This window comes from Myodes glareolus, chromosome 9 (assembly GCF_982192425.1).
Source record: "Myodes glareolus chromosome 9, mMyoGla1.1, whole genome shotgun sequence".
In the NCBI taxonomy this organism is placed as follows: Eukaryota; Metazoa; Chordata; class Mammalia; order Rodentia; family Cricetidae; genus Myodes; species Myodes glareolus.
The window spans coordinates 12,094,286-12,325,003 of NC_142034.1; the positions used below are offsets into that span (position 1 = coordinate 12,094,286).

At 42.9% G+C, this 230,718-nt stretch overlaps 1 protein-coding gene across 4 annotated transcripts; it reads right to left on the minus strand.

The window, feature by feature from the left end:
- Positions 1-23,718: 23,718 nt before the first annotated feature.
- Map2k6 (mitogen-activated protein kinase kinase 6) lies at positions 23,719-165,668 on the minus strand. Of its 4 annotated transcripts, XR_015738727.1 has the most exons (13): positions 101,535-101,553; positions 70,576-70,642; positions 61,014-61,062; positions 60,400-60,513; positions 57,975-58,094; positions 57,625-57,741; positions 56,530-56,581; positions 53,328-53,455; positions 51,481-51,558; positions 49,991-50,130; positions 40,691-40,731; positions 39,469-39,514; positions 23,719-33,751 (listed from the first exon to the last, which is right to left on the minus strand). XR_015738727.1 is itself a non-coding variant. In XM_087909835.1 (12 exons), exons 4-12 carry the CDS (start codon positions 60,436-60,438, stop codon positions 33,674-33,676), a joined length of 798 nt encoding a protein of 265 aa, XP_087765961.1. In that variant the 5' UTR covers positions 60,439-60,513; positions 61,014-61,062; positions 70,576-70,642; positions 165,650-165,668; the 3' UTR covers positions 23,719-33,673. The 4 variants fall into 4 exon arrangements, 3 of the variants coding, with proteins under 3 accessions (XP_087765961.1, XP_048302073.1, XP_048302074.1); XM_087909835.1 differs by lacking the exons at positions 40,691-40,731; positions 101,535-101,553 and adding an exon at positions 165,650-165,668; XM_048446116.3 differs by lacking the exons at positions 40,691-40,731; positions 101,535-101,553 and adding an exon at positions 161,484-161,794.
- Between the last annotated feature and the right edge of the window lie 65,050 nt (positions 165,669-230,718).

Here is a 230,718-nt window from a genome sequence, read left to right on the forward strand (position 1 = left end):
AGGGAATGCGGGGTGTTTTGCTGCCCCCTTGTGGTCCCTTAAATTGTTCCCCTAGCAATCCATACCATGGACTAAAATTTTCCAGTTGAAACTCCTCCAATTGACTTTCGGGAGTTGTTTGCATTTTGCTCAGCTTTACCATCAGTGGAAACCGTGTGTGTCCGCTATCGTACTAACTATCGCGCTCAAGTGACTTTGTAAGACTAATCCCCAGTGGCCTTTGAAAGGGGCCTTTTCATGGAAACTTCCGAAATAAAAAAATGCTCCGTTTCTCCGAAGTCTAGCATCACATGTACTATTATTATCATAAAACGAGATGATTATGTTGTCAGCATAAATATGGTCTTATTTGGAAAATGGAGAGTTGTAAATGTCTCACTATGTTACCTGTTCTTGAAAAGGGTTCTGGTGGCGTTTATTGTCTATTTTAAATAAGCAACTTGGATATTTTATTTTTTAATAAGGAGAGGCTTCCTAATGAGAATCCAGGAGCCATTTTGAAATGGCTCGTCAGCACTGGGGAAAAGCTAGAGTTTGCATATGTAGCTGAGAGATTGATCGAAAAAAGAAAAACAAAACCAAAAAGTAATAAAGCCACTATTAATTATGTGAACTGGTCAAAAAAAATACCTGGAAATTTCCAATAGACTTTTTTTTTAACAGGAGTTTAAAATAAAGTTCTTGATGAGTTTAAGTGTTTCCTCAGTCTCTCCTCTACAATCATTTGGGGCTTAGTCACTCACATTCAAACTGTTCTGAGACCGTGCTCAATATTAACTCAGACTTTTTCCTAGAAATATGAAAGACATTATAAACAAACATTTTAAGATATAGAGTGTAGTATAGTGTAGAAGTGTAGAAAGAATGGCAGGCCACTTCCCACCTCCCACCCGGATAACTTTACCTGAAGTAATTACATGAAAACTGTATTCATTTAAACACTGCCTGGTCCATTAGTTTCAGTCTCCTATTGGCTAATTCTCACATCTTGCTTTAACCCATATTTAGTAATCTGTGTAGTTACCAGGAAAGATCCTAACCTGCGTCTGTCTCGGAGAGGAGAGTCATGGTGACTGCCTGCCTCTGCTTTCTTTCTCCCACAATTCTGTTCTGTCTACTCCACCCACCTAAGGGCTGGCCTATCAAAAAGGCCAAGGCAGTCTCTTTATTAACCAATGAAAGTAACACATAGACAGATGATCCTCCTCCCTCATATAAGTACATGTAATGAGTCTTTCTCTGTCCCACCAGGTAGCTCACAAATAATTGCACAGAGACGTATGAGTTATGAAAGCTTACCCATTAGCTTAGGCTTGTTTTTGACTAGCTCTTACAACTTAAATTAACCTGTTTTCCCTGGGCCGAGCTCCTGGAGTCCATTCGAAGAAAGGGAGGAGGGATTATATGAGCAAGCAGAGCATTAAGATCGTGGCGGGGAAAAACCACAGAGAGAGCTAACCAGAGCTAGCTGGGGGAGCACATGGACCCTGGATCTCCAGCTCGGGAGACTGCTTGAGAACAAACTACACCCTCTGAATGTGGGTGACGGTTGTGTGGCTTTGTCTGTGTTTGGTAGCACTGACAGTGGGACCAGGATTTATTCCTGGTCCATGAACTGACTTTTTGAAGTCCATTCCCTATGGTGGGATATTGTGGGTTATCAAGGCTGGGATGCTCAGACTTGATGCAGGGGTAGGGACTTGGTTCTGCCTCTACTTGTTACACCAAGATTTGTTGGCTTCCCCAGGGGAGGCCTTACCCTCTTGAAGGAGTGGGTGGGGAGTGGGAGAGAGATGGGGGAGGGGGAACTGTGGTTGGTATGTTAAATTATAAAAAATAAATAAATTTGAAAAATTTAGTCTGCTTTTACTAATCTGTGTTTTACCACGTGATTTTTTACGTTTCTTTCATTCTGTATGTCTGACTCCCTCCATGTCTTGCTGGCATCTCCTGAGGGCCTTGATTATTTTCTTCCTCTCTCTGCCCGGAAGTCCTGCCTATACGCTCCTGCCTAGCTACTGGCCGTTCATCATTTTATTACACCAATCACAGCAAATACATCTTCACACAGTGTACAAATACCCCACAATATGCATACTATGAAGTAATAACAAATATTTGAAAACTATGTCATGTTCTTTGGTTTGTCTCCCTTTTTTGGGGGGGGGGGGTCAAAATTTATTCTTCGCAGGGTTGGAAAATTGGATGGCTAAGTGGTTAAGAGCACTGGTTGCATAGTCCGTGCAGACTGAAGGCATCCACAGGCTCTCCAGGAACCTTCTGGCACTGGGCAGGTAGGCGCAATTATAATGAACACATCGATGGTGGAGAAATGGGAGTGAAGGAGAAGCAGAATGGCTTGTGTGCTGTGGAAAGAGGTAGATCTGAAGGAGAGATGGCCGTGAGAAAAAGCCTGATGTGGGTGGCCTGCTTGTCCCCTTGGGTCATGGTGACATGCCAGGGGCCATGTCTGATCACAGCTGGGCTCTGTGTTGACATCCAGGACCCACAGTGCCAACAAAGACCACAAAAATACCAGGGCTTTGGGCTGCCACCTGCGGCCATGTTGTTGTAAGAAGCCCATGCCTTCATCAAGAATAAGCTGGTCTGAGTGCCCTGTGTACCATCCAGGCCCATGATGGCATCTGGGATATAGCTGCTGCCAAGGACCGTGTCTGGGTCTGGGGCCCTCTAGGAGCCAGGGTCTCTGTTGGTGTTCATGCTTTCAGTAACCACCGAAGGCTGTGCAGATGCCTAGGGTCCAGTCAGCCAACCGAGTCCATGTTGGGGCCCTAGGGCCATGCTGATCTGAATGGCCTGTGCTGCCACTATGGGCCATGGTGATGTCTAGGCCCAGGCTGAAGCCTAAGGCCATGTCTGCATCTGTGGCCCTACTACAGTCAGGGTCTGTGTTGATGTCCACGGCTCCTGGTAACATTGAAGGTCAAGCTGATGCCAGGCATCTGGGCTGCCACCTGGAGCCGTGTTGGTGTCTGAGGGCCATTTTGCTGCTGGATGCATGCCAATCTGAGTAGCCCACACTGCTACCTGGAGTCACGGTGACATCAAGGCCTGGGCAGCTGCCAAGGACCATGTGTGAGTCTGGGGTCTTACTACTGCTGGAGTCCATGTTGCTGCCCATGGCCCATGTTATCACCGAAGGTCACACAGATACATGGGGTCTAGGCCACAACCTGTGGCCATTTAGGTGCACAAAGGCCATGTCACCACTGGGGCCATGCCAGTCTAAGTGACCTACACTGCTACGTGGAGCTATGGTGTAATTTGGGCCCAGGCTTTCACTGAGGGCTACGTGTGTGTCCACAGCCCCATAGCCGCTAGGGTCTGAGTTGATGTTCATGGTCCTGTTACCATTAAGGGCCCTGTTAGTGCCTGGAGTCCGGCTCTCCTCCTGAGACTCTGAGACTATGTTGCTGTGTAGGTGGGTCTTCTGTATTTCTGTTGCTTTCGTTGGTTAATTAATAAAGAAACTGCTTGGCCTGATAGGTCAGGACATAGGTGGGTGGAGTAGACAGAACAGAACGCTGGGAGAAAGAAGCAGAGTCAGAGAGCTGCCCGCCATGAAGCTGCCAGGTAGGAGCCGCACTCAGCAGTTTAACGCTGAGGCTGAGCGTGCAGCACAGAAACCCTTTTCATCCAAGTTGCATCCAAATCTGACACGCAGAGGACTGCGCAGCCTGGAAACATCTCTGTGTATGGCGGCAGGAATCCTCCATGCTCTGCCGCAGGAGCCGTACTGATCTGGGTGGCCTGTGCTGTCACCAAGACCCTAGCAATGTCTGGCCCCAAGTTGCTGCCAAGAGCCACGTCTGGCCCCAAGTTTCTCCTGTAGCTGGAGTCTGTGTTGACGTCCGTGGTCTGTATTACCACAAAGGGTCATAGGAACCATGTGTGTTGAAGTCCTAGGGCCGTGTTAAGTCGGTCCCGTGCTTCACTGACCCTGGGATAGCTGACCCACCCCTGATGGGAGAGCTGGCACCTCCAATCAGGAGAGATGACCCCATCCCTTAGCCCAGGCATGGGAGAGCCAGCCCCATTGTCATGGGCCTAGAAGAACTGATTCTGTCCATGCCTGAAGCGGTCAGCCCCAGGAGCCCTGACTGACCAACTCAGCTTCTACTCAGACACACATCCTGGGCCTTGGGTTGGCCGCCTCTAAATCTACCCCATCTATGACCCACTGGAGGGTATGAAGAGAATGGTCCTGCAGAATAGCCAGACCATGACTCAGCGATAGCAGGATATCCAGGAGGAGCTTCCGTGAGGGTCCAGTGATGACGGTGCAGAGGCCTTGAACCAAACCGATGGCTCATTGCCGTGGACATCTGTGGATGGGGCTGACTGGACACTGAGTGAGTGACACACCGCAGCTCCAGTGCCGCTAGGACGAGCGGAGAGGTGATGGAGAAGCAGGAAAGAGGGAGGAGCAAGGTGTTTTATTTGTTGTGTTTTGTTTTTAATTAATTTTGGGAAGCATTTCTTTGGGGGAGAGATGCTACAGGGGTGAGGGGTAGATATGGAGGGAATGGGAGCTGAGCAGGATTGGGGTGAATAATGTGAAATTCCCAAAAAAAATCAATAAAGAATTATATTTTATATACATATATTATTAAATATCAATATAATATTAAGTATGCATTTATATATAATATATATGTGACATATATTTTATATATACACACACACACACACACACACATATATATATATATATATATATATATATATATATATATATATATATATATACACACACACACATATATATTTAAAGCTCACTGTGGCTGCCCTTCCACAGAACCGGGGTTTGGTTCCCAGTATCCAAATGGTGGCTCCCAACTGTATCTCAAGTCCTGAGGATCTGGCGCCCTCTTCTGGTCCCTTTGGGGGCTGCATGCACATAGTGCTTAACTTGCTGTCCAAACGATACACCCACCCAGACACACAAAATAAAAATAAACAAATCTTTTAAAAGGCCTTACTCTTCACACCAAACATCCCGTATGACCCTGCCCTTAGCAGGATGGAAATAGGAAGACCACAGAGACATGCTGGTTCCCAGCCTGGCCTAGACAGTATGAGCCTGAGGTTCCAGTAGACTCTTCTACAAAGGACTATGTGAATGATAGAGATCGGTCCCCTGTGTCTTCTTCTGGGTTTTGTGTATGGGCACAGGCGCACACACACACCAGGTCGTCTGTGTATATATAATGGCTTCTGGTTCAGGGTTTTTATGGGATTTCTGAGTCTGCAATTGAGTGGGTCTCTGATTTCTGTGCCTTCTCTTGGGATCTTTTCCTTCAGTTTGTTTGTTTTGTCCATTCCAATGTATTAGGGCTTTATTTTATCTTATTTTATCTTATTATTAAAAAAAAAGTTCTTACTCTCCCCTACCCCTGTAGTAGGAAGCTGTTTGCTTGCTCCTGGCTACTCAGTCCCGAAATAATCACACAGAAACCATATTATTTGCAACACTGTATAGTGCAACACTAAATAGTGATTATTTAGACAGTTAGTAGAAATCTTTCACTTTGTGGAGAAGTTGGTGTGGATGTTTATATGCCAATAGGCCATAAATAGTCAGCTTTGTGATGTGTAGACGTGACAGAGCAGATTAATAAAATGCCTAGGGAGTACAATCTATGAAAGTAACATTTCATAAATGCCACAGATTTGAACCTTTTAAATGAATTGCAAGATCTTAGCCCAACAGGTTCCCTCAGAAAACAGTGATGCATCAGACTAGACAATTTTCCCTCGACGTTGTGAGGCCATAGACCCTTTGAGCCAGGGACGGGTCACAAGACAGCAATAGTCCCTGACCTGTGTGATCCCCAGAGCTGTGTACTCAGCACAAGAAAGACCCCTGAGGGGGCAAGCACAGGGACACCAGCATGAGGACAGTGTAGATCTCAGTGACTGCCACATAACGGGCATGCACGAAGTTGGGGACCCGCAGGGTGATTCTTTGGAGGATGAATTTGTATATTCAACAATTTCTGTTTTTACTTCTCACTCATAGGTCCGGGAAAATGTTGTACACAACTGTGTTGATGTATTTGTGATCGCTGGCGATGCTGTCCATTTCCTAAAGGTGTGCTACACTCTCGGCAAGTGATTTGGTTAAAAGGATACTTTACCCAATGATAATTTTACAATCTGACATGGAAGCAACTGTCTGAAAAACATTATATAGAGGTGGTTGTCCATCTCCTATAAATTCAGTCATTTCTTTCCTCAAAACATATAATTCTCTGAGGGGTGGGGGTGGGGGACTTTGCCAAAGGGACTGAATTGCCTTCAAAGGGTGAAATTATCAACCATCTGAAGTGCAACAGATCAGATCCCTGAAACTACAATGGGAACAGCTGAAGCACAGTAAACCAGGCAGCCGTTTCTGTTGCTTGTAGAAAATGTCACATCAAATGCCATTTCATCTTGGAAGTTTTGCTGACATCTGAAAGTTAATGCAGAACCCTGCATGTTTGCCCCTGTGAGGAAAATGGAAATTCATGTTACAGGCCCACGTATTATACATCATAAAATATTTCCATCTGCTCCCGAACTTTCCATAGGAGAATGCCCAAATGTCTTTTATGGATTACTACGGAGTAAATGGAGAGTATGGATGGAGCTTTGCCCATTCACATCTTCCCACCCCTCCCTGTCTCCCACCTCCTCCCACACACACACACCTACGAACATTTGGCATCGTTTAGCTCTGAATGAGTTTGCTACACACATGCAAAAGATATTAACTTTACATTTCCTATACGTCCTCTAACCACGAGAGATGTTTGTTAACCAAATGCCAGACTATCTAAGACTTCGAAGCTGTTTCCCCTTGTTCCCCTGTACAAGACTGTGTCCTTAGCAGGCTGAGCCCACCTACCACCGCCGCCGCCTCAGGCCCCAGATTTTTCCACTCTGATGTTAGACGATGTAGTTTTTATCTCAGGGCAATCACTAAAACATGTTAAAGGAACCGAAAGGGTGCCGCAGTCCCCCACAGTTATGTGCAGGGGAACCCCCAGTGAATGTCTATTAGTGTGGAAACATGGATCAGACCCTATACATAATGTTTCTTCCTATAAATCATACATCGATGTAGACTTAAATTATAAATTAAGTTCACTAAACAAATGAACAAGTTTATCAACTAAAATTAAAATATAACATGGGTAACAGCACACTATAATAAAAATTATGTGACTACAGTCACATTCTCTCAAAATAGCCTATAATTCTACGCTAATTCTTTTTTTGTGATGAGAGCCTGTGTGAGGAGGTGGAGTCAGGGGGGTAACTTATGATGCCCATGAGTCACGAGGCTACTTCTAAAGGCGCAAGCACTGAGCTGATCTGATAAACCAGGTGACGACTACATGTCCCAGAGTGACACGGGACACACTGGAGGAACTGACATGTGCACTGGGATGGGAAACTATGGAGTATTGCAATGCTACTTGGAAGAATGACTTACAGGTTAAGTCACTGGGTTTTGTTTGGGTTTTAAGTTTTGCAGGCTTCTATGTAAGTTATTTTAGAGTACCATTCCTTGGCGGTGGGCAACTGGAACTGCCCAAGAGAGACCGCAGATAAGGGGGGTTAGTCTCTTTTAGTTTGGTATAAAACTTGTTTGCATTTCTGAATGATGGTGAGCTCGGATTTGACATGGTTCTTAAAGAACGAACCCCTCTCCCTTTGAGATGGAAAATGTAAGTGTCCACAGGCTCTGTAGCCGCTGGACCTGACTCTTTCACAGACTGCCAGAAAGGCATGGAGTTCCCGCCTACTGATCTTAGGTTTCAAAGGACAAAGCCACCATTGCCCCGTCACATTTCTTAAGAGGCTCATGAAGGTGACAAACCATGACCAGAAGTCTTTTCTTCCCAAGCTGCTCAGTCTTCACACATGATCATCATCATGTGATTCTGTCTCCCCAGCCCAGCAATAAAACCAATTTCTGTCTCTGTCTCTCTCTGTGTGTGTCTCTGAATCTGTATGTCTTTCTCTCTCTCTCTCTCTCTCTCTCTCTCTCTCTCTCTCTCCCTCTCCCTCTCCCTCTCCCTCTCCCTCTCCCTCTCTCTCTCTCTCTCTATCTCTATCTCTCTCTTTTCCATCAAGAGCTTGTGGAATGGGCTGGCAGAGAGTTTTCTTAGTCAAGTAGCCAACCAGTTCCCTCCACCTTTGGCCTCAGGCAGAGTCTACAGACTAGTAACAACTTGATCATCTTCATTGTTGGAATTGGTCCCTCTCTACCCATTCAAGCTGGTGAGTTACTTTGTGCCTCTCTTTTCAAACCTCGTGGTCCTGTCGTGGTGATGACTGGATGTCTGGAATGCCTCTCTCTGGTCATACTCTCCTTTGTGGTGCCTTCCTGCTCCTCCCTCTGCTCCGCCCCTGCTCTGCCCCGCTCCGCCCCCCACCCCTCCGCTTTCCCTGGTCTGGCTCCCGTTCTGCCCTGCTCTGCCCCGGCTCTGCCCCCCCTTCCCGCTCTGCCCCCTGCTCCTTGGTTGGTCCACTGTCCAGGTTTCTGTTCATATTCTCTTTGCTCATCTCTGATTAAGACCAAGCCTCTATTCTGATCCTAACTGAACAAAATGAGGCTCCACTCTAAAGCCTGCCCAGCTACTGACGTCCTAGCGATCTGCCCTGAGTCCCCTGGAATGCCGCCTGCTCATCACCCAACACATGTGACCCCACACCTGCACAGTTTGTCTGCTGAGGGACAAACCATCCTGGAATCGGCTGCTCAATGATTTGCTCTGCAGCGCCGGATCACTCAATGTACTGGAGTCTTAGGCCCATTAGCTAATCCGCTTAAAACATCAGTTTTCCTGAAAAAAAAGCTAAAAAACTATTCTTAGGGTCAACAAGTTAGAGACCACTACAGGGAGGCCAGCCCCTTCACTCTGACTCCTCCATTTTGTTAGCTGTGCAAACCTGAGTCACAGAACTGTGAGATTTGCCTGCCCATCCTTAAGAGTGTCAGCAATGGTATATGCCTCTGTGACAGAGAATTGTGTGAGTCATTCTTAAGTCATTGATAATAATGTCATTTCTGGCGTTTGCTTCGAAAAGCAAATGCTATCTTCTTAGTAGAATTCTTATTATACCAAAATTCTATGGAGCAAGGATGACGGATGGGAAGTGTGTGCATGGTTTGATAACAGCAACATATAAGGGCCATGAGCGCTACCTAGTATAGCGGACAGTATAAGATTCCTCGTGTGTGTGTGTGTGTGTGTCTGTGGGTGTGTGGGTGTGGGTGTGTGCAGGTTCACTTACATGTGTGAGCAGGTGCAAGTGAAGGTCAGAAGTCATCTCAGGATCCATCCTAGGGATCCAGCCATCGTCACTATTTTTGAGATGGGACCTCCCATTTGACCACGGCCAACGAGCCTCCAGGACTGCCCTCACACACACACACACACACACACACACACACACACACCGCCTTCCCTTCTGGGTTCACAAGCACTTCCCATCACATCCAACTCTTTAACATGGGTTCTGGAGCTCACACTTGGGCCATCATGCTTGTAGCATAAGTGTTCTATACACTGAGCTGTTGTCCCAGGTCCTAGATTCTTACTTATCTTTACAATTTCCATTTCCCCCTCCCCAGCACAGTGCTATGTTCTACTTGTTCGGGTGTAAATAAGCTGAGATTCAGAAGGTATAAGAAATTGATCCACGACCCCAGATAAATCGGGAAGAAAGCTGAGGTCTAACCTGGGGCTGGTGGCACTAAACAGCTTCTGCTTTGCTTGGGCATGTACTCGGAGCCTTCTCTGAAAACACAATGTGAATATGGCCTTTTAAACCTCCAATCCACAAGGCTTAGCGCCCCTAATATTTGATAAATTAGAAGGATTTTTCATTTTAAAATACCTTATGGGGGTTGGAGAGATGTCTCAGTAGTTAAGAGGGTTATTCTCCTTGCAGGTGACCCAAGTCTGGTTCCCAGCACCAACATGGAGTGACTCGCAATCGCCTCTAACTCCAGTTTCCAGGAATCTTTACCTCCTTCTGACTTTCTCAGGAGCTTGTAACGCACTTAAAGCAGGTTCCAAAAACATCTTGATTTCTGCAGCCCAGCCTCATTAAAAGCTGTGTCTCTTGTCCTTTATTCTCCTGATGTAACATACTTCAGTCTTAACACACGGGTTGCAAATGTTGGCATGCGCATTGTGGGTTTCCTGGTTTGTGGCGGCTGAGCCTTCATCTCACAAAACAGGGCACTCAGAAGTGAAAGGGTGGTTTTACCCTTCGCATGAGTAAGTGAAGAAAATTTGGGCTCTAATATCCAATTGAAAAACAGGAACGTTTGCTTGTGACATTAAGATTCGGCTCAATTGTACACTCCTACACATTCAGCCAACAAAAACCAAGTGTTGCTGTGATACGGTGGGCTGGATGGGCTGACGCTGAAATACCTTCAGATTTCAAGTTGTTAAACTGTATTTCCTTTGTGTGCATTTTTATCTAATCATATTGACTGAGAAAAGCATTCAAGCACTCAAAAGACAATCCTGAGAGAAATACATTGTGTTACAGTGTAGACTATTTAGACAACAGGCTCTCTAAATAGCTACTGTTGCTCTCCTGGCACTTAAGAGGAGTAAATTGAGGTAGAAGTTAGGTCTGTCTTTGTGAAGGTTAATCTCAGATGTCAACTTAACCAGATCTAGAATTAACTAAGAAATCAGATGCTGGGCGCACCTGGGAGACATTTTCTTGATCTGATTATTTGAAGTGAGAAGACCCACCTTAAATGTGGATGGCACCTTCCAGGGGCAGCCGAGGGAAAAATGAAGTCATGGCTGGGAAAGGCTTTTGCTTTCTGCCTGCTTGTCTTTGTGTCTAGTTGACTTGGCCATCTACCCCCTTAGGGCAGTGGTTGCTGCCACCCTCCACTTCCCATTGGAGGGAAGTGGGACCAGCCTCCCTAGGCTGAACTGACATCCCTGCGGCCATGCCCGTGCATGCCTTCCCTGCCATGAACCCTCAGACTCGGAGCCAAATAAGCCCTTTCTCCCTTAAGCTGTTTTTGACGGTCATCTTGTCATAACAGTGGACGGACGCAGCTAACACAGCAAGCATCAGCACCCTAAGTGTCCTCTAAAGCTTTGTAACGTGTGTGTGTGTGTGTGTGTGTGTGTGTGTGTGTGTGCATGCACATGCGTGTTCTGGTCCAAGTGTGAGTGGAAATTAAGAAACAATATAATTTTTAAATTCACGAACAATTAACTTAGACTAGGAGGTGGTATTTATTTTCCTGCCTGTGTTCTCAGAGTGTATTATTTTTAAAATACAAAAAAATAAAGCTAATTCCATTTGAGGAGAAACCACCTACTCGGCAAGTGTTCCTGAGCCCTGGCCATCTGGGGTGGTGGGGAAACACAGACAGTTCCGTGAGTCACGCCTGTCAATGGCTTGTTCTTTCTTGTGTCACTTTAACTTCAGCAGTGGCTTGACTTCACACAGAGGTGGCTCACTCACCCGCGATCAGATAGCATTGCTTTGATCAAATAACTTCCCTTGATGAAATTATGAATTATAATTAAATAGAAACTAATTTCATTGTGAATTTTAATAAATGTTTCTCAGTGCCTTTTGACTGCTGATGGGGGGTAAGGACTACAGCGAGCGCTCAGTCGGAGAAGTGTTTGCCTTGAAAGCATAAGGTCCTGAGCGTCCATACCCCAGAACTCATGAAAAGAAAGGGCAGACATGAGCCCTAAGACAGCTTAGTACGAAGATGGTTCTGCAGGTAAAACAACCTTCACCACGTCTGAGAACAGCTCAATCCCAGGCCGCACATGGTGGCTGGAGAGAGCTGATTCATGCCAGCTCTCTTCTGTCCACGTGCATGCCATGGCACATCTTCCTATCACACATAAAATAAAGAAATAAAATGCAATAAAAATGTTTTTAAGCCAGGAAGTGGCGCATGCTCTACAGAGACAAAACATTGGTCGATCCCTGGGGCTCAGGGACCTGCCAGCCGAGGTACTAGTAAGTTCCAGGTCAATAAAAGACGAAGAATGGCAGTCATGGTTGCCATCTAGCCTTCACATATGTGTATGCGCCCTCACCCACATGCGTGTACACACACACACACACACACACACACACACACACACACAAATAAGATGGTTGGTTTGTCCATAAGTTTACTAGTTTATTTTCACCATGTCGCATGACCAAACACTGTAGTAAGTTCTCAAACTAATCTGCTCTTGCAAAATACACTTCTAACATTCTGACTGGAGATCATGCTTTAGAACTTGTTTGATGCTTCTTCCTGTAGATCACTAATTTGGGAGGAAATGGAAGACTTCTGACTAACCTGAGATAAAAGGGATGGTGAAGAGTCCGAGCTGGCTACCACGTGGAGATCTCCAGAGAAGTGCTAAATTAACTCCCAGAAAGCCCAGCCAACCAAGTCTAGACATTCAGTGATGAATGAAACCCTCTATGACATACTCCAGCCATCAGCTGGCAACTGCATGGGAGACTCCCAGCCAGATCATGCAGCTTTCCCTAGGAGATCCACAGAAACGCTGGATATGATAATAAATTTCTGTGGGATTTTCAATATGCCTGTATGTTGTAGGGGGCATGGGGCATGTCCCACTGCCCAGCCTGTCTGCTTGACCCCCGAAATAACCACACCGAAACTGTATTAATTCAAATACTGCCTGGCCCATTATCTCCAGCCCCTTATTAGCTAGCTCTCACATCTTGATTTAACCCATTTTCATTAATGTGTATCACCACTTGACTGTGGCTTACTGGCATGAATCTAACCAGCATCTGTCTCGGGCAGGAGAATCACGGCGTCTGCCACACTGCACTTCTTCCCAGAATTTTGTTTTGTCTACTCCACCTATCTAAGTCTGTCCTATCAAAAGGCCAAAGCAGTTTCTTTATTCAATGAAAGCAATACAAATACGCAAGGACCTCCTACACCACCTGTAGATAAAGAATACCAACTTTTTTTTTTTAGTAAATTTTATTAAATTATAAAAGTTTCCATTTCCACCCAACACCCTCCCACTCCCCCTACTCCCCCTCCTCCTCCCTCTTCGTCCCCCAGGGCAGTCAGGGTTTCCTGCCCTGTGGGAAGTTCCAGTTCCTTCCCCCTCCCTCCAGGTCCAGGAAGGTGAGTGTCCAAACAGACTGGATCCCCAAAATCCATTATATGTAGAGGAAACAGGTCCCAGTGTCATAGTCAATGGCTTTTCAGAAAGACTTCGGGTCAGCCACAGTCAGAGAATCCGGCCAAATTCGGAGAGTCTGGTTAGATCACGTCCTCTTTCAGTCCCAGTCCAACTGGCCTTGGTAAACTCTCATCAGATCCGTTCCCTTGTATCAGTGGGTGATAGCATCCCTCGCAGTACTGATTTCGTTTTCCATGTTCTTCCTCCTTCTGCTCCTCATTTGGACCTCGGGGGGCTCAGTCCGGTGCTGCAATATGGGTCACCGACTGTATCGCCGTCCTTCGTCAGATGCAGGATCTATGATGATAAGCAAAATATACATCAGTATGGACATGGGCCACGGCCGATTCAGGCACCCACTTCTCTGTCCAGAGAGCAATCTGGGGGATCTCTCCTTGGACCTGGGATCCCATATATAATCAAGTCTCCTGTAAACCCTAAAATGGGTCCCTTAGTTGAAATATAATCGTCCCTGATCCCATATTCATCCTTCCTCCCTCCCCCCCCCCATCCCAGGCCACCAAGCTTTCCCCTTTCTTCCCCTACTCCCTTCTCTCTAACCTTCTCCCCTTCCATCGACCCTCCCTCCCCCCCATGCACCCGAGGTTACCTGGGACTCTTGTCTATTTCCTACCTCCTGGTGGATAGCTAAATAATCTTCATCAGGTTCATCTTCTTATTTAGCTTCTCTAGGATCACGAATAATAGGCTCAAAGACCTTTAATTATGGTTAGAATCCACTTATGAGTGAATACATACCGTGTTCCTCTTTTTGGGTCTGGCTTACCTCACTCAGTAAAGCGTTTTCTATTTCCATCCATTTGCATGCAAAATTCAAGATGTCATTGTTTTTTACCGCTGAGTAAAACTCTAATGTGTATATGTTCCACACCTTTTTTAACCATTCTTCTATTGAGGGGCACCTAGGCTGTTTCCAGGTTCTGGCTATTACAAATAGTGCTGCTATGAACATAGTAGAACAAATGCTTTTGTAGTATGATCGGGAATCTTTAGGGTATATTCCCAAGAGTGGAATTGCTGGGTCCTGAGGGAGGTTGACTCCCAGTTTCCTGAGAAACCGCCACACTGATTTCCAAAGTGGCTGCACGAGTTTGCATTCCCACCAACAATGGATGAGTGTTCCCCTCACCCCACATCCTCTCCAGCATAGGATATCATTGGTGTTTTTGACTTTAGCTATTCTGACAGGTGTAAGATGGTATCTCAAAGTGGTTTTGATTTGCATTTCCCTGATCGCTAAGGAAGTTGAGCATGACCTTAAGTGTCTTCTGGCCATTCGAAGTTCATCTGTTGTGAATTCTCTGTTAAGTTCAGTACCCCATTTTTTAATTGGGTTAATTAGAGTTTTAGTGCCTAGTTTCTTGAGTTCTTTGTATATTTTGGAGATCAGACCTTTGTCTGATGAGGGGTTGGTGAAGATCTTCTCCCAGTCAGAAGGCAGCCTTTTTGTCCTACTGACAGTGTCCTTTGCTTTACAGAAGCTTCCCAGTTTCAGTAGATCCCATTTATTCATTGTTTCTCTTATTGTCTGTGCTGCTGGGGTCCTGCTTAGGAAGAGGCCTCCTGTGCCTAAATCTTGTAGACTACTTCCCACTTTCTCTTCTATCAGGTTCAAAGTGGACGGATTAATGTTGATGTCTTTAATCCATTTGGACTTGATTTTTGTGCATGGTGATAGATATGGATCTACTTTCATTTTTTTACAGGTTGACATCCAGTTATGCCAGCACCATTTGTTAAAGATGCTTTCCTTCCTCCATTGTATACCTTTAGCTCCCTTGTCGAAAATTAGGTGTTCATAAGTTTGTGGGTTAATATCTGGGTCTTCTATTCGATTCCATAGGTCGACTTCTCTGTTCTTATGCCAATACCAAGCTGTTTTCAATACTGTAGCTCTATAATAGAGTTTGAAGTCAGGGATGGTAATGCCTCCAGAAGTTCTTTTATTATATAAGATTGTTTTGGCTATCCTGGGTTTTTTGTTTTGCCATATAAACTTGATTATTGTTCTCTCAAGGTCTGTGAAGAAGTTTGATGGGATTTTGATGGGGATTGCATTGAATCTATAGATTGCTTTTGGTAGAATTGCCATTTTTACTATGTTGATTCTCCCAATCCAAGAGCAGGGGAGGTCTTTCCATTTTCTGGTATCCTCCTCAATTTCTTTCTTCAAAGACTTAAAGTTTTTGTCAAATAGGTCTTTCACTTCCTTGGTTAGAGTAACCCCAAGATATTTTATGCTATTTGTGGCTATCATGAAAGGTGATGCTTCTCTGATTTCCCTCTCTGCTTCTTTATCCTTTGTGTATAGGAGGGCCACTGATTTTTTGGAGTTGATCTTGTATCCTGCCACGTTACTAAAGGTGTTTATCAGCTGTAGGAGTTCTTTGGTAGAGTTTTTGGGGTCACTTATGTAAACTATCATATCGTCAGCAAATAACGAAAGTTTAACTTCATCCTTTCCAATTCGAATCCCCTTGATCTCCTTATCTTGTCTTATTGCTATTGCTAGAACTTCAAGCACTATATTGAAGAGGTATGGAGAGAGTGGACAGCCTTGTCGCGTTCCTGATTTTAGTGGAAAGGCTTTGAGTTTCTCTCCATTCAGTTTGATGTTAGCTGTCGGCTTGCTGTATATTGCTTTTATTATATTTAGGTATGATCCTTGTATCCCCAGTCTCTCCAACACCTTTATCATAAATGGGTGTTGAATTTTGTCAAATGCTTTTTCAGCATCTAGTGAGATGATCATATGGTTTTTTTCTTTCAGTTTATTTATATGATGGATTACATTGATAGATTTGCGTATGTTGAACCAGCCCTGCATCTCTGGAATGAAGCCGACTTGATCATAATGGATAATTTTTCTAATGTGCTCTTGGATTCGGTTTGCCAGTATTTTATTGAGAATTTTCGCGTCGATGTTCATGAGTGAGATTGGTCTGTAATTCTCTTTCTTGGTTGTGTCTTTGTGTGGTTTTGGTATTAGGGTAACTGTAGCTTCATAAAAGGAGTTAGGCAATGACTCTTCTGTTTCTATATTGTGGAATACGTTAAGGAGTATAGGTATTAGCTCTTCCTGGAAGTTCTGGTAGAATTCTGCATTGAAACCATCTGGTCCTGGGCTTTTTTTGGTAGGGAGATTTTTGATAACAGCTTCTAATTCTTCGCGACTAACAGGTCTATTTAGATTGTTCACCTGTTCTTGGTTCAACTTTGGTATATGGTACTTATCTAAAAATATGTCCATTTCTTTTACATTTTCCAACTTTGTGGCATATAAACTTTCATAGTAAGATCTAATGATTCTCTGAATTTCCTCTGTGTCTGTGGTTATGTCCCCCTTTTCATTTCTGATCTTATTAATTTGCATGTTCTCTCTCTGCCGTTTGATTAACTTGGCTAGGGGTTTGTCAATCTTGTTGATTTTCTCCAAGAACCAGCTTTTTGATTCATTGATTCTTTGGATTGTTTTCTCTGTTTCTATTTTGTTGATTTCAGCCCTCAGTTTGATTATTTCCAGTCTTCTAGACCTCCTGGGTGAATCAGCTTCTTTTTTTTCTAGATCTTTCAATTGTGCTGTTAATTCTCCAATGTGTGCTTTCTCCGCTTTCTTTAATTGGGCACTTAGTGCTATGAACTTTCCTCTTAGCACTGCTTTCATAGTGTCCCATAGGTTTGAGTATGTTGTGTCTTTGTTTTCATTAAATTCAAGGAAGAGTTTAATTTCTTTCTTTATTTCTTCCTTGACCCAGGGGTGATTTAGTAGTTGACTGTTCAGTTTCCATGAGTTTGTTGGCTTCCTGGGGGGGGGCATTGTTGTTGAATTCTAATTTTAGTCCATGGTGATCTGACAAGACACAGGTAGTTACTAATATTTTTTTGTATCTGTGGAAGTTTACTTTGTTACCGAGTATGTGGTCAATTTTCGAGAAGGTTCCATGAGCTGCAGAGAAGAAGGTATATTCTTTCCTATTTGGGTGGAGTGTTCTATAGATGTCTGTTAAGTCCATTTGATTCAATACCTCCAATAGGTCTCTCAATTCTCTGTTTGGTTTCTGTCTGATTGACCTGTCCATTGGTGAGAGAGGAGTGTTGAAGTCTCCTACTATTAGTGTGTGTGGTTTGATGACCGCCTTGAGTTCTAGAAGAGTTTCTTTTACATATGTGGGTGCCTTTATATTAGGAGCATAGATATTCAGGATTGAGACTTCCTCCTGATGAATTGTTCCAGTTATGAGTATGAAATGTCCATCTCCATTTCTTCTGATTGATTTTAGTTTGAAGTCGATTTTGTTAGATATTAGAATGGCCACGCCTGCTTGTTTCTTAGGTCCATTTGCTTGGAAAACCTTTTCCCAACCCTTTACTCTGAGTAGGTGTCTGTCTTTGTGGTTGAGGTGTGTTTCTTGTAAACAGCAGAATGTTGGATCCTGTTTTCGTATCCAATCTCTAAGTCTGTGCCTCTTTATAGGTGAATTGAGTCCATTGATATTAAGTGATATTAATGACCAGTGGTTGTTGACTCCGGTCATTTTTTTTTTTGTTAGGTAGTAGAGTATATGTGTTTTTCTTCTTTAATTTGTGCTTGTGAATGGTCGCTAGATGTTCGAGTTATTGTAGGCCGTGTTGGGAATGTTGGATTCCTTCGGTAGTGATTTTCCTTCTAATATTCTCTGTAAGGCTGGATTAGTAGCTACGTATTGTTTAAATTTGTTTTTATCCTGGAATATTTTGTTTTCTCCGTTGATAGTGAACAGTAGCTTGGCAGGGTATATTAGTCTGGGTTTGCATCCATGGTCTCTTAGTTTCTGCAGTACCTCTATCCAGGATCTTCTGGCTTTCATGGTTTCCATAGAGAAATCCGGTGTAAGCCTGATAGGTTTACCTTTATAAGTTACTTGACCTTTTTCCTTTGCAGCTCTTAAAATTTTTTCTTTAATATTTATGTTTTGTGTTTTGATTATTATATGACACGGGGATGTTTTTTTCTGATCCAATCTATTCGGTGTTCTGTATGCTTCTTGAACCTTCATAGGAATATCGTTCTTTAGGTTGGGAAAGTTTTCTTCTATAATTTTGTTGAATATATTTTCTGGGCCTTTGATCTGCAGTTCTTCTCCTTCTTCAATCCCTATTATTCTTAGATTTGGTTTTTTTATTGTGTCCCAGATTTCCTGAATGTTTTGTGAAGAGAATTTGTTGGATTTGCCGTTTTCTCTGACCAGAGCATTTATTTTCTCTATGGTATCTTCAGAATCTGAGATTCGTTCTTCTATCTCTTGTATTCTATTGGTTATGCTTGATTCTGTAGTCTCCGCTCGTTTACCTAGGTTTTCCATATCCAGCCGGTTCTCGTTTTGTGTTTTTTTCATTGCCTCCATTTCAGTTTTCAATTCTTGGACTGTTTCCTTTACTTGTTTGATTGTTTTTTCTTGGTTTCTCAGGGTATCACTCACGGATTTACTTATTTCTTCAAACTTTTTGTTATATTTCTCATCCATTTCTATACTCATTTCTTCAAACTTTTTGTTATACTTCTCGACCAGTTCCTTAAGGGAGTTATTCATATCCTGTTTAAGGGACTCTATTGCTTTCATAATGACACTTTTTCCCACTTCATCTGGGTTAGAGTGCTCAAATCCTTCTGTTGTAGGGTCGTTGGGATCTGATATTTTCATGTTGTTTTTCAGATTGTTGGAGGAGGTCTTGCCTTGGCGTCTGCCCATCTCTTCGATCCAATGCTCTCTATTGGAACTTCTGGTATCGGGTCAGGTTCCCTTGTTGGGCAGGGAGTTCACTGACAGAATGCCTACCTTTCCCCAGGCAGGGTATTGAAGCACAGGCACTCCCTCTTTCCGGGATGCCCCTACATAGCAGGCCCAGTGTGCAAGGCAGCTGAACTGGGGAAATTTTATGGCCTCAGTGGGAGGGGAGAAATATAGAAATTTGTACCTGGATGGAAGCTGGGATGGCAGGCGGGAGAGCCTAGCAGTGTGGACACAGCACTGCAGGCTGACCTGGGAGTCTATGGGGTCGGGGAAAGTCCTAGCTCCTCCTCGCTGGGCCCCTGCCGCGGGCCCAAATCAACTCACCACTCCGAAGGCCCTCTGGATGGAAGCTGGGATGGCTGGCGGGAAGCTAGCAGGGTGGAGCAGGTAGAGCAGGCTGACCTGGGGGTCTATGGGGTCGGGGAAAGTCCTAGCTCCCCTTCGCCGGGCCCCTGCCGTGGCCCGAATCAACTCACCACTCGGAAGGCCCTCTGGATGGAAGCTGGGATGGCTGGCGGGAAGCTAGCAGGGTGGAGCCAGCAGGGCAGGCTGACCTGGGAGTCTATGGGGTCGGGGAAAGTCCTAGCTCCCCCTCGCCGGGGCCCCTGCCGGGGCCCGAATCAACTCACCACTCGGAAGGCCCTCTGGATGGAAGCTGGGATGGCTGGCGGGAAGCTAGCAGGGTGGAGCCAGCAGGGCAGGCTGACCTGGGAGTCTATGGGGTCGGGGAAAGTCCTAGCTCCCCCTCGCCGGGGCCCCTGCCGGGGCCCGAATCAACTCACCACTCGGAAGGCCCTCTGGATGGAAGCTGGGATGGCTGGCGGGAAGTTAGCAGGGTGGAGCCAGCAGGGCAGGCTGACCTGGGAGTCTATGGGGTCGGGGAAAGTCCTAGCTTCCCCTCGCCGGGGCCCCTGCTGTGGCCCGAATCAACTCACCACTCGGGAAGGCCCTCTGGATGGAAGCTGGGATGGCTGGCAGGAAGCTAGCAGGGTGGAGCCAGCAGGGCAGGCTGACCTGGGTGTCTATGGGGTCGGGGAAAGTCCTAGCTCCCCCTCGCCGGGGCCCCTGCCGTGGCCCGAATCAACTCACCACTCGGAAGGCCCTCTGGATGGAAGCTGGGATGGCTGGCGGGAAGCTAGCAGGGTGGAGCCAGCAGGGCAGGCTGACCTGGGAGTCTATGGGGTCGGGGAAAGTTTTAGCTCCTCCTTGCTGGGCCCCTGCCGCGGGCCCGAATCAACTCACCACTCGGAAGGCCCTCTGGATGGAAGCTGGGATGGCTGGCGGGAAGCTAGCAGGGTGGAGCCAGCAGGGCAGGCTGACCTGGGAGTCTATGGGGTCGGGGAAAGTCCTAGCTTCCCCTCGCCGGGGCCCCTGCTGTGGCCCGAATCAACTCACCACTCGGGAAGGCCCTCTGGATGGAAGCTGGGATGGCTGGCAGGAAGCTAGCAGGGTGGAGCCAGCAGGGCAGGCTGACCTGGGTGTCTATGGGGTCGGGGAAAGTCCTAGCTCCCCCTCGCCGGGGCCCCTGCCGTGGCCCGAATCAACTCACCACTCGGAAGGCCCTCTGGATGGAAGCTGGGATGGCTGGCGGGAAGCTAGCAGGGTGGAGCCAGCAGGGCAGGCTGACCTGGGAGTCTATGGGGTCGGGGAAAGTTTTAGCTCCTCCTTGCTGGGCCCCTGCCGCGGGCCCGAATCAACTCACCACTCGGAAGGCCCTCTGGATGGAAGCTGGGATGGCTGGCGGGAAGCTAGCAGGGTGGAGCAGGTAGAGCAGGCTGACCTGGGGGTTTATGGGGTCGGGGAAAGTCCTAGCTCCCCCTCGCCGGGGCCCCTGCCGTGGCCCGAATCAACTCACCACTCGGAAGGCCCTCTGGATCCAACTTTTTTTTTAAAAAAAAAAAAAAAAAAGTACTTCTTTTCTCCATCCTGATTCTGATGGGAGGAAATGATTCTGACAGGGTGAACTAACACCCGTCAATATGAGAGGTGTACAAAGGTGTACATTCTTCAGAAGATAAACACTTCAGGTCTGATGATGTGTTAGTGTGAAGATTATAATGGCTGTGAAGAATGGGAGAAACAAAGAGCCTGTGAATATGATGCCCTCACTGATGCTCAATGATTGTCAATTTGGCTGAATCTAAAAATCACCCCAAGGAGAAAAGTCTTGGGGCATGTTGTGAGGGATTGCCTAGGTGCCCTTAGATGGGAAAGCCCACCCTTGATGTGGCTAGGACTCTTCATTGGACTGGGTCAGAGTGAGGAAAAAGGAGACAACTGGGCACAAACAATCGCCTGCCTCATTCTGCTTCCTGCCTGTCAAAGGGTGCTGGGTGGAGCCAGGGAGCATCTAAGGGTCACTCCAGTCAGAGCAGTGTGATCAGGTGCCTCAGGCTCCTGCCGCCATGTTTCCCCTGTAACATGAGGGCCAACTTGTTGGGGTATCTGTTCCTGCCTGGTACCCCACATCTGGCAGGTCCCAGAGAAAATCAACCACACAGAGATCTCTATAAGTTATAAAGCTGATTGGCCCATTAGGTCAGGCTACTTATTAGCTAATTCTTACATCTTACGGTAACCCATAATTCTTGTTTATGTTAGCCATGTGGCTTGGTATCTTTTCCAGTTGTCAGCTCACATGTTACTGCTTCGGTGATCTGTGCAGGAGTGGCGGAGGGAGCTTCCTCCTCCCTAGCCTTCTCCTATTCTCATTGCCCCGCCTCTACTTCCTGTCTGGTTGACCCGCCTATACTGCCTGCCTGACCAATCAGCGTTTTATTAAAATACATGATTGACAGAATACAAACAATTCTCCCACATCGTTTGGTTAAATTTCAAGATCAATGTCTTTTAAAATTGTAAATAGTCTCTGAGTATTTTGTGGAGGTCGCAGACCACCAAAGCAGCAACATGTGAGCTGACAACTGAAAAAGGTACCAAGTCATATGGCTAACATAGACAAGAATTATGGGTTTCCATAAGATGTAAGAATTAGCTAATAAGTAGCCTGACCTAATGGGCCAATCAGCTTTATAACTTATAGAGATCTCTGTGTGATTGATTTTCTCTGGGACTTGCTGGCTGTGGAATACCGGGCAGGCACAGATACCCCAACAAGCCGGCCCTCATGTTACATTCCCCCACGAGATGGACTGTGCCGTGAGTTTGCAGCACCAAATAAGTCCTTCCTGCATTAGACTGTCCCTTGACAGGTATTTCATCAACACTATGAGAAAAGGAACCAACACTCCCTCCCTATCCACAATCCTCCCTCTACCTGTCGCAGCAAGGAAGGCCTCTCAGGTAAAGATAAATGAATGATTCGAATCATCTTAATGCAGCCTGGTGGGAAGAAGACTGGAAAGTCTAGGTGGCCCCATTGTCATCTAGCATCTGGAAGTCATTTGGGTGATGTGTGTACATACTGTGAGCCCTCCACTTTGGAATCAAATTTCTAAAACGATGTAAATCTAAGGTTCAATTTGAGGAACATTTAAGTTTGTCTATTCCTGGCTCAACAATGACATGGTTAGCCAAGAGGCAAGATAGAAGTGGATGTATACTTCCTAATACAACAGCTGATTCATTCCAACTGTTCACACTGGGGTCTAGCAATTCTCCAAACTACATGTGCATTCAAAGGAAATGGAGCTGAGATTATAAGGCAAATCAGAAAACTTTGTAGATCCAACCATACAGTTATAGTACCATTTTCTCCTTTGTCTCTCTGACCATCTGACTCAGGGCACTGATACATCTCACAACAGAAATATCCTAATATGACACCAAAAGTATTAAGGAAAACTTGAATGATTGGTTGGCTGCATAGTTCGGTGTCAGGAACACACAGGAAAAAAAGCAAAAAGTTCTTGATCTTTTCATTTAAGCCATCTGATTTTAATTATGAAATCTTGGCCTTCCCTTCTAAACAAGGCTCTCTACAAGAATATTGAGTCTGAAGTACATTAGGAATGGAATGCTTTTTTTTTTCCTCTTGAGTTGTAAGAATTTGTCCCTGTTGTATAGATGTGCTTGGTTTTGTTCTACATGGGGAGTAGAGTATGTCCTGGTTAATCTTTATGATCAAGAGTTACCTGGAAGGAGGTAACATTAATTGATGCATTTCACAGGTCAGATTGGTCTGTAGCCATGTATGTGAGAGATAATTGATTTATGACTGCTGTAGGAGAGCCCAGCTCACCGTGGGTGGCTCCATTTCCTAGGCAGGTAGTCTTGGGCCCTATCAGAAATCTAGCTAAGCCAGTGAGCAAGTGGGTGAGCAGATTTCTCCGTGATTTCTGCCTTCAGTCTCGGCCCTGACTTCCTTCAGTGATGGACTGAGACCTGAAAGTATCAGCCAAGTGGAACTTCTCCTTCCCTGCCTTGCTTTCGGTCATGGTGACAATCAGAGAAACAAAAAACAAACAAGAATACGGTGATAGGAACAGAAAAATGGGGGTGGGGCTAAATCATGAAGGCAATACTTGCACCTCAAAGGTCTTGCTTGATTTTGTTTTTTTGCTGGAGTGGGGCTCACACACAGAGCCTTGCTCAGGATAGACAGGGGGCTTAACCCTGAGCTATATCTTCAGTTCACCTAGAGGGTCTTCTCCTAAATACAGCATTCCTAGAACACATATCATGAGCAGTTCAAGGACCATACTGACCCAGTGCACTTTTGTAATGTCTTTTATTGGTTGTACAGTTTCTTATGAGATAACACACCATTTCATTCAAGAACATCCCTCCTGAAGGCTGACATCATTAGTCCCAGCTATGGAAGCACGGTTAGCATTTTGACAGAATGAAGTGGTTAAGTGTTTGGTTTTTGCCTTTATCTCTGTCTTCTCCATTGTTTGAGTCAGTTCCCAGATTGACAAGACATTGAACGCAACACACACAGGGTGAACATACACACACACACACACATGCACGCACGCACACATCCAGAAAAAAGTTACAGTGTTGTCAGCTCAAGACTTCCTCCTTGGCACCAGTGTGGAACTGAAGAACATCCTGAGGTGTTCTCCTGAGAACATCAGGAGCTGAGGATGCTCCTCCTCAGCACAGAAGTCCAAGTTTGACTTAACTGTGCAGTTTCACGTTCCTTTGGAGGTGGTAAGAAGGGAGCCAAGAGAGCCACATAGCAACCATTGACCTAACATCTCCGCCATTGTCTTGGCCAAATGAATGAATTCAAAAACATACTTCATAGCATATCAAAAACACACTCTGAATATGCTCTTAGATCAGAAATAAAGCGGAAGATGATGTTACAAACTTCACAAGATCTAGTGATGGGCATCCCATCATACCATAACCTATACATAAGCATAAGACAAAACCACCCCACCTTTGGCAAATTATTGTTATTATTGGCTTCATTACCACGATCCAGGCTATTATACAGCCCTCATTAATGGTATTTGCAGATAATAATGAATTTCTCCAGAATGAGAACCAGGCTATTTGGGTATTCCAAATGCTACAAACACACATGACTTAGTTAAGGCCACATTATCCTTCAACTAGGTAGACTCCTGGAACTTTTATTACCATCTATTATATATCTCCAGCGAGGTTTATATCTACCTCAAGTCCTGCACATGAGCTATTTATTGCCTTGATTTTAGGATTTCTGAGATAACTTTATCATCTATAACAAGCTGTTAAATTAAAATCGGGGAAAAAATCCACCATATACAATGTGGATGATAAAAAAAGCTAAGCTAACATAAGAATGTATTGAATAGTGCGCTGCTGGACAAGATGGACAATGCAAAATACAATCCCAAGGCTTGACAGAGATTATCACTTGATATCCCTCATTTTCCTTTCACCATACAGTAATGACGAGTGTTTCTGGTTTGGGAAAAAAAAATCAGCTTGACTTGTTTTCAAACAGGAAAGCGCAAGGTGAAGTCTATACCCCCAGCTCCTTCCCTTCTGTAGGTGAGATTACAGGGTCAGAATTTAGATTTATCACTTACCTCAAAGGCATGGAAACATTCCATGCAGTCCTTCCTGAACAAAACTCTTAATAAATTCTATCTTCCGCAGTTCAGCCTGCCTAGTTTATAAAGACAAAGACCCTGGAACCCACAGAGAAAAAGGATGGTTCTACCCCCAGGAGGATCATTGGCATTGTGCAGGTGGCAGCAAGGATGAAGAAGTCTAAGAGGGGACCCACAACAGCCTTCTACTCTGAACTCTCCCCACACTAATTGTAATAATAAAGAGTTTTGAAGGACAGGTGGACATCCCTCTATTGTCTCCTTTCAAAATATTTTGGGTCCCAAGACACGGTCATCCATATGAACTTCATTTTTACATCAAGCCTTGTTTGCCTTGGCCTGAGAGCTTCCTTTAGAATACACAGTTTACAAGTAAAATTGGTGTGTTACACAGGGAAAGAAATCATTATATTTACAAATAAGTGAATCTCCCATAAAGTTCACAGGCACAGGAAGACAAACGCCTCGTGTCCACTCTCATACGTGCATCATAGTTATTCATCTGTATGTGTGTGCATTAATGAGGGAGCGGGTGTGTGCAGGTGCTAGGAAACTAGCAATGGGCACATGAGGGGCAAGAAAAAAAAAGGCTTTAAGGAAGAGCGGTAGCCACAGTAACAGAAAACAAATACTATGAAAATGGAAGGCAAAATACAGGGAGTAGAAGTGTTTAAGCAAGGATGGGGAACACTGAGCCAGAAGGGGAGGGAGCGGAAGTTCCGGGGAAAACACAGAAGGTTTCAAAGTTTCAAAATGCGGCCAGAATATTTGCTACTTTGTAAGCAGTAAAAGTTCTCCGGGATATTTTTAAGAAGTTAGAATGTTGGAGCTCATTGTTTCGTACTTGTTACTGACTTTGGCTGTGTGAAATCACCCATGCAAGTATTAGGCCAACCTAGGTCGTCTAGAACACAGCAAGGGAGACCAACAAGACACGACTGAAGAAAGACACAAGAAAATGGTTGACAGCCTGGTTTAAGTTCAGTTTACAGACGACACAAGAATTGGCTTCACACATTCAGGAACAAGTGAGTGCATACACCTGTCCTTGCTATCCATCCCACAAAAGCTGGATTTCTGGATGGAGACCCTGAACCTCAGAAACGCACAAGTATAACCTGAGGGGGAGGCGTGGAGTATGTTGAGATCATTCCTCCACTGCCTATACTGACAAGGGTCAGAGAGAAATCTAGTGTAGATTTCCAAAATTCTAACTAAACTCCCAAGAAAAAAGGGTGCCCAATTGCCTAGTTCAAAGGAAGAAACAAACCCCTGATCAAAAACTTCTCAGAATCCCAAGAGCAGGCTAAATATCTGTAAATGATTTTAAACATTTGATTGGTTTTTTGTTTTGTTTTTAGTGTGCATGGGTGTATACTTGCATGAATTATATGCAGCATATGCATGCAGGTGCCTGAGGAGTCCAGAAGAGAGCATCAGATCCCCAGGAACTAGAGTTAGCGACAGTTGTGAACCACCATGTAGGTGCAGGGAACCTGAAGTTCCCTAACACTAAGCCATCTCTCCAGTCCCTGAATATGTAAATTCTCTTAGCACATCTGCATTAAAATACAAATAAAACATAAATTCCCGACTACAAAGTCCTTGAACTTGATTTCTGTCTCTCATTAAACTAGACGCCCCTCGTTTTTAATAGGAAGACATTTCTGTGGGAACTGTACCTGAGAAGTGGAGTTTGGATCAGGGACTGCAAAGGTAAACCACAAATCATGCCCTGTCTCTAAAGGACCTGTCCTGGGATGATGAGATTTGCATGGCCGTCAACAGCAAAGCCTCGGGGAAAGGTCTCTGGATTTGGTAGTAAGATACTTCCCATGGAAGGTAACTATGTGTTGAGGGTTCTAGAATTCAAGTTTCCTTTTCTCCTGGTGATAAAAAACACTCTTTTAGGTAGACTACCTAATCAAACATTTCAATAGGCACTCTTGAGGAGTCTCGTGTGTTTTTCTAAGTGTGATTTGTTACAAGGAAATGTAGATGATGTCGAAACTGTGTAGACAGTAGAGATACTAATAGCTTTAAAATGTGTTGTGTTCGGAAAGGGAATAAAGGAACGAGCAGAGGTCCTTGCATCACTGTCGTCTTAAAGCGAAGTGCACAATACTGACAGAGGCAGGTGGTGACATGGCTCTCTAGGTGCCCACAGACCCACATGCTCTGAGGTTCAGAAACTCATGAGGGGTGGCAACCCAAGAAAAATCATATTGGAAAATCAGCGTTTTGTGCAGATCCCTTGAATCAGCAATGTACTAAAAGCCCCTTGAGTCAGCAAGGTATTAATGGGTAAATAAGAGGAGTGCCCTGCCAAAGTTCAGAGGCAGATCTCAAAGCAGACAGCATGAATTAGATCACAGTGCAAACAAGAGCCCTATAAGATTGCCAGACAAAAGGACTTTTGATCCTAAACTACTCCAAATTACTTTGGGGCAGGGCTGGACAAACAAAGAAGCCAATAGATAAGGTGGACACATTTCTGAAGACGCTGGACTGTAGATGGAGCCAAGTAGGTATGAATGGTGTTAACTGAGTGATTGGCCAAGTAGCTCAGGCTTCTTATTAACTCTTATAACTTATATTAGCTCATAATACTTGTCTGTGTTAGCCACGTGCCTTGGTACCTTTTTCGGTAAGGCAGACACTTCTTGCTTGCTCTGTATCTGGCTTTCTCTCTGGGTGACAACTGCAGACTGACTCTTTCTCTTCCCAGAATACTCTTGTTCTCATTGCCTGGCCTCTACTTCCTGCCTGGTTGCCCTGCCTATGCTTCCTGCCTGTCTACTGGCCAATGAGCATGTTATTAAACAAGTACAAGAAACAAATCGTGACAGGGTAAAACCATTGTCCCACAGCAGAATGGGACTGGAGATGTAGCCTAGCAGGTAGAGTGATTGTCTACCATGTATGAAGCCCTGGGTTTGCTTCTCAGCACCACATAAAACAAGGTGTGGTGGTGCACACCTGTAATCCCAGCACCTGGGAGATGGAGGCAATAGGGTTGAAAGTTCAAGATCATCCTCAACTCTATAGCAAGTTTGAGGTCAGTCTGGGATAGATGAGATCCTGTCTCAAAGACACCAAAAGGTAAAATAGGATAGACAAATGGCTTAGAGGTTAAGGGCACTTACTGATCTCCAAGAGGGCCTGAGTTTAGTTCCCAGCATCCACATCAAACAACTCATATCTTCCTATAACTCCAGCTCCAGGGATCTAATCCACATGTACATGCGCGCGCGCGCGCACACACACACACACACACACACACACACACACACACAGAGAGAGAGAGAGAGAGAGAGAGAGAGAGAGAGAGAGAGAGAGAGAGAAAACGAGATTAAAAGTAAAATGAAATGATCATATCCGCTTTCTGCTTCTAATGCTAAGTCTGGTCTCACAAGTGCACTGTAGTTCTGGGAAGAGAGAAACACAACAGTAGTGTTTGGGTTTGTGACTCTCTATGCATGCACATTCTACTGCAGAGAAAAGGAAAATGTAAAGAAGCTAAGTCCCAAAGACACCGTTAATATCTAAGAATGTGCCTCTTCCAAACTAAACAAAGCCATGATGTCAGTTTTCATTAGTAATGAAAAGGATATCATAACCTAGACAAAACTGTTCCATCACCTTCTGGAGTAATAAATACTTACCTGGAGAAATGAACAGATGACATTCAAGGAACTAAAAAATTCCCCATTCTTTCTATTTTCCTATATTTAGCTTCCTAATAGGCCTTACCACTAAGCCAAATATGGAGTAGTTGAATACTCTATTCACTGTGTTTACCAATTAGAATTTTTATGTTTGACGGTCTATGACGGGCGTTGACAAACCACAGCCTTGTCAGCTAAGGACAACCCATGCTTGGCTTTCTAAGTTTTTATTGTAACACAGCCACCAGACTTATTCATCTAGGCATTGTTTTCTGATGGCTTTAGATTTCAACAGAAGAGCTGAGAAGATTTAAAAAAAAAAAAAAAGAAAGAAAGAAAAAGCCCATGAAACAGAAAGCCAAAAGTATTTATTATCTTGGTCTTTCTAGAAATCATGCTAATTAATCAAGGATGACACAGTCTACATTCCATAGTGTTGATTAATCTACATTCTACTGCAGCCTATTGATCCAAGAGGTCCACAAACTTCCATCCCTCCCCAACAAAGAAAGGCTTGCAACATGATGGCTCATACATGACGTACATTTTCCTAGGGAGAAGGTTCCAGTTTTCAACAGATTTCCAAGAGAATTATCATTTAACCAGTTAAGGCCACAGAGAAACCAAAGGCTGTCTTTAGCTGCTAGGGCACTCAGCAGTCTTAGAAATGACAAGAGGTCAGAGGAGAGAGGACGACGGCAGAGCCAGAATGAAACGCTGTGTCCATTCACCTGGTTGGGTGGCTGCCTCTTCAGGGGTTTGCGCTCGCATTTCCACCCTGATGTCTATTTTCAGTGGCCTGATTGAAAAGTGTCCCTTCTGAAAAATTAAAAAAAAAATACCATGCAGGTGACAGTTATCCAAGTCACTCAAAACCTCAATAAAAGCAAGGGGTTCCTTGAGCCAGAAAATCCCCTTCAAAATAGAAACTTCATGACAAAATCCTAGTGTGATTAAAAAAAAAAAGTCACTTCACTAGCAGAACATCCACCCTGATAAACTGAGTGAATACAAATATCTTATTTTCAAGGTCAGAGAAAGTAACGACCCCCCCCCCATTATTAGGAACTGAGAACAAGATATTCATTGCACTTTGAGGACAAAACCATGTTTGTTCTAAATACTCTTGGAGGTGACCCCTCTGAACAGAAGTAATGAAATCCCAGGCTTAATTAAGACATTTTGAAGTTGAACTATGACATTTTAGGCTCTCTTGACTTCCTCTGTGGTGACATAAGGCACTAAAGTTCCTGAAGAGAACCGAGAACGCTTGTCTTGGTACCAGCCTCCTCTAATGCACAGACCACTGTCTGTTTCTATCGCATTTTTAAAAATATTGCTTATGTGTGATGTGCGTATGTATGTGTTATATGTACTTGTTGGTGTGGGTGTATGCTCCTGTGTGGGAGGTGCACACGTATGTGAGTATGTGGAAACTAAAAGTCAATGTGATGGGTCTGTCTCTTCAATATCGCTCCAACTTTTTCTGTGTGTGAGAGACAAAGCCTTCCTCTGAAATTAAAGCTAAAAGATTTGGCTAGACTGGATGGCCAAGAAGCTTCAGGGTCCATCTGGTTGCCCTCCCCACTCTCGAGCTACCTCAAACTGGAGTTACAGGCACAAACCACCATGGCTGGGTTTTGCATGAATCCCTGGGATCTAAACCCGAAGCTCCACGCTTGCTCAACAGACCCTTTACCTCCTGATCCATCTCCCCAACTCCAGCTGCGTCATTTACAGACTATGATATCCGGCAGTGTCAACTGATGAACAGCAAAGAATGGTTTCGATCTTTAATTTCATAATTAAAGAGGCAGACACACCCAAAATATCAAAGAGGATGAAACAATATGAGGGGCTGAATGATTGAGAGCTCAGTTTTGAAACTGGCCAAAGACTGAGCAAATTTCAGCATAGCATATGACCAGCTCCCCACAAGTCTTGAAATAACTCCTAGACATGGCAATATATTATGATCTGCCAGGAGAAACGCAGACATCTGAATGGCGTGGTTTAAAGGACCACTATGAAGCAGCTCGGTTCGAACTGTTTGGTACACTGAAGTATCCGATACCTTGGCCCACAGCATCAAACACAAAGGGAGTTACTGAGACAACCCACCAATGGCACCGTAAATAAGGAAACTTTGGCAAGTGTGTGAAAACTTTTGTTAGGCTTAGAAGATAGTCAAGAACATGAAACAACAATCCATTTTAACGACATCCATATACACTATCTTCTCCATTTCAGGGGACCCTGCCATTCTGACCTCACTAGTGCCCTCAACCCTGGCTGGTGTGCATCGGAAACTCATGAAGGCTTTTATTTTTTTTATTTTTCTTCTTTCTTTAAAGTACTAATTCCCAGGCTCTACCTGGACCAATTAACTCCGAGTCTCTGGGCCCAGGACTTGGGCACTCACACGGGCTCCTAAGTGGCTCCAAAGTATACCAGGCTTGAACCAGCTCCTCTTCCCTCTATGGTGGTTTACAAGTTCCTGCCCTGGGCTCACAGACCACACAGGCACATGAGTACAAAAAAACGTGCTCTTTGTTAAGAGCATTTCAGAGATGGAAACCAAGTGAGACCAATCAGATCCAGACCCGAGAGATGATTTACTTCAGGAGTTTCACTAGAAGTCCTAAGAGGGTTCCGCGGGCTTTTCCCCATTACTTTCTGTTCTCATAAGATGTGACTGGAGCTGGAAGACACACAGGATCTCCGTCCATGTCAGAGAGAGGAGCTTTCCGATTGGGAAAGGCGGGTGGGGAGCTAAATGGACATGATCAGAGGATAATACCATGTCTCCAGCGAGAAATAAATAAAATGGCCGTGTCTTTAGAGCAAAGAGAACAGTGCTTAGTCAAACAGGTATCGTGGGGTAGGGGTGGGGTAATACGGTAATATGTCTGGAGGGATGCAGAGAATGTGCCTATGTACAACACACTTGTGAAGGTCAGAGAACAGACTCCGTTATCTCTCCTCGGGTGCACTCCACCTTTTGTGAGAGACAGGGTCTCTCACTGCTCTGAAATCTCAGCATGTAACCCAGCCTCACTGAGTCACACAGGCTTCCAGAGATTTGCCCGTTTCCACCTCCTATGTCACATTCTCGGCTGGGCCACCATGCCAGGCTTCTGGAGGTTCCAGAAATCTGAGAGGCAAGTGCTTACTGACAGCCATCTCCTCAGCCCTGACAATGGATCTGCCCTACAGCAGAATACAGAAGAGATGTGGAAGTGTTAGGCACATTCACTCTAAACAAGTGCCCTGTGCAAGAATCTCGAAGACGCAAAAAAAACAAAAACAAAACAAAAACAAAAACAAAAAAAACCAACCAAAACAAATAAACAAAAAAAACAGTGAAAACTCAACTGTTTATGCTTCCAAATCTAGAGGGGAAGGGAAGGAGAATTCCAAGAGGTCAGGGAAGGAGAAAAGGATATTTTTTCCTTCTTCCCTTTTTATCAACATGTTGTCTCCATATTCTAATAGTGCCCTTGTATTAGTACTGTGTCCCAAAGCAATGGTTCCTCACTATTTAGCAAAAGTCTACCTTTTCCCTGCCACTCATAAAACCTCTTAACCCTCGAGAACCACAGAAGCTTAACCTAGAGAACCCATGGTGTCTTTAATCACAAGGGAAGAGTCTGTGGTTTAGTCAATCTGCTAGAATTTGAAAGTGAAGCTGGCCACTCCATGGTGCTACAGAAACATCTGACATGGCCTGAGTCTATGACAGCTTGGCAGTCTGTTCCGAGGCAGTGTTATGAAGGACCGCTGCCTTTCTTTTTCTTCTTCACAGCCTGTCTCATAATAAGGCTTCTTTATGCATGTCAAAGCAAGCAAAGCAAGGTAGCTCATGAGTTACAAAGGCACAGCCTGGGGCACATCCATGCAGGAGATTCAAGATCAGAAAACTTCCTTTCTCTCTGAGTTCTCATATCTCCTCTCATGACAGACTGGGATCCTTTTAATAGAGGTGTTCCTAGAAGCTACTTGGTAGGGCTTGGTTTAACAAATGAACACACAAACATACACACGTACTCACACAAACACACACATATACACACAAATGCGCACACAAAGAGAGAGAGAGAGAGAGATAAGTCAAGAGAAAAAGCACACCATTTTCCATGATTTTCATTTTCCACTGAAACTATACAACAAATTTGAAGAGAACCACTGTTTTGTTTTGTTTTTTACTCTTCGAGCCATGATACAAGTGACTTTCATGTTTTCCAAAGTTGGGGGTTGGGATATGATCAAGACACTTTGACAATTCATTCAAAAGATGCGGTGGTTACCCAGGATCGAGTTGAACTTTTGGCGCAGCGGCCACGGCAGCTGCAAGCCACACTGCACAGGAAGAGCCCCTTTGTTTGATATTTTTATAATATCCTTTAAAGATGCATATTAAATAACTTCCTCTGGGCCACAGACATGATTGAACTTAAAAAATAAAAGCCCTATAAATACTGCCGAGTCAGCCTTGCTTCTGTATCTCCCTTCTTGCATAAAATGGAATATTTCCAACCAAGCATTGAAACATAAATATTAAAATAATAAGTGGGATACACTACAAATCTACTTTACAATTTCATCACTACTGTAGCACCTTGTTACCAGGGCCAGTGCACTCATTTTGTAAAGAACACGAGAAATCTGAGAAGCTTGAGGACTCATATGACTCGTCATTAAATATTTAATCACCTTTTCAAGTCCTAAGCCTTTATCATATTTCATCCATCTAGAGAGTTCATTCTATACTAGAGATTCCAAGGCCCCCTTTGGAGAAGAAAAAGAAAAATTAGGGAGAGAAAACCCTCAGAAAGGCAGGGTTCAATGATCTCAAGATGACTTTCTTGTTGGCGCTGTAATGAACTCACTTCACCCTGTAAGCCCACCAGTCCACAGTAGGATCAACCAGTTAAGTCCATGGCTTTTTAGTCCCCAAGTATCAGTTTTACAAAAGATGCCACATCTGTAGCTTTGGATTCGTGTAGGGTGAAAAATGGGTGTTGCTGGAAAAGAGAAGAAAAATGCATGGCATTAATACTTGACATGGATAATGTACAAAATTAGCAAGTTAATCTATTTGCTTAATAAACAGGTTAATATCTCTATCGAGGCAAGTTGGATTTTTCATATCTTTCGTAAAATCAAGCACATATCTATTGATGAGCATATCTTAAAGTTATCTCTTTGCTCTCTCTAATTTTGATACATCTAGGCTTCTAATACAAATAATCTATTAGTTTAAATAACCTATGCAAGTATGCTACATAATTCCATTCATGCAGAAATACAAAGATTGGATAAGACCATCTCTTCAAAGTCATTTTAGACAGCTGCAGTAGCAAAATGATTAAAACTTCAAAGACTTAGAGTCTTCCATTTCAAGGGAATAAGAACAGGGTAGGAGAACAAGATATCGATGTTGCTGAACAGTACATGGGCAAAGAAGACATCCGTGCCCTTGACATTGGAAAACTGGTTTAAACTAAAACACCTAAGGCCACTTTCCAAGGCCACACCCAGAGCTAAGAGCTCCAGTACATCAATCTTGAGGGGTTTGGTTCACTCACAGAATAACACAAACTGTCAGACTACTGGTATGTTCCGAGAAAATACAACTCAGAGATTAAAGACTGAAAAAAAAAAAAAGGAAAGGAAACTTCTTTGTATACAACTCAGATTAAGTCAACTTAAAGAGAGAAAAACACAACATTAAGTCTTACACTTTGTGGAGAAAAGGTAAGGAAAGATGCAAGAGGCCACATATTTCAGGGTAAGTCAGATGATTAAGCTATTTGTGTGTGTGTGTGTGTGTGTGTGTGTGTGTGTGTGTGTGTGTGTGTGTGTACAGGACAATCCTCCAATCTTCAGTTGGAGAGACATACATTATATCATATTCATCAGTTCTTCTACTGGGAACAGAAACTAAGGAAACAAACTCAAAAGGACAATTCCTTCAGGTACCAACGCCACACACCCCTCCACCTTCCCTACCAGGCCCAGGCCTCCAACAGTCTGGGAGTAAGTACTCTAGTTTAGATAGATCAACATGAGTGTTTTCTCATGCAGACATGAGATGACTCACTGTTTCCCTGATGAGGGGTTCAGTTTGCAACCTCCATTCTGCCTACCAGTAGGTTTTCTAATTATATTTGTTTGAAACCTGACAGTAGAAGGCTGGATGAGTCAGCTTTGTGGAGAACTGAATGCCCACCCATGCGAGTTTTAGGAAACAATGCCATGGGGGAAGGAACAAAGAAATAAAACCCAAAAGAAAGTAGGTGGTCACTTTTGAGCACTGTGACTCAGAACATGGAAAGATCTTCTGTTTTTGCCCATTAGAGGATATGAGCTGAGTGCTGGCTCAGAGCCTTACACCCAGTGCGAAGCTCAAGATTCAAGGCCCTTCATTCTGAGTTCCCCCATCTGCCAGCCAGTGACACCACTTTCAATTACTGGCCACGTACATGGCACACTTACCACGGTTCTGTTTTTGTTGTTTTATTTTAACCATTATACCTATCAGCTTTCCCACATCCTCTTGACATTTGGGGATCTTTTAATGTGCTTAAAAGCTTTGGACTATCAAAACAGAACATGCCAAACCTCAGTTTGCCTCGATGACCGATTCCAGTGCTGTTGGCCCCACCTTGACTCTTATTCTGCTGTCACTAGCTCAGTCCATGGAGCTTGAGTCCATGAATGAAATAAATAATATAATCTGAAACCTTTAATTAAAAACAAATTCTTTAGGTTTCTTTTAGTTTATCCCAAAGTAGGAAAATACTGTGAGGGCCAGGAGGCAAGGGGTGAGAAAGCAAGCAGGCAAGTCAATCAACAGAAAAGGTGTATGTAGCCTTGTGTGGGGCTTAGCAATTGAGGAGTGTTGTGAACTCGATTCCTTCTCTAAGCAATGAAAAGACTAAGAATAGACAGGGCAGCAACATGGAGGTGGGTCAATGAGGTCTTAAAACAATCCCCAGGCTACAGCCCCAGCTAAAGTGCCCTCTCCAAAAGGACCAAGTTTGAAGAGAGAGGACTCTGTACCAGTTAGGATTCCTATGGTGCCATGAAGAAGCAAGTAGATTCATGGACACGCTGCCAAAAGCAGAGAAGCAAGCCACAATCACTATTAGGCCTCCAAAACACCTCAGGTATACACCACAACCTCCAGGATTGTAGGCTCAGTTATCCTTGCTTACGCTGTGATTCAAGTCAAGAATTTTCACAGATATTTAGAGAAGACAATCACTTCGCTAGTGATAGAAGCAGCCTGGTTACTATTTCTGGAGGTAAACATTTAAGGCAGGAGTAGTCAAACTACAACCCATAGTCCAAATTTAACTCCTGGTGTGCAGGGATTTGAATGAGAAATGTCTCCCATAAGCACAGATGCTTAAATACTTGGTCCCAAGATGGTGATGCCGTTGGGGTAGATTTAGGAGGCATGACCTTGCTGGAGGAAGTATGTCAGTGGGGGCAGCTTTGAGGTTTCAAAGACTCATGCCATTCCCAGTGGGCTCTCTCTGCTTCCTGATTGCAGTTCAAGATGTGATACTTTAGCTTTCCACACCTTTGTTTGCTCCGTCATCAAGGGCTCTAACCTTCTGGAACTATCTGCCCAAATAAACCCTTCTTTCTCCAAGTTGACTTGGTCATGGTGCTTTATCACAGAAATAGAGAAGTTACTAATACAGTTTCTGACTTTTAAATAAAGTTTTATTGAAACACAGGACATGCTCTTTTTGCTTTCATGGATTGAATATGATTGCTTTCAGCTTAGTTCATTCATTGTAACAGCTACTGCAAGGCTTACCTAAAATACTAAACCTAAAGACTAAATCTAAAGACTTTTTTTTTAACCAAAAAAGAACTGGATAATACCTGCTGTAGAAATCAAATGATACAAAGCAGGAGTCCAAATAGATGTGCAAATAAGATGGACTTGACACATGTATAGCCCACAATCTGAATTAGGGTGAAGACTATTGGGTATTCTGTAAGAAGAACATACCTGAGTTGGAGTCTTGATAACAATATTCCTTTATTTGGAAAAAAAATGATCTTTTTTTCCCTTCCTATATCTTCACAAATTTCTAGAATTGAAACAATAGCCTCCCAACACGTGTTGCTTAGTGCTGAAGTCAGGGAGTTCCGACTCAGAGTTTCCACTTAAAAACCTCAATTCCACAGGAAAGCAGGGAACAGTTATGGTCTTAAAAGGCACGTCCATTTCCAGTACCACAAAGACTAATGCCTTAAAGGGGGATGTTGCCCACACAATCTTATATTAGTAGACATGCCAAAAACCCCCTCAGTGTTTGTTAGGTTGTAGCGGGAAGGTAGACATCAACACCAGATGCTGATGTATAGGAAATACTTTTATCCTCAAAAGTTTTCTGATGAAATTTTTTGATAAGAGGCCACTTAGATAAAAAAAAAAAAGAAAGAAAGAAATGTTCTGCACTGGAAATAGCTGAACTACAGAGAAAATGTTCTCATACTAAAAATGAGTTACAATGCAGAGACATTGGGATTTGAAGTTCTGTAGAATTCTACAGGAAATTCTCCCTGTCTATCACACTTCATGTGGAATTATCTTTTCATGACAGTCAGGCCTGGGAAAGGCCTACAATTAATTGCTTTTATAAAATAATAACCCAAGAACAAACATTCAACTTAAGCATGCAGATACATGCTCAAATATCAGATGTCTGTTTTTATAAAGCTGTTGAGGGTTGACTACTGGACACTGCTCTTTTGAGGGTGGGCAACAGAAGCCCAAGGAGTTGGCCTGATTCCATTTCTTCCAATCAGAGTATGGTTCAGTGTAAATAAACCAAAGCTAACACCCAGACCTGAAGCAATGTATACCTGAGACGATCACACAGGTCACCTTTCATAATGTGTTTTTTTTCCAATACCTTATTTTTAATTATGTGGATATGTGTACGGGGATGTGGAAAGTTCACATGAGTAGAGTACCCACAGCGGCCTGAAGCTGACATCAACCCTTCCGGAGTGCGAGCTGCAGAGCTCAACCACTAAACTATCTCCATCCTCTCTTCTATGACCCTTACGGATATTCCCAAATGGCTCTTTCTCTGTGCCTCAGCTACCTCAATACACCATTCAAGAAGAGATACAGGAGCCTGCGCTCCTGCCATGCACTCAGCTGAGCGGATGATGAGGCTGTGGGGAGGATGGAAGAGCGCACCTTGTGACAGCTGCTAGCAGGCCCGCTAACAAAAGATCTCAATCAAATTTTGTTCTTCCATCTCTTGGAATTGGACAACATCATAATTGTCCTGTGATGGCTACCATTAACTGCCAACGTGACCTAACCCAACATGGCCTAACCCAAAACCATCTGAGAAGAGAATCTCCATGAGGAATTATCTGCCTTGGGTTGGCCTGTGTGCGTGTCTGTGAGAGACTGCCTAAATTGCATTGGTTATATGAAAAGATCCAGTTCACTGTGGGCGCCACTATTCCCTAGGCAGAGGGTCCTGAACTGTTTTCAGAACCAGTGAAGTCAAGCTAAATGCAAACAGGCAGACAACTTGTCCTTATTTCCGTCTCTGCTCCTAAGCATGAGTGGGATATGATGACTTGTGCCTTCACCTACTGCAGTTCTGATTTCCTGGCAGTGGTGGAATAGCCGAGAACTGTGGACTAAAATATACCCTTCCTCTCCTCAGTTGCTCTTTGTTGGGGTAGCTTATCACAGCATCAGAAACTAGAACATCTCCCTCCCAGTGCTAAGATTCAAACCTTAGGCATCAGGATAGATCTGAGGGGAGGTGGTAAACACACATTCACATAGAGTCTAAACTTTGTACTTCTCTCCCAAGTGTATTCATCGCACATTCGACACCTATTGAAGTAGAAACACTCCATGGAGCAACAGTGCTGGGGTTTTGTTTTCGCCCATGTTTTACTGATAGGACAAACAGTAAATACAGAGGCAGGCATTTTAACTCTTTCCGTCAAAATGAAGAGAGCAAAAGGTAAGGAGAAAGAAATTCATCTAATTCGTCCACAGTTTGTTCTGAAAACTTGATGGGCCACATAGCTGGTAAGCTATCTCACTGAAGTCTCTGAACTCACACGTCTAATACATTTATCGTGGGAATCTTCCAAATTTGAAAACATAAATATTATGGACATAAGTGTTTTCCAGGTTTACCCACAGGGAAAACAGCACTGGGAAAGATGACATAGTCTGAGCTTACATCAAAAAAAAAAAAAAAAGAGAGAGAGAGAGAGAGAGAAAGAAAGAAAGAAAAATGAGCGTAAGCCAGCAAGATGGTTCAGCAAGGAAAAGCACTTGCTGCCAAGCCTGACGGCCTGAGTTCAATTCCCAGGACCCACATGGTGGAAGGAGAGAACTGACGCCAGCAAGTTGTCCTCTGACGTCATGTGCACTGTGACAATGAATACCTACAAATATACAAATGCATGCACATAAAATAAATAGAATATTTTTAAAAGACTAAACACAATGAGGAGGGCCCTTCACTGTTTCTTTAGTCCAGTTTCTGGGACTCAACCATCTCTTAAGGGGATCAACTCTTCCTACTTGATGATCTACGCATCATCTTAGTCATGGCTACTTCACAGTTAGTTAGTTAGTTAGTTAGTTGTTAGTTAGTCAGTCAGGTAGGTAGGTAGGTAGGTAGCTAACTAGCTAGTTAACACACACCAAAGTGTTCACACTCACCATAAGCTCTGGATATGTGGGCCGTTCTTTGGAATTTTTCTTCAAGCTTAAAGGAAAAAAAAATAATCACATTTAAAATACAGAAACCATTTTTCACTGTTAGGATTTACGAACCAGTGTAAGACTGACCATAACTATTTTTTTATGCAGAGAAAACAGGTTTCCTATCTCGACTTCTTAGAAACTATGTTTTAAACCACTGTGGGCTTAGATGACTAAGTGTGCATGTGGAGTGTTGGGGTGTGTTTATTTTCCTTTAATTCAACCATGAGTGCCATTCCTTCAAACTGTTCTGATCTAGAGCCATCGCATTTCCAAACCTACATGTACTTTCCTTCAGGGTAGCTTCTGATCCCGCCTCCCGGGAAAGAACCAGCAAACGCTTCTCACAGGACACTCTGTGCTCGGCACTCCTTCACTGCCTTCACTGCCTCGCCCTCCCTTTTCTCCTTCCATACACGGCTGGCTTTTACACGCTCCTACCTCAACCTGCCTAGGACAGAAACCGTGAACCTGAAGTTAACTTAGGTAGCGTGACTTGCTCACTGTGTCTTGGTGGATAAGAAAGGAAGGCATATTCAGTCAGCAAATTAGCAATTATTCTTAGAAATATTTTGTGGTTCTGCAGTACTGTCTAGTGGTTATTCCGTTCTCTGAATACCCAGACATTTAATAACATTTGATACCAGAGGCAATCCTCATTAAACTGCAACATGAAAGAGACCAAACCCGTCACCCCTGTCCTCAACCCACCCCCATTCTCTCTCCACCCCTGGCTCTAAAATGGAAAAAGTAAAGCAACAGTTTACTTCACATTAGAGTTCCAGGTTATAGAATGGAATGGAGAAAAGGACAGCCTTGGAAAGTGGGGGGGGTGGGTAGCAAAATAACCTACAGTACTCTGGAGCCACTGGGCCATAAAATCATACGCGAATGAAAAAAAAGTTGTCAATAAAGTTGAAGAAGTACAATGCGACAGTGTATTAGGTTCCTAGGATTTGTGCTGGGAGATCCTTGTGAGCAAGAGAGGTCTTGCACACATGCCACAAGCTCTGCTGCACCCACAGAAGCTAATCACCGTGAGGGAAGCAAAGGACAGATCTGTGGGAGGGTGACGTCATTGGGAGACTTGGAACTACACAGTTTTAAGCAAAACGAAATTCTTTTTAAAAATTAGAAAGAGAGGAAGCTTTTGAAGCAAAACAACTTAAAAGCAGCCTACCAGTTTATTCCAGGCAATGCTGTGGGTAGAAGCCAGGGAACCTGAGACAGGGAACAGGTAGAGGTGAGGACAGAAGTTTCAACCTGGAACTGAGGGCAGACCTAGGACCTAGTGACCTCAGGGACCAGGCAACCTATGAGAGAAAGTTCATCTCAACTGGGGATAAAAATAGAGCGCATTAGCAAGAAGAATTATCAACTGTCGGCGTGGGGCTGGGATGAGAATGTGAGCCTGGGTGAAATGAATGGATTTTTAACCCACTCCTGGCTCTGCATACACCTACATCCTAGAGTCAATGTTGGTGGTTCCCAGTGTTGGTGATCCTGTACCTCCGCCCCAGGGAACATCTTTCAGTGTCTGGAGGCATTTTTGGTTGCTGCAACTCGTCGGCAGTGCTGTTGCAAGCATTTGACAGAGGCCAAGGATGTTGCTAAGCATCCTTCAGTGAACAAGCCTATCTCTCATAACAAAGATAATTCATTTAAAAATGCCCTTGGTGCAGACATCAAGAGGTCAAGAATCCTTGGGCTGGACTGTGTGTCATTGGGTGGCCCTCTTTATTTTTTTTTCAATTTCCTATTTCCTTCTCTAAAATGGAATTCATTTAGAAGAGTCATCTCCAGTTGTTTCATATGCTATTTACTTATCTTCTCATGATGAAAACCTCCTAGCTCTCTCTGCTGTCTTCCGAGAAACTAAAAGTTGTCTAAATTCAAGTATTAGCTGAATTACCCTCTGAGCACACTACTGCCTTGCACACAGAGCCTAGATTATTTTTATTATACAGAAGCCCCAGATATCCAGCTATTGTTCAAAGCAAATCTAAACCTTAAAAATTCTTCTTCATTGGTTAATCAGTTTTACTTGTTAAATCAATAAAAAGAAACATAAACACAACATTAAAGCTACACTCAATATTCAAATGATTAAATATGAAATTTGAGGGGGCAGCAAGATGGTTCAACTGGTAAGGGCATTTACTGCCAAGACTGGCAACCTGAGCTTCATTCCTGGAACCCACACAGTAGAAGGAGAGAATGGACTCCCAGATGTTACCCTCTGACCTTCATATGTACACCATGGCTGCTTACACCCAACAGAAGGAAAGGAAGGAAGGAAGGAAGGAGGGACAGAGGGAGGGAGGGAGGAAGGGAGGGAAGGGAAGGGAAGGGAGAGGAAGGAGAAAGGGAGTGAGGGAAAGAGGGAAGGGAAGGGAAAGAGAGGAGGGAGGGAGAAAGGGAATGAGGAGGGAGGGGGAGAGAGGGAGGGGAGGGAATAAAAATGTTTAAAGTAAATTAAATCTGGAACACTTTTATGTTCTACCTTCCTATGACTAACTTTTTACTCAATCATAGAACTAAGGGAATGGTTTGTTAAAATAATAGGCTCTTGTAGCAACCAGCGATCTTCCAGTTGGTCTAAAGACTTTAAAAGTTCCTCTTTTTTTGATGTTCTTGTCATAGTAACACTGAAGAGAGAACCCACGACCTTGCGCAGACTAGGAAAGTACTCCACCACCAGGCTGTAACCTCAGCCCTGAGGCTTTCAAGTTTAAAGTAAAAGTGACTTTGAGACAGGACATTTTTAGCCTCCAGAACAATTTACAAAATTTTCTGTCTTGTTTTAATCTGTACTTTTTAAACTGAAAAAAAGCCACTATAGTTGATCAGTGAGAACGTGTTACAATTTCTCAAGCCTCAGATGCTGTTGTTGCCCAGTTGCCCAATACTTCTTGACTTACGGCCCCTGGTCAGAAAGGAAAGTTTATCCCCAACTACAGAGTTGTAATAAGAAGGACTTACAGAGCAGCTGGCCATAGTAATGATGTCTGTAATTCCAGCACTCAGGAGGCTGAAGCAGTAGGATTATAGAATCAAGGTCAGCCTGGGCTACAGGGGGACTTTTAGGACAGTCATACATACAGACCTACAGTAAAACTCTAAAGAAGACGAAATAATAGCAGGAGAAAGGGAGGAAAGAATGAAGGGAAAGAAAGACCATTCATTGAATTAATATACCACATCTAACCTATTCTCTTCATCTTTTAAATCAAAAACACTTCAAACGTGGCACTAAGAATAGTAAAAAAAAAAAAAAAACCCAAGATAAAGTTAGGGCGGAAGCAAATTTTCCATGTTTAATAGGAAACGCTTGAAATTCCGTATAAAATAACAACCTTGGGGTTCAAAGGCACACCACTTTCTTCTTGGATCGAAGTCTGACTTTTGAATGTTTGAGTGGCTTGTCATTTTCAAGTGTGCAATTAGCTAACGTCTCTAATTCCTCTTCCAAATGCCACAACACAGGGTCCTGACCATGGCTGACTACAAACCAGACCCGTGCTGCCTCGAGAATTGCTAACTTGAAGTTTATGCTGACCAGAGGCTTTCTGCCTATTTGAACTCCCCCGATCATCATTTCCAAGAAGGGCTATTTGGTGCGTCCACAGAATAAAAACACAGCGTGCCTCTGAAGCCATACATTTGACAAAAGACAAATAAATAATCTCCTGCCTCTTTCACTGCCCTTTTCTGAACAAGCAGATTGTGTTTAATTGACTCTTTCATTCTAGCTCCTGAGTCAAACAGTATTGACATCTGGACATCTGGACAGGCCTCTAACACACTTGGGTATGGCAATGGGCTGGCTCATCAGCTGGGTACCGAGACTCCAGAGTTAGGTCTGGAGGACCCACTGGGGCAGCAGGCAGCTTGTTTCTTTCTTGTGTTAACATTTACAAAGAGGTTCTAGTGAAAGCTGCTGAGCTGTTAGGCCAGAGAGTCGGCTCAGTAAAGAAAGCACTCACCCCATGAGCATACAGACCTGAGTTTGAGCCCCAAAACCCACAGAAAAAGTCAAGAACAGCAGATCACACTTCTAATTTGAGCACTGAAGAGGTAAAGACAGGAAGATCCTATGGCTTCGTGGCCAAGACTCCAAAGTTGAATGAGACACCATATCTCAAAAAATAAGGTGGATCATACCCAAGAAACGACACCTGCAGCTGACCTCCGCCCCTTCACATGTACACATAACACCTACATACACACAAAAACATACACAATAAACATGCATGAACAACTATATACACTCAAATCCATTCACTATACACACACACAATACAAAACATATGAACCATATATGTACGTGTGTATGGTCCATAGTATGTACATATATACATATACATGTGTGTGCACATTTTGTGTATATATACATATATGTTCCATCTGCTAAGATCCCACTTTTAACACATTCTTATATTAAACTTTCTACAAGACTAGACTGTAAGGATTTTCTACTAGAATTCAGCATTTATATCCAAAAACAAGGCTTGTTTTGTCATGTGGTGGTTTGAATGAGAACCGCTTCTCATAATCTCGGGCATTTGAATACGTGAGCCCCACTCAGTGACACTGTTCACGGTTCGGAGCAGGTCAGAAGGTGTTGCCTTGCTGGAGGAAGTACGTCACTGGGAACTGACTGGCTTTCAGAGCTTAAAGATCTCACCCTACGACTGAACTATGCCCTCTGAATGTGGGTAACAGTTACACGGCTTGGTCTATCTGAGAGACCCTGGCAGTGGGACCAGGATCTACCCCTGGAGCATGAACTGGCTTTTTGGAGCCCATTCCCTATGCAGGGATACCTTGCTTGGCCTTGATGTGTGTGTGTGTGTGTGTGTGTGTGTGTGTGTGTGTAGGGTGGGGGGTAGTCTTGCCTCAACTTGATATTCCAGGCTTTGTTGACTCCCCATGGGAGGCCATACACTCTCAGGGGAGTGGATAAGAGGTGGCGGGAGAGAGGGTGGGGAATCTGTGGTTGGTATGTAAAATGAATAAAAATAAATAGATAGATAGATAGATAGATAGATAGATAGATAGATAGATAGATAGATAGATAAATCTCTTGCCCTACTCCTTGTTCACTCTCTGCTTTCTGCTTGGAGTTCAAGATCTGAGCCCTTGGCTTTTGCTCCAGCTACCATGCCTACTGCTTGCTCCCACGCCTCCTTGGGATAGATTTATCCCTCTGAAACCACAACCTCTTTCTTCTAGAAATTTCCTTGAGTGGTGTTTTGTCACACCAATAGAAAAGCAGGTCAGTACTACCCACCTGAGGAGTCTTTAAATCTCAGTGGCAAACACACTGGGGAAAAGGAGTACCTATCTGCTGTGCTGTTTTGCAATAAATACATAATAGAAGGATTTCTAAGAATTGGTGTTTCTCTGTTTTCCTCTGAAAACACTTCGAGATGCTGACACGGGCGAGAACTTTGAAATGGACTCCAGTACCACAGAAAATAATCCCAAGAAGTGAACAGCGGGATGACATGACATTAAAGTTCCTTTGCAGCCAAGGAAACAATCATCAGAGTAAAAAGACAATCAACAGAACAGGAGAAAAGTCTTTGTCATCTACACCCCAGATGAGGATTTCCTACCTATACTACGCAATGACAAGTTTCGAACGCCCCAATGAATAAACCTTCCGATCAATCAATGGACTAATGGACGATATAGATGATTCTCCAAAGAGACACAAATGACAATAAAGACTTGAAAACGTTTCAACATCCTTGGCTATCCCAGAACTCCAAATTAAGAGCACTCTGAGAGTCCATCTCCTCTTAGATATGATGGCTATTGACAATAAAAGAGAGGACGCAGAAAGAATGTACAAGCCAGAGGGTGCAGGGAAGGGCAGCAAGAGGCTGAGTTCTGCACACAACATAGCTTTGCACATATCAACTTACAACAGCTGTTACTACGAAAGGAGACACCCCCCCCCCCCCCGCAGAAGATCAAGTCCATCAAAATTCCAAAATGGATGGGGAGGGATCCCTGGAGACCCCCATCCTTGGTGGAAGATCTGTGTGGTTGATGGCTGCTTGGGGAGCGAGAGCCATTCTCCTTGGAGGACTTGCAGCGCTAATTGGACTTCAGGGATTCTTAATAATCATTTAAAAAGAGGACAGGAAGTTGGGAGGTGGACAAGGTAGCAGCAGTAAGGGAAGCTGGAGGGAGGTAGTGCTGGACAGATAAGATAAAAATACAGTCTGCATAGATGGGTGAAAGTTCCAAACAAAATAACGTTTAAAAAAAGAAAACAAACAGAAGAAATGATGGAAAAGGTGCAGGAAAAGAGGAGCCTTTGTTCACTGCTGCGGGTAAACTTGTGCAGCTACTTTGGAAAGGACAATGGAGGCTTGGTACGAATCTAAAACTAGAATCATCATAGGACCCAGCTCTGTCACCTCCACTATCCCGCTTCCCATTACAAATGTTTCACAACAAGCATGTTGTCACACAATCACAATAACTGAAAGGTCCAATAGCCTAGATGTCCATGATCCAGACGGATGGAAAAAGAATAAGTATGTAGGTGTATGGGGATGGGTGTGGTGGAAATGTCTTTATCTTCAAAGAAACATAAAACTCTGACATTTGCACGAAAATAGATGGAATTAGAGATCACGTCAAGTGAGCAAAACTACTCAGAAAAACAAAGGTCCCATCGTATGAGGAGTCGGAATTTTAATTCTGGAGAAATGGAATGAGTGCAAGTGCGTTAGTGTGTGTGTGCATGCGTGTAGGGTTTTGTGTACGTATGAGGACCCAGGTGCAGTTCCCAAGACCCACGAGGTGGCTCACAACAGCCTATAAGTCTAATTCTAGGGGACCTGCTATTCTCTTCTGGTCCCCAAGGGCTCCTACCATATATTGTATACAAACATACACTCAGGCATGCATGCACCCGCAAAAACAATAAATAAATAAAATTTTGTAGTTTTTAAAAAGGTTTGTCTCTCCTGAATAAATTAGGAATGTGGGGGTCATGGGAGAGGGGAGAAGGGGAGAAGGGAGGGAGGGAGGGGAGGGGAGAAAAATGTATAGCTCAGTAAAAGCAATAAAAAATCATTTAGAAGTAGAAAAGACCTGCTCTGTGACAACTTCCAGAATGACGTGTTATGAGCTTTGCCACTCTTGTTACTATTATTAATGAACTCCACCATTGAGACAAACTTCTGCATTGTATGCAAATAAAATAACAGTGTTAGCAGAGCTGCCAGACTTTCAACACTTACAGGAAATCCACAACAGATCAACAGCCCAAAATATCTAGATGAATAAACTATGACATCTGGGGTTAAAATTCAGAGAAAAGGAGAAAGAGGAGGAGTTCACAGAGGGACAGTCACGAGGACTCTGAGGATTGGAGGGAGGTGGGAACAATGTGGTCGCTATAGAATGAGCAAAGACCAGACACCTGGACTCTCTGCACAGAAGTGTGCACACACTAAAGTTAGAACACATTCACCTCTCAAGGTTTTGACATTTTCTTTTTGTTGGGGGGGGGGTTGTTTGTTTTTTTTCTGTACCCTGGGGACAGAACCCAGGGTCTCACACACGCTAGGCAACTGCTCTACTCACTTAAGTCCCAACATCATTTTTATAAATGTTTGCAAAAGTTTCAATGCTTTGACTCCTTAAGGGAAAACATTAAAGCTGAATAAAGAGGGAGAAAGACCAGTTTGATGCAGAATAATAACTGAATGATGGTACTGGCTGCCCACAAAAAGCATTAGGGAATGCTCAGCAGCTGAAGGCTTGTTCACAGAGCTGACATCTAATCGGGGTTCTCGCCACAGGCTTAGAGGTTGCATCTGAAGTACGCTGTGGTGATTCGAATAAAAAAACGCCCCCCATCCCATAAACCCATAGGGAGTGGCACTATTAGGAGGTGTGGCCTGTTGGAGGAGGTGTGGCTTTGTTAGAGGAGGCATGTCATTAGGGATGGGTTTTGAGGTCTCAGATGCCTGAGGTAGGCCCAGTATGATATTCTCTTCCTGCTGCCTTCAGATGAAGATGCAGAACTCTAAGCTCCTTCTCCAGCACCATGTCTGCCTGCATGCCACCATGCATCCCACCATGCCGATAATGGACTAAACCTCTGAACCGCAAGCCAGGCCCAATTAAATGTTTTTCCTTTATGAGAGTTGCTGTGGTCATGACATCTCTTCACAGCAACAGGAACCCTAAGGAAGACAAATACTAAGGTTGCAAATACTTGGAAAAAAACTGATGCTGAGACGAGAGCTCAGGAGTCAGTACTTTGGAAAACTTTACCAGAGACTGGCCACTGGATGTACAAGGAGAACAGAGAACTACATTAAACCATGGATCCACAACGGGATACTCAACCTTCTGGAATTTTTCACACCTGCCATGTTCTTCCCCAAGCTTCATGAAATACCCAGAATCCTTGGGGAAGGGGCCTAGGTAGGAGAAGAGCAACTGAAAGGACGTTTGAAGACACTTCCTGCCACAGGCTCCTCGCCTGCAAGAGCTCTCCTGAGAAGTCTGGGAGTCAATGATGCACCATGACTCACGGCTTTTCCTATGTGACCTTTAAACACTTGAGGATGGGGGGGGGGGACAAGGAAACAAAATAAAAACAAAACCCATCAAGTTTCTTGAATCTAAAAGGCAAAATCGAGCATGACGCAGCTTCAAGCTGGCAGATGCACCCCTCACCCACACAATCACTCAAGGAAAACAGGACGCACTTCAGGAGACCAGAGAAGGGAGGGGACATTTTTATTAAAGACATCCAACAGCATTGTCCTAGTGCCCAGTACTCCAGCTCTCTTTGGTGTTTCCGCCAAAACGAAAACTTGGAATAAACCGTCATGGTAGCCTCGTAAAACATGAGGGGAAAGCACCAGGATCAGGAAAGGGGTAAGCACCAAGCAACCGTCCAAAAGGTCTTAAGCAACAAAGAGTTGCCCTGTCTCATCATATTTTCCGGCAAAAGCTGTATCTGAAACACCACTTCCACAGAAGCAAGGCCAACAGAGTACTGCTTCAGCATTCTCTGTACCGCAGGGAGACTTCCCAGGTCTAGGTCAATTCACAGTGGCAACTGTGGCTGGGACTGCTCCCTCCAAGAACCACCGTTGGGAACACAAACAGCTCTGACCCACCCACTCCCTCCTAGCTCCCATCTGTTTTCACAGAAGAGCCATCTAGAGTGACTTCTTTCCACCTTGCAGTCTTGGCATCTTCCTCCCGGCAGCGTCTGCAGCTGTCACTACCATCCTGCTACACTAAGCATCATGGCCACCGTGTAGACAGGCATCACGAGAGTACCTGGAAAATACTATGTCCTCCTTACTCTCCTTGACCACACGGGTAACACCCTTCCCTCGTTGTGCTTCAACTTTCTTTGGATTTGCCTCCAAATCCTCAACAGTGCCTACTAGAACTGCACAGGCAAATTCATCCGCAGTCAATGTGGGTTCAGCAGAAGGCAAAGCTCTGCATAACTTGTACACATCCAAGCCACGTTCTTGAATACCCCAGAATCTCCTCAGCGCAAAGAAATCTTTGCATCAATTCCCCATCCCTAGCCTTCCACCAGGCTCGCTACCTTTGTCTGTAACCAATATCAGATGGCTTACAGTTTTGTCCCGGTTTCATTTCCGTTGCTTGGATAAAAGGACAGGACACAACTTAAGACACAAAACGTTCTTTTTAGCTCACAATACTAGGTTATAGTCCAGCACAGTGGGAAGTCAGGGCAGCACGGATTTAGAACAGCTAGTCATCTCTCAGTCCCCGTCAAGAGCATAAAGAGAGGAATGCGGCTTCTCGCACACATCTCCCATTCTCCCGTGTATGGTCTGGAACCCAAGCCCAGGGAATGACACCTCTCACTTCTAGGCTCAGCCCACATCAATCGGCCTAATCAAAACAGTCCCCTCACAGATTTCCCACAGGCCAACCTGTTCTAAACCATCCCTCACTGAGACTCTAAAGTGTGTGAAGGCAACGGCTAAAATTAACTGGCCACCACAAAGTCCTGGAGCGGTTTCCCTGCTTCGGTGATGCGACACAGTGCAATCCTTCTGATGCCATCTTTCCTGCCTCACTCACCTTAGCTGGAGAAATGCCTTCCATGACCTCCGCTCAGGATTTATATCCTACACACACACACACACACACACACACACACACACACGCGTCATCTTAATTTATATCCTCCAAATATCTTATGCATATCTCCATCCCTGGTCTTGCCAATCCAATCGTGATGCTACCAAATAAATATTGGCACCATTGAGTCCCCTACTAGACTTGGAATTGGAGCTAGGGGCAAGGCCTGTGTTCTGCAGCATAGAGGACACACTCCACGGATGCTTCTGAAATGAGTGTATGTGATGAATCGGACCCCATGGAGGAGTCATGAGAATGATCTGTCTTCTTTAGCGTAGGTCTGTGGGATGGAGGGTCCTCTTACCACTGTGAGGTAAAGTCAACAAACTCTGCGGAGAACTTGTCTGCTGGGAGCTGCGGGGACGGCTCTTCTACCACTTGTTTTAACTGCTGGAAGGGAGTTCCCCAAGAGTCATAGGGAAACCGGAGGATGGCCAGCTCAATCTGAAAGGAGGGAAACAGGGGGAGGCAACCATTTAGGGAGGGTTCTTAGGAAGCAGCCGTGTTCCTTTTCAGGAGGACTAGAGGTGAAGTTCAAGTACAATTAGGGAAGAAAAATAAACTAGAAACCCATCCTCACAAAAATCTTAGAGCTATTTTTTTAATATTATCTTAGTAGCGACAGCTATTTAGACCTACTAAAATAAACGAGCCCCCTGATAACACCCAGAGTGCTAGTTAATAAAAAAAAACTTATCAGCCAAGAGCACTGAAGTTCAAGACAGGAAACAACCAGTTTTTCAACTATCTGGCCAGAAACCAACGCATAACTTTGGCAGCACTGTGCCTCTGCTGCCACCTACAGGTCCCTCGGTGAAATGGAAAATTTAAAAAAAAAAAAGTTACCCGGACCAAATGACTGATCTTTTTTTGGACTTGCGTAAAGGCCACTCTGCTGTTACAGAATCACATGTTTTCTGGGCAGGGACATGGAATAACTCACTGGATATAATCAGCTGCTGGTCCTGGGCAGGAGCCAGGACCACAGTGGATAATTCCAGACCTCAGAGACACACGGACCACGTAGACAGAGGTAAGAGATAAGGCACCAACTGACTGCAGTCACAGGGCCATGCTGGGGGAAAGTACATTGTCTGTCGTTGTGTTCTTAGGATAGATGACTTCAACATATAAAACTTCCACCATGAAAATGTGCAGTGCAGAGCTGGGGACGGCAGCCAGTTGGAAGAGTGCTTGTACAGCATTCAAGAATCCAAGAGTTCGATCCCCAGCATGGTATCAAACTAAGCATGGTGGTGCATGCCTGTGAGCCCAACACTTTATGAATGGAGAGTGGATCAGAAGTTAAAGGTCATCCTGGGCTACATATAGATTTTGAAGCCAGACTGGGTTACATGAAATCTGGTCTAAAAAAAAAAAAAAAAAAAACTTAAAAAAAATACACAGCTTAGTGCATTTGGCCTACCAGGACCCACACATTAGTATTCATTTCGCAACTTAAGTTTCTTGTCTTGATTATAATCATTTAATCTGAACTATAAGAAATTGATTAACCCCATGTCTATTGGAAAGACTGTCTATGAGAATACATGAGTTGCTGAAGGTCATATGATAGTAAAAGACAGAAAAATTTGGATGGCCAGATCACACTCAAGGGTTTCCACTGTACCACACTGCAAACAATCAGCCCGGGTAAACGGCCTGCCATCTCAGACAGGAAAGTGTGCCCAAATGTGGTGTCAATGGCATTTGCTTCTGGGTCCCCAAAGACCACCCACCGCATCCAGTTTCATGCTCAGAACCTCATAGCCCACAATGATGATTGTAGGTTACCATGGTGATGCCCAGACTCCAAATGTCAGACTTCACACTGTACCCCTTCTGGTTGAGCTCCGGGTTTATTCGTTCAGGCTGGAAAAGAGACAGACAGTTAAGAAATGGAAAGACAACTAAGATGCTATGTGTAGCTCAATAAAGACTTGGGGTGGAGAAGGAACCAATTGCCAAATGAGTTATTTGACTCTATTAATGCTCTTCCCAGGCCAAAAGATCGGGTAATCACGAGCTATGAAATATCTCCATAGGAGTTTCCTCCCTTATATTGGTCTTAAAGGCAGCAACGAATCCAGATCCCTCATATCAAATCTTAACTGCCTTAAGAACAAGGGTCCATGTTCACACTCTCCATCTGTTAAAATCATCCCTGGTAAAAGAAACCAGCAACTCAAAACCCATTCAAAAGAAACTGAAGAAGTTCCCAGATACTGTCCGATGTTAAGAGGCCTTAGGGACCCTTACTCAGACATGGACAAGATGTTTTCAAACCCAAACACAAGTCCATTTCCAAAATGAACATTCTCTTCCCAGCTGAAAGAATGTCAAGGTCTTGCTAGTGCGCAGGGAGTAAGCACAGGCGTTCAGGTGTTCTGGGATGACCACACCTGCTTTGTGTGGGGAATCTGAGTTATTCACAGTCTTCCATCCTTAGCAATCAAGCTGATACTTGCGTGCAAATCAGTGTGGAAAATGTATGACACTGTGTATTACTTACATGAATTTTCAAACAATATGCCACTTCAACTTAATTTTGAAAGGTAATACATACACATATATATAATATATACATATACACACATATGTATATATGTGCATATGTATATGTGTATACATATGTGTGTATATGTATGTATATATGTATATATATATATAAATATTGTGTGTGCTATGATTTGCAAGCTTGTGTCATCCCAAAGTGCACATGTTAAAACCTTATCCCACCTGTGACCATGACAGGAGGCTGTATCTTGATAAGATGATTGTGGATTTGGGGTGGATTCCCCGTGGATAAGGTTAATACCCTCATAAAAGAAGCCTGAGACAGATTCCCCTGCTCTTTCCATGACATGAGGACCAGCAAGGAGCCACAAGGAGCCAGAGAAGCAGGCTCTCACCACGCCCTGAACCTTCCATTATCTTTACCGCGGACTTCCCAGAGTAAAAAGCCCATAAAAACTATCTGTGGTCTGTAGGGTACCTAGTTTGTGGTATTTTGGTTATATAACTTCAAAGGATGGAGATAGTACATGGAGCGAGTGACTGATGATTTCTGGCATAAGACCCTTAAGAAAACGACCCAATGCAGACTATTTCTTGAATCTGAGGTTTATTTCAATTTTCCCTTATAGTCATCCATTTCTTATTTTCTGTCCTGGTTTGGCATGTAGCACAAATAATAAAAACCCAGAGACAGATATTGGGGTTCAACCTGAAGATCAGAAAAGCAAAGCAGCCAGCCACTAGAGAGCTCTCCCCTCTAAGAAATCCTCAGTCTGAAATGGCAATCCTGCCTGCAGGAATCCTCAGAATGAGACTGAGCTGAGAGCCGTCTCTTCCCGTCTATATTCCTCATTCCTCTCTAGCACTGGGATTAAGGACATGCACCGTTACCGCCCAGCTTCTATGCCCAACTAGTGTGGCTACGGGGATTAAAGGTGTGTGCCACCACTGCCTGGCCTGTATGGCTGACCAGGAGCTGTTTTATTCTCTGATCTTCAGGCACGCTTTATTTATTAAAATACAAATGAAATGTTACTACAGGTGCATTTCTCAGCACAAGCACACACACACACACACACACACACACACACACACACACATACCCCTCCGGGTGCTGAACTTACAGCCATGTATGGTTTGCAACCCGCATCAATTGTTTTAGCGACAGAGTCCACCAGATAGCCACTGATTCCGAAGTCACACATCTTCACTTGGCCCAGTGCATTAATGAGCACGTTAGAAGGCTTGACATCTGAAAGAAAGAGTGACGATTCACGTCTCCACCACTAGATGGCTCTAGGCTCGTCACTCGTTTTGTACTTCAGCCTCTGCCAAGCTGCCCGACACCAATGTCACCGCAATCCTTGCTTTTTCCCTCTTGGTTTTTAATTCTTCACATTTTTGTCTGTATCTTTCGGGGTTATGAAACACCAAAAGGGAAAGCCTGTCTCCTCTGCTCATCACTTCATGGCTGCCACACACATAGTAAGAACTAGAAAACACGATTACCAAACCAAATGTCCCATGTAAAGTGATCTTGCGGGGCTAGGGAGATGACTCAGTGCATAGAAGTGCTTGTCATCCATGGTGACTTGAGTTCAAATACTCAGCACCCATGTAAAAAGCCTGCTGCAGTGTGTGTGTGGGGGGGGGGGGGTGAGTGAGTGTCTACAATCACAGTATCCTTGTGGGAAGAAAGAAGACACAGACAGAACCCCCCCAGAAGTGTGGGCCAGCTTGATGAAGGGCAGTGAATAACAAGATATTGTTGGAAGAGGTTGCCCTTTGACCTCTATCAAGTGAGCTGTGGCATGAAAGTACCCACCCTTACACACACATGCAGCACATATATTATATGCATATACACAGAGAAAATAAAGTGCTCTATTGAATAATCGGCGTGAGAGTACAAGGCTGAAGAATGAAAGCCTGTGAACGCAGTACTTTAGAGACGGGGACAGGGATGGGGAGGGGATCCTTTAGCAACATAGCAAGTCTGAGACCATCCTGGGCTGCAGGAAACCCTGTCTTATAAAAAAATAAAAAGTAAAAAACAAAACAAAAATTTTTCAATATCATTTTTCTCTTAAACTGGGACATACCAAATATAATTTTATTACTTCCGTAGTTTTGTATATATTCTAGCAAAAAAAATTGAATATTGCAATATTCTGAAGAAAGTGCAAACTTCCATGCTTACAGATAATCTGAATGCTTGTTGCTCGATAGTCTCACTTCCTTCTTCTAATCCACCCTCCTGTTTCTCCAGTGAACATAGGAATGGCAGGCACACTGTGCAGGTCATTTAACATCATGGCCCAGCTCGCAGATTTTAAGAATTACCCCATGCACAGTCCTTAGTACCCATCAGTACCCATCAGTACCGCTACTAATGTCCTCAGAAAGCCTCTTAATCTACAAACTGCAGGGTGTCCCCGACTAGAACCTTCCAACAATAATCTGCGCCTTGTTTTTCTTATATTACTTTATATATGGTACTTTCCTATTTTCAGGCTGTTTTGTTGAAGATTTCTTAGCTATCTCTTTATTGAGAATTCCTACAAGGAATTTTTTAAATTGATTTATTCTTAAGTAAGTCTCTCTCTATATATGTGTAAGTGCAGTGTCCCCAGATGAGACAAGAGAGTGTTGGATCCCCCTAGGACTAGAGTTACAGATGGTTGTGAGCCACCATGTGGGTTCTGCGAATTGAATCTGGGTCCTCTGTAAGAACAGTCAGTTTTCTTAAGCACTGAGCCATCTCTCTAGGTCCCTAGAATTGTTTAAAAAATACATTTTCCTAGCTAAGTCTTAGGTCTTCCTCATGTTATGAAAACATCTCTACTCAAAGTGACTTTAGAGACTGAAAAGCTGTCTCAGTGGTCAGAGAACTTGTTGCTCTTCTAGAGGACCTAAGTTCCGATCACAGCACCCACATCAGGTAGTTCACAAAAATCTGTAACTCCAGCAGCAGGGGATCCAGTGCCCTCTTCTGGCCTCTGTAGGTTCTGCACTAATGTGACAGAGACACACACATACGTAAGAACACATATACTAAGTAAAAACAAAACTTTCAAGAATTGTGAGACAAATGGATGGCAAAGGATGGGTGACTACATTAGATGGAGAAACAGCAGACAGTTGGGAAGATGGCTCAACACCTAAAAGCACACACTGTGCAAGCAGCAGGGACCTCGGTTCAAATCCCTGGAATCCACATTAAGAGCTAGGCATGGTCATGCACAGCAGTGACCCCGTTCAATGAGGAGACAGGGTTTGGTTAGCTGCTTCAGTGGGAGATCCTGCCTCAAAGAAACAAGACAGCATGGGACAGAGCAAGAACCTGGCATCCTTCTATGATGTTTACATGCACGCATGGGTGAGCACGCCCACACACACACACACACACACACACACACACACACACACAAGATAACAGAAAAAGAAGAAAACTGGGAAAGAGAAAGCAAAAATAGAGACAGCGTTATTTTTTCCCCACTTCCTGCAGCCTGGAAAGGCTCTGCTTTGTTCAGGAGATTCCCACCTTACACCTGCACAGTCACATCTGAGGACCTGGTTAAGATGCAGCTCTGATTCGTTTTGTGACTTTGATTCTGTAACCACCTCTGCTACAGGATGCACAAAATTATAAGCTGCATTTTTTCCCTCCTTGGGTCCTTTCACATTTTCAATGATGCGTCTATAGCTCTCCTCAGTGAATTTCTATTCAATTTAGGAGTGATACAAAATTCATTTGTTTTTGTATTCTCGGCCAAGACAAAGAACGCCCAAGGCCAAGGCCTGAATCTTAAATATCTTCCAAAAGCTCATGTGCTGCAGGCTTAGTCCTCAAGGGAGCCATATGGGAGATGCTGAAACCCTTAACGGGTAGGGCTGGGAGGGATGTTTCAGGTCACCGGGAACTTCTCTTGAAGGAGATTATGGGATCCTGGTCTCACTGTCTCCCTTTTATCCCTGGCCATAAGGTAAAAGAGCTTCCTCAGCAACATGGTCCAACCATCATGCACTGACTCCTGCCTCACCTCTGGTCAAACAGTCCCAAGGTCAGTTAACTACAGACTGAATCCTCACCTCTGTGATTCAAACTAAACCTTTCTTCTTTGTGTCAAGAATTTCGCCACAGTAACAGAAGATTAATACAACTGCTTCCATTTGTTGTCGTCCCAACAAAGCCGTCTAGTTCTCCCGCCCAGCTCAGCCCCACCCCTACACACACAGGGTCGAGTGGGAGAGGAAAGGAAAACCCCAGGCAAAAGAAACGAACTTAGGACAAGGAACCACCAAGAAAGCTCGACACGTGCTTACCTCGATGGATGACAGAGAGCTTACTGTGTAGATGTTCTAAGGCTTTTACAATCTACGAGAAAAGCAGAGTGGATTTATTGACCCCATCGCTGGAAAGGATCTGAATGTTGTGTGTTCGATTTTATCAACTCCCCCTGCTTAACGTTGCTGAGGGAGTGATTTTTCTCAAAGAGCAATGGCCCCTAATCAGGAACACAACAGTAAGTCACCCAATCGGGCTCCTCCCACCAAGGAGGATTGTATCTTACAGCAGAGATGCCTCCTTCTTCTCTCTGAAGCATCATGTCCCCCCACCTTCCTGAACCTTGGTAGCCATGAAGGCTGCCTTGTCTTCTTACTTCTTTTACACCGTAGTGCTAAGAAAACATAAAAAAAAAACAAACCCTTGACCAAGAAAGGTGAAACCAGCACATGAGTACAGGCATGGAATGGTTGTCACAGAGGACTTACACATGGCTTGGAGGCCCTGAGGGTAAGGTTTAATTGTCGACTTGACATGATCTCTAACTACCTTGGAGGAGAGTCTAATGAGAGACTGTCTAGCTCAAGTGGACCTGTGGGCATGTCTGTGGAAGGTTATCTCGATTGTGTTCACTGAAGGGAGAAGAGCCCGCCCACGGTGGGTGGTGCCACTCTTTGGGTAGAAGATTCCATAGAAATATAAGAAACAAAATTCATGCACTGATTCATTGCTCTCTGCCCTGGACTGTGAACGTAATACAGCTAACTGCTTGAACCTCCTGATGCCTTGCCTTCTCTGCCACAGCGGCCTGGAACTCGGAATCAGGAGTTAAATAAACCCTTGCTCCCGCAGGCTGCTTCTGTCAGGGTTTTGGGTTTGTTGTTTGTGTATCACAGACAAAGAAATGAAACTAAGATAGAGGCATTTGGCATGGTTTACCAAACCACGTCCACGGCTGCACGTACTACACAGAGACTGAGAAGAAAGCACTGATCCAGCCTCCCACTGACTCTGTACCCAACAGAATCTATTGTAGTAGCAGATCTAACAGCTAGAGGGCAGGGATGAGGCAAAGATACAAATCTGGAATGTCTCCCATTCCCTCGAGTAGGCAAGGTTCATGATGTACTCACAGAAACTGCTATCTTCCCTAAGATATCCTCTGGAATTGTCTGGCCTTTATCAATAACTTGTTTGTAGAATTTATCTAGTGACGTATCCATGAGCTCCATGCATATCCAGACGTCACCCTGGAGATTAATAAGTTCAGGAATTGTCAATGGGGGAGGGGGGGTGGGGAGAGGGGAAAAAAATAGCCCGCAGTTTTTCTGAAGGGTTTCTCCTCAAGATTTTAAAATCATTTAGAAAGCGAAACAAGATTGTTTCCAAAGGGCAGTCCAGCAGAGAGCAGGGAGACTCCGATGAGATCGGAGACTCTTTAAGTTGCTGGTCTCCATGGACACTGAACTGAAGGATCACCTACCTCCCGGAAGAGAGCACCATAGAAGGTGACGGTAAAGGGACAGTCCACTGTCCTCATGGAAACGTCCAGATCCATCAGTAGCCGTTTCTGCTCCTGGCTATTAACTGTGGCCCGGATCCGCTAAATGGGAGCACATGGGAAACGTATGGTTATTCCTCTGAGGAAGAGTCAGTTAAAAAGACAGGACCCCACGAGAGCTCCAGCCTCACAACAGAATCAAATGTTACAGTGTTAGCAGAAACCTGGCCCACAGCATCCCTAAGCATTAGCTATTGGAACAAACGAAAAGCAATGAAGATGGTTGGCCATTTGATTCCCCAATCAGTCTGCTTAGAAGCAAACACACGGTGAACTTCAGAGAGGGGCAAGTCCGTGGAGAAGCACTTCAAAGGTACCAACACAATCAATGTTTATGTCAGCTCAATGCAAAAGGTGACAACATTGATTACTTTCTGCTTCGCTGAGATGCCAAGGTTTTAGGAAAAGAAAATCAGCTGGGTTTGGAGAGACAGCTCAGCAGTTTTTTACAGAGGAGCCAGATTTGGTTCCCAGAACCCACACGGCAGCTCACAAGTGTCTGTAACTCTAGTTCCAGGGAATTTAGTGTTCTCTTCTGGACAGACATGGTATACATACATACTATCAGGCACACACATATACGATGTGGAATTCCTTTATGTATGCTGTGAAAACCACTGATTAATAAAGGAACTGTCTTGGCCTGTGTTAGGGCAAAAGAATAGAGCTAGGTGGGGAAAACTAAACTGAATGCTGGGAGAAGGAATGCAGAGTTTAGAGAAGCCATGTAGCCCCACCAGAGACAGATGCCAGAATTTTACCCAGTAAGCCATAGTCTCTTGGTGATACACAGATTAATGGAGATGGGTTAATTTAAGATATGAGTTAGGCAAAAGTACAGTTAAGCTATTGGCCAAACAGTATTGTAAATAATATAGTTTCTGTGTGGTTAATTCATGGTCTGATTAGCTGGGAACAAACAGGCGGCCTCCTACTACACACACACACACACACACACACACACACACACACACACATATATATATATATATATACACATAAAAATAAATCTTTCCAAAAAATAGCAAAAAAGGGTAAAATTCCCACTTCTGGAAAATGTCAAAGCACCATAGCTATAGTCAACCTTAGGTACTATGGTGGTTTGAAAGAAAATGGCTCCCAAAGGGAGAAGCACTATTAGGGGGTGTGGCCTTGTTGGAGTAGGTGTGGTCTTGTTGAAGTGTGTCACTGTGGAGGCAGGCTTTCAGGTCTCATATATGCTCAAGATACTACCCAGTGTTGTAGTTTACTTCCTGTTTCCTACACAAGATAAAGAACGCTCAGTTACCTCTCTAGCACCATGTCTGCCTGCACACCACCATGTCCCACCATGATGATAATGGACCAAACCTCTGAATTGTAAGCCACCCAATTAAATGTTCCATTTATCAGAGCTACCGTGGCCATGGTGTCTCTTCACAGCAATAGAAACCCTAACTAAGATAGGTACCCTTAGGAAATTCATTCGAGGACAAAATTGGTAATAAAAGTCACAGATGATTGTATCTCTAATAGAAAATTCTGTCGTTTGGACATACATCTTTCCACTTTCTAAACTCACCTCTAGAGTACTCAGATCTACTTAAGACATACAGGCTGATTCCAAACTGCCCATAGCTCAAATATCTAAGAAATCAACACTCGATGTGTTTTACCCTTCTTTTCTCACAAATATAAACAATTTGTTTTCTCAGTTTTTGCTTCTTGACTTTCAAGGGATGTTCTTTTAAAATAATACAATATGTAATTAAAGAGGGTTTTGTTTAGAATCTGATTGTATAAAAACAACAACAACAACATAATACTTTGAGATAATAAAGGAACTTTTAATTTGGGTTGGTATTAGATGAGGTTTTTTTTAGGGTACTATTAATTATTTGAAGTGTCATAAGTTACATGGCAATAGGGACTAGAGAGATGGCTTGGTGGTTAAGAGCACATACTGTGCTTGTGGAAGACCAAAGTTTCGTTCTTGAACTCAAATCAGGTGGCTCACAACTACCTATAATTCTAGCTCCTGGAGACCTGACATCCTCTTCTGGCTTCCAACGGCATCTGCATCCATGTGTACACAGACACACACAGACACATACACACACACTCACACAAATTCTTTAAAAATTAAAAGTGGGGGACAGGGAAAACTTAGAAAATAAACAGAAAGCAGATATGACACAGACTGGCCGAGCACCTTCCTCAAAGGTCAAGGGAAATACTGATTGCTACAGAGTCCTCTTTTCATTCTACAGTGGGCTATTTTGCTTCTGTGAAAAGAGCCAGCTCACAGCTGAGATGGGCAAGGGCATACGCTGAAGACATGACCCATTTTCCGGAACATCAACACTACCTTCACCGCCATGATCTGCCCGCTGGGCACGTGTCGCATCTTCTCCACCACCCCGTACGCACCTCGCCCCAGCTCCACTATAGGTTCCAAGTCATCTGCCTTCACCTCAAAGTTCTGCAAGGAACAAAAGTCGTCACAAAAGAAGTAAGTGGAAACTAAGCAGGGCACTGAGTATGATGTCTTCAGTCTGGTTTCTTAGGGCATTGGTATGAGAGCTGGGCCACACGCTTTTCTAACATATCGAGATGCCACTCAAAGCAGAGAGTACCGGTAGATGTGTTAGGGTTCGATGGTAGACAACTCGCTGGCCCCCAACACCAGGCCAAACTCCACCCAACTAGGCTTTCAAACTGTGCCTCCGAAGCTATACTGAAGCTCCTTCTCATCTGTGACTGGCTACTAGCAACTAGAGCTGTGTGGCTTTGATAAACACGCTCCTGAGAGAGCCATCTATCCCCCTCTAAAGCCCTCTGTGGGCATCACAATCACTTGATTGCAATTCCTGATTCAAAAATAACAAAAGCTCCACCTGTCAGCTCCCTTTTAACCCAAAAGCCTTTTTGGTACAGCTGAAAGGGACAAAGTGTCGATCACTACCATGCGACCGTTCTCACCTGGTTTCCGATAGAAATGCAAGCCTTGGAGTCTAAATCTCGAGGTGGCCTAAGTAAGAGAAGGACAAAAGAAGCAGCATGAAATAGTTGGTCAACCATGTCCTTCCCAAACATGGCAGCTGTTGGATTTGCTCCAAGGAAACCGGTCAAGGGAACAGTGGAACGGTGGGAGGAGTCAAGCAGACAGAGGAACAGTGGGAGGAGTCAAGGGAACAGAGGAACAGAGGGAGGAGTCAAGCGGACAGAAGAACAGTGGGAGGAGTCAAGGGAACAGGAACAGTGGGAAGAGTCAAGGGAACAGAGGAACAATGGGTGGAGTCAAGGGAACAGGAACAGTGGGAAAAGTCAAAGGAATAGAGAAACAGAGGGAGGAGTCAAGTGGACAGAGGAACAGTGGGAGGGGTCAAAGGAACAGGGAATGGTGGGAGGAGTCAAGGGAACAGAGGAACGGTGGGAGGAGCCAACTGAACGGAGGACCGGTGGGGAGGAGTGTGGGGCCTGAAATGAAATGCATTTGGATTTTACTCGCATCATCTCTTTGATTATCTACTTCACCCTTAACATGGGGCTATGAATACAGATACTCAGTGGTATAGGGTTAAGTGTTAATTGAGATACTCCAAGTAAAATCCTACTTTAAATATTCAACACATCAGAGATACAACACGTCGGAGATACAATACATCTGTGTATCACAGAGAGCAACGTTTTCCAATCACGGGTGGTGAGCCCATGTGCTGTGCAACTGCAGTGGTTATGAAAATCTGGCAGTAGGAAAAGATCTTCTAACAACTGAAAGCTAATTCAAAAACAAACCCATAATGAAGTTGAGATGTCTCTGGTGGCATTCACCTGTGCTGCATGGGGTGCCATCACCACAGCCTTGGTTCTGAGCACACAGCATGCACGCTTTGTATGGCACATGCCACCACATACCACGAAACACCAATAAACGGTGCGTGAGGCACCTTGGATCCAGTCTGAGACTACTGCTTATTAACGTTGACGTGCTTGCACTAGACATACAAACCTTTCTGCTTTCATAGAAACATAATGGCTTCACGATGGGAAACAAGGCTTCACCGCTCTCCTACCATGCCTGCTTAGTGTTTAGGTATTCAGGTGGTGTGAACTGCATTGAAAGGCTGAATTTTGAAAGCTGCTGTTTGAGTGCTGGCTTGACTTTCATAAAACAGCAGTTAAATGGATTTTGGTTTTAGATGAGGGAAGAATTTCCAAAATTTTCTAAAGTGGCCCTAAATATAGTCCTGTTGTTTTGTAAGACTTGGTTATAGCATGGTTATAGCATTTTCAGTATTGATTGTTAGGATAAAAATACTAACCAACTCTGAGAAACATCGGAGACACCCTACATATTGCAGTTGTAAATATTCAGTCCTGATTAAATTGTGTATGTTAAAAATACGCAAGCACAACTGTCTCATTAGTATACAATTTTGCTTTAAATCATTAATCAATGGTTAAATTCTACATATGTGAAAGAATTGTCTTAAAATAAAATGATTTATTATCAGTAGATGTCTGATATGTATTCCCCTTCAATACCTATATACCTGAGATTAGATTTAGAAATTGTTGAATAAAAATGGGTCATGAGTGGAGAAAGTCTAAGAAGCCTTGATACAGGCAATAATGCTACAGGGATAGGCAAGAAACCCTTTCACTCAAGAGTGACAAATTATTTGATAATTTTTACTATTTGTTTCTATAATTGTTTTTTTTAAAGTGGAATATGGTCCTGTTAGCCCATAAAATTTATAGAATCTAAGAACCCCCAAATATTATATGATCCCCTCTCTGCTTCAGTAGGTGAACAAAAGTTCAAGGGAGGCAAAGTGACTTGTTCTCAATCACAAAGAACTCAGGTCCCCTGACTTCCATCTAGGCATACTTTCGGTTCTACCAGGCCAAGTCAGGCGGCATTTCTTCTGTGCATAGGGAACATTCTATTCTGGGATTGTCTCAGGACCCAGAGGTTTGCTGACTTCGTGTTTCCATTGTCTCTTCCTGGGCATTAGTTTTTGTTATCTGTGCTCTGGATTGGTAGAAATCAGCTGAAGAGAAAGGTGTGCAACTAACCAGTAACTGAGAAAGGTTCTTTCTTGAAATAAATGCACCAAGAGTAAGAGATGCTGAGGCACATGTGGTTAAGACGATTAAACACACAGAACAAACAGAAGGTGCAGACAGGACAAAGGCACTACCCTTACAAAGAAAACTACCTAGCAACTCAAGTGTCTTTGGATGCTCAGTCACACCAGAACTGCCTGCAGAATAAATCAAGAGAAACAGAGGGAAGGAGGGAAGAAGAGAAGATGAAAGGAAGAAAGAGATTAAGAATCACTTGCCACCCTAGTTAGAGCTAACTGTCAACTTGACAAGTCCACAATCCTCTGAGAGAAAAGCCTTAATTTAGGGATTGCTTAGATCAGATTGACCTGTAGGCAAGCCTGTGGGAAAACTGTCTTGATTATTAATGATGTAGGCGGACCCAACTCACCGTGGGTGGTGCCCTTCCTAGACGCGTGGACTTGGGTTATATAACGAAACTAGATAAGCATTAACCTGTGACTGAGCGAAAGAGTGAGCCAGAGAGCAGCTTTCCTCTATGATTTCTCCTTTCATGCTTCTGGTTCACTTCCTGCCCTGACTTCTCTCAGTGATGGACCATGACCTGGAAACACAAGTCAAATAAATCCTGGTTCACTTCCTGCCCTGACTTCCCTCAGTGATGAACCACAACCTGGAAGTGTGAACCAAGCCAATCCTTTCCTCCTCGGAGTTGCTTTGGTCAGAGTATCTTATCACAGAGGAGCAGAAAGAAAATTAGAACCCTTGCTGGCAGCTCGTTTTTCCCGACTCCTCTGTAGTACGCTATTTATCGCTTCTGCTGAAACCAAACAAACGTATAAAATAACGAAGACAAAGGAGGACTACAAACACAGCTTTGAATGCCATCTAAGATTTTCATGGCAAGCCCCTCCTTACTTCACAAATCGTTTCGTGTTGGCAGAACACTGAAAGCTTTTCTAGGCTAACTTTAAACATGAGACTGGGAGGGAGAGAGAGAACAAAACCAAAGATTTGTGTGCATGTCACATACATGTACGTGTAGTGCTTCTGAGCAGGCAATTTCTCGTCAGAGAATCCTTTCGGAAGCATCAAGTTTCTAAGAACTCATTTCTCATTGTTTTATGATTTATTTGTATATTTTTAATTATGTGTATGCGTGGGTATGTACACATGATTGCAGGCGCCTGCGGAGGCCAGAAGAGGGTGTCAGATCCCCTGGAACCAGAATTACAGGTGGCTGTGAGTCACCCAACATGTGTACTGGGAGCTGAACTCAGGTCCTTGGCGAGAGAAGTAAAGCACTGACAACTTCTGGATCATCTCTCCGGCCCCTAATTTCTCATTCTGAGAACAGTCAAAGCTGGCATTTCTTCAGCTATTACAATTTGTTTGTTCAAACTGTCACAGCCCTCTCCAAGAAAGACAAATGCAGCTTAAAATGCATGACGAATAATAAGATCTTTTGCAACTATTTAACACCCTTCCTTGGTAAAACTACTGAGGAAAAAGAATGATTGTTTGTGGTTCCCTCCATTTTCGTGCCAATCAATGAAGTCATTAAACAGAACTTCTTCCAGATCTAATACCTTCTATTCTAAACCACGGCTTGGCAAACTGCAGCTTATGACCCAGTTATGGAAGACTTTCAGAAGTTTAATAATTCTACAGTATTCTATAAAAAACACCCAACAAAGGGCATACAACTGATGCCATCGTGGCCTGATGTAGCCCCAAATAGTTACTCTCCAGCTTTCCCAAATGTTTGCTGCCCCTGACTCCATACTCTGCTCACTTTTAACCTCAGCCTAAGAGGACATGGTGCCATATTTCCACATATGAAAAACGAAAACCAGATGTTTGGTGATTTTATGGAGATACATAATTGTCAAGTATACTGAGTCTAAAACTCATGTCACCTGATCCTCAACTTTGACCTGAGAAGGAAGGGAAGACGGAAATAAGAAAGTTGGATAAAATGCTTTACCCAAGCCGTGATTCCTGTGCAAATAAGGCTGAAGCAAGGAACGGGTTCCCGATACTCAGGCCTCTAATGAAAATGACTAATCCACCCAAGCCCCGGGCCTCTGGGTTCATCAAGTCTGCCAAAAGCATCAAAGGATAGGGCCAAGACCGACAGCTCAGGCTGGATTAGCTGACACTGTGCTCCCTCTGTTCAGGGTTGGACACATAAGTTTGCCTGAGGGGGTGAACCTCCACAGGAGGCTAAAAGCCGTGGGTGGATATTCTTGTCAATTATTCAATATCTTATTCCTCTGGGGGAAAGAACCAAACTTAGTACAAAATCTTTTCCCTGGAAGACCAAAGGTATTCCAAAGGACGCCAAAGACATGTATTTCATATGTACACCAGTGATAACCTAGTTTGATAATTATTTATTTATCTACAACTCTATGCAAGGAAACAGCTCATTGGTTACTAGTACATGAATTATTCGTTAATTTTATTAAACACTCACCTGCTATGCAAGTAATCGGCTCACTGCTTACTATCACACGCATTATTTATGTTATTAAATACCCACCTGCTTTGTAAGTGATCAGCTCATTGATTAATATTACATTTATTATTTGTTTATCTTAGTACGCACTCACCTGAGTCAGAGACATTACTGGGTCATCTATATAAAACAGCTTCTTTAACTTTTATGATATTCATGGCTGCTATGTCTCCACTTCAGTGGGAATAATTGACATCAAAAGACATAAAATGATTTAAGATTATTCAATAAGAAAATGGAGCCAGGTTGTGGTGGCTCACACCTTTAATCCCAGCACTTGGGAGGCAGAGGTAGGTGGATCTCTATGAGTTTGAGGCCAGCCTGGTCTACAAGAGCTAGTTCCAAGACAGTTACACAGAGAAACCTTGTCTCAAAAAACAAAACAACAACAACAGCAAAATGATATTGGAACCCAGAGCTATAACATAATGACTTCTCACTAAAGAGAACTTGCTAACAACAAGCTTACTAACCAAGAACTGTTGGGTCTGATCTTACATATTGCTAAGACAACTGAGCCTCCAATATCACTAGGTTTATAAGCCAGCTTGTATGCTAAGAAGTTATGCCACAAAACTAGACAACTTGAAGCTACCTTTCACCAGGCAACTATTATAGCAGACCAAGAGACAAGGACATGTAAACTTAATAGTGATCACACCATTCAGGCCTAATCTTCTAAAAAAAAAAAAAGGTAAAGCTTGGTGTAGCTAGAAATCCTGCCCAAATTAAGGTATTCAACTGGAGAAGTTTGGAGTCCAGACAGACACTTAACCATGAAGCTAGCTGAAGGATTTTGCACACAACACCTAACACTTGAATGGTTCTACTGTTTCACTTCTCAAGGGAATAAGAACAGCTCCCCATCACACACAACAAGTGTCTTGTCAAGCAAGGTTAAATGAACTGATAATTATTATCATAGAGTTGATTTGGAACTAGTTACTACCAGTCAAGGGAGGGGACAACTCAGAAACCTGAAGCAAAGACATGCCGGCGCCAATGACACAAGAATGAGTACATGACGAATCCACATAGCTGAGCTAAGGAATGGCACCCGGTCCCAGGTTCTCTGCACCTACTAGAGCATGGCAGGGATGGGAGAGGTGTCCTGTCCATAGCAAAGATTGCCTTGAAAATTATAAAAGGCAGAAGCTCTATCTTTAAAGATACATTTTAAGCCCCAGAGTTCACAAGACTCCATGAGCAAAACAATGCTGAAGTTCACCAAAACAATGCTCTTGAGTTTACACAGTGGAGCAAAACCATACACTAAAAGCATGCTCTATTCCAAGAAGTGACCGTCTAGAAACCTCTCCTGTCCTTGTTTGGGTTCGAGACCATTTGTTTATACCAAGAAATGCTTTCAAGATTCATGAAGAACAGAAATTGGCAAATATTAGGAATGGGAAAATCATAAAATTTTAAAGGGAAGGATTGTAAGGCATCTGAGTGGTTGGCTTAGGATAAATACATCTTTTTTTTTTTTAATAGCTAAAGTCAAGCCCCATGTGCCAGGCAAGTGCCTTAACACTGGATCACATGCTCAACTCACTATAAGAATATGGGTTTAGGAACTGGGCATTGTCTGTTACTCACCAATACTCATAGCAGTAAGGGACAGAGGCAGTGGGATCTCCATAAATTCAAAGTCAACCTGGTCTACACAGCAAGTTCCAGGCCAGCCAGGATAGCAAGTGAGACCTTATGTCAAAACAAAGTAAACAAACAAAAACAAAGACTGTACCTGCAGGAAAATGGATAAGGATAGAAAGCAACAAAATTAAGACCCAAAAGAGCAGTGAAACAAGAATTGTTAAGGAAATCAATAAACTTGCTGGGCCTGGTGGTGCATGCCTTTAATCCCAGCACTTGATCTCTGTGAGTTCAAGTCAACCTGTCCACAGAGCAAGTTCCAGAGCAGTCAGGACTGTTACACAGAGAAACACTGTTTCATAAAACCGAAAAAGAAAGAGAGAAAAGGGGGAGGAAGGAAGGAAGGAAGGAAGGGAGGGAGGGAGGGAGGGAGGGAGGGAGGAAGGAAGGAAGGAAGGAAGGAAGGAAGGAAGGAAGGAAGGAAGGAAATAAATATACCTAGAGAAATATATTATGCTCCTACACTAGCAGACTCAATGTAAAGTGTGAGGTCCTGACTTTGCAAATTCCATTTTAAAGAAGGGGCTTCATCTCAAGCCATATAATGAGCTGTGGGGTGGGCGATCTCAGCTCCAGAAATGTGCTGCGATAGCAGAAATTTGAATAGATACCCTAAAAATAGCCAATTAAGGAGCTAGGGAGCAGGGCCATAAGATTTAACGAGGTCCAGATGTTCTTGGGAGGCATCCTGTCCTTGAAGACACCTTGTCAATAATTTATGGCTCTTTGTTAGGTTCTCATGCCCAAAAACTAACCAGTGATTTGAGAAACTACCTATGCCCTCCTTACCCAATCCCAAGACAACAGGACATGAACTCCCTGATTACGGCATTTCCCTTTTAAAAGTTCTACCTTTCCAGGGCTCCCTGCCACACTTTTTGCACCACCACGCTGGGGTGCTGGAAAGGTGTTGGTCCAAACTTGAGTATGAATTAAAAATCCTCATGTAATTTGCATCAGAAATCCAGCTCCATGAATTCATTTGGGGACCAGGAACTTGGGCATAACAAAAGAAATCTTTTCTCCCTCCGTTGACATCCAGGTTAAACTCAACTCTTAATAAAACATTAGAAAGTATCTTTGCAAACAAGAACAAGTTTATTCTAAAACTAACAAGAAAAAAGGATGGGCTCTTTCAAGGCCCAACATAACTTTGGAATACATGTGCATACCTATACGAGAGCCTAAAAAAATAATAAAATTGATTTTCAAAAAGAACAAAGTGGAAGAAGCCATGTCCATTCCCCGTGGCAGTAATCACGACCGTGAGAGCCTTGAGGAAGAGCAGACCCATAAATCAATAGAACAGAGCAGTAAGTCAGACACGGTTCAAAGCGGCCAAGCACAACTAGCACTAGACAAAGGGAAAAGGCAACTCCATGGCGGAGAGACAGTCAGCAGCAAACTGAACTACAACGGGAACCCTAGTGGATCATATGCTACAAAAGCTTAACTCCAAATGTCTCTTAGGCTGAAATTTCTATAGAAGAACACTGAAAATCTTCAGGACCTAAGGCAAAAAAAAAAAAAAAAGCGTTCTTAAATGTGGAAGCAGAATCTGTAGGAAGAATAATAAATAGTATTCCATCAAAATCAAATTGTTCTGCTAGCTTTTTAAAAAAAAATCCTGATGAAAGAAGGAATGAAAAAGACAAATTACGTGTTAAAAGAAGTATTTCCATAAGAGATAACTGGGAAAGTTCTTGTGCATACAATACATAAATAACTCAGAAGCCAATCATGGGGCCAGAGGGATGGCTCAGTGGAGAAAGCTCTTTGCTGCCAAGCCTGGGGGCCTGGGTTCAGTACCTGTGAGCCACATGGTGCAAAGAGAATAGAACTTACTCCCTCTGACTTCCACAAGCAGGTGTGTGTGCGTGCGTGCACGTGCACACACACACACACACACACACACACACACACACACACAGGGAATACTGTATGACTAGTGAAATCAAATAAGTTATATGATCCACTCCAGTATGGATTCCTTGATTATGCGAACACTCTACAGTTGTATAAGCAGTTAAGTGAAGGTGCACAAACTGGGGAAAGGGCACACTGGACTTCTCTGCACATTTCTTCACCATCCCCTATGACGATAATTATGTCAAAGTGTCTCCCATACAGTTCTGCACAGACCAGCAGGAGGAGACTTCCTATTTTACTGTAAGCTCTCTAAAAACCAGAGAGAAATTCTAAAGAAAAAGAAAGAAAGAAAAAGAAAAAGAAAGAGAGAAAGAAAAAGAAAAAGAAAAACAATCAGTATCACACGTTTTTCACATGTACAGTTGGAGAGAACCCCAGATTATGCAGACAAAAATCCCCTTCCACCAAGCCCAACATTCACGTAGGTAGAGGAAGAATTCCCTCCCACAGATCTTCATGAAAAGAACATTCCAACTGACTCCAGTCTTTCGGCTACCCTAGAGAGTCTCTTCCTGCTGCTGCATGGACTCCAGGGGCCCCTGTCCCGGACAATAGGTTGTTTCATGAGCACATCCCAACACTAGGGGCTGCTCTTTCTGTCGGATGCATCACAGCGAAGACAAAATTCCCTTTACCAGGAGGCCTAGGGAACTGAAGACCTAAAGACTCAGGGTTCTCTCTCGGTACTTTCTCTGCCTCTCTAGGGCCTCTCCTGTGGTTTCTCGTCTTGGAGTCCCCAGTCCTAGTGAGCAGACTGGTTCTTGGCCCTCCAGCTGGAAGGGAGGGGAGCAACCCAGCCAACTTCACAGACATACAAGAGGATTTGAGCTCACTAAGGGCTTTGGGCCAAAGCTTCAGCTAATACAGAAGCATCCCTTTAGCTCACCTTGCATTCTGATTAAAAATACAGGATTAAGTGTCAAAGTGCAGGCACGCATCACATACCATCCTCCCATTTCAACTCCATTTTCAGAGTAGTGCTCCCCCACACACACATAGACTTATCTGTCTGTTCGTTGATATCTACAGGAAGAAGTTGAGACAGTCCACACCCGGGGAGTTTGCTGAGTTTATATAGGATCTCAACTACCACGTGGCATGTAGCTCTCACACAGCCAGCAATTTGAGAAACTGACTTCAAAGCTACAGAGCAATGTAGACTTACAGGCTGGTTGTTTCAGATCTCAGAAGAGCAAGGAAAGGACTCCCCTCTCCGAGGGCTGTTCCTTCTAACAACCACGAGCAAAGTCAAGACCTCATGCACGATTCCAACACTGAGTCCTCCCGGCCCCCAACACGCGCGCACACAGAGCAAGCATGTAAAACACAAGTATCCAGAATGGAACCCTCCTCTTCATGACTTACGTGGAACTGGTCTGAGGTTGTTCGAATGCTTCTTTTGGAATCTTAAGGCCCGGGTTTCGCTTCTTGCCTATGGGGAAGGACATAAGGGGAACAAGTCAGTATCTGCTTTGTTGTAGAAGAGCAAGGACTGAGACTTCCCAGCAAATGGAAAAAGTCATCACAGACACCTGCTCGCCTCTCCCAGTTCAGATTACGACTTGCAAGGGAAGCAACCAGTAAGTGACAGGGGTCAGGGCGTCAGACGGCCTCTAAAATGAAAGGTGAGGCTGAGATCGGAAATGGCATTGCCATAGACCCGGAGTGAACATATCAAGGTGAAAGTGTTAATTCTGGCTGGGACTGTGGCTCACTGGCAAAGCACTTGCCTATCCCGCACAAGACCAGGGCTTCGACACTGAAAAAGAATTGCCAGCCCTGTGGCTAAGAAGGCAGATCCTCTCTCCCCACTGAGAAACTGTCACGTTCGCTTCCTTGGTTGTTCTTTTATACAGTAATCATGATGGCCGATGACACCGGCGGGGTATTGGGGTTGCGGTCCGCTTGTTTCTGTTTTAACGCCAATCAAATCATCCTGATCCTACAGTTCTCTAAGTTGAGCAGTTGTTAGAACGGATGATGGAAATGGATACAAAAAATAAAACAACAACAACAACACTTCTCTGCTCCTCTGTCTTTACTCATTCCTCGGCTACCTACAAGAGGCTGAAAACCGGAAGAGAAAGCATCTGACTTAGTTCCCGAAGTGTGCAGCGATACAGCTGCTATGCTCTGACAAGGATTACGATGACAGATGGACTCGTGCCAGGTTATCATTTCTTTGGGGTCCAGATGGGAATGTAGCCTGACACTGCTCATCCCTAGGCTAAAATTACAGGAGAGTTTGGCTCAAGCGCCTTTGCCAATGAGTCAAAAAGAACAGACTGGAACATGGCAGCTCAGGAATCAGATTCTACTTATGCAATGATCCCAGGTCTTTGCACTTGGTGGGAGGACCCAAAGCCGAGCTGGACACAATACCTACAGTCTCGCTTCTTTCCTCATCTCCTCTCTGTACTTCACGTGGGCACATCTGAACTAATACAAGCTCTGGATGAGATCCTAGTAGACCCTAAGGAACAACATAAGAAAACAAAGTACTCTATGCGCAAAAAAAATGCCCCAAAGAACTTAGTGACCTGTTCAACACCAGAGTCAGCAATGGCCTCATTAGCATCTGTGTAGAGGTTTCCTGACACCCGGATGTGGAGTTCTTCCCACCATTCTATAAAGTCAAGAGTATAGACATGGCCGGGGAATGGGATGGGAGACATGGAGTTGCGATTTTAAAAGCTGTCAGGTTATTTCTCTTACCAAGTGACTTTCAGACTCATTTCTTTCCAAAAGATTTTTTTTTTAACGTGTATGGGTGTTTTGCCTGCATGTGTGTCTGTGTAAAACATGCACGCAGTGTCTGAGGAGGACAAAACACGCTGTGTCCCCTGAAACTGCAGTTATGACTATTGTGAGCCACCCCGTGGGTGCTAGGAATAGAACCTGGGTCCTCCACAAGAATAGACAGTGCTCTTAACCCACAGAGCCATCTCCCGAGCCCCTATCCTGGCTTTTGACTCTCAGTCTCTTTGGCTGCAAAATCCAGAGATAACATTAATATTTACTTCTCTGAACCAAATGCAAGAATCAAACCAGCCAAGGCATATGAAAAAAAAAACAATATGAAAATATATGAGCTAACCGAAGAACCTTTTCATTATGATCATACAGAGAAAATATTTCTATGTCTCATTTCAAAAAATTAGTAAGAAATCCATGAATAAAACTGGCTATGTTATCAGAACCCTAAAATCATGTATAATTGAGCTTTTTAATCTATTCTTTGGAAATTCAATATCTAGAACAATTCAGCAAGTACTACAGAGACAATAGTAGTCAATAACCAATACAGAAAGCCTTCGGCAGACATCTTCAGTAAATAGGTTTTCAGCTACCCCTTCTAGAAGAATCAGCATACACCATTACTCCTCCCTTCTCCTGAATCTCAGAGGCCACTTATTTGTGAAGTTAATGGCTCAATGCAAAGTGGATTGGCCATGGATAGGAGTTTTCACTGTGCTGCCCGGTGCTGAGTCTGATGAATAGATGGATGGTTTAACTCGAAGTAGTCTCCTCCATGAATCTCAGCCACACAGACAGGACAGGAGACGCTGTTTAAAGAGTCACTCCAGGGAGGAACAAGATGCTCCACTTCAAACCATGACAAATGGTTAGCACTACACGCAAGGTGGGGCGGGGAAGTCCAACAAATAGCATCTAAGCGTTTTCTCAAATAAAACCAAAGGAAAGTAAAATATAGTTTACCTGTGCTAAGGGCTCCCAGAGATCATTCCATCAAACCTCTGGTTGAAGCTACCCTTCCTCATTCCTAACCCAGTTCCTATCTGGCAGGCGTGAAGCCAGATCACTGTTTTTAGAGGAAAAAAAAAATCTCCATTTAAAAAAGCACAGTGCATCTGGAGGGATTCTTAGCAGAAACTAGTTATACCACCCTAACACAATAAATTAGCAAAACATCTATCCAAAGACAGCAAAGCAAAGGATGGAGGAAGAGAAAGGGTGGAGAGAGACTTCTGCGGACAGGAACAAGCAGAATAAATGGCCAAGACAATAATCCAGCCTTCCCTTGGCTCTCCCCCATCTTCCTTGCACATCCAGTCACCCCACCCCACATCACATCACTCTGCCCCAGCATTGGTGATTGGCGGCCTCTGACTAAAATTACTAGCCTCTCCTCTCCAGATCTGACCCCTGGCTATCAACATGTTAGAGATTTTCACGGTGTTCAACGTTTGCACAAGTATAAAATTTCAAAACATTCAACTCCAGGACAGCAAGAATAAACCTCAGGAGATGCAGAACCCAGACAAATGTCACTTAGGAAAAAATGTCCCCTTTCCTTGAGGATGTAAATCAAGTAACGCGAGGACCATACACACATCCACGACCTTCCTGGACTTACTTCTCCACCTCCAGAAGCTTCAGCATCTCCCAGGAGGTTTTTAAAGCTGCAGACACAGGGGCTCCAGAAGCAGCCCCAACAGAACTCATCCCTTCCTGAGCTCCAAAGCCGGCACACTTCAGCGGGAGGCAAACAGAGCCGACTCCACCTCCAGCTCTTGTGTGGCAGAAAAGCCTTGGTGAGTTCATTGTTCCTGGGGCAATGGAAGCAGCTCGCTTGGGGAGGCAGAAGGTTAGCTGGCCCATTCAGACACCCAGGGGTGGTATTGCTCATTAAGCAGCCCTGCAGTTAGAAATCCCTGAAGTAACCCTGGGAGCCTGGTTCTCTAGCCTTTTGATAAATGGCTCTTTCATTTCCTAACAGAAAGAAAAACAATAGGTGGTCGGTTTCCAGCTGTGTTTATTTCAGGGCAATCTGTTCCCTCAAAGAGACTGCCAACACCTCACGCTAACATTTAACACAGCGCCACGGTGGAAAACCATTAATGGGAAGGAGAGACAGGGATAACAAAGTTAAGTGGCCAAGAACGTTAATGGACCTTTCCCTTAGTAAATCCAAACCAGAAATTGTTTAAAGTCGGAAAATAGGCTTTACCTTAGATGGGGACAGAACAACAAGACTTCTCAGAACCTTGTCTATTTCTTGTATGCCTTTTTCTTGGTGCAGACTTGGAAAAGGGGGGCCCGCCTGACTGAACACAAACAGCCTTGCTTCATCAGTGTGTGTGTGTGTGTGTGTGTGTGTGTGTGAGAGAGAGAGAGAGAGAGAGAGAGAGAGAGAGCCATGCTAAAAAAATAGTTTCTCCAAAAAGACGGCATCATCCCAGGACACATCGAGACTCACTACCTTCATCTTAAACCAAAGTCAGGCCATGAGAATTCAGACCTAACGTAAAACAGTGCCAGGCTGAGAAAGAAAAGAAAAAAATAGAAAAAGTGGAGGAGAAATTTAAAAATTTCTAAATCTTTAGAAGAAAAATGACCAGGCCACATAGAAATACCCTGGCTTTAAGTGTACGTAAAAATGATGGGGTACAAATGAGGTCTCGCCCAGCACCCGCTCTGTGGGGGTGAGCACAAAGGCCTTTCTGATGTGCCTTATTACATAAAATAAAAGGCTGTGCTCCGGCGCCAACCCAAACAGCACACAGCCCCCATGAGGCCCACAGACAGTGACAACCTGAGATAAGCTGGTGTCTAAGCATTCATCAGCTCCTAGGAAGGTCGGTGAGCGTGATTCTGGTGGTCTGCGACCATCAGCCTAGCTTCACAAGAGGAAGGACTGCGGGTCACCAGAGCCAAGTTTATTTTTTCTAGTGTGTTCCCCAGTGTGAATGGGGCTTCGAGCCAAGTTACTGGAGACCTGGAGGCCTTGGCTGCTCTCTCCCTACAAGGAGCATCTGGGTTTGTGTTCCAAGTGTCGCTGGCAGCAAAGCGCACAGAAAAGTGTCATTAGATGCCATTAAACTACAAGGATCCTATGCAAAGCAGCTAATGGAGCCCAGAGGAGGCAGGGGGTGCAGAGAAAACCTGCCTCTACAAAAGCCAGTAAGGAGCACCTCTGGAAGAGCAGCCAGTGCTCTTAACCACTGAGCCATCTCTCCAGCGTCCACATGCCGGCTCACAACTGTCTATACCTCCAGTTCCAGGGAATCTGACACCTTTGCAGCAATGCACATAGAAATAAAGTTAATGTGTGTATATATATATATACATATATATATATATAATAATATATATTAAATTACTAGGAAGGCAACAAGTAGCCTGTGCCACCACAACCCTACAAAGCCAGCTATTTCACGTCACCAAGACTACACATGGTGTGCAAAAAAACCTGGGAATATTACACAAAGTTTACGGAAGAAAAATTGGAGAGCTAGTCTGAAAACTTCCAATCACATTGACCTTAACTGAGAAGGCAGACTGAATCTCTTCGCAGCTTGCCCCTCCCCTCCGTGGTCCCCTGGACAGGGAGCGCTCCAGCTGCTAGCAGAAGAGAATTCAACCTTCTGAATTCAGCACATTCATGGAAAACCCACAGAACCTCCCCCGAAGCCTTCCCCCGCTCTCCGGAAGCAGCTCCTATGACCACCACCCATCTATTTTCCCCATCAACTTAGTTTGTTGCTTTTAATTTCACATTCGCTCATTACTGATTTATTGTCTGCCTTCCCCACAGGAATGTGTTAGTTCCCCAGCAGCAAAGATTTTGTCCAGTATGCCTCGTCGTAAATATCTGTTTACTGAATGCCCATGATCCTTTTCTTGGTTATTTTGAACAGGGTAGTTGACAGAGAGCTGAGGAGGGGGGAGGTTCAGTGGGGACATAGAAGAAGATAAAAATAATAAGCAAAAGATGGGGGGGAAGGAAGGAAAATATGGAAAGATAAACCTCCAATGAGGTGGAAATAAACACAAACATAACCAACAAGGCTGTGTTTCAAATCCCGCTAGTGACGCTTTGCATTAAAGGTCGGTACAACATAATCTAAAGTCCCCTGGAAAAGGGACCTCTGGGCATTACATTACTTGGCTGTGGATGGGACTAATCCCTGGGCAAGAGAACCTGTACTGTATAAAATAGAGACAGAGGGTGCAGCCCTAGCGTGCATGTCTCCATGGCTCCCTTCCAACTGTGGCTGTAATGGCGCCAGCTGCTCCAAGCTCCAGCTGGCCTGATGTCCCGTCATGGTGGACCATACTTTGAACTATGAGCGCACATAAGCCCTTCCTCTATGATGGCTTTTATCACGATGACAGGGGGAGAGAAACCAAGACACCAGCTGTGCTCCTTATTTACAGTGTGATCTTAAAGAGCGTCATAAATCAGGCCCCGAACCTGCAAACCGGAGCTGGCGGTCAGCCTGACCAGGCCACTCACAGGTTCATCTGACACAGCGTGCACACACTGACGCAATGTGCGGAAAGAACTGCAGCAGTGCCCTGGAGGCTGAGTGCTCCACAAATACTTTCCTTTCCCTCTTCCACATTTGTGCTTATATTTTTAAAATATGAGGTAAGCAGAACGCCCTGTCAAAGGCATCTTGTGTCTTCCAATGACATCCCCTGACCTTCCTCCCTTGTGTGACTTGGGCTAAAATTACATTTCCCAACAGCTCACGCATCTTGAACCACATGGTCAGTGTGCCCACCAGCTATGGGAACAAGTCCAGGTCTACAGACTCAGGATTTCTGGGCGTGTAACCTCAAAATACATTCTCTCTCTCTCTCTCTCTCTCTCTCTCTCTCTCTCTCTCTCTCTCTCTCACACACACACACACACACACACACACACACACACACACACACTTTAACCTCCACAGTAACTTAGATTCCAGCTAAGGTCAAGAACCACTTGTCTAGCATTGTGTGTGACAAAGTATATCTAGATACAGCTGTTCACTTTCATCACTTCCCACCTAGGTTCCTGATACGTCCCGTACTTCCAAGCCAGTTGTATCTGCCTCAAAAGAATGAAATTACTGGGGGCTGGAGCAATAGCTCTATGTTTAAGAGAGTACACACTGCTCTTCAAGAAGACCAAAGTTCATGGCTGGGTGGTGGCCCACATCTTTAGTCCCAGCACTCAGGAGGCAGATTCAGGTGGATAGTTGACTTTGAGGTCAGCCCACTCTACAGAGGGAGTTCCAGGGCAGCCAGGGCTACATATAGAAACCCTGTATCAATAAGAATGGAAAAAATAAAAAGTAAAAAGGAAGCCCAGAATTCAGTTCCCAGCACCCACATCAGCCTATAACTCCATCCCCAGGATATACAACACCCTCTTTTGGAATCTGTGGGCACTGCACTCCTATGCACATACCCACACATAGGCCCATTAATTATAATTAAAAATAATAAATTAAACTTTTTCACAATAATTAAATTCAAAGCTCCTCCCTATGTTAACTACATCATTGAACTGAAACTGTCAATAATTCACTAAAGCAAACGTTACAAGAGATAAAATTCATTACTGTGCAAATTCTGGTTTTTTTTGGTGTCAGCAGATATGAAATTCCAATTAGTAAAATAGCAGTGAATTTATGAGGTGAGTGATGCAGACAATGCACACTGAAGGCAGGAGAGAGGAAACCAGACAAGGAGAATAGAACGTCTCACTGAGGAAGTGGCAATATAGGTAGTCTTAGATAACAGATTTGAGGGTACATGAGAGAGTTCGCTATCTGCAATGGCGAGATCTTAGTTGTCGACTGGACTAGATCTGGAATTAGCTAAAAGCCACATCTTTGGGAGGGTTTTGGAGGGTGTTTTCTTACAGGGATTGCTGAAGGGAAGGCGATCTCCAGCCCTTCTCCAGCCCTTGCTCAGCTTCCAGTGAGCAGATATGGAGAGATCTGAGGGGGAAGAGGCTGCTTTTGCCCACTCACCTTCACTCCCCACTGGTGAGTTTTGCCCCTGCCATAGCCATCCGTTGCTGACATCAGCTTCTTGGGTGGACTGGGGGACCAGAAGCTTTCCAGGACTACTCCAGACCTTCTGGGAAACACTGGTACTGCTGAGGCACCTGTCCCAGCTGCCAGAGCAGCTGCCCAATCCTCAGACTCTCTAGCATGAAGACAGCTGGACTATTTACTCAGCACACATCATGCAAGCCAAACTAATCATTTTTCGTGGCATATATTTATTCTATCAGTTCTGCTCCTCTAGATAAGCCTGACTAGTAAGCATCATCATCACCAATATTGCCATCACTCTCATATCACAATCAGCAGCAGCAGCAATGTTGCCATCCTTACCATCACCAGCAGCACTACCATCATCACTGCCACCATCATCACCTTCATCACTACCACCAGCATCATCACTACCTCCACCATCATCATTACCTCTACCATTATCACTACCTCCACCATCATCATTACCTCCACCATCATCATTATTATAAACATCATTAACAGCATCGTCACCACTATCAACACCACCACCATCATTAGCATAATCATCGCCTGGCTACTCCACAGCAAAAAGAGATTTAGTGAAGAAAAAAAGGTGAGCAAAATGGGAGTAGACATGGAGAGAAGGGAGACAATGAGAGCTATGATTTGAATACACAATGTGCCCCAGAGGCTTATCAGTTTGAACGCATGGTCCCCATATGGTGATGCAGTTTTGGGAAACTAGAAACTTTGGGACATGGGCTTCACTGTGGAAAATAGATCACTGGAGAGGGACGATGGTGGATAGGATACCTGACTCCTTCCTGCTTCTTGCCATATTCTTTCTGCTTCCTGATCATCCAGATATGAACAAGCTTCTCCAACATAGCAATGAGCCATTGCTGCCACCATTCGTTCCTTACCATGACGGACGGTAGCGCCTGAACCCCTTTCTCCTTAAGTTGCTTCAGTGTGGTAGGTATTCAATTTATCATCAGTACAACCATCAACACCATTATCACTATCATCATCATCATCACCATCATCATCACCACCATTGTCATCATCACCATCACCACCATTACCATCATTACCGTCAACATCATCATTATCACCACCACCACCATCATCATATTCTGTCCTATAGACAAGAAAGGCAATTAAGACAATGAGTTTCAATTCAGAATTCCTGAGAAATACTGGGAGAACACATGGCAGATTTCCAGTGGGGAAAATGAAGTTTGAGAGTGTTCTTCTACAGGAAAAAATGTCAAGATCTGAAAACAGACAAAATGAAAAAGACAGGCGGGGAAACAAGAAAACTGAGAGGGAAGAAAGTAGCCAGAGCCCAACACTTGAGGAGAGGGGCTTAAGGAAGCAGAGTCACTGGCAAACAGAGGATCCCTGGTCCTGTCAAAGAAGATGCCAGAATGTGAGCACCCAGAAGGGTTTGCTTTTTATAGGCTTGGTGGATTTAAAGTATGTCCTGTGCTGTTAGCAATTTAGTGCTGACTACATGCTCTTGAGACAGCCCGAATGTAAATCACAGCGAAGCCCTCTCTCTGTGTGGTCTAGACCCAGCGTGAGAGGAGGAGGTGGGCCGTGGTTCTATGGGGAATCCCCATCAACTGACGCCATTCATCTTCTTTACGGGTTACTCCATTCATGAGCCTGCACCAAAAGGAAGTATAGTCACCAGGGTGCTAAAAACAGGGCTCTGGAAGAAAGACATGGAAACAGATTGCAGAGGAATTTAGGGAAGTGGCTGATCTCTCCAAAATGCACACCAAGCTTTGATAGAGTTTTAAAAGTGTTCATTTTTAGATATAAATACTGAAATGTTTACAATGATATGCTTCTAGGATTTGCTTCAAATGATATGGATGACAGGAAAGAGCTGCAAAGTGGAGATGAAAAGGAAACAGGATCAGCCACGCGCTGGCAATTATTGACGCTTGGCAATGGTGGCTCATTAGATTATTTTACTTTGAATACATTTGAAATTTCTCAAAATGTAAACAGCAACAAAATGACACTCTTTGTGTCCTCTGTGCTTTCATAAGGCAGGAGCACTCTTTCCTCTACCTGGATGACTGCATGGGCATCTCAATGCCACCTGCTATTTTGTGCTGGGGCAGAGAGGGAGATGCTAGCCTTCTTTGAGATCTTCCTTGAATGCTACGGGAAGGCTAAATGAGAAGAAAAACCATAAGATGACATAGCCCTTTCTCTAGGTCTCTGTTGCACTATCTCATGTTCCCTAACAATGCAAAGCAAAAAGGTAGAGAAATTGTGGTCAGAAAATATCAGAAAATATGGCAGGATTCTTTGTCCTATAACTCAAACTCTTAGTTTTTATTGTTTTTTTATTTTTTAAAAAAGACCTTCAATTTAACTTTGTGTGGTTGTGGTTGTATATAATATCTAGTACCTTTCTCTATAGAGATTTAAGATAGGGTAAGAGTCTGGCTTCCAAAGTACATCCCAGACAACTACCCCAACTACCACAGCGGCGTGTCCTTCACTCTGCTATGTATTTTCCTGGCTTCATGCATCTCTTTAATGGTGACACTTTTCGTTAGGGGTCCATGACATCCAATTACTAACAAATAGCTCCCAGGAAACCACAGACCTGACAGATGAGATTTTTTTTGAAAAGAGAAAGCAAATCTATAAAAACAAATTACTTATTTTCAATGTGGTTTGGTTTGTACCAGTAAACTAATATTTCAATGGTATTTCAGATTCTCATGTAGCTCTTAATGGGAAAATTCCCCAGTCTTCTAGAACAACTGAAGCCTCTAGTTTGTACTCCTGAATTAATCATCATCACTGTAATTAACAAATACCACTTCAGGCAATGCCATAACTCAATGTGTCAAAAGAAGTAGCATTCTCTCGTCTTGGGTAATAAGTTTAGAAACTGTTTTGGGTAAATAGTTACTGTCAAATCCATAATAAGTTCATCTTCAAGATGGAACACAAGAAGAAAATACACAAATTCTCTGCTGGAAGAGCAGTTATCCACGCACACCCTCCGCGATCACAGAGCTATGAGGGAAAGGTCATTGGTTCGTATATGCTTCATAATTTCTCATATATACCTAAAGATATTCCTAACATGGTTACACTGTCTAATCAAAAATATGGAGGCTGGAGAGAAGGCTCATTGGTTAAGAGCACTTGCTGCTCTTGCAAAGCATCCATGTTTGGTTCCCATCAGTCACGTGGTGGCTCAGAACCATCTGGACCTCCAGTTCCGGGGATTATAGTGCCCGCTTCTGGCCTCCAAGGACACTGCATTCATGTAGTGCACAAACATACACAGGGGCAAATTTTATTTTTAGAATTTTAAATATAAATATAAACATACAGAAATATATGTATATACATGTATAGATAAATATGGAGAGAGATTGTAATTATCCCTGTATTTAATAATTTTATAAGATTTCCTTTACATTGTGGGTTCTTTTCTTTAAATGATTTACTTATTTTTAGACAAGGTATATGAGAGTTTTGTCTGAAAGCCTAGTTTCTCCAGAGATCAGAAGAGGGCATCAGATTCCCTCGAACTAGAGTTACAGATATTTATGTGGGCTCTGGGAACCAGGGTCCTCTGGAAGAGCAGCAAGTGTTTTCAGTCTGTGAGTTATCTCCTAGCCCAACTTTAGCTAAGCAACACTTGCACTGACACCTGACAAATAGATGTTGGGAAAATAAAAACAAAATTACCACGCTAGCCACACTGCTGTTCCGAGGTTGGTACTGAGTCAGGAGTAAATGTTCCGGAGAAAATTGTTCATGAACAAATTGTTCATGAGAAGAATGATTAAACACTTGAATTTATAGAGAATCTATTATATGCAACATAGTAGCTTCAGTTATCCCCCACGACTTATTTAATGATCACAGACACTCCATGTAGGATTCCCTCTCCCCCCACCACCACCCCGCTATTTCAAGGACTTTGTCCAGATACAGACACAGGCAGTTGGCTTTCCCATAAATTGTGTTCAGTGCTTCAACTGAAATCGGTCTTTGTCATGTGTCTGCTTGTGGGAGGACTGTTACTGAGCTGTCTGTGCTGGATATATAAAACCCAGAACCCACAGAAATTTGTCCTAGGGAAAAGTCCACAGTGTAGGCTGGGTGCTCCTCTGACCTTGTTTCTCCAGATACCACATGCAAGTCATAAAACTGTTTACCAGGAGCTGTGGGGGCATGACCAAGGTCTGCCAAGAGGCGCTAGGCTCAAGAGAGAAAGAAAGAGAGAGAGAGAGAGCGAGAAAGAGAAAGAGAGAGAGAGAAAGGAAGGAAGGAAGGAAGGGAGGGAGGGAGGGAAGGAAAGAAGGAAGGAAGGAAGGAAGGAAGGAAGGAAGGAAGGAAGGAAGGAAGGAAGGAAGGAAGAAAGAAAGAAAGAAAGAAAGAAAGAAAGAAAGAAAGAAAGAAAGAAAGAAAGAAGAAAGAAAGAAAAGAGGAAAGAAAGAAAGGCCATCTACTGCTGTGGACTATGCTCAAGATATTTTAACCTTTCTGGACTTTACTTCCCCTCATGCAAAAGTGGAAAACATTTGGTCAGCCAATCAAGCAGATAATCTTCTAAGTAAACAATGCTCTGGTATTTGAGGGGAGCATATTATCAGATTCACGGGTAAGGTCATAAAGATTTCTGCTCTCTGGTAGCCCTGTGGCATCCTTATTGAATGTCACACCCTTTCCCCAAGGGTGCTCTGATGACACTGAAAGGCCTGGTCACTGTCTGACATTAATTACTTCAGCAGGATAGTGGGAGTCAGGTGAAGATTTGAAAGCCAGAGCCATGATCGCTGCTTGCAAGATTCTGTGTCTTGGGGTTGTTTGCGTCCTGTGTGCCCTGGGTGTTGAGAGTCTCATTATCAGAGAAAGGGACTCTGAACTCTTAATGGATCCAGTGACTCTCTTACCTGCTAGAAATTTCTACCTGGAGTTTCTGGATTCCTGTTAGTGGAGTAAATTGTCCCAGAAGACACTGAACACCAAAGATCACTATGACTCACATCTGGCTTCATGGTGAACATTCAGAATAAAATAATCCGACTTCACAAAATGTATTTCAGTGATTCTTTTACCTTCTTGGGGGATTTTCTAGGTAGGGAGATTCCCCTATCTCTTCATATCAAGAGATTACTTTCTGCCCAAGAAACTTCCCCATTCTCCAGTTCCCAAAAATCAACAAACACGGCCTTTCATCAGTTATGGCCCCCAAGCTCCCAGAACCCACTAGGTTTTGGGGCTTTTAGTCAATGCCTGGGAAAACAACTGAAAAAAAAAAAACCCACTCCTCTCAGGGTAGTTAATCTCTCATGCCCATGTCAAATGCTTACAAGTGAGGTTTACTTTTAGCACAAGGCTCTTGGAAAGCATCTTCGCTAAGGCTTCACAAATAAAAATGGGAAGATCAGCAGACTTCTCAAAAATGTTAAATATAAGAAATAATAAATGAAGGAAAAATAAAGATCTAAGGCGCGTATAAATGTTTGGCCATTTTGTACATCTGTTACTACTGTGTGTGTGTGTGTGTGTGTGTGTGTGTAAGAGTTAAAGAAAGAATTCAGTCAGGGGGAAAAGGTCAAAGAGGCCAGAGACAATAAACACAATAAGGAAGTTAGAGAACCAACCTAGATGCCCATCAAAGGATAGTGAAAATGTGGTGAATAAACACAATAGAGTATTACTCAGTCAAAAAGAATGAGAAATGATGTCATTTTCAGGAAAATGGACTTGAAGATCATGTTACCTGGAAGAGACCAGACTCAGACAAACACCTTGTTTTCTATCATCTAACATAATCCAGATGTTTAAAGATGCCATGAAGTAGAAGGAAACCCATTGGAGAGAAAAAAGGATAGAAAGCAGGGAATGGGAAGATGGGTATGGTCAAAGTACATTATACACACAAGTGAAATTTCATAGCAAAACTGACTATTTAGTACAATTAAAAAATAATATTATAAATTAAATTAAAAAATAGAGATGCGCAAAAACAAAAACTGATGAAGTCAGGAACATCACCCAATCAGTAATGTACTTGCCAAAGAAGCTTTGTTTGCAGCACCTGCAAAGGAGCCGGGTTCAGGTACAGTGGCACACATCTGTAGCAAGCATCTGTAATCCCAATACTCAGGAAGCAGTGACAAGAGGATGTCGGGGGCTTCCTAACCAGCTAGTCTAGAAAAATCAGTGTGCTCTAGTGGTGTAGGATGTCCTTCTGTATTTGTGTTGCTTTCATTGATTAGATTAAAAAAAATTGTCTTGGCCTTTTGATAGGGCAGTACTTAGATAGGCGGAAAGACAGAACTGAATGCTGGGAAGAAGAAGCAGAGACACAAAAAGAGAGAGCCGCCATGGACCCAGCTGCAGGTCAGACATGCTAAATCTTTTCCGGTAAACCACGACCTCGTGGTGACACACAGATTCTTAGAAATGGGCTAAATCAAAATATGAGAGTTAGCCAATCAGAGGCTAGAGCTTATGGGCCAACCAGTGATTTAATTAATACGGTTTCTAAGTGATTATTTCGGGTGTAAGCTAGCAGGGTGACTGGGACAAACAAGGGGCCCTGTTTCTTCTACTACACTCTAGATCCAGCAAGAGACTGCACTTCAAAAGTTAAAGTGGAGCACAATAGAAGAAGACACCTGACTATGACATCTGTCCTCCAAGTGCACCAGCACCTAGACACACAAACACATACACACACATGTACACACACACTCTCTCTCTCTCTCACACACACACACACATGTACACATACACTTTTCTTTTTTTAATATTTTAATACATTTATTTATTATGCATGTATGCCTGTACACAAGAAGAGGGCACCAAATTTCATTACAGATGGTTGTGAGCCACCATGTGGTTGCTGAGAACTGAACTCAGGACCTCTGAAAGAACAGGCAGTGCTCTTAACCTCTGAGCTGTCTCTCCAGCCCCCCCCCCACTTTTAAACAGAGATGTGGTCATGTGCCAGTGAACATGGTGTGACCAAGTATTCAATAGAGTGGTATGATGTGAATTGTCCTTCTGTACATGTTACTTTTATTGGTTGATGAATAAAGCTGCTTCAACCACTGACTTAGCAGAGTAAAGCCAGGTGGGAGTCATGAAGATAACAAGAGCTACTATTCCTCAGGTTCTATCCACATGTCCTGGTGGTCATCAATTAGACTAGATTAGCCAGCCAGCCCACTCCAGGGAGCCACCCATCTCTGCCTTCCCACTACTGAGATCACAAGCACACACTATCACATCATCTTTTTTTGTTGTTGTTTAACATGAATTTTGGGGGCTCAAACTTAGATCCTTTTGTTTATAAGGCAAATACCTAAATGATAGAGGCATTTCCCCAGTCCCTAAATGAACACTATTCTTTAATTATTTTTTTTCTTTTTTCTATAATCTTCCAGCTCTGATTGGTTTAAGGTTTTTGTTTGTTTGCTTGCTTTTGGTTTGTTTGTTTTCTTTCGTTGTTTTCAATATACATTTTACCCACTGAGTTCTTAGGAAGAATAAGCTTTTTTTAAAAGAGTTCTCTCACCTGTCAATCTCTATACCCCTGACTCTTCCTATAGCCTCTCACTGCAAGATCCAAAAGAAAGAAAAATAAAATGGAATTTTTCAAGCCAGGCATGGTAGTCACAACTTCAATTCTAGCACTCAGAAGGCAGAGGCAGGTGGATCTCTGTGATTTCAAGGCCAACCTGGTCTTCATAGTGAGTTGCAGGATAGTCAAGGCTATGTAGAAAAGTCTTGTCTCAAAGGGAAGGAAGGAAGGAAGAAAGGAAGGGAGGGAAGGAGGAAGGGAGGGAGGGAAGGAGAGAAAAGAGGGAAGGGGAGAGAAGAGGAAGAGAGGAGAGAGAGAAGGGGAGAGAAGAGAAGGGAAGAGAAGAGAAGAGAAGAGAAGAGAAGAGAAGAGAAGAGAAGAGAAGAGAAGAGAAAAGGAGGAGGGTCATCTGTCTATGTGTTATTTTCATTGGTTAATAAAGAGACTGTCTTGGCCTTTGCTAGGACAGCAGCTTAGATAGGCGGAGTAGACAGAACAGAATGCTGGGAGAAAGAAGCAGAGTCAGAGAGCTGCCTGCCATGAAGCTGCCAGGTCAGACATGCTGGATCTTTCCCTGTAAGTCACGACCTCGTGGTGAGACACAGATTATTAGAAATGGGTTGAATCAATATGTGAGAGTTAGCAATAAGAGGCTGGAGGTAATGGGCCAGGCAATGCTTAAAAGAATACAGTTTCCATGTAATTATTTCGGGGGTAAACTAGGCCGGGGCAGGCAGTGGGAAGCGGCCCGCCGTTCCTTCAATGAAGAGAAGAGAAGAGAAGAGAAGAGAAGAGAAGAGAAGAGAAGAGAAGAGAAGAGAAGAGAAGAGAAGAGAAGAGAAGAGAAGAGAAGAGAAGAGAAGAGAAAATTACCCAACATCTCTGATGAGCAATGCCAAGACAACTTCCTTCTTCCATGCCAAAGATCACATTCTCTGATGTTGTATGTTGTATACATATACTGTGTTGTCTCCATGTCCCAAAGGTATTGAACTGGAAGCTTTGTTAGCCAAAAAAACCAAAACCAATACCATCCCAGAAGGTGAGACTCTGAAGAGAGCCCTGTTCTCCACACATGCCAAGTGACAGACAGGTTGGGGCTGGTAGGAAGAACACAATGCCCCTTGAAAAGGAGGAGATGCATAGCCACAGGCAATAGGTACCATGGACTGGGAACGAAAGCAAATGTGTGTGAAGGAACTGAGGGGGGGATGCAATATCTCAGGACACTGTGTCCTGTGCAATATTTAGTTCTCAATAATGAATAGCCCCTGGGCAGCTAAATGATCGAAAATATCCACCCTCGTGTCTTAAGTCTTACAAAATGAGTAAGAAAACTTTCCAACTGGAAGCATCAGATTTTAATTCTCCAAACACCTATGACTGGAGAAATCTATACAGTGCTGTGGGGGAAAAGATGGGATTAGGTCCTCAAAGAGTCTCACATTAAGTCCCAAACAATCACATAACCAAGTCCAAGAAACTGCCGTGGTTCTACGGTGGCCCTAAAGGTCCACTCCACTTCATAGCACTTGGAATAAGCATTCACTATGGTGAGGGCATTTCTCCAATAAAACAAAGAGCAGGTGAGGTAGCCTCTCTGATTGCAGAGCACTTCTTGTTAGAGATACCGTGGCAGAGGCTGACGACATGAGCCACACCATGCTTCCTTCTGCAAGTTACACAATCACATTATTTTTCAGAGTACTGAATAATTGTGCAAACGTAGGCTCACACATGGCTCAGTCTGGACTGGAAAGGAAAGTGGAGACACACTCATGCATTCGGCATAGACATAAGCTCAAAACCTATCAGGATTTCAGAGGGAGAGCTCACCTGAGAGAAGCCACAAAGTGGACCAGCGGGAAATGTCTTATTGAAGAGGTGATGAGCTAACTGCTACCAAAGGAAACTGAAGAAATAATCGTATTCCTAATTTTCTTCTTGACACCTGTTCTGGGTTAGCAGTGAGTGAGTCCTTAAAATATGAAAGGACATTACATCATACGCTACCACCTACCCACAGCTCCTGGATTAGTTCCCCTAAAATGTTTAAGCTGATTTCTAGAATGTTCAGGTGATGGTCCCAGAGGCTCCTCGAAGGACAAAATGGAGCAGCCACTTCCTTCAACAACTAAATGAGCTACAAGGGAAATAAAACCATGAAATTGAAAGACTGAATTCCCAGTCTCCTAAAAAACATGTCTACGCTTCCCCTCAAACTGTCCATGTCCCTATAACTTACCCTCGTCACATGCATTCAAGAGCTTACAGTCATGGGGGAGAAGTGGGGGAGTTGGAGAGATGACTCAGTGGTTAAGAGCACTGTTGTTCCTGTAGAAGACCTGAATTCAGTTCTCAGCACCCACCTAGTGGCTCACAACCATCCACATAATTGCAGTTTCAGGGGATCCAACGCGCTCTTCTGGCTTCCAAGGGTGCTAGGCACACACACATGGTACACACGCACATGTGAGCAAAACTTTGCTCATCCACATAAAATAAGATAAAGAAATCTAACAGTAAAAAAGAGTTTACATTAGGCTCATAAGTTTAAATGAACAATTCTCCCCAGTGGCCTGCACTGTTTTGGAATGTTGTTGAATTTTGGGAAATGGACACTCTCTGACTGAGGTAGCAACACAGCGATAGTACATGGGGATGCTAAGGTAGCCCCACTTCTGGACCAAGATCTCTGCTTACTTATCTATGCTGGTGTAGAGTCCCAAGACCATGACACTGTGAGCTAGGATAAATCCATCCCTTCCTTAAGCTGCTTTCACCAGGGTGACGGCGATGAGAAAAAGTAACTAACACAGACCCCTAAGGAATAACCAACAGACAGCCAGATGGGAGCTCCATGTCCCAAACACACCCGTCCTGGTTGCATTTTTGTGTGAGTGACAAAAACACCCTGGCAACGAACAGCTTCGAGCAGAATGAGTTTATGCTGGTTCCCAATTCCAGTGCCATCACCGTGAGGAAGCCACAGCAGGAGGAGCATGGACAGCTGGTCACATCACAGTCACAGCCAAAAAGAGCAGAGAAATGAACGCAGGCGTGTTTAGGGCTCAGCTAGCTTTCTCTACTCTCACACAGTCCAGAGCGGCCACACCAGGAAATAAATGGTGCTGCCAATTTTCAGCCCAAGTCTCCCCATACCTATTAAAGCACTCAGACAACCCCCCACAGACATGTCCATAAGCTAACCTGATCTAGCCTGATCTAGACAATTCCTTATTGACAATCTTCCCAAGGAATTCTACTTTGTGTCCAGCTGGCAACCGGCACCAACCAATCAGAACATCTAACTTGAGGCAACGCAGTATTTCTTTGGGCCAGGCTGCACCTGCCACTTGGAATGTCCTGGAATATCTTTACTTGTTTCCTCTTCAACACACACACACACACACACACACACACAGAGAGAGAGAGAGAGAGAGAGAGAGAGAGAGAGAGAGAGAGAGAGAGAGGACATTTTAACCCTGTATCACCTGTATCATCTTCCCACAAAGTAGTTCCTCATCTTTTATCCCCTCTGCCCTCTCTCCCTCTCCAAGACTACAAAATTATCCACGTAAATTGGCTGCTGTGCACAAGCAGGGAACTGTCAGTGCCATGAATACAAGGCCCAAAGCAAGCAACTTGCAGATATCACCTCTGCAAAGCTCTCAGTTTCATAAGGAGCTGCTCTCCCCATGGGCAGATGAGAAACTGGACTTTAGAACGGACAGGTAAATAAACTACAATGTTCCAATAAACTAACGTGGACCCAGGTGTGTCTGGGGCCGGGCCCACATTCTCCTCACTGGACTATGTGAAGGGTGCTCCGTACACAGAATAGATCTACACAACCTTCTCCGTTTCTTTCCACTCACTTTCTACTTCAGCAGCCAGCGGAGCTTTCCGATCAAGCATAAGCATTGACCGCCTTCCAAATGAAAGCAACTGGAGAGACGCCCTCATCTCTGGCTACAGCCAGTACCTCTTCTGTCTCTAGATTTCCATGCTAAAAGTTCCCGGACCCCTGAAAGCAACTGCAGGGCTGCTAACAGGCAAATCTTGGCTGTTGAGGCAGGCAGGGCCACCTGTGATCAGGGAATGATGACGGACAGGACCTGATGTCCTGTTAGTCTTCCGGACACGCAGACCTAGGATCCATTTCAAAAGGCTCTGATAGCGATGGGAACAAATGTCCCCAACTGTGACCGCAGCACTGGCTTTCCTTCCTTCACCATTTCAAACCCCTTGTCCCTCCTACTTCTTGGGACAACAGTGACATGTAAGCCTCTTACACACAAATCTCTTTTGAGCTCTGTCTCTGGAGGGAGGAGATCACAGAAAAGTGATCCGAAGCAAGAGTGAACTGAGCAGCAAGCTGGGCTTGGTGCAATCTGTCCTGTCGCTCAAGCCCTGTGAATCAGCAGATTCAATAGTGATGAGGATGAAAAAGTTCTAACTCACCTGTGGGTGGCAGCCAGCTTCCTTCCCTCAGTCGCCCAAAGCTCCCACAAGGAATCCTCCATGTTGGGTTCCGGGATAAAGGCAGAGCATGGATACAGCGCTATGGGCTCCATCTTCTCAAGGACCTAGCTACCGTCACTGCTGCATATCCAATCAAACAACAGCAAATTCACAGACTCTTCTAACAAGGAAATGGTTCAGCCCGTTGGAGGCAGGTCGATCACAGAAGACCTCTCCATCCAGGAGAGGAGACAGCAATTCATATCACTAGAATTGACACCTACTTCAAATACAAGTGTGCTATCTCTGCCCACAGGACCTCTCTAAGCACCATTATCTGAGAACATAAGGATGCCTAATCTGCTTCACGGTACTTTAGAGCATTACTTCAGACCCGGAAACTGACATTTCAAAGGACGGACAACAATGAGTCTACGGCTCCTACTAGGAACTAGGAATAAGACAACAAACTGAAACCATCATAACCTAAAAAGCACCTGTAACACACCCAAGCTACCAAGCATTATAGCTTCCAAGCACACTAAACTGTTAAGAGAGTACTAGTCGGGGCTGCTCAGTATCATGAGAAAGCCGTAGTGAGGCTGGGAGCACCGGCATAAGGCTCATCGCTAAAGGGCTTGTCACACAAGCATCAGGACCTGAGTTCAACTCCCAGCATCAACAGAAAGAAAACCAGGCGTATTGATGTGTGCCTATTGCCCAGCACTGGGAAGAAAGAGATAGGAGGACCCCAGGCAGTCTAGCTGAAGCAACAAGCTCAAAGTTTAGTGAAAGAGTCTAACTCAAATAATAGGGTGGGAAGCAATTGAGGAAGACAGTTGATATTAACCTCTACCCACATATGGACCCAGACACACAGGTGCACATACACGTGCATACACACACACACATGCACACACACACGTGCACACACACACACACACACACAGAGAGAGAGAGAGAGAGAGAGAGAACATCATGTAGCAAAATGATTCAAAGCACTATTTCTAGGGAATGCCTGTGATTTTTTTCACACCGTCATTAACTGACTCAAGAAATCACTAGTCAAGCCACTGTAGTCAAGGATTACCTGCAATCTTACACATGCCTCGTCGTTCAAAAGCACCCAGCTGAATCAGAGAAAGGAATCCTGGAGTCAAGGCTCAGTCGGAGAACTGGCTCAGGAAAACAGTCTCCTAACCCAGCGCCACGTTGATCCGTGCCCTGACGCTGATATTTTGGCATGGCGGCTGACTTCCGTGAAGAGAGGAAAGATGTCACGATCTAGATCATTGCTATTAGGGTGTCCTTTCATGAATCCGGGTTCAGAAACACATGTCTGTATATATTTACTGTCACAGTTCACCATCATTGTCTACGTGGTTAAATTTGGAGCCATCTGAGAGATACACCTGTGGGTGTGTCTTTCACGCCATCTCCAGAGAGATTTAAATGAGACTCAGCTTGGAAGTGGGTAGCACCATCCCGTAGGCTAAGTTCCCGGACTGAATAAAAAGAGGAGCTGGAGGAAGCGAAGCGTCAGTATTCCTTCTCTCTCTGCTTCCTAATCCACTCAGATGTAAGGACGCTTCTACTCCATTGGCCACGAGGTTCTGAGCCATCCCTGTCACCTGTCATCACCTGTCACAAAGGCTATCCCACCGGAGATGGGAGCCAAAATGACACCTGCCTTCCTCGGGAAGCCTTTGTCACACACATCACAGTACTGAGTAAAGTAAATGATACACAAACGCACACATTTATAAATACACCGTGGCTACCAGTAACACAAACATACAGACAACCATGCACATTTTAGAATCCACGAGTTCCCATAAATACAATCCCAATTCATCTCACAAGGTGTTTGTAGGTTTGTGGGTTTTTTTTATTATTATTATTTCTGTTTTACCTTCTCTCAAGATTGACGTGTATGTGATGCTACGTGCGAGAGGATTGCCTGCATACTCCCATCTTAACCAAACTGTGAAAAAAGGACATGGGTCCATCGTGATTAATTAACGCCCCACCCCCTCAGCACCAGCACTTCGTCAGGGGTTGAGATCAGAAACAGTGGGATTTCTAACGGGGAGTAGGGAAGGGAGTCTGCTGAGCTTCCCCAACAGACAACTTAGTTTCCCACTAGCTACTGAATTAACCTACAATCCAGAGTGAGGAGCGACATGAAACGCCTGAACTTAGATGTGCAAACTTTCCTACATCCTCCACCCACAGCGCTGTCTCAGAGCACTCCGTGCCTCCAGGGAAGTTTGGAACCCACCCTCGTGTCAATTCAACCCATCTTCAGTTTATAAGGCACAAGAGATTTCCAGGAATTCCGGCCCTAATTCAGAAAATACAAGTGTTCTCCCAATCTCATTTATTGCACTTTTGCCCCTAAGACCTTGGCCCGAACACAAATATTTGTCTCAGTTGGAGTCCTCCTTGTGCTGGCTCCTAGACACCAACTTTTCAGACTTCTAGGGCAATTAGGGGGGCACTAAATTCTGAATTAGACATGCTGTCCTTTCAGCCCTCCGTCTTCTAAAGAAAGGAGGTACTGAGTAAGAGTCCCCGAAGGAATAAAGGAAACAGACACACAAACTGCCACGAAGAGGAAATCAATCTGTGGCTTAGAAGCCAAAGAGCAAACATCAAGGCAGCCTGTCACTTCAGTGTGCTCTTGAGATCCCAGCCCAATTGGTCCAAACCCAGCGTTCAGAGCCCAAGGAGTTTTACCACCATCTGGAACAGCTGTGGCAATAGAAAGAGACTGACCTGCCCAAGGCTTTAATCTACGAGGGCTCCTTCAACAGTTCTGTTTATCTATCTGAAAGGTTTAACACAAAGGCATCGTCAGCAGCTATCATGCAAGGGCCATCACGGGGGCTGGCATGGTTTAAAACATGTGCCCTCGGGTGTGGCCGACAGCTGTGCCAGACAGACAACCGCTGTGCAGACAGACATGAAGTCGTGACTCCAGATCTCACTTGGCACCTCGGTCAAAGGGTAATGCCACGGTCAACCAAAAGAGCTTACTTTTGAGAACAGACAAAACACTGTTGATGCCAGGGCAGAGCGCGGTGGGACAGCATTTGCCTAAGCCGTGGATTCAACCCTGAGCACCACTAAAAGAAAGGTGGAGGGCAGAAAGAATTCAATCAGGACAAGACCTGAGAAACAGGACAGCCCCTGTCAACCAGACACTCAGCACCCCGCCTAGTACAGATTTTATAATACTGCATTCTGCTCTGTTCTCTTTTTTTGTGCGTGCAGTGATTTGTGTGCGCATGACATTATTGAAGACCACAGAGAACATGAAAAATAGTTAAAAATGAAACGGCATACTGTTCCCGACCATAAAGAACTGTAACACACCATACCATTGATTTCTCGCCCCTCACTTAGTTCCAACATCACTTTGGCTTGTCATGCAGCAATAGCCATTCTGCCTGCCAAATTCACAGGTCTGCTCGGAGTTGAGGCATTCGGAGCACTTATTTACACGCTTTGGTTTTCAAAGCAGATTCAGACCCATCAATTCCAGACTTGACAATTAAACTACATTCAGAAAGTCTTCCTGACACCACAGAATGCAGAACTGAGGGACCACCCTCCCCATAAACCACTGGAACATCTGTCGGAGATAGAAAAATAGATACGATTGAGGAGGGGAGGAAACACCTTCTGAATATCTCAAGTTGGGGCTGGCAGGATGGCTCAGTGGATAGAGGTGCTTGCTTTCAAGCCTGGCAACCCCAGACCCAAGTAATAGAAGGAGAGAACCAACTCCCACAATTGTCCTCTGAATGTTACACATACTGCCACACACACACACATACTCACACATATAAAGAGAACGTAACTCATTAATTAATTAATATCTTGAGCCACGGCCACACTCTGTATTTCAAATCATCTCCAATTCCTTCCTGATCAATACGTACTTATCAATATTCTCTGTCGTTCTCAAGTCCTCTTAGATAACGGACATTTCACATCTAAGATTCCAGATTTCTTGCACTCATTAACCGAAGAGAAAAAAAGAAAAGTTATTATATCACTGAGGCTTAAAAAATAAAATGTTGCCTTTAAAAAAAATAAATGTAGATTTCCTAAGTTTAAAAAGCCAAACAGATACTGTGGATTTAATAACACACACCTATAATCCCAGTGGTTGGGATGCTGAAGCAGGAAGACCTTGCGTGGTGATATCAGCCTGAATGAGACAGAATGTTCGAGCTCATCCTGGGTTCCACAGCAAGGCACTGTCTTAAAACCAAAAACAACAACAAAAGAGCACACAACTTTTCAAGGAAAAATAAACATTTAAAATCTAGAAAATCAGGCTGGGGGACAACTTAGTGGCAGAACACGACTTGCCCAGCAAGTACAAGGCCCTAAGTTCAAACCCCAGTATAACAATAATAATAACAATAAATTTAAGAAAATCGAGAAAAACAGAAAGAGAAAAATTGAAATTACCCAGATTTCACAACCCAGATAAAACTGCTGTGACAATTTTGGCTCAGTACAATTTTTTGGCACAGCCCAGATTTTTACACAAAAGTTTATAAACATGTATGCTTACACAGATAAAGAATATTCTAGAATTACAGCCATATACAATTGTCCGTATGATGTCCTTAACCCTCAGCATTTTATTGTCGATACTTTCTATAGGCATTCATTGTCCTTCTATAAGAGTTGAATAGTTGCAAAGTATTCCAAGACACTACAAAAACCATTTGTAAGGAAGCATATTTATTTGTGCTTGTTAAGTAACCAATTACATAGTAGGCATGCATTAGTAATGTGTGAAATATGTCTGGCACCTTAGAAAAAACAAGTTGAAGAATGAAATGCTAAGTCACTCAGCTTTACACGAGCTGAAGTCAACTCATTCCAATAGTGCCCTGCTCTGAACGGATTAAGACATCAAACCTGGGATGCAGCAGGCAGTTCCTCTCTAAAGTGAGTCAGAGAATAGAGGACTCCTCTAAGTGGGAAGACCTGCTAGTCTCCAGAGATGCAGATAGGTCATGGTCATTTCGAAAACACTTGCAACCAGACATCTAACATGTATCTCTGTGTCCCACTGCTTTCAGAGGGCTCAGCCTCCTGTGAAGCCCTGGGGATTCAAAAACGACTAAACCACACGCAAGGTCTTTCGGGGCTCTTGGTGTGATTCAGATTCAGCACTGGCATTCTGAATGTTTCAGTCCATTGACAACTGGGTGTTGGTCATGAACAAGACAAAGGTGTGAAAGTCAGCCAAGGGAGTAAAACAGTTCACATCCACTAAACAGATTTTTTTCTTTTCTTATCCTATATGTAAATTTACTAATATATGATCAATCAATTTATCTGCCTCCTGTGTTGTTGTGATATTTTAAAAACCCTATTAGGCTCTTGCTGTGTGCATGCACCGGGCTAGATAGTATGGATACCAAAATGAAAGAGGCATGGCCTCTGTTGTCAGCACACACATTTTACTGTGGAGTATTGATATATGCCAAGCAATCATATTGGGAGAAAATCGTAAATAAAGAGCTCAGAGAGAAGTCAAGAACAAGCCAGGTGAGGGAGTTTCACGGCTGACTCCAAGAAAAGCATGTAAGGAAGCCAGGGAATGAGGTGGTTAATCTTAATTGTCAACGTGATGAGATTTAGAATTGCTATGGAAGCAGCCCTCTGGCCATGACTGTGAGGGAGGTCCCAAATTGTGCTAAGTTAAGTGGGGAGACTTAGGCTAGATGTGGTCAGCATTATTCTATGGGCTGCAGTCCTGCACTGCATAAAAAGGACGAATAGGGGCTGGAGAGATGGATCATCTGTGAAGAACTTGCACTCGTCTTTCAAGGGACTGGAGATGGGTTCCCAGCACCTACTCAGGTAGCTCAAAACTACCTGTAACTTCAGCTCCAGGAGAGTCCATGGCCCCTTCTGGCCTCCTCGGGAACCTTCACATACTCACACACACATACAAGTCATGGGTTTTTTTTTTTTTGGTTTTGAATAAATCCTTTTCTAAAAGAGCAGAAGGCAGAACATGAGCCTTCCTCTTCCTCCACTTTCCTAACTACAGACGCACTGTGACCGGCTGCCTCCCCTCTGCTGCCTTGACTTCACCAGCTCGGTGGACTGTACTCTTCCCAGATATTTTGTCATTGCAAGGAGAAAATTAACTCAACAGCTGGTAGGGGAGGAAAGGCAGGGGGAGAGAGGTTAGAAGAGATGTTCTAATTCAGGACTGCCACAAGCACAAACTCAAAAGAAAGCAGGATGTCTGCACAGTACACATGACACGACATGTAAAATCCAGGCAGAGCATACCAAGCAACGGAAACAAGCAAGCAGACAGACCCATCAACCACAGGGGAGTGTGCATCAAGAGACCGGAGGGACAGTTTTACTTCAGACGAAGTCCTTACTTCATACTTCACTGCAGACATGAAAAGGCATGCAGTTAGACCTCACATGTCCCTCACCACAAATCATAACGTCTTTATTCTCTACACAAAGGTAGATAAGTTCTTCTGGCCAAAAGCCAGTCCCTCCGCAAGGCTCCAGATTCATCCATCCCTGTCCTAGGAAGGATGCTGGGATAAGGCTGAAGTATCTATCCTCCCCGGAAGAAGATTTGAGTACCTTGAACTCTCCCTCATACCACCAAGTTGTTCCTCTTGCCTGGTGTACCTCTACGAGCAAGCAACTATCCTCTTGTCTGCTACAGCAACTTTCAATAGCCAGGAATAAGGGCATACAACTGTCATACCACCCACAGGGAAGCTGAAGCAGAAGGATCCCAAGTTCAAGGCCAGTTTGTGCTCCACAGCAAGTTCCAATTTCAAAAACAATCGAAACAAACAAAAAGCTTCATTTATCCTATCCACACACACACACACACACACACACACATAAACCCTGCAAACAGGCATCAAACTCGTCAAATCAGTAAGAAAGAGAGGCTTCTTTCCCCACAGAACCTGCAACAGAAAACAGTGGGACAACTTTATTATAGCCCTAGGGAGATCTACTAAAGTCTACAGAGCCCCAAAACAGTAAGTGGATATTATCTGAACCTGTAAAGTTATAGAGATTTAATAACAGGGTAATAGCAAAGGAGACAAAACAAAAACAAAAAAGCAAACACAGAAGAAAACCAAGATGAATGCGTTGCCACATGCAGCAAGGCTTTTAAAACAGTATATCTGCTAGCGCCTGGTTTGGCCCCCAGCTCACTGACTGCTTCTTCTCAGGCTCTGGGGGTGAATCCTTTTATTCTTCACACTAAAGTTACTTAGTCTTCCTTTTCTTCTTACTTCATTACAGACTGCCATGGCTATAAATTCCTACCGTAGAGGGCAGCTCCAGATTAAATCTACAACCTGGACCATGCTTTGATCACACAGCTTAAAGTGCAGCAATTCCTCTCAGCGATTTCAGGCAATTTTACACATTCAAATGCAACTTTTATTTACAAATGTGTGTGTGTGTGTGTGTGTGTGTGTGTGTGTGTGTGTGTGTATTTTTAGGCATTCTGTGCACATGTATATGCAGGTGGGCTTGCCCATGTGTGTGCATTTGGAGACCAGAAGTTAACAACAGGTAGTGTCTTCCTCTATTGCTTTCCATCTTGAGCATCTAACCATTCTGGCTAAACAGACTTGACAGCAAGTCCCTCGGATCTGCATGCCCCTGCCTGTCATGTCCCAAAAGTCACAAACACAAACCACCACACCTCGCTTTCGGCTGAACCCTAGGAATCTAACTCAGGAACTCAGAATTACATAGCAAGCACTTCATTGGCTGAGTCGTTTCCCCAGCCTCTTGACACTTTTCTTCCTATCAAACCCTCTACACACTCACTCAAACCAGCCATCCTTACTCTGTTCTGTTGTTTTTATGTCTAATCCCACAGGCAGGTGATCCCACTGATTTATCTCTAAGATATTCTAAACCTGCCCACTCTTCTCCAGCTCTCCTGCTAACGCTCTATTCAACATCACCACCACCACCACCACCACCACCATCTCTTTCCTGACTTCCACACCATCCTTTTAAGTGGTCTCTGCACCTTCTCTTTCACATCTTCTGCCCTGCATGTCACAATGCAAGAGTAATAATCAAGTGGGAACTGTATAAAACCATATTTGTGTTGGTTTCCCACTGAGGTTCAAGTGGAATACCCTTCTCAGGCTATGAAGACCTTTATGATATTACTCTCTCCTGCTTCTCTGATTTCACTCAAGGCTCTCTTAATTGCTCCACTTCAGCTCCCTTAATCCAACAAGTTGACATGTCTCTAGGACTTTCAGCCAATGACCCAAACCACTCACTCCTTCCCTTCTGTCCTTCCTAATGCCTCCTCACCCTTTCGACTTCAGCTTAAATGTCATAATCAGCAAGAATCTCATCCATCAACACTGCTCATAGTGCATCTGCTCTTTGATTCTCCGTGCCAGAGCCTTGTTTGTTCCCTTTGGTACATGACAGTTTATAAGCATGTTAGCTACTTGTTCGTATACAGGCTTTGGTGTTCATCAGCCCTGGAAAATAAGTTCTGCGGAAGCATGAACAGGGATCTGTCAACTGCTTCGGTCTCAGTTCTGAAAGAAAGTGATTGACACGGAGATAGATGCCCAATACTGCAGCTGGCAGTAAAATGGATCAAAACGGAGGACAAGATTGGACATCGGAAAAGAGATGGAGAGATTCGGACAGAAATTGAAATGAGACAAAGAGCTGGAACTTTAATCAGTTACAGCAGAGATAAGGAGGGGAACATCAAGTGATCCAGAAAAAGGTCTTTCTAAGAAACACCTGAAAACAAAGTCCCAAAGAATCAAATCTGAGGATGATGATTAGTCTGAGGTGGGATGAAGCTGAGGTTCCAACCAGGCAGAGGAGCACAGCAGGCAGCCCACTAGCCTGACTCTAGACTTCAGGGAAAGGGTCTGGCACAAACAAAACTTTCAATAATAATTACGCTAGGAAGGCACAGATGTTGATATTTTTACAATATAGAGCTTCCAGAATACTCAGAATACTCAGAATACTCAGTGCCCGATCAAAACACCTGCATCCAAACCCATTGTCCGGTAGTCAGTGCAGCAGCGTGCCCCTCCTCTGCAGGGCAGATCAATACACAAAGGGAGGAAGCACACCACAATGGCCCAGCAAGCTCCATGGCAGCCACAGTCCTCCTACTTCTCCCTTCCGGGTTATCTCAAGTCTTCCTGGATTCAGATGGCCCCCTTCCTAACAAACATCAGTCCATAGCTCCACATGGCTGGGCTCCTCACAAGGCTGACTGATCTCAGATGCGGTACCCATTCAAGATCTCTCCCTGAAACGTGTCAAAACACAGGCTAGCACTGTCTTCCTCAGAACATGTGCCGAAGATAAAAAATTCTTATGGTTTTAGAGATCTTCTCTTATCCTTATAGAGAGACCTCTGCTTTTCTTGCCTGGGATGCAGGTAGGAAGAAATAACTCACTGAGCAACATTTAACTCCAAGTAAAGTAGTAAGCCAGAAAGGCAGGATGGACCCACAGTCTGAGTCATTATCTCCTTCTATTATAATCCATGAGCATATCACCATGCATGTTCCTGCTGTGTTCATATGATCCCACAGCAGAATCTGCCTTAACAATAGGATGGTATAAAGCTCTAAATATTTTCACATAGATAACATATTTATTTTTATTTTATGTGCATTGGTGTTTTGCCATGGGTGTCAGATCCGCTGGAACTGGAGTCACAGACAGTTAGAAGCTGTCATGTGGGTGCTGGGAATTGAACTCAGGTCCTTTGGAAGAGCGGTCAGTGCTCTTAACTGCTGAGCCATCTCTCCAGCCCCTGACACATACTTCAGTAGATTTCCAGCCTAGTTTGTTTTCTATTGCTGTGTTAAAGCCATAATCAAAGGCAACTTGGGAAGGAACAGGTTTACATTATCTTACAGTTTATACAGTCCATCCCCAAGGGAAGTCAGGGCAGGAACCTGGAGGCAGAGACTGAAGCAGAAACCAAGGAAGGGCACTGCTTACTGGCTTGTTCCTCAGGCTCACTTCATCTTCCCAGGAACCCCAGCCCAGGGCTAGCACTGATCACAAGTGGGCCAATCTGATGGAGGCATTTTCTCATTTGAAGTCCCCTCTTGATCCTAGTTCGTGTCAAGTTGACCAAAAACAAAAACAAAAAACAAAAGAAAAACCCACTAACCAGAACATTACATTTCCTGTAATGTTCAGCTCAGGCATTTAGTAGGGCAGGGGGCTAGGGGGCATTTACACATGATGAAAGTTCACTTTGTGGGCTAGGATGCTAGCTCAGCGGGCAGAGCCATTGCTATTCAATTATGACCTGAGTTCAGTTCAGTTACCCACCATCCACGTGAAAAGCCAGGAGCCTCGGTGTACATCTGTAACCTCAGCATCAAGGGAGTGGAGGCAGGAGGATAACTAGTCAGCCAGTCTAGCGAAATCAATGAACTCCAGGTTTAGTGAGAGACTCTGGTTCAAAAAACAAGGTGGAGATCAACTCAAGAAGATCCATGATATCAACCTCTAACCTATACCACACACACACACACACACACACACACACACACACACACACACACACAGGCTTTCTGTTTGAGGTGATTACTCCAATTAGCTAGGCTGAGATGCTTACAAAGACAGAATGGAGCAGCCTCTCTGTGTGAACATGATTCTGTCAATCTCACAAAACCACTCCAAATGGCTAAGCACCGGAACACCCATCACTCACTCATCCGGGGATTCAACCACTCAATAAATATCATAAGAGCTATTGTGCTCCAGACTCTATAGAAGTGTGAAAAACAAAACAACTTCTCTCTTGAAGCAGGGACATAATCTTGCAAAAACCATAAAACACAAAAAAATATAAAAATATAGTAAAGATGGACAATGATTAAGGGCTTACGATAAGAAAGCTCTATACCAAATACACAGGCAATAAATAAGTCATTTGAGCTTTGTAAAACGTATATAAACAACTACCACCAGACAGTCCACGGAGAAGGAAATTGAGACCTCAAGAACAAGCCAGGCGGCGGTGGCACACGCCATTAATCCAGCACTTGAGAGGCAGAGGTAGGTGGATCTCTGTGAGTTCGAGGTCAGTCTGATCAACAGCAGCCAAGGCTACACTGAGAAACTCTGTCTCAGAAACGAAGAGCTCAGGAAAATCCCCAAGAGGAAGATGTTCTAGAAACAGGGGAAGATGTTCCAGAAACAGCCCAACTCTGGTCTCTCTATTTTACTACTAAGTAGAGTGGTCACGTGCTTAATCACCAAAATAAACACATTTTTGTAGAGAATAGACAGTACAAAAAAATTGTAATGGTTTCACAGCATTTAAATATTTAACAGTCAACAAAATAGTTTGTTATATGCAGTTCAAATGTTTTCAAAGTTATTCTAAAAATGAAATTCTAAACAGATGCATTAAGATATACCTTGCATAGAGGACTGGAGAGATGGCTCAGTGGTAAAGAGCATTTGCTGCTTTTCCAGAGGACCTGGGTTCAATTCCCAGCACCCACATGGCAGCTCACAGCTGTTTGTTAACTCCAGTTCCAGAGGACCTTTACATTAATGCACATAAAATAAAGATAAATAATTTTTTTAAAAGGATATACCTTGCATAGAATATACACATCTCTGTGTACTTAAAAATAAAAATGTAGAAAAACTTCTTGTAGATTATCAGAAAATTACAAAATAACACAAGCTGAATAATTTTTCTTGGCACCCGTTCACATCCTTTAAGTCACTGTAAGCTTCTAAACACGGAGAATCACAGAGCTCAGCTTGGAACTCGGCCCAAACAGCTGGTGCAACCGGCAGTCAGCAGGGGTGGTGGTGTCAAATACTTCTCCCCTCGCTACCCAAGATGTGAATGGCTCAGTCAACCTCGACCACACAGATTTAATCAGCCAGCAGGCACCACATACACCATCCGTGAAAACCTAAGAAAAGTCGGGCGAGTGCTTGCCTGCTTCTTTTTGGATGTATTCACACACTGAGAAGAGAGTCTGTTGATTGTGTTTTACATCTTACAAACTTACACACTGAGAGACCACACTGGACGCTAGGAGCCAAGTGCAGCGTCCCTAAGATCCTGCCGCTGTTAGTGTAACCTCGGTTCGGATCTCCAGCCTCCACATAATAAGGCAGGTGTGATCGTGAGCAGGCATGTAACCCCAGCACTGTGTGGGGAGGAGACGGGAGGATTGCTGGAGCTTTGTGGCCATCAGCCTCATTCTCTGCTCAATAGAGACACTGTCACAAGGTACCAAGTGAGGAAATGGTAGAGCAGGACACCAAACAGTCTTCTCTGTCTCACACGCGCGCGCGCACACACACACACACACACACACACACACACACACACACAGGGGGGGGGTGCGGCATTTTAAGAATCTAGGGTAAATCTTTCACCTGTCAGAATAGCTAAAGTCAAAAACACCAACGATAGCCTATGCTGGAGAGGATGTGGAGAGAGGGGAACTCTCATCCATTGTTGGTGGGAATGCAAACTTGTGCAGCCACTGTGGAAATCAGTGCGGCGGTTTCTCAGGAAACTGGGAGTCAACCTCCCTCAGGACCCAGCAATTCCACTCTTGGGAATATACCCTAGAGATTCCCTAACATACTACAAAAGCATTTGTTCAACTATGTTCATAACAGCACTATTTGTAATAGCCAGAACCTGGAAACAGTCTAGGTGCCCCTCAATAGAAGATTGGTTAAAAAAGGTGTGAAACATATACACATTAGAGTTTTACTCAGCGGTAAAAAACAATGACATCTTGAATTTTGCATGCAAATGGATGGAAATAGAAAACGCTTTACTGAGTGAGGTAAGCCAGACCCAAAAAGAGGAACACGGTATGTATTCACTCATAAGTGGATTCTAACCATAATTAAAGGTCTTTGAGCCTATTATTCGTGATCCTAGAGAAGCTAAATAAGAAGATGAACCTGATGAAGATTATTTAGCTATCTGCCAGGAGGTAGGAAATAGTCAAGAGTCCCAGGTAACCTCGGGTGCATGGGGGGGGGAGGGTTGTTGGAAGGGGTGAGGGTTAGAGAGAAGGGAGTAGGGGAGGAATGGGGAAAGCTCGGTTGACCGGGATGGGGGGGATGGAGGAAGGATGAATATGGGATCAGGGAAGAATATATTTCAACTAAGGGAGTCATTTTAGGGTTTACAGGAGACTTGATTATATATGGGATCCCAGGTCCAAGGAGAGATCCCCAGATTGTTCTCTGGACAGAGGAGAGGGTGCCTGAACCGGCCTTGGCCCATAACCATACTGATGAATATTTTGCTTATCACCATAGATCCTTCATCTGGCAATGGATGGCGATACAGACAGAGACCCACATTGGAGCACCGGACTGAGCCCCCCAAGGTCCAAATGAGGAGCAGAAGGACGAAGAAAATGAAAAAGGAAATAAGGACTGCGAGGGATGCGATCACCCACTGATACAAGGGGACTGATCTAATGAGAGTTTACCAAGGCCAGTTGGACTGCGACTGAACGAGGACGTGATCCAACCAGATTCTCTGAATGTGGCCGGATTCTCTGAATGTGGCTGGCCCGAAGTCTTTCTGAAAAGCCATTGACAATGACACTGGGACTTGTTTCCTCTGCATATACTGGATTTTGGGGATCCAGTCTGTTTGGATACTCACCTTCCTGGACCTGGAGGGAGGGGGGAGGAACTTGAACTTCCCACAGGACAGGAAACCCTGACTGCCCTAAGGGACGAAGAGGGAGGAGGAGAGGGAGTGGGGGGAGTGGGAGGGTGTTGGGAAGAGGGGCGTAAATGGAAACTTTTATAATTTATTAAAATTACTTTCAAAATAAAAAGAATCTAGGGTAAATGCTAACCCAGATGGAATGTAGAACATGGACACGGGAGTGTTCCAACACGGTCCTCGGCACATCGGGACGCATGGTCATCAAATGACTGAATTATACTTGCTTGTCAACAACTGTAACAGGAAGCAGACGTCCAAAGAACCTACCACAAGGAAACTTCAAACACGTGTAGGAGGCATCGCCCCTGGCTCGGTTAATAAGGAAAACGTTTCTGTTGTTCAGCCATTCATTACGAGAAATTTCAAGCACACAGACGAACAATGTAATGAACCCTTGTGCACCTAAGATTCCCACTAAATCACTATCCACCCTTAGCCGCTCTTGCTTCATGCATGACACCCCCCACTTGGACTAGAGTTCTTTGAAGCAAATCCCAGACGTCGTATGATTTCATCCGCACATGTTCCAACACGCATTCCTGACTGGTAAGAAAGCTACATATGTGCTCTCAAACCCATGACTTCCTAGGGGAAGGAATGCAGGAAGCAGGAGGGCCTGGAGGTGGAAAGGTAGGAAGGGAGGACTCGGGAAAGCCTGTGTGAAGCCTGGGAAAAAAGACCCAGGCAGAAGCACAAACATGGAAAATAAAAATTTAAAAAAAAAATGCCCATGAGCCAGACAGGAACTGAGACTGAAGTCTAAACTTCCTAGGCTCACTGTCTGTGGTTCACCTGAAGAAGCCACCTTGGCAATGACCCTCCAGAAAAGAGCCACAGCTCAACACAAATCGCCGCACCGCCGAAGAGCACACTGTGCTCTCCCACCACTCGACAGAGGAACTGTATGTGCCGGAATCCACGGAGACTGGCCAAGCCTCTCTTCTCTGCCAGAACACCCTGGCCACGCAGATCAGCTGACCAGAGTCCTACCCCGGGGTAAGAGGAGATGCTAAGTCAATCGGCTCCCTGCTGACTCAGGCAGAAACTCTCTCAGCCTCCTTCGCCAGTGTCCATCTGGCTGCATGCGAGAGAGTCGGCAGCATGCCTGGGGTCAGGAAGAGAGTAGCAAGGCTTGCGCTGAGGACTCAGCTTCATGTTTGCATGTTAGAATCCCCAGTGTGTGTGATTCATCCCAAACGTGAACTGAAACCCTCCCTCCCTCATTTCACCTTTCCTTTCAGATTTCTACACATAAATTCTGTCTAAAATTGAAAGTGTAGGCCCCAAGAAAGAAGAAAGTGTGACTGATAACGCAGAAGAGAAAGTCATGGGAATGGTGTTTACTCTCTCTCTCGTCCTTCCCCGTCCGGGGGTTAATGTATGATTGATGGTTGAAATGGGACCCTGTATCCTGTCAAGCATACAGGAGTCATCAAAATTTTCTCTAACAGAATCAGACTTGAGTCAAGGAAGCAGAGGCCTTAGATGACCCCAGCGGATAAGAAATGGTTTGGGGATGCTAAGTCACAGCTCTGTGGGGGGAGCCTTGGAGATCACCCCAGAGGGAAGTAGAGCCCCTTTGGCTTCTCAGCAGAAGGCTTTCTCCAGCCAGCTCTCCCCAGAACAAAAACAACCCTGTCAGAAACCATAAACATTCAAGAAAACATGCAGGCAGACAAAGCTAGGCCATTCAGTGGTCCCAGCATGGTCTCCTCCACCCCTCTGGATCACTGACCCAACAACTGAGAGAATCTGTTGTAAAAATTGGCAGGAAGAAATCTCTGCAGAAGGAGGAGAAGATGAAGACAAGTTCACGCCCCAAACATCATTCTTTCCGTTTCATCTGGAAAGCCTGTGAGGGCCAGCATAGCAGGTAAGACATTTAAAAACCAGCATACACAAAGCAGGCACAATAGTGCATGCCTTTAATCCCAGCACTCAAGAGGCAGAGGCAAGGGGGTCTCTATGAGTTCCAAGCCAGCCTGGCCAACCTAGCTAGTTTTAGGCCAGCCAGGGCTGCAGAGAAAGGAATGTGACCTCCAGGAAAAGAAAATCAAAGGAACTATCTTATCATTTTAAGAGCTGTCTCTTAAAATGGCAGAATGGGAGGATATCTGTCCTAAGCTATTCTAAGAAGCAAAGGAACAAGGGACTGCCTTCCATGTCACTTCAAAAAGGGACTTTCCAGGCTAGGCATGCAGCTCATGAACCCTGGGTTAGAACCCCAGAACTGCCAGGCATAATACCCCATAGCTGTAAACCCAGCACTAGAGAGACAGGTAGGGGTATTAGAAATTCAAACTCATCCTTGCCTAGCTTGGAGCATGCAAGCTTGGAACACTTAAGACCTTTCTTAATCAATCCACCAGCCAACCAATTAGCCAATAGGGCTTTCTCCACAACTACTAGTCCAAAAGGGTGGGGGAGTGTTTTAAGTCCATCAACTCTTCCGCCTACTTCTCTAAGTGGCTCTTCCTTCGCTCCTCTGCAGAGGTTGACCTGGCCTCTACCCTGAGCCTGCTCTCTCCTTCTGCCGCTCGTCCCATCCTAGTCCAGAAGTGTCTGGCTTCAAGGGCTTCCTCTCTGGAAGCCAAGTCTCTGGAGTCTGACCTAAGTTTTTGCCCTGGTGATGGCTCACCTTCCAGGACTACACTTCGCTAGTCTACTGTCATCTTCGCTGTCACACAGGTATCGTTGTTACCTTCTATCCACACCAGGGAACCCCTTTGCCTGCCCTCATCTCTCAGTGCTCCCCAACTGTGTCAGTCTATCTTGCTTCTCTTAGCTCTCATCCTGCCCTGTGGTACCTCTGCCTTCAAGTCTGCACTATGAGGATGCCTTCCAACATCTGCTCAAAGAGTGCCCCTTCGCTTATTCGACCCCTGCTCATTCTCCATGTGACAGTTCCATGGTATAGGACAGGTTTACCATAGATGAGAGAGAAAGAGAGAGACCGAGAGAGAGAGACAGAGACAGAGACAGAGAGACAGAGAGAGAACGGCCAGAGGCATCTGGAAGAGTCCAGAGCAGAGAGAGGAAGAAGTAGACTTTATGAACATGACCAGCAGACTGAATATGGCTGGGCTATGTGCAAGAAAAGAAAGACTACAAACAGCAGAAGCAGGAACCTAGAGAATATCTGGGTGATGAGAAGGATGAGTAGCTGAAGGGAAGTCCATGAGCTGGAGAGAGTTTAAGGTAAGGGAGGAGGTGAGAAGGGCTAGGATGCATGGTCTTTGAAATGTGCACCAGGTACTTGTGATACACAGGGAGTCCGCATGAGCTTTGATAGGCTGCTGGGCAGCGCGGGGCCCCTTTTGACAGAGGTAGGGGAAATGACTCTCTTTGGTAGACTAAATCCTACTTCACAAGTCCCCCAAGAATGCCGGCTTTTATCTGACTGCTAGGAATCCTCTTACAGTTCATGCCAAGCTCATTTCTGGATATCCAGGCTGCCTTTTGAGGTTTGGGGAACTGGAAATTTCCACCTCTCACCTCATCTTCACCACTTCCTTCTCTCCACGGCTGAGCCCTGACTTTTCCTCTACGTCTAGCAATCTGTTACACGGTTTTGAAGATATGACTGCCCTGTACTAAGCTGGAAGCACCGTGGAGGTTAAGGGACTATAGTAGTTTGAAAGAAAATGGCCCCCAAAGAGAGTGGCACTATCAGGAAGTGTGGTCTTGTTGTGGTCAGGAAGTGTCACTGTGGGGGCGGGCTTTGAGGTCCCTTTGGCTCCCACTTCCCTCAGTGTGACTATCAGTCGACTTCCTGTTGCCTCTGACTCTCAGCTCCAGCACCAGCACCATGTCTGCCCGCACACTGCCATGCTCCCCGCCATGATGATAGTGGACTGAACCTCTGAAACTGTAAGCGAGCCAGCCCCAACTAAACAGTTTCCTTTATAAAAGCTGCTGAGGTCATGGTGTCTCTTCACAGCAATAGAAACTTAACTAAAACAGGGGCACAGTTTGTTTTATTGTACAGTCACCAGAGCCTAATAAAAATGAAGTGTGTTTGCTGAATATAAAAAGGAGAAAGAAAAACAGAAAGGGAAAAGAAAGGGGAGGTAGTAAGGGGAGAGGGAAAGGGGAAAGGAAAGGAAGAGAGGGTGGGAGGTGAAGAGATTTCTCAGAAATGCCCTAAATTCTCCTTTTTTCTGTTTTTTTTTTCGATCTAAATATTTTCCCTTCCTCAAATTTTAAGGATCTACTTTACAGACTCTTTTTTAAATTTTATTTTAGTTTATGTGTGTGGCTGCTTGACCTGTAAATGAATCTGTGCACCTCATACATATGGTGCCCACAGAGCCCCAAAAGGGTAACTCCCTGAGACTGGAGTTACAGGTGGTTGTGAGCCACCATGCGAGTGCTGGGAGTCAAACCCAGGTCCTCTGGCAAAGCAGCCAGGGCTCTTGACTGCCGAGCCACCTCTCCAGCCCTCTCTTTACGGGTCCTTAAGTGGATGATAATTACTTATTTAGTGACCCTGGACAAAGGTACTGTGATGGTTGGCCCTGTCAGCTTGGCCAAACCTACATTTACCAGCAGACACATAAGTAAGAGATTGTCTTAAATGAACTGATATTGGAAGACTCGCCTTAATTGTGGGCGGCACCACTCCCTCTTCAGGGGATCCTGAACTATAGGGAATGAAGAAAGTAGCAGAACACTGGCATGCATGCATTTGTGGCTGCTCACTGCCCCTGGCTGTGGATGAGACTTAATCACTTGCTTTAAGTTCTTATTGCCTTGACTTTCTGCCATGATGGACGGTGAACTGTGAGCCAAATAAACCCTTTCTTCCTTAAGATGCTTTGCCAGGGCCCTTTATGACAGGAGCAGGAAAAGACCCTAAGCTAGGTGCATCTTATAAAACAAAGGAAGATGCTGGTCTGAACCAACTATAGAATATGAAACATCCTCAGAAAAATCACAAATTCACCTGAAAGGAATCCTGCAAGTACAAGAATTGGGAGTTAAAATGACTGGCCTGATAAGAAACAGGAAGATGAAATGGTAGCAAATAAAAATTTGTAGAACATGTTCTTAATGTAAAAATGCTGCCTGGAGGTTGGCAAACAAAAGCAGAGTGAAGTCCAACTTCTCCCTGGCGTGGACACGGGCATTCATGCTCAGTGTTGCACACCAGCAAAGAAGCTCAGAACCAACACATAATTTTTTAGAATAAGTGTGCCAGCCTCTACAAGGTTTCACTTACAGTATTTCAAAATGTCAAAGAACTTAACAATAAGGAAGGTTCTGGTGAATTCTGAAAGAAGAGGGCTTCTTCTTATTTATTTGTTTCCAGGCTTATTTACATTACCCTATAGGGATAAGTGTGTGTGTGTACGCTTGTACACCCACGCATAGGTATCTTTGAAGACCAGAAGAGGGTATCAGATCCCCTGGAGCTGGAGTTACAGGCAGTTGTGAGTCACTACCCTCAGCGATAGGAACTAGGCTCAGGCTCTCTGAAGGAGCAGCAAGTGCTATTAACTACTGAGTTATCCATCTCTCCAGCCCTGCAAGAAGCATTTTAGAGAAGTGCAGAGAAGCCAGGCTCCAGATACTAAGACATAATTGAACAAAAAAAAAATCCCGAACAGCAAAGACACATTTTAAACTGGACACAAAGGCAAGAAAGACCCATACAAACAGACCTTTCTAACAATGGACACAAATGTGAATGTCTTTTCCTGTTTCCCCCAAACCTAGAGATGCTGCATTTTCTAAAAAGCAACTGGCAAAGGGAACTGCAATAAGCAGAAATGAAAGCCAGGTGAGAATTAGAGGCCAGCAGGAGGGCAAGGTGCTGCCAACCACAGAGCAGAGCCAGCCAAGGCGAAAGGGCACCTTCCACCTCAGCACAGTCAACACCAGTTTCGAGCTTGGGCTTCTTCATGTTAAAGCTTTAAAGGAAACACAGACAACTCAAGAGCTAAGATCTGCCCTGGAACACAGCTCTTAAAACCCCAAAGTAAGGCCAGACATGGTGGCACAGGCCTTTGGTCCCAGCACTTGGGAGACAGAGGCAGGCAGATCTTTATGTGTTCAAGACCAGCCTGGTATACATGATGAGCTCCAGGCCAGCCAGGGTTACATAGTGAGACCCTATCCCAAGATAGATAGATAGATAGATAGATAGATGGATGGATGGATGGATGGATGGATGGATGGATAGACAGACAGACGGACGGACGGACATACAGACAGACACGGTAAACCTCAGGGTAGTATTGGTCTCCAGAAGGATTTGTTCTAAATGCAGAAGCTTGTTCTACTCTCTCTATCTAATCATCTCTATCTATCTATCTATCTATCTATCTATCTATCTATCTATCTATCTATCTATCATCTCTCTCTCCCCAGTGGGACGTTGGTTTAGCAGGTCTATGGTGTTCATTGTAAATGTAAATTTTGTCTGTATATTTTTATTACATTTGTTCATACTTGTATGTGCATATGTGGACAAGTGCATGCAAGGCTCACATGTAAAGATCAGAAGATAACATACGAGGCCAGTTGCCTCCTTACACCTTCTGAACCACAAAGATTGAACTCAGGTCATCAGACTGGGCAAGAAGCACTTTCACCAGTGAGTCATCTCACTGGCCTTAAATGTGTTTGTTTGTTTGCTTGTTTGCTTTTAAAGGTAGAGAGACTGAAGACATGGCTCCTTGGTTAAGAATCGCTCTTAAAGAGGACCCTAGTTCAGTTCCAAGCATGCACGTGGTGGCTCACAAGTTCCTGTAACTGTAGTTACAAGAAATCCGAAGCACTCTTCTGGCCTGTGTGGGCATCTGCATACATGTATGTATTTTCATACGTAGACACAAACACATACACACATTAAATAATTAAAAGTCAAATCTTAGAAAAGAAATACCAACCATCTCCATGTCAGACTTATTATAGTGGGTAATTTTGATTCAACTTGACTGGATTAGGAATTGCCCAGGTCAGAGCTGGGACAGCCCTGGGGCACTTGTCTAGTACCTTAAATTCTAGGCTAAATTAAATCACCAGTACTTTGTGGGGGAGGGGACAATCAAGCAAAGGAAGGGAGGAAGAAGAGGGAGTGAGGGAGGGAGGGAGGGAGGGAGGAAGGGAAGGGAAGGAGGGGAAGGAAAGAGGGAAGGGAATGGGAGGGGAGGGTTGAGGAGGTGGGAGGGAAGAAGAGAGAAGAGGAAAGGAGAGGAAAAGAGAAGAGAAGAGAGGGGAGGGGAAGGGAGGGGAGGGGAGGGGAGGGGAGGGGAGGGGAGGGGAGGGGAGAGGAGAGGAGAGGAGAGGAGAGGAGAGGAGAGGAGAGGAGAGGAGAGGAGAGGAGAGGAGAGGAAGAAAGGAATGATCTATAGAATAAGTGAGGTATACCCCTGTGTATATCAGCAGGAAAGTTACTAGAAAGAATTAACCAAGAGGAAAGAGACACCAGAAGGTGAACAGTACCATTCCACAGACTATGGATCTGAAACAGAATGAAAAGTGGAAAGGAAAAGGCAGCTAAGTGGCCAGCACTCATCTCTGCTCCATGCCTGGGGATGCAGTGTGACCAACTGTATACGCTTCTGCTGAGTCTTCTCTACCACAGTGGGTCTCCCTCAGCCTCCTGAACATTCTGGTCAGGTATTTTGCCACAGCTACTGCAGAAGTAACTAACATAGTCCTGAGCAAGAAACGGGGTTTTGGCCAGACTTTGCATTCAGCAAGTCCTAGGTGACTATCTGAGGCAGCTCGGTGTGCCAGAACCCCCGGGTAAGGCACCAATTGTCTGACTTCACGAGGTTATATATTAACTTACATTAATATTTATACAGATGTGGACATTTCTCTCTGAAAGCAAAATAAAAAATAAGAAATAAAAAAATACCCCCAATAATCATAGCCTTGTTAGCCCTGATTGGTTTTAGCCAGTTTTGAATTTAACTGTTTTTCCCTCCACAGCTAATTTCATACTTTATTCAATGTATCAGTTACTTTTTTCCTTGCCGTGTCAAAATTCCTGACCAGAAAAGGTTTACAGAAGCCACAGCAGAATGCTCCCTGTTGCCCTCCAGCTTGCTCTTCATGGCTTATCCAGCTACGTTGTTTTTCTTACAGGATTTCTCCGTGTAACAGCCCTGGCTGTCCTAAACCCCGTTCTGTAGACCAGGCTGATCTCAAACTCACAGAGATCCATCTGCGTCTGCCTCCCAAGTGCTGGGATTAAAGGCGTGCACCGCTCGCTACCTTTCTTGAAGGACCCAGGACCATCTGCCCGTGAGTAGCATCACCCACAGTGGGATGGGCGACAAGAAAATGCCCCACAGGCTTGCCCACCAACCCATCTGATAGAGGCAATTCCTCAATCTAGATTCCTTCTGCCCAAGTGCCTCGACTTTGTGTCAAGTTCACCAACACATGTGAAACAAATATCAAACATGACCCATGCAGTCTAAAGCATCTATAAGGTGGTCTTTTGCAGGAGAAACTATTCATCCCTATACCAAGCACAATGACTCCCCACTGCAAACAAAGGGTTGAACACCCAGAACAAGAGAGAACGCTTTTGGGTTGCAGGTCTAAAACATGAGGAAGGGTTTGTTGGGTACTCCTGGGAAAGACACTCCTTCCTGGTTTAAAGAAATAATACCAAGAACCAGAAGAAGAGAAGAATCTCACTTTCCCTTCTGCTTTGTGTTGTGACCATGAGATGTCATGATACATAGGGTTACAGTATATCCTGTGGTCAGAGACAAAAGCCAGGGAAATTGGGAAACCGAGGGATACTACCATACAGAGCCAGGACATAGCTGAACAACTGAACTAGCCAACTCCAGAATTGTGATGGTCTGGTTATTTTCACGGAAAAAGTACTAAAAAATGATCAGTGTGACCACTTCTGTCAATAGGCTGTTGTATGCACCAGCCAGAATCCCAAGGGATGGAGGAGAAGAGAGAATTCAGCATTTGAGAGTATCTGCTGTTCTTTCCCATTTCCAGAACCAACATGGCAGCTCACAAACATCTGTAACTCCAACACTAGGGAATCTGATGCCTGCTTCTGGCCTCCAAGGGCACTGCATGCACACAGTGCATATACACACACAGACAAACACACATACACACAAAATAAAATAAAACTTTAATCTTTAACTAAGAAAACAAAGACTCTAAAGTCTACCCATTGGCCCTTACCAAAGAACCTTCACAACTCTAGCATAAGGGAAGCCGAGGAGACAAGATGGTTTAGTTCCGATTGGTACGATCCTCACAGCATTGTACCCACCCAGGCCCACTCCACATACACCCACTAACACCCGTGACTAAACCTTGGCTAAAAATAAAACACCAGGTGTTTGAAGGGGGGCCTGGTAAACACCTGAGTGATCTGGAGCCTTAAGGTTGAGACCCCACACTTCTGTTTGTTTTTCTGCAGAGCCCTGTGTTGCTCAGTCTGACCTTAAACTCACGGTTCAACTAAGATGACCTTGAACTTCTAAGCCTCCTACCTCTGTACCCTGACTGCTAGCCCTCCAGACAAGTAGCACTGCACCAGTTTAGGGGCTTTTCGTTCGGGGGATTTTGTCGACGGTGGTTATGTTTTCAATATAGTCTAGAGATGAGCAAGCTTTATCCCATCTGCGCCATCTCCAGCCCTCGCAAATAACATGAAAAGGGTACTGTTTCCAGAAGTGCTCCAGCGAGGGTGCCTGCAAAAATATCCTACTCAGAAAATGCAATACTTCTCTCCATGCATTCAAATTAATTACAAGTTGTTTTATAAATGAATTAAAATTTATTTTTATAACTGTTCCCTGGAATCTACTTCTGGCCCTGAATAGAGAAACTCCCAGAGCGTGTTAGCTCCACGCTTACGAAAGCTCAGGAGACCAGCACGCAGCCATGACAGTATAAGAAGGCCCCTCTCTCTGCACAGGAACATCTGTCCCAATCATTTCCTCTGGTCCAGTTGGCTTCTGTGAGTAATAAATTAATCACCGGAACCTGGATGCTTTCGGCAGCCTCAAAGGCTGTCATACACAGGCTTGGTGATGGAAAAAAGAGTTTCTGGCTCGAAACACAGAAATACCAGCCCAGCCATGTCACAAAAGCTTTCTGGTATTTCTTTTATTGCCTCTACTGGATGAGAGAGAGAGAAAGAGAGAGAGAGAGAAAGAGAGAGAGAGAGAGAGAGAGAGAGAGAGAGAGAAAAGAGAGTTTCAATTTTGTCTCTAGGAAATCAGAACTCCTGAACACAGCCCTTAAAACTATAAGGATCCCATTTTCATTTTTAGAATTGTGGGGCCCTAACCATTGCCTATCCAGTGATAAAGATGTCTTTCTGTCTTTTTTAAATCCCAGGATGTGACTGTCAACCTTGGTTGCACAGAAAGCCCCTCCCCATCCTCAGCAGGGAGCTTTAAAAGTAATGGTGTTAAGTCCCCAGAGCTCTGATTAATAGCTGCACAGGGGTCTGGGGATTCTGAGGTCTAAAATTTCCCCCAGGGGATTCTAAGGCACAGTCAGGGTTGAGAACTGACCCAAGGTCAAAGGCAAATAGAAGAGAGTGTGACTAAGAGCTACACCCCAGAGAAAAATAATTGTATTTATAGAAAGAGATAAGAGAGAGGATTGGGAAAGGTTCTCTCTACTGCCCAACAGTACCAAAACTAATAGGAAATCAATTACATCAATCAATAAGCAATTCAAATGTCTAACAGTATACATAGAAATGCACATACAGAGGCTGGAGTGGTGGCTCAGTGGTTAAGTGCACTGGCTGCTCTCGCAAAGGATCCAGGTTCAATTCCTAGCACCTACAGGATAGCTCACAACCACCTGTAACTCCAGTTCCAGGAGATCCAGCACCCTCTTCTGGCCTCTGTGAGCACCAGGAATGCACGTGGTACTTATACATACATGAAGGTCAAATGCTTACATGAATTAAACAAATAAATAAATCATTTTTTCAAACGTACATATTGTTTTAGGGTCACTGTCAGTGTGATGGAACCATGACCAAAGCTACTTGAGAAGGAAAGGGTTGTTTTGGTTTCTGCTTCCACATCACTAAAGGAACTCGGGACGGGAACTCAAACAGAAACCGTTGAGGCAGGAGCTGATGCAGAGGCCGCAGAGGAGTGCTGCTTACCGGCTTGCTCCCCTTGGCTTGTTCAGCCTGCTTTCTTATAGACCCAGGGTCCGCAGCCCAGCCCACATCAATCATTAGTAAGAAAATGTCCTACGGGCTTGCCTACAGTCAGATCTCCTGGAGGCATTTTCTCAGTTGAGGCTCCCTCCTCTCCTATTACTTTTGCTCGTGCCAAGTTGACAGAAAACTAGGCAGCACACAGACATAGGCATTTCAGATCAGTTAAAAAAGGCACTACATGGACGGAAGAAAGAGACAAGGAGGTGATAAGCTTGACCTTCTTCCCTCTAAACCTTTCCCCTGGATTTCTACCCCTTTGCACACCTCCCCCACACAGCAATGCCTCTCGTGACTTTGGTCTGGGGTCAGCCAAGCACCACTCAGAGACAAATCTAGCTGACCACTTCTTTTGCTAAGTAAAGATTTATTGGAATAAAACACTCAACTTCATTTGCAGGTCATCTGCCTGCTTTCACACAACGACATAGGAAGTGTAACCCAGACCCCTCTGGCCTACAAACCCTGCTGCATTTCCCCTGCAGCCCTGTAGACAAAAGGTTTGCAGATCCCCGCCCCCCCCTCCCTCATCCAAAATGTAGTTTCTGGTCAAGCAATTACCGCACTGCCCTTTTATTCTCTTCCCACTGGGGTCCATCCCAGACATCTGCACCTTAGCCTCTGCCAAACACCTCCTGTTCACCCTCTCAGTCCCAGTTGTGGCTTCCCAGGGTCTCAAGGCGATCCTGGGACATTTCATGCCTCTGGCTGAAGCCCACCTCTCTACAATCACCAGCTCTCAGTGAAACAAAGGCAGCATAGGGCGCATGTCAAGGTGAAGTAGCATGCCTGGTGTTTCCCCAGGAACTACAACCCGGCTTCCCCTTCCCCTTTCCTTCTCCCTAAGGACACCTCATCTTCAGCTGCTTCACTACCCTACTCACACCTTTACCTGTTGTCTGTGTTTACTCACTTGGGGCTGCAGCTTGAACTGGGATCTTTCTCTGCACGAAGCACTCACCTGACACTGACCAAGATCTCAGCACCAACAGTGCCTTCCATTTGTCCTTCTGCTTCTACTTCTTGGAAAACCCTGCACTGTCGTAGGAGGAAGGGAGGGAGTTTACTCATCCACCAAGCGCCACTCCCTTCCTATTTGTTTGTTTTCATGTACTTCCAAAACATCAGTTTTTAATTTCACACAAAAAAGTTATTTTTATGGCACTCAATGGGGGATATTTCAACTTTTTAAAGTTCTTTGACCGTGCAAGAATATAATGTACTTCAGTCATTTTCAGCCCTTTGCCCTCTCTCACTCCCTAACCCTTCTCCTTCTCAACAATGTCCCTCCGACCTTCCTACCTTTGTCTTTACTTACCTTTTTTTTTTTTTTGGTTGGTTTGTTTGTTTGTTTGTGACTCACTGAGTTTAATTGGGGTTGTTGGCAGGAGCATGGATGAGAAGTTATTGGTAGGAGTGTGGGCAACTTACCAATGGCTGGACCACAGAAGAAAATGACTTCCCTTCCCCCAGAAGAACTGTTAACTAACAGAAACGAAACTCCCCTGCCTTGTCTCCAGACATTGCCTAATACACCCTGGGGGCAACCCTGTTCTCTCAGTTGAGAGCCACTGCTGCAGTATGGAAACTCCGTCCAAGCACTGGCTCTGCCTTCCCCCGTTTGACACCATCCCAACCTTCTAAATCCCCACTACTCAGTGCTCAGACCTGCAGCTTCATCAAAGGTGACCAGACTGCTCCTCTCCCAACCGGTCTCTGCCAACCTTCCCATCCCAAGATGCTCACCTATTCCCCAAACTCACAACTCCCCCACCCATAGCAGATGTGGGAATAACTCGCCCCCTCCCCCACCCCATGGATATCCTTTAACCTAACCACTTGCTCCTCTAGGTGCTGAGACTCCTCCAAGAACCCTGTAGGAGAGAGACATTTCACCAAGATGACATGATCCCTCCCCAGCAAGGGCAGCCTGTGTGCGGTACCCACCTCTATGTCTCCGGATGGGGCACTGATGGGTTGTGGAGCTTTCTGGAGGGATTTGTCACTGCCCAGAACTGCTTTCTCGGTTGCCCTTTGGAGTCTAGTCTCCATTGGCCAAACCTCCTGCTGGCAGATCTACCTCCCTGGGGTTTGCTTTCTGAAGAGCGGAGTACATAACACACGGAGGTGGCTTTCTTATTTGCAAAGTTGACCATGTCACCGTCTGTGATCTCTCCCCATCCCTCACCAAGAGGAGCCCTAGGGATAGCATTTCATGCTGTGCTGGCCATGCAGGCCTCCCCTAAGGGGAGGAGGGGAGAAGGTCCTGAACCGGCTGATTGCCATGATATAAATATTTCCTCCATTGTACATGCAGGCTGCCAATGGTTTAACTACCAGCTTACAAAATTACTGGCTATTTAATAACCGCCTCCAAGAACCAGACACGAGCCAGCACCAGCATGCCACGGACAGCCCCCTGCCATTGCTCTCTTCACTTGAGTTAGAGCCTTGCCGTCCTCAGATGCCAGCCTGGTTTGAGAGTCTCCGTCCTTATTGTTGCTCGTTTTGTCGTCTTTTTAAGCTTCCTTTCCTAGTCTGACTCAGGCAGACATACTCAGTGCTTTGGAGTCAGTTCAAATGAAACTCTCTGGATTTTAGAATTCGCCTCCACCCATCCCATTTTCCTGAAAGGTTAAATGAAGCCTAACCTATGGGTCACGGCCCCTCTGGCAAACCTCCAACTCCAAAACTATTGACGTTTGTAATAGTAGCAAAAGTACAGTTATGAAGTAGCAATGAAAGTAATTTTACGATTGGGGGCCATCATAACATGAGAAACAGTATTAGGAAGGTTCTAGGCTCCACTGTTCTAGGCCAAACGTGAAAAGCATTTTCCAGCATTGTATTTCTACTATGCATTACTGAAATTCTATCATCTTGGCCATAAACACTCTTGTTTCTATATTTAGTGTCTGCCACAGATTGTGTAGGGTTTTTTCTTTGTTTTGTGTATGTTTTGTTGTTATTTTGTTTTGTTTTGTTTTAATATATCTGACAGGGGTTAGAGAGACAGTTCAGTGGTTATGAGCACTAGGCTCCTCCTCCAGAGGACTTGGTTTAGATTCCAACACCTACATGGCAGTCAACAATCATTTATAATTCCAATCTCGGACGAGATGGTTCAATTATTAAAGTGCTTGCCACACAAGCAAGAACACCAGAGTTCAAGTCCCCAGAACCTATGCAAATGCTGAGTGGGCTTGACAGGTGTAATTCTAGTCTTAGAAAGTGGAAATGGGATCCCCAGAGCAAGTTGGCGCGATAGACTAGCCCTATTTGTGATATCTGGGCTTGATTTAGAAACCTTGGCTCAAAGAATTTGCTGGAAAAATAGTTGAAAAAAAGATTCCCAACATCAATCTCAAGCCTCTTCACACACACACACAAATATATGCACCATCACATACACATGTTTCCATACACACTTGAACATGTATGCATGCCACACACATACACATAGCAAAAAAAAGGAAAGAAGAAAGGAAGGAAGGAAGGAAGGAAGGAAGGAAGGAAGGAAGGAAGGAAGGAAGGAAGGAAGGAAGGACAGAAGGAAGGAAGGAAGGACAAAAACATGTGTGAAACCTAGAGAAATGGCCCAACACATGAACTGCTTACCACACAAGAGTGACAACTGGAGTTTGGACCACCATTACCCACCTAAAAGTGGGGGGAAAACAGAAACCCACCAATAAACCCAGCACTTGGAGACAGGAGACTTCTGGGGCAAACTGGCTAGCTGGGTAAGCTGCACTGATGAGCTGCAGGTTTGGCGAGAGACCATGCCTCAGCAACGTTGAGAGCAATGGAGGCAGAGACTCAGTATCGACTTACTGTCTCCTTACCAGGGATATACACCTGTACCCATTTTTATTTGCACACACATTCACCTACACACAGAGAGAGAGTTTGGTGACCTTGCAATCCTCTTGTCATGGAATACAAGACATGACAACTCCAAGAAAAGATTTAATTGCTCCAATTTGAATACCAGGCTTGAGTTCTCTCCCATGCTCTGCTTCCAGAATGCTGCACAGAGGCAAACACAGGGATGGCTGAGCAGAGCAAGTCCTCTAAGGCTTCATCTCATACCTAAAGGGCCCTCATGGAGAAGCACTTAGAGAAACAAAAAATAGTCTCTGCAGCCCAGAGCATCAGTCCCTTCTTAGCTCCCAGCCAGGCATTCTGGAAAGCGACCTTTTCAAATGAGATTGGCTCCAAGTCCAGCCATCAACTTACCAGGCTTCCACTGCAAGCCAAACAATCACAATGGGCACCTCCTACTTGCAAATTCCTGCGTCTTTAAAATCAGTTCAGACACAGCACACGCCAGTCAGAGGCATCCGGGAAATGTTAACCAGCCTTGCTTTTCATTCAAAAACAAAAATGTGCAGGACAAGAGGGAACAAGAAAGGGTAATGTGGGATGTTTATGGCCATAATACGTGTAAACAAAAACATCTTTACGGTACCGAGTGCGGGGGGGGGGGGGGGGGGGGGGTTGAATGAGGAATGTCCCTCCGCCCCAAAGGCTCATGTAGTTGAACCTGTGGTCCCCAGTTGGTGCACTTTTCCAGAGGTTATGAGGAGGTGTGACCTTGCTGAAGGAAGTGCATCACTGGCAGGCAGGTTTTTCGCGTCCATCGCCTTGTCCCATTTCCGGCTTATTCTCTGCTTGTGTTTGCTAGTGAAGAGGAGGCCCCAAGCTTCCTGCTCCTGCCACTGTGCCTGCCTCTTGCTGCCATGCCTCCCTGCCAGGGTGGACTCTTACCCTCTGGAACCATAAGGCAAAATAATAAACTTCCTCATCTATCAGTGTTTATCACAGCAACAGAGAAGTAGCAACAGTATGCCTGTCTCAGGGAGGGTTGCTACGGCTGTGATGAAACACCGTGACCAATATCAACTTCAAGAGGAGAAGGTTTGCTCCTCTCACAGTCCCACATGATTGGTCACCACCTAAAGCAGTGAGGGCGGGAACTCAAGCAGGACTGGAACCTGGTGGCAGGAAGCGACGCAGAGGACATGGAGGGTTCCTGCTTACTGGCTAGCTTATCACGGTTTGCTCAATCTGCTTTCTTATAGAACCTAGGACTACAAGAACAGGGACAGCACTACCCACAGGGAGCTGGGCCCTACCCCATCAATCACTAATTAAGAAAATGCCCTACAGCCAGATCTTAGGGAGGCAGAGCCAGCACAATGCACAATGAATATACACTAATAAAACTTAAAACGTACCGCCAGAAAACCTTCATGAAGAAAAAAAACAGTAATTCCCCATGCAACATCTGCTTGCTGAATAGTAACTCATCCCTAAAGACTGCTCATATATAAAGAATAGACATAGTATATACTATATAATGCATATCATATAACATATATTGTTCACATTAATCCTATTTTCTCAGTACTAGTATTAGCTCTATGTTATGAATTAAAAACCAGATATTAGGGTACACAGTTAATAAGTATGAAGGATAGCCTGGCTCCAAATTCCACACCCTTGATAACACGAACAGACAGAGAAAAGCAAGTTTCCATAGAACTTTTAGGCACTGCCACCAAAGGACGAATTTCTTTTCAAAGACTATATCCTGGGAGTGCTGGCCTCTGTCCGTCACCTTGACTGAACAAAAAGGACTGATAATAGCAACAACTAAACCCCACCAGCCCTACAGGACCTTCTGTGCCCTCCGTTGTCAAGGGAGTCTTTCTTTCAGCAATATCAGTGTGGCGAGGGTGGCGGTGGGGGAGCCAGTGTTCCGGGGCCAGAACAGGCAATGTAGGAAAAGAAGAACTCATGCCTCTAGCAATGTAAACAAATTCTCTGTAGCACAGTGCAAAGAGTCCAGAGGAGGCCAAGCACCCAGAGGACACCCGGTCCTGCAGACCACAGCTCACCCTGGAAGAGAGGAAGCTCTCACTGCCTGAAGACAGCTACCAATGTCACGTGTAGAGATCCAGAGTAGAACCCAGCTGAGACGAAGGTGTGGAAAGGAAACACTAGGGAAGACAGAGAACAATTGAGAGCCGGTCCAGGGTGGGCTTGGCCGCCATTCTGACTGGAACAAGGAGATCTGAGGAGACACAGACACCCAGGCCAAGGCGGCGAACAGAGAAGGTCTGGCCCCTCATCAACCCCTAGCAGGGTCTTTGAGCACTGTTAGTCAGCAAACTAGTAAGATTTCTTGAGTCAGGAAGATGGCTCAGTGGTTAAAGAATTTCCTGCGCAAGCATGAGGTCTCTAGCTCAGATCCCCAGAGCCCAATAGGTGCTGGAAGGCCCTGTTAGCCTGCCTGCAATTCCAGTCTCGGGAGAGGGCCAAGCTGATTGACTGGCAGTATAGGCATCTTGTGGGTTTGACTGAGACACCCTACCTCAGTGAATAAGGCGGAAGAGCCATCGAGGATGATTCCTGATACCAACCTCTGGCCTCCACATGCACACACAATGTGCACACACAAGCAAGTATGCATGTCTACATACATGTGCAGCACACACCCGTGCACAAAAAAATGCTATTTCTGAAGTAATAAGTCGAGTAAATCTTTCACAAAGAATACAGTGAAAAGCAAATTGCTCAAAGCCTTGGAGTTCAGAGAGCTAAATTTGAGTTTATGAACGGCTCTAGTAGGATGCTCCCCTACAGACTGAGATAAAGGAGTCATTGCTCGATTTAACGGGAGGGTCAGAGACTGGGAGCTAGAAAATGCAGTGCTGTAACACTGAGGGCAGCTAGTGAAGACTCCATTCCTTCCCCAGGGTCCCTTCCCTAAAGAGTCACCTGTCCTCTGTCCGCTGGGCTCCAGATGCAGCCTCTCAATACGGAGTGGAAGCCGGCTGCTCAGCCAAGTGACCTCGGCCATCTGGTAGCTCTTTATTTCTTGGCTTAGACACAGGCTCCACTTCAGTAAAACTCCTCAGCCTGGGAGCCCTGTGCTGTGTACCCCAGCTCCTGTTTGCCCCTGCTGTGCTGATATTCACAGCATCCCCTCTGGTCCACCATCACTCACCCTGCACCCTTCAGAAAGCCCCTCCCCAGGGCCCCAGGCAAACCCACTAGTTTAATTCACCTACCCCTTTACTAGACTGCCTTCCATAATGAATTTTCTAATCCCCCAAAACCCACCTTCATACATGATTTCTTTCTATGTGAGAAACGAAGATTAGAGTAAAACAGAAGTTATATGGATCACCCAAACCATCACACCTGTTACAAGTATCAAATTAATGGGTGCTTCCAAGAGTTACATAATTCAGTATCTCAAAAGACAGTGACATTGGGAAGTCCACCAATTGTGCCTTTGAAGCGCCCATGCCCCACTAATCACCAAAGGCTGCAATTGCGTCAGGGTAGGAAGGACTCACAAATATGTTAGTATCTGTGGGGAAGGGGATAAAATATTAAAATAATGAACAAGACCAGAGGATCATCAGAGGCAAAATGTCTCCACTACACCCCAACCTAAGTTTGTATGTCTCCCATTGTGTTATTAGCTAGTTGGGGATCTGGAAGAAAATGCCTCAGCCCCCTGAGCTTTGGTTTGCTCCTCTGTGAAAAAGTGGAATGACAAGTTCCTAATGGTTTCATTATGAAGGAATCACAAGCGAACACAGCTGAAGACTCCGACACACAGCAACACAGTGTAGACCTTATTGGAGAAACTGGGCTACGGAAAGCCGCTTAGCCCCATTGCCCAGCCCTGCTGTCACTGACTTAGCCTGTGTTACAGGGCTGTGAACCCAGCAACTCAGTCTCTCCAAACTTAGCTTAAGTTCGGGTTTCTCCTGTATCACTCACAAAACCTTGCTGACTAACGCAAATCAAGGTTGTCTCCTTGGAACAGCACCCCCATTTCTTAAGAAAATGCTGGGGACTGTTGCTTAATAACCAACTGCAAATTATTGGCTTGATTCTATCAACTTAATAGTCTTAAAGTGATAGATCCACCCTCCCGCACCCCAGTTTCTGTTAATCACCAAAGGAGATGAAGGCAGTGAAGGTAAATATTATAGCCAAGGAAGAGCAGCTGGCAAGGCAGCATGCTCTGCACCCAAAATACCTTTGTCGCTGGGGAGAAAAAAAAAAATAACACATTTTTCCTGGCTTAAACCCTTAACTCCTTAGGTATGTAGATAGATACCTATAAGATTTCCTATGCAATGTGACACGGTCCTTTCTGTAATGTGAAAAAGACCTGAACTAAACCTGAGGTCAATATATTTTTATAAGTGAAATCAACAGATCGATTCTTCAAGCTACAGAAGAGAAACCTCGACCAGGTTTACTTTTTCTGAAAGCACAAAATGTCACTCATCCAAACAGCTATCCCCCAGAAGTCAAGTCCCTGTAAACATCCCATCAGCACGACGGTCACACGTCACAGCCGAGCTCTCCAACGTTCCTATGGTTCAGGCTTCCGGCACAGTTTCTTTATTACATAAGAGGCAAGGGGATGCTTTTGGGTAGGTACTCAAAGTGCAATGAGAAAAAAAAAAAACGTTGACGGAGAGCTGAAAGGCAGGGTCCCAACCCTGGGTTACCACCTGGGGGTTATGCAACTCCCAAACAAGCAACTTGCATGGCTGCATTCAACAGTTCCTCCACTCTGTACCGAATCAAGGGAACAGACAGCATTGCTCTGTTTCTTCAGGTTTATCGTGTGCAGCAAACAAGGTGTATGTTGGATTTTCGGTTGTGGTCTCTGAGCACTGCTCACAAATCAAGGCGATGATGGTCTGTCCGCATTCCGTTTTCACTTTTGCCTGGTGAGCCAGGATTAGCTCACTGACATCCTAGCTAAGGCTGAGCCAGCCCTTCTGCTTTTGAGGTCAGTAAGTAATATAAGACTCTAAGAGTTTTCTCTCTCCAACGCCTGACTTCCCTGAGTCAAGTTTCCTTCCTCTGTGTGGGGAAGCTGGTCAAGTCTGTTCCTCATGCACAGGTAACTTTGAACTTCCCAAGAGACTCCTTGGAACCCCACTCTGGTAGCAGACACAGAACAGACGGCTTTGTAACGGCTGTATTGGACATGGGAGTCCCCTTCTGTGTTTGGGAAATTCCCCGCTCTTGGAGACAGACATCCTACCACCCATTACTGAGGTTAACTTGCTGGATGTTTACTTTTCCAGCATCCTTTGAAAGAGAGCATGGAGCCAGAGTCACCACTGCAAAGTTAAAACCAGCTGCTAATGGTGGAACACCAGGAGGGACAGCCTGGGATCCATTTTAGCACCTTACAAAGATGACAGTGCCTCCATCTGGTTTGGGAAAGCTTGCCTAGAAGCACTCCTGGTAAGGTGACATCCCGTATCTACCAGCAGTGGCACAGGCAGATATGTGTGCTCACCATAACAACAGTGGAATCTACACCAGACCCCTTAAGACTGTGTGTTCCATGGTTTCTCTCTCTCTCTCTTTTCTCTCTCTCTCTCTCTCTCTCTCTCTCTCTCTCTCTCTCTCTCTCGTGTATGTTGGGGGGAGATCAGAGGACAACTGGTCGGAGCTAGTTCTCTCCTTCCACCTTGTGGGTGGGTCCTGGGAATCCACCTTATGTTGACAGGTTGGAAGCAAGAGCTTTTACAAACCACATGCATCGCCTTCCCAGCCCCCGGTGAGGTTTTCATAAGCCCCTCCATAATTACTACCTTCTCGGAGTTGCTGGATCTCAACTGTAGCTGCTGCGATGTCTTTGCACCCTTTCCCCCATTCACCATAGTTTGTGAACTACAGGAATAACTGAAGTCCTACATGAAGTTAAGGCAAGAAAAATGAGAGTCAAGAACAAGTTCACAAAACCGGGCCTTATCCATCTTCCTTCAGCCACTATCTCACAGTCTCCCAGGATTAAGCACTCAGATTTTAGTCGGCTGAGTAGTGGAGAATGTAAAAGAGTACACAGCTTCAGAGACTAATATGCTGTAGAGTGGGCAGAGTCTGTCGTCGACACATACAGTATGGATAAACATACAGTGGCCTCTAACCTGGCCAAGAGGGAAGAAGGAAATGGCACCTTATATTGCCACAGTTTTGGTTTGGTTAACCCAGTTCTAAGTAAATTCAAAGAGGGAAAACTAGATCAGGAGGCAGAAGCTACAGAATACTCTGGTACTTGAGCTAGATAAATGCATAACATTGGAAGAAAAATGAGAACTGTCATTCAAGGAACAAGCAAAAACATAAGGGGGATATAATAACATATTTAAGTGAAATAAAATAAGTGATTTTCTTTAAATAAGAGACCTGCAGAGATAGCTCAGCAATTAAGAGCACTTGCTGCATTGGAAGAGGATAGGGGTTCAGCTCCCAGCACCACAACAGACAGTTCACAACAGTTGGTAACTCCAATTCCAGGGAATCCAATGTCCTCTTCTGGCCTCTGCACTGCATGCATGTGGTGCATGTGCGTACACTCAGACAAACAGTTGTATACATAAAATAAAAACAAGGAAACCTTTTCAAAGAAAAACACAAAAAACACCTGCATTTTTTTTAAAAAAAAATACAAGTTACACAGTAGAAAGCAAACTGAGTATACATTTGACGGTTTAGGAAGGAAAAGACAATGAAGCAACTTAGAGAACGAAGTAGGGGAACCCCGAGGTTAGGGATTGAGCAAGAAGATGGAGAGAAGAGTGTCTTATATTAATAGGTGCCTCAGAGCTGCAATCAGTGGGTCTTTACAAGGTGTTGGTGACGTTTGGACATTATACACAAATGACCTCACTCCACCCGTGAGTCGAGTCATGGTTGTGATCATCATCAGTCCCATTTCACAGACGGGACAGCTGAATTTATAAAGCTCTCAAGGCGGTACAGATTACAAGCAGCAGGAGTATATTTAATGTGTAGATTTGTCCTAAATACAATCTTAGACAAAGACAAATGGATGAGAGAGAGAGAGAGAGAACGGCATTAGATGATTTAATGTCCCAAGCCCATTGGTAACAAAGTATTAGTAACAAAGTAAGGAAACCGAACACAAGAGGAAAGACACTTTGTGTTGGAGTTGTTAGGTGCAAAGCAGTGGCAGAGGCAGAAAAAAAAAAATGTTACTCAAGAAATAAGATGGCCAGGACTCAAGCTCCAAAGAGGAGGCTCTCAGGGGACAGGTCTAGCAGTCACATGATGAAAGAGAACCCAGAGGACTGGACACAGAGATGTGCTCATGGGGGAAGCCCTGCCTTAAGAGAAAACCCTTCTGGAAAAAAAGATCCACATTTGGGAAGTAAATAGGGGAGCCATGAAGAGGTAATGTGAGAATAACCAAATGGATAGAAAAAATAAGAGCATGCTGTCAACATAATAACTAAGTCGGTTTCCAATAAATTAGGGTAGTCGGCACAATCCAAAGGAGTTACCAGTTTTAAAAAAGTCGCTTCTTTTCTCCACTAACAACAGTGTTAGGCAAGTGTGTGTGAAGCCAGGTGTCTTCACAAAGTAACAACAGAGTTGTGTCCTCTACAGCACTAGTAAAAACCATGCTTGAAGAAGTAACCAGGGGTCCCTCCAAACCATGAAGGTATCAGTTAAAACCTGCTAAGGAGCCTAAACCAATGCCATTCATTAGTAACAAGAACCTTCCACTTTGGGTATCAGTAAAACCAAGGGGGAAATCCGTACTCTGACCCTCGCTTGGTGGTGGCAAGGAAGTCCCCTCTTCTACCTATTGTCTTAGTTTGTTTTTCTGTTCCTGTAATAAAGCATGAACCAAAAGAAAATGAGAGGAGGGAAAACTTTTTTCTACATACTTCAGGTAACTGTCCATCACTGAGGGAAGTCAAGGCAGGAACTCAGGCAGAAACCTGTAGACAGGAACTGAAGCAGAGACTGAGGAGGAATCGCTGCTTCCTGGCTCATGCATCATGGGTTGCTCGGTTTGCTTTCTTAGGCAACCCAGGACCATCTGCCCAGGGCGTGGCAGCACAAACAGTATGCTGGACCCACCTTCATCAACCACCAATTAAGAAAATGCCCCCAGAGTCATAGCCACAGGCCAATCTGAAGATGCTTCCTCAGTGCAGGCTGCCTCTTCCCAGGTGACGCTAGCTTATGCCGAGCTGAGAAAGACTAAGGTGCATACACGCTACAGAGATATCAGAGGATGTCCAAAATGCAACCTTCAAAGGACACCACTCTCAAGGCCAGCGGTATTCAGTGTTCAGTGGTGAAGAAGACTTGCAACTTTTTTGAGAACCTGAGCTCAGTTCCCAGCACCACATAGGACAACTCACGAATGCCCATAACTCCAACTCTAGAGCATCTGAAACCCTCTTTGGACCCCCACCAACACATGCACACATATACATGACAAATAACAAAATAAACCAATTTTTATCCTTAAGAAAAGAAGCAACCTTATAACAACATAACGTACAAAATGCCCAGGTGTCAACCAAACTTCATTCTTGGAGCATGAAGCAGAAAAAAGTGCAGCTGAATAAGGGAAGATAATACACCCTAAGCCAGCACAGATGTTAGAACTCTGTCTGAGGATGCAGTGGCTATCCCCAAGACACTCAGCGAGCGAATGGTTCGTGGTAAACAAATGGCAGAAGACGAATGTCTCATCCCAATGTTGGAGAAGCCCAGATGCTTGAGAACTAAAACGTGCAAACAAAAATGTTCCTGAAATACAACACATGGACTCCGTCATACACTAGAAGATACAAAGGAAAGAAACAATGGGTTTGAGGACACTTAATGAAAATCATTTGATCTGACAACAAGATGAGAGTAAAAGGGAAATAAAAAACAAATTCTTGGGGACACATGAGACTATAGAGAAAAAAAGACAAAAGACAAAAACAAAACAGGTCTTTGTCAAGGAGTCTCCAATGAGAGAGGAAAGAGCCTAGTGTCACACAAATATTAATGAGATAATTGTTGGCATTTTCCCAATTTAAGGGAAAAAATTTACACACATATGCCTATGAATATATTCGTCTATGGATTTATATATTTATGGTTTACTAGGGAAACCCAGTCAGCATAAATCAAAGAAATTCATGCCAAAACCATCATAGGGTCAGTGAGATGGGTCAGTGGGTAAAGGCACTTGTCATCCATCCTAGTGAACCCAAATTCGATCCCTGGACCCACATGGTAGAGACTCCTGCAAGTTATTCTCTACACACACACACACACAGACACACACACAGACACACACACACACACACACACACACATACACACACAGACACATACACACACACACACATACACAGGCATACACACAGAGAGACATACACAGACACATACACACACACACAGACATACACACACACAGACATACACACACAGACATACACACACACACATACACACACAGACATAAACACACACACAGACATACACACACAGACACACACACATACACACAGACACATACACACACACATACACACACAGACACATACACACATACACACACACATACACACACAGAGACATACACACACACATACACATACACAAATGCCTTGCTAAATAAATGCACTAACAAAAATACCTAACACAAATACCTTGCTAAATAAATTCACTTAACAAAAAATGTTAAGACATTATAATGATACTTATGAAAATTAAAGCAAAATATTATTGAAAGTAGTAGCCAGAAAAGAAATAACTAATGCTTTATCTATCAGTGAACACTGGCTGATAAAAAGCAGATTTCTGAACAGAAACAAAGAAGGTTATAAGGAATGGTAAGTTTTTCAAACCCCATAAGCAAACTGTCAGTAAGCTTACTGAAACACACACACACACACACACACACACACACACACGAGAAAACAAGGCATTCTCAGCTGAAGGGAAACTCATAAACAATGAATAAAGACATTCTCTAAATTGAAAGATGATAAGGAAGTTACAAGTGAGACCCAAGAGCAGCATCAATGTTTGGAAAAAGCAGGTGCCAAATGGAAGATGTAGAAGAGGAGGGAGCAGCTGGATGGGAAGCAGCCAAGAGGACCATAGTCGGGCCAGGAGAGAGCTGTTATGGAGTAGAAGTGGGGCACGGTGGTTAGGAAATACAAAGGGTAAAATCTCTATTTAGCATCACCCAATTATTTTGGCCCAGGGTAACTTCTTACCATTTCTGAACTCCCCCTCACCACACACAATTTTTAAAGGGATCATTGGAATAGCTTCCTAGAAGATTATAACATATAGTAAAGGGGATATGGAGGCAATTGGGCAGGGAGATAGGTAAGAGCAAAGTATAACAGTATAAATGTATGAAAATATCATAAGGAAACTAATGACTTCATATCCTAGCTTTAAAACCAGACAAAAAAGGAAAAAGATATTACTTACATGTGCTCAGGTGAAAGTTCCACCTCAGTCCCCCCTCCCCACATATCTCTCTCTCTCCCTCACCAAACCCTGCCTCATCTCAGAGAACCCACAAAATGGCAGCTCCTCCCCCAGAGATGCTCAAGACCACACCTACAGGGTATTTAAACTGCCCTCTAGAGGTGGGCCATGTGGTTTTTCAGTTTCTTATCCCCTGCTCCCCTCTGGGAACCAAAAAAAAAAATCATCTGGGAGTATTTTACTCATTGAACCTTGATTTTAAATACTTAATTCAGTTTGATTTGGCTTACTGTGTCAGAAAAGAGGCTTAATATTAGGGTATGAAAACCTTTCAATATGGTATTAAGCAATGTCTGATGTTTGAGTATAAAGACCTAAGAAGTGCTCCTCAGAAACCTGTAGAGATGGTTCAGCAGTTAAGGTCATGGGATGCTCATGCAGAGGACCAAGGGTCACATAGTAGTGCACAATTGTTCATAATTCCAGTTGCAAGGGATTCAACGCCTTCTTCTGGCCTCTTCAAGTACCGGGCAGGCAAAACACGTGCACACATAAAATAAAACTAAATGAAAAACAAATGAAAGCTCTGCAAACCATTCTACCAGCGTTAATTACATGACTTTCTTTCAAAAAAAAAAAAAAGAGAAGGAAAAGAAAGACAGGCAGATGGATGGACAGAAGGAAGGAAAGAAGAAAGAAGGAAAGTAACACTGTTCCTTTTAAGAAGTTTTATGTGTATAGGTATCCTATGAGTGTGATCCTCATGGTGCATGCATCTACATGTTTGTGAGTGTCTCAGGATGCCAAGACAAGTAATAAAAGGATGTTGGGTCCTCTTGAGCTCAAGTTACTGAAGACTGTGGAGTACCAGATGTGACTAACCAAACTCTGGTGCTCTGGAAGAACAATAAGTGTTTTAAACTATGAACCATCTATCTCTTCAGTTCCTGTCTTAGGGTTTCTATTGTTGTATAGAGACACCATGACCATGGCAACTCTTATAAAAGAAAACATTTAATCGGGGTGGCTTACAGTTCAGAGGTTTAGTTCCTTACCATCATAGCAAGACACAGCAGCGTGCAGGCAAACATGAGGCTGAAGAGAGAGCTGAGAGTTCTACATCTTGATCCAAAGGCAGCAGAGGGAGACTATGTTCCACGCTAGGTATAGCTTCAGCATAGCAGGCTTCAAAACCCAACCCATACAGTAATGCACTTCTTCCAAGAAGGCTATACTTTCTCCAACAAAGCCACAAATCTAATAGTGCCACTCCCTATGGAAGCCATTTTCTTTCAACCACCACAATTTCCCATTCCTGTTCTTCATAGCTAAGGTAGCTATTTTAGCCATAAGAGGTGCTGGCTCAGGGGAATACTGTCCTCTGAATTCAAACAATACAAAAAGAACACTGGAGGAAAATGAGAGAAAGCCAAGCATGGTGACGCACAGCTATAACCGTAGCACTTGGAGGCAGAAGCAGGAAAATCATAGGGTTAAGGCCAGCCTGAACTACTTAACAAGACTCGTCTCAAAAAGGGTGTAAGTGCTTGGAGAATAAGGAGGGTAGAAATGGGAAAATGACAGGTAAAAGTGCCTGCATGGTGGGATGAGAGAATACAATCCCACAATTTGTCTGTTCTCCATAGGTACACATAACAGAAGAGGGTGTGGTGTAGAAGAGACAGATTTAGGCACACAGAGTGCAAAGGAAACATCAAAGAACACATGCAATGGCAATGTTCATTGTGGGAAACCCTGAGGTTCAAATGATGTCACCCCAACTTGCAGATGCCTCTTCAAGAAGCAATCTGATCATCTCAAGCATTAACCCACTCATCCCCAAGATGGAACATTGTGTCATCTTTGAGAAATCTTTATAACACTGTTAAATGCTTCAGACCATACACATCTATTAAGTTGTAATATTGTTCTTACTAGAAATTAATGGTGAGGGCCAGTGAAAACTCAGTCAGTGAAAAGTACTTGTCATGGGAGTCTCAATACCTAAGTTTGGTCCCCAGAACACACATTAAAAGGAGAGAACTGACTCCCAAAAGTCGTCCTCTGATCTCCACATATATACCATTTCTCTCTCCCTCTCTCTCTGTCTCTCTCTCTGTCCCTCTCTCTCTCTGATGCACACACACACACACACACACACACACACACATACATGGCACATCAATGTGGGGCTGACTACATCCACATAAAACCTGAGAAAGCTTGGAAAGGAATTCTAGACACAAAAGAACAGAGTTAAGCATGGTTTCTCATTAGCCAGCATTTTTTACCAGATGTGCTCTATTTGCTAGAGGTGAGCAGGGGTGCTGCAGTTCCTTTAAGAAAAGGCTTACTGACTAAGCTTAAGAAACGTTGGTTTCCTGGTTTGGGCAGCACGAACTCTGGCTCTTTCAAGAGGCCAAACACTTGAATGGGATTTGTGGGCAGCATGATGCAAGTTACTTGGTAGTAGCATGGGAAAACTGGTTACCAAAGTTTAGGTGGTGAGGACGGCTCCCACCCGGTAGTCTTAGAGGCAGTGAAGGTACCTCCACCATGTTGGATAGGGTGGAGCCAAAATGCAATGCAGCCTTAGTTCTAACCACACAACTTAGCATGTTAAAAAGTGATCCTGCACAGAAAAGGATTGTAGATACACAATAGGACAGATTCAGACATAAAAGACCTCAAAATTAGATAGACACGATGTGTTTTTAAAAAATGTATGTAGTCTTGGTGGGGGGAAGAGTATAGAGAAAAAAAAGTAAATCATTTTAAAAAAAAACAATGTCTTTAAAGAGACAAGAGTATAAACAGTCATAGGTTAAAGGAGTAAAGATAATAAAATAAATTTTAAACTTGTAGAAAAAGTAATATAGTAAAAAATATAAGCCACATAAAGATGGAATATACACAAAGAGTCTGGATTATGTATACTATAGTGTTTTCTTTGAATTTTTTGACTGTGAATGAGCTAAGTACAGAGAGATATTTGATTCTGGGGGCAGCTTAGCCAAACCAACATATATACTTTAAAGGTATCCTGACTTCAAAATTTGGGTCTAAGGATATGTTGCTTTGGAAAAGAGGTTCTGTTTTTGTTTCCACAGAGGATGAGAAAATATGGATTCCTTCCAGACTAATGTGGTTTGATGGACCAAGAGCCCCAGAAAGGTCTCCAAAAACCCTTAAAATTATTTTGCCCCAAAAGAGAAGGAAACAGTTTGGAGAAAACTATGCCCAAATTCCCTAAATAATTATTTATAAATGTTTGTTTACATTTAAAGGGGGATATGCTATAGACATGAATACTTTGCATTGGTATGGATCTTGGCTTATTGATACAAATTTAAGATAAATTTTGTTTTTTTTATATATATATGCTCTTGATTAAGATATTGTTTGTGCATCTCATTTAAAATGTAATATATAGTTAAAATACAGATTAATAGATAGCCAGCTATAATAGTCAAACTTATAGTCATGTTACTTAGGTTTTCTAGATATACAGAGATATATTTCATATGGATAGTTATTCTTCAAACCTTTTAAAGAACTAACAGAATATGGCATTTAAAATGTTTAAGAACTTAGGACTTTTAATGACAATGAGACACATCTGCTCCTGGCAGCATCAATCTACTTCAAGAGGCTGATGGGCATCCTTATGGAGTTTGCTAGCCATTTGGGCAAGAAACTGATCTTGTTTGAACTGCTTGATGTTATGCTGTATGAACTGGACAAGCAGGACCCACAGAGAAATGACTGCTGAACTTATCTAAAGGCAAGACAGTCCTTCAGGGTTCCTGCTTCATGAAAGAGTCTGCCAGACATTCTACAGGACACAGAAGAAAGTAACTGACAAACTGCCAATAAAGGTGGAACCTACTTTAAAATTTCCTGTTTCATGGAAAAGTCTGCTGGATACTATGGGCCTGTAGGCTCAAAATGGATGCCCCAATGTTACAGAAGAACTTTGGATGACTGTTCAGGCAGTTAAATGTCTCTGTCAATTCTAGAATTTTGGAAGTTGTTTACAATGCACTTCCTTTTAACTTAGGTAATATTATATCCTTCTGGAGTCTTTGATGGAGTTGAAGAATAGATAGTTATAATTATAGTTTTCCTTAGTTATGTTAAAAGATAAAGGTAGATATAAATATTATAACTGTAATTCTTGCTTATACCTGTTTTGTTATGTGTAATTTTACTACCTTAAAATTAAAACCTTCTTTTTTTATTTAGACAGAAAAGGGGAGGTGATGTGGAATTCTCCTCTGTATGTTGTGAATATGTTCTAATACCATTGGCTAATAAAAGAAGTTGCTTTGGCCTTTAGCAGTGCAGAATACAGCCAGGCTGGAAGAGATCTAAATAGGGATAGAATAAGTGGAGCCAGAGAGAACCTGTATAGCTACCACAGAAGACAGATGCCAGACACCAGAGGGAAACTTTCCAGTAGGCCATAACCACGTGGTAGTACACAGATTAATAGAAATGTGTTATTTTAAGATATAAGAGTTAGCCAGAAATATACATAAGCTAATAGGCCAAGCCGTGTTTTAATTAATATAGTTTCTGTGTACTTATTTCTGATCTGGGCAGCCAGGTAATGAAAAAGCAGCCTCTTCCAACACACACACACATATATATACACACACACACAAATTTAATAAAAATAGAGCAGCCATTTTTTCTGACCTCTTGTACATACTGACTATAAATTCAAACTAAGTTTCTCCTTCATGATTTACTAGACAGGAAACATTGCCTGGGGTATTTAGTATCCTGCACCTCCCATTTACAAACTCTTCAACGACAAAGACTGCATACAGTCTTATTTTTTTTTCTGTAAATCTTGTAGGAGTGAAATGAGTTAATGCATGTCAAATAAACTTAACAGAAGGTCAGAGACAGAGCCAAAGTCAGTAGCTAAGATGACAAGCAGAAGTCTGGGATTAGAGGAATGAGATCACACAGCGGGCTACCAGCTAAACCAATCAAAACCTGTGTTCTTGTCTGTTGATTCTAGGCTTCCTTCAATCTCACAGCTACTGATAAACTTAGCTTCACAAGAAGAACATGAGTTGTCACTATCTAATTCCATGTACCGAGAAACCCTGTCGACCTGAATACATCCCTCCATCCCTGAGATGCTACTGCTGCTGCTGTTATTTGAGAAAAAGTCTCCTTATATAACCTTGGCTGGCCTGGAACTAGCTATGTAGACCAGGCTGGCCTCTAGTTCCTAAAGATCCTCCTGCTTCTGCCTCCTCAGTGCTGGGACTAAAGATGACAACAACACACCTAGATCATCCTGAAATTTAAAATGCATTACTTTCTTTTAAGCTATTTTCTACTTACCGATGAAAATTCTTATAGATGTATTCTTGATTTCAGCTATATTAGCTATACTTAAGTGTATTTATGAATTCCCATTGCCAAAATTCTCTAGATACCAGATAATGATCAGAAATACAAAGAGAAGAAATGTGGTTCATAAATACAGTGGAATGTTATGAAGCCTTAAAAAGAATGAAGTATTGATCTATGCTATAACATGCATGAACCCTAAAATCCTTAAGCTAAGAGAAGCCAGACGTAAAAGGTAACGTGTCATAGGATTTCATTCAAAAAGTGTTCATGATAGGAAATTCCATAGAGACAGAAAGCAGATTCATATCAGGAACAGGGAGGAGAGGGGATGGGAATGCCTGCTTAATGGACACAGTGTCTTCTTGGGCACTGATTTCAAACAATGTTTTGAAACTCAATAGTGATGCTGCTTACTACCTTCTGCATTATTAAAAATGACCAGATTATAAGCTTTACAAATATTAAAGAGTATTTTATAATATATGGTTTCATGATAATTGAATATGCATATATAAAGAGAGAATTTACCCATGTGACAAGCGGTTCACTAGTGAGAAGAAAAAGACTAGGAACAGGAGACTAGATTTTCCAAAACCACTTTCATCAGCATTACAAGCTCACATAAGGCTAACCCTAGATACAGATAGGAATTCAGTATTAACATATTTGCTAATCACTATTTCATACCAGCTATCGGGATGGGAAATTGCTAGGTATATGGAGAAGGGGTGGGAGTTGGGATTTAAGACAGAGTCTTACTGTAACTCAGGTTGACCTGGAACTCACTAGAAATCCCAGGTTCACCTCAGATCCTTGGTGATTCTCTGAATTCGTCCTCATAAGTGCGTGGATTACAGGTATGAGCTATCATTCCCAGATGAGCTTTGTAGAAGGAGCGGTGGGCTGCTTCCCGCCGCCCACCTCCCAGCTAGCTTTACCCCTGAATAATGACGCGGAAACTGTATTCATTTAAATACTGCCTGGCCCATTATCTGTAGCCTCTTATTAGCTAACTCTTACATATTGATCTAACCCATTTCTAATAGTCTGTGTAGCACCACGAGGTGGTGGCTTACCGGGAGGATTCTAACCTGCAGCTGTCTCGGAGAGGAGAGTCATGGTGACTACCTCATTGTTTTCTTCCCAGCATTCTGTTCTGTCTACTCCACCTATCTAAGCTGCTGTCCTATCAAAAGCCAAGGCAGTTTCTTTATTAACCAATGAAAGTAACACATAGACAGTTAACCCTCCTCCATCATTTCCCCTTTTTCTGTTTAAACAAAAAAGAAAGGCTTTAACTTTAACATAGTAAAATTGCATATAACAAAACTCTAAATTTTAAAGGTTAAAGTCATTAAAAATAAAAAAGAAAGGGAGAAATAGGGTGTGGTAGTACACACCTTTAATCCCAATGCCTGGGAGGCAGAGGTAGATTGATCTCTGTGACTTCAAGGGGCAGAGGTAGATTGACCTCTGTAACCTCAAGGTGTGGTAGTAGAGGCCTTTAATCCCAATGCCTGGGAGGCAGAGACAGATCTCTGTGAGTTCAAGGTGTGGTAGCATACACCTTTAATCCTAGCACTGGGGAGGCCAAGACAGGCAGATCTCTGTGAAGTCAAGGACAGCCTGGTCTACAGAGTTATTCCAGGACAAAGATATATACAGAGAACCTGTCTCAAAAAGCCAAAAGTTAAAAGTAAAATTAAAAGAAATAGAGGTTGAAATAAAGCCGCATAAAGATGGAAAATACACAGAGAATCTTGATACTGTATGCTATTATGCTCTCTTTGAATTGTTTGAATGCTGAGGAAGGAGTAACAGCTGCTAAAAGACTTTTGTTTATAAATGCTGCTGAACTAATCCAAGATAGGTATTTTGAAAATACCTTGACTTCAAAATTGAAGTCAAAAGGTATATTACTTTGGAGAAGAGATTTTGCTTTTGTTTCCACAGAAAATAAGAGGCTCTGGATTTATTTAGAGTTAAGAAAAATCATCTTTGATCAAGGGAGACCTCCTGAGAAATTTCCGGTAGGAACAGATGGCCTGGATGTCTGAATTCTTCATCCAGAACAGGTTCAAGACTGCTGCCTGAGATTATCAAGACTCACAGGATACTCCAGTCAGGACTTGATTATAACTCTAAATTTTCTTTGGGTCCCCATAAGATTATCAGCGCACCCAACCAGCAGGAAGTAGCCTGAAATACTACGCCCACATTCCCAACAAATGGACTATGGGCATTTTCCTTTGTTTTAAAAAAAAAAAAAAGAGGGAAATGGTGCGAGAGAATTATCTGTATTCTGTCAATCATGTATTTTAATAAAACGCTGATTGACCAGGCAGGAAGTATAGGCGGGAAAACCAGACAGGAAGTAGAGGTGATGCAATGAGAACAGGAGTATTCTGGGAAGCAGGAAGCTCCCTCCGCCATTCTGCCCAGACCACTGGAGAGGAAAGATGTAAACTGTCCCACTGGAAAAGGTACTGAGCCATGTGCTAACGTAGATAAGGATAATGGGGTAACATAAGTTATAACAGCTAATAAGTAGCCTGACCTAAAGGGCCAATCAGCTTTATAACTTATAGAGATCTCTGTGTGATTGATTTTCTCTGGGACTTGCCGGTTGTGGGGTACCAGGCGGGAACAGATACCCCAACAAGCCGGCCCTCATGCTACAGAGCTTCCTCTTGAGGATATAATTGCAAACTAGATAAAAACAAAATAGTTCTTAAAATTCTTTAATGAACAGATGTTGGTATTTTTCTCGTTAATTCTTATCAAATTTTCCTGAACCATAAACGTCAAACTAACACTAACGCTAACCATAACCCAACTCTAACTTTTAAACACCTAACTAAAACCCAACATGAAGTTTAACACCTAGGTCTAACTACTAAGCCTAACTCTAAACCTATCCATAATTTATAATCCCTAACCATAATCCTAATCCTAACTCTAACCTTCTAATCCTAACTCTCTCTACTAATCTATGACACTATCCACTAAAACTAAGCCTCTAATCCTAACCCATTTACACTAAACCAACCAACCCTAATACTCTAATACTAACTCTATCTGCTAACCCCTAAACCTAACCTTCTAACCCTATCCACAAATCCCTAACCACTAACCCTAACCTAACACTCTAACTCTAAACTTATCTGCTAACACATTACATTAACCCCTAACCCTAACTCAAAGCCTCTAAACCAAACCCTATCCACTAACACCCAATGCTAAAGAACTAACCCTAACAGTATATGCTAAACCATTATACTAACCCCTAACCCTAACTCTAAGCCTCTAACCCTATCCTATCCACTAACCACTAACGCTAAAGCACTAACCCTAACTCTATTTGCTAACCCATTACACTAACCCCTAACCCTAACCCTAACTCTAAGCCACTAACCCTAACCCTATCCACTAACCCATAACGCTAAAGCACTAACCCTAACCCTACCTGCTAACCAATTATACTAACCCCAACCCTAAGTCCAAGCTTATCCATGAAAGAAAAGCAGAGTACTCCAGAGAAATAGAATTAAATCACACTGCTCTTGAGAGGGAGGGATGAGGGCAAAACTCCGGGAAAAAAGGATGAAATCTAGGTGAGCTATGTTCATTTGCAATTGTCTTTCCAAAACTAATTCTCTGCAGAGGACAGAGAAGGCTGACAGCTGTTCGCTTCTTTTACAGAGTCGTTTGCTGTCTAAGGATCTAAAGCTGTTGCCAGTGCATCTATCTTTTTTATTCTTTTTCAATCAATTCCAAAGACCGAAATACATTTCAGAGCATTATTTTTTAACCTTTAAGAACATCAGAGAGAAACCAATTCCTGAAGGGATGCTGCCCTTTTTTGAAGACTTCACACACACGTACACATGCACATACATACACACACACACACACACACACACACACACACACACACACACATTCCTTATGGTCATATTACAGACACCATTCTTTCATTAATAGCAAGGTTTATCTTTTATCTCAGCAGACTGAAGACAGATAATAGTTTATCTGTTTCAAGAGAGCAAGCCAAATTCGGATATGTATGAATTCGGGTAACTGGTAGACTATACTTTAATTAGTTCATTTTCTTCCAACCTTCACCAAAAATAAGAGAAGCAAGCAAACTGGAATGAAAGAGAGGTGAGATGGATACCATATCTCACCCTGTAGCACACGAACATCTTGAGTCTGTGCTTCTGCATTTGCATGGAATTTCAGTGTGTTCCTTGCACGTTTTAGCTTCTCCTCTGTGTCTTCCCACATTAAGCATTTCTTTAAAACCAAAGAGAATAAAGAGATCTTCCAGTTATAGAGGATGACACCAAGGTCTGAGGAAGTTAGAAGATGAGATTACAGATCCAGTTAAGAGTATTTATTCTTGCAGAGGACTCAGGTTCAATTCCCAGCACCTAGATGCTGGTTTACAATTATTCACAAAGTTCCCACACCCTCTTCTGAGTCCTGAGGGCATCAGACAGGAATGTGGCACACATACATGTAGGTCACATACATGTACACATACATGCAGTCCAACACTCATGAGATAAATAGATCTAAAAATGAATTTTAAAAATAAAGACAACTAGTCAATTTGTTTTTCTCTGGGTTGCTAAGTTTGTTGCTAAGGACTAAGCAAAGCTATGGATACAGACTTTGGAAATCTCAAATTGAAAAACAGTAACACAAAAGTCATGTTTGACGCATTATGAAATCTGAGAGATCACCTTACATCTGGTTTCGCATTTTGTTATCACCCTAAGTCCCTCCTGCACTTCTGTAAGGCTTTCTAGAACTTCCTCTTCCTGTAGAGTAAGAGTGATTTCTAAAGGTCCAAAAGGTTCCCAGCTCTAGAACACATTGACTGAGTTCCTGTTTCATGAAACTTCCAGAATGGCAGGCATTCAAATGAGGCAACATCAATGTGACCTCATGGAGGAAGTACACAACCAAGAGCCAGCAAACTCCCTGGCTCTTGGCAGGCAGAAATGTCAAGTTAGTTCATCAAAAAACAGAAAGGAGGGTGGGAGACATGCCCATATAAATGAAAGCCGTATAATCAGACCTCAAGGCATGCCCTGTTCAACAGGGGCAAGTGAAAATTGGTGAGAAGCCAGCAAAGTGTCATTATAAGCTGAGTCATCAAACACGGGTTGTTAAAGAAAGGCACAGCCAATACCTAGCAGCCGGAACAAACTCAGTCCCCTCTAAATGTTGATATCTTTCTTGATTTCCCGATAAAGTTAGCCGTGGACTTGTCAACAGAAAGCTCTTCAGAGCCAGTTTGGCATTCTGCTCCGTACTGAACTCAGAATATTAACAAAACCCTGTTGCTAAGGGACATAAAAGAATAGTTGAGTCGAAAATACTCAATTACGCTAAACTGCTGGAAGAAACCCTGTCAGTCGCACTGCACAGCCTAGCTCAGCACTGGTCCTATCTCATCTCTGACTGCTTTGTCTGGTGGCCCCTCCATTCCAACCTCACGAAACTTTAGGATTTTATAGACTCTATCGCTGTTTCATTCTATCTAGGTACTAAGTGGGTCTGCTCTCACTACCTCTTCCAGTTCCCTGTTCTGCCATTCACTTTGCAAGATCCATACGGCGAATCGATTCTTTGGGTTTATCATTAAATCTCAGGTGTGGGTAGACACATCTCTTGCCCTATGAAATGTGAACTTGACTGTCTCAAGAAATAAGATGGGGAGTGATAAAGGAATACACCTGGTCTTGACCTCTGCGCACCCACACACTCATATACAATCCCACACACACACACACACACCAAGGGGGGGATTCTTTACTACACACTCCCCAGCATCTCTCCAAGAACCACAGAACCACACAGAGAACCAGATAATAAATACCCAGGGGATGAATGAATTGATGGGTGGCTACATGCATGACAGAATGACAGAGTGGCCCCATTCGATTATCTGATGACTGAATCAAAAGAGACCCTGATTTCTACTGTGCTTGGCACTCTCTTCCTTCCTTTTAAGCCCCGAGAGTGAGCTTCTGCTTTTATAGGAGGTCTAGAAAAGGTTCCTCAATCAGTCAAAGTCTGATTCAGCATCAAGATGCTCCTGAAATCCAGCAATCCGGGTGTGGACTTTAGAAGACCTGTTTTCCATCTATTGGGGCCTCGCCAATATCTTGGCATTTTGACTTCATTTCTCTGGGTTAGAATGGCTTCGTCTCTAAGATGAGATGTCCTCGTTTCTAAGACGCTATGTATATGATTCCAATGTCCTAGCATTGGCTATTTAGACAATTGTCACATCACTGGACAGCCTTGTACTTGCCACTTTGGCATCAGAAAACACCAGTGAGATTTTTTGTTTTATTTTCTTTGGATAAAGGCATGACCTTAGTTGACCGATCAGACAATATTTTGGTCTGTGTGTGCATGTGGGTTTGTGCACATGTCTATGTAAACATGTGGAAGCCACTGACGAACCTTGGGTGTGATTCTTCAGGTGCCATCCTCAATGATTTTCAAAACAGCATCTCTGACTGACCTGAAACTTGGCAAGTGGGCTATGACATCTGGCCAGCAAGCCCTAGATATAGAACTATCTCTACCTCCTCCCCATCACTGGGGTTATAAGCATGTGTTACCAGGCCTGTCTCTATTACCTAAGTTCTGGGGCTCAAACTCAGGACTTTGCAAGGTAAGCCATCTCCCCAGCCCTCTTAATATTCTTCATGTGACTTTAGTGGCCTCCTTCTAAAGGCAACTGGCAACAGAATAAACGATTGTATCTGTATCCATGGCCTCTTCTACACACAGAGAATGTGATCAATCTAAAGAAATACATCTTTTCAGTAGTCAAGTCCTATTATTGACACTTTCAACTTTATACGTAAGTTCTTATTCTAATAACTCCTTATAAAAGAAAACTATAAAACATTAGAGGTCAAAGCACTGATACCAATTCACTTAATGGAGTCTAACCTTTGGGGCTAGAGAGATGGCTCAGAGGGTAAGTCACTTCTTGCCCTTACAGGGGTCCTTAATTCAACACCCCACATGCTGACTCACAAGCACTCATAACTCTAATTCCGGGGACCGAATGCTTTCTTCAGACACCTTCATGTACCAGGCACACACATGGAGTACACATGCGCGCACACACACACACACAAACACACACATACACACACACATGTAGACAAAGCACTCACACATATAAAATAAAATAAAGGAAATTGAAAACAATTTTAATAAAATAAATAAATGTATGTCTAACAAGGCATACTGGTTGTTTTCTTTTTATTTTGCGCATTTAGTTCCTTTCAGCCTGCTTATTCTGTCAATCCATTTGCTTGTCCTGTCTCCCCTGGCATCCCAGATGATCTGGTTCTACAGCACCCCTAAGTGGACAGTGATGTGTGTGTGATAATTGATGAGCACTGTGATGAATATTTGATTTAGACCTAGTCAATCAAATAGCAGTCATTCATCAAAGGATTTGTTTGGAATCATACGGAATGCCATGTCAGAGCACAAACTATAAGTGGCTTGGAAATGGTAAATACAGAAATTACAAAGTTGGGTCAGTGAGAAGAATTTACTAGGTAAAAGTACCTGTCACTGGTGTGGGACAATGGTCAATATATTCTGTCAATTATACTTTAAATAAACACTGATTGGTCGGTAGCCAGGCAGGAAGTAAAGGTGGGACAACCAGACAGAAAGTAGAGGTGGATCAATGAGAACAGGAGAATTCTGGGAAGAAGAAGTCCTAGTCTGAAGTTGTGACCCAGCCACAGAAGAAGTAAGATGTGACTGCCTTGCTGAATAAGGTCCCGAGCCACGTGGCTAGCATAGACAAGAATAATGGGCTAATATAAGTTATAAGAGTTAATAAGAAGCCTGAGCTAATGGGCCAATCAGTTTATAACTAATGTAGACCTCTGTGTGATTTCTTTGGTACTTAAAGATGGCGAGAACCGGGCAGGATAGAAACCCAGACAACATGCTGCCATGCCTGAAGGTCTGAGTTCAGTTCCTGGGATTTCCACACATTTATTACCATAGCCTTAAATAAGTATGTAAGTATAATAAACATTTTTAAAGAAACTACAAAGTCTTGTTGGTTCAGGGCTAGTGACTGCTTTCACCCATATGCAACTGATGAGTGAGCAAAATTTGGGCCCACAGAGGAAGGCAGAGGGTAGAGATGATCTCAGCGAAAGGCATAGTGTGGACTAGCAAGGTGGAGGAAGGGCAGGGTAGAGGGAGGGTAGGGTGGAGGGAGGGGAGGGAGGAGGGAGTGAGTCAGAGATCATGTCAGTTAATAACTACCAGGTTCAGGGGTACCCCTTACAACTGAACTCAATAAAGTTCTCACTAATGAAAACTCTTTTACTTGATACTAAAACAAAATGCCCACAAATACACAAACGCATACATTCATTAGTTATCATACCCCAAAAAGGTTAGCACCCACTCTCCCTCAGCAGAAGCCCCCATTCCACTGATGCTAATTCCCCTCCTCCACACCCTGTGATACCATAGGCATCCGATAGGCAATGCCTTCACCATCTTGTAACAGAACTCTATTTCCCCATTTTAATATTCTAATGGCACACAAAGAAGTATGAACTTTTGAATTGAAGTGGATTTGGGCTGAGTATGTAGCTTTGTAGCAGAATGCTTGCCTAGAACATCGAAGGTCCTACGTTTAATCAAAAAGAGAAAAGAGGAAGGCGAGGAGGGATTTAAATGAACTAGATTCAGATGCCAGCACTGTGTCCACTAACTGTAAGGTGGAGAACAAGCTATTCAGTTCATTTCCAATTTCCTTCTTTATGAAATGGGAACGTCGTCTGCTTCCTGGGCTTTTATGAGCATGGGAGCTACCTCGGCGCTCTAAGTGCTTAGTCCAAATAAAGTGCTTGCCACAGAGCCTCACACAGCATAGACGCTCACTCAGTAGTCACGATTACAGGGTAGGGTACTGTCCGCAGAAACGCTTCCGAAAAGTGCTGGAAACTATTCAGTGCCTAAGCCTGTCTGCAACCCCCAGTACAGTTCTTGATAGAATCTCTAGAACAAACCCTCCCACTAGCACTTGCTAGGCCTTGAGGACTTGTGGTTGTTTTGCACATGGCATCGTGGACATTCCCTAACCTGAGAGAGAAAAGCCGGCAAGCGTTGCTTCTTAAGACAAAGGTCCAAACAATGCTGCTGACTCTGTGGATCTCACTTAGAGAACTGTGCACGGGTACTCAGCATGGAAGATAAGTCTGGGCTCATTTGGAAAAAAGCCTCAAACTGGTTTGTGCTGCTCTTTTCCTGTGGACCCTCCTACTTTTACCTCTCGAAGCTTCTTCTAAATACACCTTCACTCAAAAGCCAGATGAGGCCCATAACCATACTGATGAATATTTTGCTTATCACCATAGAACCTTCATCTGGCGATGGATGGAGATAGAGACAGAGACCCACATTGGAACACTGGACTTAACTCCCTAGGTCCAAACGAGAAGCAGAAGGAAAGAGAACGTGAGCAAAGAAGGCAAGACCAGAGGGAACCTTCATCTGACGATGGATGGCGATACAGACAGAGACCCACATTGGAGCACCGGACTGAGCCCCCCAAGGTCCAAATGAGGAGCAGAAGGACGAAGAAAATGAAAAAGAAAATCAGGACTGCGAGGGATGCGATCACCCACTGATACAAGGGGACTGATCTAATGAGAGTTTACCAAGGCCAGTTGGACTGGGACTGAACGAGGACGCGATCCAACCAGATTTTCTGAATGTGGCCGGATTCTCTGAATGTGGCTGGCCCGGAGTCTTTCTGAAAAGCCATTGACAATGACACTGGGACTTGTTTCCTCTGCATATACTGGATTTTGGGGATCCAGTCTGTCTGGACACTCACCTCCCTGGACCTGGAGGGAGTGGGGAGGAACTTGAACTTCCCACAGGGCAGGAAACCCTGACTGCTCTTAGGGATGGAGAGGGAGGAGGAGAGGGAGTGGGGGGAGCGAGAGGGTGTTGGGAGGAGGGGTGGAAATGGAAACTTCTATAATTTAATAAAATTACTTTCAAAAAAAAAAAAGCCAGATGAACAACCTGCCTCTGAAGATGAAAAAGACAGGTGATGAAGATGCTCACTCTTCATATGTAGGGTTCATAAGGAATAAATGCTTGTACTAGGCTAGATTCCTCATCCTGGTTCCTTCATCATCATTACTATATGTGCATGGGTGATTTGCCTGTGTGTAAGTTTGCACACTATGTGCCTGTCTGATGATGTTAGCCAGAAGAGGGCATCAGACCCCCTGGAGTGGAGTTACAGAAAGTTGAGAGTTACCATGTGGGGGCTCAAAACCAAACCCAGGTCCTCTGGAGGAGCAGACAGTGCTCTTAACCACGAAGCTATCTCTCCAGCCAACACCCTACCCCTAGCCTGATTCCTTGAACTCTTTCACTCCGCTCAAGGCTTTGTAATTGACTTCTCTGCTCATTCGTCCTCCCCCTTCCATTGACTGTCTCCATTCTTAACTTTATGCCAGGCTCTTTGGTTACTTGGCTCACCTATCCCAAGACCACCTCACACTCCACATTACAACTAATTTAAATGAAGGTTTAATCAGGTATACTAGTTGTTTGCTCCCTCCCTCCTTTCTTCCTCCCTCCCTCCCTCACTCACTCCTTTCATCCTCCTAGCCTCCTTTCTTCCCATGCATTTCCTTCTAGCCTGTTTTTCATGTCAATTCATTGGTTTGTCCTACCTCTGCTCTCCTCCCTGATGACCTAGTTCTACAGCACCCCTAAATGGACAACAGTACATGTGATGACTTTATGAGCCTTGGGCTTTGTTTTCACATCCCTACGGCATTCTCGAGGTTACCCATCTGGTGCCCATACTTGTCATCAGCTGCCAATGGGACAGTAGATGAATGAAGAACACTCATCCTAAAACAGAGAAATCCCTTCCCACTGTCCCTGGCATTCACCATGTCACACACCGTAACCAACAGTTTCTTCCTTCACTGTGTCCCCTGATGCAGTGGCTGCTGGTATTCTACTATATTACCTGATTCTAATTGTCCAGATTACATTACAGGGATGAAGCTGCTTGTCAGTTTAAATGCACGGACACGCAACTCAGAAGGCCTTTTGTTAATAGTCAAGGGTTAGAGACATGACTCAATGGCTGTATCCTTTCCTCATACGTACAAGGTCACACAGATTCTATCCCCAGCACCACAAACAAAACTTAATCAATACTGCAAAAGCTCGGTAACACTTGTGCAGTCCTTTTTTATTAAAGCTTACAGGCATTTTCTAAAAATAAGTTTCTAGGCTGCAGATGCTTGGACCTACTCTCATTTCCTAACCTTTGCTCCACTGAGACTTTGACCACTTGTTACAATAGCAAGGAAGCCCTCGCCCCCACCCGAAAACCCTGCCCCGCGTCTCTATACCTCAAAGTTGCCTGTGGCAACCACTGAGAATGATTCATTGGTCTCACTACTAATAAAGACGCAGTTTGGGGAATCAATTGCAACAGCATGTGCGCTCACACGTGTGTGTGCCTATTTGTTTTCTAATTTAACACATCCCAGTTTAGAAGGATCCAACGTCCAGAGAGGAAGACGCTTGTTTTATCTCCTTATTCTCCTGAGAAGCATACTTCAAATTCTACTATGCCAAGTTAATATCCTCCCTTACTGACCAGCTTCTCGATCCCCCCATGAGCCTTATTTAATCAGTATCCTGAAGCATTCCATTCTCTACCTGACCTGCTTAGCATGGCACAGAGCACAGGTTCGTTGACATTTGTTTTCCCAAGTCGTAAGCCGAGCTGTGTCCCCCAAGATTTAATATGGTGAAATCCTAACTACCGACACCTCAGAATGTGACCTAACTGGAAAACAGGGTGGTTGCATGTAATTACTTGAGATGATGTCATCCTGGAATCGGGTGGGCCCCTGCTCCAGTATGACTAGCTTCCTTATGGGACATTTTCAACACACACAGACAAGGGAGATTGCCATTTGACTCGAAGGGCAAAGATCTAGGAGGAGAGTCTACATAGGAAGGCTTGCCAATCAACCACCAGAAGCTAGGAGAGAGGCACGGATCTCTTTCCTAGTCCTCAGAAGAAGCAAAACTTACTGCCAGCTTGATTTCAAACTCCTAACTTCCAGATCTATGAAACTCTAAGTACCTGGCATTCAAGCCCATCCTTTGTGTGATCCTTTGTCCCAGCAGCCTCAGCATCCAAACGTATCCCACTGGACAACAGCCTTCTAGAGGGCAGAAATGACTCTGCCTTAGTATCCACTGAACGGTATACAAGGTGCATAGGTTCAGGTTAGCTGGTTAATAATGTCTAGTGTATCTAACCAAAAAAAAATATAGTCCTTCTAATGTCACACTCCCTCAATACTGACCAGATTCTTTGTCCTTGGATAGATCACATCACAAAGACTAAAATTCGAAGGCTGAGAAGATGGTTCTGTTGGTAAAATACTTTCCACGCAAACTTGAGGATCAAGGTTCAATTCCCAGAACCCACATTAAAAAAAGCCTGTTGTGTTGGTTCATGCCTGTAATACCAGCACTGGTGAGTCAGAGACAAGCTGATCACTGGAGCTGCTTGGCTAGCCAGCTGAGCCCGATCAGTGAGACCCAGGCCAGCAAAAGCCATTCTCTCACAAAAAGAGGTGGAAGACGTTTTCCTAATTAAAGTTTCTCTAAGAATTATTTGATTTTTAATTATGTGTCTATGCATGCATGCACAAGCACATGAGTGTGCGTGCACAGGAGCGCCGGTGTTCTAGGAGGCCAGAGGCATCAGATTCCCTGAAGTGGCAGGGTGTGAGCCACCTAACATGGGTGCTGAGACTTGAACGGGGGCTCTTTGCAAGATCAGCAAGCGGTCTTAACCACGAGCCTTTCTCTCCAATCCCAAGGTAGATAACTCTTGAAGAACATCTGAAGTTGATGTACAGCCTCCACACAAATAAACACGAACACACACACACACACACACACAAGCATGCACATAAAAAATACACATTGAAATTTGGGATCGGAAAACATTCTAATTCAAATATAGCAAAAGTCTCTCAATTCTTTCTGAAACCACTTCCATTCCAAAATTTAACCTGGAGCCTCCCCTACTTTCCCTATAAAAATAGAAGCTCATTCAAGAACAAAATTTCATTGGGAGATCACTTGGCAAGCCACCTGAAAGTAACAATATGGCCAGCAGGCCCTGTGTACCGGGCTGGGTTTTACATTCTCTGTTACTACTCAGCAAGATGAGGCAAACCAGCCCCGTGGTTTGTACAACTCTAAATGGGAGTGGTTCATCTTAGCCCCCTTACTTACTGCTCTGACTTTAATTGAACAGAGTCAATGAAGAAAAAGACAGTGACTAAGTATGGGTTCTTGGAGAAAAAAAAACCCATTTTGAAACCTAGAGCAGAAGGTCACTTAAGGTTTGAAACTGAGCTAGCAAAAGAAAATAATTTTATCAGTTGTAAAAAATATAATTTATTTTCCAACCTGTATTTTTAGAAGCTAGAGATTATTTTATATCGTCTATGTGCAATATACAGCTATATTATAGTACAATTATAATTACACAGATACAATTATAACTTAACAATTATATGTACACAGATAATTTCCAAAAAATATAGTTTAAGATATAAATTATGTACATGTATATACGTCTGTCTTGAGAGAGTAAGCTTAGTAAAATGAAAGATCTCCTAGAACTCCACTCTCAAGTGAGAATTCAGAAGTATATTGTACGATTTTCCTCCTCTTTCAAATGAGTCTAGAAAAGAGCGAGGCACAAAGAAACTGAAAGGGCAGTCTGGCATGTGAGTAGGTTATAAAAAATGAAAATTACACTGCAACTGTGCTCTGGAAAATATTCCATGACCCAGCTAGACGTTGATTATTGAACCAACAGCTTGCTTATATAATTACAGTGTGCCTATAAACCTGGCTGATACGATATACTTGTTTAACTATTAACCGCCAGACTTCCTGGAGTTTCCACAACCCAAAAGCACACCTCAAACGCATGATATAGGCTACACTCCACTTACAAACAGTACTGTGTTTCTCTTGGTACGAAAAGGAAGTACTTCAACAAGGCAAGTGAGGTTTTTCACCCAGTATTTTCCTGGCCATGTCCTTTTTTCCTTTCTTCTTTTGCCTTTTTAGTCTTCTGAAGAACTGCCCTGCATAACCCAGCATTTGATTTCTGCCATGGGTATTAGAAGTCAAGATTCCTTCCCACCTCTACTTGGGATCTGGGACTCAAAGCCCCATCAACCCTGAAGATCACATGAATATTTCCACATCAGTTATGAAGACTTTCCTGGTCTCCTTGCTATCCACAAGGCTCCCCAACTCTAGACAAATCCAACTCTAAACATGGTTCTCTCCTCCTACATGAGAATGCCTGTAAGAACTGAAAGGGAAAGAGGAACGAAACAAACCTGATTATAGAGGGATGATGACAGGGAAGTCCCTCACACAGACAGGAAAACCTGTGAAACGAATGGGTGCCAAGCATGGCACTGAGCATATTATAAGCATAACTTTGTTCAGTCTTCCCAATTGCACCATGACTTCGTGTAGGTCTCTCCCCTGCGAAGGAGCGAACTCTCAAGCTAGAAGGTTTAAATTAGTTTTTGCAAGGTTTCCTAGCGAAGAAATAAGTGTATTTACTCTATGTCCACCCTGTACAGTATTTTTTAACAGATTTATTTAGTTGCTTGGTTGGGTGTTTAGTCTTGTCAGCATGTACGCATGCGCCGTGCCCATGGAAGCCAGGAGACCGCATGAGACACACTGGAGCTGGAGCTAGAGATAATGAGCCACCACGTGTGTGCTGGGAACCGAACCCAGGTCCCCCACAAGAGAAGCAAGGGCTCTGAACTGCTGAGCCATCTCCCCAGCATCACGCTCGGCTGCCCACAGCTCTTCCGGCAGCACAACATAACAACGTTTCAAAAGTTGGTATATCGAACTGGTCCAAACAAATCCATTACTTGAATCTCCTCTTTAGGTGTCCAGAGTCTATGGGATGGATCTGGGTTTGGTCTTGTTTATCAAATGGTAAAGTGGGTAGGGAGTAAAGCTAGAAGGGTAAATTAAAGAGGAAGTCTACACCAGGAGGTGGTGGCCCACACGCCCTTAGTCCCAGCATCAGGAGGCAGAGGTAAGTGGATCTCTATGAGTTCCAGGACAGCCTGGTCTAAAAAGCAAGTTCCAGGACAGCCAGAGCTGTTACACAAAGAAACTCTGTTTCAAAAAAAGGCAACAACAAAAAGGAAGTCTTCAATGCACCTTTTCAAATACCTCCAGGAAAGCTGTTTCTGTAACTTCGCTGGTTTTATGAACCTACTCCCAATGGCTCTTCAGAGTCTGTCCTTGCTCTTCTTCCTAACCCCTGTCATCTCATTTGTGCTTAGAGGGGAAAGAAGAAAGGAGAAGAATAAATGGCCAGTTCTTTTGTGTCCACAGTTTAAAGGATAGGGGAAAGCTTTGCTTTGGTTGGAAAAAAGGACAAGAAGACAAGAAAGAAGGCATTGGTTTGAAAGGAAATTCTTAGCTGGACACAGTAAACACATCTGCCATCCCAACACTCAAAGGGTGCAAGCAGGGGGATCACCATGAGTTCAATGCTAGCCTGGGCTACATAGCTAGTTCAAAACTAGCTTAGGCTATATAGGGAGAGTTTTTATCTCAAATAATGAAGGAAACAAAAAAATATTCATTCTCAACTTCTTAAGGGAATTAAAAATAAATATTCATTCCCAAGTCCTTCTAGTTCCTTAAGTACACAAACGTCAGCTCATACATACAAGAGGAAAACAGTGGAGATGCGGGTTCATGCATAACTTCAAGGAAATTGTACTTGATATATTTACATAGATATAACCAGGAAGAAAGGGAATAACCAAGCCAAAAGGGTCGGCTGTGTTCTGGTTAGAAGCAGTATCTCTTGTACATGTAAGGGCACACACAAGGCTTGAGTCCACTCAGTTTCTCGATAGTACGGGCTTTAATCAGCGAACAGAACCCTTTGTTGACAATGTTTGAGCATCAGCTTCCAGGAGACACTCATCAATATCTGTCACCAGATCACTGCAATCGGCCTCCTTCAAGCAAATGCAAACATGTGCTTGGAAATCAACCCAAGGAGTCACAGTGACTCAGACTCAGCAACCGACGTGCAACAGACACTTAAAGGGACATGTCCAAAGGAACTTATAAACAGCTAGACACGGGTCACCCCTTGAAATTACCATGCTGGGCCCAGGCATGCCCACATCTATCCGCGTTCCTATGGACTCTCATCAGTTTTATCTATCTGCAGCCGTTTCTTTTGTGCAAAGGGTTTTTATAAATGTAGCTTGGAGGAGCAGCTCAAGAAGAATAGACTTGAGCTGAGGTTTTAGACTCAGGTTTAACTTTGACTAAAATCCCTGCTCTGTCACTGTCAGTCTGACATCTAAGTTCTTAAGCTCTGTGGCCTCAGTTTGCCCATCTACAAAATGGGGTATCATCTCACTGAGCAAGAGGAAGAGTTGATGTAATTCACAGGCATCATGAAGTCCAGTGTCTGAAGCAAAAAGAACTCCCAACAGCGCCCCCTAATGGGCTTCTGGGAACTAGCATCTTTGCTGTGTATCTCCTAATCAACCCTAGGTCAACAAACCTGACCCCATCCCAAACGTCTCTGACCTCCTGTGTCTTTCACCTTCCTTGACTTTTGGAACCTTTATGACCACTGTCCTTCTGTTTACAGAGTACATATGACTTGAGTAACTCTGTAAGCAGGGGACACTCACAAGACAACCAAGAAGATGCTATTAAACAAGTCACTGGGGGTTGAGGAAAAAACATGAGAAAACAGCCCAGTGTTTTCAGAAGAACCAGGAACCTCTCTGCGTCGCATGAAAAATGTTCTAGCGTGGAGGAAGACTTCCATCTTCACACAAAGGAATCGATACAGCCTCTGAGCCAGGTCATGGTGAAAGTCACCAAAGTCAGGCAATGATGGCAGCATAAGGGTGACTTTAAATGGACTTCTAAACAACACATGGGATCAAGAAGAAGAGGATGGAGACATGGAGAGGAAAGAAATGCAAAGCCAACAGGAAGCACGGAAGGAAGGGGGAAGGGGCCCTGGTGGGCTAAAGAAAAGGAGTGACTGGTTTGGACAGAACCGGGCAATGAGCTGAATTTTCATAGCTGGGGAAAATGTTACTCAGACATTTCCTGTGGCCTGGGCCTAAGAGGTGGCCAGAAGAATGGCAGAACAGTGGTGATCCAGGTTAATAAAGTCCCATTGAAGTCAAAGAGGAATGCAGTCTGGGAGCCCTGTGAAGTGATATTTTGTTTTTTAAATAAATAAACCTTTATAGATAAGCTTGCCTGAGGTTCAGAGAGCAAAACAGTCCCACTGATCAGCCTTACCGACCAGGCAGCAGTGGCACACACCTTTAATCCCAGTAGACACACTAGTTTGCCACAGAAACCGGCAGTAGTGACTCACGCCTTTCATCCCAGCCCTAGGGAGGAATATAAGACGGGAGGAGACAGCTCTCAGTCACAATCTCATTCTGAGATTCCTGGAGGCAGGACCGCCATTTCAGACTGAGGTAGAGGTAAGAGCCAGTGGCTGGCTGTTTTGCTCTTCTGACCTTCAGGTTGAACCCCAATTTCTGTCTCTGGGTTTCTACTAATTAATCGTGCTATAGCACTGTCATAACAAGACCCCCACTGACCCCACTCCTCAGTTGAGTCAGGTCAGAGCAATCTTTTCAGAAAAGGACAAACGGTAAAGATTTTCTACTTCGTGGGACACGGAATCTCTGTTAGAACTACCCAATCCCAATACTGCAGAGCAAACACCAACCACAGAAACAAATCAACCACAGCTGTGTTACAATATAGCTTTACTTGTGGACACTGAATTTGAATGTTACCTGTCTTTCACACGGAATGTAATATCATTTTCTGGTGACTTGCAATTGTTGAAAACTGGTAATAAAACCCAAGATATAGTAAAATGCAAACAATTATCTCTTCTCCTCCTTAATTATGTTGGTTTATTATTTATCTATTTATTTATATTTGAAAAGCAAGTTCCTATAGCCAGGGCTAGTGTCAAACTTGCTAAGTAACCGAGAGTGACCTTGACCTTCTAATCGACCTGCCTCAACCTCCTAAACCGGGGAATTACAGTCGTTGGCCACCACTCCCACTTTATGTAGTACTGGGAATTAAACTCGGGACTTCGTGCATGCTAAGCAGTCACTCTTCCAAGTGAGCTTCCTCTCCAGTCCGGGAAAGATTACCTGCATTGTTCCTGTCCAAGGTAGGTAATTACAGTTGAAAGAAATGTGTTACACATTTCAAAATAACTAGACAGAAATGGAGAGAAAGAAAGGACAACGACCTGACTTTGATCACCACTCATTGTACATATTTATCGAATTATTGTACTATGCCCTAAACACTAGGTGTCAACCTAAAAACAATTTAAGTTGGAACTGGGATATAGCTTTGCAGGGCAGATGTGGCACGCACAAGACCCTGGGTCAGGTCCTTGGCACCACCAAAAATGAGCAGGGCCTCTAGTTTAGTTCATAGAATTTGGCACAGGGGCTCATGTTTTCTGGCTGCTGGTTACAAGCCTGGGAAATGGGGTGAAACAGGCCTGGTTTTGCCTCCTGCCTCCTCCACTTCCCTTCAGTCCATGGGGGAAAACGCATGATAGTTAATTTACTCATTTGTAAATTAAAAATACTAGGAGTCGCCCGTAGGGTTTAAGTGATACTTTACAAACTTATGCATGAAAAGTAACGATAGCAAACAGTGAGAACGATGGTGGGAAAGTGCAGATGAAGGGTGGGGGGTGATGGTGTTTGGGGATGGTGTGATGGAGGGATTCAAGTCTAACACTGAGCCTACGGGGCTGACCGAGGTAGGATGTGCGTACTAGAAAGCAAAATCAATGGCAGAGAACCTCACAAACGCCTACTTCTTACCCGACTCAGAGCACAGTCAGCGGAGTAACAAGAAATTGTGACCGACTTCCCTAAGTCTCCTCTTCAAAATGCAAAGAGTGGACTTACTGTCTCCACATCCAGCTACCTAGACAAGTTTAGAGAGAGACGGTCGTCCGAGGAAAGAAAACCCAGGCAGGCAGCGGTGGCCAATGGCAGCAGAGGTAGTCAAGGAGGAAGTGAGGAATCACACACAGTACTGGGTGGTTATGCTGGCAGATCTGCTTTATTAGAGGGCAGCCCCACTGTTAACATTTTCTCAATTGCCTCTGATAACCGTCCCAAGACTCCACAAACTTAGAAACCGAAAGCGGCAAGGGGCATGGAGACATTCTCTTCTGTCCTACCAATTGTGCTCCTTTGAGCCACTCATCCTGGGGCCGCATACTAAGAGCCTCCTCTACCACTGAGCAACATCCTCAGCATATTATTTTCCCTTCTGGTTTGTTTGTGTGTGCTTGCACATGCATGTGTTGTATGTGTGTGTGCATGATACACGTGTGAGACGCGTCAGTAACGTGTGCAGGTGGCCACACTTAGGCGCGCACCAGAGTAGGAGGGCAAGGATTTGGGCAGCCAGATGTATCATCACTCCTTACCTTACTTGTTACCTTGAGACAAGGTCTCTGGCTGGACCAGGAGGCAGCCATTTCAGTTCGGCTGGCTGGCCATGGAGCTCCGGAATTCACCTGTCTCCACCCACCAATACTAGAGACAAGGGCACATCTAATCCTGTGGGTGCTGGGGATTTGAAGTTAAGTCCTCATGATTGCAGAATAAGCACCCTTCACTACGGAGCCACCTCCCCAGCCCCTCTGCATATTATTAAAACAAAAGGGTAGTAAAGGGCCATGCACCTTTAAGTATCCTTAGAGGGCGATGTGGGAGGAAGGACATCTCTTCAGTCACTGCTTCTATGCTATTTTTTTGCAACTTCCAAATGATCAAGCAAAGAGATAATGAGACGTTGAATGCAAACAAGGAAAAGTAAAGGCAACAGTATTTATAGTTTAATTACCTCAAACCTTTTCAGGGGAAACATGGCAACTATCCTTACTGATGAAAAATAATGTCCGAATATATTTAATGACACCGATTATCAATTATTGAGAAACACAACAGAACGGTGAAAGAGTTACAGAAGCGAAGACACGCGCAGTTTCTCTGCCCAGCAAGATCTTTCCAAGGAGATAGTCCAGAAAAGGCAAACAGTAATTACAGAGCTTACAACTCCTAGCTGTACTCTGCAGGCAACTGGCAATCAGACGGACAGCATTTGCAAAATATCTTTTGGCAGAGGATCGGTAAGAAATCCTGCCACCATGATTCATGGATCACCATTTCTTGGGCGAAGAATAATAAGTTCTGATGATTGTATCATCAGCCTCACAACTCCTCCCCCCCCCTCAGCCTGCTTCCCACAAAGCAAACAAAATGAAAAATGTCAAATACACTGAATTCTGAGGGAAAGGAGAGGAGTATAAAGGTGGATTATCAGTGCTGGTGTGTATAGATCAGTGGGAAGAACTTTGGGAGAAGAATCAAGAGAGTCGCATTTACCTGTGGCTGTGGTGTCTGCCGCGATGCACTGATCCTAAGGCCTCAAGTCTGCTCATTTGCAGAGGCAAGCCTGTGCTGGAAAGGCCTTTCTTATTCCTAAAGCGCATCAGGAGGTTCCAGAATGCAGAAGTAGACAGGGTTGCAAAGGGTAAGCTAAGCTAAGACTATATCACATAACTTGGGCAGTCAACAAAATTAACTGCAGTTTTAATTGTTTTAACGAAGTAAATTTAAATCAACTGTTCCTTGGGATTAGCCCTGTAATTAAAACTTCAACAATTCATTATTTTATATCGACGTCCACAAAGCAGCCAGGTGCTATGCAAAAATTACTTACAAAACTAAAGAAAAACTAATTTTCCTTGTAGAGGTAATTAAAACTCCAGACACACCCAGAAACAGGTCATTCCCAGTCTGGAATTCAAAGCAGATCATTATAATTTTCTCATTATTTCTATGTGAGTCTGGACAGCTATAGACCATGTAAACAAAATGAGTTTACATTATAAAATATGGGAAATGTACACAAGACATTTTGGTCAAAATAAAATTAGAACTCATCAAGGGATAAAACCATTTAGATGCATAGAACCCAACTCCCAACCCATAATTATCTAACCTCTACAGTCTTCAGATTTCCTGGCCTAACTTGAAAAAAATAATTTCATCTTTACATGAAGATTTTAAAGATACATTTTATGAGGGGTAAGAAGACAAATGAAACAGGGATGTCAAGAGAAATGAACATTTCCAACTTATTTAAAAATATGTAAGTCAGAATCAGATATAAATATCTTTTATCAAATAGGCAAAGTTTTTTTTTTCTAACTAAACTCAAGAGGAGGAAAAGTATGATCTTTCTGGAGAGTTATACATTTGGCAATATTTACCATAATTCTTGAAAAGAAGAGGCCAGAAGCTCTCAAATATCATTGGAGAATTGAGAGTTCAGATTCTCTATAGAATATCTTAGCCACATATCCATGCCCTTTGACCCAGGACTTCTAATACTAGGAATAATCCTAAAGAAATAACTGGACATGCGGGTATATCAACCACATAGAAGGGCAGGTCCCATGCTCAAAAGGAGCTGGGTAGCACAAAATGAACACCATATTGTTTGTGTGCATGTATATGTGTGTGTGTGTGTGTGTGTGTGTGTGTGTACAAACTTCTTTGTTGTTGTTGTTGTTGTTTTGGCATTTTTGTTTTATTGACCTTTTGCAGTTTGTCTGTGTTCACTTTGTTTTGTTTCTATTATTGATTTTAGGGAGAGAAAAGCATAAATTTGGTTGGGTAGCGAGATGGGGAGGACCTGGAAGGTGTTCTGGGAGGGAAAAGAATATGATCAAAATATATTATATGGAAATATTTTTGAGTGCCATAAAAGTTTTTTTTATTATTATTTTCAATGTGAGTCATTTGTTCTTGAGAGAGCAAGAATCTTAAAAGAAAGAGAGAAAGAAACAAACAAACAATTGGGTTGTTGTGGATAATCTATGTCCAAGGGATTCCTTGCAACGTTGTTTATAACTGCACATAAAACTATGTGAAAGTCCACGGAAGACTGAGTACATGGCTGTGTTCTTACAAGTTAAAATATAAAACTGTAACAAAGAATGAGGCTACTGTGTGTGTGCTAATGTGGGAAGATGGCCAAGAGGCATGGGAGAGTTTAAGGAGAATATCCCATACAGTAAAATAACACATTTAAGGCTATGTATACAAAGACAGTCATCACAAGTGCACAGTAATTATTGCTGGGTAGTTTAAGGTGAAGTGTGTGTGTGTGTAATTTTTGAGTGAGACAGAGCCATTCTATGCAGCCCTAGCTGGCCTAGACTAGGACGTTCTTAAAATAAAAGAGATCCACCTGCTTCTGCCTCCTTACTTCCAGGAATGAAGCCATGCAGCTGGCTCGAGTTATATATTCTTATCATAACTTTCTCTTTGGTTTAAAATTTTCAATGAATAGTGACCATTTATTTAATAATGATAATAAAAGCCTAGTTTATTAAATATAAAGAAAATATTGGGGGATGAGGGAGACGTAGACATTCACACTCTGCAGTTGACTTCCTGGAATTTAGTCTCTTGGCATTGTATGCCTGGGAACATGGAGCAATATGCATGATTCTGAAGTAAGCAGGCATTGAAATTCTATTTAAGCAAATATAAAGGAACTGGATATTGCAAATGTAGAAATACATTGACTCAGACACAGTTCATAGTATATTGGTAAACAAAATTAAAAGTAGCCTAGTGGACATTAGTGGTACACATATTATACATGTGCTATATATATGTATATGTGTGTACATATATATGTATACACACATATATAATATGTACACCATTGAAAGAGTATCTATCACAATGTATTTTGCAGTAATTAGTCATTTTTGTTTTTCTTATCTATTGAATATCCCTATAATAAAGAAGTACTATTTATGTACATTTTAAAGTTTTAAAAATATTCCTTGTAGATTTTTTTTTAGATTTTAACAGATGGGGGGATTGCTTGAAGATGGTATTAATCTGTGAAAAACAAAAGAATGAGAATCCCAATCCTTGAACCTGGGAGGAGCTGCGTTACCAACACAGACACACACACAGACACACACGTACCATTTAGCTAACATGCATCACGTTAGAAAGAACCGAAGGCAAAAGCAACACAAAGACAGCAGGAGGCCCAAGGTGCCTATTCTGACTGGGTGTCCTGAGAATGACAAAGTTATAAAACACACTGGCTCAGGTTACAGGTTCAGCATGACAAGAGCGTCTGATACGACCCAACAAAGGCATGTGCGCTGAATGAGAAATTTACACATCTGGCTCCCCGGGATGGAGCAAATTACAGAAACAGAGATGAACTCACTAGGGTTGAAAACCTCGCGGCTCCATCCCTATTCAGTTCCGAAGTGTGCCCTGTAAGCATTTCTTACACGACTTACTTATGACTGCATCCAACTAAAATAAGCGCATATTATTTTTTCAAGGTGGATAGAAAAAGAAGGGAGAAAGACTGGCTCCTAAAAGGGTCAAATATGGATTTTCAGGTAAACCAGGAGATGCTAGAGCTCCCTCCCTCCTTCCCTCCTCCCTCCCTCAGAAGGCCATTCTGGCTGATGACAATAACTTTCTCGCCCGGGTAGTGTAGATGACACATTTTTCCTGTGACTTGCCTTCCTGTAATGCAGGAATTCCTGCAGTCTCTGGTACCCTTCCTGTTAACTTACATTTCAGATTTCCTCAAAAGGCACACTGCTGCTTTAATATTTGAAAAATGTCAGCTCAACCCCAGACAGCTGAGACAAACAAGCTGAGAAACACACCACCTAAACTCACAACTGTGGAAAACAGAATCTCTTTTGAAGAAAATTCTTTCTCGGAATCTCACTGTTGGGAAGGCTAGGGAGAAGGCATCCAGTCCTTCCAGCTACTGGGCAGTCTGTAATTCTTTGCCTCTGCTATGCCTTAAATTAGAGGTCTGTAAAACTGAATTATAGTGATCTAAAAAGTTCATAAAGGTTCGGGAATTGAACATGTTGTTAAATTCTTCAATACTGTGAGATTGTACCCACCTCTCACTTTTCCTCCCATTTCATTTTGCTAAAGTATTAGAAAGAAGTCTGAAACCAAGAAGAAGAAGGAAAAAAAAAAAAAGGAGTGCTTTTGGCCATTTCGGAGAGCCAGGCTGTGCTAGGCCAAGTCCACATAAAAAGTCCAGGCCAAGACTCCTTAACCATTTCTAAAATGATTGCCCACATCTTTCCACCAATAATTTTCCTTTTGGACTAAAACCTCATGTTCATACCAGATATAGTTTGCAAGCAGGATTCCGTGGAGAGCATTCATCTGCAAAAATGGAAACTGACCCGAAGGACAAGCAATCCTGCATCTATGATCAAGAGGAAAGTACCACACAAGTACCCCTGATACCTCTCAAGGTTTAAAAAAAAAAAAAAAAAAAAAATGACCTGCCGAGAAAAACTAAAAACTGTGCAGGGAAGAAGTTAATTTAGAACCCAAGGTCCGAGTCAAGTGGGGAGGACTGCAGTACATCTACACTTCAGGCCCAACTTCCTGACAACTCACCAGTGAAAGAATCATTATAGCCTCTCAACGCTGGGAGCCCCACTTCTCCTCAATAGCCAGGCTTTTGAGCTTTTTATTGCGTCTTCGTTTGCTTCTTCTGAGTGAGTGTGTATGGCCTGTGCATGGTGCACGTTGGCACATCAGAAGACAACTGGGAGGCGGTTCCTTCCACCATTGGGTTTGGAGGGTGGAATGAAGGTAACCAGGCTGGGCGGCAGGCACCTGCGCCAACCGAGTCATCTCACTGGCCCCATCTATGCTGCTATCGCAGGCCACGAAAATGTCCTCACATTCCTGCTCTCTCAAACCAGATGGTAATTCTTGAAGAAAAAGACTTCATTTTAAGTATTCTCGTGTATCCCAAAATTCTATGCACATATACATACATGCAAATCTACATGTATGTATATATGTGTGTATATACAGGCATAAGCATGTACATCATACATATTTTAAGCTGAACTGAAAGAGTGAGTGTATGTTTACCAAATATAAAGTAACTAGAAGCCATCTCCTTAGTATGTTAGAGCATGGACTGACTCTTGTAAACTTATTTCTCTGTTCAATTAATTACAAGATTTTGAGTTTTCCCTGGTTAAGGAATATCCACACCTTAAAAAAAATGCCCATTTCTAGGTTCATAGGCACACTTCTGAAATAGTTCAAACACTTCATCCTCACCTAACATTAAACACAAAACAACAAGCAACAGCAACCATAAGCAATCTTACTTTAAACTCTGAAGAACATCCCTTTCTTCTTGGGACCAGACACGCACGTTCATCAGGTAGAATTAAATCATATCACAGCTCCAGAAAAAAGTGTGGCAAAAGGCTTATTGGATACTTTAATGTCACCAGATCTTACTTCAGTGGTGCACCCAGCTAGTCTAGCTCACTAGCAGCTAACACACCTCTTCATTTTGGGGTGTTTTCAGATGCCATCTGATTTCTCTATGGTGAGGAAGATTGCTCCCAAAACAGGTCATTAAAGGTCTCACAGGCACCTAAGCACCCCTTCAGCTCTGACGCCAAGCCAGGACTTTTTTTTAAAAAATTACCTCCACAGAACATCATCAGTAAATCTGCAAAAGACAACCTTACAATTTTTTTTAATTAAGTAAATTTGAAAAAGAAAAAAGGCAGCCACAGCCCTGAACTTCTGACCTATTAATCTCTGCAGCTACACACTTACAGGAATCCACTGCAGTTGGCAGTAAGACGGTAAAGGTCGTCTCATGTTGATGCAAGGCTTAGAAATACGGCTACCCCCTAAAACCCTCCCTCCCTCAGGTGCAAAAGCATCTCCAAATGGCCAAGCATATTTAGGTTTTCACCACTGCAAGCGACTGGTAAAAGTGTAAAAACCTCGGGAGAGCAAGGCTTGTCTGCTTTATTTATTTATTTTTAATATTACACTGCTCTCCACACTTCACCTTTACGTCTCTTCAAAATCAAAAGTTGCCTATTGTCCAAAGCGAAATTAATACAAATTTAGCTGAAATCTGGCACCACTGTGGCTCATTCCCCCCAAAGAATACAAGATCACATTAATTTCCTAGTAGTTTAAGTCGCGTTTTACCTTTCATCTTCACCTCGAGACTTTTCGAAAGTTTGGATTCCTGTTGCACACAAAATTACTTAGAATGTGCGTGCATACTAAAGAAATGTACTATTATATAAAGCATTGCACATTTAGACGCTACCAACCTGCTATCTCTCTCCTGACTGTGCAAAAGGCAAAAAGGCTCAGTAATCCTAGCAGAAGAATGCAAATAATGTCAATGCACAGCTGAACTGCAAGCCCTGCCTTACAGGAACTCTCTGTGTCTGCAAAAAAAGACACACACTAAACAGGAAATGCAACTGAGCTGTGGAAAACCTCAAACTTAAAAATGCAATCGCCGGGCGAAAATTGCATCCATGCATTCATGAATGCATGCATAAGCCTTTGCATTTTTTTGCAACTAATGCAAACAGGCTCTTACCTTTCGACTGAGACATTTTCCCCTTTCCTTTGATGGGGGAGGGGAGCACAAAAGACTTTGCCTTGCTTCTCTTCTGTAGCTAGTTTTGCAACAAAGATGCAAGCTGCAGGCGTGCAATCTTCATGCAAGTGGAGTTTCTCTTGACCGATGCAGCAGATGGACTTTCAGGGAGTCAAGATGGAATTGCACACCTTGCAAAACAGTCTGGAAAGTGATTTTTCCCCTAGTTGCAACGTTAGGGAAGGCTGTGCTGCAGCTACATGATGGGCCAGGGCTGGCAGCTAAAAGCTCCAAACTTGGAACTGAGTATCTTAGTGCGCAGACGTCCTTCCTGCGAAGGGCGCGAGGCCCGCTGGGTAATGTAGTTCGCCTGTAGAGTCCATGGGTCTCTAATTTAAGGAAACGTGCTCCGGTCGGTGACTGAGCGAGGTGACTGACTGAGCGCGACAGAGATCTTACTCAGATAAACAAATCGGACACACACTCTTCAGTAAGTGAAGGGTGATTGACGGCCAGGTCCATGAAAGGAGGCGTTTTGTTCTCAAAAAGCCTATGAATCAACAGCTTAGAGAACACAGGGGTGGTTAAGGCGCCTTTGTCACCCCTAGACTAAGGTCTAATTGGGGGTTCAACGCGTTGATTTCTTTCTTTTCCTGCTCAGTATCTTTGTACTGTTCTGCCTGTAGACAGTTCGGCCTGACACCTCATTTCACAACAAACATTTGTCTTGAATGGGAACTCCGGTGGCGATCTGACCCCTCAGAGAAGATACAAAGTTTTATTTGGGAAGACACGATCCCTGTCAGTTCTTTTCAAGAAAGCTGAAATTCAGTTCTAGATAGGGCTGAGGGAGAGAAATTTGGGAAGTTCTCATTTCTTACAGGGTTAAAAAGGAAATCTTGTTTCTTATATATCAAAGCCAATTTTAATCAAAATAAAGATAATTTGAAATTTCTTTTCTCGCCCGAGGCAAGTGGGGAGGAAGGGGAAAGTCCCTGGCCTTAAGAAGAAAGGGTGGGTGGTGGGTAACAGTATTCTTAGGTGAATAAAGTCGAATATCTTGAAAGTTTTCGATACCATCAAGAGATGTTTTTTGGGAGCCCAAAGTGCGTCAGACACCTTCCCAGGGCTTGGGATTTTCCCCTTTTTCCTGCTCTGCTCAAAGCTAGGGGTGGCTTGTATCGCGGTTGTGGGGGGAAAGCATCTCCCCTTTAAGGAAGTCAGAGATGCAAGCAATCCCTGAAAGGGGTGGAGAGGAATAGTCAGGGTGTGTGGGCCGGGAGTTCCAGCTTACGTTGTACCTATTAGACCACCTCCAGGAATGTTCTTTCAAGGCAAATAGGGAAGGAATGAGGGTTTCGGGCTGCTGGTCTGCAAACAAACCGTTGTGGGGAGAATGAGCGCCAACTGTCCATTCCTGGGTCGCTGAGGGGGACCATGCTGCCTTGTGAGCTAGAGTGGCCCTCAGAATTAACCTGGTGTGGGGCGTTCTACCCGGATTTAACTGTTTAGACTTTAATTGAAAACATAGAGGAGGAGGTAGAAGGTTTTGAAAAGGGGAACTTAACCAAAGCATTGTTTCAAAAATGTAAATTTACCCTCAGAGATCTAGGTGGGGTTGGACTTGGGAGAGGCCAGAGGTAGTTCGGGTCGTTTGTGGAAAGCCACGAGAGTCGCTTTGGAAGTCGATTCATCCATGATGGCTGCTAATAAAAATTTCTGGAATTGCATTAAGAATTCTAGGAAGCCAGTACCATCTGAGTAATGCGTGAATCAGAAGGAAGGCCACCACATGGTAGCTACAAATCAACTCTTTCTTCTCTCCCCAAAGTGCTGGAGATTGGATCTAGGGCCTCAGGCATCCCAGGCATGCGCTCTATCACTGAGCTGCAGCCACAACCCTTTCTTTAAAAAAAAAAAAAAAATTATTTTGAGGCAAGATCTAGCTGATCCAGGTTGGCCTTTGAACCCAGTACCTAACACAGACAGGGTCTGAATTTGTGATCCTCCTGCCTCTGACCACCTCCAACACAAGTTAGCAAATCGGCTCTTAAGGAAAATATGCTGAATGGGGTGGGGGGGCCGGGGAGGGGGAGGCTTGCACTTGTTACTTCCAGTGCTGCCCTTTACTGACTTTTTTTTTCCCTTTGAGATCTTGCCTTCTCTGACTGGCTTGTAACTCAGTGTGTAGAGTTTGCGGTAATTCTCCTGCCGCTGTGCCCCTGAAGTGATGGGATTACAGGGGTACCCCACAATTCCTAGCTTCCTTTACGGACATTCAGGAAAATTAATCAAGGCAACTTCACCCAGGGAGGGGCAGCGTCTGACTGTAACAGGGTAGCTTTCCGTCTCCCATCTAGATGTAAGGATTTTCTTTTACCTCCTCTGCCTTTCAAGTCTAATCCACACTACACCTCCCCACCTTTCTACTGCAGGTAGATTAGAGCCTCCTTGGTGAGCCTTTTTTCTAAGTCTCATTGAACCAGGAGATACAGGCCAATTCAACACACTGTCACTTTCCTTTTGAAACAATGAGAGGAATACCTGGGATAGGCAATGACAGCGCCGGGAGAGCTTTGTGAAGCTATCCTGGCTTACCCCAACCAAGACCGAACAGCCACAGAGACTTGGCCATTTGTATTTCCTGTCCTCAGCTGCACGGCTCTTCAGTGAATTTAGTCTGATTTCAAAAGAGTTCTTTTCTTTGGTGACAATCATTTAGTGTACAGACATGTGTGCACACGCGCACGCGTTTGTACACAGGCCTAACGTCAAGGTCGTGGGACAATTTGGCAGGAATCAGTTGTCTCCTCGCACCTTGTAGGGCCCGGAAATCAAACTTGGGTCATCGTACTTGGTGCCAAGCGCCTTTACGAAGCCATCTCAGCAACCCTGGAAGAGCTCAGATCTCTGCTGGTGTGGCAGAATAAGCACACATAAGCCACAGCTGGTAGGACCAAGCTAGACCCTCTGAATGTGGGTGACTGCTGTATGGCTGGGGCTGACTGAGGAGCCCCAGGATTTATCCCTAGTGTTTGCACTGACTCTTTGGAACCCATTCTCTTTGCATGGATACCTTGCTCAGCCTGGATATAGTGGGGAGGACCTTGGTCCTTCCTTGAAGCAATGTGCCTTACCCTCTCTAGGAAGTGGATGGGGGTGGGAGTGGGGAGGGAGTAAGGAGGAGGGAACAGGAGGAGGGGAGGGAGTGGGAACTGAGATTGATATGTATATGAAAAAGATGTTTGTTTTCTTTTTTAAATAATAAAATAAAATGAGGAAAAAAAAGACACAGCTGGCAAATGTGGTGAATTCTGAAAATCAATCTGCCATCCACACTCCACGGAAACAGAGAGATGGCCGACAGACGGTGTGCACATGCAAGCACACATGCACAAAGACACCTTTTAACTGCAAGCCTGCTGAGCCACAGATTGTGACAGAGTGGGCCCTTTATCTTATGGATCCTGAATTCAGAGCAGGTTGCTGGAATGACGGGGAGTTCAACCTCTCTGAAAAGGTTTGAAAAGCAAGTTCTTGGTGTGAAAGGGTGTCTTCCTCCTCGACTCCCTGTATGGTAAAGAAGCTGTGCCCCTTGTTCTGCCAGACTGTAGTGGCAGGAGAAAGCAAAAAGGGCTTCGGACAGACAGACAGACGGTTCCTTTAAAGGTACATCAAGTGTCTGTCTTGGAATTTTCCAGACTTCAGATCCTTAAATGCAAATCTGACAGATTCTGCTTATCTGCAGAACCAATATCTAAACTCCTTGATATAGCACCTTGGCTCCTCAGGGCGTGAGCTCTGTGTGTTTCCCAGCTTCGTTCCTCAGGCCAGGCCGATGTCATACCTAGGAGAAAGCAGGATTTCTGGCTCTTTTGAATGTGGTGCTCCTCTGCCTGAAAGACCCTTTCATTATCTACTGGTTCTGATTTGTCCTTGACTACTCTCAAAATACTTTCTGTAGTGAGGGGCTGCGGGCAGGCCTGCTTTTCGCCTCACCCGGCTCCTGCACGGCTAGCTTAGCCCCGGAAATAACAACACACAAATTGTATTCATTTAAGCACTGCCTGGCCCATTATCTCTAGAGAGTTAGTTACTGGCTAACTCTCACATCTTGATTAACCCATTTCTAACCATCTGTGTAGCATCACGAGGTCGTGGCTTACCGGGAGAGATTTAGCATGTCTGACCTGGTGGCTGGCTTCATGGCGTCTGCCTCATAGCCCTCTTCCCAGCATTCTGTTCTGTTTACTCCGCCTACCTAATTTTCTGTCCTATCAAGGGGCCAAGGCAGTCTCTTTATTGACCAATGAGAATAACACAATAGACAGATAACCCTCCTCCATCATTTCCCCTTTTTCTGTTTAAACAAAAAAGAAAGGCTTTCATTTTAACATAGTAAAATTACATATAACAAAACAGTTATCAAGCAAGAATTACAGCCACAATATTTATAACTATATCTTTATAATAATAATGGAAAACTATAACTATGACTATCCATTCTTCAACTCCATCAAAGACTCCAAAAGGATATAATATTACCTAAGTAAACAAGAAGTAAGCAACTTCCAAAACTCTAGAAATGACAGAGACATCTCGCTGCCTGGACAGTCACCCAAAGTTCCTCTGTATCGTTGGGGCATCCATTTTCGGCCTTCAGGCCCATAATATCCAGAGACATTTCCATGAAGCAGGAAATTTCAAAGGCAATTCAGTCACTATCTGCTGTGTCCTGCAGAATGTCTCGCAGACTCTTTCATGAATCAGGAACCCCGAAAGATCATCTCACCTTTAGGCAAGTTCAGCAGTCCTCTCTCTGTGGGTTCTCTGTGTCCAGTTTATATAACAGTCCAGGCAAGAGCAGTTTCTTGCCCAAATGGCTAACCAACTCCATAAGGAGCCTCTTCGATGCCCATCTTCCTCTTGAAGTAGACTGGTGCTGCCAGGAGCAGACGTGTCTCATTGTCATGAAAAGTCCTAAGTTATTAAAACATTAAATGCCATGTTCTGTAGTCTTTGAAAGATATGAATGTCTATCTGAAATATATCTATGCATTTCTAGAAAATCAGACTAACATTACTACAAGCTAGTATTATCCATTAACAACCTATATTTTTAACTACACATTGCATTTTTAAATAAACTACACAATCACAATATCTCAATCATGATCAGAAACATATATACATATAACAAAATTGACCTTAAAATCCATAACAAAGCAAATTATTCATATCTATATCAACTTTCTGTATTGAGGGTGTCCCTACCAGCACCCATGTGAGTTGGATGCATTCCCTGATTCTGTAATGCCTTATATATGTATCTGACCTAAGACCCATCCCAGGCCTCTTCTCTGTGTCTCTGTAGGAGGCTAGAGTAGAGACAAGAGATTTTATCAACATCTCTACTTCTTGGTGCCCAGAACAGCATTTAGCAGGTTGTACTCTTGAAGACCTGTAGCAATTGTGCACGGAGCAGATGGGGTAAGGACCTGTAACCTTGGCTAGCCAGGAATAACCTGATTCTGATGAGAGTTAACACCTCCGGGGAACCCAGAACACCTGTGGAAAAAACCCACTCCGTCAGGTTGAAAGTGTGAAATTCTTGGAAGGAAGCCCTTAGGTTAGGTCATACTGGTTTCTCAAGTAGTTATTCTGGAGTTAAAGGTTGGGTGGGGGAGGGGGTAGCCTGAGTATCAGGAATAATCCCTGGGCCAGGAAAGGCACCTGCTACAACTTAGTGGTAATAGCTCTCTCTCAGCTTACCTCCTGGGTGTTTGGTAATGCGTGCTTTATCGTAATGAAGAAGAAGGATTGATACTAAACATCTACTAAACAGGAATTTAGAGTGCAATTGTCTTACAAAGATACACAGGAAGTCCCGCCCTCAGCAAAGAACAATCTGGTTCAAATACCAGTGTTGAGTATAAGAAATGCTGATGCGTAGCGTGAGAATGTATTCCCTGCTCTAAATTAATTTAAACTTACGAGGTTTGGTAAGATGTAATTACTTAGATGAGAGAAACTTAGAGTCTAGACACGGCTATGGACATGAGCTGTGTCTGCTGAAGCAAGTCGTTTCACCTTTCTGGGATTCTTTGTTTTGTTTTGTTTACAAGACAGGGTTTCCCAGTAGCTATGGAGCTAGTCCTGGGGCTCACTCTGTAGACCAGGCTGGCCTCGAACTCACAGAGACCCGCCTGCCTCTGCCTCCTGAGTGCTGGGATTAAAGACGTGCGCCACCACTGCCGGCCCTTTCTGTGATTCTTTTAGTCCCAATGTTGAACAAAGAGAATTAGTCTCAGGCCTGTGCCAATCTGAGCATTCCATGGTTCCTGACTCACCAGCTCATGTGTGTATTGAAGCCACCAATCATTTATTTCTAAAAAAAACTTTTTTTAACAGCTAAGATCTTTCTGTTTGGTAGCTAGAAGGGTTACTGGTCCTTTATTTGGCAGCATGATGAGTGACCATCCTAACAACATGTCTTAAGAGATGAGACAAGAAATGTTCCTGCAACATTTTGCAACGAGACCTCTAAGGGAGCAGTACTGATCTGAGCAGGACACCTGAGCGTTTTCCAGAAGTGTCTACTAGACGTCAGGAGCAAGAGAAAGCAAGGTGGTGATGTTAAAGCTGTAAGTTGAAGGATTAAATGGGAAGCATAGTAGGGAGAGGCCCAGGAGGATTTATTTAGACGTTTGGTTGCCTTTGCACAAATCTTTGAAGGCCTGTTTTTATTTTTGTAATTATGTGCATATATGTGGGTATATGTCCATGGATAAAGATACCCGTGGAGGCCAGAAGAGGGCGTCTCATCCCCAGAAACTGGAGTTTCAAGTAATTGTGAGCCACCCAATGTGAATGCCAGGGGAAAAAAAAAAAACAACTTTGGCCTCTTGGAAGAGTAGCAAGCCTTCTTAACCACTGATTCTCTCCGTCCCTTTGTAATGAATATTCACTGGGATGCTTCAAGTAAAATAAAATAGACATAAATATATTTTATATATTAAGTAATAATATATTATATTTTTATTACATATACTTAAAGCATCCCAGTGAATATTGATTGCCAGCAGCAGATCTGGTTCAGCTTAGCTATCAGTGTTCTCCCGAGTCTGACACAGCTATACTTGTTTAGCCTTATCTCCCACTCGGCAATTTAATCAACGTACTATTCTTATTCTATTAGGACCTGAATTTACATGTCACTAGTTTTCTATATTTCAGTCTATGGAGCTGCCTTATCCTCACCTCCATTTTGGTCCTCATTTTCCGTGCTCTACTCTCCATCCAAAATTCAAAGTCATCTCTTCTATGAAGATCTTCTTGATGATGTCATCCCCACATCCTATTTGAAAACCATCCTCATTTAATCTAACTTCACATTGGCTCCTAGAAGGCTAATATATAATGAAACACATATTTACTAATATCTTATTTGCATACAAATATTCTAATTTTTATAACTTACTTCTGATTTACATGTATGTTTGTGTGACATTTGCTCTGAGACAAATATCCCTTCCAGCCATTAGCTCTCTCCCCTCACTCTTTGGTATCTCAGACTGCTTTACCTCCTTCGGAACACACTTTGTGGGCACCCTGGGTTCTGCAGATTGCAATGATACCACAATCCTTAGTAGTACCACCCAGCTCCTATAGCCAAACTTTCACAATGTCTCCATTCTCTGTGGCACAAAGTATACTGCTGTCTACCTGTTAGGTGGTCTGGGACTCATGCCCTGGTATTCCTTTTTCTAAAACTAGGCTTGGTACCTGGTGAAGAACCCTTGTTAATTCCCATCCCTGAGTTTAAAGCAACGTGATATGAGAAATGAGCAATTCAGGTCATTCCCCTTCTAGCAGCCCTGCGCATAACTGCCAGTGTTTCCACCAGAGCCGTGGGCAGCGGGACTGGCTACCTCCTTAGCTATTTACCATAGGCTTTCCTCCCACTTCATCCAGGATCTCCAGTGGGTGACTCAGGCCATCCTAACCCTCCAAGGCCCAAATAGACCCGCGTAGTACTACAAAATTGGCAAGGATTAGATTTACTAACTTCAGAGAGAGGTAGTCTTTGTGTCTTCCTCGGAGAGGAATGTTGCTTCTATGTTAACCAACCAGGTATAGAAAAAATAAGATCTGACAGCTCCAGATGGATCTTCAAAAATGTAAGAAACAGCTTGATACCTCTGGTCAGTACATCACTGAGAGTCCAATATAGAACTGGATGCTATTCTTCTGGACCCCTCTTCTCCTCCTTTTCTTAGTCCTACAGTGGCACCCTGCCTTATAAACTTCTTGCCTAGATTCTTTCAACAACAGATCCAAAAGTTGTCAAAACAAACTTTTAGCTAGTTACTATTACAAGATTACCAGCCCATAGCTACAAAGCCAGAGACCTACAACACCTGGTTACATCCTGACAATGAATATCAACATTGCCCCAAGAACCGCAACACCCCAATTCTACAGGAAGTACTCTAATGATAACGTCGCCTCCTTTCCAACGCCTGGTTGTTTATTAATAAGCAAAAAAAAAAGAGAGAGAAGAATGTAGGGTAAAAGGGCCAGCCAAAGAAACACACCGTGCCCCTGACCAATTCAGCACAAAAATAAGTAAATAATAAAAAAATAAATGAATCCCTGAGCAGGAAAACCTGTGCACAAAGCCCAGCCAATCTCTGATCTTGTCCAAACTCAGAGATTAAAATCTGACCAATTCCCACCCTGAAACTTTTCACTCTGGAAAAGCACCTCCCCTAAGAAGCCCTATAAAAGCCCAGTACCTGTTCAGTTGGGAGCTGCCTTTTTCTACCCTGGCAGAGGCAGCCACACTCCTGGATTGTTCCCTCCTAGCAACTCTTTTGAATGAGGTTTGGGTGAGAACGCCTCTCACTACAATGAAGGAGAGCAGAGAAGTGACATCTTTTGTCAGAAGTCAGAGCGGAGTGGAGCAGAACTGTAACACTTTGATTTAGGGAAAAAATATCCCCTAGCAGAGCAGAGTTGTCACACTCTGGAGACCTGAGCAGAATTGTGACAACTTCACTGAGGAAACCTTCCCCTGCCAGATCAGAGTTGTTACACTGGGGAAACCCTTCCCTGGGGCAGGGTTGTAAGGGGCTATGCTTACAGTAACTTTGGGGTATTCCTTAGCTCCTGACTGCCAGGATTCCTCTCCCTTGGAACTGCAATGTTTACAGTTCCATTGTATGAGTTTATGTGCACCATGTGTGTGTAGCTACCCAGGGAGATCAGAAGAGGACATCGCCTGGAACTGAAGTTACAGACTTATGAGCCGTCCAGTGTAGGTCCTGGGAAGAAAACCCATGTTCTCTGCAAGAGCAGTTAAGTACTCTAAAACACTGAACCATTTCTCCCAAACCTCACATTTTCTGAGCAGTGAATTCCTTGCACATTGTTAATCTACTCCTTTGGGAAGACCTCATTGCTTACCTCCTTTTAACCCTTAACTCTAAGTTTAGCTGAAGATGGTTTAATGTTTACTGAGTCTCTCCAGGTTGCAATGAAGACAATATATATTCAACCTATACTCATTCACCTGATGTGATCCTGCATTTATTACCTAGATAACAGATGACTATCTATTAGCAGATCAGCCATCTTTGTTAGAAATTTAAAAAAATGCATAGGGATTTGTTAGAAGAAAAATTAATTATGATATCTAATTAAAATATTTTAGCTGATATTTTAAGACTCCTATAAAGATTCTAGAGTCTCAGACTACGAATGAATGAATTTCCTTTCATAACTGTCAGTGCTTGTGAAAGGCTGATGGGATATCTAGTCCTGATATAACTACATTCTTGTTAAATTAAAAGAAAAAGTATAGTAAGAATATTAAATGTTCCTTAGCAACTCAGAAGTCATATATAGAACTCCAATATAATATGATTTTAACCCTTGTCCCCAAATCATAGAGTCCTGGAGAGGAGTGTTTCCAAGAGCTGACTGACACACAGTTATAGTTTCTAAGAAGGTAAACATGAAAATCATTTTGCTCTGTTATGAAACCCTATGAACACTTCAGGGCATCACTTGTGTGGAGATCTGTAGTATTGGCAAGTAAAGAAATGCCCCTAAATCATTAAAAAGTATCACAGAGCCCCACAGAGATTTCCCATGAGGTTCAAGAGACAAAATTGGGACCTTGTCTAATCAAAACTTCTTCTTTTCCCTCTGCCTAATGCCTAATCTATCTCTCTTTGATATCCATATGGAAATATATACACACATGCATATATATATATATATATTACATGCATATAATATGCATGTGTATATCTGCATAATTTTCTGATACAGCACTGTTACATAGCAGTTTCCTCCAAGATAGAACATTCCGTCTTGGAGGCAAGAGGCAAGATGTACCATAAGCAGGGTTGGCAAAGGTGGAAGTGAAGAGGAGAATTTGAAACATCCCATGTTTCAGAGAAGCTTCAGAAGACATAATAGTCTAAAGGGAAGCGAAACACTCCAACCTTCAGGAAAACACCTTAAGTTCAGGAAGCAGACAACCCAAAAGTTCCAGGAAGTCCCTGAAACTCACCAGTACCCTCCTTCCCCCAAGCAAATATAAGCTTTAAGGACTGCTGGGAGACTCTTAAACTAGTCAAGCTGCCTGGAAAAAACACTGTCCAACCTGTCAAGCTTTGGAAATTGTGTAATAAAGCTCCAGGTCCTCAGCTTTAATGAGTCTTAGGCTTATGGTGGTACAACTATTTTGGCATCATTTCCACTCCTGAAAATCATACCTCAGCCGTACTCCTGTGAGTAACTCTGATAAAACTCAGTTCACCAACTGGGACTTTGGTGATATCTTGCATTGTTCTGTCACTGGCTCCCAATCTAAGTGAGTCCAATGTCTGTTTACATCTCCATAGGGAAGAAGGTCACACCACAAACACTTATTAATTTCCTACTGGAATCTGCTGTGGGAACTCATTCAGCCAATAGCCTTTAAGATACCAGCCCACTTGGGTGTGGTCTCTTGTACTATAAGTGCAGATGTAAAGCTTGTACGGCTCTCTCTTGGTTGCTGGATTCAGTTCCTGTTCCCTGCTAGTGCAGAGGACTGTTGATCTGTGAGTCTACCCCTAAATAAAGAGCCCTTTATTATACACCATTATGAGCTAGTGTGGGACAACTTTATTGTAATCATCTATATCTGGCATCCAATTCTGTCTGTCTATAAAAAAACGCAAAGAACTGCAGCTTTGAAAAAAAAAACAAGTAAATGGTAATGTCTAAATCTGGGGTTCCTAATACATATAAATTTGGTGCTCCTTTGCAACATACTAAATCAATTCCACACTTAATTGATCATGACACACTGTCCAAAGAGAATTCAAACTGAACCTGGGCCCTTTGGAAGAGCATCCTGCTCTTAATCACTGGGCCATTACTCCAATCCCATTGGGTAACTGTTGGAATGAGCTCTAAAATGCACTTTTTTTTAAGCTGAGAGGAATATGGTAGCATTTTGAGGAATTTTATTATCATTTAATGATACAAGCTCAACTCATGACCAAGCAAGTCCATATAAGGTCCATCTCTCTTCTCTGTACTCTACACCTTGAACAAGGCATTGACAACTGGGTAAATACCATAGTTTTTGAGGATGTGTTGGAAACACTGATATAGGACATAGTGTCATGCCCTTAAAGCCTCCTTGATCTGTTTATGTTGATATTAATAGACAGTTCTGGGCTCCATTCACAGACACAAAGTATTCCGGTCATGCTGACCAGATGCACTTTGTAAAAAAAAACTATTAAGTATTCTGGGAAATTTCTAAGGTAGATGACATATTAAAGATATAGAGAAAAAGGATAAATTGTCCGCAGAAAATTAAGCTGTTGGAAGTATAGTTGTATAGAAATAGCATACCATGTTTTTTTGTAAAATCACTTCCTTTGAATTAATATCCAAAGGATATATTTTATAATTGACAGTATATGTTTATGACAGAAAGACTAAAAATGATATTGATTTTTCCATTTTACTATTTTTTGAAAGATCTGTTTTATATTTATGAGTGTTTTGCCTGAATGTATATTTGTATAGCATATATATGCCTGGTGTCCACAGAGACCAGAAGAGGGACTGGAAGTGGAGTTGGCAGGGAAGCAGGAGGCAAGTATGTGCGCGTTAGTTAGTGCACGTGCTCTCAGAAACCAGTTGTCAGATCCCCTCTGGGGCTGAGGTTGCAGGCAGTGATGAGTTGCCCAACATGGGTGTTAGGAACCAAACCATGGTCATCTATAGATCACAGTTTTCTTCACCACTGAGCCATCTCTTCAATCCCTTAAAGAGTCAAAATCCTATCTGGGTGGTGGTGACACACGCCTTTAACCCCAGCACTCGGGAGGCAGAGGCAGGCGGATCTCTGTGAGTTCGAGGCCAGCCTGGTCTAAGAATGAAAATTCTTTAAAATTTGTCCATTAGTGATTTTGTTTATAGACCAAAGTAAAAAAAAAAAGAATGCAATTTATTAGCATTATATTATATAACTGAGTAATAGTTCAGAAGTATTACATAAGGATAAAATATTTCTCAGGCACTACTTAAAAAGGTAAGAACCTTTGATTAAAGTGGTCTTCATATCATCTATAAAGTGTAACATAATCTAAGGTCAATAGCATGACCCAGATGTTTTATGCACGTCCCCATTTCGGTCCACAGTACAAGGAGGAAGGCCGCAGACTGGTCCACGCTGTTCTGCCACCACTAGCATGCTTCAGTCGTCTGCCCTGATGCCTCATTGCTGAACTCTCACCTGATCGCCTTCCGAAGAGCCAGGAAGAGGATCTAGGAACTGTGTAGTTATGCTAAAGGCAACTGGAGATGTCCATTTTATAAATCCTTATTGTTTCTGTTTAAAACAAACAGACAAACGAAAAGAAACTAACAGGTGAATAGGCAGGTGCGTTTGTTAACCTCCTAGGAGTCTGCTGCCAAATTGCTTGGTATTGTAGATAAATTGGGCAGACACTGGTCTGATCCTGTGCTTCAATTTTGAAATGCTTGTAACATTTTTAAAGGAAAGTATTGGACATTTTTCTTATGCTTTTCTTAAATTTATCCTCATAAGTCTAAGAAGCTCCTTCTGCAAATTGTCAGCCTGTGATTTTAATACACAAATCTTTTTTTAATTAAAAAATATACATGTTATTTAAAACATGTCATGTATAGTGGCACATGCTTATAATCCTACCAATAAAGAGGTAGAGGCAGGCCACTCAGGTGTTCAAAGCCAACCAAGATTGAGGGTAGCCTGGTCTTCAAAAAAACAAAACAAAACAAAAACAAACAAACAAAAATGCTGTATAAATGTACTTTCGATCCCATATTTAATTCTTTTTAATGATGTGTGTATGTGTTAGTAGTGATAGTGTGAATATGCGTACATGAATATAAGTCCACTTGGAGACTGGAGCATCAGATCCTCTAGATCTGAAACTGCAGGCGGTTGTGAGTCATCTGACATGGTTGCTGAGAACCAGACTCTGATACAGGACTGTTATGTAGCAGTTTCCTCCAAGATAAAACATTCTATCTTGGAGGCAAGTTTGTTAAGAGGCAAGATGTGCTACAAGCAGGGCTGGGGAGGGCAGGAGTGAGGAGGAGAAGGTGAAACAGCACATATTTTGGAGAAGCTTCTGAAGACAAGATATTCTTCATCAGTACATTCAAAACACTAAGTTTAGTACCAGGTACTTTTGTGCTTCAAAAACCCTATCGAGAGTTTCTCTGCTTTTGTTTTATTTATTTATTTGTTTTTTGTATATGAGTATTTTGCCTGCAGGTATGTCTGTGCACTGCTGGTGTTCCTTCAGAGGCCAGAGGAGAGCCAAGGAGATCCTCCTGGAACTGGAGTTACATCGAGACACAAGCCACCATGTGGGTGCCGGGAACCAAACATAGGTCTTCTTCAACAGAAGCAAGGGAGCTGTTCGCTCCAGCTCTGCTATTGAGGATTTTAATCCTAAGTGTTGTGGTGTTGTTTTCAAACATGGGCTCCTTTCTTGAGAATGAACAGACTGCATTTGATATAAAATGTACGAATCTGGACCCAATCAAGTTAAAAGAAAAAAGATAGCAATGAATGAAAAACTCTATTTTAAAGCCACCGGAAAGAAAAGGATGATAGTAGACCACAACTACCAACACGAGGAAGTATGAATAGAAACTCTTGGACGAATGGGAAGAAAAAGAAGGGGATTTTTTTTTTTTATTTATTGCAGCAAATCAAAACACTGTTGGATGCTTGTTTAGAGGAAATGGAGGCCATCTGGAGAAAATTTTATTCCATAGAGTGGAATGGATTTTTAAAACAGGGAATAGCTAGGACCAATGAATCACGTAGGCCTTGGGCTGTGGGGTGTCAGAGATGAACAAAGCAAACAGCAGGGGGCATGGTGGTGGTAATGGGAGTCTGGAAATGTTGTCCAGAGCCTATCAGCAGTGTTTAGGATGTTGTTTCCTTACTAATGGAATAGCATAGGAGCATCATTTGGGTTCTTTGCCATCACCTGATGTTAGTAGTACGGCCTTAGTTCTGTGTGATTCTATTTTATTTAGTCTATCTGTAAGTTTCTCTTCTTCTTATTATTAAATTCATTCTTTAACATTTTCATTCACATTCCCTCCCACCCTTACCAGTTTGCCTGCCCCAAACCCCTTGCCCATATTCATATCTTTTTGTTTTATTTTCTGACCTATTGAGCTTAACCATGGCCATCTGTTAAAAGCAGGGTTTCAGAATGATCCGCTGGAGCTTGGTGGGTAGACAGCAAACACACAACTGAAGACAGCGATTTTTTTCCCTCTCCCCAAATCTTTCAGAAGGCATCATTTCAGCAGGACAGGGCCTAGTTATATATTTCTTATGGCCATTCCATTTGCACCTGTCCTTCCTTGGAGCCCTTACTAATGGTTACTGCCTCTTTGCCATTAAATTGTCAATTAATTAGTTCAGTATAAAAACTTAGATTAAGCATATCTTAAGATCTTCAAGATGGCTTCCTCCAGTTTCTTACTTATCTAAAGGATAGACCATAGAGAACTGTTTCGTTATTAATCAAAATGTAAATCTTTTCGTTAAAGATCAATTGAGTCTGTATTTAAAGTGACTGTTTAATGTCTGACCAAAGTGATCCTCATAGTGTGTTTGGGGTTAAACAGGGGCAGAAGAACAAGAGCGATAAAGCAGAGAGAAAAAGCAGATGAGTTTCTTATTAGCTAAATACTCTACTTCCTGTTACAATGAGTTTTAAAATCTTTGTGGAAGTAGGATATGGTGGTCCGTGTCTGTTACCTCATCACTAGGGTTGCTGAATCAGTGGGGTTTTCAGTATGAGGCCAGTTTTAAGTATGGGCTACAAAGCAATACCCTTTTTCTATATGGAAATTGAACAGCCTTCCTTTTTCTGTATTGAGAAGTAAAATCATAAATGACCTCCCACAAAAATCTTTAACAGTCCAAAAGCTTAGAAAGATTTATACTGAAGTTTTAAAGTCTTCAAAAAATTCAAAAGCCTAACCCATTATAAACAGATCATACATCAACCACGCTTTTCCGAAAAGTTATTAGCATTCTCCAGTTACCATGACTTCTGAAACTGAGTTTCTTATTTCAGGAAAAAGGTGTATATATTTAATCACTTATTTTCTTTATTAAGTTCAACTTATTTTAGGATTTAAGCCTGACAGTAGTGGTACATTCCTTTTTTTTTTTTAAAGATGTATTTCTTATGAATATAGAGTTCTGCCTGCATGTATGCCTGCAGACAAGAAGAGGGCACCAGATCTCATTACAGATGGTTGTGAGCCACCATGTGGTTGCTGGGAATTGAACTCAGGACCTTTGGAAGAACGTCCAGTGCTCTTAATCACTGAACTGTCTCTCCAGCCCCGGTGCATTCCTCTAATCCCAGGAGAATATTCTCAGGAGACAGAGACAGGTGGATCTCTGAGTTCAAGGCTAGCCAAGGCTACACAGAAAAACCCGTCTCAAAAAAGAGAAAAACAAAAACAACAACAGCAAAATTTATCTTAGGAATTAATGGCCAATGTCTGTTTCGAAAAGATAAGGGAAAAAAATTTAAGAATCCATTTTTTTCCACAATGAAATTTCGTCAAAGACAAAAATTTATGCAAGGTTAAATATCCATTAGCACACATTTTTAAAATGATTTACTTATTTTTATTTTGTATGCGGTGGTGTTTTGCCTGCATGCATGTCTGTGTGAGGGTGTTGGAACCTGGAGTTACAGACAGTTGTGAGCTGCCATGTGGGTGCTAGGAATTGAACCCGGGTTCTCAGGGAGAGCAATCAGTGCTCTTAACTGCTGAGCCATCTTTCCAGCCCCCCCCCCCCACGCCGCCCAATTAACATGCCTTTAAAAAGTGAATTGAGCCTTCCTTGTCTATTGAAAATGGCACTTGCAGAGGACCTAGGCTTGGTTCCCACCACCCATGCCAGGTAACTCACTACTGCCTGTAAGTTCAATTCCAGGGGCTCTGACACCTTCCTTCAGCTTCCACAGACACCTGCACACACAAACACACAAATAAAATTAAAGATAATCATTCATAGGGGAAATGAAGAACTGGAGAGTCATGCTCCTCAGTGGTGGGTGGTATCCCAGGGTCCTTTTCCATCCGTTTTATAAACTGCTTTGGATGTAGAATGACAGCGAATATGAAATCATTTTTCAAGTTGTTGTATTGCACACTCTCTTGGTTCTATTTCTGTATTCGTCAGAACAGACAATTTATGTGGTGCACTTGAAATACTCCCAGAACAAAGACCAATTTCCCTGAAGGTTATGAGCACTCTTGAGTTTTACAAATACAAAGGGGGAAAAATTATTTTCCGGTTGTCATATTTACATAATGAAATGTGCCAGATTTACAGAGTCCCCAGGATGAGCCTCAGGAAGCATGCCCACTGTGCGTATTGATTTTATTTGGAGATTCACAGAGTGGCTTTAAGCAGTTCGGAAGTAGCATTAACAACAGCCATTGACAGGGAGAGTTTCGGAGGGCTGAGGGCTGAGAGGCTGTGCCCCTTAGCTCTGCACATGGATGCCTGCCATTCTGGGGGAAACAAGTATTCTATTGATCTGCTTATCTTCCTTGGTCTAGGTTTGGGGATCTGAGCATGAGTCTGTGTGTGACGGCAACCAACCACCTGTTTTCTTGAAATGGAAGTGCGAAGGTCACATAAGGACAATACATTAATCCTTTTGGCATCTGATATCTGTTTGCTTGTTTTGTTTTCCTTAGAAGAGATGCGTAGAGCTTTCGACAGAGCTGCCTTCCATTTGGCCCCCTCACGTGATTCCACCCAGGCTCTCAGCACGCTGTCCAAGCACACAGTAGTAACGTAGGGGATTCCAAAGTTCAGACAAACCCTGAGGCTTGGCTCCCTCAGCCTTTCTCCGGGAATGTTTACACAGTGACGCTGGTTTTAATCGTACCAATGGCGTCTTGCGGGAGAACTGAGTCTCTTGACATAGGTAGGAACCGTGTTCGTGTTTAAAGTGCTCCTAACTGCCTGGTGAATAATCAAATGTGCAGATCCACATATCACAAGAAGCACAGCTGCTGCACTGTTTTCTCTTTCTTTTCAAGAAAATGAACCGGCAAGAGCAGAGCCCAGAGACTGTTTGTTTTGTCTGCGGTGCAAACTTCCCCTGAAGTTCCCCCACGGTTGGGGGCGCAGTCCTGCCTAAACTTGCTTCTGTCACATTCCACACCCAGGGCAGAGTTCTGCATGTGGGAACACCATGCCCTTGCCTAGGACCTTGTTATGTAACAGTCATAAATGTTCTCATGTGCCTGTGTACAAGCCAGGAGGAAGACCGGAATGCAAAACTCAGCTTTGAAGCAAGGCGTGGTGACACATACCTGCCTTGCCAGCAGCCAGATTGCTGAGGCAGAAGGGTCGTGAGTTTGAGGACAGCCTAGGCTACACAGTAGGACTTTTGTTTCCAAATAAGCCAATCACTACAAGAGAAAAAACAAAACAAAATAAAAAACTAAACCCGGATTTCATTTCTACACAAAGAAAAAGCATTAGGGCATTCTCACCGTGTATAAGCTCTGGGGTAAAGACACCATTACCTGTTTTACCGAACATCATAAATACTTTAAAATCACAAAGGCTGACTGAGACAGAAAAAGGGTAGGACTTTATAAAAATTGCTTTAGTCCTGAGTGCAGAAAATTAAGGCTGGTTTAAAGTTTTTAATAATTGGCTTTATTAACTGATAATTGGATTCTAGCTGCTAGAAGACCGATACGCTCATTCAGGTATATCCAGCCATTGGAATCAACACATTCCGTGACTGGTTAGAATCATTAGTTGAGGAGAAAAAAAAGTGGACTGGGAAGTTGGTAGTAAAGATGCAAGTACCACCGGATGGTGGCAGCACATACCTTTAATCCCAGCACTCGGAAGGCAGAGAGAGGCAAGCAGATCTCTATGAGTTCAAGACCAGCCTGGTCTACAGAGCGAGTTCCAAGACTGACTCCATAGCTACTGAGTTAAAAAAATCAAAAAAAGAAAAAAAAAGGCAAATACTTAAAATAAAATTAGAAGCAGGCTTTGAGATCAGCTAAAATAAGGTCGGAGTATAACTTCACAGATTGTCCCACCAGACTGAGAGGGAAAATAGAGTTATAGAGATTTGACAGACAACCGCTTTCATTCTTCCGCTAATTTAAATGCTGTTTTCATTTGTTCATTCATTCAAGTCATTCATTTATTCAGTCTGCTTTGCAAGGAAGAACAGACTAGGGATGAGAATGAGTCTGCATATCTCAGTTGATGATTTCTCTCTTCAGAAGAGGGGTGCTTTTTTTGTGGTAGGTAGGAAGAGCTTTGATTATAAAATTAAGCTTAGATAACTATGTTCCAGTGGTTGGCAAGCACAGCCATCAGTTTTTCTTGAAGATGCATTTGGGGATTTGAAGGGTCGCTCAGTCAATCCCCATCACTGAAGGGGGAAAAAGAAGAAAAAAAGAGAAAGAGAATGAGAGAGATGGAAAGAAGGGAGGGAGGGAGGAAGGAAGGCATCATGCTTTGGGAATCTAAGAAGCTATTAGTACCAATGTTCTAGCCTTTGGTAAAAGAAAAGGCACCTGATGAAAACAGAAAGACCACAGTGAAACATACGCTCACACTTCCTAGGGTAGCCACTAGCAAACAAACAAAACCAGAACGAAAACAGAGCTGAGCGTGGTGGTCTGCTCCTCTAGTCCCAGCCCTCTGGAGGAAGAGGCAAGAGGATTTTAAGTTCAAGGCCACCCTGGCTGACAAAATAAGCCCCTATTCCCAAACAAACAAAAAGCCTGGAGAAAAGAAATGCTGGCAAAGATACAGGTGTGGGATCCCTTGTGTCTTGTGGGTGAGAATGTGCAAGGGTATAACCATTGTGGGAAGCATTATAAAAGTTAACCCCAAATTAAAGATAAAATTATCATATGATCTGTCAATTCTAGTTCTAAGTTAATACTTAACTGAAAGTAAAAGCTTTAAGAATATTTGAATATCTGTATTATATCATATTCACAATGACCAAGAAGGGGGAAAGAACCTAAATATCAATGTATAAGAGAATGGATAGAGAAAACAGAGTGTTTATATAGAATATTATTTAACCTTTAAACAGAAAAAAATCCTGATGTAAGCTACCACGTATTTAAAACTGGAGAGCATTTTGCCAAGTGGGATAAAGCAGTTATAAAAATACTGCAGTGTTTAATTTCTGTGCGGTTTCTGCTGCCATGGTGCAATAAAAATAGAAAATAAAATGGTGGTTTCCATGAACTAGTGCTAATGAAAGGGGGGAATATTGTTCAACTGGCAGAGTGCTACGTCATGCATATCATGGAGGTTTGAATGAAAGTGACACCCCAAAAACCTCATATATCTTGATGCTTTGTCCCAGTTACTGGAACTGCTTGGGAAGGATTAGGAGGTGTGGCTTTGTTGGAACAAGTATGTCACTGGGTGGGTCTCGAGGTTTCCAAAGGCTGTGCCATTCCCAGTTAGATCTCTCTGCATCATGCCTGTGGATCAAGATATAAGCTCTCAGGGACCGCTCCAGCACCATGCCCTATGGAATTCTGATCCCCCACATGAATTGCTTTCTTCTTCTAAGTTGCTATGGTAAAGGTGTTTTTTTTTCCCATGGCAATAGAAAAGTAACTAATAAGTAACACTATCATATTAGGCATCCAAGCCAGAAATTAGAGAGTAATGGATGTTTGAGCTTCGCCTTTTCTCTTTTCATTCATCCCAGGACCTCAGCCAATGGGCTGGTGCCACCCCCAGTGAACAGGTCTTTTGACATCAGCTAACCTAACATACATAACCCCTCTATGGTATATCCAGAAACCTGTACCCAGATGATTCCTGAGCTTATCAGGTTGACAGCACTAAACATCATACACTTCCCATGACTCCGTATCCCCTCAGAGTAAAAACTGATGTCTTCTCAGTGGCCCCACAGCAGCCCACAGAGCTCACTCTTCCATCTACACTAGTCTCCCTAAAACTCCTTGAAATCCATGCATGCTGAAATGCCAAGGTTTTCCTAACAATTTCTTCTGTTTATAACATCTCCCTTATCTTGATATCCAGATAGCTTGTTTCTTCTTTGTTCAAACCTGTGTTCTCCTGTCATAGTGAGACTTTCTTTGGAAATACAGTTTAAAGGCGCTCCAAAACCCATCCCTGGTGTGTTTGTGTGCACTTTAAAATTTTTTTTTAAAAATTATTTATTTGCATATGTGTATATCTTTGTATGTATGACACATATGTGCAGGCACCCTTCAGGTGTGAGATTCCCTGGAGCTGGAGTTAACAGACAGTGGTCAACCAGCTGATAAGCATCCTGGGAACAGAACTTGGAGCCTCCATCGGAGCAGTCTATGCTCTTAGCCACTGAGCCATCTCTCCAGCTCTTGCATATTCACTTTGTTCTAGAAAAGCTAGACAGAGCAAAAGTGAATGCAATCTGGTACCTACCTTTAAGGAACTTGTAATCTCATCAAGACACACAAAAATAAATGAAGACAGCAGAAAAAGATGTAGAGCACAGAGGAAGAGATTTGTGAGTACGAGGGATGACACTGGGCTGAGGGAGAAACAGAGGCAGGGAAGGATGCTACTTGAGTCACCTTCTTCTGACTATCCATCTCCAACTGCTGTCTGCATAGCTTCTGCCGTACAAATGTTGACTAAGGGGTGATGTCAAGCCCTGCTTCAGTGGCTCTTCATCCAGTCTGCCTCCATACAGGCTGGAATCACATTTCATGGCATGGTAAAGTAGGTTCCTCAATTCCTAACTTCCTGCCCAGACTCGCCCCCTGACATTCTCCTGCAAAGTGCCTTTCCTTCTGAATAGAATGATAGCAATATGGGGGTAAATGTGTACATTCGAGTATATTTTTTAAATCTTAGATTTGTTAATATGCGTGTGAATGTTTTGCCTACCTGCATGTATATTCACCTCACGCATGCCTAGTAACCTGGGAAGTCAGATGAGAGCTTTGAATGCTCAGGCACTGGAGCTACGGAGGGTTGTGAACCATCAAGTGAGCACTAAGAACTAAATCCCAGGACTGGAGAGGTGGCTCAGAGGATAAGAGCATTGTCTGTTCTTCCAAAGGTCCTGAGTTCAATTCTCAGCAACCACATGGTGGCTCACAACCATCTGTAATGAGATCTGGTGCCCTCTTCTGGCCTGCAGGCATACATGCAGGCAGAACACTGTATACAATAAAATCGTAAAGAAAAGGTTAAAAAAAAAGGAACTAAACCTGAATCTTACAAGTGCTTTCTACCCATAAATAAGCCATCTCTCAGACCCATTCAAGAGTTTTTAAAGGTGTCTAATAAAATCAAGTAGACAAGAATGATGTTATTACCAAGATTCAAGTGACCAGAATAGATGATACAGATTTGTAGCTCTCTTTATGACTGCTTCTATTTATTCAAGAAATTAATGGTAATCAATATTAGGTAAACTATTCAAATTAGTATTCAACTGAGTAATTCAGCAATTGCAACTCTGAAAGTCAAACATTGTCCTAGTCTTAGATCTATTCATGAATTCTATAAAATAAGTTCTGTTTTCTTCACTAAAGAAAGGTGACCTCAGCATGGCGGGGCATGCCTTTAAGCCCAGTACCTGAGGCAGGCAGATCTCTGTGAGTTCTAAGTCAGAACAGTCTACATAGTGAGTTCTGGGGCAGCCAGGGCTCTGTAGAGAGACTGTGTCTCAAACAAACAAACAAACAAAAGAGAAAGAAAATTAAAGGAAAGGAAAAGAAAACTAAAGCTGGAATTTAGGACAGATTGCTTCACAAGGAAGGGTCGAGGGCTAAGCTTGGTTCTCTCCGAACTATCCAAAACTATCCAAAGATATTTTTAAGTACATTGTGGTAGTTTGAATATAGCTGGTCCCCATAAGCTCACAGAGCGTGGCAGTATTAGGAGGTGTGGCTTAGTTCTACAGGGTATGAGGCCTTGTTAGAGGAAGTGCGTCACTTTGGGGGCGGGCTTTGAGGGTTCCTATGCTCAGGATACAGCCCAGTCACAGGGTATGAGGCCTTGTTAGAGGAAGTGCGTCACTTTGGGGGCGGGCTTTGAGGGTTCCTATGCTCAGGATACAGCCCAGTCACAGGGTATGAGGCCTTGTTAGAGGAAGTGCGTCACTTTGGGGGCGGGCTTTGAGGTTTCCTATGCTCAGGATACAGCCCAGTCACAGGGTATGAGGCCTTGTTAGAGGAAGTGCGTCACTTTGGGGGCGGGCTTTGAGTTTTCCTATGCTCAGGATACAGCCCAGTGTTTCCATCGACTTCTTGTTTCCAGCAAGACGTAGAACTCTCAGCTATTTCTCCAGCACCATGTCTGACTGTGTGCTGCCATGCTTCCTGCCATGATGATTATGGGTTGAATCTCTGAAACTATAAGCTGTCGACTCAGTTGAATGTTTTCCTACATAAGAGTTGCCACGGTCAGGCTGGAGAGGTGGCTCAGTGGTTAAGAACACTGACTGCTCCTCCAGAGGACCTGGGTTCAATTTCCCAGCACCCACATGGCAGCTAAAAACTCTGTAACTCCAAGATCTGGCACGCCCACACGGACTACATTCAGGCAAACATCAATGCACATAAAATAAAATAAAAAATAAATCGTTAAAAAAAAGAGTTATCCTGGTCATGGTTGTTAGCACTCAGGCACCTGTACTGGCTTGCTCTTGGGATCCCGACAGGATACATCTTCAGCTGCAGCCACTAAGAGCTTCTCCTGTGCTCATTCACTATGTTCCCTTTTAAAAGGGCCCTGCCCACCTCCCATCTCTTGTTCTCTCTCCCTCCTTCTCTCTTTCTCTTTCTCTCTCTTATTTTGTTTCTCTTCTGCCACTCTTGTACCAGGCACTGGTCTCTGCCCCCCCACCTCTGCCCCCATTTCTGCCCTTTCTCCTCTTCCAATGAACCTCCCATGTGAGCCCTGTTTCATGGCATGACTTCTCTTTGTGGCATTTTTAAATGAATTACAACCACGGTGTCTCTTCGCAGCAAAAGAAACCCTAAGACATGAATGTTGGCTTGCGTATGTGTCAAATGCACCGTGTGTGTGCACTAGCCTTAGAGGTAGAAAGAAGACACTGGAGCCGGTAAAATGGAAGTTAACTGTTTCTGAACTGCTATGTGGGTGCTGGGGATCAAACCTGAGTCTTCTGCAAGAGCAGTCAGTGCTCTTAACCACTGAGTCACCTCTCCAGCCCCTCATTCTCAACATTAAGTGTTTCTGCCTGTGTGATTCTTTGTTCCAGGATTTCATTATGAAGACCCATGTCTCTGAATTGAAGCCACCCTTTTGCATCAAATATATGGATACTTGGATGGCAACTTGCATACCAGGAATTATGGCTTGTCAGAGATATTTGTCTGATCAATCTGTGATTGTATTCTAAACTCATTGAAATTAATAAATCAGCTGGTAACAGTTTGAGTTCAGTAAGTTGGCTTGGGCAGGTGCACAACAGGCATGATATCTGACTGCAGAATGCACTTTTGTAAAAACAGAGTAGTTGAAAGACTGCTCTCAGCAATTGCCGAATTCCAAGAAGGAGCTGACAGTCCTTTGAAAAATCCCCCTGGGTGTGATGGATTTCGTTTTGTATAAAAATGCAAAGCAATTGAGTTTCTTGTAACGGAATTCCTTAATTTACATGCTTTATATTGCTTATATTTTAAAGTTAATCTTGGTTTCTTGCAATTCGGTAGAAATAGTAGCAAAGATGGAAAAAAGACTGGAAGGTGATATAGGAAAAAAAAATACTTTTGGCCGAAAGGAAAATGTTTGGTCAAAAACTCATCTAAATCATATGAGTTGGCCTCCATTTTTGAAAATGTGTGATTTTCCATTTTTTATTTTTAAATTAATTCTTTTGATAATATGAGATATGTTTTGATAATATTTACTCCCCCTCCCTTCCTTCCTCCTGGATGCCCACCCCCCCCCCCCCCGACTTCCTCACCCTTTAAACATTCTGTGCCCCTACCCCCATTTTACCCAGGGAGTCCAATTGGTGCTGCCTAAATCCTCTTGGTTGTGGAGCCAGCTGTGGAGCATGGCTGACCTACCAGGGTCCATGCCCTTAAGCAAACTTGCTCTTCTTCTCCCAGAGGCTGTCATTGTATCCTTGCCAGTAAGTCCTTAGATGTAGGCTGGGTGACTTCACGTCTACCTTCCCCTTTCACAGAAATTTTCTCATCTGCTACGTTGCTCTTCAACTATGTACATTCATTTGAAGTAATTAAGACAAGGATGATATATAAAAAAAAGGAACCATTCAAATGCTTCTGTTTTCAACATTAAACACCAGGGCAAGTACCACTAATGCATATTCAACCTTTCGGCATGTGCTCAGATAAAGAATGGGTGCTTGACTGACTGCAAGAAAGATAAAATGCTCCTCCTATTAATAAATAATTATAAACGCCACTGGAACTAAAACATTAAGCTTTCTTGAATTCTGTATAAGACCAAAAAAAAAAAAAAAAAGGAAATGAAATTGAAGAAATTGGTGAACTTCACACGTTTCTTCGCCACAGAAGAACTCATTTCCTAAAATGTGTCTATGCCGTGAGGTTAACTTCAGAAAAGGCAAAGGCACAGGTGTAAAAGAAAACATTACAGGCATTCTGCTGTTTTGTTTGATATTTTTGCTTTTCATTAGCTTGTTTGTGGTGCTAGAGATAAATCCATGACTTTATGCTTGTTAGGAAATTCTGTTTCAAAAATACAATGTACTTCAATTTTGGTATCCATGGACTACCTCTTGTGAAAGCCTGAAATGTTCTTCCTCCCATTTCCCGTTGGAAATTGCAGAATTTTTAGCATTATCTCGACGGCTGCATTTACATGTTCCTTTCTTTGACTATCATCTTCATGGCTGTGTGTGGCTCTCTGCTCAGAAAGACTCGGAGTTAAGGCCACACTTTCACTTCTTGTTTTTTTTGTTCCTAAATTCTTTTCTTTTTTTGAGACATCTGAATTTTGTTGTCTAGCATTCAGAAGGGCTCATAATTGCTTCTCTTTAAGTAATTTCAAGTTTGAGTGTATGACCTGACAAACAGACTGCCTAGCAAATACAATGGATTATTCTTTGGGGCATCTTCCCATTAATGCTTGTAGATGCTTAGACTTCAGTATGCACACAAATTACCTAAGACTTTGCAGGCTGAGCCATCTCCTCTCTCTCTCTCTCTCTGTCTCTCTCTCTCTCTTTCTTTTTCAACTAGCAAGTAAATTGCTATTAACAAGTTCCCTCATGGTGTTTTCATGCAAGCTTGGTTTTGATTGATCACCTCCCCTCCCACTCCTGCCCATCCCCCACCTATATTTTTCTCCCTTATTTTCATAGCACTTGAGTTCGACTCTCCCCACTTTTCTGTTCAAGCCTCTTTTTATCCCTGCCCCCTCTTGGGCCACTTTCTGGTTTCCTGACCGCTATCAACACCGATTCTCATTTAATGACGTATATAACAAAATGCAGGCTTTGGAAGAATGAAAGGAAGATCTCCTGCATTGGAGTTCTACCAAAAATCCAAAAACTTGGAAGAACAGTCAACCATACTGAAAAAAAAAAAAAAAAAAAAAGCAAAGGCGGTTTCAGCTGGATTCTTCTTAAACTCTGAGTGCAGCGTTTACCTACCTCAAGGTCTTCCACAGGGAACTTTCCCCACCTCCCTTGGCCTCAGGGATGTCTGTAACTCTCTCCTCCTCTGGGCTCAAATCTCACGTTCTCTGACCCTCCTGACTTCCACCCTTTCTCTGCACGTTGTTTTTGTTTTCCTCTGGAGCACCCCTCTTTTCCTAGCGCACCCTATCATTACTGCTTCTTTTCACTTTCCTATGGGCCTCCCCTGCTCCACTCCTCGCTCCCTACTGCGGGAAGTAAGCCTCCGGAAGAGAGCCTTTCCTGCCTAACGCGCAGCACCTGGCCTGTGGTATTTAACCTATGTGAGCTGAATTTGTTTGTTTGCTTTTCTTGCTCTGCATGACGGTGACGCAGGGGCTCGAAATCCTTTGTGAGCCTTTCTACTGCTATCTGTGTTCTTCTCTGTCTCCTCGGCAACCCATGCCATATATTTTGATGGAGACAATCTTGTACCCAAAAAACCTGTTTGCCCAAACTACATCTCTAACTGTAGCCAACTCAGAGTGCATTGTTCAGTGGGGCTATTTATAAACAACTACATCAATATATATATATATATATATATATATATATGAATATATAGTATATTATATAGAAAAACATATACTTAATAGATATAAGAATACATACCATATATTCTTAATTTCTCTACATTATTTTGATGGTGAATTCAGCTAGAGGGGAAAAATTAAGGCAGTTAGGAATTTGAAAGGCTGGGGATGTAGTTGGGCAGTAGAGGGTTTGGTTAGAGACCACAAAGGCCTGAGGTTCATCCTTGGCACAGCATAAACCAAGTGTGGTGGCACACACCTGCAACCCCAGGGTTCTGGAGGCAGGAGCAGATGGAGCAGAAATTCAGAGTTATCCTCAGCTGCATAGCGAGTTGAGCCTGCTAACCTCTCCAGAAAACCCTGCTGCAAAAGGGGAAGTTCAATTATTTTTTTTAACTAATTTTTATTTATTTTTAATAAAATAGATGTTCTGTGCTGGGGATTAAAGCCAGGGCCTTGTGCATGTTATTCTTCGTTCTTTCAGTCGCCTCTCTTCCTCCATGATGCAAAAACCATTAGTATGGATTCATCTTCAGGAAGTGGGCGATTTCGGAAAGTGGCAAAGCTACCCTATAAACACCAGGACTTCTTTTATAGGCAGTTTGATTGAACTTCTGAATCTTAGGCACTTTGGTAGAAGCTATAATGATGCCAACTATCTCATGGATTTCAGGACTACTTAGTCTACAATCAAAACACATCTTACAATTGATAATTATCATAATTGTGTCTTAGACACTTTGCCAAGTTCTTAACACACGCCATATTACTTTATCCTCAAAGTAGCTTAGTGATTTAGGCAAATTGAAGAACTTTACTTTTCTTGCTGGAGGCTGAATTCAAGGCTTCACACAAGCTAAGCAAGGGTCCTACCACAGAGCTTCAACGCCAGGCCAGAGATAGGTTTTAAAAGACTGAAATGATGACTCTACTACAAGCCTAAACTAAACATGTGTCCCAGAGCTTACTAATCCATTATCGAATAAGGAAACCCATAAGTTGTTGCAATTGATTGAGAGGAAAATGTTTTAAACTACTCTTGTGCAGCTGGAAATGAGATTACAAATATATGCACAGAAAGGTGATATTAACAACAAGGGGCAAACTTTAATACGCCTTCAAAATACCCTTTGTTTTCATTTTACTGAAAACCTTTTTTGGAAAAAAATAAGTTAGTGATGAGCAGAAATAGTCATATTTCTAACAAAAAGTGATAATCCCAGGAGAATTCCAATCGACCACTTTAAACTTTTGAACACAGGCTCCACAACCTGGAGCTAAGTATTCTCAGTTATCTGTCTACTTTCTTTCCTTCTTGGCCAATTGAGAAAGAGTTGCTAGGCAGAAAATTCTGTCAGGGCCAATGGCCACCTCAGTCAATGTACTATTCCCTCCGCAATTTATACATCATGCAATAAATATCCTGTCCTCTCATCATAAAGATAAGGAAGTCAGTCCTCCCTACTGCTCATTTGGATCTTTAAAGCCTTTGCTAACTACAAAGACCCTGAGAATCAGCAATTCCCTAAATCTCCCCCAAGACGATGAGAACACAACCTCCCACTGAGGTTGAGCAGTTATAAGAAACTGCAGGGAAATTGACTTCACTGTACCATGTACCAACAGTCTAAAGTATGAATTTTATAGCTTTACAAAGATGATTGAACTGAGGGTTTTGAGCATACTGACAAGTGCCTCCCTGAAAGTGATCTTTAAATAAAGTGAAATAACCATGGAATATTGGCACGTGATCAATATTTCAGACCAAGATCACATTTTTATAGACAAGAGTTTGAGGTGAAGCAGTTTGCTCCAACTCAGGAAGCTGGCTATTAGCTGACCTGAAAGATGAGCAGAGGAAATTAGGGTTTTCTCCTTAAGTGTTAGTAAGTAGGAAGAAACAAAAAATTAAAACCCACGTATTAAAACTACCTTTAAATATATTACCCTTAATAAGTTTTCCTTCTAAAATAAAATTAAATGAAAGCAAACAGCAGTAAGGAAACTAACATCCCCGAGGTCCTAAATGTAGAGTAAGATCGGAGACTGTGTTGGTATCTGGAAGCCTGTTTTCTTCCGCCACACCCAATATCATGAATTCTCATTATTTAATTATGCGATTATAATCATGTTAAATTATGAATATGTTCTCCAACTGTAAGTTTGTACTGAGCAAACGATTTGATTTAATATATATGCAAGGAGACATTTTCTGGGAAGACACACTCATCAACTGACATTCTCTTCTTAATTAAGTCAAAATACTCCTCTGCCTAAAGATACATTATCAAGGAAGTTCAATTATAGATGTGAAAGCTGGCTTTTGTAAAATGAAGGGTGTGCCTGACATCTAATCCAACAGAGTGCTGTTAAGCTGCTACGGAAAGGCCAGGCCCAGGGGTGCCCCTTAAATCCCAACACTCAGGCAGCAGAGGCAGGCAGATCTCTCACAGCTCAAAGTGAGCCTGGCTTACATAGTGAATTCCAGGCCAGCTAGAAAAACAAACAAGAAATTGCCACCATATTCAGATTGGATGCCTGGGTAACAATTTTTTTTATTAGAGTTATGTCATTTTTCTCTCTTAAGCTGCTGAACTGAAACATAGCTTATCGTTTCATATGTAAATGTTCTAAGAACAGTCCTAGAGAATCTGATGTGCTCGTTCAGTTTTATATCATGAATATAGCAAGGAAAATACACAAAGGACCTAGGGCCAGACAGTTCAAGTTTCTCTGTTGTTCAAACTAATTCTGTCTCTGCCCCTTGTTCTTTTTGAGAAACATCTAATCTGATTCGGGGGACGGCATTTTTTCTTTGATTATAGTCAATGATCTACGGTATTGAAGAAAGGTCACTTAACTCTGTATTTGATCTTAGCCCAAAGGCCTACAAGTGATGGCTTTCTTGAATGACCCCGAGGCTGGTGCCCATCTGATGATGAACAGGGAAACCGGTGCTGCAATCATTTTGGGACAGAGTGCCTGTCTTTGACATAGTGTGTCCTTGGCTTAAAGAAATCCTTTGTGCTAGCAAAGGCATGGATTTGTCCAACATTAGGCAATTATCTTTCCAGGTAGATCTTGCACTGGGAGAAAAACAAAACAAAAACAACAACAGCAACAACAAAAATGTAGGAGGATCTTTGTGCATGTCTAATCTTGAGCTGCTCTCAAACCATCCTTGGTGAGTTCTAGGGGCTTTTCCTGAAAGAGAACACATGCACCTGGTTGTCTGAAGAGGTCACATCTGGATATGTCCAAGCCTGTTGACAGAGGGTTCTGTCCCACCTGGTCCTGCAGCCGTTCAGTCCAAAAGAAACACACAGAGGTCTACATTAATTATAAACTGGATGGCCTATTAGCTCAGACTTCTTATTAGCTAATTTTTACATTTTAAATTCTTGTCTATATTAGCCACGTGGCTTGGTACCTTTTATCAGTGAGGCCTTTTCATCTTGTGTCCTCTGTGTCTGGGTGACGACTGCAGACTGAAACTTTTCTTTTCTCAGAATTCTCCTGTTCTTGTCACCCCACCTCTACTTCCTGCCTGGTCATCCCGCCTATTTTTCCTGCCTGGCTACTGGCCAATTAGCATTTTATTAAACCAGTACAACTGACAAATCTTTACAGGACATAAGACCACTGTCCCGCAGCCCAAGCCATTGTCTGTCATCTGTCATTAAAAGAGTGCCTGATAAAAACAAGGCAAAGTGGGCTTTGGGCTATATTATAAAGTCTTAATCTGTTTGTGCTTTAATAAGGAAATTCCATAGTCTGGTTGGCTTACATTAGAAGCATTTACTTCTTTTTTAAAGACAGGGACGGAATGTTGGCTTTGAAGATTTATTTTAAGAGCATATTTGTATACCTGCATGCATGTATACATACTGCAAGTGTGCATGTGCCGGCAAAGCTAGAAAAAGGTGTCAGATCCCTTGGAACTGGAGTTGGAGTTTCAGGTGGTTGTGAAGTACCTAATGTAGGTACTGGAAACCAAATGGGAATTCTCTGCAAGAGTAGAAAGTACTTGTAACTATTGAGCTATCTCTCCAACTCCTACTTCATTTTTTAAATATTTTTTAAAATTATTTTTATTACGTGTGTGTGTGTGTGTGTGTGTGTATGTGTGTACGTGAGTGCAGTATCCAGAGAGGCCAAAGAGGGGGCATGAGACATGAGATCTTCTGGAGCTGGAACTGCATACAGATGCTTATGAAACTCCAGATATACATCTTATGGATCAAATGCTGGTCCTCTGCAAGAGCAGTATGTACTCTTACCCACTGGGCCATTTCCGGCCCCTATATTTTTCATGTTATTTATTTCTTCTCTCCATCATCACAGTTGTGTCTGCCTTCCTTTCTGCTACCTAGTACAGTAGATACTAAGTAAAGATTTTGGTGAATAAATGAATGAATTAAATTAAAGTGAAGTGAATCAAGACACCTCTGGGAAATCTTGCATTCCCTGTCTTAGGCCCAACAGGGTGAAATGGTACAGCCCACTACAAAGCCATGATACTCTAAAGGAATATAATGGCTCAGAAACAGAAGAGGCAAATTTACCTAGCCCTGGATTTTACTACTAAGAAGTATGGAATGTAGCTACCTTGGCCCCACTCTGAGAGCTGCTATGAGGATATATCTTTGTTGCTGTTGTTGTGAGACAAGATTTCTCTGTGTAGCCCTAGCTACTAAAGGCATATGCTGCCACTACCTATCTTGAACGCTATATCTTTTGAAGACCTTCCTGGTAAAAGTAGGATTTTGTTTTGTATTGTTTTGTTTTTCTTCTGATACTCATAAGCAGTGTTGTTTTCTGGTGCTTGGTTGTTCACAGTCAACTGCTGACAGGGGTTTCTGTCCTACCTAGTCCCATAGTCTTGAGTCCCAAAGAATCACACAGAGGTCTACATTAATTATAAACTTACTGGCCTCTTAGTTCAGGCTTCTTATTAATTCTTATTAGCCCATAATTGTTGTCTGTGTTAGCCACAAGGCTTGGTACCTTTTTTGGCGAGGCAGTCACATCTTGCTTCCTCTGTGTCTGGATGACAACTACAGACTGACTCTTTCCTCTTCCCAGAATTCTGTTTGCATTGCCCGGCCTATACTTCCTGCCTGGTCATCCTGCCTATACCCTCTGCCTGGCTACTAGACAATCAGTATTTTATTAAATAAGTACAAAAAAACAAACCTTTACAGGATATAACCATTGTCCCACAGCACTCCCCCCTTTTTTTAAAACAAGAACTCTGAATAGAATCTCCCTTGCTTAGCTTTCTTCCTGACCATTATCCATAAAACTTGTAACTAATAATCTAAACAAAAACAAACATCCATAATCCATATTTTGGCAATGCGAGCATAGTTTTCCAGGTTATTTCCTGCTGATTGGGGGTATTGATAATTTTACAGAGACCTAAAGAAAATTTTGAATTATGGCTAAGTCCTGAATGGAATATTCTGTGAGGCTTGACCATCTCAGCCAGCAGTTTTGAAACTGTTCTGAATATAGAATTCAGACATCTGGGCCATCAGCTCCTATCAGAGATTTCTCAGTGGGTCTTTCTTTCCTTTTTTTTTTTTAAACATTTGTGTATTTATTTATTTATTTATTTATTTATTTATTTATTTATTTATTTTGTATACAATATTCTGTCTGTGTGTATGCCTGCAGGCCAGAAGAAGGCACCAGACCCCATTACAGATGGTTGTGAGTCACCATGTGGTTGCTGAGAATTGAACTCAGGACCTTTGGAAGAGCAGGCAGTGCTCTTAACCTCTAAGCCATCTCTCCAGCCCTCGGGGGGGGGGGGTCTTTCTTAATCAAACCTGATTTTTCTTAACTCAGAATGAATCCTCAGCTTCTCATTTCCTGTAGAAATAAAAGCAAAACCTCTTCTCTAAAGTAACTTATCTTTTTGACTTAAATTTTGAAGTTAAAGCATTTTCAAAATATATATGTTGGATTAATCCATCAGCATTTACAATCAAATATCTTTTAGCAGCTTTTGCTCCTTCCTTAGCCATTAAACCATTCAAAGACAACTCAAAAACATACAGTATCCAGACTCTCTGTGTATTTTCCATCTTTATGTGGCTTTATTTTAAACTATATTTCCTTTATTTTTATTTTTAAATTTTGTCTTTTTTGAGATAGGGTTTTTCTGTGTATCTTTGACTGTACTGGAATTCACTCTGTAGACCAGATTGTCTTTTAACTCACAGAGATCCGTTGGACTTGGACTTCCAAGTGTTGGGATTAAAGGTGTGTGCCACCACACCCAACTACTCTTTTTTAAATTTTATTTTAAAGACTTTATCCTTTTCTTTTCTCTCCCAAACTACACGTATTTTTAAACATACTGTAAACCATTTAGAGGTTTTCTTCATCTGAATCTATCTTTACTGTATATCTCTCTTTATCTGACCACATGAGTCTTTAATATGCTAAGTGATATGGCAAGGATTAAAGTCGTGACTTTGAAGGCTGGATCCAGCCCATTCCTTAGCTTTCTGAGAGTCTAGCCTCAAGGCAGAGGTACCAGCTGGGCCACATTTACTGCCACAACTCTATGGAGTTTCAAGGTCCCTGCTATCACCAAGAAGCATGCTGTCAGTTATTCAGAAACACCATTAAAGTGTTTGCTGGCAGGGCCTCTTAAAAGAGCTGCAAGGTTTCGCAGCTAAAGCTGAGTCAAGAAGCCTCTCTCAAATGAGATGCGCTCATCTCTAGCAAAGAGAGCCCACCCAAGAAAGTGTTGCTATCAATAAGCCATGCTTAACTCTATTCTTTTCTGTCTAGAATTACTTCCCAAGCTCTCTCAGGCTTTATGTGGATGCACTTGTCCACGTGGGCACCATTCTGTTGACAGGGGTGTCAGCTTCCTATCCAGTCAAAACCATCAGTGATGTTTCTGAAGAAACTCAGGAATGGCTTTCCCCTGAGCATTGCCATGTTTCTGGTCCAACAATGGGCCCCAGCAGAACTTATTTCAAAACAGATGCTGGTAAGCCAATGTAGCTAAATGATGGCTCCCTTTCAACGGCTGATAGCAGGCACTATTTTCAGATGAGTTCTCAGTGTTGCAGTTGTAGGGTGGGAGTAACAGCAAACATTTATTTTACAGGGAGAATATCCTTGTGCTCCGCATGATCAACACACCCGGAGACTTTTACACATTCTCCAATTCGGAAGTTGGTCATGTGACTTGTCCATACCTATGACATGGAGGACTTTCTAGATTTAAACTTGGGCACATAGCACTGATGTACCCCATGATTCAGACAGGAATGAAGTTGGGCCTCGTAGGTGTCCTTGTTCCTAAGGCAGACCGTAGATTACTCTAGTATGTCTTATGTCATCTCTTTCCCCTCCAGGGGGAAAATAAGACTTTCCATGCATTTGAGTTGCTCCTGGATCTCACAGACTATGGGATGGGTAATGGGACAGCCTTCATCAGAAAAGATGTGGGGGGAGGATCTCACATCGAAGTCTTCCTTCTGTGAAAAAATGCAAGGCATTGTCTTCCTACCTGAGCCCTCCAGGAAGAGGGCAGAGATAACTCCGTGCATGCCCACGTTGCATGTAGCAGTGCAGGTGTCTTGATGCAGTGCACCTTGGCATGATTTTTTTTTTTTATTTATCCACAGATGCCAGTGCTATTCTAACAGTGTCCCGGGATAGTCTTGGTATGGCTACTGCTGCCTCGGTCTTGACTTGATTGTGGTGTCTGTTGTTGTCATCGCGGAGAATGGCATGGCTAAGAATGAAATATCGTTTCTAAAAAACATTGTTCAAAAGGGATGGTGGTGGAGAGAGATGACTTAGCAGTTAAGAGCAATTAATAGTGCTCATGTAGAACACCTGGGCTTGGTTTTCAGTACCCACGTGGAGGTTCGCAACTACCTGAACTGTAACTCCAGTTTCACAGGCTCTGACACTCTCTTCTGGCCTTCATGAGCATGACATACATGTGGTACACATGTACAGGCAGGCAAAACATGCACATAAAATAAAAGCAAGTAAATCATTTTTATTGTTAAAACAAATTTCTGACTTTATAAGCTGTTTTCTTATAGAGACATGATATAAAATTATAATCTACAAAAAGTGACAGAATTGAGTCAGCAGAGAACATTATATATTTATAGAAGTGATGTGGGCATGTGTTTACACAAAACAAATGCTTTTCAAATATAGCTATATAGCTGTCTGGTTATTTATGGAAATGAAAAATGTCAATCTATAGGTTTCTCTAAAGGTTTTACATTTGTCATAGGAAATTTATGTATGTTTTTGTAGGGTAAGCAATACCCATTTAATGAAGCTTCATATATACATATATTTCATATTGTGTATATTAAACTAACATAGATCTAGTGCCTCATAATGTAAAGTATATATATTTATATACATATTTAAATCATAGGCTATTAGTCCTTCTATTATGTTTTGTTTTAATTTTTTCCTTTATTTTTATATTAGGTACATATGCCTACATGTATATTTGTGCACCACATACATGCCTGGTGCCCACAGAGGCTAAAAGAAGGCATTGTATTCACCTAGGGCTGAAGTTACAGACAGCTGTGAGCCGCTGTGTGGATACTGGGAATTGAACCTTGGTTCATCTGGAAGATGGTCAGTACTCTTAACTTCTGAACCATCTTTGCAGCCTGTATTATGTTGCTTTTGTTTGTTTTCTGAGATTTGCATTTAATTTTCATTACATATATGCATTGTGGGGGAGAGTGTACATGCCAATGGAATGGCCAGGCACTCCAGAAGAGGGCATAGGATCCCCTGAAGCTGGAACTGTGACCCGTCCAACATGAATGCTGGAAAACTGACTCAGGTCTTCTAGAAGAACAGTCTGTGCTCTTAGCCACTGGGGAATCACCCAGCCCTCTATTTATGGCTTCAGATTATGGTGATGTGACCACAGGGGGGTGAAATGATACTCTGAAGAGACATTCTGTCATTGGAAGGCAGGCAGTGTCTGAGAGGGTGATACTTTTTGGGTGGAACATAATGAGTTTGAAATGTTAAAACAATTAGAGGGCGTCCAGAGATTCCCAGAGATAGGATGCTTGCCTAGCATATGAAACACTCTGGGGTTAATCTATAGCACCACAAAATAAATAAGGTAACAAACAAACCAGCAGGAAGGGAAGGGAGTAGGCAGCAAACACTTGGGCCATATCATTAGGCTTTGGAAGATGTGTCAGGACCATGGTACAGACAGATGTGTAAATTGTCTTTATCGAGGGCATGGTTGAGACATACAAATAAATGAAAGAATTAAGTTAGCATAAACAGAAACAAATATATTTCAAAAACTATATTCTAACTAAACATGGGTATTACTAATTTGTTCCCAAAAACATGCTGTTTATCAATGTTTCAAAAGTGTAAAAGCCTAAAGAGGCCATCACCATAGCATGCCCATGTTGAGATTCAGTACCACAATGTAAGAAGGGATTGGGAAAATAACTCAGTGGGTAAAATGCTTGCCTTGCAAATTGGAGGACCCAAATTCAATCTCCTACATAAAAATGCCAGGCGTACTTGCTGGCCCTTGTAATCTCAGCTGTGGGGAAGGAGGTGGATACCGGAGGATCCAGGGGTTCACAGGCAAGTCAGCTTAGCTCAACTGATGAACTTCAGGCCAATGAAAAACCCTGTCTGAAAGAAAGCTGATGGTGCTCCTGAGAGTGACACCAGACATCATCCTCTAGCCTCTATGTATGTGCACACATATCCATGTGCACATGCGCCATGCACACACACACACACACACACACACACACACAGAGAGAGACAGAGAGAGAGAGAGAGAGAGAGAGAGAGAGAGAGATAAGCATACAAATAATTTTTTTTGTTTGTTTGTTTTTTCAAGACAGAGTTTCTCTGTGGCTTTGGGGCCTGTCCTGAAACTAGCTCTTGTAGACCACGCTGGCCTCGAACTCACTCGAATCCCGAGTGCTGGGATTAAAGGCATGCGCCACCACTGCCTGGCTGCATACAAATAATTTTTACACTAGTTCTGGTGGATCCGTAAGAACAGACTCAAAGGATTATGATAATCTCACTTTCCTTTGATCTGTTTCAGACTTTCTCATGCATTAGATTGTAACTTGCTTGGATGTCTTTATTGCATTGATCTTTTATTCCTTTGGTGCATTGATCTATTATTTCGCCTGACCTAGATAAATTTTCCTGAAAATGAAAATTCATGATTTACCTCGATGCTCTTCTGAAAAATCTCCTGGGTGAAAGTCTGCTTTTGCTTCTAGTTTATAGTTTTAAACAGGAGGTGATGTGTCCAACTCTCTTGTCTACGTCTGCAGAATACCATCACACACAGTGACTCAATCTAGTACAACATACACTAGGCTGCTGGTAATTCTTTTACAAAACTACAGGGAGTCCATACATCTTATAACACGTAAGAGCCAATTACATTCCTATATTTTGGCATTTACATATAGTATATAGGATAGAGCCTGGCACATATTAAGCTGTTCAGTGAATACGTGTAACAGGAATGGACAGAGGTCTTGTACAAAGGTGATAACAGCCTGATTTATTCCACTGAGGCTATCTCCATCCCTGTAAGTATAAAATATTACCTCAGTATAAAATATTATAAGTATAAAATATTACCTAGTCAGTGGGCTGAGCATAGGAATAGAAAAAACAGATTCATAGCATGTGAGCTCTAGGATACGCTACCGAAACACTCAGATAACAGTTTGTGTAGTACTAGGGATTGTGGGGCCTCAGGGCCTCATGCTATACTCTACTGCTGAGCCACACTCCCAGTACACTATACTATACTATACTATTACGATAAACCTAAGATTTTTAGTTCTCTTCTCAGAGATGGTATTTTCCAAAAGATAATCACAGCTGGCGTCTCAGGATTTGAAACTAAAATAACAAATAGCAAAGAGACACCAAATGAAGATTACTACTTTGCCCTTCACCCTCATCTTTGTCAAGTTTGCCCTAACCATAAGATAGCTTGCCTGGACTTAAAGGAGTCCTCGAAGGATTCTTTGCCCTGCCCTCTATAATTTGCTACCAAGAAGTTGATGAGTGATCCAGCGTTGAGTCTGGAAACTCTACTACAGAAAGGACTCATGTGCCACCTCCCAGGTGAAGCCTAAGGATGAAGTAAATCAATTACAGGAACTTACCCCAGCCAGAGCCGTGTAATAGTGTTCAAGAGTAATGCTATCGTAGTCTACGCACCTTTAACTGTCGACTTGGCACAACCTAGATTTATCCAGGAAGAGAATTACAATTAAGGAATTGCCTAGGTCAAACAGGCCTGTGGGCATATTTAGGGGGGCATTGTCTTGACTGTGAATCTGTGCAGGAGGGTGGGCGGCACCATTCCCTAAGTTGGTGATCCTGAATTGTATAAGCGAGCTATGTGGCAAGCAGCAACTTTAAGGTTCTTGCTGCACTTCTTTGACTATGAAGTGAGATCCTTGAGCAGAGGTGATGATGTGTGGAATGGTGAGCAGGCCCATCTTCAAGTCCCTGACTTCTCTCACTGATGGATTGTGCCCTGGAATTGTAAGTCAAATGAACCCTTTCTCCCTAAAGTTGCTTTTGGTTAAGGTCTTTTATCACAGCCTTAAAAACAAAGCCAAGATGGTCCTCTCTTTAGTGACCATTCATACTATGCTGACAGGAAAGACTGTCCCTGGACTTATTTGTCGTGAAAATGAACTTCACGGACTTGAAGTGTCAAAGCAATAGACATGTGGGAGCTGGCAAGATGTTCAGTGATTAAGAGCTTTTGTTTCTCCTACAGAGGACCCGGATTCAGTTCCCAGAACCACATGGCAGCTCACAACCATTCTAATCCTACTTCCAAGGGATTTCATGCCCACTTCTGATCTCCATCGGCAACAAACACATGTATGGTATACATACACACATACGTGCGTATGGGCAAAACCCTTCTTTTTAGTTTAGTTTGTTTGTTTGTTTTGTTTTCGAGTGAGTTTCTCTGTAGCTTTGGAGCCTGTCCTGGAACTAGCTCCTGTAGACCAGGCTGGCCTCGAACTCACAGAGATACACCTATCTCTGCCTCCCATGTGCTGGGATTAAAGGCGTGCGCCACCACCGCCCAGCTGGGTAAAACACTCACACACATAAAATAACTAAATCTTTTTAAGAAAGTGGTAGACATGATGAGTCAGTTTTAGAGGATAGGGGCAGAGGCATATTGCAAAATCAATGAAAGTGGCAAATCTCTCAGTGATGCTAGTGAAAGGTAGAGGTTTAAAACAGGCCTGAAGGGCTGGAAAGACGGCACAGAGATTGAGAGCACTGGCTGCTCTTCCAAAGATTCTGAGTTCAATTCCCAGCCCCCACATGGTGGCTCACAGCCATCTGTAATGAGGTCTTGTGCCCTCTTCTGGCTTGCAGGCATACATGCAGCCAGAACACTGTATACATAATAAATATATAAATCTGAAAAATGGAAGGAAGAAAGAAAGGAAGGAAGGAAAGAAGGAAGAAAACGGACCTGAAATTGAAATCTTCCCAATGGTGACTCTGTGAGCATCCTCCTCTCAACCTCCCATCTCACTACAGCCTGAACTACAGATGTGTCCATCAACCTCTTGGCTACTGAGACAAACACCTGAAACAGGGTAGAGCAGTGTCTCTCAACCTGTGGTCGGGATCCCCTTGGGGGTCGCATATCTGGTATCTTGTGTATCCGATATTTACATTACAATCATGATAGCAGCAAAATTGCAGTTATGAGGTAGCAACGAAATAATGTTATGGTGTGTGTGTGTGAGGGGGGTCACCACAACATGAGGAACTGTATTAAAGGGTTGCAGCATTAGGAAGAGTGAGAACAAGTGGTTTAGAGGAAGATTTATTTCAGCTCAAGATCTCAGAATCTCCACTGCCTGATAGGCTCTGAACTGGTGAGGCAGGGTTCCATGGCAAGAGAGGACACAGTGGAGCAGATCTGCTACACTCACAACATCCTGGAAGCAGAAAGAAGTAGGAAGGAAGACCTAGTCCCCCAAACCTGCTTCGCATGACCTACTTCTTCCGGCTTGGAAAGTTTTCCCTACATCTCAACAAAGCCATCAAAGCCATGAATAAAGACTATGGTGGATACATCTAAGCTTCCACCTAGGGCTACAATCCAGTACCTTCCTTGAGTCTCCACCACAGCTTATACCACATACAAGGGATAAAGTGGTCAAAGTTGAATTACTAGGTCAGAATTTATGGACCTTGCTCTGGACCGAACTGTGTTGCCCTTAAGTCTGTACCTGGAGATCTAAGCCCCAATATGACCATAGCTGTTAATAAGGTTACCGATAGATAATGGTACCAGGCTTGGCCCCAACCAAAGAGGACTTTGTTTTTAATTTAAAAAGAAATATATATATATATATATATTCCTTTTTAAATATACACACATATATGTACACACACACACACACACACACACACACACACACATATGTTGCTCTCCTCCTAAATTCTTCCCAGGAAGCTATCTACAAAGTAAGAAGAGTCCTCACCAGATAGTAAGTAACCCAGGAATTTGATCAAGGAATTCTAAGGCACCTAATCCATCCTATTTTGTTGCAGCAGCAGTAGCAGCAGCAGCAGCAACAACAGCAGCAGCAGCAGCAGCAGCAGCAGCAGCAGCAGCAGCAGCAGACTAATGCAAAAATTTTAGACAGGATGTGTGACACATACTAATAAGTCAGGTTTAGAAAGATATCACCAGTATACGCCGTTCGTTCTAGGAGCCAGAGAGATGACTCGGAAATTAAGAGCACCTACCAATATTCCAGAAAACCTGAGATTTTCTGTTTGTTTTCTTCTCTAAAGATCCTTGTTAGTTGGACTCAGAGTTGCCTGTAACTCCAGCTCCAAAGGATCTAAGGTCCTTTTCAGACTTCCCCAGGTATCTCCCTCTCCCCCTGACACTGAGTATTCATTTAAATAAACGAACAAACACCATTCCATCAGCACACAAGAAAGCTCATCGCCTTACATACACCCTCAACCCTCAATATTCATGGAATACAAATTATTAAAAAATTTTTCTTAAATTTCGTTCTTCTAAAGGCCTAAACTGCACTTTCCCACCTAGGTTGATGCTAACATTGTACTAGACTCTCCCCAACATGTGCGTGTTCACAGCATAGACTCTTTTGCTATTGAATAGGGACAGAATTTGCCGAACAGGGCCTGTTGGCAGTCATCATGAGGACAAACGACAATGGCGTGAGTCGATGTGTGAGTCACTTTTCCCTTCTGACTCCACTCCTGTCTCACCTGCTCCATCTAGTATTGCTTTCTGTGAACCACGCTTTGGTCCCCTAACTTTGCCCTGAGTTGGCACCAAGTCTGCAGAGATGAAAATATCTTTTACGTCAGTCCTCTTGCCTCATGACATTCTCAAGCTGTTTCCCCCGTTTTAGCATTTCAAGGGCCATTCTTTCCCACTGTCTCCTCTGAAAGCCGCTTGGGTTTCTAGGGAACCCAAGTCTGCTGAGTGGATAATAGAGCCAAGAAAATTACATTCACTTGGAGCAGCCAAAGCGGACAGAAAGGGTGCACCAATGTCAAACAGAGGGAATTTCAAAAGTCAATTTGAAAAATAGACTTGTTTTTTTAATTTTGGGGGGGGTATTAGTGCTTTGGCTGCACCTATGTCTGTGCACACCCTTCATGCAGTGCTCACAGAGGCCAGAAGAGGGCACTAGATTTTCCTTGAACTGGAATGAGAGATGAGTCCGAGCCAGCTGAGCCATCTCTCCTGCCCCTCAGAAGTCTTTCTTAAGGGTGTTCTTTTCTCATGGAAAAGCCAAGCAGGAATGTTCTCAGCCCAGAAATTTTTTCCTATGGTCTTTGAGTTGGCATCTTAATGTTATTTTTATAGCCTGTATGCTGCTTTTCATCTACTATATAAATAGAAAAAAAATCAAAACCAATGAGTAACTAAGTTGAGAAATTAGAATAGATATTTGGGCAGTGAGAAGTGGGGGGAGAATATGAAACAGAAATACCATTTCCTTCCCCCCTCTTTGGTTCTTAAGAAAGCAATCATAGCCAGGAGTGATGGTACACACCTTTAATCCCAGCCCTTGGGAGGCAGAAGCAGAAGGATCTCTGAGTTCTAGAACAGCCAGGGCAACCCAGAGAAACCCTGTCTCAGAGGGGTTTTGATTGGGGGTGTATGAGTGAGTTTTATCTAATGTGTTATTGGCAGAACAGAGATGATGTTATTCACTATGTGTCATTTACTTGGAATTAAATTAGTTTCAATTTTAATACTTGGCTGTGGTCATTGTAGTGTGGAAAATGACATCTTTCAGTTCTACAGAAACTTATTTGACTTTATATTAGAAACTGATAAGTTGAATGCATCTGGGAAAATAGTTTCGTTTGTATTTTCATTGTAGACTTTTAAAAAAAGACTCAAGCATAAATCAAAGAACAGGAGCTGGAGCGATGACTCAGTGGCTAAGGGCACTTGCAGTTCTTGCAGAGGACCCAGGTTCCATTCTCAGCATCCATATGGTGGCTCACAACCACCTGTAAATCCTGTTCCAAAGGATCTTTAACTCTTTTCTGGCCTCTGCGGGCACCAAGCACACAAGCCGTACATTTGTATGCATGTGGGCAAACATTCATACACATAAAATACATATAGATACATTTTTAAATTAGAAAACTACATTGAGTCATATAGAATATTAAGCAGATGGTATTGCTTCTATATTTGGTGACGAAAACGTGTCGCCTTTGATAGATTGCAATTGCATGTCACAATACTTTAACCACAATGTAGGGAATTAAATCTATTGGTGTTTCCCCATCAAAACGAAGCTCCCTTTAAAATACAAAACTCAGATACAAGAATAGTAACTCAGTTTTATCAAAATTATCCAATATGGTAAGTATATTGAAAATTTTTAGACTAATTAGAGGTTAACAAGCTCTGATATAAAAAGCAAAATATTTGATGAATTTGTGACAGAGTGGGTGTCACCTACAGCTGCAATCCTAATTATCCCAGGCAGTTTTATTCTCGGTTGACAGAACCACCCTAAGCCTTAGAGCCCCTCACCCCCAGCATGTAATAGGCAAAAGGGGGTAAAAGAGGCAATTTTAAGTATCCCAAAATATAAAAACTACATATAAACATATAATGAATGAAGCTTCTTTTAGATCTTCAGGAAACAGAACATGGCTATTACTGAAGATTTGCTATCTCCTGCCCTTGATTTGGGCTTTCTCTCTCTCTCTCTCTCTCTCTCTCTCTCTCTCTCTCTCTCTCTCTCTCTCTCTCTCTTTCTCTCTCTCTCTCTCTCTTTATCATTCTTTCCTTCTTTCTTTCCTTCCTTCCCTCCCTTTCTTCCTCCCTCCCTCTTCTTTCCTTCCTGTTTCTCTTTCTTTCTTCCTTCCTTCCTTCCTTCCTTCCTTCCTTCCTTCCTTTCTTTCTTTCTTTCTTTCCTTCTTTCTTTTTCTTTCTTTCTTTCTTTCTTTTTCTCTTTCTTCCATTGCCGTTTGTTTTTGCAAAGTGTCTGTATAGATAAAAACATTTCCCTAAGACCTAGGTGAAGCCACATAACTATTGCTCATAAAACATACAGGCAGAAAGGTCTGCACCTTCATTACCTTGGTAGCACCGCATGTTCTCACAGAGTTCTTTAGCATGCCAAGACTTTACCTATGTGTGAGGGTCAGTTTATAATGTCAACTTGATTGGAGCAAGAAACGTTAGGTGTGCGTTAATGAGATCCATCTTTGGATATGTATGTGAAGGCGTTTCTAGAAAGGAAAGACCCACCCCTAATGTGGATGGCACCATCCCAAGTGATGGAATCTCAACATGAATAAAAAGAGAAAAAGGAAAAAACCAGATGAACTTTGGCATCACCCCCCCTCTCCTGCTTCCTGATCCACCTGGATGTGAGCCAGCAACCTCACACTTCTGCTGCTTTGACTGACATCTCCTGTTACCATGCCTTCCCCACCATGATGATCTGTCATCCCAGACAACGAGCAAAAATCACTCCCCTTGTTTTGTGTTAATGATTTTGTCAAAGCAAGGAGAAAATTCATTAGTTATACTATGTTGATATTCTATTTTCTTTTTCCCTTTGTTTTTTGAGACAGAGTCTCTATGTAGTCCTGCCTGTCCTCGAACTTAGTATGTAGACCAGCAGGCTGGCCTTGAACTCACAGAGAGCAGCCTGCCTCTGTCTCCTTTAGTGCATGCCTGGTGGTATTCTATTTTGTAAGTTTATTTTTTATAAATTTGTGTTCTCAAAATGTGATTACAGTACATCTCTTTTCTTGAGAATTAGGTTCATGAAAAAGACAGTATAAAGTAACACAAGCCACATCCTTCTAAGTATTAATAACACTATTTATCATTATTTTTCTCAAATTTACTAAGAATCAGAATCATGTGAAAGGTTTTTTTTTTAAATATCCTATTCTGTTTTTAATTTTTATTTTATATGCATTGGTGTTTTGCCATGGGTGTCAGGTCTCCTGGAACTGGAATTACAGACAGTTGTGAGCTGCCATGTGGGTGCTGAGAATTGAACCTGAGTCCTCTGGAAGAGCAGTCAGTGCTCTTAACTACAGAGTCATGTCTCCAGCCCTAAATTTCCTTCTTAAACTTACTTCATATTATTCTTCTTCCATCTGGTGTGGGAAGTCCTTCTTTATATGTGTTGCTTTTATTGGTTAATGAATAAAGAAATTCCTTGGCCTGTGGTAGGGCAGAGTAGAGCTAAGTGGGAAAAACTAAACTGAATGCTGGGAGAAAGAAGGCGCAGTCAGAAGAAGCCATGTAGCCCTGCTGAAGACAGACGTCGGACACAACCTTGCCAGTAAGCCACAGACATGTGGCGATACACAGATTAATAGAAATGAGTTAAATTAAGATGTAAAAGCTTGCCAATAAGAAGCTAGAGCTAATAGACCAAGCAGTGATTTAACTAATATAATTTCTGTATGGTTATTTTGAGTCTGGGTAGCCAGGAACGAACAAGAAGCTTCCTACAACACGCATCTATGAAATGACTAGGTGTAGGGGCTGGAGAGATGATGGCTCAGCAGTTAAAAGCATTGCCTGTTCTTCCAAAGGTCCTGAGTTCAATTCCCAGCAACCACATGGTGGCTCACAACCATTTGTAATGAGGTCTGGTGCCCTCTTCTGGCCTGGGACAGAATATTGTATACTAAATAAAAAAAAAAAGAAATGACTAGGTGTAAAAGCACCAAATTAATACATAGAAATATTTATTCAGTACTTTAATATGTAACTGACTTTAAAAACTATTTATTAGGGAATCACAGACAGGCGGATCTCTGTGAGTTCAGGGCCAGCCTGGTCTACAAGAGCTAGTTCCAGGACAGGTTCCAAAGCTACAGAGAAACCTAGTCTCAAAAAAACCAAAACCAACCAAACAAAGCAATACAAAACAAATTATTTATTCAATATGTATGTGCCTGAGTGTGCGTGTGTCTGTGCCACATATGTACAAGTGCCCACAGAGGCCAGAAGAGGGCCTCAGACCTTCTGGAACTGGAGTTACAGGTGATGAGAGCCACATGATGTGGATGCTGGGAACGGAAACCAGTACCTCTCTAAAAGCAGCGAGCGCTGTTTCTCTAGCCCCTAGAACTGGCTTTTGATAGATGAAAATTTTTTAAGTTTAGGAAACTTGTATCACGAACCAGGAACGTGTGCTTTGTACTAGCTGGTTTTGTGTGTCGACTTGACACAAGCCAGAGTCACTAGAGAGGACGGAGCCTCAGCTGAGGAAATGCCTCCATGAGAGCCAGCAGCTGTGTGGCACTTTTTCAATTAGTAATTAATGGGGGGAGAGTCCAGCTCATGGTGGGTGGTGCTGTCACTGGGCTGGTGATCCTGGGTTCTATACAAAAAACAGAATGAGCAAGTCATGGGGAACAAGCCAGTAAACAGCACCCCTCCACGGACTCTGCCTCCAGAGATCCTGCCCTGTTTGAGTTCCTCTCCTGACTTCCTTCAGTGATGAACAGTAACGTGGAAGTGTAAATAAACTCTTGCCTACCTAACTTGATTTTTGATCATGGTGTTTCATCTTAGCAAGAGAAACCCTAACTAAGACATCAAATGTTCTTTTTCCTTGTTTCCAGTGTCTTTTGGCAGAGTTTGCTAATAGTCAAAGACACTCTTTTTCACAAAAGTAGGATTTGGCTTTAAAACTCCTATTCATCCAATGCTCCACGGAATTAGTACTGAATTATGTGGAGAGGCATGCCAATGAGAAAGTGATTGTTCATCCTTTCATTTGAAACTCCTTCCCTAATCTCTTTTAATCGTCTCTTGCCTGCCATTTGATGTCCCCCACTTCACCCCCAGCTCACTTTCCCTCCCCTTTTACTTATTTATAAGTGCTGTATCTCTCTCTATCTTTTAATTGAAGATCAGTAAGACACCATTTTGGTGCAAGGTACTAGCCAAGAGAGGCTCATAGATCAAACAAGAGGCTGAAATCACTCTTGACAGAAGCAACTTAAAGGCAGGGAAAGACAGGTTGTGCTACTAACGCATGTAGAGAAGGGTAAAATTGGTATAGAAAAATCAAAATTAGTAGAATTCTATAAGATGTTCCTATGTCTTCTTTCCTATCCTTCTGCATCATTTTTTTCTTCATGCTAGCTTTGGGGCTACAAAGACCAGAGTTTAGAGTAAGCTAAGAAGACTCAGTAGGTAGAAAGTGCTTAGAGACAGTTCTATTTTTTTAAAGATATTTTTATTTATTTTATAAAATAATATCTGCATGCATGCCTCCACACCAGAAAAGGGCATGCAATCTCACTACCGATGGTTGTAAACCACCCTGTGGTTGCTGGGAATTGAACTCAGGGCCTCTGGAAGAGCCACCAGTGCTCCCAACCTCTGAGACATCATCTTTCCAGTCCTAGAGCCAATTCTTGATTGTCCTACCAGAAAGACGTAGGGGCTGGTAAGCCTGGCAATCCTCAGACCTTGCTAATCAACCACACTGATGATGTAACTGCTTTGAATAGAGGACACATGGAGCCCAGTGAGTCCACATGGATATTTAGTGCACGTGATTCAGTGCTCACCTGGTTCTGCCACTTCTTTCTGTCTAGACAGTCAGCACTCATGAGGTCTACTTAGTTCACATCTAATGCTTTTATACAGCTCTTGTTGTCTTGTTTTATCGTTGGTTTCTTTCATTTCTACCCCAGACCTGATCCCTAACCCGCACCTCCTCACTCTGGTGGCAGGGTGGAATTCAGGGCCTTGTGCATGGCTCCACCATGGGAACCACATACTCAGCTCAGAACCACATATCCTATTTTTGTTTTCTTTTGTGTCTCAATAGCTGTCCTCTAACTCAGTGGATAGACCAGGGCAACCTGGAACGCACAGGGATCCCACCTGTGTCTGACCCCCAAGAGCTGGTGTTAAAGACCCCTGTCACATGCCCAGCCTCAGGATTACATGTTCTTAAGTGATACAGGAATATTGTATCCCGTAATATATGTAAAATTGATAACTATAGGCATCCATCAATAGAAAAATAGAGAAAGCAGATTTCTAAACTGACTTTTTTCATATTACATTGTGTTGTTTTGGGTTATAATATGGCAGTTCCATGTTGATATTTATGTAGTTTTCAAACATTTTAAACTAAATTTCGTTGTTTAATGTTTATTCTTACATATCAAAGATTTCACCAAATATATGTTGATTCTTCTTATGAAATTGTAAAGGAAATTTATCTTCTATTTAAAATATCCTGGGAATAATTTCCTCAGATCTTATTTGCAGCCTACTAATTATTTCTTTCACTGTGTCTAGCCCCTGTTTAACCCATCAGTTGAGTTTTCTTTAGTTTGAAATAGAATGTTCAATGATAATAGAGGACTTGTTTGTCTTTTTTTAAAGATTTATTTATTTATTATGTATTCACCGTTCTGCCTGCATGTATATCTACAGACCAGAAGAGGGCACCAGATCTCATTATATATGGTTATGAGCCACCATGAGGATACTGGAAATGAACTCGGGACCTCTGGAAGAACAATCAGTGCTCTTAACTGCGGAGCCATCTCTCCAGAGCCGTGAATTTTTCTTTGATTGTCACTTTCAAGCTATTTTATTTGCTTAGTAAAACACAGGCTCATGGAACACTGATATTTCTGTTTGTTGTGTCTACTTAGGCTGCCTTGTGGAAAATTACTTCCTCACGTAGCATTTCATTTTTGATTATTTATTCTTGCGTATGGCGAGGGACTCATTTGTGTCCTGGGCTATGCAACTGTCTTTATCAAGGACTTTTGTATTCGCTTTTGTGGGTGTTCAGTAATTTCTGTATGGATTCTATTTTCACACAATAATGTAAAATTGGACTTGTATAGGCCAATATTATAAATTTTTATGAGAAGCATCACCCTACTGAGATGATTGGGTTTAAATATGGGATTCTCAGCAGGTACCTTAGGCTTCAGAAAGCTAAAGCTTTCTCAGGCTCCCACCCTGAAGGCGTAAGTCACAGACAATACCACACCAGTTTGGAATTATGATTAATAGAATGGTTATTTATTCAAAGGGGAAAAAACTTACAGATTACCGTCCCAGACAACAACCCCTCCCCGCGAACAGGAAAGGAGTCTAGAAGCCGGAAGCAGAGCCGGAAGCCAGAGAGGGAGAGGAGGACAACCATTGGCTGCTTTTTTAAAGAGAGAGAGACCACGCCCCAATGGGCTGGTAACTCAGCGGTGATTGACTGAAGGAGTAGCACCACCCGGTTTACACAGGAAAGCTAGTTCAAACTCCTTGTGCCTTTAGGGGCACTTACTCTTGTACAAAATGGCATTGAAAATTCAACTCCTGCCCTTTATTATAGTGACTTTGCATTTCCTTGTTATGAGACTCTGAAGCCTGTGAGCTTTCTATTTTGATTTCCATTTTCTGTGTCAATACACTATGTTCTCTGTCTAGACAAATCAGGGAGGAAGCAAAAGTCTGTCAGTTCTAGGTAGGAAGATAATCTGGTTTTGCTATTTTTACCACCATGTCATTCAGATCATTTAAGATGCTATTGATTATCTCATTTTTTTTTATTCTTAAATTTTGGATAGTAGGGTTTGAAGAAATGGCTCAGCGACTAAATCATACTTGTTCTTCCAGAGGACCAGAGTTCAGTTCCCGGCGCCCTTGGCAGGTTCACAACAACCTTTACCTTCTGTTCAGCTGGAACCTCCAGCTCGGTTCCACTTCTCTCTCTGCAGACCCTGCCCTCTCAGAAAAACCTCCAAAGTCCAGGCTCCTCCTTGGATGCTGCTAGCTGCTCTAGACTGTGCCTACAGGGTATTTAAGCCCCCTCCTCTAGATCAGCCACAAGATTTCTCCTGCCCCCTCCCCCACCTCACCCCTGGGGGCTGAAAAGATCATCAGGGAATGCTTTGCCCAATAATCCTGGTCTTTTACTTTTAATTTGGCTTGATCTGGCTTACTGTGTTGGTGAAGAAAACTAATATGGGAGTATGAACACCTTTCAACTTCAGCTCCAGGGGATCTGACACCCTCTTTTGGACTCTGCAAACACCGTACTCACACACATGTGCAGGTACAAACGAGCATGCGCACATGCGAACACACACAGACACACACACACACACGCGCACACACACATGCAATTAAAAATAAAGCAATTTTAAAAAGAAACTTGGATGGTAACATTACGGATATTATTATTAAAATCAGTTCTATAAATAATAGTTATATTTAATAATTAAAGATATATCGATGGTTAAGATATGATCTACACATAAGAGGCAAGCATTATGCAGCAATTGAGAAAGACTCACAAATAACCACAACACAGAAAGTCCTTAAGTGCCACAGAGACGCATATAGCTCTTCAGATTAATGCATCTTCCATCTATTATGAAACAAATGACTAAACTCTTTAAAGAACAGAACAGACTCAGAAGATGGAATTTTCTAACTATTGTTAAGTAACAGGGGCCACTTGCCGGTTAGCTATGTCAACTGAAATGTTCATTGAAGAAGGATTGGCATATCTAAGAGGTTAGGGGAGGGTTTGCGGAGAGGGGGTGCCTCTTCATGTAGAAGTGAAAACTATGCACTTAGATAAGGTGCTGGGACATGGAGGAGCTCAACTAGGAAGGTCAGGCTCCTTTCCCAGGCTCAGAGCTCAGGAGGAGATTAATCCTAGAATGTACAGTTGGAATAAAGCGTGGGTGGGGCCCGGGTGGTATAAGGCAGACAGGGACTCAAAGGTCATTTGATTTTCCATTTTCTTCAAGTTATAATGATCTGAAGAGAAAGGATATTGTTGGGTCGATATTGAAAGGGTAATTTGTGAAGCAGAGTCACTCAGAGTTTGGGGTGGTTAGTTTCTTCCCAACGTTTCAACTCTTTGGTTGGCTACTTAATTTTCTAGAAGGTAAACTGAATCAGCATTTTGTCTCTCAGGCATACAAGTACCACCTAGTGGTAAAAGAAAGGACCCACAAGAACAAGCTTATGAAAAGGAGTATTAAAAAAAACCACTTAACTTATTTTTTACTTATTTCTAGTGTTATTAACTTATAACAGAAGGCCATGTTCTATTAAGATAGGAAAATAAAGCAGTCTAAAGCAACTTCTTTGCTTGATTTTTGGACTAAGAGAACACAAGATAATAGGCTATAAATAAAGGATTTGTAAATTCTAAAATATTTGAAAATTTCACCTAGGGAACTTCACATCACTTTATATTTTAGAAATAAACCTTGAGCCAGGTGATGGTGGCTCATGCCTTTAACCCCAGCACCCAGAGGGAGATCAGGTGAATCGCCATGAGTTCAAGGCCAGCCTGGTTGACAAAGTGAGTTCCAGAACAGAAACCCTGTCTCAAAACACACATACACGCACACACACACACACAAAAAAAAAAAAAAAGAGAGAGAGAGAGAAAGAAAGAAAGAAAGGAAGGAAAGAAAGAAAGGAAAGGAAAGGAAGAAAGGAAAGAAAGAAAGAAAAAAGAAATAAATCTTGAAACAAGATCTATATATGAATTTGGAGAGAAAATTGAGAAAAGAGGACATCATTGTAAATAAAAACAAAGTCAAATAATGAAAACAAAATGTTCTTCAGAATATTCTCTTTCCCTTCTGTCTAACTCTTAGTTGGCCTTCAGATCTTGAGATAGGTGTTCCTCTGGACACATGCTCTCAGATTCGGGTTCAGTCAGTCTCTAAGGACCAACTATATCATGATGCCAGTGACCATTTTCCATTGTCACCTCCTGTCTCAGAGCGCTCCTCACAGTCCACTGCTGAACAGTTGGTACCCAGTCTGTTTCTTTCCAAAGGCTTAGGGTGCTACCCGGCATCAAATATGTCCTTCATAAATATTTACTGAAGGAGTGGGCAGCTTGATGGAGAAAACAACATTGATAGGAATGTGCAAGGCACAAATATGGGAAGCCACCGTCAGTGAGGGGAGAAAGAAAACAGATTTCCAGGAAATTATTAGCAGAAAATGTTTTGTTCGCTGTGTATTGGTTTCCTGCCTGTTGTCCATTTGTTTGTAATCTCGAGTGCTTTTTGAGTTTTCTGTAACTCAGCTCTTCTCTCCTTCATTGTTGAAAGAAAAAAAAATACACAGGGATCATTTTGTCACCAGAGATGAAATAAAATGCTTCATAGAAATATACAGAACAGAGTGCTGCCCAGTTGTGCTGAACAACCGGGTTTTACTCCTTCACACAGCTCATTTCCTGAGCGCTCTGAAGAAACCCAGATAATCAGAGGTGGCAGCTATTTTTAGTACTACTAATAATAGTATTAATAATGATAATATGATTGGAGAAGTTAACTATGAATGGTAGGTAATAATGAAGGCACATTATTACAAGGTTTCGGAATCCACAATATTTGACTCGTAGGTTCATTGTTCTTCCTGTGGCATCATGTTTCTTAGCTAAGGGAAGAAAAACAAAGAAGTGGCATTTGGTTCTAAAAGACCCCAGTGCTACAGGGCCGAGGATGAAGACCTGCTTTAAGATGTACAATGGGTTGTACTAGAGAGATGGGTGGGTGATAAGAAGGCCGAATGATCTTACAGGAGATCTGAGTGGTAGTCCCAGTTGGTCAGCTCACAACTGTCTGTAACTCTAGGTCCAGAGCAGATCTAACACTCTGTCTTGGCCTCTGTGGACACACACACACACACACACACACACACACACACACACACACACTTTAAACAGAGAATTACAAAAGATCTACTAGTTTCCTATTGCTGCAAATTGCTATAACCTTAGTGATTACAAACAGTACCACCCTATTGTTTAGCAGCCCTAAATTTTGAAGTCTAACACCTGAGGCTCTCTGGGATGGAATCAGATGTTCATAGGCCCTGTTAAACTTGAGAGGAGAGTCTGTTTCCTTGCTACTTCAGCTTCTAGGGCCACTTGCATCCCATCCTCCATCTTCGCAGGCAATGGTGGTGGATCAAGTTCCCATACTAAACCTCCCTGGCCTCCTCTTCCACAAGGATATATTTAAGAATCAGGACCACTTGAAGTTTAGGTTGGGCAGTTTCCTTTTTTAAAGCTCCTGGTCCTCTGTTTCATTGACTTCCTCTCCCTTTTAGGTGATGTGGGATTCCCCTCTGCCTATGTTTAGGGACCCTTTAATTGTATTGAGTTCACCAGGATAGATGAGGACAATGCCCCTGTGTTAAGGCCAGCCAATTTACTAACCTTAATTCCATCTATAAAACTAATTTCACAGTGTGGTGACACATGCCTTTAATCCCAGCACTCAGGAGGCAGACGCAGGCAGATCTCTGTGAGTTGGAGGTCAGCCTAATTCCAGGACAGGCTCCAAAGCTACAGAGAAACCCTGTCTTGAAAACAAAACAAAACAAAAGACTAAGTCCACACAAAATGACCTCTTGGTCAGTTCCCAGGACTAGGGTATAAACATTTTTGGTGATTTTTATTCTGCCTTTATGCAGGTGGTAGAGGTAATGAATTTTCAGGGGCTAGTGGCTGAGGAAGAAACAAAAGAAGAGTGATAGGAGTGGGAACTTCAGATGGAAGCAGGGCAGGTGGGATTGCTGATACCCCTCGATATTGTTGATTAACACTAATCCTGTCAGGAAGCTGTGCCTGGCGGCTTGTGCCTGTCATTGTGACTTCTCCAGAGCTACCATAGTAAAGGGTTTTGGGGACTGATACCAAAGGATGCTTTGAGGGTAAGCTAGACAGTGAGTTCTATCCTAGCTTAGGCTACAGCAGGAAACGCTGCTTCAAATAACAGCCACAACAAAATATATTGGCATACGTTCATACAGTAAGACACCTGGCTGCTGTGCTATTTTGTACCTGTGTAGGCTTATTGTTCAACTTGAATATAGGCATTTTCATAAATGTCAGGTAAATTTTGTCTTTAAAATTTTAGCTCAGAGTTCAACATTCAAAACAATTTCATTTTCTATTTCTACCTTTAATTATATAGTATTTCTTTTTTGTTTCATTCTTGGATTTGATCAGAAAGAATTGTATGTTTTTTCGTCTATGTAATTCATGAAACATATAAAAAAACAGATCACAATTAATCAATTAACTGAATTTGTCTAATTATATTAAACACTTAATTTGAGGTCTTTCCATGAAAAGATCATGAAAGATAATAAGTAGATAGTTAGCTGAAATTAATCTATGTCATGCTTATAAAATTTCACACTAACGCAAGGTCAAGTAAGCAAAGAAGCACAGCATGGCTTACTCTAGATTGTCCTGTTTCTAGTGACCACTTGGTGTGGGAGAATTATCTGTATTCTGTCAATCATATTTTAATAAAACGCTGATTGGCCAGGCAGGCAGTATAGGCGGGAAAGTCAGACAGGAAGTAGAGGTGGAGCAAAGAGACTGGGAGTATTCTGGCAAGCAGGAAGCTCCCTCCGCAGTTCTGCCCAGACTACTGGAGAGGAAAGATGTAAGCTGCCCCGCTGGAAAAGGTACTGAGCCATGTGCTAACGTAGATAAGGATAATGGGGTAACATAAGTTATAAGAGCTAATAAGTAGCCTGACCTAATGGACCAATCAGCTTTATAATTTATAGAGATCTCTGTGTGATTGATTTTCTTTGGGACTTGCCAGCTGTGGGGTACCGGGCAGGAACAGATACCCCAACAAGCTGGTCCCACATGTTACAACCACTCAAGTATTTAATCATGGATTCTGAAATTGCACTTACTCGATCAGAAGTTTTTGGTGACCATCCTTTTTGGTTGTGATCTGTTGTCTTTCATGTTTTACAGTGTTTCAGAACTTACCAGTCACGGGTCTTTGGTTACCTGTAGACATCTGTGGGATGTAATTTGTGCCTGGGAAACATGAGCTGATTTGAAATAGACAGGTGTTTCCTTACTCCCCAGGTGAAGAGCCAGCTCACGTTTCAGTCATCTTTCTGCATTTCAACTGCATCAACCTAAAGTCCATGGCCTTTCCCAATGTAGGAAAGGAAACTCAGATGGAGACAAGCCTGACTTGACTTTATTCTCTTAAGTAAACTGCTCACCCTGTGCTTAGAAATGGTGAGGGAGGCCGCCTCTTCTCTCCTTTCTAGTATCTTCTCCTCATTAAACCAGTCTTTCCATCTTATCTTCTTGGAGTTACCAGATAGTTTTAGCTCTTGAGGATTTGTTCTTTATAACTTAACAATAAAGCAAATATTATTTTTCCTGGTTTGCTGTTTTTTTTTCATTATTGTTTTTGTTGGTTTCTGAGGAGGTTTTCGCTACCTACCATACTAATTTCTCCCTCACAGACTCAGGAGAACTCCTTCCTCAGTTTTCCAGGGTCTGGAACTATATACGTTCCTTTTGTTTCATTCTAAAAGGTTGGATTCATTTATTTAGAGACAAGATCTCCTTCTATAAACTCAGCTGACGTTGGACTTATGATCCTCTGTGCTTCAGCTTCTGGACTTCTGGGCTCAACACACCTGTTTTTCTAATACCAGACACTGCCCAGCCCGGAGGAACAAACCTTTCACACTATCCTAGCCCTGGGGTGCTAGAAGCAGAAGGATCAGGAATTGAAGTCCAGATTTGGTTACATAGGGTATATGAGGCCAGCATGAGGTACATGAGATCCTGGTTCAAAAAAAAATCAAATTTAAAACAAACCAACAAACAACCAAAGACCAGATACATGGCAAATATTTGTTGGGTGATCAAGTTTTAAACGTTGCTCTGACTTTAAGGTCTTCAAACATCAGTCTCTTTGACAAGTTTCTTTCTTTTCACCCCCCCCCCCCCCCCGTTTTATGGAGCAAGAATGATGAAATACTTGCTTTTTTCTTGTGAAATAGGAACAATTGTGACAACAGTGACAGTATTCATAGCAAGAAAAATCAAAGTGAAATTAACATTAGAACTCATTCCTGTGGCTGCCTCCCAACCACTCACAATCATTCATCTCTTCTTGAGCCATCCAGCAATCGTCTCATCCACAGTTGCTATGACAGTCAAGAATTCAAGTACTATAGGTTCTTGATTCCTGTTCCACTTTGATAGCATAGTCTGAATTTCTTTGCCATGCCTTATGCTAAACCAAGGTTATCAATTTGAAATTTTGTCAATTTATACCTATTTTAGAAACCACGCTTCTTCTCTTGGCACCTTTCTTAACTTCCAGAAGTGGAAAATAATAATAATAATAATGATGATAATAATAATGTTCAGTATGATTTAAAATTGCTACATATTGTTTCCAGTATACTGACAATCAAGTCAAATACTATAAGAACAGTATTGGACAAAAGGTGGCGGCATGGTGACTTAGTTACTGCATATTGCTGTGAGGAGACACCATGAACAAGGCAATTTATAAAAGGAAGTATTTAATTGGAGGGTTCGCTTACAGTTTCAGAATGTGAGCCCATGATCATTGTGGTGGGAAGCATGGCAGTAGGGAGACAGGCATGGCGCTGGAGCAGTAGCTGATGGCTCACCTCTGATTTTCTAGTTGCAGGGTGAGAGAGAGAGGGAGAGGGAGAGAGAGAGACAGAGAGAGAGAGAGAGAGAGAGAGAGAGAGAGAGAGAGAGAGAGAGGCATTGTGAAACCTCAAAAGCCTGTCTCAGTGAGATACTCTATCTTACCTCCTAATCCTTCCCAATGCAGTTCCACCAGCTGGGAACTAAACATTTAATTATGTGATATTATGGGTGCCGTTCTCATCCAAACCATTACAAATGATTTGGTAATCTTGTCATTCATTTTAGAAAAAAAGCCTAGAAAATTCATTTAAATTTGGCGTCTAGCAAGTGAGAAAAGCGACACACACAGTCATGGTTCATCAGGTTGTAGGTTAGTATTCCAGATAACAAGATTTATTTTCTTTCTCCACATTAAATATTGCTAAGAATTGTGTCTCACTGTTATTTTCCTAGCTGGGTAGCTTCTTAAATAGCAAGCTGGAACTCCTGTGATATATGAACTCCCATGTGGTTGATTTGTCTCTCAGGTCTATTAATGAGATGTGGGGATTCCAGTTGCCACCATGACAACCAAGACGTGAGTACTGCTTGTTTCTATTTCCTAGATACAGAAATGCAGAAAGGAATATCTTTCTCTCCAGTTGCTATTTTAATATTAAAAATCTGGTAGCTGTGGAAATTTAGATGGAGATCGTGTGACCAACACGTTTACAAGATACAGTCTGACAAATAGCTTGTTCAGAGGCAGTAAAAATATGTCATAACCCACATATTAATTTGTAGCAATCTTTTTATTAAAAAAACTTTCTTGTATCCTGTGTTAATCTCACAAGCTTATAAGTTTGGTTTCCATTTTATAAGGTGTGTGGGTTTGTATATGTATTTGTGTGTTCATGTGTATATATTTGTGCATATATGTTTGTGTGTGTATGTATGTGTATGAGTTTTTGTGTGTATGTATCTGTTTGTGCGTGTATGTTTGTATGTATATGTATGTGTGTGTGCTTGTGTATGTGTGTGGCTGGGAATTAAACCCAGGACCTTGTGCATGCTAGACAAGCAGTCTGTCACTGAATTACAGGTCCGACCATCTAACATAATTTTAATATCTTCTATTTGCAGGTGAGCGCGAATATTTTGTGGATGTAAAATATTTGCATACTCTTTCATGTATGTGCTCTCTCCCATCAGTTGTATGTACTGTTAGCAAAAGTTGCCATGTACTCTATGGATCCACAAGACCTAAAAATTTAAATTGGTGTAAGAAAAAGCTCTTAGTGTCAGACTATTTATGATGTAGCTTAAGAGGTTAGCACATAACCAAGTGAAATGGACAAGATGATGCAGCATGTGGTGTTGAGAGGAAAGAGAGACAGTTTTCTCAGGATGAGGAGACTTTAAGTGCAAGTCATTGTAAGTCAGAACACATACATGCAGGCACAACACCCATGTACAGAAAAAAAATGCAACAGAACATTAAACCAAGTACACACACATACACAAAAGATGTACATATTCACAGATTTTAAAAAGTCACTGAAAGTAAGTGTGCAACACAGCAGCAGTGACTGCATGCACAAGAACCATTCAAGATCGAGTCAGCTAAAGTCCCCTCTGGTGTGCGTGTGTGTGTGTGTGTGTGTGTGTGTGTGTGTGTGTGTGTGATGAAGTCCCACCCTTAGCTGAGGAGCTATTGGCAGTTGGTGGGCTCTGGAGAAGAAAGGATCGGTTTTCTTCAGGGATGTGTAATTTTGGTATTGTGAACTTTACTTTGAAAAGCTTTTCACCACTGCTTGGGTCACTTTGGGTAAAAAAACTCCAAACATCAGATTGCCTGTTAAGAAAGAATTAAACGTGGTATATTATCTCTGCCAGAAGTCCTACCTTTGAACTTTTGAGTAATCCAAGTTTTGTCACACTTGCAGATTTTAGGGAGGGTATTTGATGGAACTCAAAGCACCCTCAATTTCAGGATGTGCAAGGTCCCTGGTCTGAGGCTGGGGAGGGGAAGGCAATAGTTACAGAAATGGGGACGCCGCAGCGGGTGGGAGAAAGAGCCACAGTGAGACTTTCATAAACCCTTTAAATGCCAGGAAACAGAGGCTGATGGGAGGGCGGAGGACCAAGGCCGTCCTCCAGGAGGCTCCTCCAACCTCTGCGGCCTCCACAGTGGGTGCAGCAAACTCCGTGGGGGGTTCGAGACCCCTGAACTTCAGGCAGCAGGCCGGGCCTCGCTCGTTGACTTCTGCCCGCAGCGCCTAGGCCCCAGAGCTCCGCCCACCCGTAGCTCCGCCCCTAAGCGCGCTCCCATCCTGAGTCCCTGAAGCGCGTTACGCTCGCGCGGCCCCGCAGGTGCGTTCCGAGGCGGACAGGGGGCGTGGCCTGGCGGCGGGCGCGCGCGCTCTCTCCCGCGGCCCCGCCTCTCTTCCCCGAATTTCTGAGCTCCGTCACTCCGGCGGTCTCCGCAGGGACGAGCTCGGCGTGGGCCTGACGGCGCTGCGGCTGCGACGCCGGGGTGAGGGAACGCCGAGGGCCCCCAGCGCTCGAGGCCTGCGGCTCGGCCAGTCGCGTCTACGGAGAGAGAGGTGACTAAGTGGCAGGGGGGCGGCGGGGACTGCCGAGTTGCGGGGGGCCGAGGAGAGGGTGTGGCGGGTCGCCGGGGGCCGGAGGATGCTGGCCCGTCTGGGACGCTGGCGGGTGGCGGGCGCTGAGCTGAACCTCGGGCCATCGGGTCGGCGACGTGGAGCGCTCCCACCCTCAGAGAGAGAAGGAAAACAAGCAGGCAGGCAGGCAGACAGACAGACAAGAAATCCCCAAACCAAACCGGAGTCGTTTTCCCTCCTGAGGGCTAGGAAGCTTCGTTCCGCTTGGGGTGCAGATTGGCTGGCGGGTCTTGTGTGACCAGAGAGGACTTTGGGGTGAGAGGAAAATCCGCAGAGCTCGTGACATGGTTCTGGGGGCTGTACATATCGGATTTCCCCAAACATACCGAAGATTACCTGGCGCGGATCTGGTTCAGGGAGGAAGAAAAAGCGAGGCCGATGGATGCAGTAGCTCGGAGGCGATCAGAGTGGAGGGGTTCGCCCCAACTCCCCTAGGCTTGGCTTTACGTTGTAAAAGAATCGAGTCTGAGGGCAGAAATGCAAGGCAGGCGCGTCTAGTTTCTGCCGAGGACCGTCTAAGGCCCCCGAGACTAGATTGCATCCTGGCTCTGGGCCAGGGTCAGCATTACTTCATCTGACAGTGCTCTGAGGTTGGAGATGGTCCTCTAGTTGAGTAGATGTGGGAAATGGGTCTTAAAGAGGTTAAATAACTTCATTAAGGTCCCAGCTGGGGAGAAAAAAAATGAAGCGTTGAGATTCTACCGCAGGCATACTGGACTCCCTAATTCTGGCGCTCTACCCAATATATTTTGTTATTTTTGTCCAGAGAGCATTGTTATGTATCTTCAGAGAAGACTCAATAGATGGGAACATTATGAGAACACTTTGTGGGTATTTACCCTGAAATCGTACTTAAGAGACATTGGTCTTTGAATGTAGGTCGTTTAATCGGATGTGTTCTTGAAAATGCAAAACTTCAAATGACATTAAATATAGGGAAATCTTAAATTTGGTATAAATTTATTAATACTTTGCGTTTATTGTCTTTTACGTTCCAGATAATAATTTTGTTCTAAAGTACAAAGATAAATATAATTTTTAATGCCTGCCATTGAGTTTAATTGAAAAAGTAATTATATAAAAGCATTTCATAATAATATAAATTGTAGTCTTTATTAGTGTGTGAATTAGATTGGCGATAGTTCAAAGTGCCAACTTTAAACTTTTATACAGAATTAATAGTATATATAAACCAAGTTATTAGCTAACTTGCCATATGGGTTCCATTGCATCGTCTTCTGCAGCAAGGCATGCTGTCATCAAATTGATTAAACTTCATTGGCATTAGTGTTTTATTTTGTCACTACTTTTTCAGTAAATTTTCAAAGATCAATGAAAAAAGCATTTATGATTGATCTCCTATTAAAATTTAAAGGTTAATTTTGTCCACTGAGAAGCCAGTGGTATAGTTGGGCAGGATTTTCTTTCAGTGCGTTGTTGGATAGCTTAATAGCTCGTTTCAGAAAAATTAAATCATAACTTTAAAGTCTAGCAAAATCCAGATTGCATTTAAACTTTCATGGTTTAGAGTGCTAGGGAAAATGGAGTCTCGTCTAGGCTGTAATGGCTCATTGTTTAAGACGTGCAGATGACAGGCACAGATGTAGGTAAGTGGAGGGAATACTGGAGAGATTACTTTCGACTGCTTCTTTTTTCTCTCTGAAGCAGGAATCCAGATCACAGTGGAAAGAGATGCTAGAGATGGGATTGTAGGAGGTTTGAGGATTGGGAGGGTGAACAGGCTTGTAAAGAGGGATTGATTGGCAGGCAGTGGAAGCATGCCCCCTTGGTGTAAAGGTCCAGAAGGGGATAGACGTGCTCCTGGGCTGTGCACAAAAGTAGTGTTTTGTTTTGCATAAAAGGTGTTTCACAATCTGTTTTCAGTTTCCATCTTTATACCGATCACTAGGGCGTACACCCATACGCTGTCCCATTTCAGTTTGCATTCTGTCTCCACTCTCTGCTCTTCACTCAAGCAAGTCGTTTGGAAATCCAGCTTTCCCATAGTTTTTCTCTGCTTAGAAATTCCATTTGGCTCTTTCCCAAAGTCTTTCCCTCAACTGAGATGAGAACATTACATGTCATTTTACTTACCTGAAGTCTGTTTGGGCAGAAATTCTTCAGAAAATGTTACAAAAGTGACTCACTTTTCCCACTTGCTTCTGTCTTCTGTAGCTGATAGAAGGAATTAGTCAGTCTTTTGGATAAAGTGTCAGGGAATTAAATCTTTTAGGTTTTGAAGACTGAGTAGGATCTGTCTCAACTTAAATCTGTTCTCATTGCACAAAGCAGTCAATGACAGCGCACATATGAAACAGCTTGAGCATATTCCAATAAAACTTCATGTATAGGCCCTGAAATTTGAATTTCATGTTTTGACCCATCACAAGTTATTAATTTTTGTTTTGTCTCCTCAAGCCGTTAAGAAATTTAGATCCATGCCAGGCAGGTGGATCTCGGAGGTGATGGCCCTCCAGGGCTACATTTCTTCACTCTCCAAACCCCTCACACATTGTGAACTTTTAGATTGTGCAGAGCAAGGTGTGTGTGGGCTTAGACACCACTGCCTCTTCCATGTTGGTTTGCAGACCCTTAATTTGTAAGGACTCTCAGGAGAAGGTTTGATGAAGGAATTTGTATTAAGAAAATTTTGGTCACCGGTACTGAATGAGCATGTGATCAAACCGGACTCTCTGAATGTGGCTGACAATGGGGGCTGACTGAGAAGTCATTGATAAAGGCACTGGGACTTGTTTCTACTGCATGTACTGACTTTTTGGGACCCTAGTCTATTTGGATGCATACCTTCCTAGGCTTGGATATAGCAGGGAGGGCCTTGGACTTCCCACAGGGCAGGATTCCCTGCCCTCTCTTAAGGAGGGAGGGGGAGGGAGGTGGGAGGGAAATAGGAGGAGGGGAGGAAGTGTAAATTTTTGAATGGAAAAATAAATAAATAAATAAATTTAAATAAATAAATAGAAATAAAATAAAAAGAAAATTTTGGTATTACCATTGGTGTGGTCAGAAAAGCAAGTAGAAGACTTTTTTTTTTTCCTTTTCATTAAGAGTCTCATGGTCGGGCTCAAGGTTAGGACATAAAATGGAAATGCAGTATACTAGCTAATTGTAGTTATAGCTACTTAGTAAAACGGGAGAATAGAACAGTGGTAATTAGCTTTGCTTGAGTTGGCCACAAATGACCTCAAACAGTTATCTCTTGGAAATACAGAACATATTTTCATCTGAGAGCTTTCTCAAGTGTCTTTCAAACATGCTAAAAAGGTCACTGACCACATCTTACCAGTAAATAGCTCTGAATATAAAGGTTGCTCGTTTCTTTATAAGATATAATCTTACTTCATACATCATAGAAGTAAGCATGAATTTAAAAATGGGCTCTACATAACACATTTTAATTTCAAGGTGATTTTGCCTCTTACAAAATTAAATGGTATCGTTTATTTCAAAATATTTCATGCATTACTAGCTAAAATGCTTGATAGAAGTAATGGTAACATTAGGTAAATTAGAGATTTTTTTAATGAAGAGTCTCTTAAGAAAAACACATTTTTAAAAGAGGCAATCAGTAAAATAATAGGATTCTTTTACATTCAAAAAAATATCTGTAACTTTCAAATTTCTCAGTTAATAGACAGTGGAGACTCAGTGAGATGGCATAGTGGGGGAATGCGTTTGCCATCATGCCTGAAAATCTTGAGTTCAGTCCTCCAAACCAAATGTAACGAGTTTTTCTGTCCCACCCGCCAGCTCCCAAATAATAGAGACACTATAACAAATAACACAGACACTATAATTAATTATGAATGCTTGGCCTATAGCTTAGGCTTATTCCTAACTAGCTCTTATAACTTAAACTAACCCATTATATTAATTATGAATTTTATAATAATTTATTATTATATATAAATATATTTAAATAATATAATAATTTATTATATTAATTTATCACGTCGCATTGCCTCTTTTCCATCTTACAATTCCTGTTTCTGTATCTTCTGGTGTTGCATGTACACCTAGATTCTTCTCTTCCCTTCTCTCCCTGGAAATCACGCCTATATCTCCTGCCTAGGTATTGGCCATTCAGCTTTTTATCACAACAATCATAGCAATACATCTTCACAAGTCTACAGATACGTCACAAGACCCACATGGTGGAAGGAGATGACCAACTCCCGAAACACACACACACACACACACACACACACACACACACACATACTTTTAACGGACTTTCTGGTATTTGGCTTGTGTAATACTTTATTTTTAAGTCAATGACTTACATGTGAGAAAAGAAAGATTACTTTAGTAGACATTTAAATTTTCTTTTACAGCTGTCACTAGTATATCTAGCCAAGTTTTACTACTTGGATGGATAGAAGCTCAAAAATATTGAAATGTAATATTTTCCACACAATTAGACCTGCTTTTCAATAAAAATGTCTCACTATGACCATGCATACTGATTCATCAGTTTTCATATGTAACATTTTATACTTCTTTATTGTTTTCTTCTGTCTGTTCTTTATCGTCACCCATTCTGATAGATTCTCATGATTCAGCCTGACTTCTAGTGGACCAATTTGTCTTTAGAAGCTATTGACTCTGTAGAGGTTCTGATTCTGCTAATTTCTTTAATCACCCTGTTGTTCTTCCATGAATAGTATTCTTTACTATTCTTTTGTGACTATTAGTTCTACTACTTTTATATACAGTTGTGACTAACATTTATAATTAATTACTTGCCTTGTTCCAGGGTTTCAGTTTTACATATACCATTTCATTTAGTTATTTTAAGAACCCCAAGTAGGTGTTGTAATTGTTTTACAAAAGACAAATAGAGACAAAAAGTTAAATAACCTGCCTGAGCTCTCATAACTATGAAACGACAGAGGCAGAATTTATGCTAATTGACTTGATTGCAGAGATCACGTTCATAACCACCATACCATCTTAGTAATTGTTGTATTTGTTGATTTGGGTGCCTCTGTTGTGTTGGTTAAGATTCTTTTGGTTTTAATTAATAATCATGGGAAGATAATAGAGCATGTACCCTAAGGAAGAAACACCAAGTTTGAGCATAATAAGAATTTTCCAATTAGGTGAAAACGTAATAGCAGAAAGTTTTATTTTCGTAAATGTTGTGTTTAAGGTAAATTCAGTTCCCATGACTTGGGAAGCAGAGGCAGGTGGATCTCTGAGTTTGAGGCCAGCCTGGTACTTAAAATGAGTTTCAGGATAGCTAAGGCTACACAGAGAAACCTTGTTTTGGAAAAAAAATGAAAACAACAAACACACAAACAAAAATTCTATACTGCCGGAGGAATAATGTAATAAGTGAAGCTCAAGGGGTAGCTATAGTGGAGGAAATGGAAATGGTGTTGTAGTTGTTGGGGTCATGGTTAGGAGGTAGGATTTAGGGTTTTTATTTTGTTTATTTGTTATAATTTTTAAAAGACATATATGGTCTTTTTATGTAGCCCTGACTGAACTTGAACTCACTGTGTAGATGAGACTGACTTTCAAATCACAGAGACTCACCTGCCTCTGCTAGGGTTAAATACATGATCTTTCATACCCAGCCTGGATTTAGTGTTGTTTTACAGAGTTCTCCCAAGATGTGAAGTGGATAAATAGGTTTGTGAACTTCAATAAGGGACTCAAATTTGAATTAAGGCAACAGTTCAAAGTAAAAATATGAATCGAGCTATTCTGTGGAGAATTTGGTATCTAAAAAATAGAACGTTAAACATTCTATTTGGTAATTTTATTTACTAAGTTGTGTTTTAGCAGAAAACTTGGGAATATTCGTGTTGAGTTGGTTGATGTTTCTGTTTGTTTTATAGCAAGTTACCTTTGAATGACAGTGCCTTTTCTTTTTCTATTTCTTTTCTCTGGCCTAGATATGATTATCAATGCACTCTTGATTACTTTTATTGTGCTATTTCCAATTCCTTTAAATAGTTCTACAGTATGTTATTTTTTCATGTGTAGGTAATTATAGATCGGTGACAAAGTGGAAAACAAAGTAAAAGTTGTAATTTCATTGTTAATTAAAAAATTCTAGTCTAATCCTTTTTCTCTGCACATAAAAAGAATGCTCATTTAAGTTAACTTTTAATAATAAAGATCCATTCAGGAGAAGACAAACTGCTTCTCTGCTTCTAAAAGGTTGCTTGCCTTTTTATCTGAAGTGGAGGCCATCAGAACTTGGAACAGATTGTTCTTGCTTTGGAGAGGATTCACATCAGTGGCCTCCATTAGATAGGTTTATATAAAACAAGGCCGCACCAATTGCTTTGGAAGGTTTAACAAGACCTTTTTTTTTTTATCATTCACAGTTGCAAAACTAGATATTATCTACTTTAATCACATTCTGCCCATCATCTTCTCTTAGTTCCTTGTTCCTTGTGTCCATCAAACAACTTCCTAACAAGACCCCCTCTTAGTTGTTGTTGTTTTTTTTAACAGAAACAAAAAACTTTTATTTTTGTGGCCCAGTGCAATTAATTAGAGTTGCTTGCATGCACATGGGTGGGTGGATGGGTGCTTAATGGCCACACCACTGAAGAATATGAAAGCCTCAATTAACTGTTTATGGCTCCTCAGGGAGGCGTGCCCCCCCCCCCCCCAAAGCTGATAGCTGCACTGGTTTAGTGGGCATAGGCATAGGGATTTAAAAGGCTGTTTAAGATGCGCATCATATCCTTTTAGCAAAACAACAATACTGGTTTTCCCACTGGGGCTGGTGATTTCCCTAGGCACGGACTTTTGATGGGTTTATAGTATCAAGTGTAAACTGCCTCCTGGGGCTTAGATTTCAGATCCATTAGAAAGTGATAGGTTGCTTCTGGAACAGGCTTGCTTGCCACTTGGCGCCAGTTACACTGTAGAACCCCTTGTTCGGCTAGTTGTTAGTGCTGCATGCAGAATCTGTACATGAGTGATTTTATTGTCAGTTACCCCGCTGGAGAGCTAGCCATCAAGAGGGACTCCACCCTAGTTTCACAAGCATTTCTCTGTGTCTCCCAGATCGCTAGCTACTTGGAAGTTTTTGTCAGATAATTCAAAATTCGTGTGCAGGAACTTTAGTCCTCAAATCTTAGCCAGACTAACTTCTATGTTTCAACACTGTTTGCTGTTCTTTGTGCCAGACTGACACTAGTTAGAACATTCCTTCCTATGGTCTGAGAGTTTTCTGAGACCAGCAAACTCTACAGTAAGAGCAAGGATAGAGATCATGCAAACATGTAACTTTCTCAGAGTCTGGTTTTATCTTTGTCTTCTGTTATCTAGGCTTTATTTCCTGCTTTGATTTTGCCACTTTAGCATTGATTCTTAGTCCAGTTGTTATTTGAAAATAGTTCTATTGGTGAGAGGCCATTTGTTCATTCCTGGTTGCCCAGATCACAAAATAATCACTCAGAAACTATATAATTTGTAATACTGTTTGGGCAATAGTTTAAGCATATTTCTGGCTTCCTCTTATATCTTAAATTAACCCATTTTTATTAATCTATGTATCTCTACGTGACTGTGGCTTCCAGGCAAGATTCCATCACCAGCACATCTGTCTCCCTGACTCTGCCTACTCTCTCTCTATAACTCTTTCAGCCTGGCTTATGTTAAGCCATTCGCTGAAAGCAGCTTCTTTATTAACCAATGACAATAAAACATTCACAGCATACATCACTTCCCACATCACCTCCCCTTTTCTGTTTAAATAACAAGGAAGGTTTTACCTTTAACATAGTAAAATTACATATAACAAAACAGTTATCAAACAAGAATTACAGTTACAATATTTATATCAACTTTATCTCTTATAACTAAGGAAAACTATAACTATGACTATCTATTCTTCAACTCCATCAAAGACTCCAGAAAGATATAATATTACCTAAGTAAACAAGAAATGCATTTTAAGCAACTTCTAAAACTCTAGAATTGCCAGAGAGATCTCACTGCCTGGACAGTCACCCAAAGTTTTTCTGTAACATTGCGGGAATCCATCTTTAGCCTACTGACCCATAGTATTTGGCAGACTTTTCCTTGAAGCAGGAAAATTTAAAGACAGTTTCACCTATATTGGCAGTTTGTCATTCACTTTCTTCTGTGTCCTGCAGAATGTTTGGTAGACTCTTTCATGAAGCAGGAACTCCAAAGGACTGTCTTACCTTCTTCAGGCAACTTCAACAGTCATTTTTCTCTGGGTCCTGCAAGTCCAGACAAGCAGTTCTGGCAAGAGCAGTTTCTTGCCCAAATGACTAACAAACTTCATAAGGAGTCTCTATAACACCCATCATCCTCTTGAAGTAGATTGGTGCTGCCGGGAGCAGATGAGTCTCATTGTCATGAAAAATCCTAAAACATTTTAAATGCCATATTCTGTTAGTCTTTGAGAGGTTTTAAAAATAACTACCCATTTGAAATATATCTTTATACATCTAGAAAACCTAACTAACATGACTGCATGCTTCACTATTATAGATAGCTATCTATTAACTTGTATTTCTTAATTATACATTGCATTTTTAAATGAGTTGCACAAACACAATGCCTTAATCAAGAGCAGAAATATATAACTAATTTGGCCTTAAATTTGTATCAATAAACCAAGATCCATACCAATGCAAATCTCTATAGCATACCCCCCCCTTTAAATGTACAAACATTTATAAATAATATTTAGGAATTTTTCATAGTTCTATCCAAACTGCTTCCTGCTGTTTATTGGGTGAAGTAATTTTTTGGGTGTTCACAGTGACCTTTTGGGAGGTCTTGGTCAGTCAAAGCACATTAGTCTGGAAGGGATTCACGGGTTCTCATCTTCTATAGAAACAAAAGAAGAACCTTTTTTCCAAAGCAACTTATCCTTACCCAAATTTTGAAGTCAAGAAACCTTTAAAGTATATATGTTGGTTTAGCTTAGCAGCCTGTACAGTGTAATATCTCTCTGTACTTAGCTCTTTCACAGTCAAAAAATTCAATGAAAGCAATAATATACATAATCCAGACTCTCTGTGTATTTCCCATCTTTATGTGGCTTATTTTTCTTTACTCCTTTTAATCTATGACTGTCTGTACTCTGTCTTTTTAAAGACTTTGCTTTATTTATTTATTTATTTATTTATTTATTTATTTTTGGTTTTTCAAGACAGGGTTTCTCTGTGTTGCTTTGGAGCCAGTCTTAGAACTAGCTCTTGTAGACCAGGCTGGCCATGAACTCACAGAGATCTGCCTGCCTCTGCCTCCAAGTGCTGGGATTAAAGGCATGGGCCACCACCACCTGGCTGTTTTTTTTTTTTTTTAATGATTTACTTCTTTTTCTAACTCTCTATGCTCTTCTTCTCTCTCCCAAGCTTACGTATATTTGTCCAACACTATGACCCATTTAGAGGTCTTTTTTTTTTATCTGAATCTGTCCTGGTTGTGTATCTGTAGTTATTTTCTGAGCAGAAGTGCCCCCTCCTTTTTAAATGCTAAATGAACATAGCTAGGGCCAACACGGCTCTGCCTGCTTGCTCTGCCCCATCCAACATGGCAGAATCATGTTCGCTGCCTCTGAGAGTCACGTACACTGCCTCATTTTCAGGCACACAGTGGGTCTATGTTGCCGTTAAGCAAGTTGCAGCACTCTGCTCACAAACCCCATTTAAATGCTCAGTAGCTGCACCTCCTGAAAGAGTCAGAGATCTCCTTGAAAAGAAAGAGGGAAAATTGAATGGCATAGTAGGTAGATTAGTGTGAGCTAATAATAATAATATTAATAATTATAAAAATAACTAATAATAATAGTGTGTAATAGAATGAATACTTGTGAGCTATTATTTATGGACAATTTACATTGGTATAGATTCTTGTATATTGATACAAGTTCAAATTATATTTGTTATATTGAATATGTTCCTATTTCTGTTTACAATATTTGTACACCTATGCAAAGTTATATGCATGCATGTTTTTACCTCTGTTTAAGGCATTTTGTATATTGGTACAATTTTAGGATATATTTATCATTTTCCATTATATATTTATACCTCTGATCAAGATACTGTACATTGTTTACGTTTTGAGGTCATTGTCCTCATTTACTGCACAGGTGTTTAAAGATTATTTAATATTCTGATATGAAATCTTAGTCTTTAAGTTATATAGATATTAAGTATTATAGGTGAGTAGTCATTCATGTTTGTTATAGTCAGACTAACTAGATTATTTAGAGACATAGAGATTGTATTCTACATATATAAGTTATCTTCAGCCACTTCAAAGATCTCTAGAACATGGCATTTAAATAACTTAGGGTTCTGTTGGCGTGAGACATGATTACTCCTGGCAGCACCAATCTATTCCCGAGAGAATGTTGAGCACCGAGGACATTCCACTTGGAGTTTGTTTTCTTCTTGGCACAACTGGCCTTTGGGCAAGGAACTGCCCATGCCTTGACCACTGACAAAGTACATGATATCTGGACTGGACAAGCAGGATATAAGACAAAGGATTGTCAAATCTTGTCAAGACAGGGTAAGACCATTTTGAAATGGTCTGTCCGTTACTCTAGACCTTAGCCAAAGTTGGTTGCTTCAATATTGCAAATGAGACTTTGGGTGATCGCTTGGGTAGCCAGTTGTCTCTGT

Coding starts and splice junctions, on each gene's coding strand:
- Map2k6 (XM_048446116.3), bottom strand. Junction 58,095..60,399: donor GGCAGATCATGGCGGTGAAG/GTAGTGTTGATG, acceptor GCTCCCATTTAG/CGGATCCGGGCCACAGTTAA. Junction 33,752..39,468: donor CCACATATCCAGAGCTTATG/GTGAGTGTGAAC, acceptor TCTCTTTTCCAG/CAACACCCATTTTTCACCCT.